Source organism: Ostrinia nubilalis, chromosome 3, assembly GCF_963855985.1.
Source record: "Ostrinia nubilalis chromosome 3, ilOstNubi1.1, whole genome shotgun sequence".
NCBI lineage: Eukaryota > Metazoa > Arthropoda > Insecta > Lepidoptera > Crambidae > Ostrinia > Ostrinia nubilalis.
In genome coordinates, this window is record NC_087090.1 from 1,066,599 (window position 1) to 1,339,699 (window position 273,101).

Below are 273,101 nucleotides of genomic sequence, written 5' to 3' on the forward strand. Positions count from 1 at the left end.
AACTCTGGAGAATAACTTGGAATGTATTTAAATTGTATGTAATTTGTTAAACAAAATTTAAAAACAGAGTCTCTGTGACTGGGAGAGGCTTGCAAGTTATACAACTCTCTAAGGTGATTGTCTGCACCTTTAAATGTTTTAGCGTTATCGCAGTAAATGTAATTAGGCAGGCCGCGTCTGGATATGAACCGTTTTAGACATGCTAAAAATGCATCCGTAGTGAGACTACTCACTAATTCTACATGGACAGCCTTTGTAGAGAAACAGACATAAACAGCTATGTATGCTTTAGTCACAATAGGTTTCCTAATTCTCGCAACTTTTAGATTGAATGGACCACAGAAATCTACACCCACTACTTGGAAAGGCCTGTTAGCAGTCACTCTATCTGAAGGTAGAGACCCCATCAGCTGTTTAGCTCCTTCAGCTTTAATACGGAAACACTTGATGCAAGAGTGTAAGACTTTTTTCACTTCCCTTAAACCACTAATTATCCAGTATTTCTGTGACAAGGATGACAATACTAGCTTTGCACCAGCATGTAAAAGCCGCTTGTGCTCCTGTAAAATTAGCAATTTAACCAAATTGGATGACTTTGGTAAGATGATGGGGTGCATCTTTTCATAAGGTATGTTTGGTGCATTGCATAACCTTCCTCCTACCCTAAGAATGCCTTCATTATCGATAAATGGATGTAAACTACATAACGACTTGCATTGTTTATTATTCATAAGTAAAGATATTTCTGCTGAGAAAGAGGTTGACTGAATGTATCGAATAATTACTTTCAGAGCTTCAGAGTATTCTTGAGGAGACAGGGGTCCAATCTTTTTATCACTGCGGTTTCTGCAATTATGTTGGAAGCGAATAATATATGCAATTTGTGTCTGTAATTTATTGAAGTCAGAGTATCTAAAATATATATTATTATCCTCATTTATTGTACAAAAATTATTACAACTTGGGACCGAGTTTAGACTGTTCTCCTTTGGCTCTGTTTGAAAAGTTGGATTAATAGCTTGAAAAGCTTCATGATGATACAGAGGTAGGCTTGATAAGTTTTGTGGGCCATGCCACCAAAGAGAGCAATTTTGCAATTTATCAGGGTTAACACCACGCGATAATAGATCAGCGGGGTTTTCTGAAGTTTTAACATACGACCACATGCAATCAGTGGTAAGTTTTTGAATTTGTTTTACCCTATTAGAGACATAGGAATTTCCTTTGTGAGAGTTACCGTATATCCAGTACAAAACTATCTGAGAATCAGCATATAAGAATACTTTAAGATTAGGATATAGACCTATTAAAGTTTTTCTTACAGTGCTCGCCAATTGTGCGAGAAGTAAAGCACTATTCAGTTCAAGTTGTGGGATTGTGTGGGATTTTCTTAAGGGCGAGACCCTGGATTTTGCACATAGTAGTTGCATTTTCACAGTGCCATCCTTCCCAATTGTTCTAAGGTACAAACAGCAACCAAAACCTTTAAGAGAGGCATCTGCATATCCCACAACTTCAACTGAAGACACTTGAGTCATAGTAACATATCGAGGAACTTCAATAAATTTCATAAGTTTTAGTTTTTCTAAAAGATTTTTAAACTCAAATATTTGATTAGATGTTAAGGTGGAGTCCCAACCTATTTTTAATGAATATAGCATTTGCATATATATTTTAAAACTCATTATAATGGGAGCAATAAGCCCTAGTGGATCGAACATTTGTCCAATGAAGCTCAAAATATTTCTTTTTGTGTATAAGTTCGCCTCATCAAAGGGTGGGCATGTGAAAGTAAATTTATCTGAAGCAATATCATATTTTAAGCCTAATGTTTTGATGACATTATCTTTATTTAAGTTTATTTGATCAAAATATTTCTGAGTTGACGGTATATCACTTAGTACCTCATCAGAATTGGAGCACCATTTGTGCAAAGTGAATCCTCCTTTTTTGAATAATTCAATTAACTGACTTTTGAGCTCATTTAACAAATCTATATTGTCTGCTCCACAGAGCACATCGTCCACATATGTATTTGATTTGATTGCTTCTGCAGCTAAGGGATACTCGTCTTGAAACTTAGTTGCTAATTCCAAGAGGCAACGTGCACTTAAAAAAGTTGAGCATTTTAACCCATAGGTCACAGTTTGGAGTTGTAAGCAAAGTATAGGCATTGATGAATTGTCTCTCCATAAAATATTTTGGAGCTGCCTGTGCTTTTCATTGATGAAGATTTGTCTGAACATCATTTTAATGTCACTAATTAGAACATAAAAATAAGTTCTAAATAAAAGAAGAATGTTGAACAAATCATTTTGTATGACAGGTCCATTTAAAAGGACGTCATTTAAAGAAATACCCAATTTGGATTTCATGCTACCATTAAAAACAACACGAAGTTTGGTCGTTAGGCTGTCTTCATTGAGCACAGCATGGTGTGACAGAAAGTAGACAGGTGAAGTGTAAACATCATAGCTGTTTATGTCTATTATTTTGGCGTGTCCCAATTGTAAATATTCACTTATAAAATTTTTATATTTTTTGTAGTACTCATGATCATGTTTAAATTTATTTTCTAATGCGAGAAACCGCTGAAGAGCTGCTGAGAAACTATCACCTATGTCTAATTCTTCAATGGGTTTAACCAATGGCATGTCAACAGAAAAGCTATTATTTTTTAAAGACACAGAGTTCACAAATGATTGTTCAGCCTTAGTAAATTCAGGAATAACCTTGGGTTGCTCTTCAGGCATTTTCTCAGCTAACCAAAACTGATTCATAATTTTATCTAACTTATTTTCGTTCTCACACATCACAAAATTTGAAGAAACTATGTTATTATTACTGTTATCACCAGTTTCATTACAACTCATTGTTCCAGCTACAATGTAACCAAAAAGTGTGTTTTGTAGGATTGGACCACTATTCAATCTAATGCACCCATCTAATAGACTTTTGAAATACAAATCTGCACCAAGCAAAAGTGATATCTCTGAAGGAATGTTAAAGTTCACATCAGAAAGTTTAATATTTTGTGGGATATTTAAACCAGAAATATTAATGTATTTTTGTGGCAGCTGTGATGTAATATTTTCTACAACATGACAATTTACATTGAATTTTAGATCATGAGTACATGAATAAATTGAAATGTCAACAGACTTGTTTAAATGAGATTGTTTATTGCCTATCCCAATTATTGTGGTTTGCTTGTCTGTATGAACATTCAGTTTTAACTTGTCAACCAAACTTTGCTTTATAAAGGAACCTTGGCTACCACTGTCTAAAAGGGCTCTTACATAGACTTCACGGCCATACCTGTCAATTACCTTTACTTGTACTGTAGGAAGAAGGACCTCAGCACGGCTACACTGATTAGAACACATAATTACTTCCTTTTTTGAATTTTTGTCTTCATGCAAAAGTGAGTTATGACCTTGTTTACATGTTTTGCATTTGAAATTAAATTTGCATTTATTAGTGTGAGAATTTAAACAGATCTTACATCGGTTTGTATCTTGTATGAACTTTATGCGGCCTTCCACAGGTGCCAACTTAAAATTAGGACACATAAATATAGCATGATTTTGTTTTTCACAAAACGCACATAAACCTTTTTCATTACCGTTAGAAACAAAATTGCTTGCCTTAAAGTTTGTACATGGTTTTGAATAATGTTTTTGGGCACTATCATGGTAATTACTTTTAGTTGGAGTACTATCTTTTAAGGCTATAGCCCTTCTTTCTAAGAAATTTAAAAATTCTTTGAATGTAGGAATCTTATCAATGTCCACTCTATCGAGGTGGTAAGCCCTATTGGTGTAAGAATCAAGTTTTTTCGATATAGTGGATATCAATAGCATATCCCAGCTGTCTATAGATTGACCCAAATTTTTGAGAGCGTATAACTGCTGTTGAACATCAGAAATTAGCGACCTTATGGAAGCCGCAGTGCCTCTCTGCATTGATGGCAGATCGAATAAAATGTTAATGTGATTAGATATTAGTCGTGCCTTATTATCAAACCGCTTCCTGAGTAACACAATAGCCTCGGAATAGGATTCATTTACTATAGGTAAATTAACAATAACTGCCAAAGCATCATCAGTTAAATATTTTCGTAAATAGAATAGTTTTTGCACATTGGACAAAGACTTATTATTATTAATTACAGCATCAAACAGGTCCATAAAGGGTTTAAACTTGGTGAAGTCCTTCCCATCGAAGGAAGGGATGTCGATGTTGGGCAACTTGGAGGTGGAAACATTTGTACCTGAAGAGACTTCATCCATCTTCAAGTTCTTTAAGCACTGGCTCAACTTTGAAAGCACATTGTAATACTGGTTCTCCACGGCGGCAACATTTTCAGAGTCTGCTGGGTCGAGCGATAAAATATCCAAGTTTACCTCCTCGTAGTCTTTGAGTGTAGTCACTAGCTTGTTTTTACGTGCTTGAAGCATGTCCTCACCCGCCGCAGCCAATAGAATTGGATCATTGACGAAGTTCTCGATACGTGTGATTGTTCCTTTGAGGTTACCTCGTTTGTTCCGCAAGCGTCTCAAATCGTCGTCCGGCATTGTAAACCCAAATCTGCACCACTCTTTCCGACTTATTGATTCGGATGTTCCAAGGGGGGCTCACGAAAATGGCCCACGCACCGACGCTCACACGGCTGAAAACGTGCACCACAGCACTCAGCCTGTCTGACACTTTTTCGATGTGTAACACTTTTGACGATAGCTCAATTGCTCGAAGGACCACTCAGTTTGTTCAATAAATGAAACAGACTGGAATTTAATTAAACTATAGAGTTTATTTTGTAAAATTGGTTTTACAAGAATGTGCATAGGCACAGAGAAAATGGCAGAAGCCACCGTTGCCAGCATAAAAAATACATTTTCTATTTCTTATAGTGTTACCATGCTTAGAACTAAAAATAACTACTTAAAATATTTTATGTTCAATAATTATTCGAACAATTATTATTAATTTAATACTCTTTACACTACTAATTTTTTGTATTATTTAATTTTACATCACTTAATACTTCCTTTTAATCTAGAATTTGTGGCCCGATGGCCTTTGTAAAGAACAAAAGGTAGACAAATAATTGAATTTAAAAACACATGCTAATATAATCATAATTATACCCTGAAAGTTTCACTTCAAACCGGTAACTCTAACACATACGAATTTCAACTCAAAATCTTGGGCTGATAGGACTATAACTATAAGTCCTATAAGAAGGACGGTCGGGTCGTAGTTAAAGAGGATCCAAAAAATCCGTGGGCGCTACGAGGTTAAACAAGCTGGACCGCCTCTTGAACAACTGCATCAGATTTATCTTCGGTCTCCGCAAGTTTGACCACATCTCACCTTTTCGCTCGCAGCTTGGTTGGCTTCCCATCAGACAGCGTAGATATCTTCGTTCACTTTGTATGCCTCATTCAATTCTTTTCAATCCTGACTCTCCATCTTATTTAAAAGATAAATTTCAGTACCTCCACTCCACTCACAATAGAAATCTTCGCTCTAGTCAGTCTCTTCAGCATGCCACCCCTCATCATAGCACCGGCTTCATGTCCAACTCTTTCTTAGTCTCCGCTGTACGGCTCTGGAACGGCCTTCCGGCCAAATTACGCAAACCTTCTTCCTTTACTTTCAAAAAGGCTCTGCGCAAACATTTCAAGGAATGACCTTTTTTTCTCAATTTTCTCGCTATCTCAGACATGAGTGATGTGTACATCTATAATATTATTATGTTTATGTATTTATGTGTATGTCTATTATATTTATTTGTATTATGTTATTTATTTTATGTAATCTTATGTAAGTAGGTTTATTATCAAAAATGTAAATTTTTTGCACCGCCTTACTCTTTCTGCATGACCCGTGGTTGACTGGCAGAGAATGCCATCCGGCATTAAGTCCGCCACAGTGCATTTGTTACTTTGTGTGCTGAAGTATAAATAAATAAATAAAAATAAATAAATAAGTACATCAACTAAAGTGAAACACAGGGACAATGGCTGCAAAAAAACTGTCTTAAGTAGGTATTACCTATCTGAAATTATGAAATGATTTGAAAAAACACGATTTTTTTATTCATTCTTGAAATCATAAGAAGAGACTAATAGAATTATCCATTTTATTACAAGTACTTAGCTAGAAAAAAATAGAGATGTAGATACTTCGTTCGTTCGTTCGTTTCAGCCATGACGTCCACTGCTGGACAAAGGCCTCCCCCAAGGTTTTCCACAATGAACGGTCCTGCGCTGCCCGCATCCAGGCTCTTCCCGCGACCTTTACCAGATCGTCGGTCCACCTAGTAGGAGGCCTGCCCACGCTACGTCTTCCAGCCCGTGGTCGCCACTCGAGAACTTTCCTGCCCCAATGGCCATCGTCTCTACAAGCTATGTGCCCCGCCCACTGCCACTTGATTTTAGCAATTAATAAAATAATAAATAATAAATAGCCTTGGACATTTTACACTACGCTTCTAGTCCCAAACTAAGCAAAGCTTGTACTATGGGTACTAGACAACGGATATAAACATACTTAAATACCTTTTTTTTTTTTTATACATAGAAAACACCCAGTCCAATACAAACAAATATGTTCATGCACACAAATGTTTGTACTGTGCGGGAATCGAACCCGCAACCTCCGGAATAGTAGTCCGTTTCGAACCACTACACCAATACGGCCGACAACTCTGCGAGCTATGTCGGTTACTTTGGTTCTCCTGCGGATCTCCTCATTTCTGATTCGATCACGCAGGGAAACTCCGAGCATAGCCCGCTCCATCGCCCTTTGGGTGACCTTGAGCCTTCTTATGAGGCCCATAGTAAGCGATCACGTCTCAAATCCGTATACCGTGTAAGGGGTGCGAAGAATGTAGATACTTAAACGATAATAAATTATCGGTAGTGTTATTCAATTAAATCAAAATTACTTCGCTCGCTGTAAGACGGAGATGTGTGAAAGATTTGAAGTGGTAGCAAATTTGAAAATCATTACCAACTAAACTAAAAATGCCCATAGTCCCATAGCTAGAAATTGAACTGGACATCTAGGAATTACCATCGGAAAGGTTCCCTAGCTGTCCAGTCATGGGACAACTTTAACGGACACACGGTTGCCACATAAATGTTGCTCACCGCTATCAAATACAATCTTTTATGGCTGTAGGCAAGAGAAGATTGCGCTGCGCGGACGCATATCCACCCTTTGTTGATGATGATGACACGTGCTTTTTTAATTGTTCGTATTGTGAATGAATGTGTTTCGTCGACTCAGAAACTGTGACTTCCCACGAAGCGGAGGACCTTTAGCTACAATGGAGCCATCTCCACTGCCAAATGTGATATATTTTTCGTACAGATATACACCCAAATTCACAAACAATATTTAAACAAATATCGTACCTTAAATGAAGCAGCTAATCGATCGCACAGCGTAGAATAGAGCTCCGTGATTGGTTCGTGTGTGACCCTGTGCGTCCACGCGCACTGGTAATGTTTGTGAATACGGGGCGTTAGAGTGCTGAGATGAAGGTGTTGGACCAACTCAGTCACTGCTGTTGCCAGTTATGTCCACCATCAAGACTACTTATAGCTCTTCTTGGTAGACTCTTAGCAATTACTTCATTAGCCTTGTATTACACATCGGTCAAACTTCGTCCTTCCATCGAGGCGACAGTAGGTACGAAATAGTTCATCCGGCCCAGTTATGCTACTTGTTATGTCACTCCACGATATTGCAATAATGTAAGTGGAAGCCCAGAGCCTACATATGCAATTACAATGTTATAATAATTATTATACAGGGTGTTAGATACATGGGTTTATCAGCCGACACTAGCCCATGCTAACATTATGCATATAAATAAATGGCATGGTGAAGTCAGAAATTTGATATTCATCGTTTTATTTTTTTCATACAAAATAAATCAGATTTTTATGAAAATTGAAATAATTAAAATGATGATATCAATTTTCTGACTTCACCATACCATTTATGCGCATGTTAACATGGACTAGTGTCGGCTTATAAACCCATTTACCTAACACCCTGTAGGACCCGGCTTTTACCCGTGGTCCACCCAACTACTTATTGCAAAAGGTCTAAGTTCATGTTGTATCGGGATCAGTTTAAAAGTTAAAATAGAAGTGATGTCAACTTTCCATTTCCATCATGTATACCTACATTATAAATCTTCCTCTTGAATCACTATCTATTTAAAAAAAAACCGCATCTAAATCCATTCCGTAGTTTTAAAGATTAGATATTAAAAAAGATATGTAAGTAGATTGTCTAGTGTCGAATATAGCTTTTTTGCTCGAACTGCAACGCATCGGACGGAATCGCATCGACATTTAGGACGGAAGTTGCGGTCACACTCGCTAGTTGTCCAATGCACGATAGGTTATGAGACATGAAGTGTTGCGAAGTTGTTGCTGTTATTGTAAAATCTTTATCTGTGACAAAATAAAAATATAGTTAAAAGCACCACCCGTATCAGCAACAGGACATTTCGTAATAAAAAAATATTAAAAATCAAGGAAACTTACAGAAGAGTCAATATATCGATCCAATTTTATCAGATTCTATTAAAAAATATATTGCATAGACTTACATCTATAGTAGGTTAGCAATGCAAACAATTCTAAACAACAAACACAATTAAAAACAATTTTTTTTAAGGATTAATATCTGCCTTGTGGCTTGTGATTGTGACTGCGTATGGCCAAGAAACAGTTGTGTAACTTCCGAACCAGCTTTTCTGTGAGGGCGACCTCGCAAGGCTTGCTAGCTAGGGCTGAGTGGTAGGCAGACGGCAAAATGATGTTTTTACTTATTATAGAATTTATAGGTAACTAACTATCTTTTACTCGCGGCTTCGCCCGTGTGAAAGTTTTATAGAAAAACTTTATCCCGTTTCAAAAACCTATCCTATGTCCTTTCCCGGGACTCAAACTATCTTTAATCCATTTAAATGATTTTATCCCGTGATTCTTTATTTTAATTGATTCCCGGTATTGTCGAAACCCTGTGATAATGGTAACTGTATCCTCGCTTTTTATCGCGGCCTCTGCGTTTTTTCTCCGCATTCTTCACAGTAGCGGTCCTTACTTTTTTTCACAGATCCGATCTTAAGTTACAATCATTTCTATTCGATATATCAACAGTTCAGTACCTCTAGTAGGAAAAACTTTCGAGTTCGTTTCGTTGCGTATTCAAAGTGTCATCGAAAAATTTTGTATAAAAAATTAAACAGCGCCCCCTAGGGCGGCTATAATATAGGGGGCGCTGTTTAATTTTTCATACAAAATTTTTCGATGACACTTTGAATACGCAACGAAACGAACTCGAAAGTTTTTCCTACTAGAGGTACAGCACATCCCTAGTTTGATCTTATCTTGAAAATGAGTAGAATTTATATAAATGTACATCTTCAAAGTTCCAAATAAAATTGGTAACAGCGTCTGTTTCAACCAGTAATTATTTGCATAATGTTCCCCATTTCGTTACTAATTTTAACGTAGTAGGTGCGGGACGATGCGACATTGTTTCGTGGTGTATCGTCATACCCCTTTGGTTCCCGCCGGGAAGTCGCTTCTAATTATAGCAGCATCCGTTCTGTAATGCGCAACAAATGGGATTTTTATCCTGGACGTAAGGTAAACCACGTGTTTTAATTTTTTTCAAATTCCATATTTCTAGCAAAATTAGTTTATACCTTATCAATTCCAAAACATATACACACACATACAAACGTATCATGATTGTGTTTATTAGCTCCACAAGATGTTACATCGCCTATGTCAGGATCAGACACTTGCCGCATTTTCTAATGAGCCGATAAGATTTTAATGAAGCAATATTATGCCGGGGTTGCGGTATGGATCATTGTGAATTTAATATGCTATTCTTGTGTGCGACCTTGCTGGGGGCTCATTAGGCCGGTCTAGTCGGCATTGTCTGCGCCCGCGCCGCTGGGAACGCATTCACGGCGCCCGCTATGGGAATTAGATCTGAGATAAATATTTCGGCGGTTCAATTAATGAGCACTTGCGCACGTCTGCGTTTCTAAGCTTTCCATTTGCGAATTTCACTGTCTTGGACAGTAGGATTGATAAAAAACAAATGCTAAGCTATAATGAAATCAACAAGGATCACATGTCCCAAAGTTGTAAGAGCAAAGCCGGCACCTGCGAGCGATCGCGTTCCCTTGCGGTTAGCGTGTCCCACGGGACTGGCGGTCAGCGCGGCCAACCCCGACGGTCATCCATCATGGGACGATTCCGAGGAATTCGAGGATACTTCAGAGGTTTCCCAATAAAACTCGCTGCACAACACTTGGCCAGGGTTCTCCAGTTTATTGGGCTAGGCGACTATTGTACAGCTCCACCACTGTCCTTGCAGCAGCAAATTTTGGGTAAACACTTGCACAACAGCAGCAGAAAGAAGATTGAAAAATGTTTTTTCATGGATAAACAAAATTTTGCCCTACAAAAATAGTATGTTATTATTGTTTGTGTGTCAAAACCAGCTGGGGTCTTGTTGCTACCAGGTGCGGCGGTAGCTCATGCGGCGCTATTTGCAGCGCAATTAACTGCGAGCTCGCTGCCCACGCGCAGGTCGGATTTCAAACGCTATGTCACGTCATGCATAGACCATGCGTGATTTTATACGCTTTTTATGTCGCCTGAAATCACCGGGAAATGAAAATTCTGTGATAGGCAAGTGTGGTAGGATTTATTGACGCAAGTTCCGTATATTTTAGAGACTAGAGAAGATCCCTTCAATTGAATGAAAACAAAATATAAAACTGTCATAATAAGTGGCTTGGCCGTTTCGTTACTAGAACTATTACAAGTACCTAATGACCGGTCATAATACTTTTCAACTTACACCAGTAGCAAAACGGCCATGGCACTTGTATTTCACTAAGGTGTAGGTAAGTAGAGTTTGAGAAGTTAGGGCGAATAAAGTTAGAACGTCAAATGTAGAGCCAACCTACATGAGATTTGACATTTTTTTACGGTGCGAACCGTGTTGGCAACAGTTACATGATTTTTTTGGTGGGATAAATTAGTGTAGCTAGATTTATTTTTACTTTGTTTGTCTTAACCTTACTAGAATACAAAGTTGTTAATATAATTTTAATATGCAGTTACTGTCTCGGCCTTCAAACGTGGGAGTGGGTATAAAGTAAAGATATACCTAAGTCTATGAAATCTAAGAAAAGTGTAACAACAATTATATTAACAATGGCCTATTAATTATAGACTTACTTTAACTCAAAAGATTTGTATGTAAACTTAAAACATTATCTGCTTCAACTTACAGGCTCTTTCGTTTTTGTTGCGTTGGAAATGTTGGAATAAAAATATGAATGACAAACAAAACAGTGTACGGTCTTGCAAATTTGTAAACGCACTGCTTACCTACGTCTTGCTCAAAAAATGTAATAAGAAGATCCTTTATAGCTCCAAATTTGGGCGTGTGGTGAATTTCGCGTGTATTATAATAATAATAATAAATAATAAAAAGCATTTATTTCTTTCTTTCACAATCCAATAATACAGTGAAACACAAATTGCTATGTACTAATTGAACAGGGTAAGATTGTGAGAGAACTGGAGTCTGAACTAGGCGAGAAGCCTGTACTACGGAGCGCCAATAATAAATTAATAAAAATTAGTGAGTGGTACATGGTTAGCGTAAAGTTAATCCATCCTCAAATAATTTCTCGGAATAAGTGGATTTGCTTGCAGTTCGGTACGCACACACTTTCTTATTTGTACTATGTGATTTACTATAGGTGTCAAATCGTTTATGAACTTATTTAACTGGAATAACCAAAAGTGTTCTGGATCGTATTAAATTGTTTCTGCTAACTGTGGTTCCCGCTTCCTGGTCAGAAGTAAACATTGCGTATTCAACTTAGGGCTGTAGCAGTTAGGTACATACTAAGTAGTAGTGGAATGGTGACTAGTAGTTTTTCGGTAAACGGGCTATTCCCACCTCTCGTTCCCACCGCTGTAACTCCTGTGTAGCCAGGATCTACAGCTTGACCGCAATAAATACCCAACCAATGAAGGTCAAGTTTTTCGGTAGTTGGAAGTTTGTGAGTTAGAAATGTAACAAAAGTCCAAAGATGTCTAAAGATTAGCCAGTAGCAATTGTGTCAGTGTCGAATTGCCGATTAGAGATTCGAAGAACTGGAGTATGATCTCCGCCGACAACCAACTAATAATACAAGCAATATTATTATTTAGCTTAAATATTATTTATTTATTTGTGTATAGAATAGTGTGTGTGTGAATAGTGAAATGTGGCTAGAATATTATTTATTTGTGTACCTATTATGAATCTGCATCACCACAAGTCGCTAACGCCTTCCAAAAGCATCGGCCTCCGCGCGAGAGTTCCGCAGGAGAGATGCATACTAATGCTAAACCTGTAGGGGCTGAAGGCCTGTATTGATTGAATGTAGGAGTCTAAAATTTCATAACCCTTCTATACCCTTCTATTACATAAAAACGTATATCGTATTTTAGCATAAAAACGCCTTCGCACAGCTCTCTGCAACCTTAGCCGCTTTGACCAATGGTTTGTCCTCGCTACTACCTATTAAATGGTATATTTTAATACCGGTCTTCGCAGCTTTATATGCAGCAAAAGCAAATATACAAATATTTATTTTAATAAACCCATTTAATTTTCACTTTAATCGGTATACTCATTACGTCCCTAATTCTAAACAAAGTAAAATGTCAAAATATCGCTATTTAGTTTGAAATGGAATCGCACACCTGGGAACTAGTGTGTTAGTGTTCTGCAGGATATCCAGGAATAGCCACGGGCACGAGGATGTTTTGCCGCAGTGTTTACAACGCCTTCTCCCATAAGTAACTCGCACGCGCCGCAGCCCTGGCGGCCATTGCAGGGGTGACTGCTCAAAGAGTTTGTCCCCTGGAAATATACATGAATTTTAAAAATAATATTTAGGTCATAAGTTTTTAGGTAATTTGCCATTAATTTGTGTTCAAATTCAAATCTTGTGATGTTTCCTTTCACAATAATAGGAGACACAAATTGCTAATTGTAGAGAATATGTCATTATAATTTTTGCAATTTTGTTTATATTAGAATTTACTGAATTTTTCAATAAATGCTATACTACTCAGTCGCATTTACCTTTGTTGAGATTAGAGAGCGTGGGATGGTAGCCCTGCTATCGTTTTGTTAGCATTACACATACTGAATCCTTTTAATCTTCAAATCGATGATTTAAAGTGATTTCTCCTTTGATAAATAAAGTGGCACAATAATCAGAATACTTATTTATGTTTATTTCATGAACGTAGAATGGACGGCGAGAGTGCGGTTCGGCATAAATCAGTAAATGTAACGTGAATCCATTAATATGTGGCATAATGTATAACAACAGTAATCATTAATCACTGCTCTTTATTGATTAATTAAAATTAGATCCAATTAAACATATCGCGCACATTGGCGGTTCTTATGCTTGATATGTTGCGACAGAACTCTCAGATCACATGCAGTGCATTCACTATTAATAAGTATTGAAGTTTTTAAGTTATTGGCTAAACGAAATCTCCTATATTTGAAATTATGTACGTACATACCTACTTAATTAAACTACTTAAGAGAATAATCGTTTTCATATTAACCTATCCATCGATAACTCCTCTACTAACATTAGAGCCCATAGAGTACGACAGTAGATCCCAAGACAGCATGAAGGTTTTCGCGTTGTTTTAAGGAACTAATACGTGGAAATATGTGCTATCTTTTTAAGGCAGAATATTTTTTTTTATCTTGAAAAATTAATAAGTGAATGGCGTAGGTAGCCATTGGTCAATTTGTGGTGTTAATCAACTGCGTTCTAAACAAATATAGTCCATAAAAGGAATACTTAGTTCGCTTGGCCCTATTTATTGATTGACGAAAACTGTGTAGGTGCATTGTTGCCTTTTGAAATAAATACGTGGGCTTTTGTAGATTGATATCTGTTGTGAGGTGCACATTGACCGTCGGCAGTGGGCGGTCCGCTCGAAGGGTTTCGACAGCACAGTGATGTATCAGAAATTGCCGTGTCGTAACTCCGTAGGCGTCCAAAAGCCCTTCGTGTACCACAATGGAAACTCAATTCAACATATCCCCAAAGCTTTTGTTAGAAAATAGAGCTGTTTCAGAAAATTGCGAGCTATCAACGGTTGCGCTCACAATAAAACAAAATGGTGGAGATCGCACCTTTAAATTTAAACCGTTACTAAACGAAATTATGAAATTTTGCAGGAGAGCCAAAATAAGAAAAAAGTCAATGTTTTTTTTCAATACAGTCAAAGGAAATAGTATTTTAAGGCTTCTTAATGAGTTATATGATAGATATGTGCTAACGCTATGTTATGTGATTTACAAAAATAAAATATTTTATGTATAGTATTATTTATTTTGATTTATATAATTATAGTAACACTTTACCATTTACTATTTTTTCATTTTTAAATAAATTACTATTCAAATTGCAGTCCAAATAATGTTACTATATTGAAAACTATTTAAATTTCAATGATAATGGTGATATTATTATACATTTAAATTTTATATCATAGAGTAGGTATTTGTGATTATGTTACAATATTAAAAAAATAACAAACATTCGAAATCAACAATATTTTATTACAAATTAAAGATATCCATACAAGCATTTAGCCTAGTTATTTATTAATCAGTCTTAAGACATTTTGTACCTTTAAATCATAGGAAGTATAACTGATAACGAATAAGATAAAAACACACCTAGCAATTACAAAAAATACATAAAAAATGTATTAAACTCAAGTAACAATCTCAGCATTATTTCCCTACCCTCGAAAGGTTGTTCACATACCTACCTTAAATCACTTAATAATAAAAATAATTAACAATATTTTGTGGCCACTGCTCAGAATGGATGTAAGGTTGAGTCTCGTGGTACTAAAGAGCTCCTCCTCAGACATAACCATTAGCCAACAAGTTCGGCGGAGCAGGAAAGCTCTCTCTGCTGCCTGGATTGACTATAAGAAGGCCTGTGATTCGGTGCCTCAATCATGGCGGGAGAGGATCTTAGAGTTGTATAAGGTAGATGCAATGAGATCCTTTTTACGCTCATGCTCATGCATGGGGCAGTGGACTACAGTCCTTCGGCAGCCAGGTGGTGGTGAGAGGTCTCCTGATCCATTGAACTTCATAAGGATTGAGCGAGGCATTTCCAGGGTGACCGTTTGAGTCCCTTGTGGTTCTGCCTAGCACTGAATCCTCTTCGCACTCTGTTAAAGGATTCAGGGCTTAGTTATCGGCTACGAAGAGGGGGTGAGGTCATTAGTCACCTGCTCTACATGGATGATCTCAAGTTGTTCGCAACAAAACGACAAGACCTGGTTAAGTTGCTACACAGGTATTTAGCAACGCCATCAGGATGGAGTTTGGTGTAGACAAGTGTGCGGTCTTACATTTAGACCGGGAAAAGTTGTGAATTCTCCGAATTTACAACTTTCTGAGACAATGACACTCAAATCTCTGTCCGAAACTGAGACCTATAAGTATCTTGGTATGTCAGAATCGTTAGGTATATCGGTAGAAGACATAAAAAAATCGGTGAAAGAACGCTTTTGTAGCCGACTGACAAAAGTTCTTAATAGCCTTTTGTCTGGCAGCAACAAAGCAAGAGCTTTCAACGGTTGGGTGATGCCTCTACTAATATACTCCTTCGGCATACTAAGATGGACTCTGACTGACTGAGCTTAACGCCCTGGATAGGAAGGTACGTCAGCAGCTCACACAACATCGCATGTTACATCCGCGCTCATCTGTAATGAGACTGTATATTCCACGGAAGTGGGGAGGTCGAAGCTTTTTAAATGCCAAGAACCTCCACAACCGTGAAGTGTGCAGTCTCAGGGATTATTTCCTTACCAATGAGTGCGGAATGCATCGTGATGTTGCGGCAGTTGACAAAAGCCTCACGCCGTTCTCCTTCGCGAACGAGAACTGGCGCAAGCCGCGGATCGGAATGACGTATCGGATTTGCATCTTGTGTAAAATTATAGTTAAAATTATATTAAGTTCGTCCATAGATGTTTGCTTGGGTTCTTCGAAACATGAGGAATCTTTTTCAGCGTCCACAGCTTCCATAATGCGAGCCAAACGTGGGTTCCGGAAATACGACATCACCTGGAGCAAATAAATGCTTTTAATCTATTTTATTATAGACTAAAAAAAATGTTTCACTATTGTAACTAGGCATACCTGTCATAAAATTTACTCATTGCTTATTGAAAAACTGTAATTAACGAAATAGGCACCCTTTAGTGATAAATATTATTAGATAAGTACCTAAAAAAATAAAGGCAAACTGTGACTATACCAACTGTTACCGTTTACCAAAGAAATTTTATAATGAATTGTGTATTTTTTTTAAACGAAAACTGTGTTTAAACATATAGTCACACTTTACTCATTAAAAAAACTAAACAACTTACCTTTTTTGTGACGAACGGCCGTTACTATCCAAATAATCACACTATGAATTTAAACTTTCGTCATCACTCCGCAACAAACACGTTCTTACTTGCATAGACCCGTTATTGTATTTAGCGAGCCGTTCAAAGTTTGGCTTAGTAACGTTATGCTTTAACGCTAGATGGCGTTAGAATGCAATTTTGAAGAAGTGGTCTATTTTATCTTGTAGTTTACGTGTCCTTTAGTAAGATGGCGTTGATAACTCATTTTTGCGAAAAATTCGTTTAGTAACGGTTTAACTTTAAAGGTGCGAATATGAAACGTTGAATGGACTCAATTTTAATTATACTTTTTGAAAATCAAATTGGTGGCTAAGTGCTATCCATTTGTTTAGGTTTTAGAAGAGACACTGAAGTTCATTTAATTAATAAAATTGTGAGGCGTGTTCGACGAATTTCCCTTTGAATTTTCCTTAATAAACCTAACTTTCTTGTATGCTGAGTATCTTACAACTTACTCAAATCATCTATTTGGGTATACTAATTACATAGAAGTGTGTGAAGAATGTGTTATAAATCGTATATTACTGTTAGAGAAAAATGTCCCATGGATGGGATGATCCCATACCATGGAATGTGAGCTTACTGTTAGTATTTTTATTGTCGTAGCATTTGTCTGATTGATAAGAGTTAATTTAAAATGTTTACAAACTTCACGACCGCTTCCTACGTCTTTTGTTCTTCCGTGATGAGATTGCGACACTGGCCCTGGTTAAAAGTACATATGTAACCACCAAACTTACATTAATTAAAAGACAACACATAATTACTGATACTATTCATGGGTATTTCGCCAAAAATGGTCGATTTTGCCTAATTTCCTTGGCACGAATTTTTTTTTTGTTTTTAACTATTTTTATTTTCCCATTGCATTAAGAAGCAAAAACTAAGCCAATGTATCTAAAAGGGGTGTCATAATTCGTTTTAGAAACAAAGTTATGAGGTCATGAATTTTTGGTAGCCAAGGAAATTATTATAAATATTGTTTTCTCTAAGTTTTCTTCTGTGGTTTGCTTTTTTTTAATTCGACCCATTTTAGTGTACCTTCGCAAGCAAACATACCAATGAATATTATATCATTATAACGTTTTTACACAACTAAGGAAGATAAATGCAGTAGATTGAGTAAAGAGTTTATGGGGGTTATTTGCCAACAACCCACCATATATTTTCCTCGGAATCCTATTCCGATTCTTAATCGTTAAGATTATTGTTGAGCAGTTCGAGTCAGGAAATAAAGGTAGGAAGAACACGGTAGAAGGAAGAATATTATTAGCGGATTGGAAATTATATTTAACAACAGGAATAGCAAGGGATTGATTAGGATACAATAGCAATAAAATTATTTAAATGTTGAGAGCAAAGCGATCGCGGAAGAAGTGTCACGACGACATATTTCAAATCTCTTCAACGGCGATGAGTGAGCGGAGATCGGTGACAGGCGTTGAAGCGAGACGGCAGCATACGTCTTCACGGGTGTGCGAGTGACGCAGATGTATTGTGACGGCCGCAGCACGCATGCGCCAACGACTCGTTCACGTTCCGTCAAGTCGGGGTTGGCCCAATCTCATAGGCGGAAGCGGATCGCTCCGAAATCTAAGGCGGTGGTCCAAGTTATGAATGTGGCGGATGGCCGCCACAGTACTCCCCTCCGCAGACCGTGACTACGGTCGATAAAAATCAGGCAGCCGGACTCTTCGACCACTGGAAGTCCGCATGACGTCTTCTTCGGCAGGTTGAGCCGTCCTCTGAACTTCTTTGGACTCATACGCTGCCTTGAGCCGGTCAATGGAGACATTGACATTCTTGGCGTTGACGTCCAAGGTGAAGTACTTAGGTTGTCGGCTGACAACCTTGTAGGGTCCAGCGTATGGTGGCTCCAGGGCGCCTCTCACGCGATCTTGACGAACGAAGACGTGGGAAGAGGTGTGGAGATCGCGCGGAACGTAGAAGGCCGAAGTGGAGTGCCAGGAGGTAGGACGAGGAGCAAGCTTCGCCATGCACGCGCGAAGACGAGTCGCGTACTGGGTGACGTCAGCTGTGAGGTAGTCGTCCTTGGGGCACAGGAACTGACCGGGTAGACGAAGTGCTTCGCCGTACACCAGTTCGGCAGGGGAAGACTGGAGGTCTTCCTTCCAGGCACTACGCATGCCTAGAAGAACCAGTGGCAGTGCTTCAGTCCACTGTGAAGCTGGAGCGTGGCACATGATCGCTGCCTTGAGCTGGCGGTGGAGTCGCTCAACGATACCGTTGGCCGCTGGGTGGTAGGCTGTGGTGCGGAGATGGCGCGCACCAACCAAAGAAGTGAGGGCCTGGAACAGGTGGCTCTCAAATTGGCGACCACGGTCTGTGGTTACCCGCTCAGGACAACCGAATCTGGCAATCCAGCCAGACACGAGGGCAGCAGCACAGGTCTCCGCGGTGATGTCCTTCAGCGGATACGCTTCAGGCCACCGAGTAAACCTGTCTATGACAGTGAGGAGGTACCTGTAATCACATGACAAAGGTAATGGCCCTACGATGTCGAGGTGTATATGAGAGAACCTCGAGGAAGGTGGAAGAAAAGAAGATAGAGGAGAGGTAGTGTGTCGAGAAACTTTGCTTTTCTGGCATTTTAGGCATTGCCTAGACCACTCTCTACAGTCCCTACGAATCCCTGGCCAAACAAATCTTTGTGTCACCAGTCGCACAGTAGCTGATCTTCCTGGGTGGTGTAAGTCGTGTAGCACATCAAAGACTTGCTTGCGGAACTCGGGCGTAATGTACGGACGAAGAGATGGCAGAGACGTGTCGCAGTAGACAGGCGTGTTGCTCGCCTCAGTGGCAACTTTTTGCAGTTTCAAGGCTGTTCCATGCTTGAGAAGCTCTTGCAGCTCTGGATCACTCTCCTGAGAACGTGCAAGAGACTCGTAGTCCACGGCGCAAGCTACTTCTTCGATCCGTGATAAGGCGTCGGCGACGATGTTGTCGCGTCCAGGAATGAACCTTATGTCGGTGGTGAACTGTGAGATGAAGTCAAGGTATCTGAACTGTCTAGGCGAACACTTGTCTCTGTTGAGCGAGAATGCGAATGTGAGTGGCTTGTGATCCGTAAAGACAGTGAAGGTTCTGGCCTCAACCATATGCCTAAAGTACTTGATGGCTTCGTATACTGCAAGTAACTCTCGATCGTACGGGCTGTACTTCTTCTGGGAGGAGCTCAGTTTGTGAGAGAAGAAAGCCAATGGTTGCCAGACTTGATCCTTGAGTTGCTGTAGCACGGCTCCTATAGCTACATCTGAAGCGTCCGTGACTATGGCAAGTTCAGCAGAAGGGTCTGGATGAATGAGTTGAGTGGCTTGCGATAGAGAAGTCTTGCAGTCTTCAAACGACTTCAGCATTTCCGGCGTCAAAGTAATAGGCTGTGAACCCTTGATCCGAGGGCCAGCAAGAATACTGGTGAGCGGTGCTTGGATCTTAGCGGCATTCGGTATGAAGCGTCGGTAGAAGTTGAGCATACCGAGGAAACGCTGAAGCTCCTTGACGGTCTTCGGTGGTGTGAAGTTCTGTATGGCTTCTACTTTAGTCCCCAGAGGCTTAGTTCCAGCTGCAGAGACTTGATAGCCGAGGAACGTAATCTCTGACTGGCCAAGATTGCACTTCGAAGTGTTTACTAGTAACCCGTACTCTTTCAGACGTTCAAACAGCTGACGCAGGTGATCCAGGTGGACTTTTGGGCTGCTGGAGAACACCAGGATATCATCGAGATACCCGAAACAGAAGTCAAGGCCCAGAAGAACTTCATCGACGAACCGCTGAAAGGTCTGCGCAGCGTTTCTTAACCCAAACGTCATGTATGGGAATTCATACAGACCAAACGGCGTGGTGATGGCAGTCTTGGGGATATCAGCTGGATTTACCGGAATCTGGTTGTATGCCTTCACCAGATCGATGGTGGAGAAGATGGTACATCCTGAGAGCTGGTAGGAGAAGTCATGTATGTGACGGATGGGATACCGATCTGGAATAGTCCTGGCATTAAGCGCACGGTAGTCGCCGCATGGTCTCCATCCATCGTCCTTCTTCCTCACCATGTGCAGAGCAGAAGACCATGGACTCTCTGAACGCCGAGCCGTACCACACGCAAGCATGTCCTCAAACTCCTTCTTCGCTGCTTGGAAGCGAACTGGATCAAGACGTCGAGGCTTGCAAGATACCGGTGGACCAGGACTGACTCTAATGTGGTGCAGTGTGTTGTGCTTGGGTGGAGAACGAACGCCTGCTGGCCTGGTGATTTCCGGGAACTCGCGCAGAAGTGCGTGAAACTCGGTCTCACCAGTGACGGCTTTGACAGAAGCGATATCGTCTGAGGTTCCAGAAGTAACAGCTGCTACGGACAGGGTCGTGATTCCATCAACTAAACGTTGATTTCTGCAGTCCACAAGCAAATTGTAGTGGCTCAGGAAGTCCACACCGATGATTGGCTTCGCAACGTCTGCTATGATGAAGTTCCAAGTAAAATCTCGCCTGAGTCCTAAGTTCAGGTGTAACAGTGCAGGTCCATAAGTGTGAATGACAGAGTTGTTCGCTGCGACGAGATCATACTTGGTCTTAGTACAGGGCGTCTTGATAGCAGATCGCGGGAAAACACACAGGTCTGAGCCAGTGTCCACGAGGAACTGCATTTTCGATGTGCGATCCGTAACGAAAAGACGGCCTGTTGCAGAGGGGCAGTCGTGGGCCGCTACTTCCGACCGCCCTTGAAGTTTTCCGACGGGAAGCTGCAAGGCTGCTTACACTTCTTCGCCTTCGTACCGTAGGTGTAGTGGTAGAAGCAGTGTGGATGGTCAGGCGGTGGTTGTCTTGGATTAGAGCGGCTGCGTGAGCGATTGTACCGGTTGTTATTTTGAGATCTCGCACGCGATCGGTTCTCTGACTCCTCAATCCTGCTAGTCAGCATAGCCACTTGCTTGGTCAACTCTGCAATACGGTGTTGCATGTCGCTGTAGGCAGCAGAGGGAGTGCTGGCGACTTGCGGGACTCTTACGCTGACTTTTAAAATTTCCTCATTGCCCATTGTTAAAATTCGAAAAATCGCTCACCGCTTATGACCACACCGCGGCCTTATCCTTTTGTAGATTTTTCCAAACTTCGACTGCTTCGGAAATTCTCCTTCTCCGTCGTCGGGGTCACCAGATATGGGGGTTATTTGCCAACAACCCACCATATATTTTCCTCGGAATCCTATTCCGATTCTTAATCGTTAAGATTATTGTTGAGCAGTTCGAGTCAGGAAATAAAGGTAGGAAGAACACGGTAGAAGGAAGAATATTATTAGCGGATTGGAAATTATATTTAACAACAGGAATAGCAAGGGATTGATTAGGATACAATAGCAATAAAATTATTTAAATGTTGAGAGCAAAGCGATCGCGGAAGAAGTGTCACGACGACATATTTCAAATCTCTTCAACGGCGATGAGTGAGCGGAGATCGGTGACCGGCGTTGAAGCGAGACGGCAGCATACGTCTTCACGGGTGTGCGAGTGACGCAGATGTATTGTGACGGCCGCAGCACGCATGCGCCAACGACTCGTTCACGTTCCGTCAAGTCGGGGTTGGCCCAATCTCATAGGCGGAAGCGGATCGCTCCGAAATCTAAGGCGGTGGTCCAAGTTATGAATGTGGCGGATGGCCGCCACAAGTTAAAAACAAGTTGTGCTATATCTATTCTGATACCCATTTCTTAAAATGTAAATTTTAAACTTATTCCAATAAAGAAATACTAAAAATTTGACTTTACGCCTAATTAAAAAGGGTCTTTTATAATTTCCTAGGCCATTTTAAGCCACGGAAAACAAGGAAATTAGGGCCAAAGAAATTAGATTTATGCCTAAAAGACACCACAAACAAAAACCTATTTACCCTATCCATTTACTATTTAAATTATGGGTTAACCCCTACAGACACTACATTTGTGTAAATAAACATTAAAATTAATCCATTGTTTAGCTGCAAAAAACCGCCCAAAGAAATTGACTTTTTAGTAAACAAAAACCCAAGGAGGGACCTACTTACGCGATTTGTCGCGAAACTGATCAACGATGTACTGTCCTGCCTTGATGGTCTCTTGGGACGTAATGGCCGTATTGAAACGGTGCAGTGCGTTACATACTAAGTTTTTTCGTTTCGTTACTACAATGGTCGAAAAGAAGACCCAGGGAAATTATACTTTTGACCTGGACAAGAACTTAACTTCACTTTATTTTCTTCCTATAAGTATTTGACATTTAAAGTTTTTATTTTTCGATAGCCAAACGTTTCTCAAATGTAAAGAGAGTGCTATTAGAATTAAATTACGCTTCAATTTGTTATAATGTGCCTTCATTTTGGCAAACAACAGTAATGGACAGAACAAGGAAATTAGAAAAACGACTTTTGATTAAGTTTTTCTACGGTTTTATTTGTAGTTTCTGCTATTGTAATAGCAAAAACAAATAAAACTTTTGATGAACTTTCCCATAAAAATAGTTTTATACAGATAGATATAAAAAAACATGTGTTCGCCTGCCTGGACACAGAAAATTTACTGTTTCGGCGAAATACCCTCATAAGGATGACAAAGGTGACTGAGTTTCTTCTGATATTTCTTCTCAGCACCACTTTTCTCTTTTCTTTTTTATCAGCATTTTGTTGTCCCGAAGTGGTGGCAGGGCAATCTATTTTTTCCCTGGAAATGACGTGAATAAAAACTTTGACTTTTGACTTTAATGTTTCACTAAGAAATAAGTACATCTATTGGACATTTACTGACACAAGACGACAAATCCTCTTTTTTATAAGAAGGTGGAGTTGATATTAAGATTCTGCTGGTAACCCTAGCTAAATTATATTGTAAGCCAGCGCCCGGTTCGTTCAGTTCATCATCGTCGAGCCATTAGTGCTATCGGTGGGAAATCAACTTGTTACGTAGAAAAAACCTTATTTACCATTTAATAAACAATTAAGGTTTATCTGTCCAGGAAAACATTGGCTGATTAATACATATTATTTGATGAGGACTCGCTATTGTCCGCACCCAATAAGGGTGCGCGTACGCTGGGATGTGATGTAGATTCACACTAACCAGTCGCTACCTGGTGTTTATTTTTAAAGTGCCTAAAATTAATGAACACAGTTAAAACGCATGGTATGAACCTTTGAAAAATATTAAAAACTGTTTACCAAAAAACCCAAATGCGTAAAAATTAACTAAGAAGATAAAAATATGAACTAAAAAGATAAAAACAAGACAACTTTACTCAACGAAAAACATAACCCTCCGGTACCCTCGGCTTACGCGCAGCCTTAGGACCGCGAGATAATATCTGCGCAGACGTCACTCGATGCGCTAAAGTATATGGAATAATCCATTGCTTAATTTGAGTACTATTAAAATTAAGGTTTACGTATGTTTTGTGAGCTGTGAAGGCCGGAACGGGTAGTTTTTGTTAAGCAGCGGTTTTGCGCTGTTAAGGCTCGATAAAAACTATTGAAATTGTTTACTACATGAGCAAAATCTGTCGGATAACTTGTGCTGAAGTTACGAAAATTATATCTAATCACCTGTTTATTCGTAGTTCTTTTATATTAGACATTTAAATGTTTTTTACCTGCGTAAAAACTATTCTGGAAAAACTAATGGCAGGTATACAGCTTAATATAGGATCATTATTTTTTAAGATATTTTAAAGCTTGATTGTCATTTTGACCAGACACAGTTTATTGCTGACTGCAAGTGAATAAACAAAGGTAAAGACGAGACTGAAATAGGCTCAGTTCGACAGAGCTCCGTCGCAGCGTGTGCGCACGCTAATGGCCCATCCTCTTCGCAAAATAATATAAATATTCCTACCTATTCAGACTCCATCCATCATGTTTACAAGTGTAATGCTGACATAAATAGACGATTATTCCGTTCGACCGTTTATGGCTCCAGAATATTCTGTTAATACTCGTACTTATGCTATGACTCGACCTGGAATGATTTATCATTTGAATAGAGCGAATGCCATTTTGGCTCTTCGCTGTGTGCAGACTACAATTTTCTTGGGGAGAAATCTGTCAAATTAAGGCCTCTGCATGTCTGTCTTGATGATACCGATTTTTGGATTTTTATTTGTTAATCCTGTGTCCGTGATGAAATCTCCACGTTCCATTAAAAACACCCTAAGCTAAAACAATATGCTTGTGTTGCAAGCGGATTTACCATAAATATACCTACTAATATTATGTAATAGTACAGCGACGGGGTTCGAACCTGTATTCCTCGGATCTTGGTTCGGCCAGTCCGACGCTGACACCAAATATTACCGTGCTGACACCATTGAGCTGTTTTCGCTTATTGTCCTATAACTAATATCTAGTTATGGCATTACAGGTACGGTCGTTATTTTAAATCATATCCCATAGTAATATTAATACTTCATTAACTTTTATATTGTTCCCACACGTTTGCCGTTACTCGTGGTAGTGGCGGAGGTCGTTAGTGGTCGGGGCACGCGCCATTATGGCATTTCCCTTGCTTCTCTGAGCGCAGTCCGACGACACGGGATGTGCCTAGGGCTGTCCATTGTCCATGGTGACTATATTCACTCCTACCGATATGTCCTCGGCCCTTTTTGTCATCTGGTCCCATACTAAGGAAAGCTTGCAATGTGGGCTCCATTAGAAAACCGATCAAACATTCAGAAATCTTTACATAGTAAAAACAAAGTAATTCCCGATGTCTATCTTTTAAACTACACAAAGGATTTTAATGCAGTTTTCAGAAATAGTTTAAGAGGAATCCTTGCCAAGCTGGGGACGGTAATATTTTATTATTACAATGTGCATTATGCATAAACAAAATCATAAAACACCCGTAGATCAATTAGTTTTTAATGCATGCCGGAACCGAACCTCGAACCCCTTCTTGGCATAATAGTTGACAGTATGTAGTCTTCCGGTTCTTATTTATTTATTTATCTTTCTGATTATCTACGAGTAGATTTGGTGGACATTAAAATTTTGTTAACATCCGCTTCACAAAGACCTAGGTTATCTCGCGTTAAAACTGATTTTTCTATTTTGATAACCCTAAATACAGCGCCTACCCTTTGATATGGGCATTTGGATTCGTGCGACACCTGCGTTTTGAGGAAGCCTTCGGATTACCATTGACGATACAGGAACTGGGAAGTGTTTAAGGATTATCATAAGTACACATACGGGGTTATGCATGTATAATTTCATAGATAAATATGCAAGAGAAACACTCCGTTTACTGTCTCTAAGTACCTATCTAATACATGCTACCTAATAGGCCTTGCTAAGCTGGGTCTAGGTGCTAGGGAGGGGCAGCAGCATTTTTGATTCTAAATACTTTGTACGCTTTGGGGGAATGTAATATTTTGAGTTAGTATCAACCATTATTTTTTAATTGTACGCTTTGGGGGAGTGTAATATTTTGAGTTAGTATCAAGTTATCAACCATAAACTTATTTCGATCTATATGGCTAAATAATCTATTCTTGCGAGTGCCCAAAGACAAAGAACGCTGCGTGGCGCCACTGATGCGTGGCGGCAACTCGAACTAATGGCGGAAGTGCGGCCATTTTGTGCCGCCATCTTTCCTACCATTGCAACTTGAACTTGCAAGTGAAGACTACCCATCCTGTTATGCGATACCACGACGAAACTATGCTCTTCTGTTTGAAAATTGAGAGCAAATATAATTAACTCGCAAGAACGTTAGTCATAAAAGTTATACTTAAAATTTTCTCTTACTGTCTCATTGGGTGGGTCGACGTCCGAACATTTTGTAATCGTATGCTATTGGGTGCTACCACCATTTTGTACCAAAAAAGTGTCATTTATTTATTTATACAAGAAACCAACAGCGATACATTGAATTGTCATAAATGCATTAATTGCACTTCTTAGCAGTTTTTGACCAAGAATGTCAAAGATGTACACACGGCCACACTGTTAACTATCCATTTCCGTTTTTGCTCTCGCTCTAATCAAATGGCGATTCTTTGCTATAGAACGAGATGACATGACTGGCGATGGGCAGTTAACACTGTTGCCGATAGTACATTAATGTACATTCGGCGAATGACCTGTGTTACTACTGTATTATCATCTAAGTTTTTAACAGTTCTCCCTTTGAAAGCTTTCGAATCATTTCTTTTGAATGATACTTTGGAACTTTTTCCTATGATGCGAATTTCGGCACGCGTGTGGATTTTGAATCGTTTCCTGTTTTGGAAAATTATTTCCCTTTTCATTCTGAAAAAGTAGAAGTGAAATGTATTTTTTTTTAAATATAAAAATCAGCTTTTATGGTATAACGTAAGCCTAACTTTTACGGTGGATTTTTCTGTATATTAAATAGACTAAATGGACCGACGACATCGTAAAGGTAGCAGGGAAGCGCTGGACGCAGGCCGCTACCAATCGATCAACATGGAAAGCATTGGGGGAGGCCTATGTTCAGCAGTGGACGTCCTGTGGCTGAAATGATGATGATGATGATGATTAAATAGACTGTAATTCTACTTACGTTATACTTACCATAAAATCATATTTTTATGTATAATATTTGGGCAATGATTAGAAGTTGTTTCCACATCAGCCAGACGGTTTTGATAGTTCCAACTCCTTGCCAGACAGTTTTTTAGGATAGCTGCCAAAGCCGCGATGACCCAAACTTCATGATTCACCAACATTCTATCCTATTATTGAAAGCATACGCTGACAAACTCAGCTTTTATAAAATAACGTAGGTCTGGGGTTCACCAGCTCTTAGTCTATAACTTTAGTTTTCGGAATAGGAAGGTTTGGATGTTTCTGAGGCCGAGTATAGTAGTAGTATAGGCAGCGCAGAGTGGAACAATGATCGCGACCGCGGAGCGTGACCGCTGAGTCACGCGGTGACGCTGCGCACGCGCTGCCTTCGAAGGCCACAGCACTTAATGACGGGCTTAGGACTCTTTTGCAGGGATTTTTTCGCGTACTTATATTATAAAAAATAAATAGGGTAGGTAGTTTCAAATCTGGATTTGAAAAACTACAATATTGGCCTATAATTTCGTATTTACTTACCAATTTTACGATTCAAATGGGACGATGCATGTCGGGTTCGACTTCGGAGAGCATTTTGCATAAAACTCCAGCTTGCAAGTTAGAGTTTTATCTAATTTTATATGTCCTGAAACATTTAGGTTTTCAGTACTTTTACCAACATTGATAATTTTCCTGAAAAAAAAAAATTAAACAAACTGAAAACAAATACCTACACAGAAGTTGCTTATTATAATACCTATACGATGGGAGAATGTAGGATATGTGGGTATCGAACCCAAGAATCCCAAGATCTTCAAGTTGAGAAAGTCTGACTCTCATAGACCACGGACGCGTTACTTTTCTTTCAAAACAGAACTATACCACTAGCATAAATTAAGGATAGGTACACTTAAAATGATTAAGTAGGTACCGACTCTTGTTTTATCAAGCCTAATAATACATTTTGTTGCGAAATACATGAATAACAAATCAATGCTGTTGTATCCGGGATATTTACTTCCTCGCCCGCGAAAGATCTGATATTCACGCGCTAGGATGTTAATTGTATGGATATGTACTTATTTAAATTTAATTGCGGTATTTAAAGGTAAATCAGTGTACTTACAATGTAGTAGAACTGCAAAAAATAGGTACTTGTTAAAACTGTGTTTTAAACAAACCATTCCAGTTTATTTTCTGATTTCGCTGTACTAATTATGGGTGTCGTATGTAGTGATTATGGGCTCTTTAACAGTAATGTTTTTGGTTTTTGTGTTGCTCCACACAGTTATACCGTAATACAATTTGGCACAGAAATCATTATAAACAAATAGTTGTTAGGTACGTACTGTGCGGTATAGGCCGTTGTTTCGGGCCAGCGGAGCGTGGCAGGCTGCGCCCGCGGTCCTCCTTGCCTCGTTAGTTCCGGTAAATCACAGCGACGAATTGGGATTATATTTCACAAATAACAACGCAGCTTTATGGGTGTAACCTTACACTGACACCCGAATGCTAAAAGGTTTCTTCGCTTGGGTTCAATTGAAGAATTCAAATAAAATACGGAAGTTAGTGCTGATCGTAAAGATTTTTGTTACAGACTTATCTACTTAAACTATTATGTGATCTTATGGGTAAATTCAAGTCTGCACCACCTCCCAAGATCTGTTAAAATAACATCTGAGTAGGTATGTCAAATATTCTTATTTCCTTGATTTTACGCCATATCTCTACAACATGCAGGACCTTCTCGGAAAATTCCTTTTTATGGCATCAAGTCTGTCTTTTGTACCCTGTTTACTGTGCAAAAGTTTTCTGAACTAAGTTGTGTCTTGGAATCATTGCTGGTGTCAACTAAGTAGTCAAATGATTTATTTATCGATTGTCATGAATATTGGTTGCTATGCCGCTGCGTTGTGCCTCATGCGACTAGTCACCACTACTCACCACATCGCTGTTTACAAACGCGCGAGTCGCGAGTCCCGTGCGCGTGCGCACCCTGCGTGCAGCGCGTGAGGCTTGCTCAACCACCGTAACTTTATACTTTGCATGTCGTTAGTAGCTTTTAATGGGTTCTTTGGATTTTTCTCAAACGGAGGATTTACAGATGTTCATGTGGATTAAAGATTATTTTATCATAGGAAAATGTACACTGTAGGTATCTTCTCTATGTTGCGGGTAATAAAGAGTCGTTTACTGCTTTCTTTGCCTGTCTTGAGGACATTGGACATCACTGAATGAAATTTCAACAATTTTCTTTTGCGTAATTTTTTTGGCATAATTTTTCCTTATTCTTCTTTGACCCTTGTCTGGTCTTAAGTTACCAGGTGCTCTTTACATACTCTTATTGATCGATATTCCTCTATGACGGCTTGTAATAATGGCATTAACATATTAGCACTTAATTGACCACGCTTGTCTCCGGTGGTTTAACGGTGTCCGACACATTGATAGCGTCGGGAACCTGTCCATCTTATCACTTTGATGCTATGCGTGGGACGGAGCTGGTTGAAGTTATCTATCTATACAGACAATGTTATTATGCTTTCTGTACTTCGTTAGTTTTGTAACATTTTGTATTCATCCCATTATGAAGTAAATATGTATGATGAATCTTCGATCAACAATAAAAACTAGATGTCGAGTCAGCGCAAAAATTACGTTTCGGGAAATAACAGCGCACTTGAAAAATGAGTCAACTCACAGACAGCGTCCCCGCCCAGAATTTGAAAGAGTATTAATAAATATTAAATTGATGCCAGACGAAAAAAGAGATGAATTACAATAAAAGAGCTCACTTCTCAAGTGCGTTCTTATTTCCCGAGCCGAGTCGTAATTTTTGCGCTGGCCGCTGACCCGATATCTAGTTAGTATTGTTGATCGAAGTGAATAATACTGATCCTATTGAATCCTATGCACCAACAGTTATGGATGTTTGCTGACTCTTTAAGATCTTAAATTAATACGTGGGCCTTGCCCAAGTCTTGACTTGTACGGACATCACAATAGAAGAAGAAGAAAGAAAGAAAGAAAAATATTTTTATTTAGTCCAAACATCCTTAGACTACTTACAACAATATAATTACTAAGTAGTTAAATTTGAACCAAAATGGCAGCCACTCGGCATGTGATATGCCCTAGGTCAAGACCTAGAGTATAACGCTGGTATTCTGTGGCAGCCATATCAAGTGGGTAGACATTAATATTTAAGTTTTACACAAAACAAAAAAAATAAATAACACAGTGCTCTTCAAGTGTGTAATCCTACCTAGGTCATGTAAAAACAACCAGATTGACCAATAAGAAAAATACTATAAAAACAAATTGATTAGAAGATTAATTAAGTAATTATCTGTCTGCATTAGCTTGAGTATGTGAAATAAGAATCAAGAGCAAAAACAAACAGCATCTTTTCGTGGAAGCTGGGTATGGTTCGCGTTGTAGTTGTAACTTACATGCGCGCGCGCACCGCATCGGCCGGCGGGCGTCATTCCGCGCCGAAACTCCGCGCGCGACGCCCGTGTCGCGACGCTGCCAGAACCGCGCGCGAACGATTCCGCTGTGCTTGTGCGCCATCTCTGCCCAAAAGGATTATTGTGAAATGTGCTATGGAGCTTGTTTATTTGTGATCGCCCCTGACGAGGGCTGAATTTTTGAGTGAACAGTTTTTTGTGTTTGGAAGTTCAGTATCAGGTAAGTTTACATCGACTATTGTTTTTATCGGCCGTCGTATAAACATTGCAAACTTCTATTGTAAACTATTTAGATAAACGAATTTGTACTGATTCGTGAAACACCATACACACAATAGGCTATTTTATTTACGGTTCATCTAAAATTTTGCATGCTATGCTGTCCATGGATAATGTTTATTTACAAAGGATGGATGAAATGTTTATCAATCTTAACTTCAGTTCTTTTAGCTTCTTATTATTAACATTGTACTTGTTACAAGACACCTACATAAAGAAACATGAAGCAGCTAAAATAATGCCAAAGAAAGTAAGAATTCAACTTGCAGGGAATTACTTTTTTGCAACTACCTACCTGACAATTCATAAAATTCTCAGTATCTAATCATTCAAAACAACACCAGTGATATGAAGTTAAATAATTGACAATTGCAATAACATCTTATGAATAAGCTTGTAGTTCCATGAATCTTACCAATCTCACAATGCAGAATTCACTTATTAGTCAAATAAAATTCTACTAATTCATAGGTAGGTAGTTAAAAACATGCTTTGCCTAGCGATAAATGAGGGTAGTAGTAAGCTGCGACAGTCTGTTTAACGGCATTTTGGCGAAGACCAGGGCTTAATGAGAAAGATTTTCAAATCATCAAAAAACTTTACTCTGAGCAAGTTAACTGTTGTACTTTTTGCTCTGGGCTTCCGCAATTTTTCATTTCTTCTACCTTCTGGTCGAATAAAATGAAATGTCCACTAATAATAATGTGATTCATGATTTAAAACTGCCGAAGATTTAGAACACAGTTGTTATGAGTCAGATTCCGTAAGTAGTTACGGTTACTAACTGTACCGTAAAAAAAAACAAACACCATAAAAATACTCTTGTAAATTGATAATCGTTGTTAAATTTGACAATACTTATAACATAAAAATGGAGAGCCAATGATTGAATGAATACGAATCCATCCCTGTGCACCTTCGGATTCCATTGTATTTGTATTCCCTCTGCGGGTAAGCCCATAAAAAGGTGTTAAAGTGGCTTCCTTTATTTCTAAAATGTCTGCCTTTACGAAACGTTCATTCCATTTCAATCTGTTTTGATTTGAATGTGAAGATAAAGGATAATAGAAACGTGCCGAAGTGTTTTATCCTGCAGTAAAATTTAATTAAATGGTATTACATAAATAGTTTTCTTATAGGTAATACAGAAGTGCAAGTTAATTTCCCATCAAAGGCGCCGTCTCTGATTTCTTAATAGGCAACTAAATTGAGAGAAACAATCGGGCCAATAAAAACGATCTAATAGTTCACTACATTGGTTGTTTGATTGGTTGATACTAAATTACTCATGTATCCAATGTACTAATCGCAGCAATAATTGCAACTCAGGTTTCCTTTAGTGCAGCAGCGACCGTGATGACTGTTGCACTGTCTAATTCAATTTGATTGAGTCATTAATTCAAGATGCATGCGATTGTACTTGTGTGCACTTTGAACTATTCTGTGTTATGTTATATGGCTAGTAGGCAGCAGTTTTGCTGGATTTCAATCATATGAATATCAGCCTCTGTCTACAAGGTATGCCTGTACCATCGGTTTTAGGCTCTCAAAGCTTCGAACTCCTCCTATGTTCTTCTGATTAATTTCGTTGCGGGTCCAATCATAGTTTAACTTTCCCCCGGGACTAACTTGACCTTCACTAATTGGGTTTTTATTGGCGGTCAAGCTGTAGATCCTGGCTACACAGTCAGGAGTTGCAGCGGTGGGAACGAGAGGTGGAAATAGTCCTATTAACTCAAAGCTGTTCCATCCCACTATCCTGTTGAATTATTTTCAGACTTTATTTGTTATCATAGGCTTCGGAGATGGCTCAATCAGACCGCTTCATGGTAGACTCAAAATCCTACAAACATACCTACTGAGCGATCAGGAGCAAATATAATGTTTATTAGAGTGTATTCTGATTCCTGGCTGGGAATAAAACCCTGATCCTCTATTTTGAGTTAATCCTACTCTCAACTCTATAACCACTGGACCTCGGAGGCGTTATTTGAATTCAAGTAATTATAAAATGCTCGACATTGTTCGTGTCTGATACGGGCTTTGAGGCACATAATTTTGTATCGATTATAAGAAAAATTCTTTGTTGCGCAAAGGCATACAATTCTCGCGATTTCTGCGTTTTGCTACACTATTGCAGATGGGTCTTGCATACATTTTTGTGTGAGAACTAGTTGGGACACAATGCGTGGTCTCACGCTCTCCGTAGGTGTTTCTTGCGACATTTAATACTGTGCCCGAGATTGTCAGCGGGTTTCTGCTTAGCTTAGCGCTCGTGTTTAGATCTAGCCTACGAGATACATTTGATCTCATTTCGGTGTCATGTTTCATGCTGCTTTCGTCTGCTGTCTTGTTTTCAACTCCAAATAATAAATAATGTAGGTCTGTATGATGACTGAAGTAGTTATCCGATGCCATTACCAAAGAAGACCTGCAGTTTGTACAAACAAAGAACTTATTTGCAGAACAATGATAGTAATGAGATAAGTCCTAACTATCGGTCCGACCGAAACACGAAGAAACCTACTTTTATTTAGCACAATACGCCAATTATCTACTCGAACATTGAAAAAACATCTGGCAGTGACAAGCGAAAGTGGGTGTTTGTATTCCCCAACGCGTTTAGTCGCAAATCGCATAGTTCACGCCTCACGCAACATGCCGTGCGCTGTTCTGCTAAATATTCTGGAATGCTAAATTAAACTGTGTGTTTGTCTTGACAATGATCCACGGCTGTACGGTTGAATGCCTTAAACACTGTAACTGAAGCTGCGGAATCGGTGTTGCATGCACATTCTAACAATTCTTTACTAGCGTAAAATGTTTTAATTACCTACTTGCATCAAAGCGTTGTGTTTGTGTCATGTGATCCTACAAAAATACACAGAATATTGGATAAGATTATGATGATGCACTAATAGAAATTACTAACTTAAAAATCTATTAGTTTCCCCATGGCTTCAGAAGCGGTCGTCGAGCGTATTGAAAACGGCATTCCTTGGCGTAACAATCCGTAACATTAACTTGGTGGCGTTTATTGTAATCTCCCGTATATTAAATACTACAATGACTCGCGGCATTTTTTACCATTTCAACGTTCAGTGCTTCGTCAACGAGAAAATTCCGATCTGTGTGCGAGCGCGAGCATTCCGACTGTGGACGTTGCCCTTCTCATGAAATCCTAAAAAAACAACACCAATTGAATTGACTTTCGAAACGTCGCACTTATTCCATGTGAGCGCCTCGAGTATTTACCCCTAATTAAAAAGAAGTTGAGGTTAATAGAGATAAGAACAGTCTAACAAAGGTTAAAGAAACCTTGAGAAATTCTTTCGTTTATTGCTGATTGTTTGGGTTTGATCTTTTTCGTGGAATTTCTAAATTGTGGATTTATTTAATAAGGACCCCAGGAACGGTGTCCTTGATAAGGTTCGCGTTCGTTTTTGACTATTTGTTTAGGTATCGTTCACCAGCATCCGCTCGCAGTCAAGGCTGAACAACCGGGCTGATAAGCAGTGTTAGTGTTTACTTATTGCATAGATAGCGCTGGTCAAACACTCCCAATCTGGGTTAAACCCTTCTGGTTTGTTGAAATGTAACTCGTTGGCGATGTTTGGTGTTATAACGTTAAAAACTGCTTTAAGTGTTAATGGGAGGTGTTAATTGCGGTATCTTTATTTTCATTTAAAAGTAAATTGATGTATTTTTTCGTAAGAAGTATTCATCACATCTTAAGTAACTTTTTAAAAGTGTGCTACTGTTAGTGAATGATAAACGGCGTCTCTGAGCGCTAAGACAATGCAGATAGTATCGGCGGCCGGCGGAGCGTGGCGCCGCGCTCATTTGTCTCAATTGCCGGCATCTGCGCGCGCGCCGGTGCCGGACGACCCCTCAGGAAGGATTTGTTACTCATCCAATGTTCGCTAGTCTTCGGACGGCTTCCTCCTACCTTAAATCCTTATTTCCTTGAACAACATCCATTCTTCTAGCAAATTCCGTGCTGTTTTGTTTCAAAATTCAAACGGATTCAAGGTCGAACATACTTGCTGTATTGTCTTACGTTATCGATTATGATTTTATAGCGCAATTCAGGATTATTTAAAGAGAAGTTGTTCTTACAACCCCTTATGATGCGAATGCGAATTCACATTCATAATGCATCTATTGGACAGTTCCACATCTAAATACATACTAAAATCATCTCCTGTACCTAAATCGCATCTGGAACAGAAATACTTTGGATTAGTTCGTCAAGATTGGACCTTTGGATTAGTTCCTCCCACTGATGGCTGCGATAAGGTAATAGTTTTTGAAGCTTCTTTTAATGAGTTATAGTTTAGAAGGTTCACTGACCAAGGTCATGCGCGATAGTTTGGTGTGTTTCAGGAAGTTCTGGAATCATTCTTTCAGGAATAGGAATTTGCTGAAAACGGAAGCCGATGATAACAAGCTTTACGATTTGATAGGTTTCCTTTATTTTGTTTGACCAGTCGGATAGTTAGATATTATTGAAATACCAAGTACTAAATTAAAGCGAATAGATAACGCGCAAACGCCATAATTTAAACAGATACCTAAGAATAACAATACCTACTTACATCTTCAAACGTCCATAACGCTAATATTTTGTTTTCTGCCGGATTCGAACAAACAGCCAGCTGTTGGTTATGACGCCATGAGTAAAGAATACTATAAAATACTAGCTTTCCGCCCGCGGCTTCGCCCGCGTGGAATTTCGTTTGTTAAATTTTCCTGAATTTTCTTTGCTATAAACCTCACGGAGCCCGAGACCTTTCCAACGAATGCAAAACCGTGGAAATCGGTTCGTGCGTTCTGGAGTTATAGCGTCAGGGAGGAAAACCCGACTTATTTTTATATACCTAGTAGATTATACTTAGTCAGACAGCCGTCAAAACTGTGAACAGATGTTTGAGAAATCTTTTGCCTATCTGTACCTTGGTACTATTACTTATTCTATGCTATCTGGTTAAATTCGGCCCAAACTGGATGGCGGTCAGTTTGAGTGCGGGAGGCAAGGACGGGTTAAATTAATTGCTCGTTAATTGTTCCTGATTAAGGAAGTACACTGAGCCCATTGACGTACCAGGCGGAGAGTCGGTTTAAAACAATTACTTTAGTGTACTTTTAATATTTTCCATTACTTTGAGTGTAAAAACTGTGGTCTCTGGTCTGGTCTGAATGGCCCAGATCCAGTATTGCCAACGTTTTTGAGCTCTGAAGTCGAATAAGGCTAGCTATAAATTGGACTACAGAAGCACTTAACAACAGCACATAAACTTTATGTGTACCCACACAGATACCTACTTTCCTTAGTAAAGTTTGATTTAACTTGCTTAATATTAACATAACAATAATTCATAATATTTTTCATAACGTGCCATTGTTTTACTCTCAATATGCACACGATACAAGCACTGTGTATAAATGAAAATATGCATATTTATTTTTAACTTTACAGACCAACTCTTATGGGTTTTCGAATGTTTCAAATTTCAATCAAGTACCAAATGTTTGGCTACGGTACGGGTAGATTATTTCATTTGGCCTGTCATCGCCTAACACTGATGTTCCCCATGAACCCGACAAATGTCCATCGCGTGAGTGATTAGAGATAGCCGAGATGTATCCCAATTAGAGATTACCACACAATACCCACGCGTGCGCGCGCGCATAGAAAGTTAATGCGCGTTTTGGGTGCTCGTAACTCGTTATTATAATACAAAAACGCAAACAATAATTATGACAGATTACTGTTTGTCACAGTAGTACGGATGACACGAACACTGGGACATCTTATTTAGTTGTATTAGATGTCATTTTGCATAAAAAATTACGCAATCGGACACACTGGCAATTTATAACGCAATTTTTGATAAAAAAGAACCTGTAATTAATTTCTTTTCCTGCTTTTTGTCGACATAATTATTATAACGTGTCATAATATCTTTACTAACGTGACATAATTACTAGGGCGGAGCCAATTATATTACTTAATTAAAGGAAAAACAGCAACAAATAAAATCAATCAGGTAGTAAAATAAAGACTAGCAGCAGGTAGGTAATACATGTAAGCATTGTTTAAATAATAATTTCTTCTAATCATAATTTAATACATTAACTAAAACAATTGTAAAATAACAAATGGGAGTATTTCATTTCATTATCGAGTGTCACCCATCCGCTAATATTCCATACTGAGATTATCTATCGTCAAACCGAAGGAGTCAGTGGCAATACTGGCAATTAAATGGGATGACAATACTATTTATCAGTATCATTCGGACGCAAATTGTAGGTACACAGATTTAACGCACAAAAAGTCAATAAAAACATTTTATGCCCGTTTCCCATATTCGATCCTTGTCCAAATATGGATTTCAACTGTTAAATTTTATTCAGTTTTTGATTTTGATTAGGATTAACTAAAGAAAACCAACATTAGCTATATCATCATCGACATCTGAGTAAATTGCTTAAATACGAGTACAACTACTTACGAATACTTACATAGTTAAACAGTTCAGTTCTATGAAGAAAATTGTATTTTTTCAGTTTCTAAATATTTATTTACGTTGACTCAATGTTCAACCAACTTCTACTCTATTTTATGGGAAAATTGTCTAAGAAAAACTTCTGATGAAAAATCTACAACTTGTAGCGTAATTTTCAATGAATCGTCAAGTAGAGTTTCTATTGATATCATAAAATGCAATGATTATTGAACTTGTCTCGACCATAAATTCAATCACAATTAATAATACATAAGGGCAAACAGGTAAACGTTAAGGAACAAAAACTTCAGTTTCTATTCGACTGTGAAGTACCTACTACATACAATATTATGAGGAAGTTAAAGTATGGAAGGTGGTCTGGGGAAAGTGATATGATGCAAGTTAAATGTATTAGGTAGGTATAATTCGTACTATTACTCAGTTTATTAGTTCAGTTCAGACAATCACGTTCTATAAGTTTATTAGGGTACAGTATCAAAAGCAAACATTGATAACGGGTCTCTATTACTTTGCACCTCCTATTTTAACCGTGACTATAACCATAACCGGTGATTTTGTATGGAGTTTGACAGACTTTTGATGTTTGTTAAAGTTAAAGTAAGATGGTGCACCATCCACCAGGCTTGGTTGCATCGGATTAAAACTCAGCCTTAATCCGATGTCCGTCTATCTGTATACTGGGTACCTGCTTATTCCATCTCATGAACCTTACAAGATAGATTAAACTGTTATAACAAAAATTACCTATCGGTACGCAAACCATCGTGTGCGAGTCCGACTCGCACTTGGCTAGTTTCGGTAGTAGGTACATAGTTGCAGACATTTTGTTTTAGTATTCGCGGACTATTTCTAACACAGGAAATAACATAATACCCCTTTATGATGGATCGGGCGTTACGTCAAAAATAATTGTAGCTTGTGGTGTGGTCAGCAACAAGAGGCTACTACACCCGTATACGTAGTTTGGGTCTATCTGTCAGTGTCGCTCATGCTGTTATATCACTTTGCGTGAGAGGGATGGAAACATTCGAAATTCGGATAACTTTTTGTGGGTAGGCCCCCAATCGATGGCTCCTACGTATACTGGCGTAAGTGAAAAAAGTAAATTTTACAGGAGAGCCATTTTAGTGGCCAGAACCATATTTTTGGGTCATATCTTCTGACCTACAAAAACGAATTTAATGAAATTTCACATTTAGCCTTAACATGTAATGCTTTTGCTACTGCTGTTATCAATTTTTATATTTTTCTTATATATTTTGAGATTTTACGCATTGCCCTTTTACGTCGGCATATTTCTATAATTTCATGTATATTGTTCAACGTAAAGAGACTTAAATGACAACGTAAATATAATATTTTAAGCGATTACTCTCTTTATTTATGCATGTAATTATTTTAATTGTTATCATGTGCTATATCAATAATAAATCAGTTAGAAAAAGTCGTTTAATGTACCGTTTTACGTTTTAACGCAAATACGCCCATATACTGTGCTCGAAATTTAGTTAGGTCTTTTAACATAATGTGTCATATTTTTAAAAAATATAAATAACTTGAAAAAATCGAATTGCCTAAGGCGGGAATTGAACCCACGATGCCTTAGGCAGTTCGATTTTTTCAAGTTATTAATAATTTTCAAATTAGTTTGAGATGCGACTCTTAACGCTAAAAATTAAATAACTATATAATGTGTCATAATTTATAAATAAAACAATTTGCTAAATATTTTCATGGCTTTATTTAAGATTTGGATTATAAAAAATATATGTTTATGTAAGCAACTACTCGTATACAGGGTGTTTCTTGTAAGGTGTCAAGCCGAAGGCAGGTGATAGGTGAGGACTAGACCAATCGATTTCACCCCCATGTATGTTCTACGATTTTTCGTAGTTTAGAAGTTATCGTTAATTTTGTGATTTTTTCAAATTTCAGGACCTAGTGGCTTAATTTTTTTTTATCTTTTTTTTGGGTTGACTTTTCTCAGATTTCTTTTTTTTGACAGATTCCCTATTAGTTGCAGATATTTGAAAAAAATAATCACCTTCCTATCTTTGATGCAAGATACAAAATTTTTGCTAGAAACATAAAAAATATGCTTTTAGCAGAACATTCTAAAATTTTCAATTGAAATGTATGAGAAAAAAAAAGAATTTCCATAGGTCCAAAATAATTTTAAAAACTGCGCAGTTTTTTAAACTTTCATAATAACACAAAAAAACATGTACTTAATAGGCCATTATTTTCTGTAATCACTCCACTAAAGTGGTAAGTCGGAGATTCCGTTACATGTTTTTGACTTTCTTAGGACTAAGTAATATTTGCAATCCCCTAAGTTTACGTTATGTAGAACACATTTAGAGACAGTAACTGAAAAGATTTTTTTTTATCCACAACGTGGAAGCTCTTGCTCTTCATGTGGTATACAAAAGGGAATATGAAAATTTTGATGATTTACCACATTAGAATGCAAGAAGCTTTTGTAAATTTACGAATAATTGTTTTGCGTCGTTGTCGAATGTGCATTCAGGTTAGCGACGGACATTTTGAACATTTACTTTAAATTAAATCATTACACCCTTTTTTGCTCTCTCTCTCTCTCTCTCTCACAGACACACACACACACACACGCATACACACGCGCGCGCACACACACACACACACACACACACACACACACACACACACACACACACACACACACACACACTAACAGGTAGGTATATCAAATTTAATAGTAAAGTAACAATCACCACTGTGGTCTAGTGGTAAGACTACCTATTTAGGACAGCCAATTCCTCTGTGGTTTAGGATTCCGGGTGAAGCTCGCTGATCATCCAGCAGTTTCCAACTTTCCATCAGGTCAGATGAAGGGCAAGAGCTTCCTCGTTGTGGATAAAAAATGTTCTGTTCAGTTATTGTCTCTAAACGTGTTCTACGTAACGTACACTTAGTGGATTGCAAACATTAGTTAGTCCTAAGAAAGTCAAAAACATGCAACGGAATCTCCGACTTACTACTTTAGTAGAGCGATTACAGAAAATAATGGCCTATTATGTACATGTTTTTTTGTGTTATTATGAAAGTTTAGAAAACTGCGCAGTTTTTAAAGTTATTTTGGACCTATGGAAATTCCTTTTTTTTCTCATACATTTCAGTTGAAAATTTTAGAATGTTCTGCTAAAAGCATATTTTTTATGTTGCTAGCAAAAATTTTGTATCTTGCATCAAAGATAGGAAGGTGATTATTTTTTTCAAATATCTGCAACTAATAGGGAATCTGTAAAAAAAAAGAAATCTGAGAAAAGTCAACCCAAAAAAAAGATAAAAAAAAAATTAAGCCACTAGGTCATGAAATTTGAAAAAATCACAAAATTAACGATAACTTCTAAACTACGAAAAATCGTAAAACATACATGGGGGTGAAATCGATAGGTCTAGTCCTCACCTATCACCTGCCTTCGGCTTGACACCTTACAAGAAACACCCTGTAGATTGACGAATCGTATGATTGGGCTTTATACGTGGCGTGGTTTTGCACATACGCCTATTTGCCTAAAATTTTATTTTGTATCTAATGGAAAAAAAAATTTTTTTTCTTACTGATGTTATAGATTAGAGCAAAGTGAAATCATTGCTTAAATAATTGGAAAAAGGCGTAAGCGGCAGTTTCGCCCTTATACGTAGGAGCCATCGCAATGCAGTCCACATGCGGGTCCAATTGCAACAAAGTTCAACGTGTAGGCAGCCATGGGTTGGTGTCGAAATGGAAAGTGGATTGAAGAGACATTTAATTTTGGTCCATACTTTATATTTTTAAGATTCTGAAACGATTTATTATTGTCTGAAATTCAGTAAATTGTTTCACGACAGATATTTATATTTGAATACAATTGCATTTGTCAAGCCTTAGTAACATTAATAATATAGACAACACTTATACCAATCACAATCCCAAGAATACTTGCGTGTTTTTATAATTTTTCAATAAAAATCTCTATTATCTTGGTCGAATGGTTGAGATTCAGTTGTTACTGACAGAGAGATCGAAGATATTTGCACGCGATATGAACATAAATGTACGAGTACTTTTCCCGCACTAAGTTATGATATGCATTGCTGTTTTTACACAAGAAAGTATGGATGTGACTGTGAAAAAACAGCAATGAGTGTGAGTAATGAGTGAAGTTTCATAATATCAGCGAACTTAGGTATAAAATATTATTGCATTGTAGGAGTAAGTAATATAATAAGTAATTAAAAGATTTACAGTAAAGTACAATTTCGGCTTTGCCTTGAATTTTAAATTTATTTTTTCCGTTCTTTTTCATTTTCCATGTGCGTACGTCGTATTAAAATCTCATTTCAAGTGTTATTAAAAACTTCGAGTAAAATGCTACTACAGCTTCCTTTATTCTTGTAGCACAATAAATAGTATACTGAATGAGTAGTTCTGTGACCGGCTAATTGCCTTAAGTGTTTAAGTATTCGGATCCCGTTGGCCGTCGATTTGCGCTTCAATTTAGGCGTTTTTGCGGCGCGCGCGCAGCGGTTTCGGTCTGAGGCCACAATAAAACCCAAAACACATCGGCGAATACCATAAATTTGGTAGAATTTATTAAATTAAAATAATGTTTGTTTACTTGCTCTGATAGAAAATTTGCTAAAAATAAATATGGTGTAAAAGCTATTGTGAATTTCACCTTCTTGTTTTAGTGTATGTATTGTTGGTTGTCCTATTAATTAAATACTTAAATTGATTTTAATGAATGATACTAATTAACTGGGTTTACCTATTAAAAAAACATTTTTCATTAAGCCTTTGTAATTTGTACTGTTTCTAGCGACAGAAAATATCAGTGACGATACCATATCAGGCGCGCGTCGGTATCGCGTTACGGGGTATCGTGGTATCGGTTACGTGCGCATACGGCTTTACGTCCAGAACAATGACCCGAGAAAAAACTATGGCCGATTTATTTATAACGATTGTTATGGGGTTACTGGCTAAGTCTGCTGTGTGATTTGCCTGGAATAATAAGAAGGCTGGGTTATTATAATCCATGACTATGTTCCATGGATATTCACTGTTTATCTATTACCATCGATTTTATTGGAACGAAGTAGTTTATAATCTGTTTAATTCAACGCGTAGATTGAAATTAGGTTCTGAAAGACCACTCGAATACCGGTGCATACGTTTCGAAAAACCTACGAATTTTCCACATTAAAGGTGGTCCTTTAACACGAAAAATTCGTAGGTTTTTCTTCTACATAGGAGTTTTAACGACTACAGAGACCCTGTTGATTGCACCATGGACATTGATTTCTACATTTATGAAATTACTTATTATGCGTATCGATTGGTTCAGAAACTGTAGGTGTTGTGTTGACACTGTACAGCAATACTTATTTCACTGTTTTCATTGCGCAAAGCCGTTGCGTTTATTGAACCTACTAAATATCAATTGGAACCGCTCTTTCTATTCCGTAGTTTTATGATTTTAATTTTGCAAATACAAAGTCAATGATATAACAAGAATATTTGAATAATGCAAAGAATAATAATCTTATCGACGATTTTAGACGACAAACGTATGGGCTTATCGCGTAAAATCGATAAAATGGCGCGAAAAACGCTAATCGCGGCGTGAATCTACAGGTTGCTGGCTGTAATTTGTGCTGTAATGGTCATCGTAAGACTGTAGATTTAGGAAAGTATTCAATCGCTGTCTACAATTAACAAAAGCATAGGTACAACACGTGTACATCATAAATACGACTAAAAGCGGGTTTTCCCCGTGGATAAAATTCACACTTACTCCGGAAGCCGAGGCAAAATAGCATGCGCGCGCGCAGAGCATACGAATTAGGGAAACTGGATGTAAACGAACTGGGGACAGTCAAGGCTGCCACGGGACGTATTATATGCTAATCCATATGGCATCATGGCATTGGAATATATTACATTGGTAGCACGTGGTTTATTAGCCGCAGATTTTAGTAAAGCTTTAAATTGCCTTTGCTTACTACTTATTACCTACGGACTTACCTATTACTTGAGACTTTTAACTAAGATATAACAGTACGAGTATCAAGTTAATTGATCTCAAAGTGATTTTCATAAAAATATACTTATTTATAACGCAGACAATCTAAATTAATACAAACAGTTTCAAAGTCAAAGTCAGCGTTAATGAGCGTATTGCGGAAGTTAGACATCTAGAAATTCCTGAAAAGGCTAATTTGCATACAGGTGATCGAACTTCTTGCCATAGTAGACTAATACATGTAGTAGACTCTCTAGTATCTTCTGATTATATGTATAAACTTGTTGATTTTACTGTTAGTAGTACCTAGTTAGAAAATTTTATCGTGCAATGACAATTTTATATCAAGGTTGGTACCTAGTAGATTAAGGAATAAAACATTCTTTGCTTAAACGCCTACTGGTCACTGTAGATTGAGCGTGCGAATCATTGAGGACAGCTCGTGGGGATGAGTGTCCTTCTTGTGATAGTTTCAGTATGTGGGTGATAGAGTCTATCTATTTAATAGACAATTGGTTCCCAAAGTGCAGGGGAGGCGCAAAGACCTTAAAAGGGGGGCGCGGGCCATCTGTGTACTTAAGTACAAAAAACCTGCGACCGCTGAGAGAATGCATTCCAGACTGCTCGATACGATCAATAAATAATCTTGACTGGAGGAGGGGGGGGCGCGGAATTTTTGTATGGTCGAAAGGGGGCGCGTCTCAAATAAGTTAGGGAACCCCTGTAATAGACGTGTCAAAATAGGGTGCTTGTTTGCAGGGCACTATTACTGTTTATGCGTACTGCTTGTAACGCCATGCAAATATGTTGCGTCGTGAGTACAATGTATTAACTGTATTCCATGCTCATGGGTCGTAGATGTTATTTTAATCGCAATCAAAAAGGCAGTCTCCCGGTGAAATGCGCTGGCGCAGCCGTTACCGCTTCCTTCGGTCTGATGCTTTAGGGTTACCACTGTGTTCTAAAAAAAACTTAAGAAAACATACTGAGACACATAGTTATGAAATGGGTGCTTTGGTGGAAGTAGTTACAGTTTGTATATTCGTAAGAGATTTTCGCCTTACGTTTACGTACATGTTTTTCTTTACCAATTAATTTCTATAAGAAATATTTTAACCCTTTCTTTATTGAAATCCTGGTGGCAAATGTTGTTTTAAATATGGTAATGAAACGTTTCATATGTTCTCATTTTTTGTAATTAACCCAAATTGGAAACGTTACCAGCCCTAGAGATGCACCGAGACTTTGATGCTGTCCACTCGTTAAATTTTATCTTTCGGATGCGGTATCGCGCAATTCAATCATGTATCGACCTCAAATATTTACATTGCAGCTTATCTGAAGTTTTTTAAAGCTTTTTTAAGACTTCAACTTCCTTACCATACGTACGACAGTTAACATTTTAACATAGGTACTATCCAATTTTCCAATCCAAGCGAGAGAGTTTTGTTTCTGATTCGAATGTTCAAATAAATAGAAGTGGCTTATCTAACTTCGGAAATGTTTCGTTCAATTTAATTTAGGTATGTCGTATTTTATAACCGTGACGGTCACGGGCAACTGTGATGTAAGTATTCGCTCATAACAATAGTTTGTCCGTCGAAAGTGAACGAAACCACAGAATACTTAATAGTCAAGACTAAAGTCAGTGCTTTGACCATTTAGTGATTCGATTTAACTTTCTCGCGTGTTCTTTTTACTTATCTATATCCGGTTTGGTGACGAACTGTACCTAATGAAAGATAATAATAATAATAAATACACTTTATTGCACACCAAAGATAAGAACAGAAAGAAAAGGAACACACAAGGTACAACTAGGCGGTCTTATCGCTATGAAGCGTTCTCTTCCAGACAACCTATGGTGAGGACAGAGACAGATTTGGTAATCTTAGTTTTGAAAATAAGTTGTAGATGCTCTTTGCTGAAATGATGCAATTTTTATTAAGCCGTGGCTTATTTTCTATCCTTTGATGCGGACGTCATTTGCAAATACATAACAAAATTATGAAATGTAACAATAGTCCATGGGTTTTCTTACTAACTGGTTATCCTCTTCAGAAAAAAATCCATTAGTTCAAACGATTTGCATTCAAAGTGACTCACGCACTATAGCGCCGTACTATCAACATCCCAAACGCGCGGTCGCGGTTGACATTGATTTCTGTCGGCGCCCGCGCACGCCCGGACTGTTTGCGAGTTGCAGCGCGCATTCCATTGGTTCAGGGTTGCCAATTCAGCTCTATCATCGATTTCTATTGGGCAAGACTACACAGCCAAGCTTTGGTTACTTTAATATCACGTGATAACACTTTGGGCTCCTTTCATAGTTCTATTTTAGATACTTCTAATAATTTTAATAAAATCAATCGCTACAAAATCTAATTGTCAGTCCATTCGGCCGATCCAAATGGCGTCACTGTGGAATCAATCAATATTAAACATAAAACTTTAACATTCAAATATTGTAAAAATTCGTATACATATTTTCAAATTGGATATTCAATTGCAATTCCTACTTAAAACTTACATCACAAACTCATGTAACTTAATTATAAAAAAAGTTAAAGAAATACTTATGTAGTCAATTGATTAGCAATATGATTTCTAATGAAATTACTCAATACTCAATTATTTATTGCATTCATAATGTTACAAAGATGGTAGAAATACGTCAGCTGTTTTGTAGATAATATCATTTTTGGCAGCCCTAGCAAAGCTAATATTAAAACACATTAGTCTGTTTGATCCGTGGATTTACGAGGGACTACAACAGCCCTTGTTTGGGTGTTTTGCATTAACGCATTTATAGCTTTCTGATTGACACTTGTATTTATTGGTATTGCAGTTAGCAGGAACATTACGATTCTGCGGACGTAAATCATGCACTGTTGTTGGGTAAGGCAAGCCAAGCGATGTTAGGGAATTTGTAAATTATGAATGTAGAGTTCATAGTCTATAGATTTGAAATAGTTCCTTGGTTTAGCCTTTACCTGTCTTAAAATGTAGAGTAGAAACGTAAGCGGCTTTTAACCCAGAATTAACCCTACCACTGCTTCGGGACAAAAAATGGGCCAGTCAGTATTGAGAAGAGAGACACCTCAAGAAACTTAGTCACTATTATCTACTTATTCATATTAATGGTTCTTGAATGCAAGTTTGACTGTCAGCCACGGATGAAAAATCTGTTTTAATTCAATACCTTTATAATACTTTACGCACATTTCAATGTTACTTTTATTTATTGTGCACTCAAGGTTGAATGCTGCTAACTTAATAACTTCTATTCATGGCTTTGTCACAATTTGTCCGTTTATGATTTCAATCTGTCACAGAAAACTTTATTACGATCAGAATCACTTAATAAATATTTCTGGTGGTCCATTACACATGTGTGTGTATGTGCCCCAGTCAAGATATACCATGTATGGTAGAAACTTGCTATAACTTTGGTAATTTATGTAAAAAAATCAATGAATTGAATTCTGTTTGACTAGGAAGTGATATTTTATTTGATTTTCGCGTAGGTTGTGTAGGACCGATCGTGTAAGTTTTGAGAGGCTGTAATTTATGTTGGCTTTATAGCCCGACGTGGTTTTACTCGACCCAGCTGTACGCCGAATTTGGATCGGCGGCCGTAACCTCTTCCCACGTGCGTACGGTGTACAAACATACGATATATGGCCCGCTGTATACAAGGCAACACAATACCTGCCTTTCATTTATATCAAGCAAAATCCGAGAATGCCAGTCTTCATTTGCGGGAAGTTAAAATGCATAATCTTGTCCGTAATAATTGTTCAGTTATAAAAATCCGTTCTCTACTTCAGTTATGAAAAGAGAAGCAAACATGCGTCCATCAAATAGACCCTCACGAAATGGTTTGGTATTGGTGAATTATTGGACTTCAATAGGTAGGTACTTGTTTAAAATTAAAATATTTTCACACATTGTTGTTGGCTGACTGTACTTGTTGAGTAGGTATGTTTTACACATAAATAGGTAACAGATAATAAATATGTCAATCGAAAATAGAGAGCTGTAGCACATACAGCACTCGTCAATCAAACAAATACATTAGCGTAGTTAACAATAAATTGTTTCAAATTATTTTTTCATTCATTTGTTTGAAACTTGATTGCACAAAGAACAGAGTACGAAATGCGAAATTAATATTTTTTTATTTCACTATTCAATTCTATGTTTGTTAATTTAAAGTTAATTAACTGCAAGATATACATTTCCAATTAGTTCTAGAAGGGAAACATTGTTAACAATACAGTGCGCAGGAAATTATTACCTTGATGTATTGTTGTTTACGTAAGTTATGGAGTACTTTATGGTATTATACCTACCGTTTATGTAACCATTGAGTACAACGTTGGCGTATACCTTTGATCCAACATTGGCGTAGTAGCTACAGCCTTTGTTTAAGTGTCGAAATGTTGTTCTCCCAAATTAAGTGCATTGTGAATGTTAACAAGTCGCTAACATAACCGTCTTGCTAAATTCGGCTCATTTTATATGTCATATTAACGACCTAACTTTTTAACTCGGTGACCGCTATTGTTTTCTGTATAAGGTTATGATAATAAATTACATTTGGATAAATAATTTATGTAGAGCCGTCAAACTGACATGAAACTGCTATTAACATTACAAGACTCAATGACAATTTGAATTTAAGAGTCCTTGAAGATGTCATTTATAAACCCTCTCCAGAATCCAGGGTTCTCTTTTGCTTCATAACATTACATACTACCTGTCCGTGTTAATATCTTGTTTGAACAAATATAACTCATTGGCTTTATTATTTTTAAAGAGGAAAACACCAATTTGTTTAATTGTCGCGTTTCACCGCATGTTTACGTTTCAATTTAACCGGTTGATTAATGTGAATTTAATTTGCACTCTGGCGCACGTGTTTATTAGGTTTTACAGCTTTTCTCCAATAAAAATGCACGAAACACGTGACGTGTGTTCCTTGCACTTACTTGCATCTATCGTGAAAACGTGATCGTTATTTAGTGTTGCGGTTATAATGTAACCAAAGTATGTGGAGTGTCATGTCATGACGCATTGAGCCAATAGGCAGTCAAATCATAAGATAAATTCATCTTCCTACTTTGAAAAATACAACAGTAGTTTTAGTGTTTAGGCCATACGGTATTCAGCTTAATTAATAATAGAAATCGTTAATAGAATAATCGGTTTTGGGTAAACAAGAAACCGAGCAGTTGGAGTAAATCAAATGTTATTTCTAATTAATCCGCATTCCGTTCTTAATGAACGAGTGTATTTTATCTTTCCGGGTCCCATAAAAACATAACTCGACGTTTTTTATTCCAACTATTATTGCGTTCGAAAGTGTAAGTAAAGCCGTAATATTATTTAGACGGTATCTTAAACGGTACATTCGACTAATTTCATCACGTAATAGTCAATCGGTTGAGAAAATCTTTAATTTAGACGCCAACGTTGAAGACTTTTTCACTTACCATCAATACCTTAGTCGGTCGTGGCCGTAGTTGTCCTTTCAACCAAATGACGTCCACTGCTGGACAAAGGCCTCCTCCAAGGATTTCCATAATGACCGGTCCTGCGCTGCCCGCATCCAGGTTCTTCCAGCGACCTTCACCAGATCGTGGGTCCACCTAGTGGTGGGCCTGCCCACGCTACATCTCCGGTATTTAATCTTTACTTTTACATTATTTTGTACCATTTGTCTTTTTACCATTTTATTTTTACTATTTGATTCTACATAGTTTTCTTCTGATTTTGTAAAACGTGAAAGATTCACGGTTATTTTTAACTATAAGTATGTATTTAATTTTTTCTAAATTGCCATACCTAAGTTTACAAAAGATTAAGAAAATCCTCTAATATGCATGGCAAGTTTGCTTTGTGGCGTCTTGTGAGGTCTGCCATAAATGACGCCATAAAACTGCTGGCTACATGTCCAACTGTGACCAAACTGTCATCTTGTAATTGTAACGGTATAACGACAATATTTATTTCATCAGCATCATTGTAGAGCTCTTTATTTTAGAACGGCTGAGAAAGGTAACTGAGTTTCTTGAACTGATTCTTCTCAGCACTGGCCCCTTTACTGTCCCGAAGCAGTGACAGGATAAAAGTACTTAATAGATGTAAAAGCGCCTATTTGCATAAACTATTTTCATAAAAATACATTTATATCACTACCGATGTGAAATATACTACGCTGTCTATTTTAATATGTATAATGTTAGATCGGATGGGCAGTAGCAATGCTGATTGATTATGGCTAATTAAGGCTGTAATAATTACGGGAATTACAGCCGTGATTTGCTGTAATTTGCGTACGCACAATTAAAGTCATTTGCTGGCCACGAGGTACGATCGGCAAAACAAGCTAGAAGCATAACTAGTCCATATATTACCTACCATTGATATACATAAAATGTGCTCTAATTTAAGTTATTATATTGAAATGGATATTAATTTAATACAAATACTTAAAGTTAACGCTAAATATCATCATCATCATCATTTCAGCCACAGGACGTCCACTGCTGAACATAGGCCTCCCCCAATGACTTCCACATCACACGGCACGCTAAATATAAATAACGATACATTTTTAGGTGTTGTTTCTTAGCAATTAGCGAGTATTCAATACATTACATGTTTTTCTATAGATCAACACTAAGTTGGTCCCGATTTCCTCTATGCAAAATTAAAGGGCTGTAGTTAATTACTACCAGTACTAAAACTAAAGCTTTAATTAGCTTGGACTTATGATGTAATGCTGACTGTACTTTACGGTTTACCTGACGTGTTACATCTGTAACGCCCAATCTTAACATGAAAGGGTAAGCGTAACCTTCTAAAGTACCAACTCGTACCTTGATGTAATTAATTAGGCAGTTTTATGAAAATATTACCATTCACTTTAGATTTTAAAGATATTTGCTTTCAGTAGCTATCATAGATAGAGATACAAATTGCTTTAAATTATCAAAAGACGCAGACATTTTTAATGGAAGACCAAACATTTTCGTAAAGATGAATTCCTATCTTACGCGTATTTTACACGCAACTGATTTTGTCATTATGGCGACATTAGCCACTTTCTTTTCGCCCGTGTGTTAATTTTAAAAGTGCCATAACACAAAAAGATAATCACAGTTGACATAAAGGCTTAGTAGCCTCAATCGTTCGGTCGTCGGGCCAAGCAAGAAGCTTAGAACAATGTAGCGCGCACAAAAAAGCGGTAATGGTCCGCAGATGCAGCGGATGCGCGGGAGTTGGCCACGCCTTGCGCTGCGCTGCGTGGAGCCAGGCACATGTCGATAGATCTCTTAGTTCACATCATTGCTTATTGTTACAGTGACGTAAAATGACACAGGCCACTATTTATCTATATTAATCACCAATAAATTCTTTACTAAAGATCCCAAAGGAAGCAAATGTTTAACTGGTTGATTCCTCTAATATGGCTCATGCAAAAAAGAAAGAGCTTGAATGTAAGCTCTTTCTTTTTCGAGTGGGTAATTGATAGCTCTGAAAGTTAGTGAATTTAGAAATCTGAGCCTTCGGTCTATCGTAGCTCTTCTTGAAGTATCGACACTCGTACACCACTAACGACTTCCTCGACCTTTACATCTTTGTAATTATTCGTTTGCGAATGAGGCCGTTAGTCGACGCGGCCGCCGACTAGTTGACGAATTGATCAATTGATGCACACATTCTATTGTTACTTCTTTTGTTAGAGTCGTGGAGTACACTTGTAGATAATTTCTTTTTTTAAGGTTTTTTGGCAAGTCCTAAGTTTGGATGATGAATGGATAGGTGTTGACATTACCTACTACATTCCTACTATTGACTTGATTTACTCATGATACTAAACTTGCAGCATAGAGGACTAAAGATTTTACTTAGGCGCACTTCAAATACTATGGACTTGGGATCACTTTTCTCATCAGATTTTATCAGTGCTGCTGACTGCTGCTATTTTCTAAGTTAGCCAATGATTTCTTAAACTTACGCAGATTACGATTTATTATTTACTTAGTTATTTCAATAACGTTTCACCGCTCATACGGGCTAATAGTTATGGAATGTTTAAAAACCTTGTTCAAATGCCTCCTCAAGGCAGCGCTAGCGAAGCAATTATCTGGAAAATATCATCATGTTGAACAGCAAGTGAGTGTAGTGAAAAACGAGTATTTGCTTGTAATTGGCTATATTTCCCGGACGTCCGTGGTTTGTTCGTTCACGTCGCGGCGGCTTTCTAGGCCCATTGTCACGAGATGCCATCGGTTGCATATCGAGGGATTTAAAATGCTTTCGTTGCTCTTTATGTGGGGGTGAAGTGGCAGAATGGAAATTGACTGTTAAATTACCTCGAGCACAGTATCAAAGTAATATAGTCACAAAACTGTGGAAATTGATTGTTAAACGAGGCTACTTCGAACACAGCATCAAACACACAACACACTATAGTCACAAAACTGTTAGTAAATTAGAGCACACCTACTGTTTTCCTAACTTAAAATAAAAATTATAAAACAGTGGCTATTAGTAACCTTTGGCATTAGAAAAAAAATGTACCACCCGGTAGCAAAATTGTTGATAAATAACTATAAAATAGCCTCAATTCTTCTCAGTTAATTTATAATAAAGAGGGCGTTGGATGGAACACTCAGAAAATCACACACTTTACAATAAAAACCACCAAACCTCATAAAAACAATCACCTGTCTAAGAAAAAAAAAAACTCGTTCGTAATTTCGCGCTGCAACTGCTTTGGTTCCCATCGGAACAGATACGCAAGGCCGCAGAGTCCCGATTTCCCGGGTCATGTCATGTCCCACAATGGGCACAATGGGCAGGTAGAGTGTTCCCAGAAGTGCATCCGGCGCCACTCGACACATGTGCTATTACACAAATCTCACAAAATTCTGGGCATATAAAAATACGAGTATCTCTACATTCAATGTAGATCTATTTTCGTAGGGGACACCTAGGAGAGTTGTGACAATTTTTACTTTAGGGGCCATATCTCGCTCAAAAAAAATTCCACAGCTATGAATCATACAAATTAATGTAGAGCCGTCCCTTCTGTTTCTGTCACCAAAGTTAAGTAAACTATTAGGGTTTCTAAGAAAATCACAAAAATCCTAGACCACTCCCTCTGTCACAACTCTCCTAGCACCGAGGTAAGTTGTGACAGATACCGAGGTGAGTTGTGACAGCATTGTATTTCATCTATTAGATATAAAAATACCATAATACTCAATAAAATATGATTTTTTAGCAAAAAAAGTACTTTGATCATCCTTTAGTAGCAATTAAAACAAATAGTTATAGGATGTTCTTATACAGATTGATTGAGCCACATTTCTCCAGCTTTCATTTTTCTCCCACGACACTGGATTTTTTTGAAATTACATTTTTTTAGCTAATATTATAGTCACTTAATATATTTTCTTCCTCTTCTGTAAAAATAAAATAGTCGTGGTGGTATAATCCATACACGGAGCTTCGCCTTCTGGGTTTACTTGATAAGCCTCTTTGTTCCTTGACAAGTTTAGATTGTAACAGGTCGCAGCATATCTTAAACTTTAACCCTTTAACCTAATCACTTCATAAGGTCCTAGATTTCGACTCTAGCAAGCAGTTCCTCTATATGGCTTTCATGTATAGTTATTAGGCATTCTGAATCAAAAAAGTAGCAGCATGCAAAATTATACAAATTATGAACCTACTAACACACAAAAAAACATCTAAAAACATCGTGGAAATGGCCCATCAAAAATTGTAAGCTAGGAGAGTTGTGACAGACTGTCACAACTCTCCTAGGTGTTTCAAATGACGACTTGGTTCGAATAATAATTTTTATTTTCTTAACACGATGCGCACACAAAAGATCAGTGCTACATTTTGAGACCTGAATAACCATGCAACTTGAGAAAAAATAACACAACAGTGCACATATACTAAAACATGATATAAATTGAATTAAATTTTTGAAGAAAAACTTACTTTTCGCATTTTTTTGTACACAGACGTCATATTTACGTAACCGTGTCTCTTGTGCCGCCGGCAGGTACTTAGTCAAGAGGAGCGTCTTAAAAGCGACAAACAAGCGTTTTTACCAGCTTCCTAACTATACTAAGTAAGGAGAAATCGTCCTTGTCACAACTCACCTCTGTCACAACTCTCCTAGGTCTCCCCTACCTACGTCACAAATAGGTAATAAATTAGTATAAATAAATCTATGTAGACTTTAAAAAATACATATTGTGTGACAGAGATGCCCTTCTATTCAAACTTGGTGTTGTGTTTCTTACGCCAAACAGTTGTTAGAGATTATTTTAACTGAGTAAAATAACTCTTGAAGGTTGCAGTATTGTATTGTATTGTCTTGTATTACCGTCTTGTGTTGTGCAATTTAAAAAAGCTCAATAAGAGTCACTCTGCAAAAAAAAAACTTAAACTAATATTAATTTGTTTGGAAACACTTCATTCCAAAAGTTATTAAGTAAAATTAAATCTGTAATGTCATCAGTGACGGAGCTTTACGATATCGATACATTATAACCCTAGTTTTATATAAATCAACAAATCGATTTAAATGGTATTGATCAATTTTTACGATTTACTTACATCCGCAGAAGTTGCCCCAATAGGAAACGCAGATACATTAAAATGTTGCCAATCTGGTGTTGCGTCTTATTCGAAAATACTGGATTGTTACTTTATTAGCATCTTGCAAAATTGCAACCACATTTGAATAGCCACTGGTCACTGCTGAAACGTATTACTAATTGAAAGAAAATCACTGTTAACTCATAGCAATGGTCATAAAAATAAAATCTTTAATCATCATCATTTCAGCCATAGGACGTCCACTGCTGAACATAGGCATCCCCCAATGCTTTCCATGTTGATCGATTGGTAGCGGCCTGCGTCCAGCGCTTCCGGAAGATCTTTAATAGTCTTTAATTATAAATAAACAACATAAAATTAAACTGCCTAAGGCGGGAAACCCACGACCTTTCGCTTGCCGGGCGACTGCTCTTCCATCTGAGCTACTCAGACACTGGATGAGCCCGTCGAAATTTTCAAGTGTAATACGCTGTTTAACGGCCATTTTTTTCTCCAGGTGTCGGAATGCTAAAGCACGTCGCGGTGTCCCCGCACCGCACGCGCGCCGACTCCGTGAGCCTCGCCTCGTCCGCGTCCTGCTGCAGCCTGGGCAGCCTTGAGCACCGCCACGACTCCGTCACCGACCTCTCGCATCGCACGGTGAGTCTATCAGACCCTCCGTCACACACAGCCTCCAAGGGAAACCCGCATCTGTCTCCATCACAAACGGTCTATAGCTGCTATCTATAGCGATAGACTTAGCGATTCCTCGAGACTCGTTTCTTAGGATTCTATTGTTGAATCGTTGTATAGTCAGCATGATTATCTAGACTCCGTAGGAACCCTAAGCGCGCCTCGTATACGTCCTGTTGCAGTCTCGAGCACCGCCACGATTTCGTCACCGACCTCTCGTATCACAGTTTGAGTCTCCATCACATCTCCGAAGGTAAATTTACATCTCTCACTGAGTGAAACTTTTAAGGACTTTATGATTCCTTGACACATTGTTTCTTGGACTTTTCTTTTCCTTTTGAGTTGATTTGTCAGCATGATTATCTAAACCACAAACCGTTGTTGTACGCTTTAGTTTATGCAAATTCTGTAATCCATCAGATATTTTAGTTGAAACTCAATTAGATTCATCTTCTTTAGTGCTACTGGTCTCCAAGCCTGTTGAATTGTTTCCCGCGATTCGTCATTATACTGTCACAGTCAATGCTATGTTGATGTCCGTAATAGTAATGAGAAATCTGATAGCCCTCGACCACCGTGCGTCATTTTCGATTTCACTTTCGTGGAGCGCCCGGTGTTAATGGCGGAATCGCCTCTGCTTCCCATCAAATACGATATGCCATGAGAAAATACCGATCGCAAGTGTAGCCGAAGGGGCAGGAAGCGTTTGTGGACTCAACTTCTGATAACGTACTTATCGAAGAATTTAAATATTCAAATTGGTAGCAAATATTTGACTTTATATCGCTTATCGTTCTGGTGAGGCCACCGTCTTCAATTAGTGAACCAAAACTGTTGGGTTTTCTAATTGACCTTTGTTTCGTTAAAAGATGATTTACCGGGATTATTAAAGTTAATTAGCGGGTAATATCGCGTGAGACGAAAATAAGAGGCGATATAATTTTATTGTATGGGAATATTGTTTAGACGACAATGAATTTTCGACATTGTACCCACTCAGTGGCTTATTAATTAAGCTCGGTAATGACATTTGATGGCCGACTGAGATATCGTCAGTTGCAGGTTCACTTGGGGTAACTGACAAAATACGGTTTTTGAGTTAAGTATACAGTTTTTCTTAGTTTTTTCTGCTCTTTCGAATGGTATACATTAAAAAATTCTAGCTTTAAAAAAACACGGACATTTTCAGGTGTGAACTTTTCAGATTCCCTTCACAATTTTGGTGTAACTGACATTGTAATAATTTTACCAGGTTGAATTGGTGTATCTGTAATAATGTAAAAATTTTGCTACAAAACTTTGCAATTACACTGATTTGCTAAGGTTTATAACATGAAATAAAATAGGAATTTAGAAAGTTTTAAGGCAAATTACATTATTATTATACCAGCAGTATCAGTTAAAGAAGTTAAAGTTAGCTCAACAAAAAAAAATTGAAATTGAGCAACTATCCAGCCAACTAGGCGTCACTGCGCGTTGCTAACATTAACCTGTTGTTACTCTGTTACTTTTACTGTTGTAGTACTCATGACCTTAATTCAACATTGATAGAAAGAGGTGGGAAATTAAATCTATTTTGTTTTCAGTTTAATTTGCCCCGTAGAGCTAAATACGGTATTGGTAAGTCAAAGCTTAAAAAAATATTGAAATTACTTAGTTTCACAGTAATACTTTAGTTATTTCAATATTTCTGTCTTAAAAAAATTAAATACACATATTTTCTTGATTTTCATGGCTTTTTAAACATTTTTTAATAAATAAAATAAAAGTTACTTCTAATAAAATTAAAAAATAAATAAAGAAAACGACAAAATGTTATTTTTTTCATGAATTCTCTTATTTTTTAATACTTTTACATAAATTATACAGCAACTAAGTAAACAAAACCCAGCAAATACTTCAAATTATTTTAATTTGGGCAGTACTTACACCAATTTGACCTATGTTTTTTCCAAAAGTATGGTGTAAAATTAGTGTAACTGTCAAAAGTACAAAAATACATTGGTGTAACTGCAATTTATTTCCTTAATTAAGACATATTAGATAATTCTTTTTATTTAATCGAAAACCGCGTAGAATTCTAAGCATTTCTGTAAAAACAGATCCAAAAAATGTTGAATAGGAAAAAAGTTATGTCCGAAAAAAACTTTAAACGGCTCTACTGTAAAACTGTATTTTGTCAGTTACCCCAAGTGAACCTGCAACTGACGATATGCGATTTCTCGATTGTCTCGAGTCGCGGTATGGTTTGGGAGCAGATAAGTGCATTGTGTGCGCGCGCAATGGAAAGTGAGACCGAGACGTGAGACTGTTTCAAAACTATAGTTTCAGGGGACATTCCTGTCAACTACTATTACTATTATTGGTATAAATCGAAGTAACTAATACGAGTAATATGCGCTGGCCAACACAAAACCATTCATCAAGCTGTGTCTCATAAAAACCCTGGTTTCTGATTTTATAGGCGTTGCAGTAGCTAACACTCAATCGACAAGGCTAAGAACACTATTTAAACTCTTAGCTGGAGTAGACGCTATTGAGTATTTTTAAATTATGATTATAGTTTATATTTTATCGCTATTGTAAGTCTATGAGTAACAGCTATGGGTTATGGCGTCTACACCGTGTGAAGCTCACATGTTTATGCCATTACTCGTCACCTCGGAAACCCGTTGTTATAATTAACGCGAACCACATGCTACCTAAATCCTTGTTAACTACTTAAGCGTCGCTTTATTGCTTCATTTGTCCTACTTTATAGAGATTTTATGGTCCATATATTGTTTATGCAGCCTTTGTCTTATTTCGGCAGATGATTAATTCTCCGCGATATTTTTATGAAGGCTTATAAACTCAGGATGAACTAAGTAGGTAAGTAGGTAAAACTATACAAGATGTTTGGTTTTTCACAAGATACACCTTTAAAGAAAGGCTTTAACATTAATATTGAGCAGATTATCAGTCAAATTACGCTATTCTTCTCTCCTTGCTTCATATTTAATGTCTAGGTATATATTTTAATAAAATATGTATAGTGCCTTCAGATATTAATGTGCTCACCACACCAAATTTTGCACTATACAGAATTCGAACACGCAATAACTGTGCGTTTTACAGTTATATGCCTGGTGGTCGTCACATTGTCGTCAAGTAATCCATGTTTCGAATGATGATTTCTACCGCCATATCGGTTTATCTTTATTAAAGTTTATAGTCTGCATTACAAATAGACAATAGATGATCACAGCGCTCGGCGCCCGCGCAGCGTGAAAGCGGGATGCGCAGGAAGTGACGCGCCGCACGTGACGAGACGACATGGCGGCTGGCATGATGGCGTAGGCCTTTCCCTCAATATCTGAAAGTCCAGAGTTAATATGATAGTAAATTAAATTATTAATTAACGACGAAACATGCCCTGAAGTGCAATCAACACACCTAGATGACCAAGTAGATGATATGGAAACAATCAATGAAAATAAACGATTTTTCTAAATTTTCTATTCATTAGGAATTTAGGAAATTCCTTCCCTTGTTGTTGTGGATTGTTTTGCATTAAAATTGCCTGTAGGTGAAGTTTTCAGAATATTTTAAAAAGATAATCAAGCTTTCCCTTCGGTGGTAGTTATCGGTAAACAAAACGTCCTAGGTAATGACTAGTTTAATGCTTAAAATGTGGAAATTCATGCAGTTTATTGATTTAGCACCTAGTTTCCCGATTATAATCACTGTTTCATTAAAGGCGTTTCCGACGCACTGACATTTTCTAACATGCGCAAGCGCAAGACATTAAAACTGCATAATGGCGCAGTTCCGATACTATGCGCAATCAACCAGCGCGTTTTACCGCATACTTTAATAAATAGCATCGACTGAGTAACTTACATTTCAATTTCTCTTTTTTAAATAATTATATTTTTAAAATACGACGTTAATTTATTAATTAGGTACCTCGACATAGTGCCACGACAATTAAAATCCTTTTTCGCAGTGACACTGCGGCAGTGGGCAAGTACTTACCCATATAATTCGTACGACCAGTTTTTAAGGGAATGCAGAATTTTTATTAGGTAGCTACTTACTTATCTTTCAATTTACCTCACTTGTGATTATACCCCGGACGCAGTTAACTTATAAATACGGGAAAATGTAACTTGCGTGCTTTGATAAACATACTTTTGCCGCAGATTCTGCTTTCCCATTAACATTTCAACCATAACAGCAAATCCTAACGGGTGCAAAACGCGCGTTTCCGCAAAAAACGCTTCATATCCACACAATGCAGCGCTGCACCGCACATGTCGCGTCGATCGTGGGAACGCGTGCGCATATTGTGTCCCGACCTAAACTACTACTTTACTCCTTATTACAGCCAACTAAGATCCACAATCCTACAGAAGTGGACACGGCGATCACAAGAAACTTATCCCACCAATCCCGATCTACTGCCATGATCCCTAATACCACAGTAATAAGACGCACTGGACAAACCCAGTACATGACGTATCTAATTGACAATGTCTAAACATGTAGCACAGTGCAGCACTTGGCACAATTTCTTGACATCTCACACATTAGACACGTTATTAATCGACGACCTTTGAGATAACTCTAAATGTGGACACTATGAACATCAATTGTATCAATAATATTTGTCCTGAGAATCGCGTCGCTATGACAAGTGCGTGGCAAAATAGTGATATCAATTATAATAATAACAATGTACAAAAAATGTCGCAAGATTAAAGAGCTGATGCCGTTATAAAGCTCTACCATTATTTGTCATTAACAAACAATATGAGAAAGTTCATAAGAATCGGGGGCGGCACCGCCATTGTCTCAGATTGTATGGAAACCGACATCTAGGGGCAATTAGCCTGGGCTCTCATGGCTGCATGGCGGGAATATCGATTTATTTAAAGCGCGTTAAGTCTAGGCTAGATTCTAGATAAGGTAACAAGAAGCATTATACTCTGACAACTTAATTGTACTACCACTATCTTCGAATGTTTAAGTTCTCGTGTGATAATGATGGTGTTGTACCAGCGTGCAGCGGTGAGCTTGAAATTAGGATTTCATCTAAAATTGAACTCATCTAACTTGACTATAATGTAGAGGATGTTGCGGATCCAACTACAAGTGATTACGCAGATAATTTTCGGGGTATTCGGATCGACTTTGAAAGTCGGATGGATAGTACCACCTCTTTCGCTCATGGTAGAATCCAATTGTGAGTGAGAGAGGTAGATAACGAAATAGATTTGCAGAGTAGGCTTAGTAAAGTTCTGCACTGTTAGCTATAAGGTCGGGTTGCGCAGACTCATTACGGTAATTATGGCTGCAAGATGACACTGTTTATGTAACGTATGGGCCTACCTTTCCATTGTACGCCATCTTTGTTCGTCTCATCTTGCAGTGCGAAGATTTCTTTATTGATTTCTTTATGACGCTGTTTGTCTTGTTCGTGCAGTTGTTTTTTTCCTCCTCTTGATTTACCTAGTGTTGATTCAAACTACGGTTCACCGCAATTATTCGTATAATCGTCATCCAATTAGATACCTATAATACTTCAAATGCTACATAAAAAAGGGAAACAGAATTAAGAACACTAGAACACGTAATAAATGTTCATAGAAAAAATACATTCCCAAATAACACGATCATTCGAGAATAATTTAAAGAAATAAGACCGGTGCCTATTTAGTTTTTATAAGAACTTGGCAATAATGAAGCAATTTTTCTCACGATTTTATTGTGAGTGTACAAGACTTGAGTTGACTGCTCCAAGTAGGTTAGAAGTCTTGTCCATATCGTATGAATGCTAAACGTTTTCGCATGCCAGTGTTGCCAGCACCTGAGCACATCCGCGTTGGTGATTAATTCCATACGTGAACTGGCTGCAATCATGCTTGAAAATATGTGATTATTATGTATTCTATTGACAGGTATAACAATAAGAAAACATATTTTCAAACTCTTTATAAGCATCGAAAAAGAGTAGTCATATCTGTGGTAATTCCTGTATTATAACTGTCATAAGGTTAGCTTCATTAAATCAGTCTGCTTGTATAAGTATCATGACTCAGAGTTTTGTGTTTTATAAGCTTTATACAGTTTGACATTGCGAATGCATAACTATCCAGATAATCGCTAATAACATTCTATTCACAGTGTAAGCTTCCTCAGCGAACATGGATCAGGCATGCAAGCTCTCTCATTTCACTGAACATCCTAATTACGTTCCAATGGTTTTTGTCTAACTTTCTGGTATCCAGAATGTTACAAATCTTGAAAAAAAAAACATCAGCAAAAACCTTGCCTTTAGGTTTGTAGTAGCACGAGTAGCCTTAATTTTGACAATGTCACTCACCCAATGCATGGGCTAATCTCGCCAGCTTAATCGGGCGTACCCTGCGCCGGCGCATTGTAGTGCAGCTTTAATCGCCCGCGTCACATGCGCGCTGACATCACCGCTCGAAGGGCCGCGTCTTGGCTGACGCATGCATTACTATGTCTTTACATGAGTACATATTATAGGTCCAGTCATTATCTTTATATTTACTGCATTGTCCCAATTTTTTACAGTCTTTATATCTGAACCATTAGCTTCCAATTTATTCACCTACTGGAGTGTTAAAGTATTTACAGCAGCTATGAAATTTTAATTAAAATCTGACGTGGTCCAATATGGCTCTAAGGTCTGATTCGTGGTCTTTTATCAACATAACAAACTTACAATGGCTAGCGGTCGGGTACAATTTATTTTTAAGTGCAATTTAGAGGCATTCCCAGGCATACAGACAGTTTCTTGATTCACATGGGTGTAGTCCGAGATAAAATTTGCACTGATTTATCAGCGCTATCAGAAGCTTGACGAAGCCGATTCGTCTTCCGAGGACGCCGCGTAACATTTAAATGTCAATGATACAATACATTTTGTAACACCGATAACATTGCTTATCAGCGACCGCTAGTTCTTAGAACAAATGTTGCAACATACATTGTTTGTGTACGTACAGTTAGCCGCATGTTGGACATTTGTCCGACTGCCTTAAGCACTCGACATAAGAGCTTTCGGGGTCTCCGTTCTCTTTACCCAGTTGTATACGACCTGTAGTATGACTTTGGGTCACCAAATAGACATTTATCATCGTTGATTAAAATTATCGATGACACTAAACACTGAACGCAATCATTTGCTATGAATTGCGTTGGACTTTAAACTAAACGAACTAAGGCTATAACGAGAACTGACCAGTGTACCACATGTATGGTATTGGTTTGTTATTTATTGGTACATCTCATGTCATCTCTCATCTCAATGCATAACACAAGAGTCCCAAAGTTTAACATAAATGATACCATAAACCTCCTTTCAGCAATCTGAAACTTCTATTGTAAATCTGCCACTCTACCTACCTATAGGAGAAGTCGTAAGAATTCGCTGTTGCGGTTAAATTGCCACCTTGGTAAACAATAGATTTACGATTATGTCTAGTTTTTCAGCAGTATAAGAATATTTTTTAATTAAAGTTTATTTTCTCATCTTCATATTTATTATGCCTATATTATATCTCCTAGCTACAGCGAATGGTTCTCATCCCAGTGATTTATGCACCAAAACAACAGACCGTGTCAAATCCTGGCCCTTCGTCCGGTAGGGCCCACCCCGCTGGGCCAATTGGCCCAACGAGTTCCGGAAGTCACATGGCCGCCGGATATGCACTTGACGGCTGCGCACGCGCGCCGATGCTTTTTGTCCGCATCGATTATTTGACTGCCGCGATTTACAATGCTTCCGTTTTGCTACTGTGTGCTATGGACGGTAATGAGATTATGAATGTATACTTTTCGTGTGAAAGCGGAATCGGAACGGTGTAGTCGAGGGGAATACAACGGATGATAAAGTATTAGTTTTTGTGCTAGCTTAACACTTCCTTTTATAATAATTTATGGCAACTAAACAGTGATTAAGTTCTTACATATATTTTTCTTTGTGAAATAAACTTATCGGGTAATTATAGTCTTTTTCACGTAAGATGATCCGTATGACACTTCAAGGTTATCCATATTACGCATACTACATATGCAGAATATATTTGAAAAAATATTTGTATTTTATTAGCAATATAATAAAAAAAAATTAACTACTTGTCTTGAAATACATAGTAAAATCTGAGTCTATTGATTATATTTTAATTAAATACGATGTAAAAATATTTTTATTTAATGTACGCAATGTGTGAAACGGAATAGATTTAGTGCTGGGGTATTTCTTGTATAATAAAATCGATTATTTCCGCGGTTCATTAATCGATTGCAGTGAATACTTAGTTATTAAAAACATCACAAAAATCAACTATATTTTTCGATTATTAAGTTTAATAAACGGATTGAAAATAAATTAATAGTTTTTAATTTAAAGAAACAGAACCAGTACTTTTTAGGAATCGTTTTTTTTGAACACGAACCATGAAATTTGAATATTATCAATAAAAAATTGTTACAATAATATTTGTAATTAAAAAAAAACATGTTTTTTGTTAAATAACACCTATACAAAATATTTCTCTAAAAGTAGGTTTTACTAACTCTTCGAAAAAAATCGATAGATAAATCGTTATGGTTTAGTTATGTGACATCTCTAAATCTTTCAAACTCGAAACGTCATACGGATCATCTTAGGTGAAAAAGACTATAGGTTGATTCAAGCCTGTCGTGCCTAAACAATGGCTTCGTAACACCGTCAATAAATTTTCAATTGTTCTCATCGAACCATGGAAATTATAATTGTTGCGTCACTGTATATTTTTAAGTCTACTGACCAAATTGATGGCGATTTCATAGCTATTAACGAGTAGGTACATATTTTTGTCAAAATTCCTAACTGATTTTTCCACTTTGTCCCATCTCTTTACAATGTCTCCATGTAAAGAGGGTTAACTTGTAATTCCTAACTGAATTTTTCACTTTGTCCCATCTCTTTACAATGTCTCCCTGTAAAGAGGGTTAACTTATAATAGAAACAAGCTTGTGACCGCGGCTTCATCCGAGTGAAATTTAGTTTGTCGCATATCGTCATAAATTATAGCCTATATGTTATTCTGGGTTATAATCAATAATACTGTAAAGTTTCATCAAAATCCGTTCAACAGTTTTTGCGTGAAAGAGTAACAAATATCCAGAGATCCATACAAACTTTCGCATTTATAATATTAGTAGGATAAATAAAGTCTGGTCCGTGAGCACGCAGCGACAGCAATATAATTACGCGCGAGCAATAAGGATGGGTAGCTTGGGGTCATTGGACAAAATTCTACGTGCTCACGGACCAGGCTTTAGCTTAATTTTGATTCATATTAATTTTACATCGATCAGTGACAGCAAAGTAAAAGGTGCAGTATCGGCACGCGCCCGCTCCTCGCGCGCGCGACCTCGCCGTTCTAGGAAAGCCCGCTCCCGGACACGCCGCGGATTGCGCAATGTTTTGGTTCAACCGCGACACGAGACACGACGAATTGTAATTAGATGTTCGAGTTACGATATATTTCCTTCAGAGATTTATTTCTGAACCAATAATGAAATAAATTAATAGACCTAAAAGGGTTATTTTAAATTGTTGCCGAATTTTCAGGAAAAGTTCTCAGGAATTTTCAGGAACAACTTTTACTATCAATGTTGGCAAATTAGAGCACTTCTTGAAAAATTTACATTCAATTTTCCGAACTCTTCTCAAGATCTCTATCAAATACATAGTATGATTTACAACATGAAACATTTACTGCTTCGGGTGAGATTATTTATTTTTTGAGGTTATAAAACTAATATCTAAACAGAAAAATCATAATAGAGTAAGTAACAACTACCTGTAGAAAATATTATATTGATGCGACTGAAATTATGTAGGAAGTATTCTGTAATTAACAAGACATTATATTCGTCAGTGAAAAAAATACACCTTTGCCTATAATTATTTACTAATAAATTTATCGGAAGGAGCCAGAATACTTCCTATTTTAGTAATTACTTTCATGTCGACTTGACTTGTTTATTAATTTAGCGAAAGAAATAACTAACGCCTTGTGAAACTCCTTATATTTCTAGTTAAACACTCAGATATCGTAAAAGTATGTAATTATTATTGCTTTTGTCAGGTAAACTTTGCGTCCATATTTATAGACCTAGTATAAAAAGTAATTTAAACAATTAATACGATTGTCTAATGAAGTATAATTTCATCGATTAATATTTTCGCGATTGGTAACGTTTTGCATTATTTTTTGTCAATAGAAAGAGAATTTAAAATTATAATTTCAGTTGTTAGACACGTTTATTCTATGTTTTTTTTATTCTACCTAACCTATAATTCTGGTGAGGGACACGGGAGGTGCCTGGATGCGAGCGGCGCAGGATCGGTCTTTGTGGAAATCCTTGAGGGAGGCCTTTGTCCAGCAGTGGACGTCTTTCGGCTGAAACGAATGAACGAAACTATAATTCACACGTTTTTTGTGTGTTTACATGGAACGTTTAACGTTTACAAATCGACTCTACTCCGGTAAAACCGCGGTGGCAGCTTGCCGACCTTGCCGCGTCCGCCGCATTGTATACTTAAGTATAGTATGCAAATCGACTCGTTTACAACTCACTACCGTGGCTAAACACCTCGTAAAATTGCCTTACATAAGTTAAATAGTAATTTTCTATGCTGAACACGTTTTTACAAAAAAACTTTTAGATTAAAGGCACTGTTAGACATTACGCTAAGCCTAGGCGCAGACCATCGAGTTATTGTCGGCCAATAGTTGGGTCGGGCTGTTAATCAGTATGGAGATGTATGAGAGTGCGCATATTACACGGATTCTTCATACAAATTAAAATCGGGTCCAACTATCGGCCAACTAAAAGTCGGTGGTCTGCTAGTTGGTGGTTCTCCTAGGCTAATACTTTGTATCATGTTAGATCAATGTTTGGTGAAGTCAAAATAATTGAGTAGGCAGTTAAATAAAACTTTAAGGTAACAATGATGATACATTTGTTTATAAAAGACACTACTCGTATGGAATGCCGACTTGTTAAAGACGTTTCAAAACATTGAAGTGCAAACAAATTAGTGATAATATTCAAAGTGACTCAGACACACTTTATGGCCAATTTGTCATTTCGACCAAGATCAAGTGTGGAACGACCCCACGGACGTCATATGCGACGCGAGGAAGTGAGATGACTCACGTATTTAATAAGAAAATCACCAATTGGACCATTATTAGATATTTAAATAAACTACATAATTAAGTAGCTTACTCACGTTAATACAATTTTTACCTATGCCGTGCACGAATTAAAATAGATAAAAGAAACATTTTATATAATTAATATCAGCTAATTACCTACTGCTTGCGCAAGTAAATAGTGTTTTGGTGATAATTAGATATTTTATAACAAAGAGTTATAAAAGCCTTCATCTGAAAATACAATGATAGACAAGGGAAATCTTCTAATAATTTGCAACATCCGATTGCGGTACAACCAAAAAAGTTTGTTAAGTGTAATTTAGCGGGATTATCGAGTTAATGACGTTGTGTCGTGACGCAAGAAGCCACAGCATTCGGTACCGGTTGCGCTTGCGCAGCCAAACATGTTCCATGGCTCGGGTGCGGGTCGAACTAGTCTGTAGACGGCTGTGAGACAGTTAAGATAATTTTTAAAATAACTCATCTAAATAGGGCAAGGACAACAGGGCAACATTAATATAAGTTTTCTTTGTTTTCCAAGTATTTGTTATAAAACAATGTTCAGAGCCCAAGCATAGGTATTTAATGTGATGCATTGCAATTATCATCCATTTGCATATGCTTGAGTTTGCAGTCTTTTTAATCATCGAAGAATTATTTATATGAACCAGGAAAAACTTAAGATTATTATAGCCACTATCAGTCCATTATCCGCAGGGTTTTCCACAAACTACTTGACCTTTCCACGTCATTTCTCAGAATCAAGGTGTCGCAAAACCTCTTATAGGATTGCGTTCAGCATTATAAGTAGCATTCTCCAATGATTTGGATTACAGTTATCACAGTGAATGCGGTTTAGTGAAATAGTTTTTCGATTATAAAGGTTTCAACTGCCATTTTCTCAATGCTTAACAGGTATAGATTGTTCATTAAAAGGTCCCTCATCAACGATCACCAAATATGATAATCTTCAGTTTATTGAATTCGGCTTTCATACACTCCTTATCTCCGGCTTGCGAGCACCAGCCTTCACAACTGGTTGGTAGGAATGCGCAATATATGGACCGGGCATGGCCACGCTACTAAGGGCTATTATATCCGAGATTATTTTTAGCTGGCGCCGTCGATCGTTGCACTAATCACTCTAAATTGCAGCGAACAAGCCATTATTCATGGTTGACGAGGAGATTTATTTGTGGTAAAGATATGTGTGAACTATCACAATTAGATTGTCGATAGGGGTTTACCTTTGTATGCATTAATATGTCTTGATACTCGTGGAATAGAAAGTACATATCTAATGGTGTCATAACGAGTAAAATTAAAGCAACAAAGAACGGCAATATTTGTCTTTCATGCGATCAGATTGATAACAATGCTTTACTGTCAATCAAACTGCCTGGTGACAAAGGAGTTTTCTCTTCATATATTTTCACTTAGCTCGGAGGAGCTTCACACCTAATACGTATAAAGAGTATTTTCTACGCTGTAATGTTCGCTACTGTTCATGCGTATGCTATGCAGCATTGCCGACATTCCACCCACAGCCGGTTGCGAAGGTTACTCGGTGTTTGTGTACTGGCTACTGGTAATGCTACCGGTGACTGGCGAAACGAGTCCTCGACGTCAGAGGTTCTTAGAAGCGGAACTTTAAACTGTTATTTTACGTCTATGAATGTAAATAGAAAATTATAGTAATGTAATCTCGAGAGGAATAATATCCTTCTTCGCCAAAGACGGCACAAAGGATGTATTTTATATCCTGAAATGCCATTTCACGAAGCAAGCAGGATAGCGAAGAATCAAGGAATCGATTAAATAGCGGCTCATAAAATTAACTTTGACGCACGGACTATGATACAGATTTTTGATTTATTTTAAGAAGTAACATTAATAATTATAAATAATGACCAATTTGCAAATTGCTCAGAAGATATTAATATTCTCGCCTATCTCAGATTTACACTGAGCTTGTATAACAAGTCTCGCTACACGACTGATCATTGCTCTCCAGAACAGTTATACTTGTACAAGGTAATATTATTCCGAAGATGCTGTAGACACAAAATAAGGTTTCCAAGCATCAGGTCGCCGGAGCCCGTCACGGTCCGGCGGCAAGGCGGAATGTCCCCGAGATGCGCCGGGAACGCGCTGGACCGAGACAACACACGAATATACGGTTGCACTGAGACAACCACGCCGTGACCCGGTTCGTTGTGGCCTAGAAAAGTCATCTATCAATTAAATCGCGCCACCTTGCTGAGAAGTCGCGTTAAGTCCGTCCCGATAGCCACTTCTTCTTATTTCGTGGTCACGTTAAGGCGTTGTTCACGTCGGTTGTAGAGACCGATACAGCTCTCCGCACGATCTCCCGACATCTCTCTATGTTGGCAGACTGTCTGGTCACATACGCGGTTTCCCACTGCCGATTTTACTTGGTCTGTCCAGTGCATAGGTGACCTGCCACGCGATCGGGTACCATTATTAATATAGTAATAGACGAAGATACCGTAGCGTGCACTGATAGAGAGAGATTACATTTCTGAATGCAGAAAAGCTGATTACAAACTCATTATTATCAAGGTTACTTGCTTCGAAACAAGCTGTTGTCATCCATGATTAATTTAATTGAAAGTTTGGAAAAGTTTTATTTCTGTACGCAGACTTTGTGGAATGGATGGAATAACAAATAACTTTATTTTCAAGTTGGTATAGTGTTAAGATTTAACATATTGAAATGTGCTTACCGCCACAAGAATCACCTAGGTACTTATTATGATTACTAAGCTAATTTGTGGTGAACGGATTTATAAGTATGTACCAACAGGTACCGGCCCACGATGCACCTACGTTTGTGGAGGCGTCAAACAACCTGCCACTTCACAGAAATCTATGAGAATACAAATATCATTACACATTATGCTAATCTGATGAAAAGTTCCTACGATGAGTCATTCAAAGATTTTGGATTAATCATTGTTGGTTGGACGTAGGGCTTCCACGCTGCTGTCATATTTTTCGGCTTCTTTTATTTTACCAAACTCAGCCGAGGGCTTTGGAAGGAATTCCTACAGGTTTTTTGTTCCACTGTGTATAGTTAAGTTTTCATATCAATCTAGTAGTTTACTGAACTCTGTGATTGCCAAAGAATAAATGACGATGGCGAGAGGTGATGGACGAGTAAAATTATTACAATAATACCTAAAATTATATTATCGCTGTCGGGCATGTAGGTAGTTTATAAATAAATAGTTAAAACAATAATTAGCTATATTCTCCTTTATGTAGGTACGAGGAAATTAGAATTTTCGATTAAATGCGGTTAAATTACGTAACAGCTAATTTAATAATCATTTTAGAATGTATTTCCTGAAATACCAACTATCATACCGCAGACCGCATTTCTACTAAAGTTTTCACAAATAAACAAATAGATAGATAAATTAATTTCATCAGTTTCACTGTCATGCTTTTTGTATTAAAATTATCCCTGTTGTGCACATTTTCCGGGCTATTCTTGAAACTATTTAGGCGCTAAACTTGTCTCAAATTAATAAATTACCTACTAATTTTACGTTTTTAGTTTTAAATTATGAAAATTGGAGCAATCTTACGCTTGGTAAGAGATACTCGAACACGCACAATAGTTGCGTACGTTCATTTCGTGAAGACAAAGTCCGCACATGTGATGCGCATGCTTCGGTAACGCCCGTCGTTTTCCTAGAAAATACCTATTAACTGTTAAACGCTACTTATGATTTATGATTCATTTTGGACCAAGTGTCTTTGACCACGGCGTCGTTTACTTCCAAATTAAATGGGCCTAAACACTGGCTAATGGTAATGAGTGATAGGAACATTTGCTAGTATGTATTTTAGTCTCTATAGTTCCTGAAATATGAGACAATGTTAATTTCAATATCTAGTTATTGGAGTTTTTGAACCCTAGTTTCCCCTTTAAAGGAAGTCCGATCCTGAACTTAAAAGAAAGAGGATAATTGGGTAGGTACATACATTTTGAAAAGGGTCACAACAATTTAGTCAGTGATCCTTGAACTGTAATATAATGAGTTATTATAAATATCCTACAATGAAGTGAAAGTGATCTTTGATACAAAGATCGCTCTGTGGTCTGCAACACGGTCATCTCGAGTTACGGGAGTACATAATAACATAACACCATACGTTCCCTTTCATTTTTTATTTGAGTTTCAAGTTGCATGCGGCCTTTTTGGTGCATACGCCTTGGTCGAGTTGACATTTCATATTAACTCGCGACCTTTCGCGCCTTTTTTGTTTGTTGTTTATTTAGCAAGGATTCCATTTTTGAATTTTGACCCTCTCGCAGATTTTTAACGTTTTAATGGCAGACGCATTTAACAGACCACCCATGATTTTATTTTAATTTCTAGAAGTTTTATACCCGTAGTACAAAATAATTGTTTTATACTGTCCCGAGAAACAGGTGAAATAAGTGGTTTAACTATTGAAGAAACTTTAGAACATATTCGTGTTTTTGATGTAGCTTAGGTTGAGCTCGAATCAGAATCATCATTTATTTGCTTTAAATGTGGTGCAGAAGATGGATACAGAACTAGAGCTAGATTAACCATTATTTTGTAGGTATATTTACCTATATTACAAATTGTAATTTACATTACATTGTCATATTAGGTAGTTAAAAAGATAACGCTAATAGCTATAAAGTGGAATTCTGGTTAATTTGGATAACAGGAGAGATCTGTAGTCATGTTATCTCACATCCGTCCTCTGAGAATGGGATTGTTCCCGAGAATAATGGCGGCTGTCGCCAAAATTGTTAATGGCGGCATTCAAACGACGGAACAATTGACCGCTTTATAGCCTTGATCTGAGAATACGCACAGAAAAGTTATTAGGTATCTTTGATGTTTTTATAAGGCCTATAGTGAGAGACCACGTTTCAGAACTATTTATGTCATTACAGGCACTGAGGTATTCTGGCCAAAAATGTTTTAAAATGCTGTAAAAATGGGAGATCCATCTTATATTAAAGACCTAATCATCTAGCAAAAGGTCTATATTGAAAGTAAAAGACCCAAAGACAAAAAAAGCAAAAAAAAATGTAAAAACGTTTGACTGAACTTCAAAGTTAAATGAAAAACTGTTACCAAACGAAGCATTTCAAGTCTGCGTACCTCATTCATCTCTCCTCTCAAACCGTCTTCAGTGCGGGTGTGGTGAGTTGATGTTAATGGGGTGGTGTACAGACGACAGCGGATCAGACTATTGTATCTTGTTGCAAATTCAGCCCTATTACAGCTGCATAAGAGACCTGCAGTATTTATCTTGATGCGCTGCCCTCTGTTCAGACACAAGGCCCTTTTGTGCGTGTGTAGTCAGTTCGCGCTCCGTTTGGCATATCTGAAACAGTCTGGCGAGTCTTTGCTCTTTGGTAAATTTGGCACAAGCTGAAGAATGTTCGGTTGTGTGGTCTCTTGTTTATGGTCAATATCCATGATAATCAACACATACACGCGCATGATAATCAATTATTCAATATTTATGGCACTCTCCAAATGCTATTTGTATTTCTTAGAGACAATAACTGTAATTGTACAAACATTATTTCCGTTAAACTTAAATGGGACTTTCAATCAATATTTATTGTTGTAAAAAGTGTAAAATCGTTAATTGTGTGTCTAAAACTAGAAAGCGGCACCGATGGCGTATGGACCGCGTCCTTGCGTTTGACGCTATCAATCATTAATTTTTAATAGCAGCGAGAGAAATGGGTGATGAACATTATGTCACGGTCTTGTACTAATTATTAATTATTCTATTCTTTCTTTCTTTAAGTTGGTTTCTTTAGGCATATTGACTAGGCCAATGTTTCAGAAATATCATTCTATCTTTCTCGTTCTTTCTTTCATTTACAGAAAAACCGTAAATGTGCAAGAAAGTGACGATCTCTTGACTTCACTTGGGACTATTTTATTTTGATAACTAATTTCACTATACATTGTCGGATTTTAATCAGTTGTAAAACTCTCTTATACGTAGTACTTCTTTAGCTTCTTTTCTACAAAGCTGAGCTAAACAAAACCTACCACTTTACTGCAGTGCGTGGGTATTCTGATTTTGGTAGAATTACGTGACGAAGCATTTAATGTATTGTCGTATGGCATCTGCGCCCGCGCAGCTACTTGGCAGATGGCCGATAATTGTGGCCACAATCGGCCAACACTGTGGTTTAAGGGTAATTGGTCGCCGCTGCATAGGGAGGTGACGGTCATGTGTCACGCGATATTTTAATAGTTCCTTAAAGATCACTCATAATATTAAGTTATTCATATCACCATTAGTAAATCGATATGAGGGGTTTGCAACTTAAAGTTACAAATTAAAACAAGGGATGGTTATTGGAGTTTACAGTCAGATGATGTATGAGAATATTAACACGAAAAAAATAGTTTTAACAGGATTTCATAATCTTTTTAAAATAATTGATGAGTGTGCGTGTAGCAATTATTTTCACAAAAAAATATCGTACATAGCCTGTTGGCAGGAAGACACAGACGGGTGTCATTAGAATAATAAGTAGTTACGTAAAATTAATTGTCTACTTATAGAGATTCTAGTAGAATTTCCTATTAGTATTTAGTTTTATTATTTTACTTTCCGTTACATCAGACTATACATTTTTGTTCCAAAGTTTCACCTGTTACATGCATCCTAACATTGCTACAGTGTTTGTTTGATGTGCTGTCATCTGCACATTAATTTTCATCTCAATCTAATGAAATAACCTTTACCACCTAGTACATACCAATGTCGTTGTACGGGCGGGAGGCAGTGGTTGTAAGGCACCGCTCCCGTGCCCGGGATATGCGGTCAGGAAGGGAACTAACTCCCTAGTGAGCCTAGAGTCCCTATTCCCTAAGACACTAAGTCCCTAGAGCCCTAGCCCTGCCTAACAATAAATACTTAGACATAATAAGGTTTGATAGGAAGGAAGCTGCTCCCAGGTCGCCCAGGGTAGCAGCGTTAGGACGGCAGGTAGGCGGCGGGGACCCGCTGCCAGCCCGGCAGACTCACCGGACTGATCATAGCGACGGCTAAGGGTGTCTTGGCCGCAGCGGGGGGAAATGAGACACAACGACGGACGGTTGATATCTGTTTTATTGCTGTTAACTATTGCTATTTATACTTATTTTATTTAGTGTACACAGTTACATGTTTATGCTAGTGTGCCGTCGGTGTAGAGAGCCGACGGTGCACGTTGAGGGTTCATGGGTCGCCCGGCGGTCGATGCTGACGGTGCAGCAGGATGTACGATCGTGCTCGTACATATTGGCATCTCGCAGAAGAAGAAGGCGCGGAGGATGCTGCACGTGGTTGCCCTGCTGCCCGATGACCGTAGACCTTGGCTGCCGGTGACTCCATGTGCGGCTGATGGCCCAGGTGGTGGACCTCTAGTTGGCTGTCCACTTGGTGTCCACCTGGCTGGTTGGTTGACCAGGCAGCTCGCGGGCCTGGCTCCTGGTGCGGCCAGGATGCTCGCGGGCCTAGCGCTGGTGTGGCCTGGCACTGGTGTTGCCAAGGCTGCTGGTGTGGCCTGGCACTGGTGTGGCCAAGGCTGCTGATGTGGCCTGGCACTGGTGTGACCAAGGCTACTGATATGGCCTGACGCTGGTGTGGTCAGGCTGCTGGTATGGCCTGGCTGCTGTTGTGGTCAGGCTGCTGGTATGGCCTGGCTGCTGTTGTGGGGCTGCATGACCTGGCTGCTGTGTGTCCAGGCTGCAGACTCCTGGCTGCTTGTTGTCCAGGGTGCAGTGTCCTGGCTGCTTGGTGTCCAGGCTGCAGTCCCCTTGGTTGTCCAGGCTTCTTGATGTTCTGGCTGTCGTCCTCTTGATAGTTTGCCTTCTTGGCTTGTGTCGAACTGAACAGCATCTGCGACTTCTCGGTTACCGGTGAGACCCACTTCCGGGAGGCCGGTAACTGATCCGCTGCTGTCAGATTGCTGCTGTTCTGATGATACGTGCCAGTGCTGCAGTGGAGATGCTGATGCTCCGACTGTAGCGCTGCTGTTGTGGGGGTGCATGACCTGGCTGCTGTGTGTCCAGGCTGCAGTCTCCTGGCTGCTTGTTGTCCAGGGTGCAGTGTCCTGGCTGCTTGGTGTCCAGGCTGCAGTCCCCTTGGTTATCGATGATGATGGTTGGTAGTTGATGTTACTTGATAATTGTAGTTGTCGTTGCTTGATGATAGGATAGGATAGGTGTTGGTGTAAAAGGTATTAATAATTTGATATTTGAGGACAACAGAACTGATAAATGTTTTTGATAAGGCTAGCGGAGTTGAGTTGAATATACGCTGCCTGATGTTATGTTTGATTTTAATATGTTATGATGTTATAATTTCGAGATGTTATGATGTTATAATTCCCCCACCCAAATTGCTAACTACACTGCCTATGATTAAGTTGACCTACTTTGAAACGTAATAAAATGTTTGTTACTTGATAACGTCATTGACTGCAAAATGCTCACGTGTGCAGAATGTTGAAACAATGCGAATATCGCTGATGCTAAGAAATGCGCTTGCAATGTAGCAAAGTATGATAATGTAAAAAGTGATGTTTTTGTGGCAATGCACAAGCCACAATGTTAATGATAAATGATAATGTTTAGTGATACCGTACGGGCCACAATGTTAATGTTATATGTTTGTTTGTGGGTAGCACCGTACGGGTCACAATGTTTAGTTGTAGCCTCTTGCTTAGGTAATACAACTTGATAAAATGATAATGTTAAGATCAGTAGCGTCTTGATTGCCACCTTGTTGATCTTGTTTGCTTGTTTTGTAGCGTCTTGATTGCTACTTGTTTGATAATAAGTTATGTAGACTCTTGATTGCTACATAACCTTGATAATGATAAAGTTGATAGCTTACTTGATTGCTACCATTTGATGATTTGATAATGAAGATGTTAAGACCGCGCTCAGTGAAAATGTTAATTCACGAGTTGGTCAGTTTTGCTACATTGCTCGCGAAGTGTTATGAATGAATGATATTACGTTACAAATAATAATGTTACTGAAATAAATTGATATTCCCGATTTAGTCTAAGATCCCGCTATACAACGACCTTCACCGAGATGCTTATTTGATGAAACATATTTTATATTTAATTTAACATGTCAATAATTATATTGCTTAAGGGTTGCCTAATAAATTTCAGTCCAGGATATGATTAATTAATCATTAAAAAAAGATTTTTATTTAAATATTTCATCGGTTTGACTATTAAACAAACTCCATACCAATCGAAAGTATGAAGCCCATAGAATATGCAAACGTTAGGTTGCCTATTCTTTTCCAGTCATAACTCTCGGGTTGCCAGGTATAAACAGGTAAATTGATAGAGCATTTTGCACCGGTCTGATAATTTAATCAAATTTAAATGAAAATAAAGATTATTTCATTATGAACACGGTGGTATAGGGTTGCCTGCGAAAAATCAGTCCTGAATGACGGTTGTCGAATTTTGTAAAGTGAAATTAAAACTGAAAGGTGACATTTTTCGAGTAGTTGGCAACATTTGGGAAAGACGAGTTGTATGAGGCGTTTGTGTGTCTTGTCAAAAGGTATCGCTTGGGTGAAGAAATTTCTCCAGTGTTGCCATGCTTTGGGAGATTTGGTCCAAAAATGTCGAAAGTGGAAATAACGACTTCCGGTCAAAAATTTGGATGACGCCTCCTGCAAAAGGGTCGTGCAAATGATATTTGACCATTTTCATCTCGATCACCTGGCAACACTGGCAGCTACGGGGAAAAGTATTTTTTTTCGACATGGGTGTCTTTAAAGTTAAGGACGGACAGAAGGAGATATGGCAGAAAAAATCCAAAAATGGGGTTTGGTCAGTTATGCGACCCAGATTATGGGAAAAATCCGAAAATTCAGAAAATCAAGATGGCGACCGAGTGAGCGGTCATTTTGTAAAAAGTTTCAGATTTCTGATTTTTCAAATGCATTTTTTGGGCAGTTGGCAACATTTGGGAAAGTCGAGTTGTACAGAGCGATTACGTAGTTTGCTGAGGAGTATCGTTTGGAAAAACAACATTTTCCAGTATTGCCATACTTATTGCATTTTTCGCTTAATCTAGACCATTTTCCGCGCCGAAACCCATTTTTACTTTTTTTCTAACTTAAACCAATCCCGTGAAACAATTCCTTAAAACCACCCAAGTCCCAAAATTTTGTGGCCCCGTAACTGCCAGTGTTGCCAGATAAAAATAGTCAAATGTCATTAGTTTGACCTATTTGCAGGAGGCGTCATCCAAATATTGGACCAAAAGTCGTTATTTCCATTTTTTACATGTTTTGACCAAATCTTTCAAAGTATGGCAACACTGGAAAATGTTGTTTTTCCAAACGATTCTCCTTAGCAAACTACGTAATCGCTCTATACAACTCGACTTTCCCAAATGTTGCCAACTGCCCAAAAAATGCATTTGAAAAATCAGAAATCTGAAACTTTTTACAAAATGACCGCTCACTCGGTCGCCATCTTGATTTTCTGAATTTTCGGATTTTTCCCATAATCTGGGTCGCATAACTGACCAAACCCCATTTTTGGATTTTTTCTGCCATATCTCCTTCTGTCCGTCCTTAACTTTAAAGACACCCATGTCGAAAAAAAATACTTTTCCCCGTAGCTGCCAGTGTTGCCAGGTGATCGAGATGAAAATGGTCAAATATCATTTGCACGACCCTTTTGCAGGAGGCGTCATCCAAATTTTTGACCGGAAGTCGTTATTTCCACTTTCGACATTTTTGGACCAAATCTCCCAAAGCATGGCAACACTGGAGAAATTTCTTCACCCAAGCGATACCTTTTGACAAGACACACAAACGCCTCATACAACTCGTCTTTCCCAAATGTTGCCAACTACTCGAAAAATGTCACCTTTCAGTTTTAATTTCACTTTACAAAATTCGACAACCGTCATTCAGGACTGATTTTTCGCAGGCAACCCTATACCACCGTGTTCATAATGAAATAATCTTTATTTTCATTTAAATTTGATTAAATTATCAGACCGGTGCAAAATGCTCTATCAATTTACCTGTTTATACCTGGCAACCCGAGAGTTATGACTGGAAAAGAATAGGCAACCTAACGTTTGCATATTCTATGGGCTTCATACTTTCGATTGGTATGGAGTTTGTTTAATAGTCAAACCGATGAAATATTTAAATAAAAACCTTTTTTTAATGATTAATTAATCATATCCTGGACTGAAATTTATTAGGCAACCCTTAAGCAATATAATTATTGACATGTTAAATTGAATATAAAATATGTTTCATCAAATAAGCATCTCGGTGAAGGTCGTTGTATAGCGGGATCTTATACTAATTGATATGGAAAGACCAGTGTATGGTCGATGTCTTGATAATGCTGAATGTTGTAAGAAATGTTTGAGCAGTCGGGATGTTGAGTGGTTGTAAGGCACCCCTTCCCGACGCCAAGTAAATAAACTGATAAGACCGACTGTAGGGTCCTGAAGGTTACTGATGATAATGATCCGGCTCGAAGATGTACGGGCGGGAGGCAGTGGTTGTAAGGCACCGCTCCCGTGCCCGGGATATGCGGTCAGGAAGGGAACTAACTCCCTAGTGAGCCTAGAGTCCCTATTCCCTAAGACACTAAGTCCCTAGAGCCCTAGCCCTGCCTAACAATAAATACTTAGACATAATAAGGTTTGATAGGAAGGAAGCTGCTCCCAGGTCGCCCAGGGTAGCAGCGTTAGGACGGCAGGTAGGCGGCGGGGACCCGCTGCCAGCCCGGCAGACTCACCGGACTGATCATAGCGACGGCTAAGGGTGTCTTGGCCGCAGCGGGGGGAAATGAGACACAACGACGGACGGTTGATATCTGTTTTATTGCTGTTAACTATTGCTATTTATACTTATTTTATTTAGTGTACACAGTTACATGTTTATGCTAGTGTGCCGTCGGTGTAGAGAGCCGACGGTGCACGTTGAGGGTTCATGGGTCGCCCGGCGGTCGATGCTGACGGTGCAGCAGGATGTACGATCGTGCTCGTACAGTCGTCACGTACAAGTATATGTGTCACAGTGCTCGTGCGTGTCGCATCACTACTCCGGCTCTCATCGTGACCGGATAGTTCTGACGGTTTGCTGTAATGTTCTCTTTATTAATTGTAACGATGCTGTCAAATTGGTAGCTTTACAGCTTAATTGCTTACAGCTTACTGAACTCCCGTTGTGCCTTTGTCAAGTAAATATGTTTAACTTAATTACTCCAGTGTTTTTTTTTGTCTATTTTTAACTATGGATAAACATCAGTACAAAACTGAGTAACAAAGATTTTAAATGGGTCATCTCTAGGGTACGATTGTAGGATTTGTAGGGTACAAACTTTTAGATTAAGCATAATATACCGACTGATTCCAATCTGAAAGAAGTGTACTAGATAATTCTGCCAATATTTTGTATTTCAAAATAACAGGAAGTGCCGTGAAACCATTAAAGTTTTTCATTCAACATTTATCTTACAACTATCCCAAAAGATGTCGCTAGCCCATAAATTGAATTAAAAGTCGATAAATAATAAACAGTCGACGCTCGCGTTGAAACGTTGCGTTTGCGCAACTCCGTGATTGTCGAGGTGGTTCCGGTGTGCTCAGGTGCATTTCTGTTTATTTTGGTGGAATGTGCGAAATCAAAAATCAAAATCAAATCAAAATCAAAAAATATTTATTCAGTTTAGACCACAAGTGGCACTTATGAACGTCAATAGAAAATAATAAAAAAAGAAAAGGTAGCCCTTATGGGGCACTTTACATGTCTCCTTATCTTTTGGGCCCTACCAGCGCTTCGAGACAAACATATGGCAAGTGCTGAGAAGAAACGCCGGAACAAACTCAGTCACCACTTATTGCCAGGAATTATCTAACGGTAAGAATAGTCAAATTTAAGTACATCAAATATGTGCAGACTGAACTGACCACGCATCCTTGTCATCAATATAGTCTCGAACCTTGTAGTACCCTTTGGACATAAGGGTATTTTTTATATGTATCTTAAATTTGTTTATTGGCAATTCGACAAGGTTGTGTGGTATTTTGTTAAATATGGTAATACATTTCCCCAAGAATGAATTACCTATCTTATGCAACCTAAATGATGGAACAGCAAGTTTATTCTTATGTCTCGTGTTAAATGAGTGGACGTCAATTTTCTTAGTAAATAAATGTATATGTTTACGGACATACATAATGTTATCAAATATGTATTGCGAAGCCACAGTCAATATATTGATTTCTTTAAAAACTTCTCTAAGCGAGTCACGTGGTTTAAGACCGTATATTGCCCGAACAGCTCTTTTCTGTAAAATGAAAATTGATTCTATGTCTGCTGCTGAGCCCCACAGTAAAAGACCATAAGACATAATACTATGAAAATAACTAAAATATACAAGCCTTGCTGTTTCAACATCAGTCAAGTTTCTGATCTTTCTCACCGCAAAGGCAGCTGAACTAAGTCTTCCCGCCAAGGCAGCAATATGGGGGCCCCATTGTAATTTACAGTCTAGGGTAATACCTAGAAAGACAGTAGAGTTTATCAGTTCAATGCGTTCATTATTTACTGTAATATTAGTATTAACTTGTTTGACATTAGGCATAGTGAATTTTAAACATTTAGTTTTTTTTGCGTTTAATAGCAAATTATTAGTTGTAAACCAGTCTAATACTTTGGAAAGAGCATTATTCACGTCGTCAAATATTTCCTGACGCCTGTCAGTTTTAAAAATTAAAGAAGTGTCATCAGCAAATAATACTATCTCACAAAGGTCCTTTGAATTCAGACAGATTCCAGTTTATTTTCACAAGTGTTTTAAAGTTATTTGAATGCATGTCAGCTGCTACTGTATTTTTTGACTGGGTATCTTTTTAGCTCAATATGAAAGAAAAATAAGAACAATTCATTACAAAATAACATGAAGCTGATATAGATAAGGTATGATTTGTTCTATCACCTTGCTTATAAAGTATTTACCTCCTTAATAGTCCGCCTTTCAACAAGGACGAAGCATAAAGTACGTAACGCCTGCCTGTCGATAACGATGAATGATCAAGGAACATTATGGGATTTCCTTTTTAGTAAAAAATAAACATAAAAGCGTAACGTAAACTTTAAAAAACGTAAAAATAGCACCAGATTGAGCACGTTTCTGAAGACGATTTCCTGCGCGCGCACCTGGCGCGCGAGCACGTGCGCGGGAGTTTTTGCCCGACGCTTCTGTGCGTTTTGTTCTATGTCGTTCACGCATCTCAAAGAAAACACACACGATGATAAATAAACTTTATCTGTAACACCATACAGGTGTAAGTTCAGTGATGAGCAGCGGAGATAGAGCGTTTAGGATTGGTAAAGAGGTTTCCTCAATGATGGCGTTTGAGCCCTTTATGGCAGGTGAGTGACAGCTGATCAGCCGAACAGGGGTTTTATTTTGCCCTTTAGAATTAAGATCATGATTACTGGGTCTGACTGTACTATTCAGTATTATAGTTAAATGTGGTGTGTTGTTCGAGTTTCTACAGTACACAGGTGTTCGAGTTTTTTTGAAAAGATGTTTAGTTTGATCGAGGGCACTGTGTTAAATGAGATGAATTCATCAAGAAATATTTATGTCATTAGTAACCTATGTGACTACTAGTGTTGATAAAAAGGTAACTTTGTATTACATGAAGTCATTTTTAAACAAGACTCACAGAACAGGTTCAGTTGGAGAAATACTTATTAATAAATCTTCAAGCATCGTTCATAGTTTTACAAACGCCAGGCCTATAAGTAGTGTTCTGGTTTTGGTTTCGACCTGACCCAATCTAAAGTGTGCGTACAGACAGACGGACTATTTATGTTTTATAGCGCGGGCCAACTGGCCCTCAACTGGAACAACATTGAGGTGCGGCTCCAAGCCGGTGGTGGCCGCCGGAATGTTTCGGGGAATCTCGTAAAATTACAAAAGCTTCAGCTTTTAAGTGATACTTAAGTATTTTTCTATTCTCACAACACACGCGTTTCTTGCTATAAGAAATTAGTCAAACATAAGTAGCTAACTCGCACCGTGCCATTTGAAGTACAAAATCCTATTTGTCAAGCAATCAGTTAAAAAAAGGTACGCGTGTGGGTGTAGTAGACTTTATGTACTATTTTTAACTATGTGTGTCACATCACATTGTCTTGTAAACACATCCAGGAAGACCTGGAGATTTGCTGTCATTATGTTATTTACGAAACAACATGTCGTCAACATTTGTAAAATTGTAACTGGACTGTCTTAATTGGATTAACCGATTTGACATTGAAAAGGTAAAAACAGTCGTGACCCATCAAACACTTGTTGTTTTCATTCCATTGTAGTCTTTGCTAGCACGCAACTTTAGTAGCGTGGATTCTGGTTCTTCTTAATATGAGTTAGTTTTAGCTTGATATAATCTGCCATGCATGATCCAAGCTTTCATTAAATGCTTTTAGCACAAAACTCGTCTTTTAAATGCATCAAACAACCAATAAACATTTCTATTCCAATAATTAAAGTACCTAGTACACTATTCTGAGTAGAGCATCAATTGTGGCATCCTGCCTATTTAGTTTTACTTGTGCGATATTGGAACAATTATGTATGATGTATCTGCATCGCACTGTGTGGTCGCAGCTGCTTTTACTGTGTCCTCAAGAAAATTCGTAATTTTTGTTTTACGTTTCTTCGCTGGCTTCATACCTAATATGCGCTTAACCTGCTGACAAATGTGGTAAATTACCTCACACCATTGTTTTACTACTGTCTGTCGCCAGTGTACGAGTGGTATGACTAAAAGACCTTTATAGACTAAGGCACGCTGTCCTGCCTTATTTACAGCGCGTGCGTCAGTCAGAGCCTTTTCAAGACTAAGTCTGTAATCGCACATTAACTTTCATGCCGTACGAGGTCATTTGGAGCAATTACAATCGCCGTTCTTATGTTTTATGTAGATGATTCATTCAGTCTTCATTTGAGTTATTGGCAAACGTTTTGTAGGATCACTATCCCTGAAGTGTAGGAATCTGTCATGTGTATTGGGTCTTGTGAATTTATCTCTACATTTCACGACAGTTTTTAGCCGCTAAAAATTTTATCTAAGTAGGTACATATCAATCTTCACTGGTGGTGCTGAGAGGTGATCTCCACTTATCATTGACCTAAGCTACCTTTTCGTTTTGCCTTTGAAGAACTCTATTAATTGAATCGTAATTCATACGTCATCATCATCATCATCATTTCAGCCATAGGATGTCCACTGCTGAACATAGGCCTCCCCCAATGCAGTGGGACGTCCACCTACAAGGTGGACCGACGACATCGTAAGGGTGGCAGGGAAGCGCTGGACGCAGGCCGCTACCAATCGATCAACATGGAAATTCATACGTGTAGACTTAGATTAATAAAACCTTGATAGATAGTCAGTGCACGAAAGGTGAGGCAGTTTTTAGGGAGCCGGCACGGCTTACCCGTAAACGTCACATGAACTGTCAAAGTGAAAAATTGGTAAACACGTCCGACGAATTTTAATTATTAAAACGGTTTGTGCTGTGAAAGGGTGTCTAAAATACATCAGAAAAACAAAAGAAAGTGACCAGTGTTACATTTCATAAGTAAGTACTACGATTCGACGCGTATTTTGCTTGAAATTTGGCTTTCAAAAATTAAATACGGGAATGATACCAGTAACAAGAAAATTTATTTCCCAATTGTTCGCCGTACAAATACACTTCCTTTTTTATGAAATCGAGACTTTTAAGTCGATTTATCTTATTGTTATTAGGTAGGTACTTTGAATTCAATAAATAAGTAAGTACATGATGCGTTTTGTTTTAGTTAATTATAAAATTATTAAAAACGTATTAAAAATTTCCCTACTTTCGGGAAAATCGCCTTCACTGTCTACACTCCCCAACAAAATTGACACTAATGACATAAGATTTTTGCCTCACTCTTGACGAAGCGTTTGTATGAAGACTATCCATCTAGGTTTTATTAATCTAAGCGTGTAGAGCGGAAATTGCTACTTGTATTATGTGACTCAAATATGACAACATTTGAATGATTAAGTAACGGTCTCTTTATTAAATCACCACGTTACAACAGCCAGGAAGAAATGTCTCATATTGGGTGTGTTCCCCAAATCAAAGTTATGAAAGCGTTGTATGGTCCAACTTGTACAATTACCAGTCTGGTCTGGCGATCCAATGGCTGTTACCCAATTATTGACATAACTGGTGGCCGCTCAAACATCCGACGGCTGCGCGCGCGCCGATGTATCAATTAGACGAAGGCCCGTTAACAATGTTTAACTGCCTGCCGGAAAAACTAAGGGACAGGGAATGTCAATATTTATTCCAAGTTAAACGTTCTTGATACAAAGCTCAGTTGACACAGTAGCCAGTAATGCTTGACTCATATTTGTGTCTCTTTGTGATTGAGTGTGGTGCGGTGAATGACCTTTGGTGAGAAATTTGATGGCATATTTACCAGCATGGAATTCTAAAAAAAAACGAACTTCTTCCCCGACTTGACGGAAAACCTCCTAATTTGAATATGCCTTGATTTGCTTACTATTATTTAAATCGAATCCTCGCATATTCCTTTACATTTCCATTCACCCACAACAAATAAATCAACCACGAAGTCCTTAAGGATTCAATAACTAACTCGCACTAAGACACATTTAGTCATTACGATTAAGTTAAGTACGAAAGTGTTGTAATGGTGATCCATTTTACGGTAACGTGGGGTGAGCATTATTATTCAACACGTGAGGCAGCCTATTTCTAAATGTTATGACTTGAGGGTCAACTTATTAAAGGCATGTATGTAGAAGGGTCTCAAGAAGGGTTTAACCCGGCGTCAATGACGCTGGGTCATATTGACCCGAGGCATTTTCAAACGTTCATAAATTTTTTTTGCGTCCATTTTGTGGTTCGAGCGTTCGTATAGCTGGAGATAGAAACTCCCTAAATCCATTCCGTTAGTTAACGTATTGTGACTCCGCTTGCGTAGCGAGATACACAGGCTTCAAATTAAAACGGGTCATTATGACCCGGCGTCATCGGTGGAGCGGTGATTTTGTGACTTACTTTTATTCGCTTATTTTGTGTTTAGTGCTAGCTTATGTTGTTCTTTTTTAAGTTTTAGTCAAAATGTCTTTGTTAAATGACCCAGCAAGAATGTAGCGTTGTTGGAAGAGTCAAATTCCGAGATTGAAGAATTTCAGGCTGTAATAGCCAGAACTTAGAAATGGCAACGAATGTGAAAAAGACGCAAGTAATGGGGACTCAGTCTTCGGATAATCTCAAACTTGCATTAGTACGACGCCGGCAAGTGCGTCATGCCACATTTACATGCCCAGACCATTTGATTACATACTGCACCAGTTGCAGCAGTTCCATGGCTCTGAATGATGAAGTAGAAAACTGATCTCATTGTATCTGCATATAAACAGTTGATTTTATCTCTTTTTCACCATATAACATTGTTGATTCCCATTTATACTAAAAATCTTTACCAAAAACAAAAAATATAGACTCAAATGTATTTCTATACGTGATTTTTTCATGTTTTGTTTAAAAATTCACAAAAAAATATTTATTTCATGTATTCGTTTTATTTTTGTTTTATTAGCTCGGTAAAGAACCCTATATACATAGACAGTAATTAAAATTAAGATTACTTGTACAATTTCCTAAAAAATGATCGATGAAATGTGGGTCAATATGACCCGGGGTCATCGTCTTTGCAATTATTTTCACGTCATTGGCGCCGGGTTAAAGGCGCCTGTCTCTCGAGCAATTTAATGCATGGCGCTACATCTCTAACAATTTGTAAGAGACTTCAACAAAAGGAGAAGGTTCGCAATTCGGTTGGTATTTTTTTTTAATCTATCTGTTTCTGTACTGCGACTGCGAATATTCTTTTTATATTTTGTATAAAATATTACAGCAACAATTTCTTTTTCTTTGGATCGCATGTATTAGAGCGATACACGAATGCATAAAATGATTAATAATACTCGCTTATTTTGAAGCTACGATCGTCAAAATACTATTTTTTACAACTTACAAATAACTCTACGCACAATTAGATTTAATAGCTGATTTCTCTAATACCTGGCTCGATATTATTTTATATTTTCTGTTCACACGCATGAATAAGTATTAATACTAATTATGTTATCTGGTTCTTAAACGGCTACCAACCATGCGGCTACGCATCATTTTTATGGTCCATTCCAGCTTTCATCTAGCGCTGCGCACGATCATAAATTCTAATCAATGTCTGTGTCATATTTATTTACAAGTAAACAATAACTGACATAATGGGGTAATGAAGAATTTATCGATACTTTTCCAAGAATCTTGTTCATTTGCTACTCCAATTAAAGAGTTTTCATTGTACAAACGAATACGAAGAATGGTTTAATTCTTGGATTTATATATCAATTAAGTAGTAATGATAATAATAATTAAGTATCATATAATTGCGCCATCTAAATACCAAAACATTAATTTTATTTGTAAATTTACGGGTGTTCAAATAAATACCTAATTAAATCAAAATGTAGTCAGCCTATCGATATTATCGGGTTATCGATGCGTGACATCGGACAGCCCTGAACAGGACGCGACTAAATTGGGCGAATGAAGTGTGACGCGCGCGCAGGAAGTTAGGAAATGGGAAGCACGCTCGGCCGTGGCTTTGTGCCACTGCACTAGGGCTACCAGCTTGATATTTGACAACTTCTGACAAAAAGATTCAAAAAAGCCCGTGAAAATTGTCGTAACAAATTAAAATTAGATCTATAATTATTTTGATACCCCACTCGATAGATTTCGAGAAAAAAAAAATTAAGACATTATGGCATCTAAAATCCGCCATTTTGATTTTTTTCAAATTTTAATATAGCCATTTTCACTCTCACGATTAAGGCGAATCTAACGACACCTCTTACGTTAAAATCGCTCAAGCCGTTTAAGCTGTGGGCCGTGCCAAAGAAATATACATACAGACATACACTCGAAAAAGTGTGCGGATTTATAGGCAAATACACAAAATTACAAGTTTACTAGTAACAGTAACCAAATCAATAGGTCAGAAAGAGTCATGGTAACCCTACACTCTGCTACGTAATACTACGGGTAGGGTTGCCAGGTCCAAAATCACAAAAGCCGGACTTTGTGTTTCATTTGGCCGGACATTTTACCCTAAAATGATTCTGTGGCTCGACTTTCGCCTGGCGCGGCAACCAAATAAAAAGCCGGACAGGCCGGACAAGGCAATATTTGGCCGGACAAGACCCTAAAAAGCCAAACATGTCCGGCTAAAGCAGGACGCCTGGCGACCCTAACTACGGGCCGCTGCGCACGCGCTGAGCTCGGTAAAACGATATTGATCGACACTATCTTTTATCTGTCTTACACACTCGTGGCCAGTGTCTCAGGACAAATAAAAGAACTCGTGTAAATATTGATAGCCAGCGATAGATCTTAATTAAAAAAGACAATAAATTATACATAGTTACTTGCGTGTCAGTCAGCCGCATCGTGGGAATTAAGACAATGATTACTCAATTAACGAAAATATTAAGTTATACAATTAATTCACTGCATATTTATCACATTGGTCTCATCAACTCTTTACGACAAAACCATGAAATCGCCACTGAACCTTTGCTCCCCTGAACGCGTGATGAATCCCATTTAATTGACCCTAATGAAGAAGGAAGCGCGCCCAATTTCTCTGCTTTTTCTAGCCGCTTCTATTTCAGAGGCATGTCCGGTGCGGGCGTTTGATTAGTAGGGTTATTAGTCTTCCTTTGAGATACACGCGGATATTATGTGTGTCAAAGCGGGACTTAAAACATTGCCTGCCTTCCTAAAGTCAGGTTAAATGATAAACGGTAGAAGTATGTATTTTTAAGTTATGGAATTTGTTTTCTTGTGTGAAATCAACTGACCCCACACCCTTAAACCTTCATGATGTCTTGGTTTTCTAACTGCAATAAAGCAATAATAATTTGCTTAAAACATGGTATACAAAATTAAATATTGGTGTTACATGTTGAAATGTTCACAAGAAGAAATAAATCAATGAAGTGAATTTCAGCATTGACATGAAAATGGTTTACTGAAGTAGTAACTCGGTTACATGAATAATTGCATTAATTCAACAGTGTTAATACTTTTCATAATCCCTATTTCCTGGTAATATTACTAGTGTTTCGTACTAATGAAGTTGTTGGGAGCTTGTTGTTCATGTACTGCTACTATGTTACGAAGCAAAAACATATTTCAGATATAACACCGACGGCGATTACCAGCACGAACGGGTTAATTGTTGTGCCAATTATTTATTACGATCGAGCTTGTCCATCAACAAATTATGAAGCAAATTAGTGCTGCATTCTTGCGTCGATCGAAACGCACCAGTCGATACGAGCTAAATGACTAAAATATTCAATTATTATTTTAGCACAAATAAGCTACTCTCCACATTTCTGACAGCCTGCAGATTGTCAAGATCGTCTCTAGATATCGCTTCTTCAATATTTGTATTTTCTAAAGGATAGTGCCAGGGTCTGGACCAAGTGTTGCCCAGAATCAATCCATAGTGCATTTTGTTCCTCAGGCCTATACTAATGTGTAAACCGAAGCGCACTGAAATCTATCCCTGGAGTTAAGAGAAAAAAAGAGTTTTGTTTTGAAATATTTACATACAAAATATCATCGATGTATACGTACTACGCATAAGATTTCGCGATTATGGCATTAAATAACACTCGCTATGTTGAACTTAACCATACTGCATCCGTACACGTTACTTTAGTGCGATTTAGACATTCTTTATAAACGATCTAGCGCTGTTTTAATTGTTTGGTAAGTTGACAGAAATTCATTATTTCCAAAATGAAGCAAGAAGTTTTAGTTTTCTATCCTTGCAAAAAATCATTTTATTGGTGTATTACAATCGATTATTGAAGTTATTGTAGGCTAAAACTTCTTGCTCCATTTTGGAAATAATCAATCCCATCAAAAACAATACTTGTCAAAAAAACCAAGTCTCGCAACTCAGTTGTTCCACGGTAAAAAGTTGTGAGATCCATGTAATACCAAGTCCAGGCCAGGAAATCTTTAACGTTTTACATAAATTATTGACTTGGCCATCGCACTAAATAATTTAATTTACACGTGTTTTCATGCGATGGCCAAGTCAATATATTTATGTAAAACGTTAAAGATTTCCTGGCCTGGACTTGGTATTACATGGATCTCACAACTTTTTACCGTAGAACAACTGAGTTGCGAGACTTGGTTTTTTTGACAAGTATTGTTTTTGATGGGATCTCATTTCTTTTTGTATTTTGTAGACAGCAGTTATGTATCTAGAAAACTGGACCGAAATTGAAAAATTTTACTCGACTTGGCGGTTGCACTACCGTGCCCCCAAATATCATTTCTTTTTGTATTTTGTAGACAGCAGTTATGTATCTAGAAAATTGGACCGAAATTGAAAAATTTTACTCGACTTGGCGGTTGCACTACCGTGCCCCCAAATATTTTAGTTTTTCCTTGATTCATACACCAAACACTACTTATATTCCAAATTTGAAGCTTCTAGGTCTGCTAGAAGTGCCTTAGAGTTTTGATGATCGGTGAGTCAGTGAGTCAGTCAGTGAGTGACAAAATTAAGTAACTTTGACCCGTTATAATTCTTAAACTACTGGTTCAAATTGAATGAAATTTTAAATATACCGTGTCTTTACAATGCCTGCATAGCTAATGAAAATTCAGCCTTCTAGTTTTATCCACAACGAAGTTACAGGCGGTCGAAAATGGCCTGAATTGCTTCGAGAAAAGGATGGTACGGCCGTGCCGCTTTTTTGCTCGACTTGGTGGGGGCACTGCCGTGCCCCCAGATTTCTGTCAAGTAACCAAACTACTGCAACAGCGCTTGATCGCTTATAAAGAATGTCGAAGTCGTACTAAAGTAAGGTGTACGGATGCAGTATGGTTAAGTTCTACATAGCAAGTGATTTTAATGCCACAATCGCGAAATCTTATGCGTAGTACGTATACATCGATGATATTTTGTATGTAAATAATTCAAAACAAAAATATTTTTTTTCTCATAACTCCAGGGATAGATTTTAGTGCGCTTCGGTTTACAAATTAGTATTGGCCTGAGGAACAAAATGCACTATGGTTTCATTCTGGGCAGCACTTGGTCCAACATGGATTGGCACTGTCCTTTGGCCTGAAACCAACTGCTTTTAAATCATTTTAAAATTATGTCTCACACCGGGATATTTCTAGGATTATCCTTCTAAATTTTCTGATCCTAATCGGCAAAACATTGATAGAGTGAAAAATAATGAAAACTACTTTACTTACCTATTTACCTTACCTATGTATTTACTTAGGAAATTCAAGATTCGAAAGTTATTGAATCATATCGATCGGTTAGTACTGAAATACAGCAAATTCTGCGTATTTTCAGCTTGAGTGACCACTGGGATGTTATTACTGCATTAACTGACCAATTAGATTCAGAAAAATAATAATTATGTAGTTACATATTTATAATTATTAAAGACCAAAAACATAGAAATCGAAGACGTTTCTTCGAGTTGTATTAAAAGTTCTATTTCTGATCGATATCAGAAGAATTTTAATAAAGATGTTACAGTTTTCTGCACATTTTTATATAAAAAATACGATCACCATAATTGACAATGATTGATGATACAAGACTTACAAGCTCTTTACTATACAGTCGAATTTTGATGTATTTATTATATTGATTGTTACTACGACACAGTACAGTATCTTTTAAATGTAGAGTCATCGGTCTCGCTGTCTATCAAATCAATTTTATTACAAACTAACTTGATTTGCCTTAATTAAATAACAGTTTTTCTCAAACGCGCGTTACACGGCAGCCATAATGTCATCACCCGACATTTAACCCCATAACTTTATGTTATGGCTGTTTGCACTCTCTGAGCCATTCTAAAACGGACTTTAAAACAACCTGCAAAGAGATCAATTAAATTTGATAGAGCACTCAGTACTCGCTATGACGTTGATTGTTGTAAGTTAACGCGTAAACGTATCTAAGGGTGACCAAAATGATTGAACTGTGTCAGATATTCCTAAAATCATCAAGCTTGAAAAATCTTTCATTAAACACCACTTAGGTATTACAGGGAAGGGAGACATTTTATAAAACCATTCGATAAACGCACAACAATGAACTATTTACAATCAACGTTTTGATGATACATTTTGGGATTATAGGCTTTATAGCCCTTTTATCTCTTGCTGTATTTACATATTTATTTACTTACAGTTTCGATACATTTGAGAAAATCACCTTTCAATAGTTGCCAAAAAGTTACGATTGGACGAGTGCAAGTGCAGTCTTACAAATAAATCCTAAGCATGGTCACCCCAGCGCTGCATCAGATCGTGCGCCCGCGCCGAATCGATCCGTCCGGCTTTGTTTACTGACCCGCGGCCATTTCGCGCGGCGCTAACCAAACGAAATCTTTTTCTTCCGTGTAATCTATTACCAAATTGGTAATTTATTCGTTTTATTACTAATATTATGACATTTCTGTGACTGTTTTCAAGCAACACAATGCTCTACCTACTACTTAAAGCTCGGTGTTTCGCCACCTCATTCTCTCACCATAAAATTGTCGGCTACATGAGCCTATTCACAACTAAGTAGGCTGATTCTGGGCGATATACTCCAAAAACTCCAAAGTACAGATTACCGAATCAGGGCCGCGAACAAAGAGCTGCGTCTGCGCACGCGTGCTTGCGGTGTGCGGTCTCATTAGGGACGGCTTTCGTACCTTCTTCATGGGCTACATGCAAAGTAAAGACAGCAACATAATTGAAGCTCAGCATTAACCAAAATTGAAGCTAAGAAGCGCTTGAATAAATAGGTAATGATGACTAGATATTGGGTCAATGTCATACTTAAACTTAAATGTTGACTGCAAGCTTAAAAGCTTTCCCTATGTTGTCTGGATCAGGTCACTTAATAGCGTTAAAACCTATTGTTGTTGTTTCGAACGTGTATTTTTTTTATGTGTCCGTTTTGTGCAGTGTGCAATAAAGATAAAATCATTGTCATATAGTTGCTGACAGTACACCGCGGTCTGCGGCCCAGATGACAAATCGGTTGAGCATTCCACTTGTTACGATATTGAGATGTAATTTAACCGCGATTTCGGCAGATTGCCAGTATCGGTAATATAATTTCTGATTATTGATGGTGATCACAGAATCATCATGACAGCTTAATCTTTCCTTCAATAATGACTCATCCGGCCTCCAACATGCACCGAGTCCAATTGTCCAATCTAATTTGTTTACTAAGTGTAAAAAGCACCTTGATCTGATCAATTTTAGTTGTTTATCAACAGTCCAGAATGTTAAAAGTACTGACACGGAAAATTTTGCTCATCCATCACAAACAACGCTTACGCATAAAAATAAAAATTAAAAAAACTAAAACCCAACTACGACAAAAAACGACGCTGAAAAAGTATAAAACAAGATTTTTAGAATACTGAACTGAACAAAGTTGCTAATGTAGTTGCATAGTAATTTTCATGTTTGGAAAACCGCAGTCACACGTTGTCAAAGTGCTACGGTAGGTAGGTATATGTAACGTGTGACTACGCCTTTCCAAACATGAAAATTACTATGCAACTACATTAGCAACTTTGTTCAGTTCAGTATTCTAAAAATCTTGTTTTATACTTTTTCAGCGTCGTTTTTTGTCGTAGTTGGGTTTTAGTTTTTTTAATTTTTATTTATTATTTCTATTATTTTGGTGTTAAAATGTATTTGTGGCGCATAATATTAACAAACGTTAAATTGATGAACTAATAAGTAGTAAAGAAACTATGAACGAAAAGATGTGAATTATATGCAATCAGCCCATGAATACAGGTAAAGTCACAAGCAAATGCTAGTAATATATATGTTACGGTCAAAGTGATAAATGTGAAAATTATGAATAATCGCCGGTTATTATGAATAATTACCGCATGATTTGGTAAATGTGATTAATATGAGGTAATTTATGTCTGTATAAAACTAAATAGGCGGCTTAGGGGTGGCCCAAGGGCCACCCCCGCCGCACCTTAACCTATTTTTCACTTTAAATCAAAACATTATGTTATGGGCATCATGGAAAAGTAATATTATGCAAGAAACATTCCAAACTCATTATGCCAAATTATATTAATATATGATATCAAAACGTTCAAAAGTTTGGTTGTACACGAGCACGTACACAAGATGTTGTTCTCTTTTATGAAATCTGTTACCTACTAAGGTTGAATTATAAAATAATCACTGTTAAATGTGATTAATTTATCACTTTTACCGCGACTGTCGGTAATTATTCATAATAACCGGTTATTATTCATAATTTTCAATTTATCACATTAACCGTAACATATATATATTCGAAATGTACAAGTAAAGCGCTTTCAAATGATACCAAACACGGCATATTTATCTTAACTTTATTTTTTTACTCTTTATGTTTTGTCCGCTAGAGGGCGCCACATTAGATTTTGTGAAACCCCATATAGCCTATAACCAGCGGACAATTAAGACGCTTCTAATGATATGTCATTTGTCGAATTCTGATAAGTAGTTTAGAAGTTACGAGGGAACAGATGAACATACATACATACATACATACATACATACATAGCCTGTCAAAATCATAACCCTCCTTTTGCTTTGCCGTAGTCGGGTAAAAAATAAAACAGTACAATATAGGTACTGTTTATCACTCTTTTTTTCTTACAGAAATTATGATTTGACTGAAACTGATAGGTAAAGCATTTGGCAAAAGATGTCAGTCAGAAAATGAACTTGTTTTTAAAACGATGACTATCTTGAGTTCGGACAGTTGTCCGTCATTAGATATTATACTGGTTATGTCTTGGCCCATTTTGATTGCTTGTCTGTCTTAGTCCTAGTCCAGATTTGTAATCAAGTTGTGAATCAACTCATGCGCATCTCGTCGAGTCTCGCCGCGGCCGCATTCCGGCGGCGTCCGGCGCTTTTTGCGTTTCCTCCATCCTCTGAGGACGCTTCGACCACTTTTACTGGGCCCGACACTTTCCTTGCGGTGAGCTTCGTACTCTGTACTTGATCATGATATTGCTGCGAACGTGCTCGAAAATATCTTTGCGTTGTCTGTCATGTTTTGAAAAACTTTTGTAACCTATCTACCTACTTACTAATTAGAATTTTCTCAGTGCGTGCTCATGAAATGTAGAAGTCATAAGCATAATCATAAGTTTCAGAGCTGAATTTAGTTGATGCTGTGAGCTTCCATAATATCAGGAAATAAGCATATTAGATAAGTAGGCAAGTACCTGGAATAAAGGAACTTCTGTGAAATTAGGGGAATTCGATTTAATGTAGCTGTAACGTTCAACAATGCCTTTATCGCTAGATCTATTACTACAGACACGTCCAAATTTTATTGGCCATTAATCCCAAATCTTTCTTCATCTTCTAATAGATGGCCTTCTGTAACCGAGAAAAATGTTGATGTAGATCGTTTTCAAAATATCCCTTTTGTTAAAAAGAATTTAAGGAATGGCAATTTCGCTAACAGGTTGACCGTCTTCGCCGCAGACGACGGTCTCGTGGGAAACATGCGGCGCGAGATTGTTTTTTGCGCGAGTTAAACTCGATCGCATTCGATCCGAACATATCGCGTGTTATAATCGATCACAATCCTTCTTGTAGGATAAAGGTGAAGAAATGAGATGTGTAATAAATCGATTTGTTGAAGGTGCGTCTGCGATCCCTGGGAACTACGTCAATTAGGACGTCATGTAAACAAATAGAACTTTAAGCTCAACTTTTGTCTAAACTAAAATAAGACTAAAATATCTTGTGAAATATGTATTTTATTACAATAAATTATCTTAATTCAAAAATAATGTACCTCTAGATACTTTATTAAAATTAACAAAGGACTCTGAAATACTCCAGTGAGATACGAATATGACAACAAAAAATAAGCAACCCACAACTTCCTCAATCGTGAAAAAATACTTTAAAACTGTTTTTATGAGCTTCTACCGTAACCAATTCGCTTTCAGTAGCTTTGACAATATACATCCGCAATCAATGCAGTAGCCCTACTATGCAAGAGTGATGGATATGATCCGATTTATGCAACAAATCGATAATTTGTCGACTACAATGCCCATTGAAGTGACTTCCTTCGCTCGTGTTGTCGCAGGCGCAGTATTGGGCCCGCGGGTGTAGGTATACTGCCCTCTATAATATTGCTTCACCCGGCAGGTGGTTGCTTTGTAGGGTTGCTATCTACCTATCTTGGGAATCTCAAATAAATTTTGTTGCTTTGTGAGCTGTTGAACAGATTTGTGTAGAGAACGAAGAGTTGTTGTTGAAGGTTGTTGAACTCTAAGTTGTTGCTTAAGTGTTTACTTTCAGTGTGTAGTGTGTGTTTTAAGATCTAGAGGTTTCTAGATCTTTATTAAAACAATTTCGATTACATATCACCACAGGGAGTCGGGATTATTAGTCTGATTTCAAAAGTCTTTCAATGTCTTTTCAATAAATCCCTCCGCATTTATCAGACTTATTAATAGTTTATTGAACATTTACCTATATTATGAGTCACCACAGCACGTCATTAGGACTTCTTAGTTCCTGGTAAACAAATGACGTTTCTGTTAAACAAACTTTATTTAAAATAAATGGATTCATCATATGTTTATTATAGAATCGATATCAGTGTCAGCCCTGGCGGTATATCGACACCCTTTGTTGACGAGGGCGGGTGCTTCCTGCGAGCGTCCCGTATAGTGGACCCGTAGTAGTTTAGTTCACTGGTTAGTCGCGGCCCGGCCGGCGAGCAGTGCGTACGCGTCAGTGTCCCAGTGTAGCCATGCCCGCCGCGCCCGCGTGGGACAGCGCTGCGTGCGCCCGCGCAATGGCCACGCCGATCCCTGCACCGCGCATGCGGTTAGCATTGCACCCGCATAATATTCACGTAAGTTTAAATATAATAGTGAAGTGTTACGTTAATGGAAATAATATCGCGTCGTGAGGAGAAATTTGTGCGTCTACCCTTTTTTTTTTTACAAAATGTGAACTTTGATTCGTTTTGTGTGGTGGGTAGTTTTGGATAGTGTATTGTTCTTACGCCTCACGGTTCACTTGGTAGAAAACAACTTTCGGCCTAAGGGTTTCCATTTTTATTGTAAAAATTTCGATACGAGTGCATTGTGCTCAGTGAGTAGAATACCTACAGTATAAATATTTACAGTTACAGTTGCTTTCGGCTGTGGTGCAAAAGCTCGTAATATTTTATATGAAACCCGGAAAAGGACTGGTGCGAATATTTTTAATAATGTTAACGAATGATGAAGCCGGGAAATACAGGATATAGGCTGTATTTCCCGGCTTCATCATGGTATCGTAGTTTACCTTCATAACTTCATAGCTTCATTTGTAAGCTGTTTGTTTTCTGAATAAAACAAAATAAAATAAATAAAATAAAATAACAGTTCTCAAACGTGCATAGAATAGGCCTGCTTAATTCAAGTAAGATTGATTGTATTTTCAAATATGAATTCAGAACGTAAGTATGGATAGGCTTTACATAATATTTTCTATTCCACTGTATAAATTTGATATCGAGTCCCTATTCACGGCGCATTGCATATTTTCGCGCTTGTGACAGAACCTGCTCTGTCGCCCGCGGCTGATTCTCGTGAGAATCTGGTTTCCTGCAATCTTTGCATTCTGATCATACGTACAATATAATATCGTAATCTCTACTTTACCATAACCAAAATAAGGGACATTATACTACGGCAACCGTAATAATTTTATTACTTGTCTCCGTGTAATTCGGATTTGCGCAATGGCGCGTGCGGGTAGTTGTAATTTCGATGTCGTCAAAATTGTGATCTACTGCACTCAAGGCTTCTGTTGTAACTCTTTTGTGTTCAAAATGGCTGGTCTTTTATTGTATTGTACTCTGCAATGTGAATTTACTGCTTGTGTATTGTGAGTGGATGATCCTATGACAGCACTTGTCGAAAGTTTTCCTCTTGTGTATTAGGTATAGTAGGCAGGATGAATAATTGGTGTAGATAGGTACTTATTGAATCATCGTCCACTGATAACCTAACACCTAGCGTTTATAACGCAGGACTACTTTCCTTATTTCGTTGGTATTAAATTCATTCTCCTTTCTTTGATGAACCTTTGTATACCAACATGGAGCAATATAGAATTTGATTTTTTTTAAAGATTAGTTAATTTGTTATTACACAAATTACTAATTGTCCCATTAGCCCCTCGTACTAAGCTAAATATGCTTGTATCACGAGTGAGCTCACCACAATAGTCGAGCGGCGGCGGGGACCGAATCTGCGTTCCCCAGATCACGAGTCGGCCAGTCCGACTCCTTCACCGTTCGGCTATCGTGGCTTCAAAAAATGATTGAATTTGAATTTGGACTAGATCATCATCATCATCTTCTGAAATGATTTCAGCCATAGGACGTCCACTGCTGAACACAGGCCTCCCCTAATGCTTTCCACGTTGATCGATTGGTAGCGGCCTGCGTCCAGCGCTTCTCTGCTACCTTTACGATGTCGTCGGTCCACCTTGTAGACTAGATTAGACTGGATAGGTAGCGTCAAACGACAGTTTTTACCATAAAAAAGATTCCTCATCTTTATCTTCTTCAGCAATTGACAGTAAACATTTTCTTCCAGACGACGATCAAGGTCTACGCGCGGTGCCTCCGGCCGGACATCGAATACAAGACGCTCTCCGTGACGTGGGGCACTCGCGCCCGGGAGGTGGTCTCCACACTCCTGGGCAAGTTCCGCATGAGGCACCGGGACCCGCGGCTGTTCTACCTGAGCATGGAGGTCAGGGTCCGGGCTGCGGGTTTGAGAACCACCCTGGTGCTGGATGACGACGCCCGCCCCGCCGCGCTGCAGGCCTGCCATCCGAAAGGATACTCAAAGTGAGTTGGCTTTAAGATTGTATAAACTGTTGTTTATGAAGTGCCTTGCTTTTGACCGTTGGTTCGCCCGCGTGTTTTCGGTCTGTCACAGTCTTTATCGTGTGCGTCTTCTAAAGCCGAAAAAAAATGAATTTAACTACCTATTTTTACCTGGGACTTAACTATATAAAAATTTAAATGGTGTAAGAGTAAAATTAGTAACAAAAATCCTCACAAATTTTCACATTTAATATTAGTAGGATACATAACTCACTGAAGTGCTTTTGAAGAGTAGATAGGTAGGTAGGTAACCTAGTTAGTTGTTATTAATGATTCACCAAAAGCACAGATTCTGATGTAGGTAATTACCTACTCTCTACTTATAAAATGGTTGTAACGCTTAGTGTAGCATTCTGCACGCAAGATTCTCTATTTTAGCTAAGTACTTACTAGACTTGCTGATGCGTTTACGCAGTTTATTTTAACGCCCAATAAACTCTAGTGGTTACTGCAAGGCTTCTATGTGAATAACATCTACGTCCGACTTGCAGTGAATCAGTGAGAATTTGTTTACCCGCAAAAGTAGAGTCGCCGTAGTTTCAGTCGTTTTCTAGACCCAACTGCGAATAGTTAGCTTTAGATATTCTGTAGGATTAATAATTAAAATTAAATTACGCTACTCTCTAAACATTGCTCTTTAATAGGCATTACTTTGTCTTATTAGAGGTACATTTGTTTTATCTGCATTACTTAAAGGTAATGTTAAGGTAAAAAAACTTGTTTCTTAACGCTTTTGTTGAAGGAGTGAGTGAGACATTACCTGTACTCCTGTAGTTTACTTATTTGTAAGGTATACTTACAGTGCGTACCGAGAATGACCGCACATGACCGGTTTTAAAGGAAAACCTCCATTGTAGGTGGTAAACAATACAGAAATATTGGATTACTTAGGTCCAGTCACGTACGGCTTGCATTCGAACTATTGGAAAGGCAGGTAGTCAGGTACATAGTCAATACTTCAAACTAAATCTAAAGTAAACTTTTAGAGCTATAGTCCGATTTTTAATTCGACGGAATTCTGACAGCTGTCATTTTTTGACAATTCAGATGTAATAAGCCTTTTTTGCTTTGAATTATTAATAAATAATATGAAATGAAATTTCATCAACTACAACTTACAAGAATGAACTATTGTTTGTTTCGTGAATTCAATGTAGGTACACTAATAATTATGTACATTTTAGAGATGAAATAGAAAAAAACGTGTTTTTAACACAGTAAAACAACATATTAACATAAACGAAAATATGTATTGATCATCAATCATCATTATCGTCATCATAATCAACTTGGATTATAAAATTGGCATCTTGTTAAATTGATTATTTTATGAAGCTAAGATTTTATTAACAAAAGGATTTTCATAAAAAAGGTTTGTAACCCATGGATTATTGGCCAGGGAGTCCAGTAATAGAAAAATAATTTCCCAATTTTTTTTGTAACTTCTAAAATATGATAATAAAAATTCAAATAACCATTTTGAAATGATCAGTACATTTTTAAGCCTTAGTTTTTTAAGTGAAACCTTAAATTCAAGAAAGGATTATTTTTAATTTGTGAAAATGCTCTCCATCCTTAGTGGGAATGTTTCAATGTTGGCAACACTTCAGAAATGTCAAAATTCCGTCGAATTAAAAATCAGAGTTTAGTTAACAGCGTAATACATTTATACATCGGTGTTTGCTATCATTCACGCAAGATATTTTATGTTACATGCTCAAAGTGTGCAAATTTTGTTGTTTACTTAAGAATTTGGTATACCAATGTTGATTTTGGATTTCTTATCAAAATAGGATGTGATAAATACTTGCTACTTCCTACACGCTTAAATAGATAATAATTTCAAGTAGTTTTTAAATCTTACGTGGTGTGTCAGTACCTAGTTTATGGCAATAGCCTACCTACCTGTACCTACTTAAACATAATATATTATTAATTTAATAACACTTTACACATAAAATCAACTTATTTTAACCACAAAATACCTACACTTGCGTAATATTTACTTATTTATTTGTTATTTTAAGCATATTAACATATTTGTTATTTGCCTTCTAAGGACATACCTACTTAGGTTTCACTCGTTTCAACCTACGTACAATTTTATACGCTGAAAAATCTTTTAGAAATTGCAAAATGCGAAGGCATGTTCTGATTACTGAATCCGTTCTTTTTTATTTTATTTGCATCATGATAATGCCAAACTATGTTTATTCTTATCTTCGACCGTTTCCTTAAGGAGAAACCTGTGTGTTTAGCCAAAGCTGGTATTCCCGGCAAATCGCCGCGTCGTCCCTCGGCACTTCTTTAGCGGACCACCATCGCCGGCTCTCGAAAAATAGCTCTGTCCCCTTCCGGCGTCTATTCCCGTCCGTAAACACTGGCCACCTGTCCCCAACCTTTTCGGGGTCAGCGCCTACTTTTTATAAGTGTTTACAATTACGACCTTTTGGAAAGGGTGTCATGTTTGTCAGCTTTTTAAAGGTTCGGTCAAACCAACGCGATCACACGCGATCAGCCGGCGTGCAGTGATGGCGAAATGGCGATCAATGCATTTAAGTCTGATCGCCATCGCTGCACGCCGGCTGATCGCGTTGGTTTGGCTGAACCTTAACAGACATTAAATAATAGGACCTAAATAGGGTTTATTGCCAATTTAGGAGTGGTTAATCGTACAGGGTGACGAGGTGACGATATCCTTCTTACACTGACATACTACTTAATAAAACTTAGTGTTATTATAATAATGACTGCTATTATGTTAACTTTTGCATTACGTCTATGGATGGATATTGATTTTTCAGCTGTCGAAGGCAAACCACTTAAAATTAATGAAATACGTCATATTACATCTTAAGCGTTCAAAGAGTTTGAGACAAAATCTCTCAAATATTTCGAGCCACTGCTTGTTAAAGTTTATGGGGGTAGTTAGTTGTTCCTGTTACAGAACCGCTGTTCAACAAAGTGCATTAAAAATGCTCCGAACAACACTTTGTTGACCATAATATGGATCACGTTCCACCGATGACAGCACACAATGTGCATGGCGTATTGAAAACTCGTGTAGGACACTTGACACTATTTTAGGGGACTAGTTTATGGTGTTATTGTTTGAGACTTCAAACAAGGCGACGTGATGCGTGTGGCCTATGGATATTGTCGTAATCATACTCGTAACTTGTCATATTTTTCATATCAATAGGTATGTCGTTCGCGTTTATTCCCGATGTCCCCCACTATTTGTCCACCACTGGTGGACATCGAGAAAAAAAGTTGCAATGTCCACCAGTGGGGGACAGCGCTACTGAAATCTTCCCGTTGGGCCCTACAGACTGGTGGACACTGAGAAGAAATGAGTTGCTCTGTCCCTCAGTGGTGGACATCGAAACCAAAAAAGTTCCGTTGTCCTCCACTATTATATTTGTGTTCATGAATACAAACATTTTAAGTAAATCTTTATTAAATACTAATAATTATAATATATAAATTTTTAAAGCATTTTTATTATAGTTTAAAACAATCCTTAATTTATACTAACGCCCCTAGGAAGTGTGCGTTAATCGGAACGGTTATGTCATTTTTAATTTTCCAAGTACCCACAATGTTCATGTTATCAGAAATTATTGTGTCGGTAATGTTACTATTTTGCACTTATTATCTGTAATAATGTCGGAAATTGCAGGATCTAGTTCACGACAAATTGAAAAAGTTTACATAAATAGGAAAGGTGGGATGTTAAAAAACTGAGAATTATATTTGATACGAATTAAAAAAATATATTTTTTAATAATCACGAAAACAAAACAAATAGTGGGGGACAACGGAACTTTTTTGGTTTCGATGTCCACCACTGAGGGACAGAGCAACTCATTTCTTCTCAGTGTCCACCAGTAGGGCCCAACGGGAAGATTTCAGTAGCGCTGTCCTCCACTGGTGGACATTGCAACTTTTTTTCTCGATGTCCACCAGTGGTGGACAAATAGTGGGGGACATCGGGAATAAACGGTCGTTCGTACAAAGCTTCATCGAACGCCTGATAAACATAATACTGCAAAGTTGCATACATTTTGTGTTGCTAATACTTTTTGCATTATAAATAGTATCAGGCGCTTACTTATTTCAACTAGCAGTCTCAAAAGGTACATCTTAGAAAATGATACTGAAAACCCTACCCGGGTTTAGCAACAATCTATCTTTTCTGTGTATTTTTGGTAAATTGTTTGAGTGTGGTTTTGTAATATTGAGCGATATTGCGGCAGACCCCCAACTTATAAAATATTCTTACGTTTAAATTTCAATTTCCCCATTTCAGATTTTCGCTGCAGATGCGTCCAGGCGGCCTGGTGAAGATCTACGACTCGGCGCTGATGTCCTCGTCGCAGTACAAGTGCATCCTGACCAGCGAGCAGACCACCGCCGACGAGCTGTTGGCTATCCTGCTGCACTGCTACGACTCCACCGAGGGCGTCGAGCGGTTCTCGCTGTACGAGGTTAGTTGTGCCTCGTACATACAACATACGTCCTCATAGTGAGCAGGCAGCCAGTGAGTTGCTGGCCATCCTGCTGCACTGCTACGACTCCGCCGAGGGCGTCGTGCGGTTCTCGCTATACGAGGTTAGTTGTGCCTCGTACGTACAACATACGTCTTCATAGTGAGCAGGCAGCCAGTGAGTTGCTGGCCATCCTGCTGCACTGCTACGACTCCACAGAGGGCGTCGAGCGGTTTTCGCTATACGAGGTCAGTTGTGCCTCGTAGCGTCGTCAGCGAGCAGACCACCGCCGGCGAGCCTGCTGGCCATCCTGCTGCACTGCTACGACTCCACCGAGGGCGTCGAGCGGTTCTCGCTATACGAGGTGAGATGTGCCTCGTGCACACTACCCTGCCAGCAAGTAGAAAGATGGCAAGCATGCCGAGTCTTAGCTTGGTAGTCCTTCGTTAATCCTACAGTTGCTGCCTAGTTAGTCGGGAAACATTTAAGAAGACTGATTAGATGCAGTGATCTATCTACTTTCTCTTGATTCTGTGGAGACGATGATCCTCTTAGTAGGCTTAATGCCAGCTAGAGCCTGGTCCGTGAGCACGTAGAATTTTGTCCAATGACCCCAAGCTACCCATCCTTATCGCTCGCGCGTAATTATATTGCTGTTGCGACTGTGCGACGGGAGAAATTCTACGTGCTCACGGACCAGGCTTTAGATAAGGTGAATAAAAAATTTAATGGCAAATGTGATCGTTCCAGGTGTGTCCCGCTCAAGAGTACGAGCGCAAACTGCACCCGGACGACCTGCCGTTGCAGGTGCAGCGCGCGTGGGCGGCCGACGCCGACTGCCACTTCCGCGTGCGCCGCAACCCGCGCGCGGCCCCCCACCCGGCCCCCCGGCCCGCCCACCAGGCCCCCCAGGCCCCCCGGCCCGCCGACCCCCTCGAAGACCCCTCGCGCGCGCTCTCCGCGCTGTCGCTCGAGGCCGACGCCGAGCGCCGCTACCACCCCGTCTACCAGTACCCGAGCATCGGCTACTGCAAGGAAACCAAAAACGACTACCTGTATATCTGACCAGGCCCCCGCCCCCCGGGTTAAGGCATGCCACGGGCCCGGCCCGCGAAGACTCCCCTGTGTATATAGTGTAAATATACCGACGCCCCGAGGCGTCGCGGTGAATCTCTGCGCGGAGCGAAACCAAAGAGATGTCGCGGCACGGCTCCCGACTAACAGTGTTAGTTGACACAGAATTAACGCTCGATGTTAAGTGACGTTGAATGTCTGAGGTGAAATGTGCGCTTGTAATAGTAATCGTATTTCAACGGACGCAACTCCGAATGAGACTTCCTTTGTCGTTCACGTTGTAACCCTGTAATCAATTACACGAAAGTATATCGAATATGATAAAATTGTAATAGAAAACGTTTTTCTAGTCTACAAAATCTTTCACCTCACGTGTCACGTTTCAAATTGTAGTTGTTACCTGACATAAAAAATACTAAAATTGTATATAATTTAGCTAGTAGACACCAAAGAGGCCAGCGAGAGAGTATATGAAATTAGAGTTATTTATCTGTTATGTATTGTAATGTTGTAATTTATTTGTGGACGCGAGAGGAGAGGCGAGCTTCGCTTGCTGAATGTAAAGCATCATCGAATTTACTTCAATAAACTGCGATACGTTTCATACTAACCGGACAGTTTTATTTACCCGACAGAGAATCATATTAAAAGGCAAGTCGATATAAAGTATTTTATTTACAAATGATTGCAACAATGAAGTACAGACGATGCAATATAATTACAGAGTATGTTCAAAAATGGGAAACGGATAATATCTAACGGTACTAAAATTATTGTTTATGTAAAATTTATACAATCGACGCGAATCCGCGCCGAGCGCGCTCCGGCGAAGCGTGTCGCCGGCCTGCCACGACGCGCCGCGAGGTGCCACGACGCCACGATGACACGATGCCACGCGTGGCATCTCGCAAGCGCCACGCCACGGTCGGTCGCGGCTAGCCGTACGACTGGGCGATGCTGTGCTCAGCTGTACGTAGCGGCGACTGACCGACAAATAACGGCTACGACTTACCCACGACATTCACATCTGACCGCCATGGATTATTGAGATTCCCATTATTGGGCTGGGTGAAATACTAAGTGCTTATAAATGTTTACATTGATACAAACATGAATCATTCAGTAATCGGAATATAGACAGAAAACAAGTAAGGTAACAATAAATGTCAGGTATACAGCATCGCTAAATTGGAGATCACCACCAAAGCTGAGAGGTGCAGCTGACTACAGCGGGGCTGAACTATGGTAGAGCTCATATTCGCTCTGATCACACTAATCAGAAAACTTTTGCTTGAATCTTTTATACCTCCCTGTTGTAAACCAATATCAAGCGCCCTCTATTTACTTATAAGCAACTGTTTTTAAAACGCCATCTATGGTTCTTCTTCCTTTCTTACTTAACTAGGTACCGAGAGTCGGGACAAACTAATTATTACAATGAAACATAGATGGCGCTACATCTATGCATGCTGCTTTTTATCGATCGGTCCGCACGCGGCCATTAACTACAGCGTGTGAAAATTACTAACAACGTCTCCAGATTTTCTTCCCAACAAATTTTGTTACAGGTACAGTGTCTTGAATTTTAATGGCGACCGCATGCGGATCAATCGATAAAAAGCAGCACGCATAAATGTAGCGCCATCTATGGTTCATTTTAAGAATTAGTTTGTCCCGACTCTCGGTAGTTCAGTAAGAAACAAAGAAGAACCATAGATGGCGCTTTATAAACAGTTGCTTATAAGTAAATAGAGGGCGCGTAATATTGGATTACAATACTACCTCTTCTAGTTTTATATCGAAGAGGTAGGTAGTGTGCAAATATATATTTTTACAGCACAACTCTAATCTCAGCTTTGGCGGATCCCAGGCGTCGCAGCCGTATTTCTTACTCGACTAGTCGTGGGCAGGCCGAGAGAGCGCGACCGTACGACGCGACCAATCGCACGACTGACTGTCAACTGACAGACTCCGACATCCCTAAAGCTGGATACATGCTTGCAGCTTATTCATAAGTATTTATGTTGTAGTCCACAAGCATAAATTAGCTATTTGACAACATTACAAGAACCGAATCACGGATATACAAACAATAAACCCTATGTCAATAAGATCCAAAGATGAAAGTTGAATAATTTTGAGCAGTTAACTTATCCAAACCTTATCAAATTATTTATTAGACATCTTTGTTCTTATAATTCAAACTACCTGGCCCTTTACGTGAGGTTGTAAGTTGACAGTCAGTTCTTGTATCCCATATACCCTCAAAAACCCGTTGAAGATAAACACACAAGTAATCATCCACTAAAATATCTAAATACCTACTTAAGTAACCAAATATTTCAAGCATACCGAAAATCCACTTTCTTTTTTTTTGGCTGATTTTTAATCTTAGTTATATGAATTATATACATTCAAAATAAATTAAAAAGAAGTGGTATCCACGGATCAACATTTAAAACATCACCACAACCCTCTTCACTCATCATAGACTCGCAGCATCCTACAGACGGATAGGTAAGTATAGTTTTAACTTAGGTGGAAATAATCGTAGAAAAGGGTGTTTGGTCGCGGCGTACGGTCGCGGCCCGAAGCTCAGCGAATGAAGCGCTCCGCTAATAAAAGGTTAAGGATACGCGAAACCGCAGAACGACCGGTTTCAGAAGCACCACGTTGAAACAGCTGCCAGGGAGCTCGTGCCGGCCCAAGCGACCGCCGGCAACCACACGCACCTAGCACACGCACAATGTCTGCACAACATAAAAAACTGGGAACATCAAAAATAAAATCAAAAGCCTCGCACTCATCGGAATAGGAAAAACGACATCCCGTGCCCGGCGTACACGTCCGCGTTAAAACAAATAAAACGTTCAAAAACGCACTGTTCGCAACGTAAAAAACGTCAAACGGTGTTATAAACAGATTTTCACCGTTCACAATATACGCGCGTAAATCAACAAAACCGTCACCAGCTCCCTAACTCACAAGATATGCCGCGAGGAGCCCCCTTAAAATACGTCACGCAATATTTGAATCCTTAAATAACCGCCATCGGGGACCGAGCGGGCGCAGTCGAGCTCGTCGACACCAAAAATGCGTCCAAACGAGGATACGTTCAGGGGACGCGCTAAATTAAGTGAGCATTTACAGAGGCGTCGACCGCCGCGCCCGAGCCGCTGGCAGCGTTCCAAGCCCGCAGAACGCTCGCGACAGGTCGGGCGGTCGGCGGTCGAGGCTTCCGGCGACTGGGACCGCAATTAACTAGGACCGCGGTCCCAGTCGCCGGATCCATAAAAAAAAAATTTCTTCCGGCGACTGGGACCACTCATAGATAACTTAAAAGAAATTATTCAATCTAAAATTGGTACAGTACTAAAATCCATGAGTGGTCCCAGTCGCCGGAAGAAAATTATTTAATTTTTACGCATCCGGCGACTGGGACCGCGGTCCCAGTTAATTGCGGTCCCAGTTGACGGAATCCTCGGCGGGAGGTCGAGTGCACCCCTAGCAGGGTCGGCTTAGACCGCGTTGAGCGCGCGTCGCGAGGGCCCCAGGTCGTCATCGCGGTCGCGGCGCGGCGGGCGCGGCTCGCGGTAGTCGCGGTAGTCGCGGTAGGCGTCGCGCGTGTAGTCGCGGCCGCAGTCGCGCTCGCACGGCTCGTGCGCCGGGTACTCGTGCGCGTAGTGCTCGTACTCGCGCCCGTAGCGGCCGTAGCGCTCGCGCGCGTAATACTCCTCCTCCAGCCGCTCGGGCCGCGCCGCCCGCGCCCGTCCGCCTGCAACAACAGAAGGTTACAACGCGGCTGTGGATTCAGCTCCTGGAAAGTCCGCATGCAGAATGTGCAAGCCGCATTCGAACATTTTGAAACACTTTATTGTAGGTACTGAGATCGAGTGTCATGGACTCGTCTTCTCAGCCAGGATGTTCTTTTCTAAGGGTTGTCATATTTGAACATCACGACCATCTCTACAGGGTATTAGGTAAATGGGTATATGAGCCGACACTAGCCCATGTTAACATGGTCATATAAATGGTATGGTGAAGTCAGAAATTTGATCTCATCATTTTAATTTTTTTAATTTTCGTACAAACATTTTTTTATAAAATCCAATTTGTATGAAAATTAAAATAATTAAAATGAAGATATCAATTTTCTGACTTCACCATACCATTTATATGACCATGTTAACATGGGTTAGTGTCGGCTCATATACCCATTTACCTAACATCCTGTATAATGTGGGGCTTCAACTTAAAAATGGGATACAAACGAGAAAAGCGATGCAAATAAATACAAAACAGCGGTTGCACAATCTCCAAACGGTCGATCCCTCGGAGCGCTCTGCAAAGGGGTCGCAAACTGCAAACTGAAAGGAGGGCATTCAAACTTCACACAGCAAACACGCGCGAGGGGCAGCCCCAGCGTCGCACTTACGCCTACGAGCCCGGCTGCGGCGCGCGCACGCGGCCCGGGCACGGCAGCACGGCCTCGGCGGCCAGCGGCGCTGCTGCAACACGCACACGTCAACCACGCGACAGCGGGCAAAGGGACTCCCGCTCCACCTATGACGGATTACGATACCGCGGTCTTCCAGCTCACCCGACACACTGAGACTAAAGCCTGGTCCGTGAGCACGTAGAATCCCGTCCAATGACCCGTAATTATGTTGCTGTCGCGCTCGCACACTCACTGCGCGTCGCACAGTCGCGACAGCAACATAATTACACGCGAGCGATAGGGATGGGTAGCTTGGGGTCATTGGACGGGATTCTACGTGCTCACGGACCAGGCTTTAGCTCAAATCAAACGAAAACCGTTAGTCCATGCTTGGTGTGTCAAATCAAACGCTGAGTTAATCGCTAGAAAAATAAACTCCAAACAGATTCAGAAGCTGGAAGACCTCCGCGAGTGACGACGCATTCGGCGAGCGGGAGCCCCTTCTGGAAGTGTGAAGCTGAGTGTTGTGTGGCGCCTGCATTCGACGGTTGGCTCGCGTTAGTAAGCGACACCCGGTAGCGAAGCGAGTTATCGCGGGCGACCGCTAAAAGTGTCAACCTGGGAACGCCACCGGCTGCCGCGTCGGCTAATAAAGGGTACGTCTGGAAATGCTGGAATAATGATCTTCGGTCGGCGGTTAGTGCGCTTGTCCGGACGCTTGTACTGAAATGAACAGGTAGGGTCAGTGGGACGGACATTCCATATGCCCGGGCCGGGGAGGCGACATCTACGTTACTACAACATGAAATCAACGGACTACTTTGACTATGAACGTGCTGTGACTAAAACAAATCTACTGAAATGTTTACATAAATTACTTACTAACAGAGGCGGGGCAAGACCTAAATTTGATGTGGGCAAGACAGATTTCGCGAGGCCTTGTTCTGTGGCGACCTGAAGACGGATTTTATGAAATAATAAAAAAAAGGGTCAAAGGTCTATATGTTACGGTCAAAGTGATAAATGTGAAAATTATGAATAATCGCCGGTTATTATGAATAATCACCGCATGATTTGGCAAATGTGATTAATATGAGGTCATTTATGTGTGTATAAAACTAAATAGGCGGCTTAGGGGTGGCCCAAGGGCCACCCCCGCCGCACCTTAACCTATTTTTTACTTTAAATCAAAACATTATGTTATAGGCATCATGGAAATGTAATATTAAGCAAGAAACATTCCAAACTCATTATGCCAAATTATATTAATATATGATGTCAAAACGTTCAAAAGTTTGGCTGTACATGAGCACGTACACAAGATGTTGTTCTCTATTATGAAATTTATTAGTACTAAGGTTGAATTATTAAATAATCACTGTTAAATGTGATTAATTTATCACTTTTACCGCGACTGTCGGTAATTATTCATAATAACCGGTTATTATTAATAATTTTCAATTTATCACATTAACCGTAACATATACATTGACAGTTTCTGATTTCTTGATTCAGTGATTATTTTTAAAGGAATATTGCGCCAAAGAGTAATGTTCGTCACTTAAAACCGTGTTGTTGCTTAATTTTGTGTCTGATTATGGCTGAATTTGTTTGGAAAAAAATATATTTTTATTTTTAACTACATTGTTTAGCTATCAAGAATTTATATTTAATAGTCAATGTTCGTATTGTGATATTGTCATCTCCACCTTGTATACATTTTTTCAAAATTTTTGATGCGCGAGGCCCCTTGTACCGCGAGGCCGTAGGCGGTGGCCCACGTCGCCTACGCCTTACGCCGCCTCTGCTTACTAATGGAAGCTACGGTATTAAGAAACTTTAATGATTTCATAATGATTAAGATTTTTGCGAGGTTGAATTTGTCTATAATGATATACATAAATAATACAACAGTCTTAATATTAAAATAGAATTTTGAAACTGGGAAGTAATAGGCTAGTATTTGAGAGACACAACTCTATAGAAAAGAAAACTGTGTGTGACAGCATAAACTAGGTATTTTATGTAGACGCGGTAGCGTGTCCAGTCAAGCTCAGTCAGCACCGTGTGTAGGTATACAAGGTGTGGTTTTGTAAAACAACGCCCATCTGAAGGGAAGTAGTTTACACGACACTGATGCAAAAAAATATAAAAAAAATATTTTCAATTCTCGTGGAAAAATCCCGTGAGTGCCATCCCCGAAAAGTGCCGTCTCGAAAGTTTTAGGAGATGTTTGAACAAGGTTTTTTACTATTAAAGTAAAAGTTTAAAATTTTATTTATTTTTCCTGTCATTACATTCACGTGTACTACATGTGTTGTTTTACAAGACCACACCCTGTAGTATTACTTCCCAGTTGCAACAAGGGCGGTGTTAGTGTGTTAGTTACCTCGCTCGCGCTCGTAGCCGTAGGAGTCGGCGCGCTCGCGGGGCCCGCCGGGGTGCGCGGGGGGGTCAGTAAGGGAACACACAGTTATTGACAAGAAGCAAACAGTTAACTATGATATTCATGTCTTAAGGTAAGTATAGACTAGAGCTTTTCTATGTAACGTAACGTTCTTGCGAATAGTACAATACAGCACGAAAAACTTTCGACCTCGAATCGTTTGCGTATTGGAATCGCCATCAAAAAATTTAGAATGAAAACTTAAACAGCGCCCCTGTGAACTTGACCTAAAGTGAACTCAGTATGAGAAATAATAATAAATAATAATAATAATAAATCTTTGGACAATTTCACACAGCGCCAGCTAGCCCCAAAGTAAGCAACTTAATGCTTGTGTTATGGGTGCTAGCTTAACGGATATACTACTTATATACTTTTTTTTTTTTTTAAATACATACATATTATACATAGTAACACCCAGACCCGTCACAGAAATTAAAATTCATCATTTCAATTTCTGCCCGGCCGGGAATCGAACCCGGGACCTCTCGGCATAGTAGTCCGCTCTGAACCACTACACCAAACGGCCGACTAAATGGTAGAACGAAACTAATTTTGACAGTCGAGATCGTCATTTATTATCGTTGAATTTAATGGCTGGGTAGCGCTTATTTCGAATACGCAAACGATTCGAAGACGAAAGTTTTTCGTGCTAGCCACACAGATAAAATGTACAATGTTTGGTTAGTGAAAGGGTGATTAAGGGTGACAATGATACTAGAACATATCATAGAGCGGCTCGTTGTTTTGTTACAAGTAATTAAATGCTCTAGTCTATACTAACCTTAAGTTATTTTTAGTTTCATTTTCAGGTTAGTGAGGATTAGACAGTTAGAGACAGATGCTGTATTAAAATTTATTGGCATTGTAGTGTAAATAAAATGTGTCATATTTAGAACAGTAGTAGTAATATTGAGCATGACGCTGTAATTAAAAAGTAATTAAGTATAAATAAAGTTGGTGGTTTGATAAGCAACTTTTAGTACAAAAATATTATGTAATAGTATTATTTTATTATTCACTTAAGCAGAAATGGATCTTCTTGGTATTAAGAACCTTGTGAAATTTTAGGTTTATATTTTGTAGTTGCCATGACTGTATCGTCTCTCCCTATCCTCCTATAAGCTGATTTTAATAGACCAATAAAAGGTTTGGGTGTCGCGGGGATCATTAGCCAGTTTTCACACATAGCCCATATCAGATGCCATCATGCCATATCCGTACTAATTAATTAATTATTATCTAAAATGTATCTTAGAGATACCTAAAGATCTATCTTCTTCAGGTCGGTGCAATAATATAAACTATTAGGCGCTTCTTAAAGGCATAGTAATTTAAATAAGAAATATCATTATAAAACAGTACTCGCTAATCAAATGATCCCCACGATACCCCCAAAATCTTGTATCGTACTGTCAGCGTTATACAGTGTGTTTGGGATAGGGCTAGCGATAATTTAAGGCGATGTTATTATGTCAATTTTATAAGCACACTAGCGGCCGCCCGCGACTTCGTACGCGTGGATCCCGTTTTACCCCCTTTTCCCGAATTTTCTTTGCTATAAACTTCACGGAGCCCGAGACCTTTCCAACGAATGCAAAACCGTGGAAATCGGTTCGTGCGTTCTGGAGTTATAGCGTCAGGGAGGAAAACCCGACTTATTTTTATATAGTAGATAAAAATACAAACAATTTTTACGTAGTCACATAAAAAATTAAGCCCGCCCCACTATTACAAGAGGAGGGGGGTGGACCCACATATGGGGGCATTTTTGTTGATAAATTAAACATCACAACAACGCCTTAAATTATCGCTAGCCCTATCCCAAACACATTGTATAACTAGTTCGTGAAACTCAAAATGGCCAAAAAGTTGACAACACAACCTTATTCCAATGAGGGCTATCGTTTTAGCGCTCACCAGTTAGCGCCACTGTAGGTAGAGTAAGGTCCTGTCACTTGCTAGTAGCGAAGACAGTGGCACCAACTGGTGAGCGCTAAAGTGGTAGGAGGACTATCGCATTTGCACTCATCAAGATGGCGCCACTGTAGAGTAAGGTCCTGTCAATCGCCAGGGGTGCCAACTGTTAAGTATAAAAACGATAGCCCTCATTGAAACAAAGACGTGTTGCGAACTTTTACGGCCGGTTCACACATGTCGTCTCCGTTTTACATTTCGTTACATTCCCTCTAATATGGTCGAGTGAAGCGGTGGCTGGTTCACTCGTCATGTCTGTGAACAGGCGCTGCTTTCGGGGACTGGTCAATCCAAGTTATTCAAATTTATGTATGCGAGTCATTTCTACTAGTACCTTAATATGTAAGTCTAGATATTAGCACGTCACTACCTTGTTTAATATACCACGCAATCTTGTATACCTACCCATTCTTATGATACACCATACAAGAATGCATGGTAAATTCAGTGAACTGCTCCTGAATCGAATGTACCTACTACTACTATTTCTATTTATTTATATTAACCGGCAGACAGTGGTGACTGAGTTTGTTGCGGCGCTTCTTCTCAGCACTTGCCAAATGTTGGTCTCGAAGCGCTGGTAGGGTAAAAAGATTATGAGACATGTAGAGGCTCCTTAAGAGCATATTTTATGACGATTTGTAAGAACTATTTATTAGTCTAAACAAATAAAGAAATTTTGACTTTGACTTTGACTTTGACTGTGTACGTTTTTTTTCTACGATGGCGTATGTAGTTGTATGAGCGACTTCACACATGACACAGTATTCTGTATACAGTAATACATACATCGACGAAAAAAAACGTACACGATAAAACGGAGACATGTGTGAACCGGCCGTTAGGCTACTTTAGGTGTCACGAATTATTTGACGCTGACATTTACACGCGTGCCGCCCTGTATTAACCGCGTGGGCGTTCGGAGCGACAGCGATGCTCGTGGTACGTGGTGCAACTCACCAGGCTGCGCTTGGTGCGGCGCGTGCGGGTGCGGCGCGTGCGCGTGCGGCAGCGGCCGCGGCAGCGACGGCGCCAGCGCCGGCGGGTGCGTCGCGCGCCAGTATGCCTGCAAACACAATGCGAGACACTGAACTTGGCTCACTTTCAACAGTATTTTTTTCTAAAGTCCGGTCGCCGAGCACGTAGAATTTCGTCCAATGACCCCAAGCTACCCATCCTTATCGCTCGCGTGTAATTATATTGCTGTCGCGCTCGCACGGGGTCATTGGACGAAATTCTACGTGTTCGGCGACCGGACTAAACTCTAAGGCTGGGTTGCACCATCTTATTTTTGCTTTGACAAACGTCAAAAATCTGTCAAACAACATACAAAAAGCAACGGTGGATTGTTAATGTTACGGTTAAAATAAGGTGGTGCAACTCAGCCTTGGTAAACCTATTCTTTCTTCACTTGCCTGGTGTGTGTACTGCCACTCTGTAGCCAGGATCTATATCAGCGGTAAGAACAAGAGATGGCAGGAGGTCCCGTACATTTAGTATTATAAAAGAGGGAAGGGGATGCTGATGGTAAAAGTTCAAAATTAACTGACCGCGATTTGGTCGCAGGCGTCCTCGAGCTGGTTCTCGTCCAGGATGACGTCGAAGTTCGCAGTGGCGTAGCTACTAAGCTTGATACAACCTAACCAGTTTAGATAGCAGTGGGGCTTCATTTTTTTGCCCCAGGGCCCTTGGTTACCTAGCTACGCCACTATGTCCATGGGGCACTGAGAGAGCTTCTCGGCGTCACCATCTGTCCGACAGATGCTTGATGGATGCTGATGGTGTTAGTCAAGACTACTGACCTCCAGATACTCCGCGATGTGGTCACAGGCGTCTTCCAGCTGGATCTCGTCCAGGATGACGTCGAAGTCCGCAGTGGCGTAGCTACTAAGCTTGATAAAACCTAACCAGTTTAGATAGCAGTGGGGCCCCATTTCTTTATTTGCCTCAGGGCCCTTCGTTACCTAGCCACGCCACTATGTCCATGGGGCACTGCGAGAGCTTATCGGCGTCACCATCTGTCCGACAAATGCTTGATGGATGCTGATGGTGTGAGTCAAGATGACTGACCTCCAGATACTCCGCGATGTGGTCGGAGGCGTCCTCGAGCTGGTTCCCCTCCAGGATGACGTGGAACATGTCAGCACTGGCGTAGCTACTAAGCTTGATAAAACCTAACTAGTTTAGATAGCAGTGGGGCCCCAATTTTTTATCTACCCCAGGGCCCTTGGCTACTTAGCTACGCCACTATGTCCTTGGGGCACAGCAACAGCTTCTCGACAGATGCTTGACGGATGCTGATGGTGTGAGTCAAGATGACTCACCTCCAGATACTCCGCGATGTGGTCGCAGGCGTCTTCAAGCTGGTTCTCGTCCAGGATGACGTCGAACATGTCTGTGGGACACTGCGACAGCTTCTCGGCTGCTACCATCTGCACCGACAGATCCCTGATAGATGCTGATGGTGTAAAGTAAGATGACTCACCTCCAGATACTCCGCGATGTGGTCACAGGCGTCTTCGAGCTGGTTCTCGTCCAGGATGACGTCGAACATGTCTGTGGGACACTGCGACAGCTTCTCGGCTGCTACCATCTGCACCGACAGATCCCTGATAGATGCTGATGGTGTAAAGTAAGATGACTCACCTCCAGATACTCCGCGATGTGGTCACAGGCGTCTTCGAGCTGGTTCTCGTCCAGGATGACGTCGAACATGTCTGTGGGACACTGCGACAGCTTCTCGGCTGCTACCATCTGCACCGACAGATCCCTGATAGATGCTGATGGTGTAAAGTAAGATGACTCACCTCCAGATACTCCGCGATGTGGTCACAGGCGTCTTCGAGCTGGTTCTCGTCCAGGATGACGTCGAACATGTCGGTGGGACACTGCGACAGCTTCTCGGCTGCTACCATCTGCACCGATAGGTTTTTTGTCTGCCCCTTGCCTCGGGACTTTATCAGCCGCTGGAGGACCTGGAAAAGCCGGAGTGGAGAGATATAATCCAAATCTTACGTATCTAGTGGTATAAGTAAACTAAATGTATGCTTATATTAGGAGGGGGTTTACCATAATCGTTTAGCTCTCGAAAGGGATCAACAATATTGCCTGAATCGGCAGTTAATGTTGTAGGAGGCCTAGGTTTTCATTTGTTTCTATTCGAAGACGATTTTTATTGTGGTCGCTGGCGGCTACAATGTCAACACAGATTTAGTTAGGTTAGTCACTTTTGAGGTCACAAAACCTGTGACGGACTTGACTTCACCATCAATTGAGGTGCACTGCGATTCTTCGAGCCAGGGAGTATAGTTAAATCCACAATCCTTCATCCTTCATTCATAGATTCCTATCGTTCATACAACATTAGCCTCATTGACTCAAGGCGTTCAAAAATTTAAAAAAAAAAATCAAAATTATTTATTTATCGATAAAAGTCTTAACAATGATGTTGTGAGTCTCATCCTTTTAAGTTTGTAAAACTTGTGTTAGAATGAGACTGCTCTTCTGTATGATAACTTGGGCCGGGTTGCACCATCTCACCCCAAACCCTGACAGACGCCAAAAATCTCTCAAACTCCATACAAAAACACGGTCATCGTCATAGTCAAGGTCAAAGCTTGGCGGTGAAACCCAGCCTTTAAACGTTCCACCACACTAATAAGGATCAATTTCTAGGAAGTCATAAAATGCTCCAAATAATGATCAAAGGCTTCTTTTTTTATCATTAGTTGGCGCATTTTGCAGAAGAAGTGTCAAAATGAGCTCACCTTCGGACTGGATATCTTCAAGTAGACTATGGTGGGCGCGAGCGAGGTCTTGGCCAGCTGGCTGGGGTGGTTGATGGTGTCGCAGTCCAACACCACGAGTTGCAGCGTGCGCGCCAGGTCGAAGATACGCTCGATCTCCGCCTGCGCCGGCGCATACCACGCACACGCACATCAGTACACGTTATTGCGAAATGGCACGTAGCTAATACAACTACGTACGATTCCTTTTAGCCTGATGTGCTGTCGTGTTGATGCTCAGGAAATGGTATGTCACAGAAAATGTATCTCTACTTAAACATCCCAGGAATAGTTGTATTATGCCTGTTTTCACCATCAATCCCTAATTTTTAAGTGACCCCTATGAAAACAAAATTTGTTAATGAGTTACCATAGGGGTTAGGTACTTAAAAATTAGGGATTGATGGTGAAAACGGGCATTATACCAACACCCACACAATATTCATCCCATTTTCATGAAACATGCCATTTTCTGAGCAGCTTTTGTTTAAAAATACATTTTATAGAGAGGCACAGTCCACACTGAATGTCTTGTTTGAGGCATTTCCTACACGAAAATACCTGATAAATTCAGTGTTAAAATCTGTCTCTTGCACTTACTAGTGGATACTGTAGAAATGATAAAAGAAGATGAGACTAACTCGAAATCATGTTAAGTGTTCAGTGTGGACCATTCCTTATGACTGTATTACATTCAAATGATTTGATCCAAAAATGGTTTAACTTTAGCAACCCTCAGTGCAGGTATCAAGACTTGGGCATGGGGGAGTTTGCACAAAAGTGCATTTGGAAGTGCAGCACATTACTTGTGTCCAAGTTTTGTGATTGGGGGACTCATTCGGTTGGGACCTAACTTTTATTTTATAGTATTCTTCTGGACATGCTTGCATCGTCATATATTTTGGAAGAGGTTGTAAGGAAGCAACCACAAAAAAATTTTTAGTGAAGTAGGTAATAGTCAGTTAATATTCGGAAACATTGCAATGACGATGGTTCAATCCCTGTTAATTTGGGTCATACCAATAACACTTTTAAGAAAAAGAATGATAACTACAGTCATTTACAGGCATTATGAACACTTTCAAGTAACGCAATCGTTGCAGTCTGATTTTTTGAATTTTTTATGGATTTTAAAGAAAAATAACTAAGTTTTGTTCAAACTTAAAAGAAAGCAGACTACAAAATTGCGTTACACAGCAATACCAATCATTCATTACATTACAAGCCTCGATCTACTCTCAAGCCTCTTCGACGAGACAACAGCTCGATGCATTTAGTCGGGTTAGTGATGCGACACTCGACGTTCAAACTATCGACGGATTATTACATAAACAGTGTTGCAGTCTCGATAGTGTCGTGACGGACGATATTTTCCCATGCACTTTTTAACTGTGGTTTCTGGTGTTTTGTAAGAATTATATTTCAATTGAGACTATCCAAATGCTTCTAGAGTGGACAGTGAAATCGTCATAAATACGTAACATAGATTCGCATTTAACTGTTCATCCATACTAAAGATAACATTAATCATATCGGTCCAGATGTAGTAACATATTTAGTTCGTAGTCATGAACAAATAATATGAAATTTTTCTGAATTAGTTTTCTCGACTCCCCAGAATGGTGGAAGCAATCGTTATAGTTATTATAAATTCGTCACGACACTATCGACGGTTAGTCGACAACTCCATTCACAGCAAGTCTACCGATCGCCGTCAACGGGAACAACGGGTCCAACCAAGCACTACGCTACCCACAAACTAGCTCACGGCGCACCTGCACCTCCTGCAGGCAATTGGTTCGCGAGTTCGACCTGTCCATGATCGGTTTCTTGGGGGGGTTATTGAGGAGCGAGCGCTTGGCGAGCGAGATATCGGCTGACACGCGTGTGATGATGATCCTGCAACACAGCAGAGGTAAAGTACCTGCACTTCCGCGAGGCACGTGGATCGCGAGTTGGATCGCTCCATGATGGCTCGCTTCGACGGGTTGTTGAGGAGCGAGCGCTTGGCGAGCGAAATGTCAGCCATCACGCGCGTTATTATTATCCTGGAACGGGAGCTGGCGTTAGCGGCTGGCGCTCCCCGGGCAGCGTGGCTAACTTCTATTGTCTAATTTATGAGCTATAGGACTGGCGTTAAGTTTTTGTGTAATCGCTAACGATGTCTCTAGTTGACGAGCTCGACCAATTAAGTTAGTCAATTTATTTAAATTGGAATGGAAGTTGCACGGTACTAATGAATTAAAGTTTGAAACACAGTATTGAATGTCTAAAGATTAAACTAGGATAAATTTCACTAAGCTATACCTACTTGCTTTTAGAGCAACGCATGTCTCGCTCTTAACATTGAATGACATCTTAACTAGAAATAAATCACCATTAGGTATATCGCGTCAGAACTAAACAGAGTCTGTACATAAAACATTTGATCTAGACTCTATTAACACATGCGGGTAACCCGATCACAACTCACCTGCCCTCGAATTTCCTCTTCAAAAAATCGAAGAGCGCCTTTTGCATCATGTCCGTGACCTCGTAGCCCTTAAGCGAGGGCCCGACGAGCACGACGGGTCGCATGGACGGCACGACGTCGTAGGGCGAGCACGTCTCCTGCTTCTTGAAGAAGGGCTTGCGCTTCTCCTTGCCGGCGGGCAGTGCGCCCGCGCCGCGGCCCCGTCCCCCGTCCGACTCCTCCCCTGCGGGCGACGCGCCGCGTTACACGCTGCCTCGCGAGGCAAGGGCACGAGGACCAGGACCCCGAAACCACAAAATAAATAGGAGCAGAAGACAATCTACGTACAGTGTCGCACGCACATTATTAAGAACGCTCACGGACATGGCCGGACCGTGAGTTTAGGCCTGGGCTAATACTACTTAGGGGCCCACGTAATTAGTCAAAGTAATTGAAAATAATTGGGACAGTAAAATATTTACAATTTGATATGTAATGTCCTTTTTGTCTCTTATGATTTTTTGTATCTGTGAAAAACTGTAAATGTATATAAAACAGGTTGTTTTGAGACAAATAAATACTTTCTATTCTTTTCTATTCTATTCTAATGAATAATTATGTCATATGATAGATCCGGCTCTGCTCACGGACCAATAGCGCGCGAAGTGTCGCGAATCAGTCGAAGCCAGTGCGAGCGCGAATGGCGTCTGCTTGAGACGTCGCGTCTGCTTATGCAAAATGAAGTAGGTACATACAGGTGATTATCTTCTGTTACTATTTATTTTGTGGGAAAACATCCGCAGTTTCGAATGTTGCCATCCCTCTCACATAAAGCGAAATGCCAGCATGAGAGAAGGTGACAGATAGATCCGAAACTACGAACATCTACAAACATCGTTTGTTTGTATCAGCAAGGAAGTAATAGAAACAGTTATTCCCATTTTGCTATCTTTGGAAATAAGTGTACTTGATACAAATAAGGCCTACGTTCTAATAAGGCCTATGCATCAGAAAACACAAATAAATCCAACCGGGATAATACTTCAAAGACACGTACTCATATGCCCTATAACCCGGTAGAGTGCAAGAGCGTCCCGATCCAAGATCCCAGCACCAATTGGCACGCGTTCTTCTGAGGTGGTGGGTGATTTCGTGCTGTCTTATAAAAATCTGGCGATTTCATCTTAAATTTTCGGTAAAATGACGCTGTTTTAGATTAAGCTTTTCTTGGTAATCGTTTCTAAATATTTCTTACCAGCTAATAATTACCTTAATTTTTACTACTGGCTATAGATGCATTATTTGTAAATTTTTAAAGACAACAAGAGTGAGATATCTAATAAGGCCTAGGCCTTATTTCAGCATGGTAGGCCATATTAGATACTTATGTTAACACCTGATTACTGACAAATTCATTAAACTAAATGAGTAAAAGAGTAACTAAATATTTATTTAATAAGAATGTTACTGACAGCACAGAAAATAAAAAGAAAACAGTCGAAAAAAATTACAAACCCTGTAAAAAAAAAGAAAAAAAATAAAAAATAAGAAAAAAAGGCGCATGTATAATTCTAAAGGAAAGAAGAATTAAATCTGGTATTATCATACCTGTCTCGAAGACAAAGTAGCAGATATGCGGCCATAAAGGACTGCTTTTGGTGGTATCACAAATATTGTGTAGGAGTTCGTAAAGATGATTCAGAAGAATTTTTATGCACTGGTTCTAATAAAAATAGAGATCTCATTTTGTTCACAAAAATTCAAGACTAAATGATATTCCTAAAGTGATTTATTTAAAAGGTTTTATGTGTAGGCCTTATTCGAACACGGTGTTTTAATAAGCCCTATACAAAAAAATAATATTGTTTGTTTTTGATATTTTTTTCAATAATATATGTAAGGAATCATTACTTTGTTACTATGAATATTTAATTTTATCTATAATTTATGTATAATTCTTAATAAGTGGAATTTAAGTTTATCTAGAGATATACAGTATATTTCTGTTTACTAGGTGTGTAAAATTTTGAAAACGCAAACAAATCGACGTGTTTAATGTTATAAGACCACATTTTGTTTAATACAACCTCAATTTTAAGGTCTAGAGGCATTTGAATCATATAGGCCTTATTCCGTGTAGGTGATTTATTAAAGCCAAAGTCAGTGGTTTCGTAATTAGCTTATTTTGAAGAAATTTAGTTAAAAGTTGTGTTATTTTTTGTAATATTGCTAAATTTAAAGGATGGAAGAAGTTAATTAACCTTGTTTTTGTTGATTGGCGTTAATATTTATAAAAATATAAGCATTTAAAGTTAGGTAGGCCATAATTGTATCAAGTACCTTAGATGGGAAAAAATCCCGGAACTTCATAGATAATAAGGACATCAGATTTTAAACCTGTAAATAAAAAAAGCAACTTCTTTGTATCTAGACCTACCTACTTTCTAATACCACGATCCTATGTTGATCATACAAACTTATTGAAATCACTTGTAATAAAAGCTTCTAGTTTTCCAAGCTTAAAAATTATTTTTAGTGAGAATTCATAAGTAGGAAGCTAATATTTCACATTTTTATACAATTATGTCGCCTTTTACATAGTAAGTACAAAATAGATTATATTTTGGGAACTTTATTACTTACCTACTTTATTGGGAACACTTAATTTTTCATGCATTTAATAGTTAATGTATAATTATTTAAAAAATAGCACTTACAGTAATAGTAAAAAGTTACATTTGTCTTTATTTATTTATGTTTTACTTTACATAATTTAAAATTAAATTTCTTTTTGGCATTACCTCACCAGACAAATGTAACTCTGTATAATTTTAATAATATATACATTATCGATACATAGATAACACCATAAATACATATTCATTACAATATAATATCACAAGACGAACACCGATAACTTAAAAAATGAGTTATTTTGCAAAATTTCACTTACGCATTAACTGGATATCAATATGTAAACGTAATAGTGAAAATTTGCAACAAGACAAAACTTTTTAACAAAATAAAGAGAACGAAAGAACATATTTCTGCAAAAAATTAAAATACTTATCCTCATTACATATTAAAATTATGTTTTAAATACGGCTAAACATAATAAGGTACTTTTGATCAGGATATATGCAATGGACAATGGAGATGGCAACAAGCAAGAATATTGTGTAACAGAATAGTCAAATCATTAAATTAAAGGAAGATAAGCGACGTTTTTACCTACGTTACATTTCAGAATAGCAGATCAACGATCTGAAATTCTGATATAAGTTCAAAACGGAACATGGACCTTTTGTCGCATGTCTTGAGCTGGATAATCTGAGTTTTGACAATAACTTTCGTGTGCTCATCAACCTTTATATGTTGAAAATTTCAGCAAATAAATACTTGGTGAAAGTTGGTAGCATTCCTGGCGAATGTGGGCTTACCTCGCTCGCAGGCGGGCGCGTCTGAAAGTATGCAGGTGAGTGCGCCAGGACACCAAGTTGCACCAGCGAGCCGTGTGTATGAGATGGTAGTACAAAGCAGTTATACATTCCATACATATCAAGATTCGGTCGGATAATTTTGGAAGACGTTATTTTGGGGGTGGATATTAGATTAACAGAATTAAGGTAAATTGTATGAGGTACTCCTATTTATAAATTTAGAAATAGGGACGGAAATAAGGACGCTATTTGCGATTATCATTATTTACATAATAAAAAAGATTATTATAGCCAATTATAACATCGAATCACTGCTACCGACGAATCGCCTCATCTTTGTTTGATTTAGTAAAATTATTATTATTGAAATTAAATAATGTTTCAAGTATAAGACAATTAGATTGAAACGGCAACAGATAAGATTTGACGATTCGGTGGGTAGACACAAAACTGCGTTGTACGTTATGCACTACGCCAGACGAAAGGAGATCAGAACTGTTCAATAGAACTAATATTTCTGATTATTTCACAGGTAAAATACATAATTTGCTTTTAGTATAGTAAAACTAGAGTCATTCATGGCAATCACGAACCAACTTTAGGGGTTTTGTTATAAATTATAATAATCTATTGAGAGATTATTTAACAATAATTTGAAACATAAACATAGGTAATAAATATTTAGCGTACGATAAATTGGTAAGTAAATATAAAAAAATATTTTAAGTTAATACATCCTAAACTTTATCAATACGATAATCCTATCAAGGGTTGCAGATGTTAAAAATATTGTATTTGTTAGTAAATCACTAAAATTATAATATTTCCCTTTTTGTCTGGCGCATGATAAAAGCATTTGACAGATGGTCACTAGACTGAATGTGCTACTTCTGTGCTATTTACTCTTTGTTGAAGTTTTATGCCAAGTACACATTTGGTACTTAACCTTAGACAAAAGGTAATAAAAAGTGCAGTGAGTGAAATTGTACATTTATTTTCACGCACATTTATGCATTTCGAATTGGACATTATTTTTTAAGACCATCTGCTTTCATTAGTAGACAGTAGAAGAAGGCAACATTCCCTTAATAGTTAGAAAGGCCAAACATGTTAGTTGAGTTTTTGGGTATTATTTATCGTAATTATAATAATAAGTACTTAGATATTAAATAAATAAAATATTATTCATAAATACACGTCATGGTATTTGCAGAAACACTTATTAAGTATCGAAATTTTGAAGTTTGATTAATATTAAAATTTTTGGGGTTAACATAAAGAAGAAAGGGTGAAACTTCATCAAATCGCAAGTAGCGTGCAGAAAAAGCACAATGCATTGCAGAAAAGATAAAAAATATATTTCAAAAAGAGAAATATACATAAAATTTTTTACGTTATCTAAAATAAAATTATATTTTTTAGACTTCTTTGCAATGCATTCAGTCATGACATACTTCATTCGCAGCATGCGCTACCGACATAATATTGTGAGGACCAGAATGTTATCGTTCAAGTTTAACTAAGAAAAACTTCAGTGTAACATTTTTAAAGCTTTTAGCAGTACTGAAAGTGCCGCAAGCCTTTAAACGACTGTCATTAATTAAGGCATGACATTCAATCTGTCGTCTGGCAAGCGAAGGGTCGCGTGGTGGGTTCGATTCCACCTTAAGCTTCAGCCAAACCAACCACTGCGCGTGCATAGGCCAATGACAGGACGCGCGATCTGCACGTGTTGGTTTGGCAATTCGATTCTCAAGTTATTAAAAATTTTCTTTGAAATGTAAAAAAAAAAAGTTTTTATAAGTGACATAGCATTCTGGTCACCACTGACGGCAGCGCACTGCGTGCGAAGCGAGCGACCACCTTATGGCTGTGACGTACCGGGCGTGGGGGGGGTGCTACCTCGGCTGGACAGCGGCGGCGCGAGCGGCGCGGCGAGCGGCGCGGCGGACGCGGGCCGCGTGTAGCGCCCGCGCGCTTGTAAGCCGGCTCGCACCGCTTCGAGCTTCACCGGGGAGGGTATGAAGCCGATGTCGCAGCCCTCTTTCACGAGACGCCCGATCCACCAGTTGTTGTCGTACTTCTCCTGGAGTGGCAACAGTTCATGGTACAGTCGTCAGCATATAAGATTAAAGTACCTATCTTTGCAGATAATTCATAGGTAAACTCGACATCAATATTGTTGGTAATTGCCTCTTCTATGATCTGAGGTAATTGCACATATTTTTTAGAGCAATGAACCCGTAACGCTGCAATTATTATCAATGTAAAGTATTTGAACTAAACAATGTGTAATTTATGAGTTCAAGTATAGTCAGTTGCCCCTAATTTAGTGGAGGTCAGTTTTGCAGAAAATCAACGCTAAGTTATAAATCTTAAATCAATCTTGCTGTGCCAAAGATTTTGCGAAAATCCACTGCGCTATTCGCACCGCAACAGCTTAATAAACAAGCGCGCTATTAATATTCGGGCCTATTCGCACCAAAGTTACCAAAGAATAAACAGTCGTACAGAACGTCCATTACCTTGATGTGCAGGAAGTCGCGCACCTCGAAGGAGATGGCGCTGCCGTGCACGGGCGAGTCGTCGTCGACCGTGCCATCGTACGACACGTTCGTGCGAACCGCGAACGCGACCGGCTTCGACTGGAACGGAGAAGGGAACAGTGTTGCCAGTCGGGTCTAGTCAGAAATTACCAGAAATATAAAAAAAGTAACCTTTTTGAATCAAAAGTAACCTTCATACGGGCCCCCCCCCCCCCGGGGGGGGGGTTCATGGATGGAAAATGAATACAATTGATCATCTAACTTCGAAAAGTGACCAGTCGTATAAAAACGTTTCATGGATTTGCGTTTTATTATCGAAAAACATTCGCTAAAACTCATTTTTTTAACAAATAATAAATCAAATTCAAGTTTAAATGCACTTTATGACATAATTTTTAAATTGTCACTATTAATATTTTTTACTGAATAACCTGTAAAGTTAATTCTACAATTTCTGAAAAATCACCTAAAAGTAACCTTTTCATTAGTGTAACCTAAAAGTAACCACAGCAGTTCAAAAGTAACCTAAAAGGTTACAAAAGTAACCTTCTGGCAACACTGGAAGGGAAGAACATGAAGACAAATGTAGCTTTAACAAGATTGTGTTGTGAATCAATGAAAGACTCAATGCCTGGTTATTTCAGTCATATTTCATAACATTTGAACCATCAATAATTAAACCACTCCGGCATGACGGTTACAGTGCTCAGAACGCATAATAGCTTTTTTTCATTGCCACGCGTCGTGGTCGTTTTCATAAGCAACCACAACACGAAAAGTGGATCTTTTACATCTTGATCTGTTTTTTTTTTCGCTTAATGAGTGTTTTTGGTATTTAAAAGTAATACGGGTTGCAGAACAAGAGCTAAGCTAAGGCTGAGTTGCACCACCTAACTTTGACCATAACTATAATAATTAACTTTTTTTAAAAATAAAACCGACTTCAAATGCGTGAACACAAAAAAAATCTAAAAATTAAAAATATTGCGTATAAAAAAGTTCATCCCCAATTTTCCACCCTTGGGGGTGAAATATTTTCTTCAAATTCGCATGAAACCACCCTTATGATAATACCTATTCAACAAAAAAATAATCGTTCAAATTGATTTATAATCGGCGGAGATATTGCGTATAAAAAAGTTCATCCCCAATTTTCCACCCTTGGGGGTTGTTTTTTCTATTATTAAATTTAAATGGGACCACCCTTGAGGTATTATCTATACGCCGAAAAAAGAATTGTTCAAATCGGTTCATAATTGGCGGAGTTATCGCGTAACAAACATAGAAAAAAACATACGGGTCGAATTGAGAACTTCCTCCTTTTTTGAAGTCGGTTGAAAATAACGATAACCGGTGCTTTTTGTATGGAGTTTGACAGATTTTTGACGTTTGTCAAAGTTAAATTAAGATGGTGCAACCCAGTCTAGCTCCCATAGCTAACGCAGTTTTCCGAAGTTGTGTGCAAACTGCAGCTAAACTAACTTAGCTTTTAATCTGCAGTCCGTATAACATATACACAGAATAGCGTAGAAGGCCTCTTACTAGGTGGGCCGACGATCATGGGACGTGCCTGGATGCGGGCGGCCTAGAACCCGTCGTGATGGAAATCCTTGGGGGAGGCCTTTGTCCAGCAGTGGACGTCATTCGGCTGAAACGGGGGTAGAAGGTTATCCATACCCGGGCCTTGTCGAGCTGTGAGAGTGCCTGCGCTTCCTTCTCGCGGCGCAGCGCCTCCTTGTCTTCGTCCAGCGACAGTTCCGACGATGGCTGGGAGTAGTTTGAATCTGCTGAGCCCTGGAACACAAACAATCCACGTCAAATTCCATAGCAACAGCTGACGGCGCCCATACGATGCCCGTGGTCCTACTACGTAGTTCTAAGTACTGGTAGGTAAGTAATATTTCAGGTTATTTAATTTTTGGTGGTACAGTCGTAACACCTAAAAGACAAAATGTCCGCAACATTTCGTTGTTAAAATTGGAATAAGGTTGTATTGTCAACTTTTTGGCCACTTTGGATGTCACGAACTAACTTATTTGACGCTGACTTTACAACTAATACAAAATCACAAACCCATATTGATAATTTTGGTATAACCACTGCAAATATTTTTTTCAGTGGTTATATTATCAAGTACCTAGTATTGAGCAGTAGGGCCACGAGTATCGCACGATGACGCCATTTTGCATTCTAGCGGGTTCTAGCAAGCAACAGTTGCTTTTACCTACTTATACGAATTAAGGATTTAGCATTAATTAATATTTACTAAATATTATGGCCATTAAGCCACTATAACTATTACCTACTAAATCGAGCAGCAGGATTCTAACTCCTCTTTCTTGGAAAGTAGAACTCTACGAAGTTGCAAATGACCGTTCAGTAGACTAGCTAAAATGCAGTATTGAAAGAGTAATATTTCCGTTAACCCTTAAGCTAAATATTATGTTTGTTCGGAGTCGGTTAGCCATAAAAGTTCTGCGGTCGGCGATTGGTTTCTTTACAGTTTGTTATACGGATAAGTAGGTTAGAAAATAACTTATTTTTCATAGCAAGAATGGATGCGATTAACTAGTATTATTTTTCGAATCAAGGCTTAATAATTCGAGTTTGGCTTGCATCCCAGTCCTACGGGGCTGGAGGCTTATTAAAATCGAAGATGACCTACTTCCAGTCCAGCAGGCAATGCCAAGGAATGGAGGTAGTGAGGTAAACAACGAACACGTGCCGGCGTGCGCGCGCAGCGCCGCAACGCTCTGCAGCATGCAGCTACCCTACATTGGTGTGGGTTTTCTTTACTCTTATATTAAGGTCACTTGTACTAAACAATTCAATAGCAAAAGGCACAACGCACAACACAACGGTATAGTCATCCTATGCAAGGTCTTTCATTTACCATCAGCTCTACTAAATGTAGAGCCTTTTCGAGTGGTGAATATATCTTTTTTTTTAAATAAAAATATCTTCAGTATTAACACTAAGAACAAGTTTTAATAACATTGTAGCAATTCTGTATGTTGAATATTATGTACAAACAGAAATTATTAACTTAGTGTTAATTGCAAACATTTGTTTACAATTTATTACAACAGTCTTCAGCACATCAACCTGCCATCAAATGCTAACTTCCCTTTTGAAATTTGAACTTTAGCCGCTTGGTATACGGTTTAAAATCAGTCGAATAAGTTTATTTCAGTTGGACAAGCTTGCGTTCAAAGGATTGCGTGACGGTAGTACAATAAAATTAGTATTTAAAGCAAAGTATAAGCGACATGCGAGGAGCTCTGTTACAGTGATAACGGTACAATAACACTTAACGGTGAACATTTAATGCTTTCACTGAAACGGGCTGTATACTTAATTTTTTACATAACCTAGACATTCACCTCATGACTATTTACTAGTAGGTACATATACTTATACCTTTATTTAAATTTTAACAGTTCACATTTAATGAAATTACGTTTTATACTCCAACGATTACGTTTGCTATATTCAATTCTAATCCAAACCCATCCTTCAACTATAGCCACGACAGCCGAACGGTGAAGGGGTCGGAGTGGTCGACTCGATCGGAGGAACGCGGGTTCGAATCCCACACCGCCGCTCGACTATTGTAGTGAGCCCACTCGTAACACGAGGGGCTAATGAGACTATTAGTAAATTGGGCAATACAAATTGCTAATATTGTTTTTTAAAAAGATTGTCAAATTCGGAATCCCATCTGTTTTCGATCAAAAATCCATAATTTTCAATGAATTTACACTTTAATAGGTACTGTTTAAATAGTCGTGTTTTTACATTTTATATTGCTATAAAATGTAAAAACATCGAAACCCGTAGATACTTTAACCAAAGACAGTTGATGGACGGATTTGGATTAGGACTGATTACCTAATTGCCGGATTCTTATTCGGCACTAGGTGAATAACCCACAAAATCTCATTACCCGGGTGAGAGCTTTTACACGAGTTATAGAGACCTCATTAAGTCAGTAACTAGCTTCCTAATTAATGCAAAACAGTATTGTTGTGTTCCGGCAGTTAGAGGTAAGATAGCCAGTCCCTCTGTGGTTGAGGATTCCGGGTGAAGCTCGCTTCCACCTTCGGCCTGATCGTCACTTACCATCAGGTGAGATACAGGCCAAGAGCTTCCGCGTTGTGGATAAAAAAAAAACTAAAATACTAACATAGGTACTTATACAAAAAATTATTTAATTTCTGGTTAAGGATCTTCTGTTCGAGTCATCTCACTTATTAAATATGAGAAGTACGTGTAATGGCTGAATGAAATGGGGCGACGTTTTTCATTGCCAATATACGAGCATGCATTATTATTGTGACGTAAGACGTGACGTCATCACAATTAATGGCTCTTATAATATTTCATTACAAGACTTTGCATACAACTTGATACGTGATATTTACATTATCAACACGATCTAAAAATAAATTCATTTCTAAATTACTAACCTAGTAGGTAATTAACTCTTAAGTATTAAATCTAGTGTTGTTTCTACGTTATACAGCTATTATTATCTACTCTGTGGTCATACTAAATGACGAACTATTGTCAAGTACATTAACAGTTTATATTCTGGGATAAAGCTAAAAATCTGATTCACTAATACAAGCATTATAATCTTAGCTTGGAGTCCATCCGTGGAGTCAAGATTCAGCCCAAGTAGCATTTTACTCCATTTAAGAGTTCACATTTAGTTCCAATGTGTACTTAAAGCATTAGTACAGTTCACTCGTGATGTATAAGCTGTATTATTGCAATTAATTACACCTATACCTGTCTAAGGGACTTATAGGAGTGTAGACTAGTGTAGAGTTATACTTTTATACGATTGTTGGTGTTATAATACTCTAACAACTATCCTTTAGTCAGCCATCTGACTTAGAGCATTATAGGAGGGTAGAGATACGGCAACCGCTGTTTAACGGCCTACTTGTACGATGTTATAGAGCTAGCATTTTAATAGAACACACGTGGTCATTTATAAAGCCAAAGGCTGTTATGTTTACTTGTTTTAGACTGTTATACAGCTAGTAGCTGTAGTAGGACTTGTTTGTGATAATTAAAATAACCTTTTTTTACTATCTGTACAAAAGTGTTTCAATGGTTCGCATGTACACTGTAGGCTGTTAAAAGGACTATATGTGTTGTCCATTAACATCAATAGCAGTTTATTTGTCCACAAGTACTACTCTTATTTGCTTTAAGCTGAACACGAATGTGAATGTGATATTCTATTACACATTTCCCCAAGCCTGTTTTTAGTTGTTCATGGTGGTTCTGTACATGATGCAGAGGAAAATATTATGCCTGAACCTGAAATTTCCCTTCAAAATATACCAGATATCAGAGTGTGATGATTGCAGTTCTAGTGATAGTGAATACCATTTTGATTTGGACAATTATTTAACCTTTCGCAAAAAAAATAAGAACATGAGCTATTGAAAATCGTATTCCTCATTCCGCTTTGAATAAATTGTCAAGCATAATAAACGAATTTAAACCGGGAACACTACCGTCTGATGCTTTAGGTATTCATACTTGACTATTAGTACCTGGGCTAGGCGATTTAACGGACATTAATAATTTTTATTGCGGATCTCTAAAATTTTAGTATTTGAAAGAATTAAAGATACACAATTGACCTGAACTAGGTACATCTTAAAGCTGTACATAAGTTCACATTAGAATAAATTTATAGACATTAGCGCTGTAGTGGTACAAATGTGGAACTTCATATAGATAACAGCATTCTAACAGAACACATGTGAACCTAATATACGCTCACCGCATTAAATTGGAGTTATAACAGTTCACATAGCCGTATTTCATTTCCACCATTTTGTTCTACATAACCTAAAATATTTACCAAATAAATCTCCAAAATTAATGCAGATTTATCACAAAATTCGCAGATAGAGCGATTGAGTTTTGGTTTCATGTTATAATTAATTACCGTAATATAATTATAATGCCAATACAATATCAAAAACTGAAAATTGTAGATTTCCTCTCAGGCAGTTTTAAATATTTTAAAATGAATATCGCGTTTTTACAGAGGCGCGTAAATATTTTAGCTGTAAATATGTATACATTTCACGATAAAGTTGCATTCCCAATGGCATTAACATTATTAGGTATTTAAAACCCGTGTTTTTATTTGCATAAATGATTATCCGCCCGAGTTGTTTCCCTCTTGGCACTCACGTACAAACACCAAACTAATATTAAAATGTGGAAATAATTTAGGACACACGTGAACTTAATGTAGCATTGGAGTACTTTTGTCGGACTTTATAACTTTGAAAGCTGTGCATTTAGCCACTTGTTACTCTTGCCTAGTGCCGTAAGTCAGCCTTAAGTACGATGTTACTACTTAAACTGCTTTTTTTTTTTTTTTTTTTTTTTTTTTTTTTTTTTTTTTTTTTTTTTTTTTTTTTTTTTTTACCAGCTAGCCCCAAAGTAAGCAACTTAACTGGTTCTATAAAAGCATTATAGCAAGCTATACAGCTCGTATACAGCTGACATACACAGCTTGTGGAGTACATGTGAACGACTATTGAACTCTTAAATGGAGTAAAATGTTACTTGGGAGTGCCGTTCTGTAATACGGGTCTATACATTTTCGTGCAGGGGCGAGCACTTTTACTGCACACGCATAAAAAAACGTGCAGGGGCGAGCACTTTTACTGCACACGCATAAAAAAACGTGCAGGAGCGAGCATTTTTACTGCACAAGCACAAAAAAAACGTGCAGGAGCGAGTATTTTTACTGCACACGCATAAAAAAACGTGCAGGTGCAAGCATTTTTACTGTACACGCATAAAAAACGTGCAGGAGCGAGCGTTTTTACTTTGTTTCGCAGGTATAAAACAATTTTAATATAGCAACAGAAAGTGCTTACCAAGGGCTTGTAGTTTGTCATTGGTCGGCGCAGGCGAGGGGTGCCGACTGCATGCAACGCGACACACAATCAGAGACATGCCTGGGTCTAGGCCCGTGTCAAACTCTGTCACACAAACTGTCACAAGCGCACAACATGACATGCGTGACGAAGGAACAGTAATGTGATTCACTTCTTTCTTCGTATACAATTCGAATTCGAATCTAATGGCAGGTAATTATTGTCAAAGGAAAATTTCAAAAAACACCGTTTTTAATGGTAATTTCAAAGAAATAAATTGAATTGAAACATTATATCCCCGAAATAGATATAGACTTGATTTAAGACAATGAAGAATTTCTGAAAATATGAACTTATCATCTTAAAGGTAACTTAAACTATGAATAATATATTAATAGACGTGAAAGAAGATATTATGATAATTTAATTGTTAATAGTCGTTACATGCTCTAATAGTTTGTGTGATAGGGTTTCAGGTCGATCTCAATCTCAATCTAATGAAGCGATCGTGACACTTACTTAATTTCAGATATATTCAAACTTTAATCTTAACGATTACGATTAAATTAATATTGTGTTACACTCAAGCTCAGGCTCGAATTGAGATCGGCATATTATTACGGGCCTAGAACTGGATGCATGGTACTAAATGCACCTAGACAGACAAAGGTTACAACATCATGCACATTCGTTGGAAACAATATAAACGACAAATTAATAATAACGTTTGTTTTTATTTAAGAATTACCCATACTGAACATTTGCACAATGTTCAAGAAAATTTTGATATGAAAGAAAAAAATAAATTTTTTACATAATACCTACTTATATAAACTTTAGTTTCATTATTGAAGTTTTATTTTCACTTTGACTTCTTTAAACTTTTTCAAATTATTCTACTCGTAACTTGAACATTGCTCAATAGCACTGGGCATTAAATATTCCACATCCAATTCACAAAAAAAATATAAGTCAGATTAATTATTGCCAAATTAAATTTCAATTTATTTTTAAAATCATCAAAAAGTGAACTAAAATATGAATATGATGTCCAGACTACCGCTACCAAACATTATTTCTAGTAATAACTAATTCTAGGCACTAAAACTAAATACCATTTAGCTCTAAAGCTCACCTCAGCCTCTGCTTCCAAAATTATAAGTGCACCAAAAAATTAACTTTAGTTCAGGAGACATTTTGAAAAAAATAAAAAGCAACTGTCAAAATTAGCCGCCTTTTTCAGTTGTTTTTTTTTTCATGTAAAGGAATCCACGAACATACAGCTTTAGTTATTTGGCGAAGGAATGCGCGGCCATACAGCCTTAGATCAAGAGGTCCGATTGAGACTGGGGTTCAGGCACCAAGGTTTAGGCGGCAGAGCGGCGGGTCGAAGCCGTGACGTCATTCCCCGCCCCCGCCCCGCGCTTGACGCCTCTGCTTTTGGGGCAATGCCAGCAGACTTGGGCACTTTTTATTGCCGTTCGGGGTAGCTCGAGTTATTCGGGTCAGGCCTAATACGTTTTCGATGTAAAGCTTTTTTTGCTAATCATTTTGCGGTGTTGTTTCGGACGCGGGCCCGAATAGGTTTTGCTGCAATGTTAAAATATTTAAGCCGGGATGGTATTTCGGAGTTTCCTCGGAATAACAACATCTTGAAATCAAGTAGGTATGTATCTGTTTTCAATTTGGGGTTTTCACGATTTTTATATGTTTTGGTCTGGTTTAGTAAAACCAGTATAAACTAGGTATCATATATCCTGCATAGGTACTTTCTATCGGATGAATGACTTGAGCCAGCCGTTGGATGGCTGGCTTGGTAGCCTAATAGAGGTCGCGGGGTCGATTCCCCTAACTATACAATTATTTATGTGCAAGAACACGTTCATTTGAGTTAGTCTACACGTTTCATGTGCATATTAAAATACTGTTTACAATGCGAACTAAAACGATGTCTGGAACAGTATATTAAACGTAAAAGTAAGTTTTCTTAGATCTTTTATGGGATAAATATTCGTAAATCTGTCGGGGATCAATCTCAACGCATTCTGGAGTCGTGACTGGCGAGTGCTCCGTGGACTCGGATCTAAACCCGCTGTATCGACGTTTCGAACTATTTTCGATCGTTCCATTTCGAGCGATTTGGTCTATAAGTGCGCCGTAAAACTATAAACGCAATGCCTGTACACAGTATAGAAGAAACAGTAGTAAATTAAGATCCAATCCGATTTTAATAAAACTTACTTGTGTCACAATTAATGCTTTAAAACTTATAAGAATACCGTTGGACACTTCACAGCGCCATCTAATCTAAAACTGAGGACCGCAACCTTCACGATAGAAGCCTGGTTTTTAATCAATGTTCTTCTTAAACTTAAAAAGTAAATCGACATTCATTTACTTTTCAAGATTAAGAAGAAAGAAGAAGAAGAAATTAAAAGAGGTTCCTGGGTCATATAATTCAAATAAAAGTAAATAGGTAATAATGTTCATGTCATTAAAGTTTTTCTCGGAAGGTAATCAAAGTTCAGATACAGAAAGATTTACGATACCTATACCACACAGAGCAAACGAATTAAAGTCTCTAAAATCATGTGGTTTTTAGAAAGGTTCATTCTTAGAAAGAGGCACAAAATGTGAATCAAGTGAAAGATCTTTCAACTCTACTTACACGCAAAAAATCCTAAATGTCTTATGAAATATTTATAATGGCTTATGCTCATATGTAATGGCTGCACATTTTCCTAGAGTTAAAAGTAAACTACTGTCTGTTTGCACTGTGTCAAACATACGATTCCCGAGAATTATTCACATCTGGAATTTTAAACTTTTGATTCACGTACGAAATGGCTCGTGCTCAGCGTAATAAAATAAAAATCCGTCATTGGGTGGGTTTTATTTAACTTTCTTTCTCGAACAATATACATTAAAGTTAAATTAAGAAAATACTATATACCTACTAGGTATCTACTTCCTGTTAACTTTTAACTGAAAGTTTAAACGTCAAAATCTCTTATAAAAGATGAGCTCATCGGTGTTCTATACCGCATCATAAATAAACGCATGCCTGCTCAAATGGAAAGCAGTTTCCACAGTTTTAACTATCTTCAAGAAACCGAGATTTTTTTCTTTAATTTGATAGAATTTTGTTCAATAAAGTTGTTACAACGCAGCACACTTATCCTGCTGTATTTAAATCACAATAAATCAATAAAGGGGACGTAAGTATCAGTAGAATATGGTTCTCTAAACGACTCAAAATGCGTAAACTACCAAACAATTAAGTTTGTGGTCAAATAGCCAAAAAACCACCTTAACCACGCACTATATTGATATTGACAGCCACAAGGTTATCAAAGGATTTAAAAGGTAAAACACGCGTCTTGAATAAAAGAATTGATTGACTCTCCTCAGCTTCACCTAACTAAAACCAGGGTCCATAATGAAAAAGCAAGAAAAACCACGAAAGAATACCATTTTCACCTTTGCAGTTATTACCTACTTTGACAGCGGGCTATGTTAGGTCTGTAGGCGAGCTGAAACAGGTGTTTGTTGTGACAATCTTCAAAAGTGTTAGCAAGAGCACTTTTAAAATTCACTTTATTGTCTCACCTCAGCTCAAATGTGGTTTAATCTTCAACAATTGCAAGGAATATCGGTATATTCCACAAAAACAAATCAGTAAAACATGAAACATATGGCGGCTTGCAGATTTGCGTCGCAAGCAATCGTTCTCATTTAGGCACTCGTATTTACCTCTTTATTTTTAGGCAAGTATGTAGGTGTACTAAATAACGTACTGATTACTAGGTTTCCGATGAGATTGCTGGCTAATTTGTCAATATTGAAATAAAAAAACCTTCACTTTGCAAAATGCTACGCAATAACATCGCAGACCTGCACCATCGATTTGTTTATCAACAGAAAATAAATTTAAACAGATAAAGCTCACTTAAACCGCACTTTTACGATCACACGTCACACACCAAAACAAAAACATGTCATGCGCGCGCACCTGCGTGAACAACTTATTGTATCCATGCCCTTGGTTGTACCCCATCATGTTTCGGCATGGCTGCAGGTGTGGGCCGGTGGCCACGAGCGGGATCGCGTCGGGGTCGGCCGTGGTGGCGGCGCATGGGACGCGCGGCGCGGACGGACGCGGCGCTGGCACTCCCGCCACGCGCCATTAGGCTTGGGTAAAAAATATCGATATATCAAAATATCGATATTTTTTCAGAAAAATATCGATATAAATCAGCGATATTTTTTCCCGTGATATATCGATTTTCGATATTTATTTTCAGATATCAAAATCGATATATTTTTAAAGCTCTGCTGTCTGCTCATGCGTCACAACATGTATTCGACCAATCCGATTTCGATTCAGAAAAAGAGTAGGTATGTAGTAGGCTGTTTTTTTTAATAATTAAACTGATATTAAAACAGCCAGATGTGTGTTTGCTTCAAAATTTCGAATATTTTGTCATTTTTTATAAATAATTGCAAATTGCGCAAAAAATATCGATTATTTCTTGGGTGATATACAGGGTGGCCAAAACAGTGAGGTCTAAAAGAAAAATTTAGAGTCCGTACATCAAGGTGTACCTAAATCACCCCCATGTATATAATACGATTGTGCTTAGTTTAGGAGATAGAGTTAATTTTGTGATATTTTAAAATTGTATGACCTAGTAGCCTTTAAACATTTTTATCTTTTTTTTGGGTTGACTTTTTTCAGATTTCTTTTTTTCGACAGATTTGTTATTAATTGCAGATGTTTGAATAAAATAATCACCTTCCTATCTTTGATTCAAGATACAAAAGTTTTGCTAGAAACAATAAAATTATGCTTTTATCAGAACACTATCAAATTTTCAACTTAAAAGTTAAAGTAAAAAAAGAACTTCCATAAGGTCCAAAACCATTTTAAAAACTGCGCCGTTTCCTGAACATTCATAATAATACAAAAAAACATGTACTTAATGGGCCACTATTTCCTGTAATCGGTCCACTAAAGTTGTAAGTCGGAGATTCCGTTACATGTTTTTGACTTTATTAGAGTTAATTAATATTGGGAATCCTCTAAGTTTACATTACGTAGATCAGATTTAGAGCATTAACTGGACAGAAAATGTGTTTATTCTCAACGAGGAAGTTCTTGCCCTTCATCACACCTGGTGGAAAGTGATGATTAGGCTGAAGGTGGAAGGGAACTTCAACTACAGAGAAACTATGGCTTCCTACCTCCAAATGCCGGAACACATTGTTATTTTAAGTAAGTTTTAATGAACATAAATCAAACATCCCTCCTTCTTCTCACTGTAGTAGGTATTTCAAGGGTAATAGTAAAATGTAACAACTGCCTCTGTCTTCAAGTGGTAAGAGGTAAGCTTCAGAGGTCCCGGGTTTGATTCCCAGTGGAGGTGAAATTTTCTGCTCGGTTTGGTTGGTGGTAGGGTTGGATCTAAGTCTGCCTGGCTAGCAACTCTATTTTCCTAAGTCTGTCACTATAACAATAATGATAATAGCATTACTGTATTCCGGTATTTGGAGGTAGGAAGCCATAGTTCCTCTGTAGTTGAAGTTCCCTTCCACCTTCAGCCTAATCATCAGTTTCCACCAGGTGTGATGAAGGGCAAGAACTTCCTCGTTGAGAATAAAAACATGTTCTGTCCAGTTACTGCTCTAAATCTGTTCTACGTAATGTAAACTTAGAGGATTTGCAATATTAATTAACTCTAAGAAAGTCAAAAACATGTAATGGCATCTCCGACTTACAACTTTAGTGGACCGATTACAGGAAATAGTGGCCCATTAAGTACATGTTTTTTTGTATTATTATGAATGTTCAGGAAACGGCGCAGTTTTTAAAATGGTTTTGGACCTATGGAAGTTCTTTTTTTTACTTTAACTTTTAAGTTGAAAATTTGATAGTGTTCTGATAAAAGCATAATTTTATTGTTTCTAGCAAAACTTTTGTATCTTGAATCAAAGATAGGAAGGTGATTATTTTTTTCAAACATCTGCAATTAATAACAAATCTGTCGAAAAAAAGAAATCTGAAAAAAGTCAACCCAAAAAAAAGATAAAAATGTTTAAAGGCTACTAGGTCATACAATTTTAAAATATCACAAAATTAACTCTATCTCCTAAACTAAGCACAATCGTATTATATACATGGGGGTGATTTAGGTACACCTTGATGTAAGGAATCTAAATTTTTCTTTTAGACCTCACTGTTTTGGCCACCCTGTATATCGATATATTTGAAAAAATATCGATACGATAAATATCGATATTTTTTTTCCATTTGCCCATCCCTACGCGCCATGAATGAATGCGCGCGCAGCGTAGCGATTGCTCGCATCTGGGTCAGTGATAAGCGAGGATGCGACAGGACAGCGATAGCGTCACTCAACACTCACCACACTCAAACTCGAAACTTTGGCGAGTCAGTGCGTTATTGACAGCCAAATTTTTTTGGGCAAAACTTATTTTAATTTTCAGTTGATTGGTTATGCGAATTATTAATATTGCAATCCCAATTGTAACTTTTCAGAAAATATCAATAATATAGTTTTCTAATTCAACAAAGTACCTAGTATTAGGTTGGGAACTCCCAATACGAAGCCGTGAGCTATTTTTGGCAATGCGTGATTTATATGCACGGTACATTCACGTTATCTACGGTTCGGGTACACGTATTCGAGTCTCGGGTTTGGTTGGATGTTTCTTTTGATATGAAAATCCAGTTTCTAAGAAAGCCGTGAATTAGATTTTAAGTAAAGTTATTAATCAAATGTAGGTAGATTTTGACGAATACAACAAACTTATTTCCCCATCGAATTCTAGGTTTTATGTTCTAAAATATAATACCTAAGATCTTGAAAGGTATTACACACACAAGTATTAAATAATTATACAGAGATGGGACAGTACCAATCGGAATAATTAAATGTTAATCACAATAACTTCCAGTGTTTAAAACAAAATATAATATCTCTCTATCTACTACAAAAACTGTTATTGATCTATAGCGTCCTAGTTGTTTACTTTCATGAAGAGCTTACACGGAAAACTGATTACATGACAGTAGTACTGAATTCAGCAGCATTCATTTACATGAACGAAGCGTGGGACGTCCACCTACAAGGTGGACAGGCCGCTACCAATCGATCAACATGGAAAGCATTGGGGGAGGCCTATGTTCAGCAGTGGACGTCCTATGGATGAAATGATGATGATGATGATAAGTACTGAATTCACGTTCCGGGCGCATTTTGATACAACGTCGGCCACGGAAACATGCTTCACGCATAAACCCAATAAGCAAGATTATTGGATGTTTGAAATGTATTGCGAAGCAAATCCGTTCGCGGAAATGAAAATATCAAAATGGAAATTGTTAAAGTAGTGTGCGCGGAGTTTTACTCTATTGAATTTGATTTTGACAAGAAAATAAATATTGCTCGACGCGTAAGCCTAGGCGCACACTACCGATTTTCAGTCGGCCGATAGTTGGGCCCGATTCTAATTTGTATGAAGAATCAATCGGTGTAATGTGCGCACTTCCATATATGCCCATATTGATTAGTTAATCGATTAGAAAGGTAATCGGGCAGTTGCCCGAGTAAACTATCGGCCAACTAAAAATCGGTGGTCTGCGCCTAGTCTTAGGGGTAGATGCTCCATAAAATATACAAATTGTCATCACTTACGAAATATAGTTTAAAAAATATAGGGTAATTCCAGGATACATGCCCCAGTGGGATAGGTGCCGCGATTTTAAGTACACTATGTTACAAGCAACTTAGTCTAAAGTTATAGTACGTATAATAGAAAGGGACCTCCACTTACCACTTTACGAATCGCAAACCATCAAAGAGTGCGTTCGTTTAGCCAGTGAGAGCAAAAATCTTCCGCGGCTAGACCTTATCGAGCGTCGAAATGATATTGGCAAGTATCTTATAATGGATAGTTTTTTTGTCAGTTGTAAAATGAAGCAGATTTTTATATAATTTGATAGACTATCATATAAATTATACGGGATAGCTATGTTTAATTCGATTTTTAGTGTAATTATATTTTTTATTAAAAAAGGCACCTATCCTATGCTAAAAGGATAGTTGCCTAATTTTTTTTGGGTATAGATGCCCTTAGGGCCATGTCCCATGCACCTAGGGGCATCTATCCTAACCTGCTCTTTTTGTCACAGGTAGCAAGTAAGAAGAAAAAAAGAACGTAGTGCGGCTAACCTTAGGAAAGTAATAAATAGGGGGCCCTTCTGATCGAATAACCTTTTTACCCGACTGCGCTAAAAGGAGGGTTATGTTTTTCGGGTGGATGTATGTATTATTTCATTTTTAATTAATTTAATAACAAACAATCTTAAGTAATAATACTTGGCTTGTTTGATTTCAAAATGCATTTGATCCTTAGAATTCAAAAACTGTATTAATGAGTCATCTATCCCTGCATCAGGCATCTATCCTTTGAAGCAATCATACAGTGAGTCTTCTATCCCCCACATTAGGCGTCTATCCCACTTTTAAGAGGTCAATTAAAATGGTATTTACTCAGAATCGGTATAACTTAAACTAAAATAATTATAGTAATATCATAGACGAAAGACCAAAGTTTACAGATACTAAGATCAAATTGTTCATAAAAACTTACTGACTGAGTTACAGAGCTGTTTCAAAAAGTGGGGCATCTATCCTGGACTTACCCTAATTTATTCTTAGTGCATAAAAATTAAAAAGCTTCTATCACGAGTTTTAATGACTATCCAAGATGTTTGTTTTTATTTATTACTCGGTTATAGAAGTTGAAAACACATTTAGTGACCGAAAATTTCTTAAAATAACATAGGAAGTTAGGTATTACAGTGAAGAAATTTCTAATATGATGCACACACATCCCTCTTGAAACACTGCATGCATTAGTCAATAGCAACTCAAAGAACCTTCTGTTGATTAAAGTTATAGGCTTTAATTTATAGTTGGGCGCTCCCACAGGGCTACCTGTTGTAGGGTATTTGCTATTGTGAGCCTGGCGTCGTTTTACTGATTTTATAAAGCACATAATGGCGAACTGGGAAGGTAATAAAAGCTATAAGATTATATTTACAGGCTATTTAGAATTACAGTCATTATAGTTTATAAATTCTATGCAAAGAGCCTAAAAGTAACCTTGACGTTTTTGCAGGCATTGATTGCATTTTTTAAGAATGTAGGTAGGTATATGCCTGAGGGACAAAACAAAAATTGTTTTACCAACTTTCTTGAAAACATGTAGGTATGTTGCATTTGTCAAACAATTTTCTATCCATCACCATTAACATTTTGAGGACTCACCAAGCATGTCTTTAGAGCAATCAAATCACAGGCCAGCAAGGCCTGGCCTAGCGAGCAGAAGCTCGATAAAAAAATTCCAGCCATGTTTTACGATGATGCAATATCTCCACAGAACTTATTAAAATAACCAAGTTATGTGTCCTAAGTACGATAAGAAGAATACATATTATGAGGAATGGAAGGTAGATAGATAAGCCTTCAGCCACGTAGCGCGCTCGTGAATAAATGAACAAGTCGGGCCTTTCCCGGAAGAGTTGCAACAGATGGCAGGGATGCACCGTAGGTGTCTGATGTCGATTGCAAGCGCCATCTGTCACTTACAAATCGAACTTAGATCTCGATAAGAAGAGCTTCAATGGTTCCTAGAGGCGCCTAGGCGTTTTAAAGGGAAAGATGCTTGTATCGGTGCACCTTAGATGTAGCTTTTATTACTAAATATTGAATATTACACAAGTATGTAACAAGAACTGCAAAAACGATTGTCTACGCAAATAGACTTCGGCAATTTTATAAATAAGATGAGGTGAAATACATTTTGTGAATGAACTATCTCAGTGTTTTCGACATTATTTCACTGTGCAATCCAAGATATCACTTATATCAAAGCTGACTAAGACGAATGTTGTGTTCAGCTACAATCGGAGTGCAAATTAATCAATTTACCTTTGTTCAATGTAGCCCAAGTAACATTTTACTCCATTTAAGAGTTCAATAGTCGTTCACATGTACTCCACAAGCTGTGTATGCCAGCTGTATACGAGCTGTATAGCTTGCTATAATGCTTTTATAGAACCAGTTTGGGCACAAATTAGACAGCTTTAAGTTCACTATGGCTGTACATTAGCAGTATAATAGCATTATAATAGCAGTTTAAGTAGTAACATCGTACTTAAGACTGACTTACGGCACTATATGGGACGCAGTGTGAACCATACAACGTACGTGAGGACAATAAAGAGTAACAAGTGGCTAAATGCACAGCTTTCAAAGTTATAAAGTCCGACAAAAGTACTCCAATGCTACCTAAAGTTCACGTGTGTCTTAAATTATTTCCACATTTTAATATTAGTTTGGTATTTGTACGTGAGTGCCAAGAGGGAAACAACTCGGGCGGATAATCATTTATGCAAATAATAACACGGGTTTTAAATACTTAATAATGTTAATGCCATTGGGAATGCAACTTTATCGTGAAATGTATACATATTTACAGCTAAAATATTTACGCGCCTCTGTAAAAACGCGATATTCATTTTAAAATATTTAAAACTGGCTGAGAGGAAATCTACAATTTTCAGTTTTTGATATTGGATTGGCATTATAATTATATTACGGTAATTAATTATAACATGAAACCAAAACTCAATCGCTCTATCTGCGAATTTTGTGATAAATCTGCATTAATTTTGGAGATTTATTTGGTAAATATTTTAGGTTATGTAGAACAAAATGGTGGAAATGAAATACGGCTATGTGAACTGTTATAACTCCAATTTAATGCGGTGAGCGTATATTAGGTTCACATGTGTTCTGTTAGAACGCTGTTATCTATATGAAGTTCCACATTTGTACCACTACAGCGCTAATGTCTATAAATTTATTCTAATGTGAACTTATGTACAGCTTTAAGATGTACCTAGTTCAGGTCAATTGTGTATCTTTAATTCTTTCAAATACTGAAATTTTAGAGATCCGCAATAAAAATTATTAATGTCCGTTAAATCGCCTAGTCCAGGTACTAATAGTCAAGTATCAATACCTAAAGCATCAGACGGTAGTGTTCCCGGTTTAAATTCGTTTATTATGCTTGATAATTTATTCAAAGCGGAATGAGGAATACGATTTTCATAGCCCATGTTCTTATTTTTTTTTGCGAAAGGTTAAATAATTGTCCAAATCAAAATGGTACTCACTATCACAAGAACTGCAATCATCACATTCTGATATCTGGTATATTTTGAAGGGAAATTTCAGGTTCAGGCATAATATTTTCCTCTGCATCATGTACAGAACCACCATGAACAACTAAAAACAGGCTTGGGGAAATGTGTAATAGAATATCACATTCACATTCGTGTTCAGCTTAAAGCAAATAAGAGTAGTACTTGTGGACAAATAAACTGCTATTGATGTTAATGGACAACACATATAGTCCTTTTAACAGCCTACAGTGTACATGCGAACCATTGAAACACTTTTGTACAGATAGTAAAAAAAGGTTATTTTAATTATCACAAACAAGTCCTACTACAGCTACTAGCTGTATAACAGTCTAAAACAAGTAAACATAACAGCCTTTGGCTTTATAAATGACCACGTGTGTTCTATTAAAATGCTAGCTCTATAACAACGTACAAGTAGGCCGTTAAACAGCGGTTGCCGTATCTCTACCCTCCTATAATGCTATTAGTCAGATGGCTGACTAAAGGATAGTTGTTAGAGTATTATAACACCAACAATCGTATAAAAGTATAACTCTACACTAGTCTACACTCCTATAAGTCCCTTAGACAGGTACAGGTGTAATTAATTGCAATAATACAGCTTATACATCACGAGTGAACTGTACTAATGCTTTAAGTACACATTGGAACTAAATGTGAACTCTTAAATGGAGTAAAATGTTACTTGGGAGGTATTCTATGTTTAAGCCATGATTTGTAAATTGTAATCTGTTGCTGTACCTTAATTAATAAAATAAATAAATAGATAAACCATTACCATTACTAGGAATAAACACAGTTTGGTGTCAATGCTAGTTAAAACCAGCCTCACTTGTTTGCAAACAAAGGTCTACTACGCCGTAGTCGCTCGTAGTAATTACGCGCTACGGGACTACGGCGCTCGCTAGCCGTAGCTGTCAGTTACACTTGCAGACAATGTCTTTCAGGTACTTAAGGGGTCGAATTTATTTTCCTTATTCCTAAAAAATAAAAGCAGCTTCATTTTCTGACTGGGTATAGTCTTTTCAATAAGCGTCCATAATAATACATTATTCGTTTAATATGATGTACTAACATACTTCTAAAGTTCTAAGATTTTTCTTCATTCTTTCTAACCATACTATTACTAACATTGTCTCTAATATCAAATTGTTACTAACCAAAATATGGACTACGTTGTCTGATAATAAATGTTTTTTTCATCACCACGAAATCAAAATTAAGGACAAAGAGACCAAGTATAATAATACAAATACGGTGCGATTGTTTGTGTCTTAAAAACACTTTTCATAAATCATATTTAACACTATCACACATGCCTTATACGTGTTACACTTTGTGCCTTTTTGTCTACGAGAACATGGGCTCCGCGACTACGAGCTACGGCTTTCGCCTCGTAGCGCCGTAGCAACCGATGCGAAATGCAATTCCATTTCTTGGGAATCAATAAATCAATAAAGATGAATTTATGATGATGCCTTTGGAGCGTATGTACCATCGGCAACAGTGTTACCTGCCCATTGCCAGTCATGTCATCTCGTTCTATCGCAAATAATCACCATTTGATTAGAGTGAGAGCAAAAACGGAAATAGATAATTAACAGTGTGGCCGTGTGTACTCTTGAGGATTATTTCTTGGTATCGTATATGGATTTATTGAAATTTTCTTGTGTGAATAAGGACTAAAAGATTCGGTATGTAATTTAAATTGAAAACTTTTTCAAGTACAAAATACTATATCTATATTTATAAAAGCGAAAGGTCACCGACTGACTGACTCATGACGAAACCTCAGAAACTACAAGTGCTAGAAGTCTCAAATTTTGCATGGGGGTTCCTTTTAGAACGTAGGTGCTCATTAAGACGGGATTTTGCGAAATTCAACCCCTAAGGGGTAAAACGGTATCCACGCGTACGAAGTCGGAGGCGGCCGCTAGTACTAAATAAATATAACCACACAATTTTGGAGTCACGGATGGATCATCATCATCATCATTTCAGCCACAGGACGTCCACTGCTGAACATAGGCCTCCCCCAATGACTTCCACATCGCACAGATGGATGGATGTTTGTTATTCATTTTGTTCAAGTACGAGCGTTTATCTTCATCTTTAACCTTTAATGGGATATAACTTCTTATCTCTTATCAATCGCTATCTCCCGAAGCGCGAGCAGTGAATGCTGTATGATGTTATGTATAGAGAGCCAGCTGTTCGCATAGAGTTTTAGGAAATTCAAGTCTAGTGCCCGCTTTCACCATCAATCCCTAATTTTTAAGTGACCCCTATGTAAACAAAAATCCTGTTATTTGTTACCATAGAGGTCACTTAAAAATTAGGGATTGATGGTGAAAACAGGCATTATAGTCTTCATTTCGAGACTTGAACGTAAGTCGTAAGTCCGAGTCCTTTGAGTCTTCTAAGTTCTTTGAGTTCTTTTTATTTACTTCAAACTACAGCAATGGATTTAGAGGACTCAGACATGAGTTCTTTTTAAAAAGACTCAGTTTTTGAGTGTTTTTTTGGCAGGACTCAGGTCTTTTTACAAACGACTCAGAACCCTGAAAGACTTGAGCTCTAAGTTTTATTTATAAGACTCTAAGACTCGAGTTTCTTATGCATGTGTCTGTGTATGTAGTCATGTATCCCAGCGCGAAGGGACGAAATTATAATAAGGAAATATCAAATTATATCTGGGATGTGGTGGCAGAGACAAGTACGAGGCATTATGGTATCTTATTTGGTTGAAATAAGTGTGATATTGCAACAAATATGTACAGTCTTATGTGCTGGTGTAGCCATGCATAATTTGATTTAAAACTATCTATAATATATAAAGCTCGATTTTTGTACCGAGTAACTAAATAGAATAAAACATCCACTCGAATTGAGAACCTACTCCTTTTTTTGAAGTCGGTTAAAAATAGAATAATAGCAGACGTAGCGTGGACAGGCCTCCCACTAGGTGTACTGACGATCTGGTGAAGGTCGCGGGAAGAGCCTGGATGCGTCCACCACAGGACCGGTCGTTATGGAAATCCTTGGGGGAGGCATTTGCCCACTAGTGACTGTGGACGTCATTTGGCCGAAACAAACGAACGAAATAGCAATAAAACGAATCGAATCGATTTACGGACTTAAAAACTGAAATTGTACTGTTTAGTAAAATACTGTTTCCACTACAGCAAAATCAAAATTAGTCAGAATGACAAGGCAATCATTAGCTAAAACGTTGCTATAGCTGTTTAAATTAATAATGAGTAAGACTTGGAAGTCGCTCGTATCGATCTAACTTATGTTCGAGTGCATCGGCCAGACTAAGCCAAGGAGTTTTCAAACTTGCTTACTTTATATTTTATGCTAAATCGAAACATGACTAAATTGAGCATACATTTATAACTAAAACTCTCTATTTTTGATATCCAGGTCCAGACACCATAAACCATTCAAGAAATGTATAATTTTTGGCTGAATTAAATTTTACTTATTAATAATTTACTAAACTATAAAAACGCAGTTTTTAAGCTATCTATTAGTTAAAGCTGGCTCATTTTCATTTATTTACTATTTAGTTTAGTTTTGAAACACAAACTTACATATGATGTCTAGATCTCTATTGAAATCATTGCTAAACTCTTGTAATTAGGCTTGATTTCACCATCTTACTTTAGCTTTGACAAACGTCAAAAGTCTGTCAAACTCCATAGAAAAAACATCGGTTATCGTTAAAGTTACTGTTAAAGTTAGCAGGTGCAACTCAGCCTTAGTATTTCCAGTGTATTTGTAAAAAGCGAAAAAATTTCAACGTTAACTTAACATTTCAGGCTTCGTTTACACATTTGTTTTTCCTTATAAGAATACGAAATTGTGATCAAATTAATTTTCAGCCTTGCGTTACTCCTTAACAATTCCTTAGCGCCCCTTTAAAGTAACTTTAAACCTTTGTGACGTACCGTAGCCGGTCACTACAAAACATGCCTTATTAAAAGTGCAATAAGCGTTTTATTCTTTGACGTATTAATTTGTAATGCGTCGTGTGTTGAAGAAAAGTGTGCCTTGTTCAACGGTGTTAAGGTTTTTTTGAGTGCGCATGCGCGCGTGATGGATCGATGCGGCGGCGCCGCTGACGTGACCCAGTTGTGCGGAGTCAAGGTTCAACGTACGCGGAACCACGGTGCGTCGCTTCGTTTCAGCCGAAAGTTGCGGATCTGCGATTGTTGGGCAACTTGGGCAGGATTTCGAAGTTTGGACGCGTTTTTCTTTGGGGCGGAATAATTATGCGCTATTTTTGTATTATGTTTTCCGGTACGCGGCCTCCATTCCAGAACCTTGCTGCATCATCGGCCTTCAGTTCTGCGTACTATGTGCCCTGCCCATCCACGACGGGACGCCCACCCACAAGGTGGACCGACGACATCATAAAGGTAGCAGGGAAGCGCTGGAGGCAGGCCGCTACCAATCGATTAACATGGAAAGCATTGGGGGAGGCCTATGTTCAGCAGTGGACGTCCTGTGGCTGGGATGATGATGAGGATTTTTGTATTTCCTTGATATAAACATAGCTTGAAATGGGCATGTAGGACATAAACAATTTATGTGGTACTTAGGCCAGTTACGTTAGTTACTTGAAACAAAAGCTGGTTTTTTCTTTAGGTAATGGTTAGTTTCTAACTTAAAAAGTAAAAAAAAAAACTTTTTAAAGAAATAGCTTCAAACATTATTCAAACATATTACGGATTAATTTCAAACCACTGATTCACACTAGTTTAGCACGCTTCAATTTTTTTGTATGTAAAATTAACAAAAAATTGAGTTAATGATTGTAATTTTAATTCCAAGCATAAATAAAAACTTTTGCACTTTAGGTACTAACAATCGTGCTCTTATTAAAATAATTAATTATACTTAGATTAATAATATAGTTACATAAGGTTGTTGTGACTGAGTCATACGACAAATAATATTAAAAAAAAAAACAATTTATAGGAACTAAGATCGAAGGCGGACATGGAAATAAAAGCCTAAGCCAGCGAGTCACTGGCTCATAAACGTTATCGATGCCTCGTATCGCGGAAGTCGCAGGGTTGCCAAACTCAAATTAATACAACCTGAAATGCCTGAAATTATTCTAAATCACGTAGGCGAGAGCAACGCGTAAACCAATAGCGCCGCGCTCTCTCTGAAATTCAAAATGACCAAATTGAAAAAAAAAACCTGAAATGCCTAGCTATGATGTGTTCATGGAATGTTATAAACACGAAAGTAAATCTTTCTCTCTCTTTCCTATGCGGTTAAAACATTAAGCTAATGTTGAAAATTTTTAGTACAGACCTCAGAGGATTTGCTACGTTTTTCAGCGATAAAAAAACTTGAATGGACTTTAATTATGTGGACTCATTCAGTTTCGACACGGGCGTTATGAAAAGTCATTATTAAGCTAACATGTTTTAGGAAAATGCAATAATTTTTCTTGTGAAATATATTGTAAGCTAATCCCTTTAAAAGTATTGAATTTTAAATCATAACACACGCTCCATATTTATATTATAACTATGAAGAAAATGAAAAAAATCCCTGAAATGTAGATAAACCCCTAAACTCACAACCCTGTACCGTCACTTCCGGGTCGCGAGTTCGTTTTCAGTCCATTGACGCGCGCCGAAGTAGGCTGACCCCGCCGGGAAGCAAACCAGCGATGGACATCGATTGGTTCTAGCGGTCGCGTTAACGTCATTGCGGATCCATTATTTCTTTACAAGGGTCTTTACAAGATGGAACTTAATTAGCGCAATACGATACCGATTTTGTTGTATTAAACTCTAATGCAGTAAACTGAATTAATTAGTGATTATTTTTGTTCAGTGCTGTCTTCAGGCTGTATTTGATATAGGACATTCCATAGGTTTTAAAAGTCGATCATTATATGCTAGTCAAAAATGCATCTAACAAATCGCCAGACGTACATAATCTGTAAAACATTTTGGATTTTTAAATTTTGTCACGATTTGGAAAAAGGCATTATTAACACCACTAAACGCTATTTTGATAAAACTTTACTTCCTATCTTATATTCGTAGCACTGTAGCACATAAGCATAATGTAACCAATTTATCGAAATCTACGCAAAGTCGCGGGAAAAAGCTAGTGTTTGTAACTAAATAGCTAATAACTACGAGGCCATTAAGACAACGAAGAGTATATTCCGATTCGTCAGCAGATGTGAAGGCCCTCTTCCCAGACTACTTGAGGGCGTGGTTCATCTTACAGCGATTGGTAAAAATGCTACTGGTTAATTTTTTGGTCTGTTTTAGAATAGTGAGGTCTTATTTATAGGGTAGGGTGTTTATCATAATGTTAATATTCTTATTTAATGCTAAGTTTTGAAATATGATTATTTATAAAAATAGGCAATCAATCAAACCGTGTTTATTTAGAAGTGGTAAATAACTGGTACAACAACATGAAGAAAATAACACACTGATTGCAGCAATCATGTTTTGTTCAATTTTTACATAAATTACGGGGTAAAAGGTGCTATTTTGCAACCAAAGTGTGTATAGTTTGATATGCTAATCTGAAACCATTATTTTTCTAAACGATCTATACCTAAATCTTTCATAGTCGCTGAAACTGACGACCCACCCTATCCTGGCAAGGTCTGCTGGTCGGTCGGCGCCACTCCAGCCGACATCGTGGCCTTGACCAGCTGAGGTCCTCAGGCTTAACAACCTATCATAATGAGGCTAGGGATGGCTTATTAAAGATCTAATCAAAAATCTGGTTTCCTTATATTGCAATTTAGGACTGAATGTGTGAAATGCTGATGCTGTGTGAAAGTACTCATAACAGAGATTTTTTCAGCATGTCAAATGTTTAAGAGCAATATTAAGAAAATTTTAAAGGATTAAGAATTTTACTCTGACCTGACAAAAAGATGTTCATTAAAGGGGTAGAATTTATTTTATTTATTTTGGGACCCCTATGATGCTTCGCAAAAGTTTAAGTACGTCCCTACGCAGTTAAAAACTTTTTTCAAAACAATGAAAATAAACTTAAATCATAACATTCCTCGAAAGTAAGACACAGAATTTTATTATTAGACTTGAGTCAGACAACTTTTAGTGAAAACAATGTTTGTTCGACATTTGGCATTATAAATGCAAAAAACCCCAACAAATGGAAAGACACGGGTTCATTTCGTCACTTGCCTCTCTAACTGACGTAGCTGACATTTTGCAAAATTTTCAGGCGATTAGACAGATCGATTCATCTTGCAAAACTGATTATGATGGTGTAGATAACTCAGTTTCGAAAAAAATGTCAGATACGTCAGTTAGAGAGGCAAGCGACGATTTGAGAGACTGGAAGACACACAGCTCTGAGTCACCCGCCATTCATAAGCTGCGAACGCGCCTGCCCCGCTACACTCCCACAAATTACGTACACCTCCACATTTATGATATTATTCTGTTATCGCGTTTTGTTTCTCAAGCGGTTTATAGCCGCGATCGCGCCAAACAAAAAGCAAAACGTTTTTTTTTTTCATAACAATACTTTGTAGGTAGTATTACTATACTATACTAATCATACTTGATTACCGTAATTTAGATATTTTCCATTACAGATACGGATGATACCATATTTTTATTTTGCCTACACCTACCCTAACGCGTAAGATTACAAAAGTACAAAAAAAAAACTAAATTCCATTGAAAAGGTTTTCATGTAAATAATTCTAGGAATACCTACGTTTTTTGACGTTGGCCGATCGGTGTGGTATAAAGACATCGCAGCACAGCAATTCATTAACATCGAACTGATAAAGAATGTTTAGTTTCTCATCAGTATAATTAGCCAACAGATGTTAAAACCAGATTACATGCCAATGAACTGTGTAAACTGTTTTCAGGGTATCTTTACGTCACTTTATACCTAGATAGTTAAAATGTTGTAGTGATTAGTCACATGACCGTATTGTCAATCAAAACCATGGCATCCTACTTGTAAGTGCTAACATTCAGAAAGAATTCCTTATTGAGTAGAAAGACACTGATAAAAAGGCATTTGCATTTGACAAGATCACGGTAGAAAAGTATGAAATGGAACCAAAATCAGTATGACTCAAATAGTACGAGACAGCTGTTTGAGACTTCCACTCACCCGCCTCCTGCCATGCTTGTACCTCTTCTGCCGCCTGAACCGATCCATGACAGCCTTTGTCATAACTCACACATGGCACTGGTATCGCACTATAGTCACTTAGCACTATCCCACAACACTAAATGTGCATTCGTGTGTATTTGGTTATAAAACGCGGACGGTATGAGCGTGTACAAGATGCGCGGGCGATCGCTGCGCGCTAAAAATACGGGGCGAACACCGCGGGACGCTGCGCCTGCGCTGGCGAGACGCGCGCGTTGATCCACATCCGTCGACGTGAGTCTACACGGAATAACACTTGAAAAATTGATAGTCATTTTAATAAAATCAACAATAAATTGGCACTGCACTCGCTCACTGCTCGCTTGGCTATGAGACGAACTGCAGCAATAGTGAAACGACTAAAGATGGCGCGATGGCGCGTAGTTTTATTAATCCACCCTCCATTTGAAAATATTTTCATCAGTGTGAATAAAGTCGAAAATGTCGTATTTCTTAACGTAATAGCAGATAATAAAAGTATTAAAAATAATGTATCTACTATGTTATTTTGTAGTAAAATGTCTCAAATTCGTAATGAAAGTTCGATGTATAGCAAACTTCGCGATAATCTCACTGCGGCCGATTGTTTTGTCTCCGCCACAGCTCATTATCTTATCCCCGACACTGGCCTTTATGGGGAGCACATAAGGTCCATTTCCCCCTGACAGCGGCGCGAGAGGTGAATTGTTTCCGTCTCACGACATTGATGTGTCAGGCGGCTGGCGAGGATGCTGCTCCTCGTGGTGTCAGGTGGGTCACTAACAAGTTTAATGGGCTACTAATGGGGACATTTATAGTTTGTTACTGGGCGGCTACGGGACTGCACGTGACTATCAATCTTAGTGTGTTCGATCACAGGTTTTCCCAGAACTTTAAGCTACACGTTTGATTGAGAGATTGCACATAAGCACATTAGTAATACTCGTATATTTAATTTACTCTTATTAGTCAGATCGAGGAGTCCGTCCGGTCGAATTAAACAGTGCCCGTAGTAAACAAATTATGCATAACTACAGGAATTTATGACACAGAGAAAGAACAATGAGTAATAAGTTGCACACTGTAGGTACAAAGTTAAGTACCTATTGATGAACCTAGTTTTCATCACTTTAATTCGTTAATACATTCTGCCTTCCTAAACATAACCAATGTCTGACATTGGTATTATGAGGGTGCAGGGTGCTTAACCGGACAAGGTTTAGTTACATTGTATTCTCTTGAACGGTTTAAAAACTTTTGAGGCTCCGAATAACAGTGCCTGGCCGATATGACGTATCCAAAGGAGTCCTATTTGCTTTAAACATCTGTCAATTGACAGCACAATGATTTGTGACTGCTGACTCTTTATCCAATTTGAAACAGGGTCGATTGACTCGGGAAGGCAACGACACATTACGTTTATCCTTGATACCTACTTAATCTACTATGGGAAAAAATAAAGAATAGATATGCCGTCTATCAAAGAAACTTAACCCTGTGGTATCTACTCGTATTAATTAAGAAGTTACAACACGTACGATTTTGCAATATTTGAGTTGAACTTCTTCGTTAGTGGTTCAGGTTTATATTACAAGGCAGTTAGGGAGATGTATTTATTAGCATTAAGAAGACACTTTCATCAATGGTAAATTGAAATAATTTAAGAACTGCTTTTGTTGGGCATCAGATGACTTCCTATAGGATAATTAATTTTAAGAGGAACTTGTTTTGTTACATTTCTTAGTTACAGGAATAAAGCGCCATCTGTTGAAACTCGGAATAAGTTCTAGGAAAAGTTTCCTCGCGTTTTCACTGAAACTGAAAAGCGTTGCTCTGGCTACGACGTTAATCGCCATCTAGCGACGAAAAGGGGCAACAGAGTAACAGTGTAAAAGCACCGCGCAGTGCACGGAGTTTCCGCGAGAGGGTGCCAGTCTCAATGAATAGTTCCAACTGGTTTGAACAGATGTCACTGGGAACATAAAATTACAACATGATGCGGGATTTATAAAAGAAATCAAAATACATATAGCCTGACCAGGAACATAAAAACCCTCGCCATGTTGCGGAAAACTAATGGTACTAATTTCTTTTAATGGCAACAGTAACTGAAAACTTCATTGACATGTCACCTTGCATGTCAGTCTATTGCTGTCAAAGTGTAAACAAACTTTGTTTTAAATGTGCGCAATTGGTTTTATGAATTAAATTGCTAAAATATTTTTATAGTCATGAAAGAAAAGTGGTTCACAATGTGTTAAAGTATTTGTCGAAGAGAAATACTAAGGGTTCGGACAATATTTTCATTGAATAATGTTTCCGACAAAGGTTGTCAAATTGACTGACATGTTTATCGTATAGTACAGTCCACTATGAAAATTAGCTGTGGTTTGTTTCAACTACCTATTTTAAATTTTTTTGTCACTTTCTAATTGTTGAATTTTATGGGATTGGGAAAGAAGTACCGAGTTTGAAGCGTTCATGAGCAGACATTGCAGTTGAATATTCAAGTTCTGAATTTGATTATTGATGAATAATAAAATAAATTCTACTAGCTCGATTGATGGTTTCATTTAATTTATTTAAACCAGGTTACCTATAATAATATTTTTTCGTTAATTTATGAAAATATCAAATTAGCCCGTAATCCTAAATCTTGATACATAAATATAACCTATTAATTTAACACAGGTACGACTGTACTCAGTGTTGCGCTATCAAATGCAATTGACGCGCCTCTATGCCAGGGTTTTTAAGTTCCTGGTCAGGCTATACAACATATTTTAGGGTCATGAAACATTTCATACAGTTCATACTTCATTTAAGTGAAATTTTTAACATTGCGCTTTTAAAAAAATTTTTTTATGTACTTATGCAATTAAAAATTGTTCTGATTTTTTTAGAATGAGTGATTGTAATTGAGATTGTGAGGCAATTTAAAATTTTATTATTTTTTTTATAGACCCCCATATTTTATGAGAGTTGATAGTACTAATAAATAAATGGGTATAACTATCTTCTTACAATATTTTTTTGGAACATAACAGGCAACTTAAGGAAGAAATATACCTAATATCGATTATTTAATATTGTTTCATGAATTAGGTACTATGTTTATTAGATAAGGGTCTAATAAATTGGCATGGTGTTTCACAGGTTGAGTACGAGTAGGTATCACAACAAAATATACAACTCGAAAGCATTCAATTTAAAGAAAGACGCCGAACATAAGAAATCTATACTAATATTATAAAGCTGAAGAGTTTGTTTGTTTGTTTGTTTACTTGAACGCGCTAATCTCCGGAACTACTGGTCTGATTTGAAAAATTCTTTCAGTGTTAGATAGCCCATTTATCGAGGAAGTCTATAGGCTGTACGACATCACAATAGGAGCAGAGCAACAATGAAAAATGTTGCGAAAACGGGTTTTCACGCGTACGAAGTCGCGGGCACAGCTAGTATTAAATATTTAGGTTGTTACCTAAATATTAATTTTTCTTTAGACAAAAAGGTAGTTACCTACATAACGTCGCCCCTGTTGATGACTTACCGCCCAAGAAGCGACTCGTTTTATTGGCGTGTTTCCAAAATTCATGATAATGTGTTATGAACTACTCGCGTACAAAACTGTAATCTTTCTTTAGGTTTAACATAAATTATGTCAAGACATTTAAAAAATGTAAATAACTATTAAAATAATATGTGCTTACTTAATGTTGCTTCGTTTTTTTTTATTAATTGAATAAGACAAAAAATGTTCAGTAAGGCCGAATGCGACTAAATTATTTTTGTTAACTGAAGTCATTTTAACCCTATACATAAAAGTTTGAGAATTTATTTTTTTGCTGCTAACCAACCCATTGCGAATCGCTAACAACATACTTACCTCTTTTACTTAGAGCACAATAATGCTTCTACAATCTGCACATATTATCAGTTTAAAGTAATTTCTAAAGATCCATTCATCTATTTTTCCAACCGCCATTGTTCTTGCATTTTGCTCCAATTTTAGAAGAGCTTTACAAAATCCAACATATTTCTAAATTCTGGTGTCCCTACCCTACCGCATGATGTGTTACATTTTTGTTTTGCGCGACAAACCGATAACTAACTTCACCTATGACTGATGGTCAGTATTGGCCGCCCGCCCATACAATGGCGCTTCGTTCCGACGACGGATTTGTTACATTTTGCCCAATAATATTTGTTTATTATTCCGCCTTATATTTGTTTATTACGACGCCGTAAAATCGGAATTATATTTAGCGATATTTTGTCGCAGTCAACGAGAGCAAAAATGTGATAGGTTAGGTTATGTAAAATAGGTAACTTTACTACATAGTATAAAACAAAGTCACTATCCGGTGTCTGTCCCTATCTATGCTTAGATTTTCAAAACTAAGCAATGGATTTTGATGCGATTTTTTAATAGATAGAGTGATTCAAGAGGAAGGTTTATATGTAAACTTAGCACCCGTGCGAAGTCGGGGTAGGTTTCTAGTACCAAATTAAATTTTACTAAAACTAGAGTAAAATTCATCTTCTTATTTATTTCAACAAAAGAAAGGCACTCTGATAAGACTATCACAGCCATGATAGGAGGAAATCACATTTTAAACTAAGTGACTCCTCCTATCCCCTCATCACAATAGGCAGGATTTGGAGTAGTCATTTATAGGAGAAAGGATAGTTATAAAATTTTATTCACTAAAGCCATCTTTATCTTCAAAACTCTGGTGATCTTTAACAGTTTCAGCAAGTTACAAGAAAAAGAAGCAGACACCTTTCAAAATTCTACCAATGGCAGATATCAAGTAGGTACCTACTACTACCTATACTTATAAAAGGGGAAGACATCCCAACTAATATTATAAATGCGAAAGTAACTCTGTCTGTCTGTCTGTCTGTCTGTCTGTCTGTCTGTCTGTCTGTCTGTTACGCTTTCCCGCTTAAACCTCGCAACCGATTTTGATGAAATTTGGCATAGAGATAGTTTGAGTCCCGGGAAAGAACATAGGATAGTTTTTATCCCGGTTTTTGAAACAGGGACGCGCGCGATAAAGTTTTTCTGTGACAGACAAAATTCCACGCGGGCGAAGCCGCGGGCGGAAAGCTAGTTATAAATAAAATTGTAACTTTGAAGCGTGGAAAACGTCGCATCCATTCACAAGTACAGACAGACGAACATGTCGCGCCTTTTCTGTATATAATTATTGGCTCTGAAATAGACGGAGTCGTTCACCCGCCGTGTTTGGTTAGCTCCGACTTTGGACTTTAGTAAGAGACACTTTTCCATTTTAAAGGAAATTATTTGGAACAAATATAGACTGTAAAGATACAACTTTATTAAAAACTAGCTTTCCGCCCGCGGCTTCGCCCGCGTGGAATTTTGTCTGTCACAGAAAAACTTTATCGCGCGCGTCCCTGTTTCAAAAACCGGGATAAAAACTATCCTATGTTCTTTCCCGGGACTCAAACTATCTCTATGCCAAATTTCATCAAAATCGGTTGCGAGGTTTAAGCGGGAAAGCGTAACAGACAGACAGACAGACAGACAGACAGAGTTACTTTCGCATTTATAATATTAGTTGGGATTAAAAATAGTAAGTAAAAATCAATAAGAACTGTGATGTTGATGCTAATTAATTTTATGCGACAGTAGCTCCACCCTTTCTTCTGTGTGTGTTAGTTAGTTAGTTAGAATAGTTAATTACCTACATGTTCACGCAGGAACCTCTACCTAGGAGAAAAGGCTATGTAAAAGTTTGCAATTAATCATAGATGTAATGATTTTCAGGAAAACAGGAACTTGTTAAAAATCAACATTATGAAATCCATGAAAGTCAAATTCAGGATCTTTCAGCATATACACAACAGTGTCTACAAAAAGTGCTCTAAAACTTAAAACATTAGCACCAAAATAGCGAAATTAAAACGAGCAAGTCTTAATCAAAACACCGACTTAATAAACAACAATAACATAAAACTATTCCATCCAGAACCCGCCATAACACCTCCCATAAACATTTCAATAAACAAACTCCACTTGAATTAACAAATCAAAGTACTTAATCTGGTTATTAGGAGCGCTGTGCGCACGCGCGCCGCGTCTATTTCAGTCGCAATAACAGTACCACGGTATTTTTATTGGGCACTCCCGTTTTATTTCAGTTACAATTTGACAAAATAAAAATAAAAAGGGCCACTCCACGCGTAATGTGACACTTCTGTGCGGGAAGCGGATTGTCACACACATCGAGGACTCTACACCGACTGCTCGTAACAACAACCTAGCTGAGCCAGCAATGGTCAACCAAGAAGGTTATAATCGTAGGCCCTTTAATGAGAGTGCATTCACCTCGCTCGTTTTGGGATGCGCGTGCGACGGTTTCCGTAAAAGTTTCCTTTCGTTAAGTGTAGGTATAATTGTGTGCAGTTGTTCACGCGTCTTCGAAATAGAGTTCTGATGGTCATTTGTGAGAATGCATTAGTTGGCAAGAGTCATAATGGGGGATTTTCCTAGAGTATTGAAACTCTATTTTCGTAAGACTAGACTCAGGTTTTTAATATTTCTTTTTCCATCGGGTGTAAGAGCCGTGTGAGTAAGCTCGATAGAAACTTATTTCAAGTGTATTCCGACGCAAGGAATGATACTGGTTTTGGAAAATGAATCAAGCCTTCTAAGTCCTAATTAAACTGGGTAGCAATACGCTAAGTGATTAAAACTATTACACATAATGCGTGTCCCTGGAAAATCACAAAACTTCGCATTTCTCCTACAGACAACGGAAGCATGTACTTTTTAATTCTCCTTATGATCGTAGCCCGTAACCCAGGATATCAGGATAGTGACAATCCCAACTAATATTATAAATGCGAAAGTAACTCTGTCTGTCTGTCTGTCTGTCTGTCTGTCTGTCTGTCTGTCTGTTACGCTTTCCCGCTTAAACCTCGCAACCGATTTTGATGAAATTTGGCATAGAGATAGTTTGAGTCCCGGGAAAGAACATAGGATAGTTTTTATCCCGGTTTTTGAAACAGGGACGCGCGCGATAAAGTTTTTCTGTGACAGACAAAATTCCACGCGGGCGAAGCCGCGGGCGGAAAGCTAGTTTTAAATAAAAACTTTCAATACATAAGTTAAAAGTTTGACTTTAGCTACTATAATATAGTTAGAGGTATATTCAAATAGGCCTAAACGTGGGCATAAGATTAAAACCACACTAATGAACATGGTAAGCTGTAAAAGTAAATTATAACATTACTTCAAAACAACTAACCGTACAACAAAGTTAATTTGAAGTCGTATCACGACAACACTGGAATGAATTTACAAAGTGTCAGTCTATAAAAAGAAGAAAATCCGAACATTCCGAGCGTTTTCACGAACGACAACAGACACTATTAAATTAAAACTCGTTTCGCTGACACGTCGCCGGAAAAAATGGGGATTTTCACAGAATTAACGTTTATGGACAGCGTTAAACTCCACGGTGGCTCCGACTTAACGGCCGATACAATCGCAACACGACTTCCAAGCTTATAAATTTAACACCTGTCGTACTGTCAAAACTAACCTTTATTATCGGCCATATTTTGGCGGCAAGGGTGGTGTTATCGGTGTGTCACGCATGCATCGCTGAGTTACTTTTGTAAGTTTGTGAAGAGGTGCAAGTAAGCAGTCGATGGTTAGGGTTTGGTGCGTGGCGGCGTGGGGCTTGCGTGAGCCGCACGCACGCACGCAGGGACCCGCGGAACTTATTTCCGTGGAGTAATTGCCAGTCATCGGGCGCGGAACGTGTCGGCGGGGCAGTTACATTGCCGCATTATATCTGCTTTGCTTCGATTAAGCGATTCTTTTACGTATTTAAGTGCTCGTTTCAACTTGTATTTTGTTTTTAAGTTGCGAACATGCTTCGTTTAAGTAAGTAATATTGCGCGTTAAGGCTTTGATAACGCCGCTATTTTGGAGCCATGTCAATGCGATGAAGAAGAACAGCAGTCTTGAGGCTCACGTTTAATTTAATAATTAACTTCTATTAAGGCTGTATCTAGAGGACACGTCCTTTACGTCCATCAAGTCAAACTAACCCACTCTGCTCAATGATAAATAAAGCCCACACGTAAAAATTTAGAATAAGTCTCTACTTACAATTTTGCTGATACTAATATGAATTGAAAACCTAGAAAAGAGGCAACACATATCCTTTAACCTCAATTTTGAACACAATCGTCTAAACAAACACCTGAAATAGTGATTGAAATAAAAAAGCAATTCCAACAGCAATAATGACGGAATGCAATGGTGGATATAATTTAGGCGAGTGCGGAGGTGATATTATTATCTATTTTACATACGCGCTGCTGTTGTGTGAGGAGGAATGGCACGCACTCCTCGCGAGAGAGAAGCTTCGAATGGGGCAAGTCGCTTGCTTAAACATGACATGGCGGAAACGGTTTCCATGGTTTTACGACACTTAAAACCAATTTGAACAGTTACTAGAAAATGGGAGGATAAACTTCAACAAAGTCTTGCCTTCGGCCTGACCTTACTTTCCATCAGTTGAGAGGCTGGTAGTTTCTCTGATGTTTTTCAATAAATAGAAACAACAGACAGTGCTGAGCATAACAGCAAACGGAATCAACCACAGAAGAACTGGCTATCTTACCTCCAACCAACGATACGCAATTCCTCTTAAGATTGTGGTAGCTGGTCATGCCAGTTATAAGGATAACAGCTACTATGAAATATTCGAAAGTAATATGCCTGCTACTTGAACGCACCTTAGAAGTCAGAACAGAACGCACCAGTAGCGCCGCCAAGTACAACAATTAGCGGAGCACGCGAGGCGGCGACGTCGCCGCCCTGGTGTCCAAATTACCGCCGTATTTTATTGTTTCTACAACTACCCTGATTGTGGAGCAAACACGGCCAGGGGTGCGAGAACATACGTTTCTTTATGGCTTGAGTATTGACTAGAAGGAAATAGGTTTTGGAGTTGGGGAGTGTTCTCGAAAGAATCGGAGTTAGGCAGACAAGATATTTAAGATATTCCAAATGACAAGGATCTTGTAAGAGACAGATGACCATCAAAATTAATCGACAGCTTAGTCCAACTGTGTATTGTTTGTGATCCGGTTTAAAAATCGAGAGTGGATTTGCGTCCTGTTTCTTAACTGAATTTTATGAAAATGCTGGTTCTACATGACTATTGCTTTCATATCATATGAAAACATTAATGTCTCAATATTTTCATTACGAATCTTAGAAATCGATTTAGCTCGAAATCAATCAATATGGACTTCAATGTGAATAAAATTATCAGATAATTGAGCAGTAGATAGGTTAAAACTCTTACATGTATCGTTTCATAGCAATGCCTGACTAATCAGGCTTTTTTATACCGTACAGTACTTAACAACAATCAATATAATTTTACAAACCCACGTAATAACAGCGCGATCACAGCGCGCAAAAACTGTAGAGCGTACGAGCGAGACAAATCGAAAAATTCATTTTAATACAAAACACGATAAAAATGAACAATCCTAGACAATCGCGGCAAAACGTTCAAAAAGTGGTAAAAACAGTTAGTGTTCATAACAATTTATAATTGCAAATAAAGCCATACTGCCTCTTGTGAAATACAATTGAATGAAGCAGGCTTGATGGGAAAGGAAAATATGTGAGAACAAAGGGTTATGAACCCTTCAGAATAGGAATTGAAGAATCGGTTAATAGATAATAGTACATACTCGTACATAATAAGCACTCCTGTTTATAAAATTACGTTATTGTGGCGATAGTAAAGTACGAGTAAGTAAGTATTTTTCCATGCTATCAAGATTCATTTGTACAAAAATATAAGTTGCAATTACCATGTTTTCACGAGCAAGCCTGCCGTACCAACATCCATTGTGCTCTCGGGTCAAACAATTGACGGAGGAATATACGAACTTTTTTTGTTAAATTTGCAATTGTCTTCAATTAACGGAATTGCGTGTGTGCCATTAATATTGAAAGTGACTATATGGAGAAAAGGAACGACGATAATTGCAAGTCAGGTTGTTGCAAATATTATTTTTAACAGTGTTTCAAGATAACTGTTAATATTTTGTTTTATTAACGCGAATCTGTATTCTTATGTTTTTACAGTTTTCAAAATAGAAAAATAAGCTCTCTTAAGCTTAGTTACAAAAACTGGTTGAATAGATTTTCAAATAAGCAAATTTTTCAAAGAAGCAATTATTTTCAGTGCTCTCGTTTACAGAATGACATCATTAAATTCCATTAGTAGTACGTATCGCCACATCAAAAGCTTCGTAAAGAACTCTACACGTTCTGCGAATAGCAAATAATACTATTCATAACAATGTTTGTCGTATGAACTTGAAAAAGTGCTCTTGTATTCAGGATTTGAGAAATGTCAGTTATTAGTTACATTACAAAAACATTTTTATAGCATCTGTGATTAGTTGGATACAAATAACACCTACATATTTTCCCGAACCATGTAGGTATTAGTATAACGTTTACAGTTTGTGATACATACTCATTATTCAGTTGCGATGTAAAGACAAAACAAATACGTTTTTAGTCCGTTATTATTAGATTATATTACACACATTACGGGCCTATAAATATGCGTGTGCGCACTTCTTGTAATTTGCGTTTGTCATATGTTCTGCGCAGACCGGAGTCCGGACATAGTGACGACACTTTTACGAATGATTCTATCATAAATCTAGTTAGTTTAGTTAATTTTATCCACTAAGGCTGGATTGTACCATCTTATTTTAACTCTGACAAACGTCAAAAATCTGTCAAACTCGATACAAAAAGCACCGGTTATCGTTATTATTTACGTATTTATTATTATTTAGGTTCAACCTCGTCTGGCCAGCGCAGGGAGCGTAGGCTAAATCCTTCATTGCCTTTGGTAAATTAGAAAGGGTCGCTCCTGCGATGGCCTACGTGACCTGATGATGAAGTTATGACCATTTCGTTATAAACCTTTTTATAATTCATTAGTCATCGTCGTATATGGTTATTAGACCAGTAATATAATGACTTGTTTTTTTTTATATCTAAAATTATAGATTTAGTGCTTGACTCAATTAGTGCCTGAGGTATCTCCGCGGCACGGAAGGGTGTTTTGTAACGTCAAACAGCAAAACTTCAGATGTGCTTCAGATTTGTATGCTCTGTCACGTCATAATATATTCGATGTCACCCCTCCCGTGCCGCTCCCATACCTCAGGTACTGACTGAATTAATTATACTATAACTTTGGTTCGTTTGTTCGTTTCAGCCGAAACGAACGAACGAATTACTTTGGTATCGTATGCAAATTATATTGTAAGTATCTTCTAAAAGATATAAATAGGCGATGGAAAATTGGATTAGTCGCAGTTTTACGCACCTATTGTGATTGGTTCTTATGTATCACAGCAGCTATTATCAAATTTGTTCGTAGTTTTGCTTGAACAGTATAGTTTTGAGCCTAGGGTTTCTGATTTCTCGACCTATTTTTTTTCTCGAGTTTCGGGAATTCTCGAGGCGAAAGTCTCGAGTTTTCTCGGGTCTCGAGTCTTTTAATTAAAACTGTTGAAATCGGTTGAAATTTAATAAAAACACAGGTTTTTTAATCTAATATACCTACTTTAATGCACAACAATCAATATTAGAATTTAGTACCACTTATTTTGGTAAGGAAACAAACAAAAAATGAAATCTTCTTTCATAATTAATATTAACTAATAATCATAACTTAGTTATTAACTAAAGGAACAAAAGTCATAAAGTCGCGTGTACTTTAAGGATAAATAACAATAAAAAATCTGGAGCTACAATTGAATAACTTGTTTTCCAAAGGACACAAGTCCAAATAGCAAAATTACGATAAAAAGTTTTTTTTTTATAAACAAAAAAATACTTTTTAATATTTTTTTATAATTTCTTTAGGATAACGACTTGAATAAAGACTTCTTGGCGGTAATCTGAAGCGTCATGTTAGCGGTTTTGTTTTATTTCCTCAAATTCGTGTTTGGGCGACTATTACAAATGTGTAATAATGGTGGATTATTAACCATTAAGTGTTCGTGAACGTGCATGAGTGTGGGCAAGTGAAGCAAAAAAGTGCATCGTGATTCTTCTGGTTCTCTCAAGTTGTCCATAGGTGGTCTCAATAAAGCACCACAACTTTACTGAGACTCAAAGGGTGGGAAGGGGTATCATCTATCATCCTTCATTATATCATTAGTTGATCTCATTTTGTAACTCGTATCACATAAATACTTGAAAATGGCACAAATCAAGTCAACTTCGACGTGTATTGCCAACATCATCAAAAAAGAAGAAGAAGACTTGAATAAACTTTACGAGGAGGCACGAGTACCTAACCTAACAGACAGTTATCAAATTTTTCGGTCTTTAAATAAGTCAGAGCTAAACATACATAATAAATAGGTATACTCGTAGCATACTCGTAGGTTAAAATTATTACTTAGTTTCGATTGAGATCATTAATTGCAAATCAAATCAGTTAAAAAAGGAAGACTAGGCCAGTCTAAAAGCAACGTACTAACCTATTAAATAATTAAAAACTTACTTTTGTCTAAGAAAACAGGCTTTCAAGAGTATTAAAGCTTCAAAATCGAAACTCGAGAATTCTCGAGCTCCGGTATTTTTTTTCTCGTCTCGAATGAAGCCAAATTTCTCGAGTTTTCTCGAGTTCGAGAAGGCTCGAGCAGAAACCCTATTTGAGCCGTACATGGGTCGCCATTCCGCCGGTACGTGATCCGTCGCGCCGCAGATAGATTACCGCGACTCGAAATAAAACGCCTTCTTTGACTAAATAAACCACGTTTTACGAATCGCTGAGACATTCCCAACTTTCAATTTGTACTAACATCTTAGAAGTAACTAATGTTAAAGGGACATAAACGTTTAGCTATTCTTATGTAGAGATTTGCAGCTCAAATATAATAACCAGCGCAACTCGAGGCATTCTCCAACAACGTAGAGTGACCGATTGGTTTGTGGTTAGATATAAGTTACCAATGAACTAGCTCTTAAAAGATTGAACGGTTGATGATGATGATGACTCAAATGTCATAGAAACTAGGAACAATTAACTTAATGGTTAAATAAACGGGATGAGAAGAGAGAGAGCAACTGCTTTAAGACTTTATTTTTATAATATTCTTTTGAATTTTCAAATCATTCCCATTAAAGCTCTTCAGTTAGTCACCGTAACCCGCCACACGCGCGACACATACGCATCTAATCGTAAAAATAAACCATACCTACTTATGTTTACTTCCACTTCACTTCAGTGAGCAGTCCTCCGAGTCGATCCAACTTCTAACCGGTGCAATATCACACCTAACATGAGAGATATATGAGGAATAAACTGGGAAATGGGAGGATATATTTTGGTGAAATGGTCTAATATTGGTACAGTTTATTCGTTTACGAATGGTTCGAAAGATACAGAAAAACCACACTTGAAATTAACTGTTAAACCTACCAAATAATAAAAGTTGGTACCTAGGTTTTCATGATGCTAAGGGGTGTAGTATGAATCACAAATTCATTCTAAGGATATTTTTAACGCTAAAAAGTTGATTTTCTAAACTCTGAATGTTTTAAATTAACTGTCAGGCACCAAAAAAGATTACGCAGCAAGTACCCGACTTAGCAGTCTTAATCGATGTTTTAAATTGAGTTAATGCTCGGATAAAGCTTCCCTAAATTACATTTCCTCCGTGCAAACCTATCATGAAGCCCGTAAATCCTGTATGCAAATCTTGAAGGTATCCATAGAGGGTTCCGTGATGTGATCTCTGATCAGCTTCGCTTAGGGATCCTTTGATTCCTAGAGCAGTCGACGGGTTAACGAATTTATGGACAAAATCACATTGGAATCCGATTTATTGTAAATGGATACAGTACACTGTACTGTAGGTATTCTGTATGTGTAAAATACAAGATATACTGTCCGGTAACCAAACTTTGACCCGGAACGAGAGTCTGAATTTCTGACAGTAGACAAAGTAGGTACTTACTAACATTTAGGCTGGGTTGCACCATCTTAATTTGACTTTAACAAACGTCAAAAATGTGTCAAAATCCACACGAAAAACACCGGTTATCGTCAAAGTTACGGTCAAAGTTAGCTGGTGCAACTCAGCCTTAAAGTTAACTCAAGTTGCGTTCAAAATAAATGAAATTAAAATCCATATAAAATGTTACATTGGAAGTTCAATTTCTTAACTATACGATCGATGCATCATGTAATTGTACAATGTACACATTATTATTCGAATGCTATAGACAAACAACATCATGAATCCCGCTAGCGCATTAACTTGTTTTTTAAAAAAATCTTGCGACATGTACTGTTATTAATACGTGTGTGTTAAGCAAGAGTACCTCGTGTCCGGTAATCTTTATAAATTCGGGCGCAATGGGCGGCATATTTCACTGTGAGGCAACGTCGCCAACAGAAATAATTCTAAATGGGAGTGGGCGCGCTGCACTCGCATCTATGAGTTGGGAAGAAATGGACACGGCTTTTGGCAGTTATTTCTAAAGTCAATAGAGTAGAGACCCCCTAGAGTAGTTTGGAACTCTAATTAGAACATAGGATAGTTTCTATCCTAGTTTTTAAAGGGGACACATGCGCTATAAAGTCTTTCAGGGATAGGCTGAAATTCAGGCGAACGAACGTGGAACGTCCACGGCACCATGTTAACATAATGCTAAGAAAAATAAGCATTAAGTAGGTTTGTACAGCAACAGCCCATCAGACTAATATTCTTTGTATAGTACAACCACAAAGTGCTACAGAGTTTATCTTAAAAAGCGTAAAATTTAAACCCAGACTCGCTGTCAAAACAATTAATTTTCCTGTCGTTGAAACTTTTGCAGTCAAAAGATTTCTGGGCATGAAATTTCCTCAATAATCATAAAGATGACTAATGTTGGTCCAGCAGTGGACGTCATTTGGCTGCAGCGAACTTAATATGTTTAAAGGTAACAAAATAAATGCCACATCCATAAAAATGTCGCCCTTTCCCTTCCCACTTCAGGGCAATTTTACACCGCTCAGTAAAGTTTATCTGTGCCTTAGATTATTCACGGCCCGCCGAGAGATATATTCACACTTTTTACTTTACAACACCTACTTTTCACTTCAATAACAACTCTACTATTACATTAATTTATATTACACCGAAGAATAAAAGACTTTTTGTAATAAACTTTCTAAAGAGCCGCAATGATGTGTAATATCAATGGAAAGTTATATCGCCTTTGATATTGTATCTTGAACTAGCTGACCCGGCGAACTTCGTACCGCCTTAGCGTAGAGATTTTCTTAATATTTTTTTCCGTAAGAACCATCCTTGGACTTCCACAAACATTTAAAAAAAAGAATTATCGAAATCGGTTCAGCCGTTCACACGTGATGCCGTGACAACGCGAAACGGGTTTCATTTTTATATACAGGGTGACTGGAACTGAACCCGCCATAGCTAATACGCGTATAGAGGAGGTCATTTGCTAATTATTGAACCTTACTTTCTATGACTAAAGTTTTATAGTTTAGAAGATATGTCAATTTTTATACTTTTTTCAGATTTTTCCGAAATTTTACCTAAAGACTGCTTAATTTTTTTTTCTCGCATGATTTTAACCGATTTTTTTATTTGATACTAATATCGAATAAACCTTTAGTCAAATAAAATAAATTTCAGATCTAGATAATGATTCAATAACTAGTTACGAGCCGCCAAAGTTCAACAAAAGTACAAACCACGATAAAAAATTCAAGTTCGAATTCGATTTAAAAAAAAAGTAATGGTGATAATGGATTGCCAATGATCTTAAAAATATCTCTAGCTTCTCTTCTTTCCAATGATATATCACACGTAGTAATTAGATATTGAAATTTATTAAAAATTCAAAGTTTATGGAAGAAAATGGAGTAAATTACGAAAATTATCCATACAAAATTTCTTCAAACATCTCATATTTTCTGCTATACTCCTTTTCATAACTATTTTTGTGTGTTTTTTGAAAAATTAATTTAAAAATAATAATCACATTATGAAGAAAAGAGTTTTATGAGGAGATCCGCAGGAGAACCAAAGTAACCGACATAGCTCGCAGAATTGCTAAAATCAAGTGGCAGTGGGCGGGGCACATAGCTAGTAGAGACGATGGCCGTTGGGGCAGGAAAGTTCTCGAGTGGCGACCACGGGCTAGAAGACGTAGCGTGGGTAGGCCTCCTACTAGGTGGACCGACGATCTGGTAAAGGTCGCGGGAAGAGCCTGGATGCGGGCAGCGCAGGACCGTTCATTGTGGAAAACCTTGGGGGAGGCCTTTGTCCAGCAGTGGACGTCATTTGGCTGAAACGAACGAAACGAAGAAAAGAGTTTAAAAAAATTCAAAATCAACTTTGTATGGATAATTTTTGTATTATCACTCCATTTTCTTCCATAAAATTTGATTTTTTGACAAATTTCAATATCTAATTACAACGTGTGATATATCATTGGAAAGAAGAGAAGCTAGAGATATTTTTAAGATTATTGGCAATCCATTATCACCATTAATTTTTGTTGCAATCGAATTCGAAGTAGAATTTTTTATCGTGGTTTGTACTTTTGTTAGACTTTAACGGCTCGTAACTAGCTATTCAATCATTATCTGGATCAGAAATTTATTTTATTTGAATAAAGACATATTCGATATTAATATCAAATAAAAAAAACTGTTGAAATCACGCGAGAAAAAAAATTGAAGCAGTTTTTAGGTCTAATTTCGGAAAAATCTGAAAAAAGTATAAAAATTGACATATCTCCTAAACTATAAAACTTTAGACATAGAAAGTAAGGTTCAATAATTAGCAAATGACCTCCTCTATACGCGCATTAGCTATGGCGGGTTCAGTTCCAGTCACCCTGTATATAGATTGTTTGTGTGTTGACGGAGTTAGGGAAAATTTATTTATAATTTCGGAATATAAACAAGTAAATGAACTCTCGTATTTTGCAATAATTATTCAGATAGAGCTCATGGAGCTTTTAGTTTTGTTGTTGTAATAGTGCTACAATTTATTCTATTCTTATTAAAAAAGTCTCTACTACTTAAGCATGGGTTCATCAAACGATACTTCTTACCTCAAGTAGGAGCTTATTTAACTTAGGACTTTCGTCGTTTGACCAACTGGCTAATGGCTTAAAGATTCTATTGGGAAATATAGAAGATCATCACCTGGGTACTCAGTGACATAATGGCTGGAAACATGATAATAAACATGCAGGTATTATAGAGTATGTTTGTTTCACATGATGGGAGTATAATTCAATAATACTTTTCGACGTCACAGACTTACAATGCACCCAGAGCTCCAGCAGTCGGTAGAGAAAAAAAAACGCAATCGCCACGTGCCGGCGACGGAAACGTATAATGACCCCCCACCCCTCCCCCCACCGGCTACTACAGCTATTTCTAGTAGCGAGAGCAGAGACACTTCACTTGTACTTTACTGGATGTTTTGATGTGACTTTCCATGGCATAGAGTTTAGAAATCGTAGGACAGGAACAAGTTAAAATAATAACATTGTTTTAAATTGAGTAGTTCATCATCATAAATAATCCATTTCCATTATTTTGACTATCTGCACTTAGGGCTCCTAGAATAAATAAGTTTTGACGTTATTATTATTGCCATGTAGGCAATCTCTCTTGTTTATAATCTAATTAAGTAGAGTAGTTTACTTTTTACGTCTAAACTAAAATATATAGTTTTCAGTAAGAAAATTCTTTTTCTCACATAGATTAGGAAATCGACATGCACCATAGTTTCAAGAAAGGTTCAAGGGTTTTACTTATTATCCTGACCGCGGAAGACCAGCTTCTTGACATGCCCTTACGAGCATGTCAAGATAAATGCTGAGCTCGAGCCTATTGGCGCAGTGGTTAGAAAGAAAGAAAGAAACATTTATTACGATGAACATCATTTAGTTAAGGACAGAGAACGTATACAGAAAAAAAGACAGAAATAGCACATAAATATTACAAGGAAATAAAAAGTGAACTGAGCAGTGCTATCCTGTCGCAACAGCGATGCCCATCGCAATGGGACTCCACTCAGCATATGCCGTGGCCCACGGTGGGGACGGCCACGACGCTGGTTAAGTAAAACATATTATTTTTACAGTACTTTTATGATCCGTTCTCGACAGAGACACGAAAAAAGTCAAAAGCTGACTCCAAAACAAATGCCGACTCTAATCGTTGTCAGGTCTACCCGCCGGCATGCGCGAGCGCCGCATCCGGCGCGCCGAGAAAACAAACGCGCACGCGCCGCCTGACTCACGCGTCCCAAGTAATTGCTGCTACATCTCTGATTTAATTCAATAACGAATGAAATAAAGAACTAAAATTATTTTTATGTCTATTTTTGTAATTTGAAAAATAACTGAACATTGGGCGAAGTTTGAATCAAACAAACTTTTGTACTAGTGAGCATTATGTATACTTAAAAAATGACATAAAAAATCTAAGTATACTTACAAAATGTATACTTAAATACTGTAAAATTGACATCTGTTAACAGTTTTTCTAGCCTAGTTCATTTCCCTAACTACAGGTTGAGCTTAAAAGCACAATTTTATTTTCTATGTATTGCAGCTTTGCAGCTAAAGCTGTTAGATTGCAAATATTCGAAATATGTTGAAAGACATCTGAAAATCATTTGGAACATTGGATTTTCTAAAGACCAACCGAATACAACACGGAGAGTATTACAACATGTAATACTTATTTAAAAGTTAAGAACACTGTACTATTCGAAAAAAAATTTAATTGTTTCATTTTCCTTGAACACTCTTTAATGACCTGAATTCTACGCGTATGAATCGGACATTGGATACAGTTAAAAAAGCTAAAAAATCTTGACCATACTATGTACAAATTGATCGAGTTAAAACAAAGCTAGTAAGTTCTATTTAAGTTACCAGCTAGTAAGTTAAAGATACCACAAAGCTACCACACAATCGAGGCCAACACAATACTATACAGAAACAAAATACCCAAATGAACATTACGAAAAAAGAAAACGTTAATCTATGCTTAAGAGAAACTTCAAAGCAGGTTCTAATAAAACTTTCGAGTATAGGTGAATTGTACAATAAATTAGTCATATGATCGGTGACACGGGGGAAAGGTCAGAGAGAAACACTAAATATTGTACGCAACACTCATTGCTGCGTCCACGTGCTAAAGGCATGCGCTCACGGAATATGTCCGCGACTGTTATTTATGACATCTTAATAATGCAAAAAAACAAGTATGACTTCATCGGTACAGCTTTAAATTATACATTATCATCACATTGTGTTAATTATGTATTATTAAAAAAAAATAAAGCTTAGTCATTTAGGAAATACATTTATGAGAAAAGCGCGCATGTGCTTTAGACTAAAATCTCGGTATTTTGATAGAAAAATATATTTAAAAAAACATATAAATTGTACTTTAACGTGGTAAAATTTTGAAATGAGAATAAACATGTAAATTTTCCTTTTTTGATGTACATAATTTTTTGTGTCTCTCAATATTTAAGAGGGTCAAGAATGTACCATTATTTTTTATTTTGTTAGAACATAAGGTCTTTTTTAACCGACTTCAAAAAAGGAGGAGGTTTTATGTATGTATTTTCTTAAGAAAACATTAACTTAAACTTAGTTGTATTCTGTTTGTGTCGTATCGTAAACACAACACAACCTTCGTGTTCGAGTCGTCAGCGGCCGCCTTAACAATTATCTTACTCATTACCGAAACCAGTCCCGTGAGTAACCGGCATCCGGGCACAATTGTCGAATAAACATTGCGCTAAGTGAAACCTATCGGTTCTCATAAACGGTGAGTAATTCCAATTGAGATACCTCGATGACGCTGATCTTGCGCAATGAACGCATGATTCTGAGCACGTAGGTCACTGATTTATCTTATTAAGTGGGATATTCTAATTTTTAAACTTTTATTTATTTATTTAAAATCTTTATTGCACACATAAAAAACTTTTATTGATTAGGTATCTAACAGCAATGTTAATTTATATGATTAACAGTTTGTATGTTACATAGATTTAAGAATAAGATAGAGTCAAGAAATATTGTACTGTTGAGCTTAGAAAAGAGATAAACTCTATTAAGATATTTCTTCCAGCCGAACATGATGGCTCTCTTATTCTTAAATGGGATACTTAAGAATATAGCTGTGACGTAGAATCCTTTAGCAGACTGCCATACAGTCTGCAAGTGAACGTGATTGAGCTCAGAACTTTTTTCGCCGAAGTTCAACAAACTACGAGCACACATTATTATTAGGCACTATAATATTTAAATCTTAAAAGTGCCAAAGAAAAAAAAAACAGCTGTGACGCAGTTGCAATTTCATATACATATGTAGTACCTACATCAGAGATAATGTAATAAAAAGTTACCTACTATTTTCAGTCTGTCTGACTAAATCCAGAAAGTTTCGTCAAAGCTCGTAAGCTAAAAGTATAGCCCACTTCGTTATGGTAATTTGAGTCATACACATTAGCTATTTTAATTTGTGACTGTCTGTGTATCACCGCTGCTAACCGGTGACATGTGTGTAAAGTACAGGAAATTATTATATGATGACGAGAACTTATTTTGGATGTTATACGGTATAGGACGAGAGTATGATGTGACTGTACAGTCGAGAACGTATCAGATTTATATATTTTTATTGTAAACTAGTGGCCGCCCGCGACTTCGTACGCGTGGATCCCGTTTTTACCCCCTTAGGGGTGGAGTTTCGTAAAATCCTTTCTTAGCGGACGCCTACATCACAACATCTACCTGCATGCCAAATTTCAGCCCGATCCGTCCAGTGGTTTGGGCTGTGCGTTGATAGATCACTATGTCAGTCAGTCAGTCAGTCAATCTTTGAGTTATATACATATATTTAGATACATATCATCTCTACAAGTTTTATAGTTATATGTATAAATAGTTAAAAACATTGTATTGTATGACTAAAAGCACTGTTGACTTCTACAAATACTTAGGTTAATGATTCATATTTATTTGTAAGATCGATACTTAGTCTTAACTGATTGAGGAAATCTGTATGCAAATTTTACCTCGATTAAATTTTGACCACTGGTCATTCCAAAATTGATATCTTTTTCAAGGAAATATTAGTGCCTACAATTGAGCATCTTTACAATAAAAAAATTAAAGTAACCTGTTGCGCACAAGTCGTGCTTTGTTCTCAATGCGAAAATTTATAAAATACTACCAGTTTTATATAAACTTATGACTAACAATGTCACCTACGATTATACTGTTTTTTATTATGATTACAACCTAATGTAATAAAAAAAACATTCAACATTCTGTAACTATTTTCAAAATTGTATCGAACTCGTAGTCGAACCCTACATTTAATTAAACCCATCGTAGACTTGAATCTATTCTTGAGGGAAGACTCATGAAGCTCGAGTATCTCATTGCCCGAATTTGCCTCCACCATTCGGAACTTACACATTTTCACTTTTCATAATTTTTGTATTATCTAGTACGCATTTAAGCTAGTTTTTCCAATACCTACCGGAAACGATATAGACGCACAAATCGATAACCTGATCGGAGCGTGTCTCTCGATGACGCAATGAGCGTATCATCGCGAAATCAGGTGGTCAATGGACTGGCGATTCTCACGGAAACATAGACTAATGCAGGGCAGTGCAGTAGGATCCGTGAATTTATTTCAAGTTTTAGTAAAATTGAAATAAAGTGCCCTAGTGGGCACGAGTAAAACAGGACTATTCCCACCTCTCGTTCCCACCGCTGCAACTCCTGTGTAGCCAGGAACTACAGCTTGACCGCTAAAACCCAACCAGTAAAGGTCAAGTGTGCCGAGGGAAAGTTAAACTGTCATTGTACTCGTAACGAATTCTACTAAAGCGACGAGTAGCCTATTTACTCGTACCGAAGTAGCAGTGAACGGCGCAAATAGGTACATACAAGAAGTAACGGTCGTTGGGGCAGAAGTGTTCTCGAGTCTCGACTACCGACCGTAAGACGTAGTGTGGGCTACTTCTCACTAGGAGGACCGACGATCTGGTCAAGGTCGCGGTTAGCACCTGAATGCGGACAGCGCAGGACCGGTCGTTGGAAATCCTTGGGGAAGTCAGGCCTGTGTCCAGCAGCGGACGTCAGTGACAAATGACGATGTAGAGTAAATATGACCGACATACATGCCTCGCCACTAGTACTAGACTACTATTAATCCTAAATTGATTCATGTAGACTCGATATATTAGGTCTCCAGTCAGTGTAAAAGTAGTAATTTGGACTGAGCCTACTCCATTCAGTTCCAACTGTATCCGATCGTTACAGTTTCGTCAAAAGTTAATAATGTTCAAAGAAGAAGAGTTGTGTAAATGAACCATTAATAGCACTAAATGACGCCCGAATTAATACAAACTTCTTTTTAAATGACATCGATCCGAGGTGGTTGAGAAATCACTCTGAACTAGTTCCTGGTTTGATTTAAATTCAGAAAAAAGTGAAGCATGTCAACCTCCGATGATGACTCAAATAGTCATACAGTAGAATAATTCACTGACTAAGTAAGATGTAACTATATCCTTTGTGCACTGGAGGGAACCTTAACTTCGAACTCCTCTGTTCTTCTTGCGGGTCCACTGACAGTTTAACTTTCCCCTGGGACAAACTTGACCTTCACTGGTTGAGTTTTTATTGGCGGTCTGAAGCTGTAGATCTTGGTTATACAGGAGTTGCAGCGGTAGGAACGAGAGGTGGGAATAGTCCCGTAAGTAAGAGCAAAGATTAAAATGCAAAGCTTATTTTTGGTTTACGTAATAAAAATTCTCATCAATCCATCACCTTTTGTGAAGATAACAAAATTAATTAATCGCCATAAGTAACCCAGGTGATTTACTCATCTCATTACAATTATTTTCACTAATCAGACCCGGACCAATATATCACGGCGGAAAAAATGTCGTCCATTAAAAGTCGCCCACGTACATTTTTGGTGACCATAAACATCTCCAGTTTTTCCAGTTCAATTAGAATATCAACCGGCTCGGACGATATAGTAACAGTAATAGTACTTATTCTATCCACTAATAAATAAAATGCAAATGATTTACCGCCGTGTGTTTATTCACTAGCCTTGGTGTGTTTTGCGAGTTGGCACTTATTCGTACAATGAGTAAGTCTAAGTACCTATACCTTTTTTAAATGTTTTTGGGATAAAGTCATTGTTAATAATCTTTGTCGAGTGGGGTTGATATCCTTTAGGATGAAATCAATTGGCATAGAAGATGCGTGTTTACTCGAGTGTATAAACTTTAGTCGTGCAGTTGAATGATTTCGTGGATTTCTTATCAGACAAGCTATTGGGTAAACGCCGTTTTTCTCAATAAGTACCTATGGGGAAAATTTTCCATTTTTCCTGTTTCCACATTACGTGCCTTTGGTTCCGTCTTTTCTAATTATCTTAGTTTTTTCTCTCGTATTTCTGTTACATAGCTGATTAAAATAACAAATAGAGGCTAGACACAAAATAATTTACATCAGGCAATAATTTCTATAATAAAAAACTAGATTTAAAATAACCATAAATATCATCGTGCTAATTAACTGCAAAAAATGCGATAAAACTTTTGTAATTTTCGCGAATAAGCTTAACTACTTAGAATTGAATAATTAAATATTCCTAATTAATTTGTGAGGAGATTATTAACGAATTTGATTACCTATTCAAGCCGTCTGTTTCTATGTAAATTACAAAGAGTTAAAAAATGGGAATTACTCGTTATGCACGAGTCTGTTTGTCTCTATTTTTAGAGAGAAAATACATTGGTATACAAACTTTTGCCAAAATTTCGTTCACTCTATTAATTATCTAGAGTGAATGGCAATACACTATTCTATTTCTATAATATAATTATATCAGGCGGAGTTAAAACAATGTAGAGCTAAAAACGATGGCAGAGTTTAGCTTAACGTGCTTTGTTTTTACTATACATGTAACTTGGACTCCTTAAACTTTTCAAAGTATTTATTGTACTTTCATCAAAATATGTATGCATATATCGTCGTATGTGGTTATTTCTGTGTATGTGTGATTATGTGTAAAGTACATATATTTAAAATGTCAATTAATGTCTTTGTATTTAATTAAGATACCTATTCCATTTCTCTTACTAAAGTTAATTTTTGATCACGCTGCGAAATATCTTTTACTGCCTATGAATTTATTTAACCAATTAATTTACACATTAATAATGTAATAAAATTTAATGAGCATCAAGATAGGAGCAGAGCACAAGAATCGGATATTGATAAAGCCATTAATATTAGCGCACAACATTAAGTAGTAACGATAAATACTGGCGATGGCGATGATAAGCCTACATCGCATGCAAAAACCACACCAATACCAACAGTAACAAAAATACCAAGGTTACTTCATGGATTACCAAAACTACCTCTTAAATTACCAAAAATACCTCATAAGTTACCAAAGCTACCTCGTAAATTACCAAAAATACCTCATGAAAACAAAAACCAATCTAGCGCAGGATATTGATTGTTTTCGAACATCAAGCAATGAGCATGGATGATGTAATACCAATGTCTTTCGACTTACCTTGGACGAGATAAGCGTCAAAGTGGGCGAGGATTCCTGTGGAACAAACAATAAATATCCTGCTTTAATTGTTTCTTTTGAAAGTCACGATGAAATGGATCTGAGGCGATCGATAATCTTAAAAATCACGGGCATTTTTAATTGACAAGCGAATCTTTGCTGAACGATAAGGAAAGACAACTCTAGTACAATAAGGAGATTCATAATTCAATAAACGCTACCTAGTTAGTGATTTCTGTACTAATGCAAAAATATAAACAAAGTTGAATATTTGCGTCAATAAAATGGCATTTATCATATTTCTGATTTAACCAGTTGCACTTCAATAAAGCCCTAATCAAGGATAACTTAAGTACAGTTCCCACATCAAAAATCCCTTATCCTTGGTAGAACGAATTAGAATAATCAATATAAATATGCAGTATCCAGAGTCGAAGCAAATAAATAAACAACGCGTTCCAAGAACGTTCGCGATCATTAAAGATGACCACGCCGACGTACCTACATAATTGCATGCATTACGTGAAAACTGGATAACCCGCACTCAATCGCATAGTTGATCATGAATCACAGAGCTTCTAAGAAGAAAGTCCAGGAGGAAAAATTGTGCAACGAGTCACCGAGTCAGCGGTTCCACAGAAATACGTCTATCCCCTTTTTGTGCCAAAAATTCGTGAGAAAAATCCGCTCAACGCAATAAGTGAAACGATCAAAACAATATGGCGTGCGCAATTATCTACCAAACGACTGTTAAACACTTGTTTTATTATTACACAGCAATAACTATTAAACGTATCGGAATAATTACTTCAAAAACAAAGCGTAGCAAAAAACTCGTTGCCGCAAAAAGCAGACATAAGCGAATCGCATTCGCAAGACGTCCGCAAAAAAACATACTTCTCCCTTCTTAAATTATCCTGTCACGCTCACCTATAAAACGCAATTGGATTTTAAAAATTCAAACTTGAAATTGGGACTTGTTAGAGTAACTTACTGGACTCTACTGCTCGAGAGTGAGCTTTATTGTTGGTGGGATAAAGTTGAAAGTGAATGGAGGGTGAGATTACAGGTTATATTTGGGTGTCAGGTTGCGCGGACAATAGGCGCACGCGCAGGTACTGGAAGGTGACCTTCGTGAAGGGCACGCGGCTGCCCTTGCGCACCCCACACATTCGCATGCATTGTCCGACACGCCATTACCGAAATGACCATTATGGACTGATAGAGATGCCCTTGTTTCTAACATCGATGAATGCTTGTGAAAATGTCGTTTTCTTACTTTTTTTAGGATAAAACTAATTGAATATTTCTCAAGGAAAACAATATTTTGAAAATTGGCACTCGGTTTTATGTTCGGTAAAAAATACGTCATGATATTGACAGAAAATAGCTAACCAGGCTTTAAGCCAGCTAGCTTTTCTCATGAACCCACTATCAGTGTGATGATATTTAGAGTTCGGTTTACGCTGGAGCCTTAAGATCTCAGAAGCTAGAATATTCTATTAGCCTACAGCCGATGCTTGAAAGATGCAACTGACGTGTGATGATGTGCTACTTGAATTATTTTTAAGAAACTTGATGTGGAACCACAAAAGATTTCGTCTGCGCGTGCACAATAAACTAAAGATCAAAATTCTTCTGATATCTTCTTAGAAAAAGGCATAAGGAAAATCCCTCTACAATTACTGAATAGCTGTAGGTCTAAAATGACTTTCAAGGTGGCTAATCATCGATACGACAGCACCCATCCCTAGGCTGCCAAAATCGCGGCAAGCTGACAGCCGCTCGCAGCGACAGGTGGCGCGGCACTGACATCGATATGCCGATAGCGACGAGCTGCATAAGGTACGAATCGATGGCTATGTGAAGTACATCCGAAGTAAGGGCTAGTAGCCACAGTACAAGTAATTTAAACAATTATCAAATTTGAAACCAAAACAAAAAATTAAAAGTAAAAAAATGCAACATCAATTTAAAAACTAGTCAAGAAACATAAAATATTAATAAGACCAAAATTAATTTAAGACAATTATAAACAATAGAATTAAAACAGCAGACTGTTCTATTGAGGATACATTTAACATTTTAAATATGTTTCGAGCGCCACAGTAACCTTTAAGCTCACCATTGTTTAGAATTGAATTTTACCGAGAAGAACCGAAAGAAACAAGGGCACGAACTAACTAAATAAGAAAAAGAGATAAGTTAACGGATTCGCGAAAAGGTCCAGGTATCACACCACTACTCCCTCGGGCATCGAGCATATGGCTTGCCTGACCTCTGCTCAACATACCGACGACTTTGTAACCACCAGCCTGCTAATAATGTTAGATTACATACTATTATATTATTTTAGGAGCACATAAAAAGAGTTGAAAACGTTGAAATTCCAGTAGCGAATGTAAGAGCGAGTAAAATACGGTAAATTGATTTATGAAGAAAAAAGTATGTTTATTTGAAAGTTTTCAGAATAAATTGTTTTCTTTTAACGAAAGTAACTTTATTAATACTAAACAATATTAAAATAACTATAACAGTTTGTCAAAAAAGTAACTAATTAGCGATGACTTGGAAAACTTTACTAAAATATTTGGTTAACTACCACACGTGAACACTGTGAACACGGCTTTATCAAAAACAAATGACACTGGTTGTGTTGGGACAAAAGCGTCATTATCAATTTATCCGATTCGATAAGAATAAAATGAGTAATCGATTCATTGATAGTCAAATGTTAATCCTAAAATAATGATTCATTCCCTTTTTTACATCATCAAGCACGTTAAAGGTTCAAATATTTAAGGAAAATTTCAGAGATTAATAAAAATTATTCGGTAAGTAAAAATTACGAACAGGAAAACATGAATTACCTACTTCAGCGTTTTTTTTTTAATCTGGTGCTAATAAATATGAGGTTAGTAATACGAACAGAGTACGTAAGTTTAGGAAGACGAATAAGGTGAGACTTTTAGGGCTATATTTCACCGGGACACCATGGCGGCACAACCAGTCGCCGCTACCAACAAAATGTATGCAGCTTTGCAACCAAACGAACACCAGGTGAGTAACTCTCTATAGAGCTACATACATTTTGTTGGTAGCCGGCGACTGGTTGCGCCGCCATGGTGTCCCTGTGAAATATAGCCCTTACCTATTCCTTTGCCCTTGGAATAAAAGGAAAACAGTAAATACTCAACTCATTTTTATTTGCAAATAGGCTTTTAAAAAACACTTTTACACGTCCCAGTAGAGACAACGGTGTTACTTACAGGGATTTTTTTTTAATATTCAGAGAAATAATTTGAGAAATACACAAGACAAACTGTAGTCAGTAACTATTTATATTTTCAAGAAGTAAAGAATGCATTTAATGAAAAAGCTAAGTTATTTCTTTGCTCTTTCCGTTGGAGCTGTGGGAGAATTTTTCAAAAGTTTTGTCGCAGCTGCATCGAAGTGTCGAGGCGGTGGAGTGAGGTGTACTCACTGCTACACTCACTAGGGATGTTATGTTAGGACAAATCAAAATATAGTATTTCATAAATGGTTCAGATTAATTTTTCCCTGAAGATCAATGGAGCAGACTTTCGTTCAGTGTCGGTGTCAAATCATAAGGATAGCTCTTAAGCTCTCTTTAACTGTGTGAAGGGAACTATTAAGACAAGACTTGCAGATATAGAATCTTAAATTACTCGCTTTGCTATTTTCTGTGATTTGACTTGAACCCAGATCAGACTTAGTCTGCGTAATATGAGCAGCCTAATGCCTAAATATATTAACATACTCACACGAGAATCAAACGTCAGAATAGAGGGACGCGCAGAGACGACTCCGCGCGCAGTGTGAATGATGAGTATCCAGTGTTTTATTTATGAGAATAGATCGACCGGCCTCTAATAATACTTACTTAAAACCTATATACAAGTATAAATTAGTTACCTACACGTACGATGTATTCCTATAATAATTAATTAGCTTATTATCAGTGCGTAACACAAGGACTTTCGCATTGTTGTCTGGAAACTCGGCATACGGTCGGATAATTGCTTATGCTGAGTTGTACTAACTTCAACCCCGACTACAACGATAACCGGTGATTTTTGTATGGAGTTTGACAGACTTTTGATTTATCAAAGTTAAAGTAAGATGGTGCAACCCAGCCTTAGTGATTTAAATGGTTAGACAGAGCACGGATAGTGAAATATTACATAAAACAGTAAAACTTCCCCGAGTGGCACCCCTGCGACCCAGTTTCGTCGCACCCCTTCCGCCTTCAATCAGGCCCGGAGTGACGCGGCCGCAGAAACACACTATTTCGCGATTTCCTTGTCAGTTTGTGCGCCTTTTGTATGAATAATACAGCACTCTCCTACAATTATTGTTATAGTACTGATGGTTACACTACAGATTGTGTTCTGTCCAAAGAACAAACCAGAATCAGGGTCAATAACATGCTAAGGAGGTAGCCTGAAATTTAAAATGGCTTCGTCTGATGTCATTTTCCATCAATCTCTTTATATTCTATTTATTTAAGTTCGATAGCCTATGGAAGCATAATACATGATGAATTTATGGTAAGTTCAAGCGACTCATGTAAACACAGCTGTATTAAAATAGATACTTATGTATTCTATTTTTCAGTTTGTTTTCGATACATTTTCAGATGAATAAATCATTTTTACATGACGACAAACTGATGGCACGTTTATGTACACGCGTAATTCGGCGCAGAGCCGGTAAGAAAGTCGAGAAGTATTTGCGCGCGCGCATTAATGTTTATTAAGTACCTACCAATACAATAAGTTAGTGTAGACATTTAAGTATCGGCGAATTAAATAGTCTATTGCAAAATTAATTAAGTTTAATGACTAATTCCATATGAGTCTCTCTAGATACAAAATCCCACACTGCATTATCTCTTTTGGCATAAGTAATTATATTCGAATGGATTATTTCATACAACCAAGTGCCTAAATGACACGTTGATTTATGTGTGTTATTCTAATCGCAAATGCTAGTTCAATATCAAGTTCGGGTCTTGAGGTCACGCGTAATTGTGGGTTGCGCGAACACTATTTATGCTGCGCTTGCGCACGATTTGCAACGAGTTTTTGTTCGAATCGAATATAATGTGGGTCATTAATCCAAGCGATTACTGTGCTTCATACTTCCTTGGCGTCTTCGCCGCAAAAAGTACGGAATACCTGGCAGCTTGTTTGAATTTAATACTTTAATGTCAGTGCACACTTGATTTTAATTGATGGTTGTAAAACCTGGTGTTTTGTTTGCGGAAATCCTATTCATACTGAATATGCATTTCAGATTTAGCGTCTATTGACGACATAGGAAAACATTTTTCGGCTATTGACTCAAAAGTTCCTTTATTTTTGCTTTAAATTGAGCTTTTTAGCTGGAGAGTGCTCATTTCAAGTATGAAGCTTTTAAGTTCATACTCAAGCCTTTAAATTAAGCCGGAAGTTAGTCGTCTTGTAGGTATAAAAACTATAGATAAACATGAATTTTTTTGACGTTTGTTCTGTTGTCTATCCTCTATTTGCTCTACCTGGGCGATAGGTGCAACCCAAAAACAATTCCGTTTATGAAACCAGGTTACCACCTATTAATCTTCGACGTAATAAAAACGGCGAAGACAAAAGGCCGCGTGTTCCGACTAAACACTTATACCCGAAGTGAACTACAACTGAGTTATTTCACCCCCCTCCCCCCACCCCCGTCAATCGTAAACTTTACCTATTAAATGTTTACAGCCTTCCGAAAGTTGGCGCGCAGTGCGCCAAAGATCTGATAGCGCAGATACGTTAGTTTACTGGTGTAACTTGGAAATAAGCTACGTGTAAAATAAATAATTATAATTTGCGGGAAGGGGGAATATTTGTCTCCCAAAATTCTACCATCCACTATAACTAAAATACTAACGGAATGGAATTGCATAAAACTTGATTTGGAACTTTAAAAGTCTACTCAATATTGTTTTTTCGTTATTCTGGAATATAAATAACAAGCTAAATCAAATACTCGAGTGGCATCCACGGGCTGGAAGACGTAGCGTGGGCAGGCCTCCTACTAGGTGGACCGATGATCTGGTAAAGGTCGCGGGAAGAGCCTGGATGCGGGCAGCGCAGGACCGTTCATTGTGGAAAACCTTGGGGGAGGCCTTTGTCCAGCAGTGGACGTCATTTGGCTGAAACGAACGAACGAACGAAACCAAATACGCATTAGCTCATATTATTTACACTTACGGTCTTATTCATAAAAAGTTAAAATAGGTTTATTAGCTTGTTATAGTAAAAATCCCGAAAAGTATTATTCATAAACGTCATATACCGCTAAAAAGCTTTGTAAGTATTCAATACCCGCTTCATAACTTATAACAGGGTCGACCCTACTTTAAACCTCTAATAAAGAGAAATATGGCCGACAAAATGTGCAACAGCTGATTTTTTTTGCGTCCGGTCCGAACAGATGAGTGAGTCCGAACCGTTTTGACTTGAGGTTTGTAACAGTTGTCGTCCTCTTTTGTGTGGCTATTTGCAAGGTTTATAAAATTGATCGGTGATATCGTACTTTTTGTTAGCTATGGAAGCTCTGCTAACTCTGCAAACTCTGGAAACATTAGAAGCTATTGAACGCATTGAAGGAGCAGAAAATGCTCCACGTCGTCAAAAGATTTACCAGGAGAGATGTGATCCGTTTTCTTTGCCAGATGTAGAGTTTAAACGGCGATACCGTTTCAACAAAAATACCATGAATTTTATAATTGATCTCGTCAGGCAAGACTTGCAGTTGGACTCACGAGGTTGTGGAACTTCACCTGAGTTACAGGTGTTAACCGCTATAAGATGTTGGGGTCGTCGTGAAGTAAGTACTCTACTTACAAGTATTTAATATAATTATGCCGCATTTTAATACACCTACATAAAGACGTTTTTAAATTTCTTTGTAACATTTTAGGTTCAAGATGATGGGGGAGAAATCCATGGGTTATCTCAACCAACTGTAAGTCGCATTTGTGCCAGAGTAGCCCGCGCGATAGCGCGCCACTCTGGAACCTATATAAAAATGCCAGAGTCACTGGCAGAACAAGAAAAAGTAATGAGGGAATTTTACAATATACGGCGATTTCCTTCTGTCCTGGGGTGTATTGATTGCACCCATATAAAAATAAAGAAATATGGTGGTGACGCAGCTCAATATTATATAAACAGAAAAGGATATTACTCAATGAACGTACAAGTAACTTGTGATGCCGAACTAAAAATAATGGACATTGTTGCAAGGTGGCGAGGCAGCACTCATGATTCCAGAATATTTAATGAGTCCACTCTTAAAGAACGCTTTGAACGAGGCGAGTTCAGAGGAAGACTTTTGGGGGATTCTGGGTATCGACTAGAATCATATCTTTTTACACCCATATTAAGGCCTCAAAATGAACAGGAACAAAGATACAATCAAGCCCAGATTGCCACTCGCAACTGTGTTGAACGTTGCTTTGGTGTATGGAAACAGCGGTTTCAATGTTTATTAAATGGTTTAACAGTGCATATGCACAATGTAAAACCAACCATTGTCGCACTTGCAGTATTGCACAATATTGCAATAGGAAATGAGGACTTGGTACCAGATCAAGGCAACGAAATTATTGAGATACAGGATGCTGTTGCTGAACCACGAGTTAACGAGGACAGAGGAAGAGGCCCAAACAGTGCTATCTTACGAGCATTTATTGATAGGCATTTTAGATAAATAATAAGTAGGTATCTTATCTAGTTAAAGTTTTTATTTATTCTTTACTGTCTTCTTTATTTTCAAGCAACTTAATTTTTTTTCTATAATATTCCATTTTCAGCTGTAATAAAGATTCTTCCAAGTCCAAGTTTCGGGTTTTTCTTTGTTCGTTTGCCAATACGACTTCATGCAGTTGCTTCCTGCATTCAGTATCTACCGCAACTACAGTTGCTGCTGCTGTTGACACCTGAAATAAAGTAGTTATGAAGATAGTAATTGCGCTAGTAATCTTAACATATTATAAAAACACAATTTTTTAATAAATACTCTAGTTTTATGGATATACTCATACCTTGTTCACCTTTTCTTGTTTATTAGATTTCATCCTAGAAGGCGTTGCTTTTATTTTTGGCGAACCAATGGATATAAACTGAAACAATGAAGGCTGTTATAATTTAATGAATAAACAACTTTAAATTGATTGTGTCATTTCTACCTTTATTTGCCTTACCTTGGGTGTATTTTGTATCTCATGAAGTGGTTCTTGAGCCACATCTATCACTTCACTCTCTGGGCCCTAAAATAATAAACAATTATGAGACACACGATATGGAGGGCTGGACACAAATAAAATGGGAAGGGGCCAGGCAAAGAAACAATTATTAAAAAGATAATAAATTGTTGTTGTACATGATACTTACAATATCTGAGATCTCATCCGGTATTTTATGTATTATACTATGAGAAGCAATTATGTCCTGAAAAATGATATAAACGTTTATTTGACCACTCTTATAGGTGAGACAAATTATATAAAATATGAATAAATACTGTATTGAAACTAATAAAGCTCACCTTTTTCTTTATCTCTTCTACATTGTCCTTTTTATCCAACGTCTTTCCAACATTGATCTGAAAAGGGGAAGAAGTTTGTTGTTATGTTACTGTGAAATATATTTGCGAGGTCTGTTACAGAACCATATTTAACATCAATAATATGTACCTACCTGATTTATGCAATCAGAATCAAATTCATTTATGTCAATGACAAACTCGTTAGGGAGCCATGAACATATATCATCTGCATTTGCCGGGTTTGTTGGTGGGGGTGGACCGCCACCAGTCTGGAGAAGTTTCTTCCTTTCCTCTGATTTCGCTTTCTTCTTGGTCATTTTTATAATGCTCCATTGAGATTTTAATTGTGGAAGGGAGCGCACGCCACCTGTGCACATACTATTGAAACTGGAAGTAAAGAACAATAAAAATTAACATTAACAGTTCTATATTCCGCTTATAATAATGTATTAAAATCGCTTATAAAAATGTTAGTTTCTCAGTAAGTGAATCAAATTTGTATCCTTATGAGAAATAAAGTGTCTTTAACCATAACCATATTCAACATGTGCCTCCCAAGCAAATTTGAGTGACGCTACACACAAATGCATGCTACATCTAATAGCCCACATGTAGCAATTGAGACAATATATTTAAAAAGATGGTTGAAAAACGGGTCTTTTTACACACTAATTACTTTACTAATTAGTTTAATATTTATCTGAATTTAATGAAAGTAAGTAGACCACATACCTGGTTAACAAATCTGCCCACGCTGCCAGTTTTTTTGAATTTGTATTAGTATCCGTGTTTTTATTTTCGATGATGGATACACGCTCCCTCACTAAATCCATCAATATATTCTACGGAAATAATTATTGGGCATCAGTTTATCAACTAAAATGATGATAGTGATAAAATTAACCAGCACTCTTGTATCTTTGCAAAAACTGTTGAACTAACCTTATCTTCCTCCAGCCAATTTTCGCTTCTTTGTCTCTTCTTTTTATTTTTTTCGTTTTCCATGTTTATTTCTATTAGGCAATACAATTTTCTCTGCAAAAATACCACGAAGCACCTCTGCTGCACGAAACACAACACAAGCAATAATGATGATAAACAAACAAATGTCATTGTCATTATGTCATAAGTGACGTAAAACTTTTTTTTTTGGGCCGTGGACCATTGGTTTTGGCATTTTTATCTATGGATTCATCAGAACGACAACATAACAACGCTAAAATGTCTTTTAGTGAGAAGATAGTTAAAATGGGTATATTGAACGTTTATGAATAGAGAATTTTATAAAAGGTTTATTAGCACTAATGAGCATTTTAACTAATGAGTGTTTTAAACCTATTTTAGAGGATTTTTATGAATAAGACTGTTAGAATCCTAACAAATTCACTCTCGAATACTTTTTAGCATAAAAATATGAATTCCAATAAGAACACTTCCCAATAGAAGCAGTAAGTAACTTCACGTTTGATAGGCATCATTATAGACCGAAATAGTTTTGTAGCTACTCTGTGGTTCTTTGCTCTATGGTTGCCAAAAGTTCATTTGTAAAAAGCGATAACCGCCGCAACCGCGCCGACTAACGGCCGCTACATGCTATATGTATCGAAGCTCAGGGCTGCCACAAACACCTGAATATATCTGCAGAAAGTCCTGATTTTGCAAGTTTGTTTGTACTTATGTACTTGTGTAAGCTTTTTAAAATATTGATACTTACTTGAAATTATTTTCATCTGCTTTTCCCTATACCTTTTGGTATACTCTACCCTCTGAGAGCTACATAAGTTGCACCCGAAATAGTTTGCAGACGAAGTAGAGCCGCGGCGGTCATACCACAGACAGAGGAAAGGAGACAGCGCTTTCTGTCAAAATATAACTACTGAAATATCTTAATTTTACATGAAAAGAGGCTGATTTATTGTTTCTATTTCTCTCTGTCATTAATCGTTTAGAGTGATCTGGAAGAGATCTATTTTTATAACAGAACCCCCTAACTATCCTATTACAACTTACGATTATCCATTTGTGCAAGTTTCCACTTCTCGCAACCCATCAGCTTCATGATCCCAGAGATCTATGCCAGATTGAGGTTCAAATTTAGCTGTGAGCCTCTTCGCCGTTATCGAGCGGAGCCTTCCCCATTCTATTCCGAGTTAGCCCTGGCTGGCTATATCGGGCCCAAGGCCGGCCGGTCCCAAAGTGACCCATTGCGCTACATACGCCGCACGCTCCTGTAGCGGCACTGCCTCCTGCTTCGCGCCTTATTCCTTTTGCGTCGGCGCTCTTTTTTGGATGCCGTATTCTTAGAACTTTGCAGTTTTATGTGTCGAGCGAGACACTTTCTAATTGGACTTACTGGTTTGATGAAATTGGGATGGGAATGTATCGATAACATAATTTTAAGACAAAAATTTTAGAGATATCTTCTCTACATTTCTAATTTAAATACTCCAATAAAGCACGAATTGCTAATTAGAACAAAGGTGGACGAAATAAAATTAATAACGAATGCCACATCTAGACAAACGCGCTTTTAAATCGATTTCCTTAATTGTTTCATGTTGCACCAATGTAGAGGTGTTAGCCACACACAAAAATATGCAGAAATATTTTGTTTTATTTCGAGCTTCCTTAATAAGATTGCAATCAGATGAAATTCCAACACAGCGAGGTCATACATTTGAACATCAAAGATCAATACCGTCAAATCTCTTTTAGCGCAAGAAATAAGTCACGGCCGTCATGGCACAATCCCATATAATCCCCATTAGTGCACATCGCAAAAGACCCTTGCATGCATCTCGCTCGCACACCGACAAAAAACGAGTACCTAACTTTAAGACGCGCAATCCGGTGCATTCCATGCACCAACATACACAATATTCATTACCAAATCGACACACAAAAACCACCCTTCGAATTATAAAAATAAGAATCAGTATTCCATTCCGATGAACCGTAATGTTTCTTATTTTTTCTAACACCAAGTGCGAAGGGTCCCGGCAATTCGGCCAGTTTCAATATAAATAACAATAACAAGTCAGCTCGGTCGATCTTTAAGAGCCTTTTAAAAACATTGAACGCTTTTGACAGATGATGCAGTTGTTGTCTTTGCTGCTCCGAATTTGAAATTAGATTTTTAAAATTATTTTTATGGCCGGAATTAAAATTAGTTTTTAACAAGCAGGTTTATGGCATTTGATATTTCACTGGCCATTTAATAACTGTTAAAATATTTTTTTAATTAATCGAGATGATTTTCAAGCGAGGAACGATGCGTTCAAGAGCTTTGTTTTCATTATAGTGGCCAGCATTACTTAGGTAAAAAACCAATTGACGTCATAGGAAGAAAATGATGTTGTGTTTTTAAGTAGATTCATTCATCTTTGCCGCTCTGTGCTGCCAATACTCAAGGAAAAGTACCATTAGAGGATATTTCTCCTGAGTCAGATTGTGGGAACAAAAACAATTACTTTAATTAACTACGTAAGGCCTTTGTGCAATCGTAACTTCGCAGCTGAAATTATATGATGTCGGAAATTAGTTGTTTTTCTGGAGAAGTTACTTTGGTTGAGTATTAGAAACAACCTACCTACATTATAGGTGTACTTACTTCATACATTATTGACAAAATAGAACTTTCTTTCATCACAGTCGAATTTAATAATGGTTAGTTTTTATTTATGTTCAATCGTATCAAAATAACACATTATGTGTACGTTTCTAAAATTAGAAACAATATGGAAGTGGCCCACCTTTGATTTGCGACCAGATTAGAATCAACGACTGTAACGTCACACCCGTATCCACTTATTTAATAAGGTTAGTTAAAATATGTATTAAACACATTATTATGTTGATTATTGGCGTAAATTATTAGCATGCTAGCCATTAACATTTCCAGCATGTGACGGCAATTCAAATAATGCGTGGGCGACTCATCTTATACCTACTTACTTTGATAAGTTTTATTAAAGGGTTATTTATTGATTTGACTGCTTTAATCGTTCAGGTGCAGCCGGAGGTATGTAAAGCTGAACGATATGGTATCTTACACAGTTGTAATTACGGTGTTTTTGCATCAAAAATGTGTAACTTGATGTGCTATAGATGTACAAGAGATGCTAGTTTATAATAATAAGTATATAAAAACAATAACACCCATTGGCGTGCTTTTTTGCAGTATATGCATAATAATAAAATGTGATCCAATTAACTTTGTATTTCTAATCATCATCATCATAATTTCAGCCACAGAACGTCCATTGCTCAATATAGGCCCCCCTCGATGATTTCCATATGGACCGGTTAGTATTGTTTGTTAATTAAGTAGTGTAGTTCAAGTAATCGCAAGAAGATAGAATCAAAAAGAGAAGTAAGTTTATTAATTAATCAGTTCTAAATTCAAACAAGTTGTTGAAAAAGCTAGTTATCTTGTTCATTCTCTTAACGTAAAACCATTACAGCGTTTATCACAGTAGATTAAATCTCAATAGTATTCAAGTTTAATTTAACTATTACATTAACACCGAGTACTTGGTGTTATTTTACAACATCACCGACGAAACAGTTTTAGAAAAACATTTCCCCGAAGTCATTGGGAGAGTACAGTTCGCTACAAAAATTAACTTAGTTATTTACCTTTACACATCTACCGAATATTATTAATTAACGCTGCATAAAATATTGTTAAGATTGCAAAGATTGTTTTCTGCTACTTGCCTCGAAAATGTAAAAAGTTTATTTGACTGCTAGAATGTTAACTGAACAATGTTATGTCAGGGAAACCAACATTATGACAAAAGAGATAATTCACTTATTAACTGTAGTTCTGTAGCACTGAAGCATTTTTATGATTGATAGCATGACTCTAGCTGGAATTTTAGTTTAGTTCAGCGTATTTTTGAAGGTTTAATTGCTGCCAACTGTACGTCTCGCTAACGGTTCGTCCATAACAATATAGTAAATTCGCGCCCGCGCATCTTCCGGATAATTTATCTCCCAGATAGAGGATTTACATAAAAACGCGATAATCCACGACAATTGCGGTGTGCCCATACAAGGCGGGGTTAAGAGACGAACAACTATTCTCTAACTATAGTGATTGATGGTTATGGTTAGTTTAAAACTTTCGGTGACATTTGGAAAGTGTAGGCTATAAAAAGTACAGGTTTAAAATATGGAAAAGTAGGATTACTTTTACAGATTGTCAATTCATATATTTAATTTCATATTGCAACTTTGAATCGATTTTTCTTGGTCGCCTAGACCACTTAGAGGCATTTTCCCGAAAAGAAACTTCATAAGAAGTGTGTTGAAACTTGCTAAGTAAGTTGCTAAGTAGCAGTTTTAAAGGCAAAGGTCAGGATTGTACAAAACATGTATGAAACTAGACACTTAACATATTCATCTAAACAAAAATTATGTTCAACCGTCGAAACTTATAAAAACCAAGTAAATCGTGGTATTACCGAGACTTAACGACTCAAAAGAATGTGGAATACATGTAGTCACGAAAATCTCGCACGAGCACCGTGATGGCGGCCAATTAGAATTTAGTAACCAAGTCGGTCGCTTAGACCAATAAACCCGCGTACACCGGTTCTTACTGGACTGATATATCATACAAATAATGGTGGACATATTCTAGCACTGTAAGTCTAGGCGCAGACCACCGATTTTTACTTGTGCCCGATTTTAAATTGTATGAAGAATCGGCCAAATCAAATCGGTGTAATGTGTGCACTTTTATACATGCTCATACTGATCAACTGCCCGACTAAACTATCGGCCGACGAAAAATCGATGGTCTGCGCCTAGGCTAAGCTGCATCAAACAGAGGAAGAATCCGTCTGTCTACAAAATGACAGTTTCTATGTACGAAAAGAACAGACAAAAGAACGACGTATTTCATACAGTATTTACTTGAGTTGGAGCTCTATTTTATTACCTTTCTGAAAATGGCAATAGAATAGAGCAACGCTCATGCGTTTCTTATTAGAATTTTATACGACTTTTATAAGAATTAAACTAGAAAGATAATTTTCAGTGAGTTGGAAAAAAATGTGTAAGAAGCCAATTGGGCAGTGGAGAGTGGATGGATAATATAATCTCTAGTGATGGTGTATTCGAGTGTATTAGTAATAAATATTGGATTCTGTATTGTATAATCGTATTTAATTTAAATATATTAAATCAAACACACCTGTCAAGATAATTTGCATTATCATGATGGATGTTCATGTATTAGCACTTCTCCACCTGCAACCCTGACAAGCTAGATGTGCGCCGGCGCAGCCCGCGGCATTTCTAATGAAGAAACATCGTGAGAACTTACTACGCATTAGATTTATTGGCCAAACATCTCCTCTTTATTGCTAATAAATACTGAAATTGTGCTCATATACTTAATTATTACATGATATGTAGATTGGCGTTAGAACTGTATTGCATCACGGCTTTATAACAGCCATCGTGTAACCGCTAATGAGTTCACCCCGAGCGTCAATCACTTAACGCACTCACTTATAAAACTGTGACGCATATTTTATTTAGTGATAAAATAAATTAAACGTATAGCGTCTTTTGCTTCAGACGGTAATCAAAAGTTTAAATACAACATTTATAAATCTTTGTGAAATCAACTTAAATGTTAATCTTGGCATAATACATTAAGAATAGCGTACGTAAAACTAATTGCATTTTAAATCAATAATTCAAAAAATGTCAAAGGTAGAACAAATAACAACCGTAAAATCGGTCTCACCTGCGAACATGAACTCGAAAGCTACGTTTTGATACATTTAATTCGGTCACAAACCGCTCCTTCCGGTCTGATTAAGTTTTGCCTAAATTAAATGTATCTTCATTTAGTGGCGATTAGCATACCCGCCGTACAATATCGAATCAGTGCACGTGTGACGCAAATGCCTCTACTAAGAGAGCTTTTCTCACTTCCAATAAGAAAAAAGGTCAAGGAGTTTGGGCTCTACAAACAAAATGCTCTAAAATATGTAACCAAACTCGATAAAACCTGGTAATCCCAACTAATATTATAAATGCGAAAGTAACTCTGTCTGTCTGTCTGTCTGTCTGTTACGCTTTCCCGCTTAAACCTCGCAACCGATTTTGATGAAATTTGGCATAGAGATAGTTTGAGTCCCGGGAAAGAACATAGGATAGTTTTTATTCCGGTTTTTGAAACAGGGACGCGCGCGATAAAGTTTTTCTGTGACAGACAAAATTCCACGCGGGCGAAGCCGCGGGCGGAAAGCTAGTCCAAAATAAACCTACCCAATTCGAAAGAAGATGATTCTAGTCCTCAAACACAAGAGTACTAATAAGGATCGGGGCAGGGCACCGACGCGATGGTCGGACGCGGTGAGGAAGACGGTGGGCGGGAGTTTGCATCGTGCGGTCCACACAGCTTATGACCGCAGTCTGTGGAGGAACACTATCTGTGGTCGCGATCCTCATCAGTGAGGGACCGAGGAAGAAGAAAAATATGGAATTCTCAAAAACTACGACATTAAACATTACCGTATGGTTTTGGCACAAAAGAATAGGACCAATGATACTTTTTTTTTGTCTTAAGAGGCGACTAAAATTTAGATGACAACCTTGAGCTTCCGAGCAGCAAAACATTAGAGAGAATAATGCTCCTCCAGTAGATCTCAAACGACCTGATGATGTTGATGATAAAAAAAAGGGAATCAACAACACGATATCTACCAAATACAAGAAAACATAACCATAGGTAACCTATTGAAATACCAAATTGTTTCAAGTGACCAAATCCAATTCCAGTTACCTTAGTAATACCGGTCTCTACATTCGACCAGTTCAGACGTACGTCTCATCCTAGATTCGTGCCCAATCAGAGCAGTATTGGTTTCATCACATCTCCATTCTTAGATTATTACATTGCTCATTATCATAATGTGGCAATTGGAAAAAACTAATTTAATGAATTTACTTCGAACCTCAGACGACGCCGCTCATTCCGTATTCCTGCGCTATCTCTATGTTACAAAACGGTAGTTGGTAAAAGGTTTTTTATTTAGAAAACTATTATTTTAAGATTTGAGTACGTGTGTCTGTAGTTTACATTTAAATAACATTATTTTTTAACATTGTTAAACGTAATAGGAATATTTGGAAGCAAACTGCTCTGATAAGATTATTCTAACCAAAACGCTACTAGAAATAGGGACAAAAAAGATTTGATATTTGATTGAAACATACCGTATGTTTCACATCGCATTTTTGAAGAAATTTTATTCTAGAGTCGTATGTTTACCTACCTCTTACTCTAGTTTTTCGTGATAGTTTAAACGATTCCCTTGTTACCGTATCATTAACACTGAAAATTATACATGCAAGTCCCCGAATGGCACTAAGGCTGAGTTGCACCACCTAACTTTCACCGTAACTATAACGATAACCGGCGTTTTTTGTATGGAGTTTGACAGATTTTTGACGTTTGAAAGTTAAAGTAAGATGATACAACCCAGCCTTAGTCTATTTTATTTTATTAAATTACTAACATTAGAAGATCAAGGAAAAAGTTCACAACTATGTGAGCTTTTTTATCATCATCATACTTATACTTATTACATAACGCCTGCGTGTGCGTAAAAATGACAAAACTATAAGATAAGCGGCAATTAAAACTGTCTCCGCAATTTAAATTTCAACTAGGTCGCTGCGCCGCGGCCATGTTTTTCCGGCGCGCTGCGGCGCGGCGCATAGACAATGCGCCATTATCCCGCGACACTGCGCTCATTACCGTTTTTGCGTGCGCGTCTGGCGGGATTAGGGCTGCCAATGCACAGGTATTAAAGAAAAAAAGAAACATTTATTAACATCACTTAGTTAAGGACAGAGAACGTATACGGAAAAAAGACAGAAATAGCACAAGAATATTACAAGGAAATAAAAAGTGAACTGAGCACTGCTATCCCATCGCAACAGCGATGCCCATCGCAATGGGACTCCACTCAGCATATGCCGTGGCCCACGGTGGGGAAGGCCACGACCCTGGTTTTCAGTGTGTTTTATTATTATTGTATTACAATATATTTTATTAGATACCTACATCTCTCAATTTTTTTTTAACTTGTAAGGTGTCTAATATGCCTCGATCGGACTGACATTTGTTGAGTTTACAATTGTTAAGATTCTTTTTTCATATAAGTTTTAGTTTAAGTTTATTGTAAACTTGTTTGTGGTTCATACAATAAATTAAAAAAAAAAATTGGCATGGCATTTGTATGCCATTTGAAGCACAGAATAAATCTAATAGATAAGTAGGTACTTATATGAGGCAATTAATCTTGGTACGTCTAAGCCAAACTTGAAAGTACCAAACATCATTTATTTTTCACTACTTATGTGCCGGAGAATTGAGTTTTAAAAAATCTTGCTTTTATAGGTACCCTCAATATTTTAAAGATAACTTACAACAGTGTAATAGTCAGGTAAAATAATTTTAGGTAGTAATTTATTTCAAAACCTTGGCATAATCTATCAAAGCCGTGGCATACTCTATTAATGTACCCATACCAAATTACAGGTTTTCAGGATATGGGTTCCTTGTTGACTCGTTATCCTACGGCACCCTAAGAACTGACGTCACCGTCAGCGGTCGGCAACCCTAGCGCCCATTGTCCGCGCGCGTCTACCTGTGCCTATCGTTCATCGCCGCCCTTCAGGTAACGTGTTATGCTTTTTTGCCGGCTTTGCTCGCTCGATCTAATTCGATTTCGGGATATTTGCCCTTAGCTCTGGGCTGCCACATTGTTTTGCGGTGACTTGGCTCAGTTTGCTGTTGTGGTTTTGAATCTTATTATATCGCTATAGGATAACAGATCATGTATATTTACGTAGTATTTGAATGATTCCTTTAAGGAGTAAAATGGAATATAATAACAGGACGGGATAAAAGGGTATCGTTGCATCGAACTTTATATTCATCAAAACTAAACACAGTAACTAACTTATTTTTAGGACAGCTAACAAGACATACAACCAAAAATGGATCCATTGTATTCTTAGATGTTTATAGTATTGCCTCAATTAAAACCTGCCACGAAATGTAATAAATCGATTCCGTGGATGCGAGGTATAGACTAAGATTAAAAATCTTTGATCAGAGTCAGATTCAAGCCAGCAATCCAATATCTTGACTGACCATAAGTTTTGATGAAGAACAAAACGCACCGCGTCGCGTGAAACAAATTAAACACAATATATTCGGGTCTCGACGTAAGTATTTATCGATAAATCTCCCCGATTTAATTACAAAAAATATCACTTAACGTAACTCTGGCAGGTACCAGCAAAGGTACCCCGACACCTCCGCTAAAAAAACCGTGTAAGGAACTAACTCCACCCACGCACACTGACGCATGTCACTAATACGCGTAATAAAATAAATTCCATTTATAAATTCGGCCGGGTCGTTTTTTTGTCAATTAAAATTACTCGAGGTCCCGCGCAGGTAATGCTGACCGTACTTGATACAAAGGGTCTGTTACTAGTGACTTTCGATTTATTTGACTTTGATGCATCTCATGCTTCCATAGTTTCTAGCAGTTCTTCTATAGCAGTTCTGTTTTATATCGAAGTTGTCAATAATTTGGTTTTATTTAAATCAAAACAAACGAACAAAGCTCTCAGTGCTACGTCATTTCTCTATCTCTAATGACATCAAAGTTCAAGGTAGGTACAGCTTGCAAATCACTTGGTGTGTGGTATTTTTAGTCATTGTTTTAGATGAATTAGATAACGTTATTATTTTAGCCTTCTTTGCCAGTACTAGGGGAGGTCAAACATTTTGCAATTTAGTTTTGTTATTTAGATAGAAATAAAAAAATACAATTTCACCCTTACTACTTAAACTGCAGAAATGTCATCACAATAAAAACAGTAACACATAAAAGCATTAATTTAAAAATATCCATCGTTTATGAATATGCAGAGCCTTATTTATTTTAAGCACCGTCCAAAAATTAAGCGATAAAAACAAATTTCAACATAAAGCTCTCGTCTGAACGCCGCTAAAACACATTCAATCATGTCCGTACGAGCGAATTGTTCACAGGTAGAGACTTTATGAGCACTGAACATACGAAGCCAATTAACGGAGGTACCTGCGCGCGCGCATGTGTGCGCGAGCGCCGCTCTGCGACGCGCGTGTGCGTGCAATCGGGGGTGTAACACTTGCGCGTTAGGGTTACACAGATAAATCGCCTCGGTTTAATGGAATTCCGAATTTATGTTCGGCCACCATTTTTTATATTGTTCGCATTAAGTGCTTTGGGTCACACGGTGAATAATAATTTTCGTTTTACTCGGTTTTAAATGTTTTGAGGTTTATTCAGAATTTAGGTATTTCATATGCAGCATGGAGAATATTAGGTACCTACGTATAAAATATTTTCCTCCTTATCTTTGTGAAGGATGTACGTATTAAAATCAGAACTCAATATCCCTATACAATCGCTCATAAACACACTATAGCATAACATTTAAAAGGACATTTACAGAGCAAATTGACCGGACGAAAGTGCTCTCACTTCCATACAATAGACTGAGACAAAAAATGGGTCCATAAGGAAAGGCAAAAAGTGCAATAAAAATGGCGCAAAAACTGTGCTACCGACACCGCATGTCGGTATTGCTCTGACATGTGCTTTGTTTCTGGCGACGTACAGCCGTGGCTTCACTGAACGCGGTTTGTCAATCGCCTATAACGGCCATCATTTCAGCCTATAACTATACCAAACTTCCCTTAGACAAGTGTCACTTTTTGATCGCTGCGAAAATCCAATCCCTTCACGAGACGAAGAAAGACGTAGCGAAAGCATTTGGAAATAACAACTGTCACGTTTGCCACTAAACTAGCGAAAGCTATATTTGGGTCCTTTATAAGTGCCCTGGAAGGGGCCTATGTACTGAATATACTATTTGAATTTGAACTGGGCTCTTATTAAATTTCGTCTTGTTAGTGACACTCCTTACGTCACACACACGTTAAATGTGTTTTAATTATGTAATTAATAATTAAAATCTAAATTTATTGTAATTTATTATAATTGTAATTTATTATTATTGTAATTCATAATTTATTAATGTAAAATGAATTTATTTTTATTATTTAATTTTTATGGTGCTTTTTTGTTTCTTTCTTTTTGTTTGTTTGTTTTCTCTTTTTCTATTGCGCCCCCCTGATGCGTTCTCCCTGCTGACGGACTTGTGGACTCCTTTCTCCTCTTGCATCTCCGTCAGCAGGGGTACGCCGTGACAACAGAGGGCCCCCGCTGAAAATCAGTTTCAAGACAAGCCCTGGCGGTCTTGTACGCTGTACGCTGAGCGGGTGCCTTTTTGTCAGAGGGGCACAAGCAGTTAATTGTCCACTTGTTTATTTCTCTCTGTTTTAATCTATGTCTTACCTGCTTGTATACCTTTCTTGCAAATAAAAAGTTTTCTATTCTATTCTATTCACACCTAATAATCTGATGTCTATTCGGATCTTCCTTGCGTTTTTCCAGTGAAAAAAAAACACATTGCGATGTTTCATACAAAATGTACAACGCTTTACAGTATGACGTGATTCATACTGATTCATTCATACATACATACACATGATGCCTGTGGCTCTACAATCAGACTTCATAGCGTAACATAAAGCCGTGGCTTAACTGGTAACAGACTTTGCTTGTTATAACTCGGGAGGAGGAGAAACTATTCAATGTCGTATATTACGTTTATTCCTGGCAACTGTAGTTTGTAGGTAGCTTAAGCAAAACAAAAGATAATTGCACTCTTTCAGTCAAGCCACTACAAAATATCTTTAAAAATAAAACAAAAATCAATATAAAACAAAAACTCCATTACCTTCAACAGACAGTCGCAGAAAGAAAATTGCGCCACCCGCGGCGCGCACGCACCGACTGTCCGCCGATCACGCCCTCTAGCCGAACTTTACGCAAAACTTAGCACAAATAATAGGGCGCCAATACTGATTTACAGCCGCCTTTATTCTAAGAAATCAGTCCAGGTAAAAAACCTACTTGTTTTAATATAATCGCGTGCAGCCTTTGCCATTGCCGCTCTGACTCATTTATAGTGTAATCGACATGATTCAGTGACTAGACGCGAAAAAAATTAAAAACACAAGTGTCGAAGGCCGCATGCGCTTGCGGCAATTAAAAATAATTAGGGGCAAAGATGGCGTCTTCTCGGAAGGATCGGTACATTTACATATGCCGGCTGGTCTAAACCAAATCACAGCTCGGGAAATACAAACAGTTTAGTTACAGTATACGAGTAACATTGCATGTTATGTTACAACATTATCTCACCTACTATCTGGTAGATTCGCGGGTAGAGCAAAGTACATATTAGTAAATAAAGAACAAGAAAACTGTGCTAACCACTAATTACTTCAAGATTGGATTAATTTTTCAGCTACACAGGTTTACAGGTACGGCAAGAGAAAAAATTTATAACAGTGTAACAAAGAGACTAAGTAGAGATTAAATTCCATCCATTACTGTAAAGACATTAAAAACGTGTGATATTTTACTAAGAATTCTAGAGTCGACACATGCTTTAATCTTTTTCTTTATCTTGCAGCATTTTAGATCATTACGAAAATCTATCTGACTTTATAACACCTGCAATCTGCATAAAACTTTTGTACAGAGTGTGTTTACTGTTCTATTTTCCCGCGACAAAGTATAAACGAAATCGGGCGATTAGAGGCAATAGTGATTGAAAAGGGTAAAAAGGCCGGCTCTCGATTCGGGACTTTTTGTCCGTCCAGTGCGTTGATTGCGGGCGTCATGCGACCGTCTAATAAGCCGATTTATTTTAAATTAACGCTCATTGCTGCGTGGTATGGCTGACCTGTTTATGGTTATGTATGTTCGACGGAATTTCGAGCTATTGGTTGATTAGTTATTACTGACTTACTAACTAATCAAGTAGCTTATTAACATCGAATATTACTTATATTTATGATTCAGTACATTATTTTAAAACTGACTGTTATAAAATCTGGCCTATCTGGTAAGAATTATCATCATCATCATCATCATCATCATTTCAGCCACAGAAAGTCCATTGGTGAACATAGGTGATGCCCGTTCAGTTATAATAATCATCTCGCTGGATTAGTCACAAACAAGATACAAAATATAAAAGTGAAAAGTGGCTGGAACCATTTTACAGCTGCTACATCAGCTCTACTTGGTTTGAAGACCAGGAGGAATACCAATACAAATTACAGAAGGAATAGATTCCACATTAGCAAAATCATAGTTTTTTTTTTATGTGACAGGAGGCAAACGAGCAGACGGATCACCTGATGGTGCAGAGTGCAGACAGCAGACCATAATGTTACAATAAACACATAATAATAAACTAGATAAACACCATACAAACATAAGAGAATTCTGGTATTCACTCACAGAAATCATAGTGATATCTGTCAGAATAACCCTAGACTACCTCCACATAACGGCTCCGCCACTAATTACCAGTCACCCTGTATAATTTCAGAAAAAGCACGAATCAAATAATGAGGCATGCCAGTATAAAGTATAATTCGCGAACTGCAATGTCCGTCCCTTCCGACAACAAGAGCAAAGCAGTCAGGAGCTGAGTCAGTCGGCCACTAGGCCGCTGCATTCTTATCACTGCAGACTGGTTGCACTTGAAGCTTGCTGTCCAGTAACAAGCTGTATATCACACAAGTCGCGTCACAATCGCGCGTCAATCGTGCCTTATTTTAATACTGCAGACCATTAATTTTTAACTTTGGTCCAGGTATACTCGTAATAGAGTTTTGTATTGAGCTGGAGATAAGTTAAAAATATGATCTTATTGGCCGCATTCAGGAGTAGAGACTATGGTCAAAACGTAAGTCGAAATTAGGCTCGATGGCGTGCTTTGGAGGAAATAAATGCCCAAAAGACTGAAGTAGGTAAAGCTTGAACAATGAGAAGGACATAGCAAGACGCTGCATTGAAATGGCCAAGTGTAGGCTTTTCGGAATAATTATCACCTTCCTCAACAAGTTAGGTTAAACATAGAGGCTACGAATAAAAAATAAATAATTAAATAATTGATGGTATGGTTTTTAAATACTGAGCTGTGTTGCAATGGTTATCTTGTATAGCTGACAGTGTACGACGGACTTTACCATTACGCGTTTCTCACGGGAGCTTCATTCATGCCGAACTTTTATTCCTTCAATTTTCCTCCTCGGAACGTAAGCCTCACAACAGAGCAAAAATAAATCTACATAACGTTCGTTTAGAGTCGAAAATCTGATAAAAAGATGTTCATGATCGATCCCATAAATTACGATTCTAAGTAAATGACTCAGTAGACTGAGCTTTTGTATGAGGAAGTTAAACTTTCACTGATGAATCGAATTTAAGTTGAAATAAAGGCAATGCTATAAGAAAAAGTAAGTCATTCTAATCCTCATTAGACTTCCGGATAAAAATAAAAATTTACGGTATACTTATTTACGACTAGTATTTTTGTGTAAACCCTTAATTTATTTAACGTACACCTTATTAGTAGGTAGATGGTAATTTATTAGTCTACACACTTTTAATTTATTTTTCATTAAATTTTTCTAACTAATTTTTCTGCACAACCGGAAGGTAAACTGGATGAGAATGCCTTATGGCATTAAGTTCGCCTAATGTTAAAATTTTGACATTAAAGTACATATAAATTAATTAATTAAGCCTTAATAGCCGTACCCCTCTAATAAAAAGTAAAAAAAGTCTACAATACAACAACTACTGTATTATAGTCTGTGTATACAGACCACCTCAAACCACCTTTTCAGGGGCGGCCGTTCGCGATCGACTAACTCCGGATTAGTACAATAAAACAAACTCAAAGGCAGTGCAAGGCGGAGACACGATCAAAGGATGCATGACATTAAAGCGATGCAAGCAAGCACTGGGATATGCAATGCACGCCACTGGAAACCAATGCAGGAGGTGGAAAGTGCGCTAATTTGCATCCGATGTGCGATTATGCACGAGGATTAACACTGGAAACGTTTATTGGTTAATTAAATCAACTTTTAGTTACTTCTATCACATGATTCGCAAAATAGATGAACAAAAAGTTAACGGAATTGAACCAAATATGCGTATAGCTCAATAAAATCAGTTTTTCTGTTTCATACTTTTGTTTCGTCCAATTCAAAAATGACACCTATCCTTGCAATAACGAAAATAGTTAGATACTGAACATATCTATATATATAAAAGAAAGTCGTGTTAGTTACTCCACTTATAACTCAAGAACGGCTGAACCGATTTAGCTGAAAATTGTCAGGGAGGTAGTTTAGAGCCAGGAGAAGGACATAGGATACTTTTTATCCCGTTCGAAATAAAAAAAAAAAAGTCTGCTTATTTATTGCCATTAAGGCGGAACAAAGTTCGCCGGGTCAGCTAGTCTATTATATAAAAGAAAGTCGTGTTAGTTACTCCACTTATAACTCAAGAACGGCTGAACCGATTTAGCTGAAAATTGTCACTGAGGTAGTTTAGAGCCAGGAGAAGGACATAGGATACTTTTTATCCCGTTATGTATTGCCATTAAGGCGGAACAAAGTTCGCCGGGTCAGCTAGTATTTGATATAATATTGTATGTATCTCATATTTGATGATACGGGGAAAGCCCAGAGCCGGCCAGTTCTGAAATTCAGTGTTCCCAGTAACTTGAATTTACTATTTAACTATTTAATTAACCTAATTTGAAATAAAATTTGTTAACTAGACTTAGGTTTTACTAGAGGTTTAGGAAAGATACCAGCTGTTATTTTTATAACGTTTGGTATAGTGCAATATCTTACGGATACATTGCGATATTTTTTACTAAACGAATTGTATAGTAAAGTAAAATTTCCACGTGACTGTCCACCAAAAGCCAAGCAGCTTAGAACACATTACGGCCCATAACTTCACAGTCGGTTAAACTACTGAACTGCAAACGCGATTAAGAGTTTGTATGAAAAAAACACAATACGTAATTCAATTGCGTTCAGAAACGCATTTAGATATTGTAAAAGCAATGTTCAATGAATTCATGTACGAGAAATAATGGGTTTGCTTAATAAATAGGGTTGTCAAAAATGTACATGCGTTGATCAGTTTTCAGTACTATCCTTTTAACAGCGCATTTAACACATTTATGGACAGTCTTACGAACATTAATTCCCAGAGCATCACATTACCAAGATTTGACGAATCTTTATCAATTGTTTTTAATTAATAATTTTAATTATGGACACTGCGTTCAAATTCTGTTTTCTGACAAACTGCATTAACTCTTAAACTTCATAAAATTAGTCAGTGTTACTTTTACTGTATTGATTACTCACTATACCTCACTAATTGGCATAGGTATTGACTGGTCAGTTTGGGTTTTTGTATGTACATTATGAGCGTCCTTTTAGAACTCTACGACCATTATAAATCAGTAAACACGCCACCTAAGGATCGTACTTCCTGTTCATATGAATAATCACATTCCCAAACAAGAATACTTTTTGAAGATTTGTAAGCTAGCCTGAACTTTTACACTTACAATGTAGGACATTCAAATAAAATCTTGTTAATTCTGCTTTGGTTGACAACCCTACGCAATTCCAAGGGTTCCAAGCGTTACTTTTGCAACCACAGATGCCATTGGGCTCTGTATTCGTATTGTTACATTTTTACTTCAAGAAAGGAACCGATGTCGTATTTTTTTATGGGGTTAAGGTTAAGCATGTATGATCGTATTGTAGAGCTTAACTAACTTACAATAGATCTCAATTTGGATTCTAGTTTAGTTAAAGTTACTAGCTACCTCAAAGTTATATTGATGTAATTAACATACTAGGACATCAACGAAAAAATATCTTCAAAATTCATTCAAGAAAATGAAACATCTACTTTCATAAGCAAGGCATTTTACCGCCCTATGTCTGTTGAGTTTAGTCAATATAAAAGTCAAAACAACGACAGTAAAGAAACTGTGCATAAAAGTACCAAATAGACAAACAGTAGTTCAGCATAATCGATAGCACCCTCGCCGATCCGGCCGTCCGCCGCAAAATTTAGAGTTCACTGAACTCCGCCACTGAAAATACAAAATGGCGTCGTTTTGATATTCAGTAAACCACACATTCTTTAACTTCGCACATTTGAAATGCATATTGAGATCAGCTGTCCGAATCTGGAATCAGTTCTATGATAATAACTTCAATACATCGATTGTACTTTCAAATCTGGAGTGCGTTAACCGCTCGACACTTATTTGCGAGTCAAAAAAACCATTGGCTTTCGACCCAGAGGTGATTGTACACTCCCACTACAATAGAACGTTCTAGAGCCTTAAACGAGTATTGAAAAAATGGCTAAATTAAACGTTGAATTGATAATTCTGAAATCTTAACGCGATTTTGTACGAATATATGAATGGGAAAGTATAATGTATTGATGAAATGTACATTTGGAATTGGCAGCGGAATAACGATGAGATATTACAATGCAATAGTAAATGCGCAACTTAGATTAGCGAGCTGTGGTTGAACTTGACGTGCACGAGGGCAAGGATCTAATAGTACTGTAGAAGTTTCTGGAAAGTGGGAGGTAAACAAATTCTGATTTGTTGTTTCTTGTTTACGAGAATTGGAATACTAGATAGGTAACTTCCATGTCAAAACTACCTATGTTAAATCTTATCTAATCTCACACTACCAATTTATTTGTCGGGGAAGTCGATAACCATACTCTTCATATTGAACTTGTATCACATCTCAACACTGTCGACGGGGATCGAACTAACTTCCTCTTTCGACAATCCAACGCCTAAATGGTTGGGCTACTGTCATCTTTTGATCTCAAAACTATACAGTTTTATAAACTTCTTCAATACTAGAATCTGGTAGCTTAAACCTTGAAGCTACTCGCACCAGCGGGTAATAGACACAGTTTCCATAGCATCTTGCCTCAATAGCGTACGGCAGCTTTTAGCGCAAGTGCGCGCACCGGCGCAGACGCGCATCGGGGCCAGTTTTTGTCCCCAACTGGGTCGCAGCGAGCGCCACTCGCCCCGAGCATTGTTCCCGCAAATGGCTAATTTAGGTCGCATCACTAAGAGACTGACGTTTTTATCTAGGTTTTGCTAGTATTTTTGCCAGATTGCAGTGGGACTTATTGAGACTGCTCTATGGACTTCAAAATATAAGTAATAGGCGCTACTTTAAATCTTGTGATATTAAGACTTAATTCAGCTGTTGACACCTTGTGATATAACTGCATCATTTCAGCGTTTAGCAATCCACTGCTGGACGTAAGCTTTGGAAAGCCGATCTGCCAATGTTTTCATCCAGCTAATTGCTAGCTTCCTTCTTGTAGTAATCGGTCCATCAAACAAGTAGGCGTTCACTCAACGTTTGTTAAGACTAATAAAAATTGATGATGTATTGTTGAAATTGTTTCTTTAATCACATTAAATCAAAAAGTAGACATTTACCGGACCTTACACATTATAAAATCATAACGAACTCTATTCGGTACAACTAAACCACATAGAGCTATAAAAGGGAATAATAAACGCCTGTGAATATGACGTATGTAAATATGAATCTACCTGCGCAACAATAGTCTGAAATGTCACATTTGCCCGCGACTTTCATCGCTTAAAAAAACATGATCCTCCCTTCTACATACTTTATCGCATAATGGCTGTACAAAGGGCATAATTGGGGCAAATAAGCGGCTATCGGGCTAGGCGCGTCCTAAGCAAACACCGCTGCTACCTACGGGGACGGTTGACACTTGCCTGCTACAATTCTGACGGTTGTACACGTGCAATTTGAAAATGCTTTGAATTGCCAGCAGCAATATCAAGGCCTGTTTTTAGTTAAGATCGAAGAAGTTATTTTATAAAAATACTGTCGTAAATAGTAAAAACAATAATTTACTTTCGATATTATTCTAAATTTCTAATAAAAAAAATAAAGGGCCAAGCGCGTGAACGAACTGTAATGCTCAATAAATGGACCGGTAAAATTTTGCCAATAAAACACACAATATGCATTGTAACTACATGTAAAAATGTTAAATACTGTTCCAATGCGCAATAACATTTACAATTACATTCTGCGCGCTCTTAAAATTTTACAGCCTCGAAAGCGCGTACTCTGATTGTTACTGCTGGAACACGTTTTTGTAATGTTATTTTAGAGTTATGTTCCGATATGGATACATTTGGACTTCAAAAAACATATAATAATTACCTGACAAAAAAACTGTGTGTTTAGTGGTACTGATTAGTTTCTGCGCACACGATTGAAAATTCCCTTATTTAGGGTTCTTAAAATTATCATTTAGAATCAAATAAACCATAGCTTAGCTTTAAAAATATATTTCGGTAGACCATATTTATTTATTGGCTACTAAAAATAATAACGCGAATTCATGCCAAACAATAAATCAGTGTTCTTCCTCTATTAATGTACGGGCAATGGGCATAAATGTATAATTACTACATCGTAATGGGTCAGGGCAATAGGGTCGCGGCACAAAGCGCTGGGACACCGGTTAAAAAATCGCCACTTACCTGCACCAAATTTATCTAATTTCCAACGATCATTAATCATTTTTTTGTGTACAGTCAGGTACCGAGTACTGCGAGCAATGCTTTTAAGGGTTTTTTCGTTCGTACCCTTCGTATGTCTTTGCCTTTAAACGTTTAAAAAATCTGGTCGTTCGTTGTTAGATTTGTTGGCGTGGGACCCGTAGGTCAGGGTGGTTTGATATGCGCTATAAAGTCAAGAGTGAACGCTTATACTCGTATTGTATTTATTTAAATCTTTAGTCGTTTTTGCAGTTAAATTAAAGGTACATTTGAAAATTTCGAAGTCATAAACGTCTGATTCAGGAACGTACTTACTCGTAAAAAACCTTATCTGCAGACGTAACAAAACTTACCTAATTAAGCTTTTTTAGGTTATGTGCTTCAAGATTTTCAATAACTACAATTTTAAGCTTGTTCACATCTTTATTTTACTTAACGATGGTTAACGGTTTAAACAGTTATGTACACAACACACGTTCAAAAACACACGCTCTACCAATCAATTTATAGATAAACAAAATAAAGTGAGGCAGTACATTTAATCGGTTTTTTGGGCGACTCAAGGATCCCCAGGCACATCATCCATGCATCGTTTGTAGACAGATAAAACAGTAACGGCCACCACGAAATCCTTTCAATAAAAACCTATGCATTGTTTAAGTTTTTTCTCCCGAACGTGCGCTGTATTGGGTTACGTCTTGCGTCAGAGCTCTTCGCGTACGAGCTCTAAATATTACTATGAATAACCAAACAAAACTACACTCTATTGACATAAAAATACAATTTCAAGTTCCACTTAGACGTTTTTATGGCGAAATGTTATACGAATAAAAAGTTCACGTTAACGTGCATTGTGTGTCTTTTTTGTAATAAAATTTATTTTGGTATTGCGAAATCGAACCCCACGATCAGATAGTTTTTATTAACATTAAATAAAGTCCAAAATTCAACGAACTTGGATTAGAAAACTGTACTGGGATAGTGAGATGTTGCAAGAGTTAAAAGTCACACTCGCAGGTAGTATTTTTTCAATATTTACGGATCGTTATGACACGTCTATTATTTCTATTTTATATTATTATTACTCGTAGACAGCAGGTAGACGCAAAATGGGAAGCAATTTACGATTTGAATAAATCTGTTGTGAAGTATGTTCATAGGCTAGCGCCTTTACAAATTGTATAGTCCACTTACTTTTAACGAACTGTCAATCTTAAAATCTTATTTCATTCCCTTGTTTATGTATTTTTTCATGGCATATGAGCATTTTGAACAGCGAATTTATAAAATATTAAGTTACTTTAACTTAATTAAGAAAAAAGATTAAAATATTTACATTTCTATGGCCTTCCATTTTGTTTTGACAGGCCTTAATAACCTTCAAATTCAGTTTGAAAAAAGCTCTATTAATTTTATGAATCCATGTTTTGATTTACTTAAGAAATACCCGTGTTTTTAATGAAAGAGGAAACACCACACTGGATTACTTATTAAATTCAACTTCTTATGTATCAGCCTTAAATCATTATCTAAATAGCTAAGATTAACTTCCCTAATCAATAACACCCAACCTTTATATTTAAGGGAAGTGAACTAATCATGGTGCGTTACTTTGACGATAAATCAAATTTTTTGTCAATTTTACATGACATGAGAACTGCGAGCCTTACAAACGGACATTTTAACTGCACGTGCAATTCGTGCATGCATGCATATTGTGCTGCAAGTTCAAAATATTATTGTAATGTTGCGTAACTCATCGATTTATTTATACAAGTGTGAAACTTGCAATGCATAGGGACTCGACTTTTAAGAAATGACAACAACTTTCATTCTGATAATGGTTAGCTTCAAAAGTATTAGATTAAAGAAAAATAAACAAAGTTTTTTTTTCTATCTTTCTTTCATATTAATCGAAATTCAACCTTAGTAAAATCATGCAACGTTTTTGTAATGGAAAATTTAAAAAAATATACTCGTAAGTCAAGTAAATAGGTACATGATACAGGCCAAGAGCTTCCTCGTTGTGGATAAAAAATAAAATAAAAATAAAAAATCTTTTTATAACCTAATAGTTAAAAGTTGCTGACAACAATGATCACAAGAAATAATTGAACACCCTATGTTTAGTTAATAATAAAAATCGTCTAGTCCGATTTTAACCTGAGACATACTTTACTAGTTTTGCGGAGTTATCCGGGTATAAATTAATGGGTACTTGACTGTTGCCAAACAATTATTAATACCTTCGTGATTAACTATTTGATATCTTCTATACATTCTTTGAACACAATTCTTAAGGGGAAGTCAAATAAGCAGAAGAAAACTAATCACACGCAGGTATGTTTACCTACAATTTAATTAATTAATTGTCATCAAACATTGACGTCTTATAAATTAAGAAAGAGACAGTCAGTACCTAAGTAATAATATGAAGATTGATCTAGCAAGAAAAGAGATACCAGTAGGTAACATAAACGTTGGCATAAGTATCAATGTCTATGTTAATGGCAAAATGATACTATATTTAAGTTTTTTGTAATTTACTACGCCATAATCTAGTAGGTAACTAGTAATTAGTTCGGGTTTCTAATTATTATCTAATTATACTTACAGATGAAATGCTAATGTATTCTATTGTACGAGTAGACTCAGCCTTAAGTAGGCTATAAAGTATCCAGTTACAAATGTTATTAATCGCGTACCGATGTATCATTTGGCTAACTGTTAATTAAAATAATATTGCACGAAGCAGATCAGTAATTTATTGCAATAATTATTCGCGAGGCGATTCAATAACCACTATAAAATTAGAATGGAAATGATCATAAAAGCTTTCTTTTATTTACTGTGAGCTTTAAGCTTTAATTGAAGATCGGGCTAATTTACGATGAGAACGATGGATAACGTGAGTTATTATCCCCGAGCCAACAGTAACCGGAATCTTGTAAAGATATAAAGGCGAATAACATAAAACACTGAGCTTTTAAGTCTCCATTGACTTGAGTAAACCTATCCTTAATTGAAATAATGTTCACAGTTGTCTCCGTACTGTGAACATTATTTCCAATCTATGGTAGAGTCGATTTTTAGTATACATACATACCATAACATTAAAAAGTTACCGGCGACTATTGGTTACATATGTTAATACAGGAAATATGGATGATAACAAATATTAACTTCTAGTGAATCCCCAATCTCATAATACTAAATTTTAGCAAATTATAATATTGAGGAAAATTGTATGCGATATGTATTATAATAACTGTATAGTACATATTTTAAGTTTAATGAATTTATTTGCATCTAAATTGTTCATCTTTTACACTGATTTGAGTTAATTGACACTATTTGCCTTTATTTCGTCTTACAAAACACTCATTCTACCTATTTAAAGCTTTGCTTTCGAGAGCACTTAGGGGCTGAAGATGAAAAACGGCTGTGTCTAGATTTACAATTCCTTAGTATTGATACAGATAATTTTAGTAACATTAATCCATAGTAGATTCATTTAGCAATGAGGTTTCTTCTAAAAAATATCAGGAAAAAAAAACCTACTTTGAATTAAATTTGCCACGAATACTGAAGATAACTTCATTTCGACCACTGGCCCAAGAACAAACATAGGATCAGAAGTGTCAAGCAAACAGATGATCCCGGATGGGTTCACGGCCCGGGCGGGTCACAGGCCGGTAACGCGACACGCAGATGCGGCACTCATGCACTTCCGAAAATTGCGGCAAAAACCGCGGCAAAAAGTGAGTATGGGCAACAGGAAAGTTGTAAAGGACCCGTATTAATTTTTGGTACCATATTTTGGGTATAAGTTAATCTTTTAAAATCTAAAGTCTTTAGTAACGTAAAAAGTTATTAGGTAAGCCTGCAAGGATTTTTAGTGCGTATACATAATTTGAAATATAACATCCTACTCCATATGCCATTTTAGAATAACATACGGACTGGTATTATTGAGAACAAGGCAGCAGAATCTTGGTTACCTTTGTAAGCAAGAAACCCTATTTTTTATAAAAAGCTTTTATCCAAAGCTGTAGATCCTGGTTACACAGGAGTTGCAGCGGTGGGAACGAGAGGTGGGAATAGGCCCGTTTTTATCCAAAAATTGGCATATACATACTAAGTAAGACGTACCAAATAAACATAATTATGTTATATTTACGATTATACCAATAAACATCTTTTGCACTTTGACCCTAATTTCCTCAGCACAAATATGTGAAAACAGTAAATTGGCTCTGAATTATTTATTAACAATCAATTTGAAAGTGCTAATACGCAAATCGACATCCGGATTAACCCGGCAGGGGGCACTGCTGCCAGTTTGGTCGAGTTTACGATTTTTTTATGTTTTATTTATGTATTTTTTATGTTTATGTAGGACACAATAGGTGTGGCTGATATATGCATTCTTTACATTTTATTTGGTAAGTTTAATAAGTTTCTAGGTGATTAAAATATTGGTTTAACATTAAATCTGCTGTATCTATTATGGAACGGTTTCTTAGGTGTTTTGTAAGCTTACTCTACGAGTATAACATCAATTCATTACAAAACTACTACGAGTAAGTTTATAACTTGAAAGTTATTAAAATTATCTTGTAGAAAATACTTTTATACAGTACTATAAGGGTTTTTCGCTCCAGCCACTGAACCACAATAGAAACAAGAGCAAACTGCGCACTTGATGCGGCGCAAGCGCACATTTGGCGCATCCGCTGCGTCCATCTGTCGGCCACAAAAACGACACCTAGCAAAAACGTTCATTAACTTAAGACGGGACCCAAATTGTTTATTGCAATTCTTGACATGTATCTTGTAAAAGAAAGACATTTGGCTATCCGTAAACCATTGAAAAATATTAAACCAATATTTATTTTTCTAAGCACTAGCCCATTTATTGTTCCGAAGGTGGTGGGTTAACGTAGCTAGATAAATAATTGGGACGTGTAAAAACGCTTTTTAATCTTAACTTTTTATGAACTTAGTAGACACAGATTTAAGTAAAAGAATAAGATTAATATGTATGTTTACAACGAAATATACATAATATACAAGCTGTAAACATTTTACAATACAAAGAATATCAAAATGTATACCAGAACGGCGAATTATTTTGGTCTGTGAACTCAACATTACATGAATGATACGCTATGAATAGATTTAATGCCAAAAGTCGTGTTATACCAGGAATCAGGATAAAATATGTAGACATCCTTTCTAAAAAGCAATAAAAAGGATAGACCAGTAGCAATTATGCGCCTTGACTGTATCAAAACATCAGATAATATGTTAATGAAATAGGCACAGATGCAAAGTTTTATGATATAGTATTTGATTTAACACTGCCTATTAATTTGAGTACGTCTGACGGTTCGTCCACAGATAGTGTTCCTCCACAGACTGCGGTCATAAGCTGTGTGGACCGCACGATGCAAACTCTAGGATCACTATCTGTGGTGGCGATCCTCTTTAGTGAGGGACCGGGGAAGAAGAAGAAGAAGACTGTTCGTCCACTGCCAATATCTCAATAACCATGACAGGTTACGATGATGTTAATGTGAAAGTTCCAAATATTGACGTCTCCCCAATAAATAAAGCTAATAAAATCTGTAAATGAGTAAATAAATTCATTGTCTCCGCAGTAGGCGACGCGATGACCCGCGGCCATTAGGGAAATATACCGTTACCGATTCGAGAAAGGCAACATTAAAAAATTGAAGCAACTAGAGAATAAATCTATCGCGGTTCTTAATTAAAATCATTTTATGCGCAATCTGAATATATTAAGACGAGACGTGGCCAATAAAGCACGTTTGCGGTGGAAACACACGGGCGTGTTCAGCGATCGCAAACGACGCGACTTTTAGGCAAAATTCGTTTTGTGTTACCTATAGGAGTTGGTATCATAGACATCAATTTGCTAATGCTGATAGTGAGTACATAAGGAGTATGTTTACCTTGCTATGTATATCTGTCGAGTTCACTAGATTCCAAATTGCAATGTCAAAAGCAAGAAGATGTGCAATACAATAATAGTACCTACCTATAGGTAATAATACTTCACAAATACATCTTGTATCAAGTTTGAAACGATTTTCAGTTACGACTTTCAGTTTAACAATAAAATGAAACTTACGACTTTCAGTTACATAATGTTACTTTACATGATGCCTTCAGTTCTGTTTTGCTCATTGTCTACGCGTAAACCGCGGCGTTTTCGTGTAATATTTAGGTTCGTATGTTTCAATCTGAGACATGTTGTTATGCTGGTAATGTGGTCGTAATACTCAACTGTTTCCGCTATACGAAATGGTATCGTCAAAATCAGCATATAAATTAAATGTACATAATTTAGTGCGCTAATGTCCACGTCAAATTCGAAAGTACAATATTGGACCGGATTGACAGTGCGCAATCCGAATTTTAACACTCTTATGGCCTTCGAAATAAGGTTCAATGTATGTTTGTAGCTGTGGAATAATAGATATAACTACTAAGATACGCGTTGATTGCATATTGAATTGGAAACGTTCTGGGAAAATGTGTAAATTACATCAAACCTCGTTATGTTCTTATTAAGCCCGAACAAGAACGTGTGAGTTTCATGCAGTAATTAAAAAACTAATTAACTCTTGCCTGAAACCGGAATGAGCCTTCTTCTCAGCATTGGTATACGTAACTAAGCATATTTATTAATTTATAAACTTTATTGCATAGATACAAAGTACAAAATAATGAATTTAATACCATAGGGAATGACCCGAGCCAACCTTTGGGAAAAGCAGAATATAGAGCAAAAGCGCTATTTTAAACTTTTGATTATGACGGAGGATAATGCCACGTTTGTATAGGCATAAATGTTAAACAATAATTTTAAGAATTCCATAAAAGTTTTGGTTTGGAACTTGATAAATAAAAATAAAATTTAGTGATCTTAGAATTGCCTCAAAGGAATCTAAAATCAAAACATTGCTTTTTAATCATTACATTAATCATTGCTCTATGATTAATGTACTGACTAACGAACAAATAGCAAAATGTAAAAATTGATTTGTTTTAATTTTTTGAATTTAATTTATTTAAAAATATGAAATGAAATGAAATTACCTAAATATTTTATTATTATAATTATTAACTGTAACCTATGACTTGTGTTGAAATAAATGACATTATTATTATTATTATTTACACTTAAGGCATTGAAAGTGGCATATAAACTCGGCCTTACATAAAACACGTATCGCTTAAATTATTAATTTATGCGCCACTAAATAAGTAATAAAAATGCATTAGAACGGTTCTTATTCCCCAACTTTTAGTGTACACTTAAATAATTATCTTTATCATATCAATTTAGATAAAGGTATCGTAGTTCGTCACCGTTGTAGACATAAAACTGTACAGTCGCGAGAATAAATATACGGAAGATACTGAGAACTCTACATGTAGGTTATTATCAAAATGTAATTGATATTTTAGATGAGTTTTATTTAATTCATGCATTCTAATAAGGTTGTTTTTAATTGACTAAACATTTAGAGATAATAATAATAATAATAATAAATAAATATTTTATTTCCAAAAAAGATATAGGTACATATTCTTGACTTAAATAACAATGTACTTAAACTATGCACTAGATATTAACATATTTAAATATTTACCAGTGAGACCCAAACTAAGCAGTATAGCTTGTATCTTGGGTTTCAGAGAGTGCAGTTATCAAAACGAGGCGTTCTTGGAAATTGAGCAAGTTACAGATTGCATGCAGTATTTTAAAACATATTACTTTGCTTAATTTAATTAATTTAAACTTATTAACTACAGTAGAATCTCGATTATCCGGACCTCGATTATCCGGATATCCGATTATCCGGACTCATTCTTCACAGTTTCTAATTACCGATTCAGGGTCTGGACCCATAAAAACCGAAGGCGCCGCCACCGTAACATGGTACGGACGTCTTCTTAGTTCATTGTTAAAAGAAATGGATGACCAATGGTCTAAAATTTAGATTTTTAGACTCTAAAATGATGTATTGAAAACCCTTTCTATTGTAAAAAGTTAATTATTGTTTGATTTTACTTTGAAATCGATTATCCGGATTTTCGATTATCCGGAACACCCCTGGTTTTAATTGATCCGGATAATCGGGATTCTACTGTATATATCTGGTGTATGTGTTTTGTGTGTGTGTGTGTGTGTGTGTGTGTGTGTGTGTGTGTGTGTGTGTGTGTGTGTGTGTGTGTGTGTGTGTTATATGTGTGTATGTGTTGTGCTTTGCTAAATTAAATCTTCTGTTTCATTGTAATTTAGATCTAGAAGCTTCATTTTTGTTATTACTTTGCATAAGGATAAGGGTTTGTCTCTGAGGTCGCACAATTTGCATAATTTGTTGTAGGTGTTTGGTAATGAAAAGGCTGGGCTACGCCGAGACATCAGAGAGCGCAACTGCGGTAGAGGGACTTTATATACTCGTTTTGAAATAACGTCTTTATAGTGTGGGTGAGATTGTAGGCTTCTATGCGTCTTGATCATAGCACTTAAGACAAATAATTGTCTTACCCGTAGTACGCCAAATTCCCTGTAAAGGTCGTCTGTGGGAAAACGGAAGGGTTTCTTCAGTGCGACCTTGATGAGAGCACGTTGAGCTCGCTCCAGCTGGATGAAGAAAGTTTTACCAGCACTGCCCCACACAGCAATACAGTATTGTATGATTGATTGACACAGGGAGATATATACTGTTTTAAGAATGTCTGGCGGGGAACAGTCTCTGAGTCTTTTCATAACAAAGATTAGTTTCCTTACCCGGCCTGAGAGTATCGATATATGCGTTTTGTATGTTAAGTTTTCGTCCAGTGTAACTCCAAGATACTTCATTGTAGAGGTGCGATCAATGTTGCCACAAGAACAGTTTGAGTTTTGTCCCAATGAACAGCTATGCACTCGGAGGGTCAAAGAGGCAGGTGGGCTAGCCACAATGGTTTTTGAGAAGGCCAAGTATTTGGTTTTTGTGACATTCATAGTAAGTAAGTTATTATTGAAAGCCTTTGCTACCTCGGAGAGACCCTCCTCAGCAATAGCGTAAACGCTCTTCCAGTCGTCGCTGTGAAACAAGATAGCTGTGTCATCTGCATAGGCTATGAGGTTAGCGTTTTTCAATTGCAGTTTAAGTATGTCGTTCAGGTAAAGATTGAAGAGAATAGGCCCAAGGACGCTACCCTGAGGAACTCCAAAGTCGATGGGACGCTCCGGACTTAACTGACCACCAATTTTTACACGTTGCCTACGGTTTGTTAGGTAACTCTTCAACCAGTTGTGCGAGACTCCTCGTACCCCGACAGATTCCAGCTTTTTTAAGAGCAGGCCTACTGACACAGTGTCAAATGCCTTAGCAAGGTCGATGAACACCGCTAGGCAACACCTGCCACTATCAACGTGGGCAGATACTAAATTTGTGAGAAGTGTCACCGCGTCCTCAGTCGATTTGTGCTTTCTGAAACCGAACTGACCATCGGAAATGATGTTGTTTGTTTCCAGGAATGGTACTAAGCGATTACTAACTATCTTTTCAAGAACCTTAGAAAGAGTGCTTAGGAGGGCTATTGGACGATAATTATCTGGTGCTTTTTTCGAACCACATTTAAAAATGGGTGATATGGCGGCGATTTTCCAATCATTTGGAAATATACCAGACTCAAGACTCAGATTAAAGATGTGAGTAAGGGGAATAATAATAGAAGGCAGGGACTTTTTCAAAAAGGGAACGGTCAGATTGTCCAGGCCCGGTGAACTATCCTGATTGAGTTTTTGTATAATTCTGATTATTTCGTCCGGATCAGTCGGAGATAGATACAGAGAGTGAGCAATAGAGGTGCGAGATCTATAAGAATTTATTAAGGATTCCTCAGTCTCCCGTGTCTGAGATAAGATGTGATTAGCTAATTTATTTCCAACTGATGAGAAGTAGTGGTTGCAGTGGTCTAATGAAGAGTTTGTATCACCATGTGATTTTAGCAACTCTTCTGCATCATTATTTCGGGGAGATGGTTGGCAAATGCTCTTAATAGACTTCCAAAGTTTCTTTGGGTTGTCTTTGTTCTCAGCAATTAGTCGACCGTTATATTCAGCTTTTAATTTACGTAAAAGATTGGTGCAGAAGTTCCTATACCTAGTGTAAACTATTCGACGTGATATATCATCAGGGGAAGATTTGTGATCTTGGTGAAGTTTATCGCGGTGTCGCATGCACCTGATGAGGCCTGGCGTTATCCACGGCTTTAGATTTACAGTTTTCCGGCTTAAGCGAACCTCCTTTGTGTGTGTGTTTATACTATTGTTAATTATTTTGTAAAAACTAGAGAGAGAACTTTCTATGTTTGCGTCGTTGATGACCACAGACCAGTCCGTGCTACCCAGTTCAGAGGCAGCAGCGTCAATATCTGTTTTTAGCCGTCGTCGCTGCTTGCTTTTGTATCCATGATTCGACAACGTTATACCGGCTAGAACAGTATAGTGATCAGTGACAGAAGTCTCACAGACCATGCCAACCGACCTTGTACGGGATTTAATGAATATGTGGTCTAAACAGGCCTGGCCTCTAGTCGGTACTGAAATGGCTGGAAGGAGGCCGTGGGAGGCCATTAGACACATGTATTCCGGGAGTTGACTATTTGAGGAGTTACAAATATCAATATTCATATCTCCGGCAACCACCAGACAGGAGCTGCTGTGCAGGTGAAGCAGTAGCCCATCAAGAGAGCTTAAGAAGGCGTCCAGCGATAAGATTGAAGGGGAGCGGTATATTCCCAAAACTGTTATTAAACTGTTTATAGATACTAGTAGACAGTCGGCATCATCAAGAGTTACATTGGAAACTGTGCAGTTAGTATGGGAATTTTTCACATAGATTACGATACCGCCATTTTTATTTAGTTGTTTCACTGAGCGGTAGGAGTTGTAGTCGGGTAGTACGTCTATAATGGAGGCCTCCGACAACCAGCACTCCGTCAGAACAATGACGTCTATGCTTGAGTCAAGACGTTTTAGTGCAACGGAAAAGTCATCAAAATTATGTTGTAAGCTTCTTATGTTTAGTGATATTATTTTAAAATTGTATGTCTCTGAGTCGAAGAAGTTTTTACAGGATTCCATGGTACTGTGCGAATGACAATCTATTGTTATGGTCTCGTCAATGTCATTAGATAAACTAACTGAAACCATCTTTATAGACTTGAAATTGATATGGTTTATATTTCAGAGATTTGTTAGTCATTTCGCAGGTACGAAAGCATGAGTTTAGAGTGCACATACTGTTGAATGTAATTGTGAGAACGTTGGTGAGAAGTGTGTGTTGTTTAAGTGAACCAGAGTGAGACAGAAGTATTTTTTTCATATGAAGTAAGTGACTAAGTTTAAGTTTAAGCATTATCATTATTACCGTTATCACTAAGGATAACAGAAGTGAGAAAATCGATTTATGCAAATTATACAATACGTTACAGAGCCAGGGGGCATTTGTGTTAATTACAGCAGGACCGTGGTACTTAGCGGGGTTAGTCGTTGGGGTTGACATGGCGAAGTAGGTCCTCCATTGTTTTAATTGCGATCGCTGGTTTGCCATCTTGTTTGCGGATGTAGACAGTGCCGGTCTTAGTCCAACAGTATTTAAAGCCCGATCCCTTGCAACGGTGGCGGGCTGAGCGAAATAACTGCCGGTTTTCATGAGTAAGACGTTCGTTGAAGTAAAGAGATCGTGGGGTGCCAGGTACCTCGATGTCTGAGCAGGTGAGTTTGCGTTTGGTTTTAGCCACTTTCAGGAATTCATCCCGTTGATGTCGGCGCAGGAATCTAACCACCAGTGGGCGCGGTTGATCCCCTGTGGGGTCGCCAGTCGAGGGGTCATCCTTACTCCGACGGAGGGGCCCTACACGCTTGGCGAAGTCCAGATCCGCGTCGCTGAGTGGAAAGCCGATTTTTTGAGATATCACTAGTGCGAAATGTACAGGGTTTTCGTTTGTGATTTCGTTAATTCCTAATATTTCGACTTCATTCCTCAGCGATGCCTGTGCTTGAGAGCGCTGCTGTTCCCGCAGGATAGTGATGGTGTTTTGTAGTGAATTGATAGTTACTGATTTCTCCTCTAGGACGTGCAATCGTTCTTCCGTCGCAATCAGTTTATTTTCATACTCGTCAAGCCGGGTGTTACATTTGGTGATGTGTTCAGCCAGTGATGTCATTTGAGCTTTTATATCGCAAACGGCTTCCCGAAGGAGTCTCATCTCCGATGCTAATGTACTCAGTGAGTTTGAGTCGCTGGCGGTTAAAGGGGAGCTCTCATTGTCCGTCCTACCGGGAGCGTCTCGCTGTGTAATAGTGGTGCAGTCGTCGCCGCAGGAAGCGGACGCCCGAATCGGTGTGTTTGTATTATCAGATCTAGGCGCTTTCGATTGGCAAAGTGGGCAAAGCCAGTTAGCTCTTGCCTCATCTGAGAGCTTTTTTGCGTCTTGTAGGTTTACACATTGCGAGTGGAAAGTACTCGAGCATTTTGTACATTTAATGTTGTGTTGATTAGGTCTTATTATCTTCGTACAGCCCGCACAAATAGCCATGTTTGCAATATTACCCGCCCGGTTAAATTGTAGTTCGTAGACTTATTCTATGACTCAGCGCTGCCTCGTCCGAGTTGTAATCTTGCGCTGTTGTTAGAGAGCGACGAATTATTTTAAAATCAGAGCTTGTCTCACTCGCACAAGAAGTAAGCGGGGGGCGTCACATCACTCGCAGCGGCTGGCCAGCGGCGAACTTTCACTTTTTATTTGACCGTGTGGTTTATGAATACACGCTATTAACGGTCTAACTTAACTGGTAGCAAAGGTGAGAATATCGTACAGTTGAACTCGAAATTTTGGGAGCACCGCGACGCGTGCTGTCCCTTGCAATGCTTAGCGCACACTCCAGATAAATCATAATTTACTATAAAGTAACGTGGCATGACGACCCAACTCAGTCCAACTTGTACCTACTCTGGAAGTTGCAAGGCAGATTTAATTAATCATGTTATCTTCGCATAAAAGTTGTATGTGAAATTACAAAACGTAAACAAGCTTGCATTCAAAAAAAGCTGTTTTAAGCCATGCAAATTTTCTATTCATAAAAATCTTTGCATAAACATAGTACCTATTTTAGTTGCAACGGCGCGGTGTCATAAGTATACGTATTTTTTAATGAAAAGGAGGGTATTTTCGAATGTTAAGTGTACCCAAAGAATCCAGGGCCGGGTCACGTCGGCGGCGGAGGCATACGGATCCTATAATTAGGCGGTTCACACGCGCCCGATCCATGCGATTGTCGCCCATTCATGGCGCTGCCTCAATGGCGCGCGCGAGCCAGTTCCGCAGGGCTACCAACGTCAAGTTGGCTTTTATTGTGATATTAATTAGTGTAGGAACTGTTTAACAGATAGTTAGAAACAAAAATACAACCACATTGATAATACTCAGTCATAATACTCGTACCTTTAATCCAGAATATCCAATCTCTACGCTCAGAAATGACGTAATTTCATTAAGGACAGCAATAAATAGAGTAAATCATGATTTCTATGAAATAACTAAAATATTTATTTAGCTTCCCATCAAATTGCCTCCAAGTTACTAACTAATAGCAGTGCAAACAGTCTCTAATCGGTATAATAGGATACTGACTTCCTGATATAAGATAGACAGACACTTTAATCTAATTTAGGTTCTTCTCCTCTGGCAGCCCTGCTCTAGCTGATGAATATTTAAATATTCTACCAATAAACTCGCCACAGTTAGATAACCCGTGAAAATGCTAATGTCAAGCTACATCCAAATTCATACTCTATCTATAATACCTAAGGTACAATTTACAGCGTCAGCAAAACCTATCAGGTCAAACATTGTCACATATGACAGACGTATGGTCTGCGACATGCGCGCACGCATCGGCGGCATTGAAGTGAGAAATTCGATAAATCACCAAAATCGGTGATTAATTTACTAGCCTATTTGTATTTTGTAAACCTAATTCGTTACTGTTAAGTTCAAAATTGCGTGGTTACTGTCATAATACAAGTTAATACAGAAAGTACACACTTGAGGCTACTTTTTCGTTGTGGCTGGGCTGGGCGGAGCGATGTTTTCATACATTTCAAACGCCCAAGCGTCACTACTTACATACAACAGTATGAAAATTGTGCTTCTTTTCATTCAAACCGAAACCTAGCCTTACTGCATCTTTGGACATTTCACTTATCGACATCTAGTCCCATATCTTTATTATTTTTGTAAATATATGCTTATTATGGGCAATAAAAGATTTTCCGAAAGCACATCACAGAGACTCGTGTCCATCCCTGAAAAACTGAACTGTGACAGTAAACTTTGTCAAAGTGAGCCTGCTGAGTTCCCATCTCTAATTCTAATCAGAGTTCAAAAATGCTTTATTGCCGTGTTATTTTATTCGAGACAATAAAATGGGAAAGCAGAGTGAAAGGTCGCCAAATATATTGTTTTATTTAAATTAACACTTTGACTTCCGCCGGCCAGGATCGGAAAGTGCACGAAAACTGCCTCATATGAATAATTTGCTAATTACAATACTTGATGACAGCGAATCACATTTTTGTCAAAATAAAGTCACAGCCCACGATGACCGTGGGAAGCGATCACGAAACGTTATTCTTTTAACCTTTCTCTTAACACTATTCATTATCTTTCTATAAGATATAAAACGTTTCATTTACTGCTTTTGAATATTAATTTAGTAAAGGAAAACGGGCACGAAGAACCATTCAAATATTGATAAAAAAATAACTTCAGAAAAGCACTCTACTTTCAAAGACTTTCAGAGACGCTTGCAGAAGTCTGAAAAAAGGTAGTCTCTGAAAGCTTAAGCGAAATTCTGTGGTGAAAAACCTAGATAACTTTATAAGAAAACTGATAGTTGTAACCTTGTAAAATGCACACGCCACCAATGCACATTTTGCTAGGTAATGGAAGATAATAAAAACATTGAAAGATCATAGTTCACAAAATATTATTTTGTTCAATTCTAGCTAAAAATTACAATATTAAATTACTTCTTGTGGTAAATATGAATAAATAATAAATAAAATACGCAAATTATACGAGAAATCTGTTATTTTGATATTTACTTGTAACTTACTAGAATTAACGGTTGAAAAAGACATTTGGCTGATTAACATCGTATAACGTATGTATAAATGTCAAAGACTCGTGTCGAACGGTCAGAAGAGCCATTCGCTTGCAAACGGCTTTACGCGTTCAATGTAAATGTTACAACAGTCAAAATATTTAAAATATAATGCGATACTATGCCTAAGAATTTCTCATTTAACGAAATTTGTCTTGTTCGCGTTTTATGTCTTATCTAAGCACAATATAAAACGCTTTTGAGTGTATGTTTATAAAATATGTAACATGAAAATAACCTACTTACTTTATTTGAGTAGTTAGTTGAAGATTTCTTTACAATTCGACGGTATTTCTTGTGGGAAATAATAATAAAAATTAAGCAATCATACAAACTGTCAAACTTATACTATTAGGTCGAATCTATCTAAGTTTGACGCTTGGCATGAAAAGGTAAAATATGTTAAGCCGAGCTTACACAGATGAACAATAATTTAAAGTAAATTATTTATGATTTCGTATAAACGCTTACACTTACTAGAGACACCAATAAAAATCAGCCAGGTGACATTTATTAAGCTTAATTTTAATTAAAAATATCACAAAACTGATTAAAGTTACAGACAAACTCGTTTATGGTTCATCTAAAGTAGTAAATGTATTTCAATAATTAGTTACCATCGGGCAATTAAATTCTCTTACAGTACACGCCGCGTGTTTTTTGTGGATCCTACAATAATAGACTCAAAAATATATGGCTTTTAGTGTAATTAATGTAACTAAATTGAATCCGGTATATGGTCATTTGAACACATAATGTGAGTTCACGACTGTCTGGCTGGGACTTGTACTGGACCATATTTAACAACGCCAGCGCCAGTTGAGTTGAGGATTTGAGTCTCACAGGCAGCTATGGCAGTAATGGCACAAGAATTTATAGTTATCGTATATCATGACATTTTTATCGACAATCGATAATCTCAGCTGAATAATATTGTTGTCCGTACCTTTGTACATATTTCACCCATAATTCCCACAAACCACTAAAAGTCTAGTATTGATTGGTCACTCATAATGAGTATCATCATGTTTCAGCAACACCTACTTAATCGCGATTACGTAAAGCTTAGCTAAAATGTAACACGAAAGGCGAATATCGATAAACCGCTAGCATCGAATCCAAGATCGAGTAAACCGTGAGAAAAATGTTATCGTACAAGCATTAGCAATTACAATAAATTTGGACGAAGCTAATTCAGGCGAACTTGAGCAATGCTCGCGTAGCATGTCTCAGACCCGCACTACTAAGTGGCACCAAACTTTAATGGGTTTACGAATTGATTGCACCGAGTTTGAACGGTTAGAACATAGTTTAACGTTAAGTTTTGTATATGCAGTTCCATACATCACGACGTCGCTCGGCGTCATCGTTCTGTAACATACGGAACGGGTGCAGTTTGGTCAAGTTTTTTTTAGATTTTAAATGCATTTTAGGACATTTAAGGACACACCAGTATTACCAGTACCTATGTACACAAATCAACACAACATAAAGGCTTAAAACCCTTGAAATAAAAATTAACAATTTATTTCGTGAAAGCAGGAAAATACAATTATTACATCGAAGCTTTTTTCCTTCTGCCTTTTATAACGTTATTTCATGACAGGCGAACTTTAGAAGAACGATATATTTTTACAGTTCAGACAGTAGAGTTTATTAATACGGGCCGCAAACTGGTAATAAACGAGAGAACAAGTATATCCCACTACTACAACTACGGATCTCCACGTGGTTCGGGAACGTGCGCTCATAACGTTACACAATATTCTAAGTATTTGTAATTACTAATGTTAATACTAACGGTTATATTCTGTCATTTACTTTCTATGATGCCAATAACTTACTATTATTTTAATGAGACGAAATATGTTAATTCTAAACTTATATCACTTGATACCATTAGTATTGAATATTTCTTTTCATTTATGTATAGGTTTTTGACAGCTCGTCTGTTAAATTAATTAAAAATGTTTTACATACAGACTAAAAATCACATTTTCAACCTATGACAGTCCACGGCTAGCCGTTGTTAGTTTCCCCCAAGAAACGCATAAAATCTCTCTTTCAATCCACTATTGCCAGCTATATGTTAGAGGTCGTCAGTTCATCGAGCATAGATTCTTTTACGTCTAAAGTTAAAAGAGACAAAGACATTTTATAATAAGTATAATGTGTTTAATTTATGAAGCCATAAAAATAATCAATTTCTTACTAAGAACACGGTAATTAAACATTTTATTAGTAATCAAATCGTTTTACATTTTACTGTTGTTAATGTAACATTGTTGGCGGTCGCGAACATAGAATTTGCATATTTATTGAAATATATTTCTCATTATCTTTACGATGTAACTATATTGTTGTCTGAGAACTTTTGAAATAATGAGCTTTTTAGGAATAGCAGCATTTTAACTTTATTGGAAAACATAAGTATTTGTTTCCCATGCAGAAACGATAGTAAGTAGCGTGCGGTGAATACAGAGGCTAAATTGTTAAAGTTAAAAACTTAAACCTCTTTCTAGCGCAGTCGAGTAATGAAATCTTTGCTTTTCCTTGTTTCCTTATGTATCTACCTATCAATTACGAAATAGTAAAAACTTATACCTTCCACAAATTTTGAAGTTTTATATGAAAACGGCACTCGCGTTGTCGTATGAAAACTGACGTTATCTGGACAACAAATGTATAGATTTATCGTGTAAAATCGATAAAATTGCGCGATAAAAGCTTATCGAGGCGTGCTAGGGTTTGGTTCATCACGATAGAAGAAGAAAAAATGCCATAAAACTTACAAACGTATACAGAATCCGTGTAAATCGAGTACGTAAGCAATTAAATTTAACGCCGACCGGTCCGGAGAGATTTAAATAATAAAGATACTGGCTACTCGTAAACAAGCATATGCCACCTACCTACTTATCAAATTCAATTCTTGTCGCGGGTAGATTATGAGTTTCCGCCGTGCAGAAGCGACGTTTCATATTCTGCCTAAGTTTTAGAACATACCTAACAATTATAAAACTTAAACTACCTTTAACCATTTCTAATGTACCTACGCATAGATATTATGTCCATTGCAATTGAGAACAGGGAAAAATATTTTATGCTGTTATTTATGAAAACTTCTTTTCAGTTTTTCATATATGGTAAGTAAAATTCGTAGCGTAATTCAGTTGAAACTTGTAATTCTTGATTAAAAAAGCTCTATTACTACATTTTATGTGACTTTATAAACATATTCCTGACATGAAACAATTACACATAACATTTATAATTTACAAGCTTTTTATTGTAATGTTTATTAAGATCATAAAATTCATTTATTTATTTCAGCTGTCATTAATACAAATTCATCTAATCTGATCAAGGCTGATGGCTGATCGCAGATAGAATAAAAAAAAATTTTCAGTAACTTGGCTTTATATGAGTACTTTTTCAGCGTTCGGTATCTCTAGCATTTTTTTTTCTAGCAACATAGGGATTTTTAAAGATGCTTTAAAATAGGTATTGCCACTACTGTTTCTATTAGTCTTTGTCAATTTTACCGTAGCGCTAAGTTCACCAATTGCCGGTGTCGCAACCGGCCATGTCATTACATATTCATACAATAAAATAGGAATAACGAGATTTGCCCGAAAACACGCTCCCATACAACATACATAGAACACATACATTTGAGACGGAACACGTTTCGTGGCCGTATTGATGTCGCGCGAGTGCTTGGGCGCAACGTTCAAAATGTTTGATAGACTTCAGTATATTTTTGTCTATTATAATACAGACATGAATGTTTTAAGATTGTTTGTAAGGAATGAGCTTTGAAATTTTTGTTTAGATTTTGAAGAGCTCTGAAACTCATAAGGAAAGAACCGAATTGAAAATCATCTTATTTATGAAATCGGTTGAAAAAAAAATAGAAGAAAAGTTTTTTTGTAACTTATTTTGCAAACTTTTCCGAAATTATACGTAAGAGCATTGTTTAGTACTAGAAAAAGTCGGACGCACCTGGCTCTACCAAATTAAAGTGCCACAATGTGTATTGTGTAGCCAATTATGGCGTCTCTACGTATCAAAAAATATTGTATTTTTTATTTTGTAAACGTAATTGTTGTTTCTTATTGAGATTTCAGTAACAGACAAAGCACACGTAATTTTAATGCGCATGTCTGGCCATAAAGCCATACGAACTATCTTATTCATTTATTACCGATTTTATTTCGAATAAAATTTCTACGACCAATTTGATTTCTGACAAACAACCTACTTACCTCCGAAACTATTAAGATCCAACTGTTAACTTTACAACAGAAGTAGGTTCGGTAACGTTAAGTCCTACTTGCTACAGGATACTAAAAAGATAAGGATTTATAACAGTTAATATTAATTTTGAAGCACCCAGTATTATGGCCTACCTATTTAAATAAGATTCTAAAAATGATGCTATAATTAATTTATGTTGGCCTAACAACTTTATGTAGGTCATAGGGAAGAGAACATGAAATTTTCTGAAGGCAATCTCTGCTTTAGCCAAAGACTTAAGAGTTATTTTATTTTTAAGCAACCATTGTAGTGACTGTACACTTATTTTCGTGTACAAAATTAAAATGTAAAGACATTAGTATGAAAGAGCCTACTGAATTGATCTCTACATAACTGAATGCTCTCCATTCATTGACGTCAGGTATTGTTCTACCGATTTCGATATAAAGATAAACAGATACACATCAAAAGTGTATAAAAGTACTGGGGGCAGTTATTATATACCAATAAAGAGTTTATGTGAGAATCTATCAGATCGCAGCGGTGTTAAAATTGTTTACCGAGCTGGCCACTGGTTAAGTATAGTGAAGTATTTTTATGTGAAGAAACATAAATCGGCTTGTTTGGGATCGACAGAATACTGTCAAAACCGTTTAGAAACCTAGCTTATCATTATCCAAATCTCGCAAATATTATTGTGATGAGCGTGAACTTTAATAGACGCGAGTATCACAATAGTTTCGACATATTTATAAAATACTAGCTTTTACCCGCGGCTTCACCCGCGTGAAATTTAGTTTGTCACAGATCGTCATAAATTATAGCCACATATAGGCTATAAACAATATACTATTCTGGCTTATAAACAATAATACTGTAAAGTTTCATCAAAAATTTTCGCATACAATATTAGTAGGATAGGAAGTAGGATAATTTTTTCCACGTGTTCAATCATGGTTTTATTAACTTACGAATACGTAAGATAACTACTGCTACTCGTACAACAAAACTTTATTTTGCATTTTCGATAGTGTTCGTTGTACTACAAGGTATGCTTAGTTTAGGCACTTTAATTGTAATAATGTACTGAACTCTCAGCAGCCAGTCATTCCCATGCAAGCACTCCACGAAGATGCCACATACCACACTATTGATTGTAGATGTTTAATCGCCTTACCTAATTAACCGGCCGCATAAACCCACAATAAAACGCCCGTTAAACCCGAATAAAACCCGAGCACCATAAATATCCTATTAATAAGGGAGATGCCCTAAATGCTAACTTATCATAAAAACAACTTGATAGGTGTTGAGTTTTTTACTGTCTATATAAAATAAAAACTTCAATTAAACCCGGAATAGTTGGGGAAGATTTTTATCTGCGATTTAGAAGTTTTGGTTATCGAATGACGTGTATAAAGTAGGATCTGTTACGACTGTTTTAATGCGTGTTTTTTATTCGGTTACGCCAATTTGGACGAATGAACTTTGTCATGGGTGAATCGGAGACGGTCGGCTGCTAATTTTCTAAAAAATAATTTACATTTAAGTACTTAAGACGTAGCGTGGGCAAGCGTCCTACTAGGTGGACCGACGATCTGGTAAAGGTCGCGGGAAGAACCTGGATGCGGGCAGCGCAGGACCGTTTATTGTGGAAGTGAAAACCTTGGGGGAGGCCTTTGTCCAGCAGTGGACGTCATGTGGCTGAAACGACGTTAGGTAATTCTCAGTATTTTATATTGCCTAAGACCTCATAATTATTTACGATTACAAAGTATAATGCTTGGTACTGTGATTTCGTCAGCTTAGCCGGCCGTCGCGTACAATTGTGTAACTTAAAAATTTAATTAAAATGCCGAAGTGGTCGATAATCGTATTTTACGTACGGGTACAGTGCATTACTCGTATTAATTACCGGCGGGACAGATGGCTCGATAGTACCTCCGTATAAATTACGGGTTTAATTGGGGGACCACACGCGAAGGTTTATTGTTAGAAACTTAACTTGGATAGAAACTTTAAAGATATGGTAATTACCCACGATCTGTGCGTTACTGCATTCGGAGCTATGTCATGAGAATTTATTGTGTGGGGTACTTGGGAAATTGTGGGTATTTGGGAAAAAGCGCATTCTGGTTTTTACAAGTTTTTTTATTTTATTTTATTTTATTTATTTAATAGGACAACCAACAAGATTTTTTGGAAGATTTGTATGTAATTACGATATTTGCCTACCGCTCTTCCACAATAGTATTCAAATCTAAATCTGTTTTGTTCACAGTTTCATGATGTATGAAAAAATACTGTTTTTTGAAAGCCGGGTTAAGAAAATACCTTTTTATTCCAATTTATAACAAAATCAGTGCCACTAACTACAGATCCACACCATAAAAGAACCGTCTGGGTTAAAAATGGATTGTTTTCGCCCTTTGCGACCATAATGAATTGGATCTAGATAACTAACGACAGCCAGGCCTCAATTACAGCCCAATGATCCAGATCTAGGCCGAAACTAGACACTAAATAACGTCGACCTCTAATGCCCTACCATCGTAAAAACCGACGCGCATTTTACTCCTACATTTTTTTAGTATTTCGCAATTATACCAAAGGATATTATACCACCGCGGCCAAACTCATAGGCATAAATCATCGGTAACAAAAGCCGCGCGGTCGGATTAGTTCCACAAAAGCTGCCACACATACAAACTCAGAATGTGCATGTCTGTACTTTAATACACTTTGAGAACAACACTAAGGCTGAGTTGCACCACCTAACTTTAACGATGATCGGTGTTTTTTGTATGGAGTTTGACAGATTTTTGACGTTTGTCAAAGTTAAAGTAAGACGGTGCAACCCAGCCTAAAAGATGCTGGGTTAAATATGTCACTAAATATTTGCTGTTAGACTGATTTTATGAATGAAATACCAAGATTATTATATTTTAAATACGTTAATAGTAGAAGTAACTTACTTAAAAGTTGATGTAAAAATATTTTTGATTACAGACACGCATAATTAATAATTAACTTTAGCATTTGTATCACATAAGTGAAAGTTATTCGTATACGTTTTCAAAATATTTCTAAAAAAGTAAATCAAGAACTAACACAACAATATTCTCATGTTGAATGAAATGCATTCAATAGAGGAGTTGACACGATTAGCAGTTAATTTTAATATATTTAATAAAAAATATGGAAACTGGTTTATCAACAATTTATGTTACGAGTATATCAATTCAATAGTTCGAAAATAGATTTTATTGAAATGGCTTGAATTTCATATAATTCGGTATAAGAAACCAAGTAAGTGGGCAGAAGCTAGTCACAATATTCATACATATCTTGTTAAAAACGCACCCGTGCTTAGTCGACTTTTAATTAAATGTCGCCTAAAACAGCCTCGTAGTAAAACCAAATATTCGGAAAGTAAAAAGTCACGGGCGATGTAACATAATCTTGTACCGCGAAAGAACATAAAACTTGGGCAGCTGTTAGAACCGCGGTGTGCGGCAAGCGACATTTTTGTCAATTTAACCCGTGAAATGCGTCAATGTTATTACTATACTTAGGTCACGGATTTTATAATTTAGCGGAAATAATACTACTAATGCTACGCTATCGTTTCTTTTATAAATTGGCACTTATCAATTGTCAGAACGCAGCGGCACGAGGTACGTTCCCTAAGTCGCAAAGTGCGAAAGAGAGCAAGCTCGTAGCAAAAACAAAAACATTTTACACAGTGATTTTCTTTGATTTAATATACAATACACGATGTAATTAAATATGATACACAAACACTGCTTCCGACAATTTCATCAAATACATTAACCCGCAAACATCGTAACCGCCCGATAGACAAAAACTCGTCTGGTCTGGTAGACCACGCGACTAATTACAGGTTAAGCGATCGCAGCGCCCGCGCACACACACACAAGTGTGCTAAGTAAAAAATATTATTATAGCATAATGCGCCATAAAACACGGGCAGAGATGCGCAAGCGATTCCCAAACTGCGCCGTAGTCGGTCTGCTACGAGCCGTAGCGCGCTGCTACGGGGCTCGTAGCTACGTCGAAATGATGAGGCGTAGTATGAAGCTCAGTACCTTCTGTGGCCAACTATAGACCGAAGTCGATTTATAACAGTCGATTTATATCAGTGATGGTCAGCCAATTTTTGACGTTTGCAAGTAATCATTTAATTAGTCCAAATAAATATAAATTTGGATTTTGAAGAAAATATATGTAAGATTTTAACGTAGTTTTTATTTTAAAAACTAAAAACGGTTTTAAATGTAATTGTAGGATAACAACTTAGATTAGCTAGATAAATCAATAAGTTAACTAGCCATTTTGAATTAAATTATGTATCATACATAGAAATGATCTCACAGATTGAAAACCTGAATGCTGACGGTACTCAAGCATAAACAATGTCAATGGTTTCTATTAAAATCATTCGGTGTTTTCGATACGAATGATATTAGAATAACGTCTGGGAACGGCCGCCTCAGCAATGTGCAATAAATAAAACGACTGACCGACCTGAATTTTAACGACCCACTCTTATTCATGTGAGCGCAGAGTCCACATTGCTTTGTACCGAAATAAAATAAGATTTGGTAAGTAGGTAATAAAAATTGTTAGTATTTGGTAACCGGTATGTATCATCTGCTCAAAGTTTAAGGACGATAGACAAACCGCCATTAACAATGAATGCAAATATCTTGGCAAACATCTGCGGACAATAAATTACGATTTGAATAAAAAATGATAATTACTTGTATTTAGAGCCCGGGGTCATAGTATATTCGAGTAATTAAAGACTTTGCGTTTCCTCGTTGTTATTGTGATAAATATGTCCATATTAAAAACCCATTGAATTTTAAGATTATAATTAAGAGGATAGAAGTTTATTTATGCAATGTATCGCTACTGATGGTGGTATACTCCATGTATGTAATGTGATACGGTATGTTTGTGCATATTCATTTGACTACTGTCCGTGTGATGGATGTGATAAAATAATGTACTTTGGTGACGGTTATAAATATTTTCAACAACACAAGAAATCTATATCTAAGACAAGCAAGCCTAAACTACGTACTAAAGTGCAGTGCATGAATGAATAGGCAAATGGGTTGTGTATAAGTATTTGTAGGGCTTTCGAATTGTGGAATTTTCAACACTGGTATCAACTCCTTACTTAGCACCAATGGTGACGATTGTAGCATCATATTAATTATAATAAATCATGATAAATATGGATTTCATGTAAAACCATAGTAACGGTATTGGCTGTTACGGTATACTCGTATCTTATCAGATTCGAAAAGAACGGTATAAATCCGTAATAACGTTTATTACGAGGTCTAGGAATACCGGTATTGAAAACCCTAGTAGTGTACCGATGATGGCACATCGTGGTGAACACAGAGACATCTTAAGCAGTTGTGATAGGTTATATTTTGCAATAAAAATGTATAGCTACATGGAACTGTTCACTATACCTACATGGAAGAAGGGATGTGTATGGATCAAGAGCGCGGGCGCAGGCGGTTGGCGCGTGGGTGTAGAGAACTCATAAATTTTAATCAATAGAACTCGATATCTCGTTAATATGATACTGATTTTTAAGGCACGACTATTTTCTCGATAAATAGCACTTTTTATAACACATCCAGCACTACTTGATATTATTTATTGTTTATGGATCAATTCAAACATAAATTATTCTGTTTAGGATTTTGATTAATTCGTTTGCAAGTTCGCTGGCTGATTAAACATTGTCTTAAGAATTTAATACATCAAAGTAATTTACACAAAGCAGTCGTTCGCGCTCGAGTGCTTTAACAACAAATTAGTTGGAACAAAATTGTTTCGCAAATCATAATGTGCTGTTTGTAAGGCCATTGTCAACATATTTTTGGCTTATTTATTAGTCTATCGCTGACATTTTAAGCTGCTTTGAATTCAGCATAACAAAACAAGAAGGTATAATAGATTTGTCAGAACGTGTGACTATACTGAAGCAATGTACGTTTTGTAACGTATAAAAGCTACCTTTATCATCCAGTCACTGGCAGCAGTTTTCATCTCAAATAGGTATATCTTTTTTAAAAAGGAGCTGCAAGATTTCTGATATGTCACAAACGCGACGCGACATATCAAATATTATTCCATATACCTACAATGTACAGTGGACAGCACATCACACTATTCATTTGCATAAAAGCACCTATAACTACATAAAATGCCACAGCGTTAAAGCAAGGTATACCATCGTAAAACTCTGATGTGAAGCAAAAATCCTCTGAATCTTCTACAAGCGCCGACGCCTTATACATGGTATACGAACCCAGAAAGTGGTGAGGTTGGGCTGCAGCCGGCTCTGGATGTCGGGGTCGGAGAGGGCTCCGCGCGGGAGCGAGCCGGAGCCGGCGCTGCTGCCGCTGGGCCGCTTGCCGCGCCCGCGCCGCTCGCCGCCCTACGCGAACCCACGGTCACAACCGCGCACGCGCACACAGATCACACACTTCGATTGGCCCTAACTGACAGAGGTGATGGTCCCGTAACATTGGCAGAGGACACGAGAGGGGCTACACTTTTCTTCGACAGGTAAGGGTGAGGTTTTTCAGAGAAAACTCCTGTTATGGGCGCATGCAAGAGTACGCGATAATTGTGACTTGCAACTCAAAGACTTAAATGTCTAATTAATAACAAACATCTTTGAATTCTTCTCATTTGTAGCAGAACTACATAGTAACTTCGATTTTCAGTAAAAGATAAATTACAAAAGTTTTAAATTCCATTGTTTAAAATTAATATATTATCAAAAAGTCTAAAGTAAAACTCAAGTATTTGATATGCTTTTAAAGCTCTTTAATGTCCATATTTCAATCGAATGAAAAGTTTTCGTTAGTTAACGTCTGCTAATTCTGCGTCTAAACACGAGACTGCTCTGAAAATCTGTTTCAGGGATTTCATAGAACGACATCGAATTCGAAATAATCACACCTAATCGACACAATATCTACCAGATACCAAAGGGAGAGACAATGACTAAGTTATAAAGAGAGGAGGTATCGGAATAATAAAAACCAAAACCTAATTGACATAACCGTAGAATCGAACTTCAAAAAACCAAAGTGAAAGAAAGAAAGTACTCACAACTCTGGAATAGTTACACAAAGGTCGTATAATGCGTTTCTAGGTCCAAATCAAACTACAAATTCTCTAATTACTAAATATTTGGTAACTCTACATACTACTATCTATCTTGTATGTCAGGCTAGCTAGTTACTGATTTTTCAACAGTTTCAAGATAAAAAACGTACGGCTAACTACAAAATAAATATGTTTCGTATTTCCAAATGGCATTCGCTATTGAAAAATTTGCTAATTACTCGTACATTACATACTTTGAAGGGCTAAGGACAAAATCAAACATAGGGGAGACAGGGGAGTATCGCCTTTGTGGATATTACTAGCCATTGAAGAGACTTTGTTACTTTTTTAATAAATTAATATGGTATTAAACTAGATGAAATTTAAAATACTCTGAAATATTTATAAAAGAATTTTTAATGTAAAACATTGGCCACAGATGTAGCTTTGGATTGATATCACAACCATCTCAAATCAAATTTAGTTCATAAACAAATTGACATAAAACTGTAAACCTTTTCTAACTTTTGACGGCGCCATATTACAAATGTGCGTTTGTATCCAATGGTCCTTCCAATGCAAAGACGTACCTATAATCTAAAACACCTCACAGTGCTACATATACAAGCATGTATAGGACCTACGTTATGTAGTGAGAGTGCTATAGTATGTACATGCAATAGTTGACATGGATGAGAAGGGCCTCCTGTGGCGGACGAGTGAAGCTTCGAAATGTGTGATCGTGTAGCGACTAAAAAGCTCTCTATAACTATGTTATTTGTATTTTAATTATTGAGATGTCTTCAGTAACTAAATTAGATTATATGATCTGAAACTATCGTATAAACTTTTAGTTGCTGTAGCCATCTCTAATTTAAATCTGTTACATGTTAATAAATATTTATTTATAGCATAGTTTAAAGTGTTACTAAACAAATGTATGATCTACGTTTAAAAAAATACCTGTGTATTTATTAAAATGTGTATTAATTTAAAATTTCTGTTAACGTGTGATTGGTGCTTAAGTTACTCATAGTAAATTAATTTAAAAATATTTGTAACACGCAAAAGAAATGTTTGCATTAAAAGATAAGAAAAAACAATTGAAAAAGTAGTTTTTAGCTTCATTGTGGTAAATCTCAAATAAAGTCTAAACAAAACACAGAACCCTACCAAACTTGCCCCACAAGACAATTCTTTTTGGAAGCCGTTCCAAATGATGTCAAAATAGCGTTTCTAACCACCATTTAGCGTCATTACCATAAACATTAAAAGTTAATATTTATTACACTGTACTGTACATTCCAACTACCCGAATGTATCGATTTCAAGCGAACGCGTGTACCGACCCCTTAATAGGCCTGTAAATCTGCTGGCGCGACCTTTATTGCCGACCCTTAGGTTTACTACTCATAAAACTTTTTGTTCGCCCCTATTATCAAGACTTAAGGTTCAATTTGGAGGGGATATTGTATCCTTAACAGAGCCTAGCTATCACCTTTTGTCGTATGTGTTTGTTACGTTACGGCGAAGTGACGAAAGTGCGTGACAAATGTCGCAAGGGTTGTACGCGGTCATATTTGTTGTAGGAAACTCGTTAATTTCATATTTGATCAATAGAAATAATGTAAAGGCCGATGAACATTTTATATTTGTTTTATTCTTGAAATGTTTTCGTTTATTATTCAGCTTGTGTTACATAGTTGACTTGCTCCTCGCGCAATCATAAGGTGGGTGTTGCCAGTTATGGTTAAGATTTTTTTTTTCAGTAATGCAGCTTTAGTTGCCCCAGTTGATTCGTCAAGTACTTGTAGACTTCTTTTGGTGTCTTTGAACATACAGATAAATTGGTTTTTCCAAGACCAACTGTATTTAGGAGTCTATCACCACTTAATTACTAGATTTCGAAACGAGGTCAAAATTGTCCATTCTCGTGAATCATATTGGCAAGTCCAGCCGAAACTGGAAATAATGAAGACGGTTATAATCGATACGATTTTAGTTAATCTTAATCGATATTTATAATCGCATAAGCATGATTCACGACATTTCCGCCGCGCATTTCGAGTAGTTTAGTCAAATCGTAGTTTATTACATCTTTCCGAGAACTATGTGTCTTACGCAAACATATGTAAAAGTATTATTTATGGTGCTCAATTATGTTGCGAGTATGTGTGGGTGTGATATTTTGGTATTTTATGTGTGTTTTGCGATTGTGATCGGACTTATTCGTTGCTTTAGTTATGATATGAATAACAATTGGGCGCGGCGGGCACAAAAAGATGTAGGTTGAGGTAATCAAAAGATCAAATAGTTTATCTTTGAGCATTTAAACATTATAGAAATTCATAACATAAGACTTGCTCAAAACAATTGCATACGTGAAGACCCACAAGCCACCGAATGCACTCCGTGTTATTAGTAAGATTGAATTTCGGGCTACATGAAAAAAATGTAAGGAGACATTAGCAAGTAGGAGGTATTAATACCTACGAAGTTTGCAAATAAGATATTATAATTAAGACTATTATTCGCGATAGTGACAATCTTTTCATTATCGCAAGTATAAATTAAATGAACTGAAATCAAAACGAAGATCTGACCGCAATTTCCACGAAATCCGATAAAAGAACGAATTCACTAGATAAAACAAAGTATTTGGAACAAGTATGTGAAACGTATGTCGCTGCGAGCACAGACCTCTATGGCCATCGTAAACGTGGTCGATCGACTAATGAATTAAATGAATCAGAAACTAGTTTACCGGCTGGTGGAGACTTTGAGACGCTGTGTTTAGAGCACAGAGTTCCGCAGGCCTACAATAAAGTGAAAAGTGTAAATAAATAATCAAAGATCAAAAATATCCCTTCTTCTTCTATGGTTTGGATTGTAAAAACAGATTTCACCCTGGTGCCCTCAGAAACACTGAATTATGTTTCTTTCCTTTAAATTAACGCCCGTATTCACAAACGATGCTTGGTTAAGTGAAGCAGCAAACGCACAGCGTTGAATAGAGCTCTGTGATTGGTTCGTGTGTCATCCTGTGCGTCCACGCGCACTGTGAGACCTCATAGTAATGTTTGTGAATACGGGCGTAAGTCTCTTACAAGTCTGTATGTTCTACTTAGGGTTTCTGATTTCTCGACCTATTTTTTTTCTCGAGTTTCGAGAATTCTCGAGGCCAAAGTCTCGAGTTTTCTCGGGTCTCGAGTCTTTTAATGAAAACTGCTGAAATCGGTTGAAATTTAATAAAAACAGGTTTTTTTTAATCTAATATACCTACTTTTATGCACAACAATCAATATTAGAATTTAGTACCACTTATTTTGGTAAGGAAATAAACAAAAATAAAATCTTCTTTCATAATTAATATTTACTAATAATCATAACAAAAGTCATAAAGTTGCGTGCACTTTAAGGATAAAAAACAATAAAAATCTGGAGCTACAATTGAATCACTTTCTTGTTTTCTAAAGAATACAAGTCCAAATAGCAAAATTACGATAAATAAATAAATAAATTTTCAATTTTTTTTAGACTAGTCGATACCACTCTTCCACGCAATCTATGCACATGTCGTGGCAGCTTTTAATTAAGGCTACACTATAAACACGTACTGTTTTCAATGTTTTTTCCAGTTAATTATCTATGTCTTGTTAGCTGTCCTTAAATAAATAAATAAATAGTTTTTTTTATGAACAAAAAAAAACTTTAATAAATTTTTAAATTTCTTACAGATAACGACTTGAATAAACTTTACGAGGAGGCACGAGTACCTAACCTAACGTCTGTTAGGTAAGGTAACTGTCTAGTTAACAAATTTTTCAGTCAGATTAAACATACATAATAAATATATCATACTCGTTGGTGAACATTATTACTTAGTTTCGATTGAGATCATGACTTGCAAATCAAAACAGTTAAAAAAGGAAAGACTAGGCCAGTCTAAAAGCAACGTTGATCTATTAAATAATAAAAAACTTACTTTTGTCTAAGAAAAATCGGCTTTCAAGAATATTAAAGCTTCAAAATCGAAACTCGAGAATTCTCGAGCTCCGGTAACTTTTTTCTCGTCTCGAATCAAGCCAAATTTCTCGAGTTTTCTCGAGTTCGAGAAAGCTCGAGCAGAAACCCTAGTTCTACTCAATTCAGGAAGAAATCCCAAGACTATTATTATTATCAGATATAAAGGACTCTACACATCAAGTCCGCTGAAAGCCCGGCGCGTTGGCGGCTTTATTTCAAAAGAATCATGTCGACGACTTGTACTTTCTACGACTTTTGACATTGCATTATTATTACACATAGAACTTGACATCAAGCTTACATATTAAACTTTTAATTGGCATATCTTACGTCTGTTTGCTCTTCGTTCTCCAGACTAATATGGTAAGCAGTAAGTTTCACAAAAGTATATAAATCTTGATGCGTTATTGCTCTTAGCATTACATAAGGCCATGTGAACATTGACCAGTTTGTCAACTCCGTAGATTTAATAACAAATGGTTTAGGCTTTTGTACGTTATATAATTAGTTTGATTGCAGCAGGGATCGGCGATTAGAAGTGAAAGTTTAGAATTAATCAATTGCTTTATTATTCAAATTTTATATGCTTGTTAGTTTTATGTCATTGACAAAATTCAATTACCAAGTACATTTGAATAATCATGAGTACCGGACTTGTATATGTATAGCCATAATCTGAAATAGCAAAACATACTTCACATTATACACACAAGTAGCATCATGTAGTTTTAAAATAAATAAGATAGTCTAATCAAAATTGAGGTTAATATTTTCTATTTAGGCATTATTACATGACATACCTTATTTGTCAGTAATTAAGCCAGTGTGATGAACTTTTTATTGGTATACTGATTAAAATATTCATAACACGTATGAGGAATCAGAAAAATATTACTAAAATATACTGAAACTATAGATTTTAATGATTTTAAAGATAAATGATGCATGAGTAAACAAAAAAACACGGAAAATAACCAGTACCGCGGTACGGTACGCGATATAAATAATATGGCACGGCGCAATGGCGACATCGGGCGGACCGGTACGAAATACATAAATTTATTAAAACGGGCCATGCCCACACTTAGCCGAATTGGTTATTATCTCATTTCGTAGGTACTTATAAGATTCATTACACACTTATTGGCTAGAGAGCGAATAAAACCATTTTTGTTGGGGGCCAGTGATGGGAACGCTGCGACACTCATCGATTGCCTTATCGATGCTTTTAACAAAGTCGATGGAAAAGAAAAAGAGGCTCAGAGTAACTCGAGCTTACCGTGGCTTAAAATGTATTAAACCAACTATACTAAAAGACCCAAAATCCGATTTAAATAAAGCAAATTACTGCTTCGAAAAAAACACAAAAAGTTCAGGAAATGATTACTCTAGCTAGAGCTTTCAAATAGATTAAACTCAAATAATGGTATGTTATCCAAGGATGAAAGTCTCAAAATAATATGACAACTGGAATAACATTGACCAAAGAATTTCATATGAAATGTGATTAATCACAACCGACTCTATAAAAATGACAATTAAATTTAAGCAAAAGTCGATGGAAAATTAATCACCATGTGCCTAATACACAGGTATCGATATTGCCTATCTAATTATCTGCCGTCCCATCCCTAAACAACCAGTTTGCGTGTTAATTGCGATACCAAATTCGTATCGGAATCATTTGAATATCCAAAATTTATGGCAACGGCGGAGACATAGCATATCATCACTACGCGTATGTGTGTTAATGTTTGCATATATTAAGCGAGCAACGACAGATATGTTATAATGCTTTTTATATTTAGATGGCGGTAGTTAGAGAGGTAATGGGATATTTGAGACTGCGCGTTGTTTGTGATATATCGATGGATTAGTGACGCACTTTGGAGAATGTCGCATTAAGTGAAAGGTAAGATGTTATGTCCGTGTTTTAGGTGGAAATATTTTTATGTGACCGATTTAATAATCTACGGAGAAAATACTACGAGTGGGCATAAACTGAGGAAATACAGCCGTGTTGCACACATTTTGAATTCATAAGTGACTGGCCAGCACTAAACGAAGTGATGATTTTTATTCACACGTCAACATAAGTATTTTAATTTTATTATTTATAATAAAATCATTATGATATGATATTTATGCTTCCTAATAATGATAATATGATATTTAACTTTTAGCAAATACTAGGAAAATTTAATGCTAATTCATAAGTTAAATTACAATAAATTCATAAGAGCTCATGTTCTGCTTGATTTTTACGGTCTTAATGTAATCGTGAATTTATGGTCACAAAAGCTATAAACATCAACAGTACGGCTCAGGATTTACCAAAACGCTTCAAATGATTTCGCCACTAAACGATTTGTAATAAATCATAATTGGTTTACAAAAATACAACGAACCATAGACGAATTACAAAACCTCTGTTATAAGCTCTAAACCGCGCATCACTAAACTTGCAGTTAATTTACTTGACGTTTATGTATCTTTTTTGTAACTGTAAAGCAGACTAGCGATACAAGAAGTTTTTGGTAAAACGCATTAAGTGTCTCTAACAGAAAGGCATTATTCTCTTCGGCTATAAAACTGAGGGCGTTCATAATGCTATTAGCCGGTTGTACGGTCAGAAGCTTATGAGAATACGGGTTTACAAATTGGAAAAAGCTAGTAGCATAGCAATAAGGACTCTACTTTTATTTGAATCAAAAATAACTGCTTCTCAACTGTTTACAATAGTTAAAAGTTCTTAAGGAAGCAGAATAAAATTCATAAAAAATAATTAAGATTCAACAGGTATTTTTTTATCCAGGTTACACGTGATTCAATTTTACAAGTCCAATCGCATGAAATTTTAAGTTTTAGCAAGTATCTTGACTAATGCTTTACAATACAACATTGTAAGTTCTCTTACCACAGATTACTCACCAAAATCTTACAATAAAAATGCATCAACCTTTTTTCTTTTAAACCGCTTTTTTAGCTAACCTTTTTCAAACGTGACTTTTCGGCCAGTATCATTCGAAAAGTTTTTTACGCGTATTTACGCCCGGCACAATGGAAGGATCATGACCGTAAAGATAAATGGAAATATGCCTTTGCGTAAAAAAAAGTGATCGCAGGTTGCGACGTTCAATTTGAGTGCATAAAAACGAGAGTGCATCTAGCCGCATTGTGGATGCGATGTGGGAATAAGATTAGAGATGGCTTATGACGATTTGTATTCAGTATTTTGTTCCAAGATTGAATGGACATCTTTGTAGGTCGTAATGCCATTTAACTAAGGGCCTACTTAAGAGTTCTGAAACTCTAAAATCTAACAAATATCGTTGTGGTCTTATAATAAGACTTCATTTGCAAAAAAAACCCTCCAACGGCTTTATCCTCGATGTTATTTCAATGTAAAATAACTAATTAGTTGCTGAAATCGTAAAGTTTCATCAAAATTCGTCCAGAACTTTTTTTGTAAAGGAGTAACAATATTCTTCTTTCATCCATCCAAACTTTCACTTTTATAATATTACACGCATAGCAAGTGCCTATAGATTCACAAACAATAAATAAATTGATAGACAAACCTCAAACTCAACATACTCAACCTAACTTTATCGAACATCTTCTCATGATTGATTTGATAAATTTTTATGCCGCATCCAAAGATTTGTGGCGCGGTCCATCTCACTGCACAAAAGGTAGATCCAGTAACGAGATATAATATTATTTTTTGTTCAGACGCGGGGGCAGCCGAGGGGGCGGCCCCACCCCCCACCAACCCCACCCCCACCCCCAAGTGGGGGCATCAGGTGCATGCGACTTCGCGACTTCTCATACCATTGTCAATGCATATTTATAATTTATGAAGGTCTCGCTAATACGTGAGAATTTTGAAAGATGCAAGTTATTTTGTACTTTTTACGCAACCGTGTGAATAGGGACGATAAATAGTGCTATTGATATTTTAGATTCTGATTTTCAAGGTTCATCACATTGTATATTTATGTGGATCGCGTAGTTGAAATATTTTAAAGCGTTCAAATATGAACATTGAACATTGATCTAAATAGTCGATAGCCATTATAAAACTAAAATGGCTGTTTGTTTAAAACGTGAATTCATTTGCTAACTAAGTAAATAACAAGATAAATCTAGTACAAGTCATCCTTCAAATGCTTTTAAGAAGAAAAAATGTTAACGGGCTCATTAGTGAGACATTAATTAAATTAATAGTATAAATGATACAGGATAAATCATGTTTGATCGATGGTTTGGAATTTATAATTTTTTCAATTATATTCTTTATTAAGTTATAAATAATATTTCTTGTCAAACATAACCAGCCCTACTTAATTAAACAATTTAATAATAAATTACGTAAGTGGTAGGTTACTTTCATCCTACTACACACATCTGCCAATACCGTAATTATTTTTCATTATCTGGCTATTGTCTGCAAAAGTCTTACAAATCCTTTAAATCTGGTTATTAAAGCATTAATTGTAAGATTGGATGCATTCTGCGGACTGCGGTCAGGTCAAAGTGAACGCAGCCCGCATCAGCAAGCGGAACTTCTTCCAATATATTCAGAGGCAAAGGCTTTAAAATATACTGTCTAAAATTAATATAAGCAGTCGAAAAGCACCGTAAACTGTGTCGAGAGAGCAGCAAAACAATGAACAACGTGCAGTTTATGTCCTCTTCGCGTCTTTCAGGGTTGACAATGAAATAAACTTACAGTATTTTTTTAATCTACAACGATCTTTATAACAGTTTACTTTGACCAAGTCTGAGAACAAAACATCAAGCTCGCAAAACGATTCATGGTTTATAATGGCCCAGAACATGCTTATATGTATTTACTACAGTTTAGCTGTGTAATGGTTGGCAACACTGCGGCGGCCATATGGAATCCTATTGGAGAAAAACCATGTATTATATGTAGGTTTATTTATTTATTATTAGGCATACACAACAAGTAACAATCACAAATAATATATAAAGAAAGTAACTTATGCTTAGATCTAGATCATCACTCAAATAACGTGTACACACAGCATGGTTAAAATATTGCGTAAACAGTATTATATGCTGATGTTATTATTAACACTTGGGGTTTTATTCTTCTTAATACACCACAACTTGTACAACAACGTCTGTCTCTCGCTTTTTCTCCAATAGGATTCCATATGGCCGCCACAGTGTTGCCAACCATTACAAGCTGCATTGACTTGAACAAAATGAACCAACTTTAGGCAATTATTAAATTAATAAAAAGTTATCAACCCTAAAAACTCGCAGGTAGGTATGCACCAACCATATCGCGCCATCTCGCCACACGAACTGCTTCCATCACGCTCCCACCAAAAACTTTGATCCATCAATCACACAATAATGAACTTTAGCGCGCTCGCCTCAAGGCTCTCAACACGGACCAGTTGAGAAGTATGAATATCCGTCTTTGTCGCGGCGTGACGTTTCATTAGGGCTTCCAGATTAACTTATTAAAGGACCTGTTGTTTTTTATTGAAGGAATAATGGGCTGCTAAAACGGGTGTGTCTTTTATATGATGGCCAATGATTAAAGGCATTATTACAATTACATACTGATTGACATAATATGGTTGGGTTTCATATAAGAACTGACATGTTGGGAAACCGCAGCACACAAAGCATGCGCTAGACCACATACAAATTATCAAAGCTTTAGGTCCTAAAGATCAGAAAATTCAGCCTTGTATTATGAATTCGTCCTACATCGATTCTTTTCGGAGGGTCCCTCACAGCATGTCTAGACGCTAGCGAATCGTATTTGGGACCCCTCGCCCTTATGGCGATCCACCGCCCTTTGCGCTATCAGCCTATCTATGGGATAGTCAGTTGTCAGACTTATGGGCTTAATAGAGTCGTATCAACAATATTGAAACCCTAAATCAGGTAGCTGTGATGAACGCATAGGCTCCCATTTATATTCGAATTGAGTGAGACTCGGTGGACTATTGTAGAATATACATTCACAAACTTGGCTGCAGAGGTTAACAGTAATATTAAACTCTTAAAATGTAGTTCGTTCGTTTGTTTCAGCCAAAAGACATCCACAGCTGGACAATGTAATATTTTCATAAAAATCCGTTCGAGAATCAAGCAAGAACGTAAGTTATTGTTGTGCAATTTTTTATATTCTAAAACAGGCATATTTAATGTCGAAACCAATCAATCAAGAGCAGATTTGTAGCCACAGTGAAGAAAAACACAGAGACTCTACCTATTTGAAATATACATAAATAACAATCAGCAGTTTTGGAGTATAAGATTCTTATGAACCTAATCTAAACATTCGTCACTACACCTTGAAGACACACGCGAACCATCATGAAATAGTAGAAGAGGTTTCAATCAAAATCACAAATTAGCTTTAAGCCGGGTCCAGACGCGTAGACGGGTGTAACGCGTAATGAATGTAACCGTGTAATGAAATGGAAAATAGTACGGACAGCACTTTACATGTAATGCTCGTAGTGCCGTCCACACGTATAAGTCATGTTACATTACACGTAATCTTACATTACACATTACGCCCGTCTGGACCCCAACAAAAATAAAAAGTAAGAATCAGAAAGAATTTATTCCGTGACGAGTACCTACTTAAACAGCGTGTGGGCCTACTCCATCAACTGGCAGAGTCCTGACTCACGAGCAAAGCAAGTGTTGCCAAAAAATACACCCAGAGATTATTGCGCTCAAATCATCCTTATTTTTAATCCAGCGAGGAATGAGCTGTAAACACCGAGCAAGTGATCGTAAAAAGTCGTAAAACGCATTTCAAGTGCATTCGGGACTTCTGATTACCGCCGGAAATACCACGTTATAAATTCAAAAAAGTACGAAATGACAATATCAACCAGCTTGTTTGGTTTTGTGTTTTGTAATTATAATACAACTAGCTTTCCGCCCGCGGCTTCGCCCGCGTGGAATTTTGTCTGTCACAGAAAAACTTTATCGCGCGCGTCCCTGTTTCAAAAACCGGGATAAAAACTATCCTATGTTCTTTCCCGGGACTCAAACTATCTCTATGCCAAATTTCATCAAAATCGGTTGCGAGGTTTAAGCGGGAAAGCGTAACAGACAGACAGACAGAGTTACTTTCGCATTTATAATATTAGTTGGGATAAGTAATTATTTTTTCACTACACTTCGTGAAGAAAGATTACAAATAATGCTATAAAATTGTAATTTTCAATTTCATATATTTTTTTTAAAATTATAAGTTTCGTTAGGTACTGTTAGATAAGATGCCATAGATAGAGTTTATCTTGACTTATTTTACCACAAAAAGAAAGAGAGAGAGAGAGTGAGATTGAGATCGAGTTGTTGACACAGGACTCTATAAGTTAGCCAATACCTATACCTCAAACGGTACTCTATTGATAAAAATTTACGGCTTTTAAAATCATTTTTTTCTTACAACACAAAGAACACAATCCACATTTTGATTGCATTATTTGTCCATAATTGCCGCCTGCAAGAGCAGTGCAAACAAACGAGCCGAGGGGCGAATTAGCGCTCACCTGCGGACTCTTTGATCGCTAATAATAACAATTACGTGCGCCCGCGCAGAGGTCACCCCTGTGTACTTCGCGAATCAATTACGACGTAATCGGCTCTATCTGTCTCTTTTACTCCGGAATGCACCCAAGGATGGAAAGGAAGGAAGAAAGAGACGATTAATTCTGGGATGCAAACATCGTTTTGCATATTAGGTTCTTAGTAAGACTAACTGCTCTGGTATGAAGCATTCAAGCACTTTGGTTATTTGATTGTAACTACTTTCTTCCTGTCAGTGTTTAGAGAAGCCATGGGGATTTTCCCAACCAGCCCAAAGAGAAGCCTGCAATTATCTATCAAATATGTATAGTACGTCGCAATTTTGTACCTTTAATCTGAAAATTAATCTTGGTTTTCTAGTAAGAAAAACACCAAGAAACCAAATCATTTCAGAATAATAAACACTAGGAAGTACCTACCCAGAGAAGATCCATGTTACCTACATAAATCCAAAATTACTTTCTGTAAAAAAAAACAAATGCAAACCTGCTTCATTATAGCAACACAATCCCTCTATTTCTATCCTTGTCTTATAACCGATCTACAATTTCAAACTGCAAACAAAGGGCGCACTTTTTCCGAACTAATCCCTATAAATAAAACAAAAAATACACTTGGTAACACTGCTTCAACTGCAGGAGTCTGTTTCCATTTTGATAAAAAACGGGACGATTAAAAATCGTGTGACCTTGGACCTCAAAGTCAACACGGCTTAAAGTTTGAACCCTTTCAGGAAAGCTCAGATTGACTCAACGAGGAAATTATTAATCGTTCTGCTTGTATTTTGACAATTGGAGTTACCTCCTGCCTTATTACTGACTACTCACTCAGGCCAAATAAACATAATGACATCGTTGAGTATGATATAAGTTTCAGCGACAGGTTTTCCGTACTTTTGATAGTAAGAATTTCCATATACGAGTGTCTACTTTTTTCAATGAAATCAACAAACACTTTTTCATATATTTTCAGGGACTGAGAAGATTTTGTAGAAGCGCAGAACATTAGGGAAACAACTTTCCTTAGACATAGAGAGAAAATCTTTCCAAGAGAAGGTACACTTATCAGCAAGACACATCTCGTGCCGTGAGCTTTTCGGTCCCTAACCCGCAACAACACTATACACTGGGCACAGGCTCTAACCCGCCCAAGGCCAAAGGGGCGCAGCCGGTCCGCGCTCGTCGTTTTGTGTGCGCCCGCGCACGCCAATGTCAAGGACTCGACACACTTCCCGGAGAGCCTTCGCGGCGCGCGCACGTGTCCCGGCAGATGCTTGCTGAATACAGACACATAAATAACACTTGCTTTTAAGTCTTAAGAGGTTTTTAAGGTTGTCGCCATCATTAATGAGTGGTAATTGGAAATTGTACTTGTAGAAATTATATTCATCTGCATGTGAAAAGTGCGTTTTTTGATAGCGATTTTTGTCTATTTTTCTGAAGTTAAATGATACTCAAATATAAAACCTCTGTAAATATGTGATCTATTATTCTATACCTTAAGTACATACTTAAGGTATTTGTACATACAAACATCGATATGTTTTATTTATAACCCCTTATTAACAAAAAGTTACACCTAGAATGAAATGACATTTCCATACTAAATGACAACTTCAGCCAGTGTTCAACTAGGGTGTAACTTTTATTAATAAGGCCCATAGAGATCATTTTGCTTTGTAAATATCCGCAGTTTATGGACTTGTTCAGGAAAGTATAAAAAATGTTTAATCATTGTCGTCTGTCATAGCGTTAGATATCAACTACGAACAAACGACATTAATGCAGAAACAGTAACGAATTCAGCAATAACAAAATAAATCGATACAAACAACTTTTCAGCGTCCTGTTTTATAAACAATCCACCCAGGCGAAGGCAGCTGCGCAGTAGAGGCTCGCTGCAACGCCATTGTGCGCGGGCGCAATGCCAAGGACGCGCTGACCCACTGGAGGCTTCGCTGGCACGTGGACGACAGATGCCATTGCAACATTTTGGCAATTTAACTTGGGGGTAAAGTAAGGGAATACTTTGTAACTAATTAAGTAATGAACATAAGGTAATATGTACGAGTACGAGTATAAAAAGTAACCGCTATTGATTGATATCAACACACAGCTAAATCCACTGAAAGGATTGCGCTGAAAATTGGCACACAGATTTATCGTAGATTACGCTATTAAAAGATTTTCCAAAATTCCCCTCCTAAGGGGATGATAAGCGGGCTATATAAATATAGCTATATAAAGCTTTTAAACATGGTCTTTAGCCATGTTTAAAAGCTTTATAAAAGGTAAGTTTCAAATAACCTATATCTAATTAACGCTCACTCTACATTGGGTGTTTTAAATTTTATAGTCGTATTTTGACCGTATAGTGTATTTTTTTAAATTTATTCTCTTTTGAGGTAAAATAGAGGAAAAGTCTTAATGGTGATCTCTAAACTAGAAAGGACTACGTTTAGTAGTTTTTCAAAATACACTGAAACGATAAACGTGTTTATTAATTTGGACTGGCATATTGAGCACGAGGATGCTGAATGATCACAGTATAATTTATAATTTGAGTAATTTGTTTACCTGTTATTTATTATTCGTAATAAAATTTCCCTAGTACTTTCCCTCTCGTATCTACCTGCAAACGGAAAACCTACTCAAAATACCACAATAAAGACTACATGCAGTTCAGGTACTCACATACGCTCACACACACTCATACAATCTATCTCCACTCTTGTATAATATGTTTGTTGTTGTAAATTTGTATTGTGTAAGTAAATTACCCAAAGGCAGTCGTCAATTCAGTCCACCACCCGCATAAAAATTGCTTGGCAAAATGTTACTTAGTTTCTAGCGATACAGGTGCATACGAGAGTACGAGAACCGCTACCAACACTTCTTCACAATCCACCGCAGTAATTAGCTTAAGACTGTCATTCCGTTTTTGTTTTTTTTTTTTGTAAATCTGTCTTGCTTAAATAATGATTTTATTATTATTATTAAAATAACTTACTTTTTAGTAATTAGCGATATGTGCTGTGAAGCTGAGACCAAAGTAATTTACAAGTAGCATCACGTGTAGTTCGGCAGCTAGGCGACTCATGCGCCGCCAACACAACCATTAAAATTAATATTGGAGTGCCGAATTAAAGTTGTAAAGGCGGTTCACACCTAGTCATAAAACGTTTTAACACACCATATTGACACAATACAGCTACAAATAGTAAGTTCAAAACTATCTTGACGTGAACTCTCGCAAGGAGGCTCTATTTCAGGAACATTTTTTCTTGACACATTATGTATTTTTATGTAACGGTGATCCAGGCTATACTTCAAGAACATAAAAATCTTATAATCATACCAATTATTTATTCCCCAACAAAGCATTTAAAAGTAGGTACTTGCAGCTGTCTATAAATGCAACAACGCGCAACGGCGTAAAAAAGCACTGAGATGCCTTGTACGAATATATGTAGATCAATAGCCTGGAAAAAGAACACGTCCGTTTTCGTCACTGAATTTCTGTATACAGGAGCTTTTACTTTATAGTTCCATGCGGACACATCACCTTCGGGTTTAGTGAGAAGTTTGCTAACTACATATATCTATACTGTGTCACCGAGCGTAATGCCGCCGGGCGGGGATTAGCCGCGTCTGCAATAAACTACTCGTAAGTCCCGTTGAGCAATGAGAGCCGGTGCTAATGTTTTTGATAACCAATATTGGGATTAGGAAAGACAAAACATACACCCAGAAGGATCAAAATCGGCGGGAGCCAATTACTCGCCAAGTAGAAGGAAGTTTTGATTTAATCGAACTACACAACGAATAACAAAATCTCAGGACCATTTGAAATATCTGGCAACGATCGTCATGTAATAAATTTATTGAGCCTGCCTTTACTCGCGCGTCGTCTTTAACGAAAACAAAAAATCTATCTTTTGATTAGGCCAGTAAATAAATGAGATAAGAAATGTTGTCATTTTGTTAAAATTGAAAACGTTGAAAGAGTAGCTAAATGAAACTACAGCGACATGAATATCTACGACTTCTCAACAATGCCATTGAAAATTGAAATTAATCGTAAAAAAAGTAGCGGGTTACTCAAATGGATTCTTTAGAATTCTAAATAATAGCCAATTTTTAGACGTAGGAATAAAAATATTCTTGAGTTGATAAAATATAACAATAATAAAGATAACAATAGAAAGTCGCGTCGGACGAATTGAATGTTGGACATCGAAACGAATGTGTGTGTAACTAGGTTTTATTGCATATGACGGCTGTGTGGGTACCGTTAGCGGCAAGAATCCGGCGATCGGTATCTCAAACCGATATGGAGTTTGGTGACATCGTTTGCGCAAGCTCGTATTTTGTAGAATCGAGGAATAGTTTCGGTTTACAATAGATACAATCTCTTTTATGGATCGAGTAGGTAAACAAGTTCAGTAGGCGGTGGTTACAACGATCTCTTTGTTTGATGGAAAGGAAGGCAGACTGAACGGATTATTTTTGGTAAGTATAGTCAATGTTATTTTATTTTTAGCAAATCCAACAAGAAGTAAAGAATGTTTTATCTCCCAAAAAACATACAAATTTGAGTTGAAATGAAATAAAATCTTATCATAGACCAACTAGATTCCTGTAGGTTTTGTGACAGATCTATAACCAAAATAGTTCAACTGTCCATATTTTTCAGCGTAAAAAAGCTCTTTAGAAAAGCTCTACTTCTCTTTCTGCTCTTTTCCGAGTGGAAACCACCTCTTGACAAGCTCAGCGTGAAAACATTTAGCAAAATACAGAGACGGAGGTATACCTATGCAGCTTTGTTAGCAGCAGTTAAAGTAGTGTCGTCAAGTCTCGAAGCTTACAATGAAATAGTCTTATATCTAGCAGTGGTATACCAACGAAAATTCCTCTGCCAACAGCATTTTTAATAACAATACCCAAGTATTGGGCAAGAAGCATACAATAAGACAGGCTCATGTCCAGCAGTGGACTGCCGAAAAGATTCGGTACATTGAAACCATTCACAGCAAGCCGATCTCATGCATATTACATGCGCGGGCGCAGCGTTGTTTATTTGCCGAGATTTATACCCGACACCTGCCGATAGCTGCAGGTGTGCTGCAGGTCTAAGGCTGGGTTGCACCACCTAACTTTAACGGTAACTATGACGATAACCGGTGCTTTTTGTATGGAGTTTGACAGATTTTTGACATTTGTCAAAGGTAAAGTAAGATGGTGCAACCCAGCCTTAGTTTTGCAATAAAACAGTCGGAAGTCGGTCATGTTGCGTTTGTTTTTTCGCTAATAAACTTGGCACTTTGTAAATAAAGCACATCCGTTGTAATCACGAAGGCATTAAGAACGATATTAAAGTCAAATGATATTATGTATTACATTGGAATTGCAATGATTTTAATTATTATAAAAACATCAAAAATCTAATATTACATTAAATTACTCTAGAGAACAGAAATTACTTTATTCAATGAGTCTGCTTCTTATTTGATAAGCTTTAAAAAGTTTAAAATATTAATTGAGTCATGCGTCTACTTCCAGAAAAATGCACTCCATGAATAAGGCCGTGTTAAGGTTGTTGTTCATAAACATCAGTGGTTTAAAGTTTATTTTAAGGATCCAAAGTCTACCTCGACATAAAACTAATGCCCCCAGTGGTGCAGCCAGTAGCCAGTGAGCTATAAAAATAATTTAAGAGTTTTTCTACTAACAACCTCAATTCCCAACGAATTAAAATAGAAATACATGTATTTATTCGCAGACGAATAAAACAATTTCTAGCCCGCGTTAGGCTTCATACCGCCCACTGTGCAGTATCTTTACGAACTGTCGCCAGAAATTATTCGACGACAAATACTTAATTATGTGAGTAACTTTCCACTGTGCTCGTTCAGAAATCATAAACACAACTGCTCGTGTGATACATTATTCATTAGCTATTGCGAAGTGCTCCGTCAAATTAGAGCTGCAGCTTAATGCAAGATGTTTTTTACCAAAATAATGACAGGGAAAATCGCTTTTAATTTTACGTTGTGGGTAGAAGTTGATGGATTTCAACTTGAAAGGGTTAATAAAGTCACAATAACGATAAGTACTAATATTGAACTCTAAAATTATTAATCTCTCAGATATTATACCTAAATGCATAAATTATTACGTCTCGCTCCATTTCCGAGTCATACGTAATTTCTCAAAGATACTTGCAATTAATCCAAATACATACAAAGCTTTGTTCTGCAATTTCTAACTCAAAAGAAAAGTGCACACAACGAGTGCATTTCCACAACAAAACCCTGATCTAACCCAACAACAAAAAACGTGATTCCTCGGCGCGATCCAACAAAAAGGCGTAACAGGAAAAGGGAGCGCGGGCGCATCGAAATGCACTTTCTTCTACGCAGCGGCAAAAACCGCACGCACCACGCACGGTCCCGTTGCGGGGTACGCACGAACGGGATTGTGCGTACGTACAGGGCCTTAACTAAACGATGTCGATACGTTCGGCTCCCTCCCTCTCCATGGGAAGACTACAAGAGTGACAGGGACGGACTGAACCGATAGTACCTATCAAAATAGATGCGTGTAGAAGCTTGATAACCTCATTATGTATTCTGTATTTTCTTTTTTAAATATCCTTTTGCCGATGGCGCTAGGCTCTCGTCTGTCAGATGTAGCGAGCACGAATGTGTAACGGTGCTGGGGTCACGTTACCATATGGCTGTTACTGTAACAGCTTCGCTGGCAGACGCCTAGGGCGGCTTATTATGTCTGACCGGATTACCGCTACTCGTCTCGATCAAGAAATCATTTTTATCGGACAATCAGGTTTATCCAATATGCTGCACAAAATCGGTATTTTCTGCTATGAATCAAACCTCAGACCTTGGAATTCAACCCAATAAAATACGTTGTTATTATACCTCTTATGTGTCAGGTTAGAAAGAAATTAAACCTAAGACTTCACCCGGTTCATTACCGAGCGACAGAATCGGATTTTTCCCGTAACTGCAAAGTAACTCCAACTGCAATTAAGATAAAGTGTTGCAACTGTAATTAGTTTCACTGTCAGCATCAGATTCATTTTGAGGGGGGTTATTTTGGTACATCGACAGTGCCGCCGTAACACATAAAATAATATAAATACTAGTGGCGCAATGAGAATTTTCCATTGATTTGCAAAAAATGTTTTTAAATAAAAAGTATAACATAAAAAAAAATACATTTTATAGGCACAGAAGACAGCATAAGCAAAGCACTGTAAAGCAGCATCTTACATACATAGTTCTAAATCTGATAGCTATGTTGATTTGCTACATAACAATGTGCTTTCGATTGTGCATAAATTCAACCCTTTCATTCTCTCCTCCAAACTCATCGAAACCCATTAATGTCCATTAAACAGGACAGCCTTCTGCATTTAAAATCTACTTCTCATTTTCTTCTCCAAAGCTCATCGAAAAAATCCTATTAAAGCCCGTCAAATAGAACAGTCCAGCATTTAAAACATCAATAGCTCTATGGTCAGAAACCAATCAACAAACCCGATCGTCAGATTATTAACATGGCCCACAGTAACCCGTGAATTTAACCCAGCGTTAAGCTTAATCCGCCCCTGCCGAGCGCGGCTGCATGACACATTAACTCGCGCCTTTGATGTTAATTAAACACCGCTTTGACATGCAGATTTAATTAAAAGTGCATCCGAAGCCCGGTTATTTAGAGGGTAGGAGTAAAACGAACGCAGCGCCCTTGCGGTTAATTTAGGAAGAGATACTATCCAAAGTTACTTCATTACGCACAAACTTTCTTTCTTTTTCTTTCTTTCTTTTCAGCCAAATGACGTCCACTGCTGGACAAAGGCCTCCCCCAAGGTTTTCCACAATGAACGGTCCTGCGCTGCCCGCATCCAGGCTCTTCCCGCGACCTTTACCAGATCGTCGGTCCACCTAGTAGGAGGCCTGCCCACGCTACGTCTTCCAGCCCGTGGTCGCCACTCGAGAACTTTCCTGCCCCAACGGCCATCGTCTCTACGAGCTATGTGCCCCGCCCACTGCCACTTGATTTTAGCAATTCTGCGAGCTATGTCGGTTACTTTGGTTCTCCTGCGGATCTCCTCATTTCTGATTCGATCACGCACAAACTAATTACTTTGAAATCGTTATTTGGTGTACATTGCAAGATGCAATTTAGAGTTTATAATTTGCTTGGCTTTAGTTTTTAAGAACATACTCCTAATTGTCTACGTAAAGTAAAACGCATCAATCGGAAAATTAATGAACAAAAGAAGTTCATCTCCTAAAAAAATACTTTTAGCTTTTTGTAAATTGTATCGTTCTAATTACATTCGTTAACGTCCGCCTCAATTTCGCTAGAATAATCTACAGCTATCACCATTTTAGATTCCGAAATTAAGGAAATATCGCCAAAAACTGCGTCTGACTCAGTATCGTGCTATTCACACTTATGTACGTAGAATCAATTTGGACATACAGCAATAAAATGATTTCGTACAGTGACACGCACAAGTTCTGCCTTGTTTTTCCTTATATCTATGAGGATAGAGACAAAAGTAGTAAGTTTGCTTTGCTCTTCGTTGTACAACTAAGTTCGAAGACCCGCAATTTAAACTATTGGACATGTATTATTTTATAATTTGCATTATAATGGCTTAACTTTTTAATCGTCTATTTCTGTTTTTCTACTACTAATTACGTCTTTAAATCTCGGGACATAAGGTTGATTGCATCGCGTGAGTCATAGCATGTATCTACGTACAAGTCTTAATTAAAAGATAAATATTTTTACTTTACGATGTCTGATTGCTTTAATACTTGTTCTTATTGCGTGTTATGGCGCACTTCAGTTTTATTGTATGTTTAAAGTGTGTTTACAGCCCACGGCGGTAAATCAGGCTAGTTGCTGCGCTAACGACGATCGACGCTAGTTTATGTTGTTACTGCACTCCAGATGAAATTGTGTAATGATAAAGCTGCCTATTTATGCAGGAAGGCGGTGAAACATAAACTCTACTTCTCCAATTTCGAAATGTAACTCTTGTATTAACCGTTTAAACCAAAAAATAATTCGGATGCGTTGCTGGTTTACGAGCTGGCATTCGATTTTGTTTCCCATTGTGGTCGCTTCATTGAAGTCCATATGTATTGTAACAAACACAGTAAGTTGACTAGACTAGAAGGCACACAAACTCAATCGATTGTTATTGAGTTTAAAATTAATATTTGCACATTCCATGTTGCTTTACCTTTTAACATAAATTCTGTTAGACTACCAATACTTATTTCTGTCTTATTTACAATTTATTGTCGTCCAAAAATAGACGCAACAAACGGCAAAGCTCGCTTTTATTCATGAGTTGAGCGATTATACTTCGTCTGTTATACAAACGGCCAAAAACTCACCGAATACAATCGCGAGCATTATCTAAGGACGCGCCCACACTAGCGAAGGTTGTGCGCACACGAGTTTTTGCTTGTTTAGATACCGTTATACTTTCAGAATTTGCTGGCTGACTGACTTTTGATCGAACGCAGACTGGAAAGCAGATTTAAAAAAAATCTATTTGATGTCATAAGCATAGGCTTACGATCATCAATATTTTATACTATTGAAGCCATTCTGGTTAAGTGTTTAAGCTGATCTACATTAAAATATATAAAAAATCCAGAACAATGCGTAGCGTTTTCCTTAGAAAACATCTGGGATATCTAAACATTGGTCTTGTATAAGACCAACAATCCTAATAATTTCAGCTGTCAGCAGTCCACTACTGAAACTTTCAGTAGATAGCAAGCGATTTCAGCTATCTTCTTCGTTATATCGAAGAGAAGCGTCTTTCAATGCGTAGTTATGCCGTGTCGTATATGTGGTCTCCAATTAAGAACCTGATTACTTCATTTCTGCGACAGATAATACCGAGCCACTGCCACTTGAATTTACAGACAGGTAAGTGTTTTTGGCGTAGCAGTCGTAGTCGTTTTGGTGGACCGACGACCTGATAAAGGTAGCAAGGAAGGCGCTGGATGCAGGCCGCTACCAACCGTGCGATACGGTCCTGTGGCTGAAATGATAATGATGATGAAATGTTTCTATAAAGTTGACATGACAAGTTCACGCAGCGCCTTACCTATCTGTATGCCAGTGAAGACGGCTCGTACCGTGCGCATGAGTCGCATATGGCGCGCAAGTAACATTATTTATAGCCCGTAAATCTCGCGCGCTCATTAGCCGGTGTGTGGGCACCTTTATGGTCCCACAAAAAAGGTGTTTACGCACTTTATTCCTCACCGACGGTGGAATAGGATAGATAAGTGTTGTAGTAACTGTTATTGGTATATTTAAAGGTATAAACTATACATGTAGGTGTGAAGAAGTTAAAATTCTGCTAGTTTCTTAAGCTTAAGACAGAATCTGAGCGTCGCTAAGAAAATTATGAATGTCTTTTTTATCAAAATAATAATTAAAAACTTGTTATTCACCATCGATCAAACAGACTTAATGAAAAGCTCATTTTATTAATAACGATAAGTTCTAGCATTTAAAAATCTTTATGTATAAATTATGGTAATTAAAGGCTTGATATAATTGAGAAATGTTGAATGGTTATTATCAAAAACGTTCTCACCAAGATGTGTGCAAATGCAAGCCATTATAGATCGTCTAAATAAAAATAACTTAAATATGTAGACACCATCACGTCAATACAAAATTACAGCAAAAACCTAGGCTACTTTTTACAGCAGGTCACGAAATGATCAATTATCCTACAATTCCTATGGGAACTCGCACCATCCCGCTAGGTTTAATAGCAGATAGACATTTAAATGGCCAAAAAAGCTGAGCGAATGACCGTATTTAATTGAGCGAAATGTCGCCATAACGTCGTTTGTCGGGTCGCGTTCGTTTTGTCGCGCGGTGTCGCGTTGTCGCATCGCTTTGTTTCCGCGTCGATTGCGGAACAGAGGTGCGGTGGAGGCGACTTTATTTACATAGACACATTTTATTTTAATGTTCTTTGTTTATGTACCCCGTTCTATCAGTCGTTAGGTATCTTTTAGGAGTTACAGCATGGTTTCATAGTTTCATGAAAAACTTCTAATTCCTTGAGTCGGAAATGATCACGAAGTCACGACCATCAAAAGTGAGAGCCAAAACAAAAGAAGGAAAAGTGTTTTTTTTTTAATTTTGAGGCATAAAGGACTATAATCTGTTGTAGCTGCGAAATCTTCTATCAGATAACAAAATACATAGATACGAGTACCTAACGGATCGTCTCTCTGATATAGACAAAAGTTACCAAAGTCTACCATTGATTGATAAACTAAGGCTGAGTTGCTCCACCAAACTTTGACCGTAAGTATAATGATAACCAGTGATTTTTGTATAGAGTTTGACAGATTTTTGACGTTTGTTACAGTCAAAGTAAGATATGCAACCCAGCCTAAATTATAAAATATGCCATCTCCACTGCCCCCTGTTCCTATATCCTCCAAACATTAGAACAATAGTCCCTGGCAAACTTTTTCCCGCCGTCCGGGAATGTAGGCAGGCATAATGAGGCCTTAGGATTTATGCGCGCGCGCCGCTTCTCGGAACCTCCGTCGGTATGCCGGTTCGGTTCCCGAGCACAGTTATGTTCGCTATTCTTACGTAAGACCACAAAAAGTTCGTCGCGTTTCGGTTAGTCTTTATTGTGACGTTTATTTTTGGGGATAAGGGGAATTGTTCGATATAAATAAGGATAAGTTTGGTCCAGACTATAGTTAGAGGCAGAGATATGGATTGGTTCACAGAAGCAGTCCAACGAAATATTCGTTTTTTGTGGCAAAATGTTCATTGTATGATTTAAAAATGTTTCTAATATTTTTCAAGCGTCTCAGGTAATCAAGACGCTCCTCACCCTCATATTACTAAAAAGTTAAACCTAGGACGAACACTGGTTTAAAATGACATTTCCATAGTAAATATCAATTTAAACCAGACTTCAACCAGAGTCTAACTTTTTGTAATATCCCTTATAACTCCAGTCCATTCACTAAGTAAAAATGTTCTTAAATCCAAGCTTTCTCCATAAGAATGATGCAATCTTTCAGAAAGCCTCAGTTCCATTATACCTTCGCAGTATATAGCTTAATTAAGACGTCATAAAGCATATTCCCGCAGAAACTATATCAGTGGGTCAGAGTGCGTGACGGCGCGCGCGCAGCCCCGCCCACTGCCGGGAGGGGATAAACATTATGCACGCCAAATATTAATTTTAATAACGTTTTAAATGAGCTTGGAAGATCATAATTAAAAGATATTTGTATGCTAGTAGCTTTACAAATACGTTAGTAAAACTTGTCTGTGAAATGTGTTTTTGATTTAAAAAAACACATTTCACAGACATTTCATTGATTTTTATGTAATTATTTTTAATTACATGAAAATCTATGTGCCTGGATGCGAACGGCGCAGGACCGGTCTTTGTGGAAATCCTTGGGGAAGGCCTTTGTCCAGCAGTGGACGTCTTTCGGCTGGAACGAACGAACATGAAAAGCGTGTCCGAAGTTTACATTAGTAATTTGGCTTCGATTTTAGTAACTAACTTAACAATTGGTCTATTGAATAAGTACACCAGAAAGAATCTGGATTAGAATTTTGAGAAAACAAGCCGTAAGTAGTCACCCGTTACATGTTTAGATGCTACTGAACCGATATTTCTTGTGTCTAAAACGGTCATTTCCGAGATAAAGTTATTAAATGACGTATAAATCAATACGATTAATGCAAAACCATTGCTACACGATTCCATAATTCACTGGAACTTGTAAGTTTACGTTTATCTGGTTTGTGTACTTCGTTAATGTATTCTAATTTATCAATTAATATCGTTTGATAAATCAGCCGAGGCTGACACGGGAGAGCGTCAACGTATTAATATTGCTAGATTAAATCGAATACGTTTTATTGTGCCATTTGTTACTGTCGTCGCGGTGCGTAAGTATGGGGGGCACGTTTAAACGTTTGTAAATGGTAAAGTCTAGGTCTGTTTGTCATTGGAACGAGCCTTTCTAGTTCTTAATGGACTGAAATGATACGTAGCCGCCGGCGGCACTATACAATTGGTTTGAAAAGTCACTGCTTACACGCATATAAATGCCGCCATATTACAACGCAAGTAAGACCTAAATGGCAGTGCATATAGGCAACTAGGCAGATCCTACTTATCAATGTGATTTGTTATAACAATTATTGAATATTGTGTGTGCTTAAACTTGCTATTTTGAATCACCTTCATCCTTCATTTGACGATTCACGATTGTCTACTAAACCTTGGTGGAATAGCAGTAGAGAATACTTTGTTTACAAAAACTATAACAACATTTGTTTTTTACTTTTTGACAATTTATTTAAATGAAATATCGGAAAGGCGTCGTAAAAGTGATTTAGCAGGAAGTAATAAATCGGCAGACATTTAGTTTAATACTTTGTGAGCGAGATATCGCGATTATCAGAATATAAAGATTAAGTTCTGGGCCAGAGATTAAGAATATTAATGACCTTACACCTAGATTGATTTCATTAATTTGTCTTATCTTTACAGCACCGGTTAAATCTATAAAAATCAGAAACGTAATTCAGATGCACAATAACCTTCATTTAGTTAATCGCTTAATTATAGTAAGTTTTCTTAGAGTTTCGAAACATAATTAATTAACACGTAAGTTTGTTTCAATCATATCATATAATCATAACTTAAAACATCAATTAACTTATGTAGTAGAGGTTCTACACAATCCTACCTAATTCTCAGTAAACAAAGATAAGTACCTTAATTATTTTTAAGTAGCTCTACAATTTTAAGTCGACCGTAAGCTCATAAGAATATTATCTAATTTGACTTGTCTCAAAAGTTTCTACTTACATCGTTCGTTCGTTTTAGCCAAATGACGTCCACTGCTGGACAAAGGCCTCCTCCAAGGTTTTCCACAATGCACGGTCCTGCGCTGCCCGGATACCTACTTACATATCATAAACTAAAAGCCCATAAGTCCATAATTAATAGCTAGAACCAATACACCTCATATCAGTAATTGCTCTAAGAGTCACTGGCTGCCCTGCCGTGACCCTGGCGCAATCTTGGCATTAAATGGCAATTTGTTGCCAAATATGCACCATGAGTGTACACTATGGTGGACAGTGTTTACTCATAGAGGAATCTTTTAATTGCTTCCTATCTACCGAGAAGTGACGTACTTATTTAAGGGTATGTCATGGTATCTTGAGTGTAGAATCTACACTGTAAATGGTCACAGCTACCTCAACATACAAAAGTAGACATCAAACATTTAAATTGTATTCTAGCCTTTTAACTAATACTGGCCTGAAAAACTAATAAGTACCTACCTACTTATCAAACTTTTATAATGACAATTTCTTCTTTTATTTATCTGCTTTCTTTATAGTAAACTAGGTTTTACACACTTTTTCAAGTCCTTTTTAGGTAGGTATAAGTAGTAGGTACTTCAAAAGCTAATGCCATTTTAAAACTAATAGATTATTAACCCTTGCCTTCGAAATAAGCTCGCAATTTTTCGTTCAAAAATGTTAAAATATGAACTTCCTAGCTATACGGATTTTTTTTATATTTTTACATGGATAAGTGTTTACCCTTAAGGTAGTGTGGGTGGCGCAAAATAGTCGACAATCAAAATCGCCGTTGTCTCTATACGCGTAGTAAAATCGGTTTATTTGCTAATTACTGTAATTACGGTCGTGTATCGCGTGCCGGCCGCAATTTTTCGCATTTTTTGCGCGCTGATATCATCGAACCTTAGAAAGTGTGTATGACCATATTGAACGTATGTTTCTTAATAAATGGATTTTTTACAGTTACAAAATTAAATGACGGTTGTTTAGTATTGATAAAATCATTCGGATTTTGCCAGATACAGTGGGTACCTTGCCTTATTTAATAAGAGGATATACTTATCTCAATTTATCAAGGCCTGTAAATCTGATGTCATTGAAACTTAAATACTACCTACGTAGAGTAAGTAAGATGTAGAGCTAGCTAGATTATGAGATTAGGCACTTTAAATAAAAAAAAGTTTAATTAAAACTAGATGAATAGAGCGATTAATTAAACCTTTCTTCAAATGTTCATTTTAAGAAGTTAATTTAAGTAGTAAGATGTGTTTTAGCTCAACTACAGTTAGCCTATAAAAAGTAATTGCTTGATTTTTAATGTAAAAATATTTTTGTATTTACCTAGCCGCAAAAAGTGACGTATCCAAAACAGAACCTTAAAAAGGAAAATATATATTAACTAAATATATTATTTATAGCGGAAATACGTGTGATATTATTTTTGCCCTAACTATAGCATGTGCTGAAAATAAGAACAGTGATGTCAGAGTCCTCTTTTATTGCCTGTCCTGTTACACATAACATAAAATAACCTAGAGTACTCATGTAAGCACTCGGGTCTATTCTGTGTGTAACGTTTCATCATAAACAGACCAATCCTACAGACTGCCTACTCCTAACTTTGCACCATTTTCAGATAACATGTAACACTCGCGATAGCTAACCGTCACCGGTGCATACAGTTTACATACATTTTCCCACAAAGATGTACTATCATAGTGTGTATAGTGTAGTGTCAACATAATAAAAAGAAAATAGTACAACATCTTCAGCCTTATCTAGTGAAAAACCTACATTTTGTAGCGCCACTAGGGCATGATGTTATTTTTGCGACAGCAAAAGCAGTTACTCGTATTTCAGAACATCACCATCGACGTGCGTTTGAGCGCGCTTATCTGAACTTTTTAAGATTCGCGGGTAGTCCGAAGATGTTATACCGTTCTCTTTCACACTGCGGGTACCTGGTGCGGGTGAGAGCGGTGCGGCTGGCGCGGGGGGTCGCGGGGCTCGGGCGCGCGCGCCGCGCTCATGCCTTAGCGCCGTCGGCGCATACCCTCAACGGTACGTGCGCCGCCCTAGAGAAAAAATACAAATTAAATACTAAAAATAGAAATAAAAATAAATAAAAAGTATTACACACAAAAGATAAGAAAGAAGAAATACAAAAAACTAACAAGAGTACAAATTAGCCGATTTTATCACTATGTAGCGATCTCTAAAAATACAGTATGTGATTTATTTAATCTTCAGGTGTCATGAAACAATGTTTTTACCATCTGCTCCCTTAAAAACATGAGGGGAAGTAATTTAAAAAAAATAGTTGTGAATCGTCAGGCATCAACGAAAAAGGACCCGAAACGAAGAGCCACGACCCCGAAAAGAAGAATAAACAAATAAACAAATTTTTCGAAAAGCCCTTTTTGTTGATGCTTGCACTACGTCATCAACCCTGAAGGAAATGTAGCAGTACTGAAACGTTTTGTACCTAGTTTTCAGAAAAACCTACCAAGAAAGCTTACAATTCAGTCAATTAAATCAATTAATAACTGATGAGAGAAGAGAGATGTAAAACTGGTAAAACTACGAGTATACCTAATGCTAAATAATATTCACCTTTTCTTTGAATTGACTATTTAGTAAATGACTATAATGCATTTGGTACGTGATCGAACTAACAAAACAACATCACATTTTAATTCACATCAACAAAAATAAATTAACCAAAGACAACTAAACTTTCACAATCAACAATCGATGAAAGTGGCCATAATGAAACAAAAAACGGCAATAAACAATTTATAAGGCGACAACGCCGGGCATCGAACCCCGGACCAAAGGTTACGCTGGAAAGTTGTCGGGGCGCTTGGGTACTAATCCATATAACGAGGTCACGCATTAGGCGACGATAAAAATAGGTGTCATTTACTTAATTAAGAGAAATAGCTTGTGGGTTAATTGCGACATTGCTCAAGTTTACCCGCTTATTGAATATGCGCCCACGCACGCTTGGTCAAGCATTTTAATCAAAACAAAACTTTCATGAATGATTGAACAAATGGATGAATAAGCATACTCCTTTAAAAGTATATTTCTTTGCGAAATACCTATAGATTTATTTTATTTAAAAAATTTAATGCAACACAAAATTTTACTCAAAGTAAAAAAAACACCTTAAGTTTTTAAAAAAGTAATTAACAATCCAATTACAACTACGAATTCTAACCCAATTATAATAAGAATCAAAGCAGCTAGCATGTCATCCTCCACACTGCGCTGTAACTTTGACGTAAGCTAACAAACAAGCAATTTACAATCTTCAGCCGTCCCTTTTCCTTTCACGCGAGCGAAGGAGGCGGAGGCTGAGTGGACACGGGCCCAATTATGCGGAGCCTCCGCTGCAGTCTTTGATGTAACCGTGTCGAGGTCACGTGCTAGCTGGCCCAGCTCCGACAGGTTAACTGGCCATATGCAACTAATAATTATTATTATTATTTATCCAACTGAAAAATTTTCAGGAGCTAATAAGCCATACAATATAATCTCCATGTCAAAAATGTTCTAATCTCTTTCACATCACCTCGCAAATTAAACATAAAGCAATTGATAAAAACATCGTATGACGCAAAGCAGGTCGCCTTCGGACATGCGCAGTAGAGACCAGAACCTTAATTTTATTAAAACCTTTTAGCTCACCACTTATTTTCGTTCATTATCCACATTAAACACACTAAAACCACAGATTTGCATTCCAAAATCGAAACAAGACGATTTCACCAAATATATTTTAGTGAAACTACCCACTTTTCAATCTGTTTTTCTTTGCCGCAGCGATTAACCTTTTCACGGCGAATATTAAACGAAACAGAGGAACTGCTTCACAAATAACGTCACAGATAACTTCATCTATCACGTCATAACAGATTTTGCCACCTATAAACCATAAAAAAGGAATTAACGTCCGCGACACAATCACAAACAGGGATCACACAAAAGGGCTCGTACTCACACTCCGGGGAACGTTACGGCTGGTGTGCACTAGGTTAATCCACAGAGTAAATGGGAGCACTATAATGTTTATCACACGACCGGATGGGATGCACTTTTTACTTGTTTTTCACGGTTTTCAGGGGGACCTGAAGGCTGCAGAACCGTACCGCGGTGACATTTGTCATGTGCGGCGGCTGTTCGGGCGCGATCGGGCGCGCTCGGGCGTCCCCGGCCGTCCGAGTGCAGTCGGCGCGCCTCGGGCGTATCGATCCCGCGCCGGCCGGCGCCCGGCCGCCGGTCGCCCGTGGTGCCCCCTCTCGGCGATAATGAGACCTGATGGCTGTCCATTATTTAGCAGCCTCCAAGACAATACACGAAAATAATTGGCGATTTTATTGATTTATTGCAAGCGAAATTAAAGATTGATTGGACTGGCTACTTAATCCGATAGACATTAGCACAATTAAGTTTGCTTGTTTGATCAGTTCGATCACTATTACTGGATTAACCTTCAGATATTGGAGCACTTAACTGTTCGGGGTTTGCTACAGGATTCGCACGTTAGTGTTATTGTGATCAATTTAGTTTTTGCATTCCTGAATATTTAGTTTTCCTATAATTTAATCCATTTTCAGACCATTCCGTCATCTAATAATTATAATAATACGAAGAAAAATAACCTCCGTGACACACAAATGCAGTATAAAAGCCATCCAGCGGTCTAGTTTAATTTTCCGCCTCTCTTAATGAAAGGTCGTGCATTTCAACCGCAGCATTCAGCTGTCGACAATCAGTGCAAGGCACAGTGAACACCTGATCTGGTTGGCTCTCTTGCTACAAAGCGAGATATCCAGGTCTAAATTTTGGAACCACTAAATATTAGGTTGGTTTAATTATTCTTTAGAGGGTCACTATGAAGAACCTTTTCAGCAGGTTTTTGTATAACTGTTTTAACGCCTACGAGTATGGAGAGTAGATAAATAAATGAAACCTATGCCCGTTTTTACCATCAATTCCTAATTTTTAAATGACCCATATGAAAACAAAATTCCTGTTATCTGTTACCATAGGGGTCACTTAAAAATTAGGGATTGATGGTGAAAACAGGCACTAGTCTCTCAGACCTCACCCGAAATGGGCCCAGTACTGTTTGTTGGAAGTAAAGAGTAAATATCTCATCTGAATTTATACGAGTATGACTCTACATTTTAAGTAAATTGACTGATAATTAGCACACACAGCTCGAAGAGCTGATGACAACTAGGGCGGAAATGTTCTCGAGTGGCAACCACGAGCCAGAAGACGTATGTGTAGACGGACAGGCCCCCCATTGGGGGGACCGAAGATCTGGTGAAGGTTGCGGAAAGTACCTGGATATGCTTAGGGAAATCCCTGAGCTTTGTCCAGCAGTGGACGTGATTTGGCTGAAACGGACGAACAATTTGCATTGCATTTGCATTTTTAGTTCCACTAAATTCCGCATCATCTGTTTCGTGAATCATAGAGCTACTGTATGTGATAGTTATTATACTGTGTCAACTCCTGGAACTAGGCCGCGCAGTGACCCGGTCGGGAACATCCAAATGCATTGACAGCTCTGTTGTCGGTCAAAAACAATGCATTTGTAGCCACCACCCTATTACGAAGGCAATAGGCGCGAAAATACTTTGCAGGAATGAGGAATATACCTCCTGGTTCCAGTTGTTGTCGGTAGATGGTGACAGGCTCCGGATTGTAACGAAGGCCTTTTTAATAGCAATGTACATTGACATGTTAATTTAGTTTTCGTTATTGAATTTAAAATACTTGTAACTTGAAATGAAACTTAATCTATCGGTAGTATGCGTATTTGCGCAAAACAATAATGTAGTTTCACTATCCGTAACTTGATTGGGATAATCAAACTAGTTTTCAAGTTTGTAACGGTTTCATGACTGCAAAATAAATATTCTCTGCTTGACCACCGAAGTTGCATTCAATAAAATCATAACACCTCTATTCACCAGATGTCGCTTCTTGGGTTGAGCTTTTTAATACGTGGCTGAGGCTTTAGGCTAGGAAAAAGATTAGTCGAAAATACCCAAAAATAAAAAAAAAACCCTAATAAAATGCCGTCGCATCCTAAAAAAAGTATGTATTACATGTCTTCATACTCTATTAAATTAGTCTAATTTAAGTAAATTCAAAACGTTTATTGCATGTCACATTACAATTTATATGTAGTTGCAAAATAGAGGTATACATGTGACGCCCTGCAAGGAACTCTAGTCAATAGAACTATTTTCAGAATAATTTTATTGGATTAACATCGTAAGACTCCATTTGGCTACTGACATTAACACCCCCTATACAATGCATAGCGCACTAATCCTTCGATTCAATGTGGATTTATATTACTAAGCACCTCCTTAATCCCCTACGTGTGATCTGGAAAAAACTCAAACCAAACATTTCCAATCGATTGAACGTGAATCTAGCTGAATTATTTCTGTCTTCAGTCCCACAACAGCATTCCGCGCCATTAGCCTGCAAGTTGCAGATGACCTAGATAGAAATAGCCAACCTGGTTACATCTGGAGTAGCCCCCACATCGATAACTCCGATGCCGTCAGAGCGGCTCTATTTATTATCTCCGCTGTCAGTGGAGGGTAAATGTAGCTTTATAACCATCTAACATTAATTAGGTTGTGCAGTTAATATGATTTTACACTTCAAAATTCAACGGCTCTGGTGGAAACTGAGACCCAGGACTTTTCTCTCAAGAAGATTCTTTCTTAACGACGGTGTTTTCATTTAGCTAAAAACATCGATTACTATATCTAAATTTTAAACTTTTGTTATTTAAGATTATGCGTAGTACCTACTTATTAGGTACCACGTGCGAAATCATTGTTAAATTTTCAATGAAAAATCAAACTTATCCAACTAAATAAGTGTTTGAAACTTATCATCAACTTGATCAAAAAAATCTCAGTTCAGCACAGCCTTTCCATAAAAAGATTTAGAATTTGATTGACACCCCCAAACTCAAAAACAGAACACTGTAAGGTTGTATCCCCGCATCCCTCGATATCGACGCGGGCGGCAGATCGAGTGCACTTGTTTTTCACTGTCTGCGCGGCTAATTGCGCCATTTTTCATTCGTGCCCTTGCCCCCACCCCCGGTGACCAGACTTGGCTATTCTTTCGTTTGACGGGACCCCCACTTAATTAACGTTAGGGGATGTTTTTTAAGTGCGCCGGATGATTTTGAATGAGCGCTCCATCATGTTAGTGCTCGTTTTACTTTAAAGGATGCATTACGAAGATGAAATTTTGATGAATCTGTCTGGGTATTGGTTTTTGTAATGGATGGATGTTTTTTGTTCAATAGGTATGCAGGTAGCATAACTAAGAACGAACGTGTGTGAAATACAATTTTAAGGATTATAGAAATGTTGTTCAGTTAAGAGCCTGTTAGCAAGAATAAATTTGAAGCATTGAAGTGACGGAGGAAAACTGAATGTAAAGTGAATTTCAGAATTTTTTGTTGACTACTGAACTTTCAAAAGTCAAGTTTTTCAAAGCCAAAGAGTCTTCCTATACGGCTGCGAAGTGCAAGTAAAGACGCCGCTTAGACGAACCTATGTAGTAAATAAATTATCAATCAATATGTGCTAATCCTACTTAAATCCTGAAAAAACAAGTTTTCAGTAGCCCAATAGGAACATCCTCAATACATTAGTTCCGTAAGTGACCGGCTCTGCGCAGCTCGGCCGGGTGTCCTTCCGTATTTACGTTTACAGATGGCCGCCATTCGTCACGGCGAAGTGCAAGAAAGACACGGCTTAGGCGAGCTTTAATGAATGCCGATTGGAAGACTATTAATAATTGCCGTTGAAAAGCTCTAAATATTCAAATGTCTTTCAGCGGCTATAGGTCACGTTCCTTAATCTTTTCTGTTCGCTTCAGAGTCCTAATTACTTTGATACATGATAAAAAGACCTTTCTGTAGCTGTAACTTACAGTTTGTGCAAAATGACGTAAGATATCAACTTAACCTCCGTTTTATGCCCTCACACTATTTTAAGAACTCTACAGACTATGCTTTTGTGAATTATCATACACATAAATCGCTAAAAATGACTTGAACTTTAAACTCCCTCTTCAATAACTCGAATAAATAATCAACGGATAGGTACTTACGAGGATAATTCGCACAAGCTCTAAAGTTTAGTCATAAAATGCCGAATCAAACAAACGAATCCACTTAGAATCTTTTAAATTTTCGAAGGTCCTGCTGCCTAATAATCCGATTCTTTGTTAATTTGAAAAGTTGAATCTATAAATAAATGGAAACGCACGCCATTTTGCATTAATTACAGCAAAGAAGCCCCGTTAGAAGGACGAGTGTCAAACGCTTTGGAAAGCCACGAGCGGTTCAATACCGATATTAACAGTAAGGCATTCGGGGTCTTATTCTGGTGACGCACGAACTTTTGCTGCGGAATGATAAATAGCAGCTCTGATTAATTCATCGTTGAGATGAGTTGAAGGTTGTTAAGATTGTCTACCTAATTAAAAACAATAACAATACTACGAAATGAAAATCAGTATTGTTATAGAAGAAAGTTTCAGTGGTCTGAAAAAATATTTCCGTTTTCGGACTATATTAAATACCAATAATTTATTCATTATGTTTCTAAATAAGTAGTATACGCAAACCTCAGTAATCTATTTTCATATAAATTGCGCAAATTTCATTTTTTTTATCGTAGAGCCACTGTTCCAACCACATATTGATTTTCTCACATTTTAAAACCTTCTACATATTTACCTCGTTGTACACCGTTCGAATTTTTGTCGACGGCCACTTTTCATCAGTTCAAGAATCGCACCCGCCCTCTAATAAGATCCCGGTCACAACTAGTATCGTTAATGAGACACATCTACATTAAAAGTGAGATATGTTTCCGGTGCGCTATGCCCGCAGTGAGTTTCACCGAAAATATAATCGACTTGGAATTATCATTCAGCCATTCCACTTAGCGGAGTCGTAATAAAAGTTGTAGGCACGGATACTGTCTGCATCGGAATTTATGGCGGCCAAACCTGATCGGACTCGTGTTGTTTTCATATGCGCAAATTGAGTTAATTGTGCCCACGACTGGGGATGGATTGAAGGAAAGTTATAGTCGTTTGTATTTATAAAGATACTTACAATACTTAACTATAAGTAAGCTTTTAATGAATAGGTACTATTCAATTAAATTACTCACCTACGCCTACATGAAATTTCGAAAAACACGAACTATGAAGCTGAAATTCAGAAGGTTTATACGAAATAAATTTTCAGTCAGAATCGATTTTATTACAGAGCAGAATAAATGGAGGAAAATTGTGTTTTAAAGGTCGATTTATTGTAACAAACATATTGAGTAAAAATAATTTGAAAAAAAAAAGGTTTGTGAGACCAATAGTTTTGTTATGTAGCACAGGCCTTCCCCGAATTGCTGTTTACGTTAGTCTATTTTAGATTTGTAGTTTCCTTTGTATGTAAATCAAGATCGCATTTATGATTTGGTTTTATCCCAGATGGTTTTTCTGTTCAAGATTAGCAGGAAAGCCCAAGAAAACTATGTTAAGAAACTAATTAGATGATTACGCGCTCTCTAGTTTGTTAGTCACTGGTTTTCTTTGAAAGCACTTACGCAATCCGTAGGTCTAGACAAGTGGTGAAAATCGAATCCGTTGTAACTCCATACAGAAAAGGCCTTTCGACCATCTTTCGACATTACAACTGTCACGTTTTGCCACTTGTTTAGTCAGCATACAATGTCGATGAGATGTTACATTTGTATAAAGCACCTACGTTTCTTCAGACCTTCTTCAGGGCGCTTACACTCGTCCCAATTTCGTTCAGTCACATCCTAGTACCTAATTATTGAAACTAGCCATCTTCATTCCGATATGCTAATTAGAAAAAGAATAAAAGGCCTGTCCCGTTATGAATTAACACAATGTACTGCGCGCGCGCCGGTACCACTAAATCGTAGAACCGGTCGCGTTGTCGCGTCTTTAATTGGGCGCCGTGATTTGTAAGGGGTCAAACACTTATTGCCGTGTTTCCCAAATGTTGGTGTTGTATCCGCTCACGGATTTATGTAGGTATTGTCCGCGTATTTTATAGAACTGGTATTATCCGTCTGTTTCCGCTTCAAAGTTATGTTTAGTCAACTTTTATTAACGTCTATGGTAGTACTTGTTTTAAAAGTGTATGATTAACCTATTTCGCGGTCGTTACGGAAAAATCTATGGAAAACCGAATTTCCATTTTTTTTTTAAACAGGCGTGATAAGCTGGACAATCTTTAGCTTTATCTAGAGCTTTTATTTCCTATCGACTAAACACTGATTTAAGAGATTTCATCACCTAATTTCCCTGTTAATGCGGTTACTGTTGTATCCACTTTGTACAACTGTGTGTGTGTGTGTGTGTGTTAAGTTATGTCCACTTTGTTTAATTTTAATTAGCGGTAGAGTCATGTTTGATGTTTTATGGCTAGTTGACATTGCTTTAGTGAACAAATACTTTTGGTAACATTCATTTGTGATTGTTTTTAGAACAATGAATTACAAAAATAAAATAAGAAAATCATTCGATAGGTAATAAACTTTTGTAACGACCTAAAAGTAGAGTAGGATTTTCTACATAAGTATACCTATCTCAAAGCTACTATTGAATCTTTAATTTTAAAAGTTTAATCGACTGGAAATAGTTTCTTCAAAGAGGTAAGCTTACCTACTCGTATATAGGCAAGGTCTGTTTTTCAGTTCGTATAAATCAGTATTTTGTAATCCTAATTACCGTACTTTGACCAAAAAAACCAAAGAATTACTAAAAAACTTGGACAAGTCTTTGTTATTTACTTTCTGTCAGTTAGATCAACCTATCAGATAGCGCACCTACTTAAACCTACTTCCTTTCTCATTAAGCCGAAACGGCATCGCACTTAGCAAATAAAACATTGCCGTTGTCCGCTAGATGTCGTGCCGGGGCGCATTAGAAGACACGGTAGGTGCGGCCGCGGGCCTATTGACCGCAGTTTACGCGTAAACACCACCCCGTATCACTGATCGACCAGTCCAAACCAAATCGACTGCTTCGAGTCCCACCAAATACACTGCTGATTCTATCCAAAAGCCTCGAGTTACCGAGCGAAGGAAAACGGCGATGGATGTGGAAGAAAGAAAATGAACAACCAATGAACTTTCCCAACGCAGCCACAAGCTAACCTCTAGATGAGTGCGTACAAATCACGTTTCGCGCGAATCAATACTTAAGTTCAGGCGATCGCCCCCCAGCAATAAACAGTGGGGGTTAGTTGGGGGGAGGGGGGTTTATCGACCGCTGCGCCCACCTGACCGTCACTAATCAGGGCTCATCCGCGGACACCTAGAGTAATTGTACGCACTTTATTGCGGGGCGTGGGGCGCGGGGTGATGTTTGCTCACTAGTTTTGTTACAAATACGGGTGCGGGTGGTGTGGTAATAATCTTTGAATATAGATATCGAGAGGTACTTTTGGTGTTGACATAGTATAAGGGGCTGTATATTTTGGACTTGCGTTTACGGTCACTCAGAAATAGGATAGCTAAAAATAAGTGTGATGTTTATAATTATGTGGAATCGCTTTTCAGTGAGAGTACAACAGAGATTGTTAGATTTCCTATTGTTAACTACTCGAATTTTCCTCATTGTACCCTACACTAGTGTCGGTTTAATATAAATCGTTTGCAGAATTAACGCGCATTTAAACTCTAGTGAGATTTTGATTGATGTTTTGATATCGGTTAGTTATTAGATAGTGATACCTATTATAATTAGGGATTGATTTTTGTTCCATATGTATGTATCACTTCTACGAGCGATTTTCACCATAAAATCGAAATAAAACCACCATGATTACCATAAACGGAATCATCCTAATTCGTCAGAACAAACCTGTTCTAAGGTTTATTCACACCTGCACATTAAAGTCCTCGAACTAAAAATACCATTAGAACTTGTTCAGTCAGTCAATTTCCACCGATCCGATTCCGGCGCGATTTAGTAGCGGAAGCGAACGCGACCGACGCGTGTCGCCGACGCACGCGACGCCGACACTCGTTTGTTTTTAATATAGGCTATGGCATAGCAGACATGCTGCCTTTGCGATTTGGCAATGTTAGGCTATGCTATGGCATAACAGACATGCTGCCTTTGCGATTTGGCGGTTGCTTTAATACTGATTGCTTGAATACGCTGAATCCAGCGTTCGATGTGTATTCGGAAATCCGTTGTTTCGTACTTCCCGTTTTCATAATGTTGCTTCCAAAGAGCTAGCTCTTTACTGATGCTCCCTGAAAGAAAGCGAGTCCCTGAAAGCGAAGCACATGATGTCGTGCCCTGCCCAAACAACTGCATGTAGGAAGATTTAATGAAGGCTACTGACTACGCCATTCTTGTGGAGTAGTTTGGGGCCGACGCTTTGTAGGTTTGTTGTCGACACGACAAGAAGAAGAAGCGAGTCCCTGGCTGAACTGCCACTGGCTTCTAGTTTTTTATAATCCATTTAATAAGGTATGACGTAGAGTAAGCGTTATGTACGCAAAAGTATAGCCACATTATGTACGAAGCTTGCGAAGATAAACCGAATGATTACAGTAACTATATAAAAGCTTCGCAGCTGAAATGACCACGTGACGTTATGTGTATTTATAACTTTTAAATAGTCATCCAAAAACTATCCTATACGAGGAAGGTTGATGGCCGTCGCCCACTTATCTATTGCCATATTTTTGCTAAGCTTAAAAATGCTTGTGATTTATGCATTTCTAATCATCATGAAAAAGGATTTATAAAACCATCTGACTTAAATGCTATATCTGCCAAGAGATACCTAGGTATCTAGCATCTAAGGCTGAGTTGCACCACCAAACTTTGCCCGTAACTATAAAGATAACCGACGTAATTTTGTATGGAGATTGACAGATTTTTGACGTTTGTAACAGTCAAAGTAAGATGGTGCAACCCAGCCTAAGTCTAGTCAGGCCTAGACCTAGATCCGGAATTGTGGATCCACTACAAACCTAACTCGGTAACCGTAGCCACAGATTAGATAACATGCCGCAGCGCCGTCCGATTTCCACCCCGCCAGTGTTAACACATACTATGTTCGCTACCGAACTACGCGTCGACTAAAACTCTTTCTAAGTCGGCAACATTCGTTAGAGCAATAAACAAAGTTCCGAAGGTAAATTGAGTTTGATTCGCTGTACAGCCGGCACGAATGCAGCCCCGTAATTACTGGAATTGGTGGCGTGCTTACGGGGTGTACTGGGGAGCGGTAATTGTGTACTTTAAGACTTATTATGGCCGAACACAAGTTCTGCTACAATGAGGAAGTAAAAATCTTTTTATGCTTGGCTTAATTTTTACCCTATTTCGTTAGTAATCATGCAATCGTTGTTAATAAGCTTACTTGAGCAGCTCAGATCTGTTATCAATGACTATCATACAAACAAAGCTAATGTAATTAATTACATTGATTGATTGTGTTACAAAAGTTAGTATTGAGCAGGAATCAAATCAGTGACCTCTGGCGAAGTGTACTCCAGTAGCAGGCGAAAATCTAAGCAACTGTCCGAAGAAATCGAGAGAAAATATTTTATTACAGTCTAGCTTTGGATTCTGTGTAACGATTTCCTACGAAAAATTCTATTTTAAAACTAATGAACCTCATTATGTAACTAGTACCTAATTTAAAAACATCCCCCTTTCTTGGCAGTCGGGTAAAATATCAAAGCTTCCATTTCTTTCACACGGAATTGCAAAATAACTTAAAACTAGTGCTTCAATATGAACCATTTCTTGAAACAATTGAAGTCGGAATAAAGTTTAAAGCTCGGCTCCAATTTGGCGTCGTTAGCGGGTAAACGCATTAATTCGTGTAATTTGTCGCGCGCGTGGCGTGTCGCGTGCGGCGCGCACGCATCGCGCGCTTGTACAGGTAAAGGTGCATTCCTACCATACCGTGTCTAGTTACTCAGTGAAATCTCAATAAGCTCCAGTTAAGTTATACTTAATCATAATTAAATAAAATCAGAAATGAATTAAACAAATGCAAAAAAACGTGAATTTGCAGCCTAAAATATAGAGCAATAAGCTACAGTCAAATTAAATTATGCGGAAATCAATCTCAATCTCATTGATACTTTATGTTTATTACTCATCATAAGTAATTAATTAGCCGTCATATTATGTCGCTCTTTAATGATATTTTTCAATTCATACTAGTTTACATTGCAGGCTTCATTCGGAACTGAATTTATTCAAGGTATCTACGTTGCACCGTTTCAAATTTGTATTTTATTCGTGCATTCGCATAAGTTCTGCTAGAGCTCGTTGAGTGTAAAGATACCTTTACGCGGTTTCACTTCCGCAGTTAAATTGCTCTCAGAATTAGCGCCAAAGTAATTTTCTAACTATACAAAAGTAATTACATTGATCGAAATAGTCTAATTTACAAAATACACGAGGAAAGTTCGTACTTATAAACCCCCATCTGAATTTATATTCCACAACTAAATAATTAATTAGGTAACAATGTATTAAGTTTATGATGCCGATATAAACAAAGTAGGTAGGTTACTTTATTTTTATGTTTTTATAGTTTTGCGTAAATAATGTACATACTGTAATTGATAAGTTATCGTTCACTACATTAATAACCACATCCGTTTTTTTAAAGGATAATGATTGTAATTATTTTTGTTATGTCAGTAATATCGCAGATAACATTTTAAATAGTGTTTTCCCGTTTTTTTATTACAATGTGGATTCCCATGAATACATTTTAGGTGCAAGACATTTTACTTTGGTATACGGTAAAGGTATATAAAACTCAATATTCCTCAATACTTAACAGCAAGCTATAAAAATAAAAGTTATTTGCTACACTGTTGACTCTATAATTAAAGTATATCTTTGGATTAAATAATTTATATTTAGCGTTTTAATACATTGTTATTAACCATAATGTTTTTTAATATTAACAAATTAAATCGTGGTAGCCAAGCATGTCATAAATTTTCTTGAGGTTTGTCCAGACACTATTTGTTGCACTTTTAAAAATTAAAGCACATTAAATAATCCCAACTCGATTAAGGTCTTCGAGCATTGTGCCAAGATCTTCTAACGATTCTGCCATGACCACAATATCGTCGGCAAACCGAAGGTGAGTGATGTACTCGCCATTAATGTTTATGCCGAATCCTTTCCATTCCAGGAGTTTGAAAGCGTCTTCCAATGCAGCGGTGAACAGTTTCGGAGATATAATATCTCCCGAAAACGCAGCGTGAGACGTCCACCTACAAGGTGGACTGAAGACATCGTAAAGGTAGCAGGAAAGCGCTGGACGCAGGCCGCTACCAATCGATCAACATGGAAAGCATTGGGGGAGGCCTATGTTCAGCAGTGGACATCCTATAGCTGAAATGATGATGATGATGAAATCATCTCAATGACAAGTCTTCATTCAAATAAGGACTTGTTCTTCACCATCCCCATACCACCTACTATCGTTTCTGCGTTCAACCGATAACTTTTTTCCGCGCCGTCACTTCATATTTTTCACTCCAGCCAGTCTTACGTAACCTTCCTTCCTTCGTCCACCGCTGTTTTCCCGCCACTTCCATTTCCCTGACCGCGGCGTAAACAAACCAATTTGTCGCAATAATCGTAAATAAATCCTCCTTCGTAATTCTCACTTAATTTTCCTGTTTCGCGCGATCCGACTGCATAAAACTCCCGCGAATTATGGCTTTGATGTTTGTTGCTGGCCACAAAAAATAAGGAACAATAAAAGAAATTGAGAAAAACTTACTGAAGAAACAATAGATCGGAAGCGATCTTTAACGCTTTGGACAAACGCTTATTTAAAAACTATTTTTTCTTTTTTTTTTTTAATGCATAACAAGGCAATTATTTGACCACAACTGATGTTAAGTGGGATGCAGTCTAGGTATTCATATTGCCTTCGTAGTATGATCAATTAAAAATAATGAAATATACGGATTTAAATACAAAATTATTGTGGAAGTTCTTGGGGGAGGGGGAGGCTTTGTCCAGTAGTGGACGTTATTAGGCTGAAACGAACGAGCAAAATTCTGTATTCACTATTAATATTAATTGAAACAATAACATGGAATTATTTAGCAAAAACAAATAACCTAACGTGATTATAATGGCAAATTACTAAACGGTCATAAAAATGTATACTCAATAATTAATTACAATACAAGGTGGAGATTTTAGTCACCTGCAATATTAAGACGGTACTATCGCGATCAGCATCGAACTCGCAATAAAACATAGGTATCGCATGGGCCATTCATTAATACAAATCACATATTAAACAATAAAGTATAACAAAAAAAAATTGGCATATTCATGCCTAGCTTCAGAAACAGGCTGACAATAGTGTGTTTCTTCTTTTC

General features: G+C 37.5%; 5 protein-coding genes across 5 annotated transcripts; 2 read left to right on the plus strand and 3 right to left on the minus strand.

Annotated features, from left to right (window-relative positions):
- The first annotated feature begins 30,667 nt into the window (after nt 1-30,667).
- On the plus strand, nt 30,668-102,826 carry LOC135088034 (uncharacterized). Its single transcript, XM_063982914.1, has 5 exons — nt 30,668-30,857; nt 54,652-54,794; nt 96,976-97,232; nt 101,584-101,761; nt 102,512-102,826. The coding sequence occupies exons 2-5, from the start codon at nt 54,660-54,662 to the stop codon at nt 102,824-102,826; spliced, it is 885 nt and encodes a 294-aa protein (XP_063838984.1). The 5' UTR covers nt 30,668-30,857; nt 54,652-54,659.
- Nucleotides 102,827-113,643: 10,817 nt separating this feature from the next.
- Nucleotides 113,644-230,268, minus strand: LOC135088042 (voltage-dependent L-type calcium channel subunit beta-3). The gene is made up of 14 exons (XM_063982922.1): nt 230,211-230,268; nt 175,063-175,098; nt 130,843-130,889; nt 125,597-125,713; nt 123,899-124,018; nt 123,255-123,459; nt 117,955-118,177; nt 117,406-117,529; nt 115,464-115,604; nt 114,504-114,671; nt 114,343-114,450; nt 114,182-114,289; nt 114,021-114,128; nt 113,644-113,874 (listed from the first exon to the last, which is right to left on the minus strand). Exons 3-14 carry the CDS (start codon nt 130,861-130,863, stop codon nt 113,644-113,646), a joined length of 1,674 nt encoding a protein of 557 aa, XP_063838992.1. The 5' UTR covers nt 130,864-130,889; nt 175,063-175,098; nt 230,211-230,268.
- On the plus strand, nt 181,314-183,013 carry LOC135088213 (putative nuclease HARBI1). The gene is made up of 3 exons (XM_063983097.1): nt 181,314-181,938; nt 182,032-182,830; nt 182,927-183,013. The coding sequence occupies exons 1-2, from the start codon at nt 181,657-181,659 to the stop codon at nt 182,821-182,823; spliced, it is 1,074 nt and encodes a 357-aa protein (XP_063839167.1). The 5' UTR covers nt 181,314-181,656; the 3' UTR covers nt 182,824-182,830; nt 182,927-183,013.
- On the minus strand, nt 182,840-185,021 carry LOC135088214 (uncharacterized). Its single transcript, XM_063983098.1, has 8 exons — nt 184,603-185,021; nt 184,393-184,502; nt 183,813-184,047; nt 183,661-183,717; nt 183,507-183,563; nt 183,317-183,382; nt 183,158-183,235; nt 182,840-183,052 (listed from the first exon to the last, which is right to left on the minus strand). The coding sequence occupies exons 1-8, from the start codon at nt 184,777-184,779 to the stop codon at nt 182,861-182,863; spliced, it is 972 nt and encodes a 323-aa protein (XP_063839168.1). The 5' UTR covers nt 184,780-185,021; the 3' UTR covers nt 182,840-182,860.
- On the minus strand, nt 215,905-216,588 carry LOC135088043 (uncharacterized). The gene has a single exon (XM_063982923.1). The coding sequence runs from the start codon at nt 216,586-216,588 to the stop codon at nt 215,905-215,907; it is 684 nt and encodes a 227-aa protein (XP_063838993.1).
- Nucleotides 230,269-273,101: the final 42,833 nt, after the last annotated feature.

Coding starts and splice junctions, on each gene's coding strand:
- LOC135088034 (XM_063982914.1), top strand. CDS start 54,660: ATGCTAAAGCACGTCGCGGTGTCCCCGCACCGCACGCGCGCCGACTCC. Junction 97,233..101,583: donor CATCCGAAAGGATACTCAAA/GTGAGTTGGCTT, acceptor TCCCCATTTCAG/ATTTTCGCTGCAGATGCGTC. Junction 101,762..102,511: donor AGCGGTTCTCGCTGTACGAG/GTTAGTTGTGCC, acceptor TGATCGTTCCAG/GTGTGTCCCGCTCAAGAGTA.
- LOC135088213 (XM_063983097.1), top strand. CDS start 181,657: ATGGAAGCTCTGCTAACTCTGCAAACTCTGGAAACATTAGAAGCTATT. Junction 181,939..182,031: donor GATGTTGGGGTCGTCGTGAA/GTAAGTACTCTA, acceptor GTAACATTTTAG/GTTCAAGATGATGGGGGAGA.
- LOC135088042 (XM_063982922.1), bottom strand. CDS start 130,863: ATGACAAACTACAAGCCCTTG. Junction 115,605..117,405: donor CGTGCCTCGCGGAAGTGCAG/GTACTTTACCTC, acceptor GCGCCGGCGCAG/GCGGAGATCGAGCGTATCTT. Junction 114,672..115,463: donor TGAAGATATCCAGTCCGAAG/GTGAGCTCATTT, acceptor CGGCTTTTCCAG/GTCCTCCAGCGGCTGATAAA.
- LOC135088214 (XM_063983098.1), bottom strand. CDS start 184,779: ATGACAATGACATTTGTTTGTTTATCATCATTATTGCTTGTGTTGTGT. Junction 184,503..184,602: donor ATTGGCTGGAGGAAGATAAG/GTTAGTTCAACA, acceptor TTATTTCCGTAG/AATATATTGATGGATTTAGT. Junction 183,383..183,506: donor CGGATGAGATCTCAGATATT/GTAAGTATCATG, acceptor TTATTATTTTAG/GGCCCAGAGAGTGAAGTGAT.
- LOC135088043 (XM_063982923.1), bottom strand. CDS start 216,588: ATGACATCACTGGCTGAACACATCACCAAATGTAACACCCGGCTTGAC.